This window comes from Myripristis murdjan, chromosome 17 (genome assembly GCF_902150065.1).
Source record: "Myripristis murdjan chromosome 17, fMyrMur1.1, whole genome shotgun sequence".
Taxonomy (NCBI): Eukaryota; Metazoa; Chordata; class Actinopteri; order Holocentriformes; family Holocentridae; genus Myripristis; species Myripristis murdjan.
In genome coordinates this window covers 13,277,729-13,505,334 of record NC_043996.1, presented here as the reverse complement: position 1 = coordinate 13,505,334, position 227,606 = coordinate 13,277,729, and the positions used below count along the sequence as shown (strand labels likewise).

The 227,606-nt window shown below is 41.2% G+C and overlaps 14 protein-coding genes across 21 annotated transcripts; 5 read left to right on the top strand and 9 right to left on the bottom strand.

The window, feature by feature from the left end:
- Positions 1 to 2,664: 2,664 nt before the first annotated feature.
- LOC115375700 (nascent polypeptide-associated complex subunit alpha, muscle-specific form-like) lies at positions 2,665 to 8,663 on the top strand. Of its 5 annotated transcripts, XM_030075197.1 has the most exons (8): positions 2,665 to 3,089; positions 3,231 to 3,407; positions 4,081 to 4,202; positions 4,294 to 4,459; positions 4,601 to 4,716; positions 5,340 to 7,359; positions 7,441 to 8,520; positions 8,591 to 8,663. In XM_030075197.1, exons 1-8 carry the CDS (start codon positions 2,783 to 2,785, stop codon positions 8,647 to 8,649), a joined length of 4,047 nt encoding a protein of 1,348 aa, XP_029931057.1. In that variant the 5' UTR covers positions 2,665 to 2,782; the 3' UTR covers positions 8,650 to 8,663. The 5 variants fall into 5 exon arrangements, with proteins under 5 accessions (XP_029931057.1, XP_029931056.1, XP_029931058.1 ...); XM_030075196.1 differs by having other exon boundaries at positions 5,340 to 8,520; XM_030075198.1 differs by having other exon boundaries at positions 3,217 to 3,407; positions 5,340 to 8,520.
- A 1,467-nt stretch (positions 8,664 to 10,130) lies between these two features.
- Positions 10,131 to 12,422, bottom strand: ahsg2 (alpha-2-HS-glycoprotein 2). The gene is made up of 7 exons (XM_030073995.1): positions 12,219 to 12,422; positions 11,586 to 11,696; positions 11,324 to 11,405; positions 11,061 to 11,215; positions 10,872 to 10,967; positions 10,602 to 10,667; positions 10,131 to 10,487 (listed from the first exon to the last, which is right to left on the bottom strand). The coding sequence occupies exons 1-7, from the start codon at positions 12,420 to 12,422 to the stop codon at positions 10,131 to 10,133; spliced, it is 1,071 nt and encodes a 356-aa protein (XP_029929855.1).
- Positions 12,423 to 14,166: 1,744 nt separating this feature from the next.
- LOC115375138 (uncharacterized) lies at positions 14,167 to 20,588 on the top strand. Of its 2 annotated transcripts, none has more exons than XM_030074481.1 (10): positions 14,167 to 14,367; positions 15,052 to 16,182; positions 16,300 to 16,405; positions 17,151 to 17,298; positions 17,462 to 17,509; positions 17,849 to 17,926; positions 18,508 to 18,645; positions 19,222 to 19,305; positions 19,482 to 19,532; positions 19,626 to 20,588. In XM_030074481.1, exons 2-10 carry the CDS (start codon positions 15,249 to 15,251, stop codon positions 19,734 to 19,736), a joined length of 1,698 nt encoding a protein of 565 aa, XP_029930341.1. In that variant the 5' UTR covers positions 14,167 to 14,367; positions 15,052 to 15,248; the 3' UTR covers positions 19,737 to 20,588. The 2 variants fall into 2 exon arrangements, with proteins under 2 accessions (XP_029930341.1, XP_029930340.1); XM_030074480.1 differs by having other exon boundaries at positions 15,049 to 16,182.
- LOC115375137 (protein crumbs homolog 1-like) lies at positions 20,575 to 28,271 on the bottom strand. Its single transcript, XM_030074479.1, has 8 exons — positions 28,077 to 28,271; positions 26,598 to 27,572; positions 24,923 to 25,473; positions 24,599 to 24,764; positions 22,915 to 23,824; positions 22,756 to 22,797; positions 22,480 to 22,602; positions 20,575 to 21,984 (listed from the first exon to the last, which is right to left on the bottom strand). Exons 1-8 carry the CDS (start codon positions 28,123 to 28,125, stop codon positions 21,732 to 21,734), a joined length of 3,069 nt encoding a protein of 1,022 aa, XP_029930339.1. The 5' UTR covers positions 28,126 to 28,271; the 3' UTR covers positions 20,575 to 21,731.
- A 1,100-nt stretch (positions 28,272 to 29,371) lies between these two features.
- zbtb41 (zinc finger and BTB domain containing 41) lies at positions 29,372 to 38,548 on the top strand. The gene is made up of 11 exons (XM_030075018.1): positions 29,372 to 29,648; positions 30,255 to 31,556; positions 31,836 to 32,043; positions 32,571 to 32,640; positions 32,798 to 32,945; positions 33,144 to 33,273; positions 33,481 to 33,576; positions 33,713 to 33,819; positions 35,308 to 35,413; positions 35,829 to 35,917; positions 37,265 to 38,548. Exons 2-11 carry the CDS (start codon positions 30,287 to 30,289, stop codon positions 37,894 to 37,896), a joined length of 2,856 nt encoding a protein of 951 aa, XP_029930878.1. The 5' UTR covers positions 29,372 to 29,648; positions 30,255 to 30,286; the 3' UTR covers positions 37,897 to 38,548.
- A 222-nt stretch (positions 38,549 to 38,770) lies between these two features.
- Positions 38,771 to 50,355, bottom strand: LOC115374847 (complement factor H-like). Its single transcript, XM_030073990.1, has 9 exons — positions 50,157 to 50,355; positions 49,258 to 49,437; positions 48,966 to 49,157; positions 42,127 to 42,255; positions 41,047 to 41,103; positions 40,395 to 40,556; positions 40,105 to 40,278; positions 39,641 to 39,666; positions 38,771 to 39,418 (listed from the first exon to the last, which is right to left on the bottom strand). The coding sequence occupies exons 1-9, from the start codon at positions 50,353 to 50,355 to the stop codon at positions 39,398 to 39,400; spliced, it is 1,140 nt and encodes a 379-aa protein (XP_029929850.1). The 3' UTR covers positions 38,771 to 39,397.
- Positions 50,356 to 69,681: 19,326 nt separating this feature from the next.
- On the bottom strand, positions 69,682 to 101,674 carry cdc73 (cell division cycle 73, Paf1/RNA polymerase II complex component, homolog (S. cerevisiae)). Its single transcript, XM_030074388.1, has 17 exons — positions 101,511 to 101,674; positions 100,314 to 100,419; positions 98,163 to 98,232; positions 97,823 to 97,885; positions 97,465 to 97,517; positions 96,813 to 96,901; positions 96,371 to 96,584; positions 94,836 to 94,934; positions 93,476 to 93,554; positions 92,866 to 92,930; positions 79,439 to 79,496; positions 76,493 to 76,528; positions 76,102 to 76,189; positions 72,531 to 72,692; positions 71,824 to 71,924; positions 70,974 to 71,115; positions 69,682 to 70,712 (listed from the first exon to the last, which is right to left on the bottom strand). Exons 1-17 carry the CDS (start codon positions 101,639 to 101,641, stop codon positions 70,676 to 70,678), a joined length of 1,593 nt encoding a protein of 530 aa, XP_029930248.1. The 5' UTR covers positions 101,642 to 101,674; the 3' UTR covers positions 69,682 to 70,675.
- Positions 86,244 to 89,832, top strand: LOC115375085 (beta-1,3-galactosyltransferase 2-like). Its single transcript, XM_030074389.1, has 2 exons — positions 86,244 to 86,714; positions 88,135 to 89,832. The coding sequence occupies exon 2, from the start codon at positions 88,386 to 88,388 to the stop codon at positions 89,655 to 89,657; it is 1,272 nt and encodes a 423-aa protein (XP_029930249.1). The 5' UTR covers positions 86,244 to 86,714; positions 88,135 to 88,385; the 3' UTR covers positions 89,658 to 89,832.
- Positions 101,675 to 102,177: 503 nt separating the features above from the next.
- On the bottom strand, positions 102,178 to 109,282 carry ro60 (Ro60, Y RNA binding protein). 3 transcript variants are annotated; one of them, XM_030074439.1, is made up of 9 exons: positions 109,138 to 109,282; positions 107,519 to 108,128; positions 106,924 to 107,144; positions 106,554 to 106,700; positions 106,282 to 106,419; positions 106,058 to 106,174; positions 105,203 to 105,319; positions 104,796 to 104,942; positions 102,178 to 104,241 (listed from the first exon to the last, which is right to left on the bottom strand). In XM_030074439.1, exons 2-9 carry the CDS (start codon positions 108,108 to 108,110, stop codon positions 104,089 to 104,091), a joined length of 1,632 nt encoding a protein of 543 aa, XP_029930299.1. In that variant the 5' UTR covers positions 108,111 to 108,128; positions 109,138 to 109,282; the 3' UTR covers positions 102,178 to 104,088. The 3 variants fall into 3 exon arrangements, with proteins under 3 accessions (XP_029930299.1, XP_029930298.1, XP_029930297.1); XM_030074438.1 differs by having other exon boundaries at positions 109,096 to 109,240; XM_030074437.1 differs by lacking the exon at positions 109,138 to 109,282 and adding an exon at positions 108,283 to 108,997.
- Positions 109,283 to 111,529: 2,247 nt separating this feature from the next.
- LOC115375236 (regulator of G-protein signaling 21-like) lies at positions 111,530 to 113,212 on the bottom strand. The gene is made up of 5 exons (XM_030074634.1): positions 113,039 to 113,212; positions 112,888 to 112,953; positions 112,716 to 112,777; positions 112,446 to 112,612; positions 111,530 to 112,199 (listed from the first exon to the last, which is right to left on the bottom strand). Exons 1-5 carry the CDS (start codon positions 113,089 to 113,091, stop codon positions 111,939 to 111,941), a joined length of 609 nt encoding a protein of 202 aa, XP_029930494.1. The 5' UTR covers positions 113,092 to 113,212; the 3' UTR covers positions 111,530 to 111,938.
- A 7,327-nt stretch (positions 113,213 to 120,539) lies between these two features.
- rgs13a (regulator of G protein signaling 13a) lies at positions 120,540 to 122,767 on the bottom strand. Its single transcript, XM_030075409.1, has 5 exons — positions 122,494 to 122,767; positions 122,315 to 122,374; positions 122,139 to 122,200; positions 121,849 to 122,015; positions 120,540 to 121,722 (listed from the first exon to the last, which is right to left on the bottom strand). Exons 1-5 carry the CDS (start codon positions 122,577 to 122,579, stop codon positions 121,537 to 121,539), a joined length of 561 nt encoding a protein of 186 aa, XP_029931269.1. The 5' UTR covers positions 122,580 to 122,767; the 3' UTR covers positions 120,540 to 121,536.
- Positions 122,768 to 126,072: 3,305 nt separating this feature from the next.
- On the bottom strand, positions 126,073 to 127,306 carry rgs1 (regulator of G protein signaling 1). Its single transcript, XM_030075410.1, has 4 exons — positions 127,245 to 127,306; positions 126,840 to 126,919; positions 126,547 to 126,713; positions 126,073 to 126,250 (listed from the first exon to the last, which is right to left on the bottom strand). The coding sequence occupies exons 1-4, from the start codon at positions 127,253 to 127,255 to the stop codon at positions 126,074 to 126,076; spliced, it is 435 nt and encodes a 144-aa protein (XP_029931270.1). The 5' UTR covers positions 127,256 to 127,306; the 3' UTR covers position 126,073.
- A 4,747-nt stretch (positions 127,307 to 132,053) lies between these two features.
- Positions 132,054 to 138,249, bottom strand: rgs18 (regulator of G protein signaling 18). Its single transcript, XM_030075484.1, has 5 exons — positions 138,058 to 138,249; positions 137,435 to 137,539; positions 137,174 to 137,235; positions 136,352 to 136,518; positions 132,054 to 133,082 (listed from the first exon to the last, which is right to left on the bottom strand). The coding sequence occupies exons 1-5, from the start codon at positions 138,177 to 138,179 to the stop codon at positions 132,828 to 132,830; spliced, it is 711 nt and encodes a 236-aa protein (XP_029931344.1). The 5' UTR covers positions 138,180 to 138,249; the 3' UTR covers positions 132,054 to 132,827.
- Positions 138,250 to 198,227: 59,978 nt separating this feature from the next.
- Positions 198,228 to 216,183, top strand: LOC115375172 (BMP/retinoic acid-inducible neural-specific protein 3-like). The gene is made up of 8 exons (XM_030074540.1): positions 198,228 to 198,649; positions 198,930 to 199,218; positions 203,661 to 203,863; positions 206,124 to 206,344; positions 209,869 to 209,974; positions 211,035 to 211,271; positions 213,331 to 213,553; positions 214,884 to 216,183. The coding sequence occupies exons 2-8, from the start codon at positions 198,962 to 198,964 to the stop codon at positions 216,016 to 216,018; spliced, it is 2,382 nt and encodes a 793-aa protein (XP_029930400.1). The 5' UTR covers positions 198,228 to 198,649; positions 198,930 to 198,961; the 3' UTR covers positions 216,019 to 216,183.
- Positions 216,184 to 227,606: the final 11,423 nt, after the last annotated feature.

Genomic DNA, 227,606 nt, shown 5'->3' with positions numbered 1-227,606 from the left:
CCATCTGCCTCATGTCTTCAAGTCCTTTATAGCCATCATTAAAGAAATGATGATTTCCTCTGACAAAGTCCTCTGTGTGTAGCACTTGGCCAGCCCTCTGAGCACACCACCTTTATGTTGCTTTACTTCCATCACATGCTTTTGCTGTTGTACTTGAATGTGGTCTTAAAAGTTGTGGTGTTGGGATATTGTTTGACTGTAGTGTAAAGTCAGCATTGCTGAGGTCTCAGATAATTGCCATGATACTTCATAACATCCTGGAGTTTCCATGGACATTCCACCTCTGCAACAAGCTCAGACTTGTGTCAGCCAGCTCCTGCTATTTGTAATTTTTGCTGCCTATTTTTGGCAGTATATCACTACACACCCATGTTCTGTGAAGTCATTTTTCTACCCTCCCCATTGGACCAATTGTCAGTTTAAGAGGATTTTCAGAATTGCTTCAGCTCATTGTGATGGATGATTGTCACTTGTTTGACTGTAAATCATAAGACACTACTTCAGATGACTGTAAAACATTAAACTGCTTCTTTAGATAACTTTTCAACAGTAATTGGGTTTTCCTGATAATTCCGGTTCATTAACTGATGGAAATGGCAGCCTCATCAGTATGAATGCATTTGACTGTAAACCCAAGCTGTTGGGCTCCAACGCCTTGGAATTATTTGCCTTGTGCTTTAGTCATCAAAGGTGTATCAGAAACTGTCATAGCACGGTACTTAGAAGTATATTAAAAAGAAAAAAATGTGTACACTACACTTATTGAAAATGGTGTTGGTTGGAATAAGGACATTTGTAAGTTGTCTTGTGAAAACTTTGAGAATAACTGTGTATTCTGTGCCATAAAATCGGTCTGATCTGTTGCTACTGTGAGTTGGATTTTTAACTGCTGCCCCAGTAAGAAGTAACTTTTAATGGCACTTTCCTAAGGGATATTTTGGCATCAATAATAATCTCCAGGCTTTGTGGAATATGTACAGAATTAAAGAGACAGAAAAAGATTTTTGCACTATTTTGTCCTTTCTTTTGCATTGGAATTCATTCTACAAAATCTGCATTTTCAAAAATGGGGAAAATGCCATGAATTGATGACACAACCTTGTTTACAGACAGATCAAATAAAAGTTATTCCAACCAGAGGGTGAAGCCAGAATATTCTGTCTGTTGTGTTTTGGTAGAAATGTATATGTGTGGCCTGTTTAAGAGTTTCAAAGCAGGAGTGCTGACTTCTGATGAAGTTCTTTTTTTTTTTCTTTTTTTTTCTTAAAGATAATCAGCCACTCCATTATAGATTTGTAGTAGGCTTAAAGTGTTATGTATCCATGTGCCATCAGGGCCCAAGAGTAAACAGGTTTTTATTGCAACTAAAACATTGCAACTAGTTGTAGTGATTAGGACACCCTCAGCCAGAGGGGGGCCTAGTCAGTGCTACTGGCTCATGTAGTGTTTTGGCTGAAATGAAGACATGGACTAAAATTGGACTAAAATGGCACATGGTTGAGAGTCACTTATAATCTCATCATTCATCTGCATTATATGTAAGTATACAGGTGATTTTGAGTTGGAAATAAATGCAATTCCAGGTGGCATAAGAAGTTTCTTCCCAACTGATTTAAAGTCACTTGAGAATTTTGTCTTGAGACTAACAAATGGTCTTGGCCCAGACACGACAGCTGATCTGTATAGCCTACCTTACTTATGTGGGGGAAAAAATAGACCTGCATAGTATAACCCCTAGTGTAGGCTACACCCTTAATAAATCCCCCCTGTGAGGAGACAAACCACTGTGGCTCACTAATTATATATATTCATTACTTGACTATTTAAAGATTACATCTTGTGAGAAGACAGTTTAGAGTTTGTGTTTATAGGAGTAATACAGAATACAAGTCTGGTGTCACAAAGAACAGGTGATAGCCTATATGTTGGAAACCATCTCCCTGCATTATGAAGCTGATCTTTCATAGCTATTTTATATACAGACAGTCACTACAGGGAAAGGGGAACACCACTCATAAGAGAATCCAGGGGTCCTATATAGTCCAGTCAGTAAAATATATTTGACATGAACATGACATGATTGCTTTGAATGCCAGAAAACAGAACTGGGATTCCTGTAGAGATATTACATTTCGAGCTCCAAACAAATTGGCTGTCAACTTTGCAGAACCACAGTGCTTGAGCATTTCAGTAAACTGGATTTTTATTGCTTCATAACTTAGTTAAAAGAAATGGGCCATTTTTGACAGTAATTTCAGGAAACGCCGCATTTACCTGCATCATCTTCCCAAATGCACTGAGTTCAATTCAAAGACGCTTTATTGGAAGGCCTAATTACAGATCCAACAAGATATAAAATTTAAACTCAACATTGTTCATATTGTTAATGTCAAACTTTGTGAAATAAAGAAGGTCAAAAACTTTTATTTTATTTTATTCTATTATTTTAGCTAGTTGTAATTTTTTAGAGGGGTGTAGGAGCGCTCAGCTGCACTCAGACCAAAAGTGTGTGTGTGTGTGTGTGTGTGTGTGTGTGTGTGTGTGTGTGTGTGTGTGTGTGGGTGGGTGGGTGGGTGGGTCGGGGGGACAAACTGACGCCCCTCCCTTAATTGCATAGACAACACCTGCATTGGACAAGTGAGACCCATTGATTAGTCGGTAATCAGGCCCGGGTCACCTTCAATCTTTATAATCTTTAAGGTTGAGGAGAGTTTAGCTTTTGCTACACACTGCTCTGGCGATCAGGTGTGTGTGCAGTTGTTTTTTTATTATTATTATTCCAATGGCGTGTATAGGGAACGGGGGCTGTGCGGTTTTGCTGTGTTTAGGACTTTTTGTAGCTGCCAGGTCATTTTGCAATTGCACGGAGCCGATGAGCATTCAAACAAAGATCACGTCCCTCGTTAGGACGCCCAAAACAAGAGACACCTCGACATTAATTCAAGGTCAGCGGGAAGGAGATGGTTCAACTGGTGTGCACCATGGAAGGCTCTTGATCGGACGCAATTCTGTGCCAAGTGGCAAATCCAAAGGGATCAAGTCCTTAAAGAATTTACTGGGTGTTCACTCGGATTACCAATCAGACATGGGTATGTAAAAAGTTGTGGTTTTGCCCCAAAATACATTAAGTTGTGATTGCTTCTTTCACTAAAACATCTTGAACGCATCAATTTTAGAGCCATTCGTGTAGAGTTGTACGTATTAAAGCTAAATTAGGCTTATTTGCAAAGGATGGGAGCAGCCTCAATTCTTTAAAGGGCAAGGCGAAGACTCCTCAAGACCAGACAGGGCAGCGGTGCAGCGACTTCTGCAGACAGAGCCAAAGGTTGAATGTACAGGAGAGTCTATGAGGCTTCAAGTCCAGGATGCTGACTCCACGCCCGGCTCTCTGCTCTTTGTGGACAGGGGCAAGTATTATCCTCCTACAGAGCCACATCTTTATATGTCATTATTTATGCATCATACTCCATCATACAGAGATATTTGTTTCCCATAAATTCCTAGTAGGGGTGAAAGAGATTATTACATTTACTCATGTTACTGTTATTGAGTAGATTTTGTGTGTGTACATGTACTGTTTTGTTTTTTTTTTTCTACAAATAACATCCACTACAGAGTACACATTTTAAAGGCTATAGAAACTGGGCCATCATAAATTAACAAATTTAGACCTTTCCACAGTAAATGTTGACTAAGCAGAGAAGAGTATTCTGCCTTTATTGTTCATTCACTTTTTTCTCATTTACAAATTTCCAGTTAAAAGAATCTAGTTTGTACCAGTGCTACAATTTCTTTGTACTCTTGTCTTTTTTTTTTTTTTTTTTTTTTTTTTTAGAAATGCACGGGAAGTATTGCATCTAACAAAATTAATGTTTCAAACTCAGTGTCTTGTGCTCTGAGGATATTTTTAAGTTGTTTTTTATTTGTACTTAAGTAGATATTTAGAGTAGTATTTCTGCTTAAGCAAAATACTCTATCAGTGCAGTGACAGTATTTCTACTTAAGTAGCAATTTCTTCTTTCCACCACTGTTTATGATTTTAGTTGACATTTCTTATGTTAATTGAATTTGGTTTCACAGGAAGTCGACTGTCTCCTCTGCCTATATCCAAGTTGCCATCAAGTTGTGGTTATACCTTGAGGTCATCACGGAGGGATTTGGTCTTAGTTGCACCTTATGATGGTTGTTTTGTCACTCTTGAGGTGTGATACTTTGTTTTTAAAAATAAAAAAGAAATTGTACTTAAATCATGATGCCATTCTTGACTCCAAACTTTGTGTTGCTGCTCTTCAGGAGGATAGCTATGTTCTCCCACTGCGTTGGTGGGGGTTACCAGTGAGGATGTCATGCCCTGTGATAAAACAGCCCTCATCTAACCCTCCCATGGTCACCTGCCATGCTGAGGGCATGGTAGTGAAAATAGAATGGGCTGTCGCTGTCAATAAAATTATGGTAAAACGTAAGTACAGTCATCTTTCTCTTGCAGTGTTCCATTTGATGGTGTCTGGCTTTAAAGGCATTTTGCTAAACTACAATGATCCGTCTAGTTCAGTGTAGGTGCATGGGCTTGACAAAAATAGAACTTTTCATTGTCTTACAGTGAATGGCATTTGGCAGTCACTGATGAAGGTTTCGTCCAGATGTGGGTTCAGTGTGGTTGTTCATCCTGAAGGTGTTGTCATCTCTGCTCGCTATGCACCCTGTGTGGAAATAAAGGTATGACAGGTTATGTTTTGTGTTCTAAATGTTCCTGTTTAACTGATTATTTTAACCACAGAAATGAGTAAAATGCAGCATTGTAGAAGATTCTGGAGGTGCAAATGAGCTAGCTGGCTTTGGGGAACTGACTGAATAACTTTCTTGACTGTTCCATCATGACAAAACAAGCATTGGGAATATTGGCAAGTGAATCTTCATTGGATACACAATTTCATTTTGGCCATAAGATATCAATGTTGCACAGACCTTTGATGTTGTAATGCTTTAGTTAGCTTCAGTTGTGAAAGACTTGTTATTGAACTAAAACTGTAGGAGAGACACAGATATCTAACATCGTAGCGCAATGTGATATGGGAAAACCAGAATACTCGCCTGTGATGTCGGCTAATCCTAATCAGCTGCAGTAAGTCCTGTGACAACAGAAAATGTTCTCAGTTACTCATGTATCAGGCCTTCACCAACTGAAATTCTTCTGTCGACATGGTGACAATAGTGAATGCTACAGCTCTTGCCATGGCAAAGGGAAATGACCCTGACATACTTTGACTTGTCGTGAATCAAATTACCATGTCAATTCTACCCAGTACTATTTCTGACTCTACCCCTAAAATTTGTTTCAGGATGGAATGTTCACCATGGAGCTGGCTGGTGAAGGAGAAATTAAAGTTTCCTGCCCATCACTGCCACCACTTCATCCTGCAAAAAGTCCAAACCAGCAAATTGAAACACCGTTTCTTTACACACACAGCCCTCATCTAGTTCCTTCAACCCATGTTCCTCACCACATGCCCAAGCTTCCTCCACACCCTGCTATTCCGATGGATCCAGTTCATTCTCAGCACCCTGAGAAGCTGACCCCAACTCATGCACCAAAGAACATCAGTCACCCTCCCCAGCAACCACAGGAGTTTTACTTCCCTTTTCATCCCAATCCATTTCACCCTCATCCTGTAAAACCAGGTGCTCCAACCATGTCAGTACCATCTCTCATAACCCCTGCCCCCCCTGCAATGCTTGAGCCTACTCCGGAGAGACAGATACCACTGCCATTGAATCCTTTTCCATTTTACCCCTGGCCAGCCCAAACAGATGACCTGCATGCTGGGAAAGAACCTGCTGTACAGCCTCAAGCCACCAAGCATCCTAAGGGCCAAGAAGAGCCTTTGTACCCATACCACTTCAATGTTAAGCCATCTAACCCTGACATCCACCCTGGTTTTCCTGCCCAGAATCCTGAAGTGCAGCCTTTGCCTACTACACAGCCTCCAGTTATCCAACCTCCTAACAACCAAATACAGCAGCCTTGCCCTCATCCATTTTATTCTCAAGAGCATGAAACTCTTCCTACACAAAAACCAGCCAAACCTTTTGATTCATACCCATTTTATCCTCTACCTTGGCCTCCTCAGAAACCTGCACAATCTCCAGTAACCCAGTTTGGGGGTCATGAACACGAATTCCACCCATTCAAACCTCAGCCACCTCCAGCTTCTGAAGCACCTCAAGGTCAAGTGCAACATCCCCTCTACCCATTGTATCCTGAGCCAACTAAACCTGAAACCCCGGAAAAACCTTCACCTGGAGCCCAGGTACAGCACCCCTTACCCCCATTCCCTTTCTACCCTCAGCCACCAAAGCAGCCCGCTTCTGAAGCACCTGATGTGCCTTTCAACCCAAATCCATTTTACCCTCAATCTTGGCCCAAAGGACCTTCTCAAAAACCAGTGCCACCTACACAGCATTCCCCTAATAAAATTCCATGTGACCAAGTGCAGAAACCTCTTCACCCACTGTATCCTGAAGCATTTAAACCTGAAGCCCCCAAAAATCCTACACCTGGCAACCTTCCAGCTCCAGGGAGACAAGGGCAGTATGCGGTCTACCCATTTCCTTTCTATACTCGGCCACCAAAGCCACCAGTGTCTGAGGCCCCATTGGGTCAAGTGCATCATCCATTCTACCCTTACCCTGTCTACCCTCACCCAGAGCTTGAAGCGCACTCAACTGATAAGCCAGCCTCAGGTGCACAGTCTCCAAATACTGAAGCCCCCAATAGTCAAGCATTTCAGCATTTTTACCCTCAACCATCCCAGATACCAAAGTCTCCTGAATTACCTATCAAAAAGCCAGATGCAGAGCCTCCAGCTACCAATACTCCAAAGGGTCAGGTGCACCAGCCTTCTAATCAATATTACTCTTATCCCCAGCAGCCACAAAACCCCCAGCCTCTGTTATCTCATGGTCTCAATCCTCAAAAACCACAACCAGTCACTCCAGCCAATACTCAAAAACTCCAGGAGCCTGCTAATCCACAACCCAGTAATTCTGGTTTACTCCCACATCCTCAACCAGGAACTCGATACATTCCACCCATACATTGCCCTCAGATTTGCCCATCAGGATTTTCTAACTGCTGCCCACAAATTGCTTTCCACCAACATCATCACCATATTGTTCCTGCTGGATTTGAGGGTAAGGGTGTCCTTCCAGTGTACCCAGGACTTCCATTCCTTCCTGCATTTGGGTATTCCAGTTTTGGTTATGGCTTGGAATCTGCTCCCCTTCCTCGTAAACCAGCTGAACCAACTAAAACATCTGTGGGCACATCTGCAACTTCTGTCCTTGATGATCAACATTTTGGTGAGTATCAGAACCAGAATGCAGCTCAGTTGCCTCAATTTGGAAGCCAATCTAAACTGCAGCCATATTTCCAACCACCAGATGGCCACCCTGCTGCACTACCTGGAGAGTTACCAGTGCACCCTCATTTGGTGCCTTATGATTCGCAATATCTTAAGTGGCCGTACCAAGCACAAGATGAGAAACCTCCAAATTACCCACAAAGGCTATCTTCACATCACTCTGATACTCCCTCTAAACCTCCAGTTGCAGGTGGTGATCCAGTAAAAGCATGGCATGATTATGAGCCGTATAATATACAACCCTCAAAACAGCAATATGGGCAGTTATCCTCTGTTATGAATAATCCCACTAAACCTGAACCTCACATGAAGCCAAATGTCATGCCCTATATTGCACAATATTTGCAACAGCTGCAAGCTTCAGTGCCACAAAATAAAATGACAACCAAGGAGCTGCAACCACATGGCAAAAAGTCCAGTGACTCTACATCTCCAGTGCATCCTCAAGACCAAAGTGAATCCCTTAATCCTTCATTGATCCCCTACTACATGCTTCAAGACTCTCAAGTGCCTTTTTATAACAAGTCAACAGGTGAACCTAACAGTTCCTCAAAACGTCAGTTAACTCTGATTGACTCAAAGAAATCCTCAAAACCTGAAGCTCAAATGCACTCATATTTTGAACCAAATGGTTATGTATTGCTTCAACATGGCCCATCAGGTAGAGAATCCAGCAGTTTCCCTGACTCGCTTAATGATAGAAGTACATTTCTGGAGCCCAAAACCATACAGGATCATAGCAGTAAAACCCAACACCCTCAGGACTTAAAACAACCACATGGAAAACCCCTGTATGTCAAAAAGATGGGCAAAGAAATGTATTATCGCTCACCTGGTAGTCATGACCATATACCAGGCCTCATGGGTGACAAATCAACTGAAGGTGTGCCATTGTACAACTCTGCTCCCAATGGCCATCTTCCAGCATCTTTACCACATGAGCCCTTTATCAGTCCAGCACACTTAAGGTCTAAATTCCCCGAGTCATCCAAAGACGTTTGGAAGCCTATCACACCTTTGGGCTCTAACCACAGGATTCCACCCCGTGATCGTGGACATTCATCTCAAAACCAGGGCCTTGCTGCTCGCCAAGAAAATGGTACGTTATTGTTAATGTGACCAGACACTTTTCTCTCAGTCACATGGACTAATGTGCTTATCTGTTGCAGGTTTGTCAAAGGAACCCCTCCAGAGAGAAGGTGGTGGATCTTATACTGAAAATAAATAGAGTAACTGCTTGTATCTTTTTGTGCCTGTACTTTCTGAAGAAATGGAATATTGAGTTTCACATTTGGTTGCGTTGGGCAAACTTGACTTCAAAGGCAGGAAAGTGAAAGGGGTTGAGACTGTATTGCATAAATGTTAAGCCTTGGAGAGGTCACCTTAATCCGCACACACCATGGTGTGGGCGGACTGATACCCAGTGACAATTGTATAGATTTCAAGTCAACAGTGTGTTTACTTTGTCAGTAGTTTTTGTTAGCATTTTATACGCCTTTTTGACTCAAAATTTAGCTACCAGTGCGTTGCCCTTAAAAGTTTGCCTAAGTTTACATGAACTCCACAAGTGGTGCTTCCTGGACATTGACCTGTTCATGTAAATAGACAGCATTTACCTACACATCAAAATTGAACTAAATGTCAGTGCAGTCATAAAATTGGTTTTGGAGTGGTTCTTCAGAAATCTAATTGGTAAACTATTCCTGTTACTTCAGTCCAGGAATTTTATTGCCATCACCTATTCTTAGAATACGTAATCCAGAAATCGCAAAACAAGTTATTGATTTCAGGCTGTATATTTTAATATCAAATTCCTGCCCGTGACTTAAAAAACAAAACTCTGAAGACATTTAATAGACAGATGAGTCATATCCTTTTTATAAAAAGGAAAAAAACTGCCTTTTTTTTTTGACTAACAGATTATCACATGCAAATATGTTACTTCATTATTGTTGAATCAAGGGCATTAGAGAATTCCTACTCTGTGTAAACTTGGTGTAAATTCTGAAACCATTAAGTTATATTAGGTACACGATTCTTATTTATGAGTGAGTTTTTTTTTTTTTTTTTTTTTTTTTTTTTGATGCAATGTCTGCTGATTGTGTTGACTTGTGACCTCCCTATGGGCCAACAAACTGGCAGTGTCCCTTAGGGCCCTGTGTTTTGTAATCACCCACAAAAGATGAATGAATGATTGAACCTTGTTCATTCAAAGTTCTGTGAGAGGTTATCAACATAAAGTCCTCATCTAACCTGGAATCAACTCTCTCACCTCTAGTCATTGCTGCATTGAACACATTCAACCAATTCTTTATAAGGAACAAAAACCCAAGAACCACCTCTAAAGAGGTTTTTCAGTGTGCTGTAAATGATACCGCATAATGATTTGTATAATTTATATGTGAATACCCAAAACACATGGCCTTGACTTCATATTTTACAGCAGTATAGAACACAAATCTTTATTTTGAACAGATTTTGCACAGCTGTTTAGCAATATACAGTATGCTACTTTGTATATGACCCTTGTAAATGTCAATTAATTGAGCTTGTCCTCATAGTAAGCAAATTGTATTGTCTGTCCACCTGACTACCTACCACAGGATACATTTGATTTTATAATATGGAACACCAAGTTAAATCAGGTCCACTTGTCACTGGAGAATACATGCATAGAGAGTCTGTGTGCCATAGGATGAACCTGGAGACTTAGAAGAACCTGATCTTCCCTGGGCATAATGGCACAAGAGAAATGGGTGCTACCGGAGGGCCAGCAGGGTCACCCATCATTTCAGGAGAAGGAGCCTGTCTCTTAACCACAACAACAGGAGCCTCAACACTGGTTGAGGGGTCTGAGGCTGGACTGGCTCCAGCAACTACAGACACTGCTGGGGCCACAGGCACCACTTCAGCTGACTCTAATGACTCTGCAGATAGGAGGGTGTTGAGCTCAGGGTTATGGAAGCGGGTGAGCTTGTGGTGTTTCAGACCATGCTTGAATGTCAGGCTGTCTGTATGGACCATTGGTGATTCTGCTACAGTGTTATTGCTGTCTACAAGCTCCATCTAGGGGGAAAAATAAGCATGAATGAACAGAATTAGAAAGAATGTATATTGTATAATACTGTTGACTCATTTTTGGACATTGAAATGTATGCTTTGGAAGCTGGAATATTTTACCATGTTGGGAAAGATCTTGCAGTCCACCGTAGCACTTGAACTACTTGCAGTGCAAAATCCGTGTGTCTGGTGGGGAAAAAAAACATGGTTTTCCCCATATGTTCTTTTGTTCATTTAAAATATCCTTGATGACTAATTATAGTGTTTTATGTTTGCTACATTCTAAGTTAGTTCTGTTAAGGTGACTATAAGGTGAATGTTAACCAAATGGAAATGGAAAATGTGTATTTTATTGCCACAACTATATGAACTGCTGCCTTTTGTACTTACAGCCATAATGTCATTCAGGGGCTCACATGCATCGTTAGTGCAATTACCCTCAACTATGACAAATTCTGCTTTATAAGCGGGCCCACCAGACACAATCTGAAAGAAAAGATTGAGAAATATTTGTGAACTGACGGCTACAAACAATATCTTGTATTACAGATTGCAAAAATCTGAAATATTTAGGCTCACCTGTGATGTTAACCTTCCAACCTCCAGAAGCATGTAGGTCGCATTGATTGAATTGTTGTTGTAGTGTGCCAGAGAGGCATGGACCAAGTCTAGGGCATTGGTGTCATTCAGAGGAAGGAGGGTAGGGCAGCCTAAGCATATGTCCTCTGTTGATTCTATATACCAGACAAAAAGAGGTTTAAGTGTTTGTGTATATGCTCATGTAGTGGTTGTGTGCGTGTATATGTGTGCATGCTGAAATGGTTAATGTCTGTATGCTTTACCCTCTGTTTTACACTTGAATGCTGTGACAGTCAGAGCTCCACCAACGTTCTTCAGCACCACGTCACAGTCTCCCTCTACTGCCTGAGTAAAAATCAATCAATACATCAGAGACTGACAAAACACCATAACTGACAATATTTTCCAATCTCAATCTCAAACTCTCAAACTGGTAAGAATTTCAGCCATTACATTTGCCTGCATGTGATGGACATGAGCTTTACATTTGATTGTTATCAGTCAGGACAGCTGTTGTGGTCTCACCGTAAGAACCTTGGGTCTGACTGTGCAGTTGGCAACAGGTGTGGGATCCAACACATGACAGTCTGTCTCCAGCAGGTCAACTTCCATGACATATGTTACATCGCCAGCAGGCTGGAGAAAGGTGAACCATTATGTAAAATATCAGCTGTGCTTTTAGCATATAAATGCCAATGAGACAGAAGCTCCCAAATTGAAAGGTTTTTATGTTGTATTTGCTAATGTAAACTGCAATGACACTTGGAAATGTAATGTTCATGTTGGTTTTTCACCTTATCTCAAAGTGACTCATTATGGACACATAGTCTGACATGTATCTTACCTAATATTCTACTGTATTTTCAGAGTTGATTTATTGTCAAAAAAAAAAAAAAAAAAAAATAAGGAAAGAAAACTATTTTATTCACTGTTGTGTCTGTGTCACCCTAATGCAAAGTCACTTACACATATTGATCTCCCATAATTCTCAATGATCCTATGCTTGAATGAACAGCTAAAGTGAACGTTTTACTGTCTGATACACCTCTGATTGCTATTACTATGTGTTTGCATCAACAAGCTGATCGAAAAAGATGGTAATAACTTTTATAGGTGCATGTCTAAACCTCTGTGCGACTTCTAGATGGACTGACTTACCGTGGAAATAATTTTGATGTCCTCAATCCTGTTCAGAGCATACTTGTAGCCGTGTTTGTGCTGGGCATTGAGGTAATCCTGGGCCACCAAAGCGGCGGCCTCTGCCTCAGGAGAGTCACAAGCAGGTCGGTCCACAGCGGGCATCACTTGAGCCCATGCCCCCGCTAAGAGTCCCAGAACCACAGTAACACAAAGGAGATTCATTTCTCTGAGAGGTACACCAGACAGACAGAAGGTATCAGATGAGCTGGGTGGTCAAGGGAGAAGAGACAGGGCCCATACACTCCATGCAGTATATATATTGTACTTTAATCAGGAAAACAAAGCCAAGGTAAACATCATGATCAGCCCCCTGACTCCTGTGTCACATGTGAGTGTGTGTTTGTTGTGTGCCCCCTCACTGTGGTATCTGTCTTGGGATGGGTGCCAAAACAAATTCAAACTGACAAAGTCTGGTGTGGGATGAACTAGTGAGTGGTGGTCAGACCCAGTTTGAATCTATGATGGCTCACTGTGTGCTCCTATTGAAACCAAACCATTATTGAATGCACTAAGGTGTAAGGTGTATATGTACATCACACACACTTGATTGGCATGCCCAGATTTGGAATGAATGTTTCCTAAATTTACACGTCACGCATGCTGGAGTTGTGTGAGGCGCTTCGTGATCGACATGGTGGCTCGACGGTCAGCACTGTCATCTCACAGCAAGAGGGTTGTGATTTCATAATGTCGCCTTGGTCTTTTTTGTGTGGAGTTGGCATGTTTTTCCCTTGTTTGCGTGGGTTTCATCTGGGCGTTCTGGTTTCCTCCCACAGCCCAAAGACATGCAGGTCAGATGAACTGGATGCCTCTGTATATATTGCCTGCAAATGTGAATGTAAGTGTACTGATGGTATGCTATATATATTGTCTATGTAGTATGTGTATAGTATTGTATATGTATATGTATATGTATGGTATGGCATGTATAGGAGATGGTATGTGAGGTCTTTTGAGTCATTCTTGTGATAAATATATTTGACTTACCTCTACACAGAGGTCAGAGTGCAGTGAGTACAGGGCCAGTGCCCCGGAACTGGAGGGCATTCAGTTATTTGCTCAAGGACACTTCAACAGGATGGATTTTTGCCAATGCAGGGTTTGAACCTTGACCATACTACAGTCTCAGGACACGCTCACAAACCACTGCACCTCACCACTGCCCGAAACTTTCAGGACGACCCCTCAGTGGACATTAGGAAGCAGAATTCTTAATTAATTTTAACACCTTCATTAATTTAACAACTAATGGGGTTTTGTGCACAGATCAGGAAATTTTGAACTAAGGCTGGAGTGCTATAAAATACATCTAATAAGTTCCATTTATGCCATTTTAATTAATGGGCCTTTTACTTAATTCCCACACAATAAATAAAGAGTTACAGATTTCTCCACGGCTTTACATTAATTTGATACATTTTCTAATTTTAATTTCCGAATTATTCCAGAGATGACACTTAAAATACCTGAATTTACTCCATAATGGAAGATGACATTTCAATACACTATTGAGGTGTTTTTGCGTACCAACTCACTTATTCCTGAAATGACACATGTATGGACGTTATGAAAGCCTTGGTTCTCCCTCAATTAAAAGAAAGATTGGGTTTCCCAATTATTACTAATATATTTTAATTTTGTCATTTGCCTTTACTTACCTCAAACAAAGGGGTTCAAATCCAAAATTCAGAACTTACTCAGTAGTGTGGTGTGTTTCCAGAAAAAAACTAAGGAAAAATGTTTTCTTCTTTTTTTGCATTGATGCAAACAAATGCAATGACAGTCCCCATGTTTAATTGAATTTTATGAAAAGTCCCAAGTTATTTATGAATAGCAATGAGCAATGTTGTTGACGTCACCATCCACTCGCCGTCTTCTACCCTCAGTACAATTTGATTGGCCGGAGCAAAAGTGACGCAGTCAGCGCGCGACCGGGCAGACGAATCGTCAGCAGATGCGCAGTTGCTCACGATGGTCAAACATTTGAACATCGTGGGAAGTAACTGTTTACCTATTTCAGTTTCATTAGGACTTACAACAGCAGCGTGTTGCCCAATAAGCGCCTAACTCACCCAGAAGTCTTGATGAAGCAAGCGGGACGGTGAGGGTAAGTGCAGCCGGGCAGGTTGGGGCATGTCGCCTCACGGTCTGAGCTCACAGCTGGGAACGACGTTTTGAAGAAAGTCCCATGAGAGCAGACTGTCATCCTGTTGGTGTTCACAGTCTGACTCTAATAAATCCAAGCCAGGGCAGGGTCACATGCTTTTGATCATTTGTCTTAGGAAGTTCAAGAACTGTCCCCAAAATCTCAGTGAAACCCCCCTGTTGCTCACTCATGCCAGTGCACATCAAATGCAAACCTTTTGCCATCCCACATATTGTGCTGTTTGTTGCATGATTTTCATTAAGGCCTGTTTGTGTGTTCCCTAGCTGATGGGCACAAGACCCAGCCGTCATCAGCTTATACCGCACTGAAACTGACTAAACTCTTCTCATCTCAAAAATAAAACAAAACAAACTCTTGATGAGGAACAAATGGTTTAATGTTTGATGTGGATAATGTAGCAGTGCCTATGTATGTATTTATTTCTGATTTATTTGATAGGGACTAATACAATGTCCATAGAAAAACTGAAAACCAATGCAAGTATCACATCACGCACATCGAAGGTAGACTGAATACAGCAAGATACAATAACACACATTTAGCAGGAACACAATTACAGAAAGTTGGAAAAGGACTTGTAATCACACTCTACTTTTTTTTTTTTCTTTTTTTTTTTTACAGCAGTGGGGAACTGTGAGTGTGTGGCTTGTCCGTTTCAAGAAACCGAAGACAAGAAGCAGAAACAAAGACAAAGGCAATCAAGGGATGTGTGAAAAACCTGCCAGGGCGAGGGTGCTCATGCAAACACATTAGCCTGCGATGCAAGTGTCCACCTTTCCACTCAAGAGTCTGCACTGGAGCAGCTTGTGGCGGCTGACCTAATGCACCGGGGAAGAGTTGCACTTGAAACGGAAACAGCACAGCTATTGCCGGTCCCTCCTTTTCCAGTGGAGCAGGAGCTTGAACCTGGATGCCTGAGGACGCACAGCCCCACACTCTCACGTGACCCACTGTGCTACACTCGGTCGGCCACAGAGCCGTCAACACGCAGCAGAGGAGTCAGCAGGAGGAGGCTCATGTCTTCTGTTCGGAGGGTTTCCCATTCCTCTCGGCGAGCCAAGAGGCGCTTGTGTTGTAAACTACAGCTCTGGATGTGGAGGAAGAGGAGGAGAGCGAATTGTCATTTCTGGATATTCAAAGCCAAAAAACAAGAAAAAGGAACTTGTGCGATCAGTTCCAGCCCCTGCTTCAGTTTCAAAACAAAGTCACAGAAGTATAAATGTAAAGTTAAGAAGCACCACCTGCAGAGTGAAGACAAGTTACAAGGAAGTAAATCACTTTTAGCTGCTGAATGTGAATCTCATGGCTCACACGACAGGCTCGACAAGGAGAACTGCCTGAGTAAACCTGTTGGCCTATCAGAGATATGTACCACTGCTAACTTGCTGCACAGCCTGGCACAGAGACGTGGAGAAGGAAGCTCCGTCCGGCTGGATGAACTTCCTGACCCACGGGAACAGTGTTGCACTGCCAAACCTCTGCAGGGCCAGAGTACAGGCAGCGGCGTATGTGTGGAAATCACAGATAAGCTACCAAAGAAAATGATGTCATCTCAAAGGTGTGGTGGCCTGAAGCTGTGTGAACCTGTTGGCCCTTCTGAACGATGTGCCGCTGTCATTCCGCCTCAGGAGCAGGCCGCTGGCAGAGAGAGTTGTGTCAGCATCGCCGGTGAAAAGATGCTAAGTGAGACAGTGTCCTCTCAAAGCCGGCAGCAAACAGACGTCAGCCAGAAAGCACTGGAAAAGGATATCCACGGTACACTTTTTGGTGTTTTTTTTTGTTTGTTTTTGTTAAGTTTTTTTTTCCTTTTTCTTGACTTTCCTGGGTTTGATGGTGATCTTTGAGGGCTGTGTTTTCAATCTCTCATTTTAGAATTCCTAGATGACTTCTTTAGAATATACGGCAGCTTCATTCCGCTGCAAAAGAGCGATGTGTTGAAACACTTGAAGAGGAAGTTTAACATTGACCTTGACAAGAGGTAAACCCTCGACCAGCCTGCTCATGGTTTCTGGTCTTGTGTCTTGTCTGTGTTAATCTCAATCTGGTGTTTTTGTTAAAAGCACCTGTATGATGTACGGGGAAAAGAAGGAAATTTGTCAAGTTTTTAAGACCACTTGACAGCTGATTTCTGTTTTCCTCTCTGTAGTAGACTGAGGAAATGCATACCAACTGTTCCCTGCTTTGCCATGTGAGGTTTATTTGCTGCACAGCCATGTTGACAACTGAGGGGTCAGCTCAGGCCACTGGACAGCATGCCAAGTCACAGTCAGAAAGAGGAAAATAACTAACAGATTTATTGCATTTCCTCAAGAAAAAAAGCCAGTGGCGTAGAAACAGATGTTGTGTAGAAAGATAAGCCATTGAAATGTTGAACTTACCTTGAATTATGTGCCTTTTTGATCATGTGTGAAGCTTTATTTGTCACATTCCCTTGACAAGGTGCCAATAGCTTTCTAGTTTTTGTTTCAAAAATGGTGTGTGTGCATGCGGTCATGGAGGATGCTGTGATAGAGTCACATTTTTCTTCAAAGAAAAAGAATCTGTAATGATTTCAGTACTGAGTGATCCTGAGGGGGAAAAATACAGTGACCGGTATCGGCCCAAAAAATCCAGATCAAAGCATCCTTAGAGTGTGTGCAAAACTCAAGCATCCATTGTAGTATCTGTACTGTTGAGATGTCTGTTTTTATGACCAATTATTTTATGTTCTGCCATCCCTGCAGGAAAAATTTGATCTTTGCAGAGGTTACAAAATATCAAGCCAAGATAGTTGTGAAACCTGCGCCCTCCTTCTGTGTGGTCTACAAGAAACACACACTGACACTGGACGACCTGTCCACACTGGCCAATCAGAACTGGCTCAACGACCAGGTTGTCCTCAAACACACCAAGCACTTCCATTTTCATATCATGTAAATGTAGTTGAATGTTTTGAGTGGCACTTTGTGCCACCAATACAAGCCTTAGGTGGAACTCAATTTGCAAATTTAAAACTGATTTTGTGGGGTTTTTTTTGTGTGTTTTATTCTTTTAGGTCATGAACATGTACGGAGAATTGATCACTGAATCTGCCCATCATAAGGTAGTTTTCAAAGCCATCAACATCACATGGCTGAGATGCTTGGGCACCGATAAATGGGTTGGGTTTTACTACATCAGGACTATTCAAACATTTTCAATAATGACTTGAATAACAATCACATTATAGAAACTTATGCTGAATTGACTTTCCAATACTTGCTTGTAGTCTAAAGTTTGTGGCATGAAATGAATTGCGCATCTGTTTGTTAGGTTTGGCACTGTATTTCGGTTTCATAATCTGGACTTGCATGGGATTTTCACAACAATTTAAAGCACGTGGAACTGCACGGGGCTAGATTCTCTTCATGGTTGCAGTTTTTCCTCCCCTCTTCTCTCCTAGGTCCATTTTCTCAACAGCTTCTTCCACCGGCAGCTTGTGACCAAAGGATATGAGGGAGTTAAGAGGTGGACAAAGAAGGTGAGGCCTAACACGGGAGTTGTGTGTTCATTATCTATCCAGACATTACCCAGAATATAGATTGCTGTTATCGTGTGAAAAACTGTAATTCCAAGTTTGGTGATTATTTTTAACTCCAACTGAAGGATTACATTTTCCTCTGTTCCTTGGGCTTAGGTAACCCTTTCAAACCTTCATAAGATTCAGTAATAAATGCATGCTTTTTAATCTTAAATTTTAACTTCACGTATTTACCTATGATTTGATCTAATAACTGGCCACTCGGCACCAGTGCACTCCCAGCTGGCCTGGAATGGGCTTTCACCCTCTGTGTGATCCCTCTGAGATTTCTCCAAATCCCCCACCGCCTGTGTTTCTTTCTTTCTTTCTTTTTTTGGCTTCTGATGTTTTTCATAAAGGTGTCATAAGGGCTTTAAATGAACTCGAATGTGAAAACAAGCTTGTTTGCTTAGTTCCTCAGGCACAGCAGTGAATTTTTACATCCATGCTGCAAAGATGAAGGCACAGGATGGGCATGCTAGTTTGGTGAATACTGGGAATGCGAGTGGATTTAACCCTCTCCCGGGTCTCCTGTCGCGCAGGTGGATTTGTTCTCTAAGAGCCTGCTGTTGGTGCCCATACACTTGGAGGTTCACTGGTGTCTGGTGACTGCTGACACTGTCAAAAAGAAGATCTGCCTGTACGACTCCCAAGGCAACGTGCTGCAGAAGGTGGCAAAGGTAACAGGACGTTGCATCTGGCTCGTAACACCCCTGAGATGATGCCTCCAGCCCTTTAGCTTTTATATGAAGCCATCCCAAATGCAAACTGCTGCTCCCTGCCCTTGGAATCAGTTGCAAAATGACCCGAACCTTCAGGAGCTGGTCTCACTAGATACATGTAAAGTAATCCTTAATAATTTAGAGGCTGGGACATCTAGCTGCAGAGGTTTTGACTGATTCGTAATGCTTCTCTATGATCCACGATACTGATGACTTGTGATGATGCCTGAGGAATGATTTTGATATTTTATGATTCTGTATTTTATCTCCTGTTTTTATTGTAACTTGTTACATGTTTTTGTATGTAAACCCTGTTAATCTGTGTGGCTGCCCGGCCTGTCCTGGCCAGGTCGCTCTTGTAATAGAGGTTTTTATTCTCAATGAGCGTTTTATGATTAAATAATGGTTAAATAAATACATCAAATTTATCCATGCCCCTTTCACTGCATTGATATCATAAACATTCAAATCAGCATTTGCAGAGAGATCATTTGTCCTTATTTGTGGTTCTTCTTCACTCTTTGTTTATAACAGAACATCCTGAAATACTTGATGATAGAGGCAAGAGAGAGGCAGCAAGCAGCGTTTGAGAACGGCTGGACGTTGTCATTCTGTGAGGTAAGATTTGTTTGCCTGAAATGAGAAAGCATTTTTTGCTTTTTATACAAAGGATTTGTCTTGGGCCATGTCCTGCCTTGCTGTTTGTCACCACCTGCTGGAGTTTTACTGGATGTGGATCCGATGGTATGATGATGGAATGACAACTCGTTGTCTCCCCCTACTGTCCTTTTCAGGGAATTCCACAACAGACCAATGAAAATGACTGTGGAGTTTTTGTTTTGGAGGTAACGGCACGCATTTCCAGCTCAATATGTGTGCATAAACTGTGGTGCAGTTGTCTTTGCATCTTGTGACTGCCCTCTCTGTCTGTGCCTCAGTACTGCAGGTGCCTTGCCTTGGAGAAGCCGCTCCAGTTCTCACAGAGGGACATACCATCTATACGGAAGAGGATCTACAAAGAGCTGTGTGACTGTAAGCTCTATGAATAAGACTGACTATTATTCATCAGGGCAAATCAGCGTTTAGCCCTCACTGATTTTGTTCTGTGATACCAGTAAATGCTGCTGAAATCATCACTTTAAACTTGTCTGTGTTGAACTGCATTTCTGCTCTGCGTCACAAAGACAGGTGGTCCTGTGCCACATGTCAAGCACATTACAGTACTGTGAGTGTAGATGTGTGTTTTAGTTTGGCTGAACCCAATCAAGAAGTGTGATTACTGTTTCGAGTGTGCCGTCTGTAAAGCTGACAAAAAACTAACTGAGGTCATTACTGGGTTGTTGTATTTATTCAATGCATATTATGTAAGAGGGCATGTGAAGAAAGGAAAACACTATTATAATGAGATATTTAAATTATTATTATGTCTGTTGGTTTGGCTCAGGAGTTTTGACTTTTTCTGAAGACGGTAATGCACTACCACATGTTTTTGACTGATGTCTCAGATTAAACTTTTGTGAACAAGCTGTGTCTTGCCATCGAAATCCCTCAAGGTCCATTTCACTGATCCTCTGTATTTTTTTGTTGATGTTGAATTATGAGTACACAATTATGCATTCTCATGAATCACCTTTTTTCTTTTTTTGGAAAAATTTTGTCTTAATTTTACGTCGTCATCCCTGAGATTTGCTGTTACTTGCATCCTAGTTGTTTATGTATTTAAAGTTAAAAGTGTTTTGTTTACAGTGGCACCTTGAGGAGAAGACAGTTGTTGAGGTGTTGGAAGGCTATGTCCAAATGACTGTTACTATTTGTATTGTTGTTTTTTGTTTGTTTGTTTGTTTGTTTGTTCCCATATGTATAAGAGAATGGAATAAAATCACTCAGTTTTGCAAACATTCAAAAAGTTTATTTTACATCATCTCACAGATCAGGTACTGTATGCGCTGCATCCAGAATAACCTTTTGTGAGTTCCTGTTCGGATACATATACACAGTTTCTAAATACACATGGTTTTCTAAATAAATACATTTATTTATCAATCTCCAGCAGAACATAACTGAATGCAAACGTGTCCCTGAACAGTTACATTACAAAACGTACGCTGGATTAGAAAACAGTGCTCCAGGTAAAAAGGAGATTTTAAGGCACAAGGACAACTCTAACGTGGCTTTCAGTATGAAAACCAGATAACATTGATATACTGGGTTAGTAACATTGTGCAACATGTGATGTTAGTTAGGTAATTCTGTTCACAACAGACAAGGTTAGGTTTCTATTTCTGACCATGTCAGTACACTAATTGTAGTTTAACACAAAATCACATTTATCGCATCTAATACATTTTTACTGCATTAAAGTTTCTTCCATCTCTGTTGTTTTGGACACGCAAAATCATTGTATGATCAATCTTAATAGTTCCAGAGATAGTTACGGTCCTTTTCAGCACTCCACAAAACCGGGGTTGGTAGGCATATTTTCATGGGTGTCACTTAACTAAAACATTTAATGATAGTATTTCATTTCTTTTATACTAGCGAGGGGCAGTGGATGAATGCACAACAGACCCTGGGTTGCTGAGCAAGTCACCATTGTCTTTGTAGTTGAGATGATGATCCAATTTAAGTTGCACTGGTCAAGATTTTAATGTAAAAATACGATTGTCTTATCATCCTAAACCATAAAGTGGGGCTGCAACAGAAAAGAGTGTCCTACCCCCATCAATTGAGACCCTGGAGATTCACCCATATAAAATTTGGATGTTGAGTATGTAGACTTATGGGTTCACCAGAAGTGACAAATTGTTTCATCCCTGTACTGTAAAGTCATTGTCAGGCTTGTGAACATGAATGTGCTGTGTGCAGTTTACTGAAATCATGTTGTATGATTTATGGGTATTGATGTTTAAATTATTCAAGCAGTTACCGCTCACTCCCATTTGGAACCACCAACATTTAAAGTCACCTCAAGTTGCTTTAAGCTGCCTCTGGCCTCCTGTTACGCCAACAGTCCACTTTTATCTTTGCAGCCCACGATCATGAGGCTAATCATCGATGTGGAATCCCCACTCAATTTCTGGGCCATCGTCGAGGCGTATGACGAGGTAGGACACCAGCTGGAACAGGTTCTGCCACAGGCCCAAGAAGAGGTACAAGTAGAAGTCGCTGATGTCTATTTGGCAGTGTTTGCCTGAGTAATTTAAATCGCACATACACTCAAAGCTGTTTATGTAGTTGATACAGAAGCCCCCGTTCATACAGGGCTCGGAGGCACATTCGTCCACATCCCTCTCACACCTGGCAAAGCAAAGCAAGAAGAGTGGAGTCAGAGCACAACTTCAACAATAATAAAAAAGAATGTAAAAGAATGGTTGGAAAAAGCTTCCGGCCACAAACGGTCCACATGAAAGACACTGTGTGTTTCAGGGTTGCAGCACTGTGTGTATTCCAGTGACTCGACTTCTCCAACTGAATGCATATGTGAATGAGGCTATGTGTGTATTTGTGTGTGAGAACAATATGCATAATAAGCACAGAAAAAAAAAATGACCATAGAGGTTGGATTTCTGAGAAAGGGTGAGACATGGCTTGTATCACCACCTTGTACCAGTGCAGTAGACTGCTGATTTTTATTTGTTATACTAATGTATACATTTGTTATATTAGTGATAAGGAGCTTAATATATAATTTAACATGACAACAATGTTTTAGGAAATCCTGCTATAAATAAGAACAGATGGAAGACTTAAGTTCTAGCTGTAATAAAGAGGATTAAATAACACAATGCATACCACTGTCCTGCAAAGCCAGGCAGGCAGTGACAGGTGTTGTCCACGTCAGAGCAGCTTCCTCCATTGAAGCAGCTGTAGTTCCATCTTGTTCCCCGGCACAGAGATACAGGCAGTGTAGGAAATCTGAAAATAAATAAGTCAATAAATAAATGGATGAATGAATAATGTCTGACACAAACAATGTCACTGCCCTCTGACATGGTGCTTTTTAGGCAGTTTTGTTCAGTCAAGCAAAGGAAATGCCCAGCCGTCTTGATATTAGGTATTAGCACTTACGGAAGTGTCTCAATGTACCACGGGATTTCAGGAATTTTCACACTGCAAAGGAATAGTTTGGACAACCCAGTGAGATTGAGGGCTATATCACAGGTGTGCTGTTGTAAATTTGCGATTAATGTAATTGATGAAATGCTGATAAACTGTGTAGCAACTTACTCGCAATACTGGCCCGTCAAGTTCTGAGGGCAGAGGCATGCGTAGCTCTGAATGCCTCTGAGGCATGTAGAGCCCTTGCTGCAATTGCTGCCTGCACACATATCCACCTCCACCTCGCAGCGGGCGCCAGTGTACCCCGCCTCGCATGCACACTTGTATCCTCCAGGTATGATGTTGCAGTTGCCATGGACACAGGGGCTGGAGGCACAGGTGTCCGCTGGGTCTTGGCACCGCGGCCCGGCCCACCTGGAGGGACACGTGCAGTGATACAGGTCAAACAGGTCCTCACACACACCCCGGTTCTGACAGGGGTTGGGTGTGCACACGCTGGCCCCCCAGCAGCCATATCGTGGAGCGACGTTGTCGTTTATCCTCACAAATTGCTCCTCCTGGGGTCTGGGGAGGTTCAGCTCTGTGTCCCCGTGGAAAGGAAGAAGGAGCCCTCCGATCTCCACAGGGCCAAGACACCCGATCAAGTTCCCTCCAGCGTCAAGCCCCAGTCCACCCAAGACGATATCTACTTCCTCCTTAAGAAAATCCAGATTCCCAGCAGTGACGTCTGACATGTGGAAACCCTCTTTGCCTCCATCCAGAACCATGATCCACCTGGACCGCTGGAGGTTCTGGTTCTTCATACTCAGTTCAATTGTGTGCCACTCCCCATCACAGATCGGGCCTGGAGTTTGGATGGTCAGCTTTGGGGAATCCTCGGCCTTGACCTCCATGAGCAGATGGGAGTCCTGGAGGGAGATGGTGAGGTAGTCAGAGGCCTTCTGTCCGTGCAGTAGCATGGCATCAGGCTGTCTGGTCCGGAGGCTGAGGAAGACACTGCTGAGGCTGCGCTTGATCTTCCCATTGCCACGGTAGGACAAAATGCTGCTATCACTCCCAAGAGTCACATTAGACAAACCTGGAATAAAGAAGTGAAAGAAACTGCTTAGAGGGGGGGAAAAAACAATCCAAATTCCCCAAATGAAATTAGCTTAGCATCTAATAGACAAGAAATATGAGTAGAATATTTACCATACATTACTTGTGTTAATTATTTACTTCTTCATTTAATGTTCACCCTGCTTCATTTGATCAGGGCCAAAACAGATCACTCATCCTTCCTAGAACAATCTTGCTTGCTTCATATTATTGAGCAGCACACAAAAAAGACTGTTGACACATTAAACATATCTCTCGGGTCACTGCTGGTGAACATGTGACATCTTCAGGAGGACTCATCACCATAAACTTCCACAGGCATGTGGCCGGTAGACTTAATCTGACCAGGGATTACCACGACTTAGGGGAATCCTATGTAGGGTCCCTGCCTCAGCTCTGTGTCCCTGTTGTAATTAGCCATGCTGTAATTAATCAACGCCGACATCAATTAGTACCCTAGGGGAACACTCACCGCAGATAGTCCTGTCATTGGGTACAAACTGAGATCACAAATAGGCTGATACGCTTATAGGTATACGCGGTATGCTATAATTAACATAGATCTCTTCCTATTCTAGATCCTATTTCTAGACTGTTTTTTAAGACTCCCGAGAAAGGAATAGTAATTACAGCAATATACAGGATCCTACTTTTTACATGGCTCGTCCTTTTTGTCAACGTGTTTTTAAGACCATGATTTTTCCGAGACAGGAATTGTGTGACTGACAGCAACTGTTCAGTCCAAAACACTCACACTCAAAACCCTGAGAGCGTGGCTGGCAGACTGCGGTGGAGGGGCAGGGAGACAGCTCACACCATTTCACCTCCTCACAGCGCTGCCCGGCGGTGTTGGGGGGGCAGTTACAGATGAAGTCGTCCCACATGGAGTAACACACTCCTCCATTGAGGCATGGGTTCACCTAATGAAGGAAACAGCTCAATTAAGTCAAGCAGTGCCTCGTATTATGCTACAGTGACCGCCGTCATTATGATTACAGGGAATCAATCACTTATTTATCACAGATATATTGATATCAGTGCACTGATAGATGATTATGCCAGTCTGCCCGCCACTCACAGTGCAGGCGTTGTCACTGCTGCATCCTTGTGTGATGTTGATGAGGCTGTCCAGGCTGTAGGATGCCACTGAGGTCGGTATGGGGTAGAACTGCAGCCGCTTGCTGTTGATCCTCAGGTCCTGCACACATCCCTTGAAGTAGCCACCAAATGAGGCGGAGGCCCTCGGGTTTGGCAGCCCCCCGACATAGACGAGGTCCCCAGGATGGGCTTGGACATGCCTAATGCGGATGGAGCCCTGGTTCTGGGCCGACTGGAACAAGGTGGTAGCCCCACCTTCCATCTTGACAGTCACCAGATGAAAATGACCATCGTTAACCAAACCACGACCAACCAGGGTCTCAAAGTTGTTGACCTGAACTTTGACCCTGCCCCCCTCCAGCCAAAGGCGAAGGTACTGGCCGGTGCTGTTGGCCAGGACGAGGAGCAGGCCGCTGGACTGTCTTGTGCGGATGAACATGGACACAACCACAGTGTCCCCTGGATGATCATCTAATGAGAAGACAGCATAACTCTCCAAGCCTTTGTTTCCAAACCTGGCGGTGATGTACTCTGTAAGGGAACAAGGAGAGAGAGAGAGAGAGAGAGAGAGAGAGAGAGAGAGAGAGAGAGAGAGAGAGAGAGAGAGAGAGAGAGAGAGAGAGAGAGAGAGAGAGAGAGAGAGAGAGAGAGAGAGAGAGAGAGAGAGAGAGAGAGAGAGAGAGAGAGAGAGAGAGAGAGAGAGAGATTAAAGAAAGTCAAATTCAAGCAAGGATAGCTCATGGTACTATGTTCTCATAGTTCTTCCCGTATGTGACCCTCCTGATTGCATAAAACTTAAATAGATAAAAATCTAATGTAAAAGTATTTCAGGAATGAAACAAAAACAAAATTAACTTTTTTTTTTTTTTGCAGTTATCAGTTCAATTGACAGAGCAATACAGTAACTGTTTCCAAAACAAAATAAATAAATAAATAAAGATTATTTTCCTAATTTTGACACACTGTTCAGCTTTTACTTGCTTTTCTTTTTCCCAGAGGGAGGTTGAGCACTGTTTCAACAATTGGTTAGATAATGGTGTTATATAGGTGTTTTCTTTTATTCTAATTAAGTTCATTGAAAAGAAAAAGCCTATCAAGATGGCAGCTGCCCAGAATGGCTGGAACTATACTACACATGGCAGGAACACACAGCAGGTGGTTGTGGCGCGAGTCCTTAAGACTCCCTGATTCCTCAAAGTGAGAGCGTTCCATGTCTGCCCATGAATCCCACGTTTCTTTAATCCTTGGGCCAGGTGTTGCTGATTCCCTCCTCATTGCCTGACTGTGTGACTGAACTCTTTGTTCTATTTCTGTTAACATTAAGCTTCTTTAAAGTCTACTCTGGCTAAGTTTATCTTCAGGTTGGGTGGCTCTCTCTGGAGCTATCCATTGAAAGTTTTGCAGTGACGCGACTGAGGCTGAACTTGACTTGACCTACGAGTAGTGCAGGTGCGTTTTTTGTTCTCCATACACCTCCCATTTATAGAGCTCTTCTATCCACAGGAGTCACATTTCCCAAGGTGTAAATGCTGTAATTTCCCCAGATATCCCCAGATTTTAAAGGTCTATTAATCTTCTGATTTCATCTAAATAGATAATTATTGAAATATGTAATGCCCTTTTATTTTGAAATAACATTGTTTAGTCTTGCTTACCCTCTGCACAGTCGGCTCCCTCATATGGTCTATGGCACTCACACATGTAGCTCCTCCAGCCTTGGCTCACGCAGCGGCCCCGGTTCTGACATGGGTTGTCATCACACTTGTCTTTGTTGCTGCATCCCACAGTGATGTTTGCCTGGGCATCTGACTCTGCTGGCCTCGCCACGGGCACCACCAGATGTGAGTCCACAAACACATCCCGAAAGCACCCAAGAAAAGCAGTGGGGTAGTCTGCATCATCCACTTCTTTGCCCAAACCCAAGCTCTCCCCCCTCACTGCTCCTATGAACAGACTCTGGCGGACTGACCCTGGCTCGGGGAGATCAGAGGCTTGCTCAAGCAACTGGATCTCTGTGCCAGTGTCCCTGTTGCAGTCTCCTTCAGTGCAGAGCAGCCTGATGAGGCTGACCACGCCACCCAGGGATGCTTCCACTGTGTGCCACTTGTTGTTGGACATGTCTTCTGGCAGCTCCTGGACCAGTGTGAGAGACCCCTGGCCTGTGAGGCTGCGCAGGCGGAGGTGCCCGTCCATCAGTTCGACGCTGAGGAGCAGGTCATCCACTCTGCGCTGACACAGGGTGCCAACTGCCGACCCTGTCCTGAAACTGAACGTAACATTCAGCGGTGCCTCTGGGTCCAGAAGCTGGGTCTCTATGTACATATAACCACTGGTCTCAAATGAGAAAACGGTGGAGATCTGACATTTTGGGCCTGTGAAGCCAGGAAGGCAGATGCACCTGTAAGTGTGCTGAGCATTTACAAGCAGGGGTGAGCATATTCCTCCATTCTCACACTGGTTGTCATCACAGCCCAAAAGTGCCACCGTGCAGGTTTCCCCACCATACAGGCGCCCATTTTGGCTCTGTTCAGAGCAAAGGCATCTGAAACCACCATTTTGGCTTTCACATATGCCACCATTTTGGCATGGCTGCTGTTCACATCCATTAACGTCCTCATCCGAGAAAGTACCTGTGAGGAGAATTACATTATGTTGCTGTTTTTTTAAAAGAAAAAAAAAAAAAAAAAACATTAAAATTGAAACTGCAAAAGTTCAACCAATTTGCTTTAGCAGGCTGCCACAACTACACACAGAAATACAATGATGATATAACTAAGTGCATTTTCAAATGATGCTCAAAAGTTTGGTTGATGTAAATAACAATGAGCAATGTATACTTTTTTCTGCAAATTTTTTTTGCAAGTTTCACCTACTTTTACTCAAGTGATTCGAATAGTGAATGAGATAACCGTTAGCACTCTGAAAACTCAACAACATGCAGCACCTAAGCCAAACAGTATTTGCAAAATTGTATATTCTGTTGACACAGAAAAAATAAAGTCTGTCTCTTTCTAGAACTTAGTGCATTGTCCTGTCTGGAATTTTTTTTTTTTTAAGAAGTGTTAAAAAGCATTAGTAAATATTAGCTATGGCAGGTTTGCAGTATACATGAAAGTCAAAAGCAGCAAGGTTACCTGCATAAAGCAACCATAAAATCCAGATATTCACACTGAATCTAATCATTGTCCTTTAAAGGTCCTCCTAATTAACAGATATCTGAGTCTGTCTTCATCTCAGCTCACAGAACAGCGAAGAGTACTTGTGTGTACAATTCCATCTTCGGCACTGCTCCTCCATGCATGTGTTCACTGTTTAGTGCAGTGCTTGGATCGCTTCAGGCCAGATCGAAGGGATTAAGCTAATGCACTTACAGTGTCTTACAAACTGAGTGTTGGCAATGGGAGGGGTCAGAAGGCTAATTTGAGCCACTGCAAACATCTTCCCAGACAGAGTTCCCACACAGACTTATGTAAGTGACAGCAGAGATACACCTGATGGAACAATCTGGCAATTTTGATGCAGCGGATTGTGAATAATTTACAAGGACACACACACACACACACACACACACACACACACACACACACAAATCCAGTCTGGTCTACTTGTACTGGTAAAAGTCAGTTGTCTTTGTGGTGGAAGGGCTCACTATTACCAACTATGCAATTAAGGGAGCGTAATTGCATACTATTTTGGCTGGACCGAGCTCCGGTGCATAAGAGGAAACTGTGTCCAGTAGCTCTAATCTGGGAAGTGTCTCTGTTACTGAACCATCGCAGACGTCAGCACAAATTATTTCTCAGAGGTCCTGTAGGAGCATAGCACCTGCAGTACTAATACTCTGCGACACTTCCTCACTTGTTTTGCAGTTGCTCAGGACCAGCTTGTACAACAGAGGTTAATGTGCAAAAGTATGGCTCCAAATTTAGGGCCATATCAAAAGTATAAAAGACAAAATGAAAGAAAGAAAACAAAATAAGACTAATCTTTGCCATTTCTTTAAAGTAGGCTGCTGTATGTGTTTGTCACTGAAATCTAAAACCAATATACATGTATACACAAAATTTCATTGTCTATTGTGGGTTTCCAGAATTTTCAACATCAGGGAGTCCAAGCTGAGACACGATAAAGATTGTATTTGTATGTATTTGTAGGCCGGGAGGTACATGATCACTGTGGCCGTAACTACACACTCTGTCCCTTCAACTGAGTGGCCCCTAGGACCCCTGATGGTCCCAGCACCAAACATAAACAACCCCGGCAAAGAATACGCACCAATTTCATCCAGACTACATTACCCATAACACCTTTCGTTCTGCAGAGTGAAGCTTGTGATACAGGTCAACACATTCTTCTCCTTTATTCATGGACGACTTTTTTTTTTTTTTTTGGTACCTGGTCCAGTGCATTTACAACTAAATGATCGCGTCAAGTGGATAGAAAATAATTTTAATTTTCAGTGTGCCACTTTTCATGATTGTTGTTGTTATTTTTCGCTCTGTTAACACGTCCGCACGGGGCGTTTGGGAGACAAAAGCGGAAACGGCCAATGGGCGAGCGGTTTGTTACGGTGTAGCTACGACATTTCTGGGAGAAAAGGAAGGTGGGGCGCTTATAGATATTCAGGAAATTATTATTCCTCCGTCGTTTATATCCGATGATGTATGCCGGTGGATAGCCCTGTAGACGCTACTTGTACTCCTTAGGTAAGGTATACGCAGTGGAGTCACACGGTAACTTCCCGGGTAGCAATAAGGGTCGTTTGTCAACGCTCTCCTCTGAGGGGGGCCCGTCCAAACCCATAACATGGGGGTCCTTGAGGTGGAGAGCGAATTTGCAAATAGACCTACAACGTTTATGGGCGATTGCAGGATTCAAGATAGTCATATGGTCGTTAGCTAACATAATTGCATGTGTTCGTACATACATCGCGTTGGGACGTAATCTCGCACATGTTTACAATGGCTGCCGTGTTGTTGTTTTTCATGCCAAGTCTTGTCCTGAGTGAAATGTAAAACACATCTCAGTAGTAGCCCATGACGTTACTCGCACATCTGGTCGTGCATCTTCTCATGCTTTTGGTAATCTTTCATTTTTGATTATAGATGATTTTATCAATACTAGGAAGGTAAAAACTGGTGTGTTGACATCTGTAACCATTTAGCTAGGTTAAAGATATTAAATGTTATATAAAAAAAAAGTGTTCAGATGATCAAAAGTGAACTCTAGCACTCGCTGAGACCCATGCATGATCATTTTGTGCTTCATTTGTTTATTTTTCTGCTTATTTGTTGTATCCCTGTGGTTTCCAGGACTGGTTCATGTTAGCTCGTCAGACAGAGCAATGAAAAGAAAGGCCAACCATCCTCAGGCTCCCAAGCGGAGCAGGCGGGCCGGTGCCGGCAGAGAGAGTGCTGCAGAGACGGGCACAGTGTCGGCCTCTAGCACCCCACCAAACTCTGAGACTGTCCCAGAATCAGCTTCTCAAAGCAGGCGCCTCACCATGTCGCAGCACAGCCACAACCTCCTCAAGTTCCTGAATGAGGACAGGACCCGGCAGAGATTCTGCGACGTGTCCGTGTCTGTCGGCGGGAAGGTGTACAGCGCCCACAAGGTGGTGTTGGCCCACGGGAGCAGCTACTTCCACGCTGAGCTGTCTAAGAACCCAACAACGGGACACGTGACGCTGGACCATGTAGAGGACTCTGTTTTCCAGCACCTGCTCAGACTCCTGTACACATCCGAGTGCGTTGTTGCAGAGATGGAGCTGCCGGCTCTAACTGAAGCGGCCCGCTTCCTTGACATGATGGATGTGCTGAAGCTGCTGTGTGAAGAGGAGGGCGTCCAGCCAGTAACGGTGAGCCAGGCCCAGGCTGAGACAAGTGGGGCTCCCGAGGTGGAATCGACCTCCAGCGAACCACCAGCAGATGATACAAACGTCCAAAGCCCAGTTGGTGTTCAGTGCTCCGTGTGCAGCCGCAAGTTTAGCAGCAAAAAGTCAATGCAGAGCCACTTGGCCAAGAGTCACAATGACACGCAGCAGGCCGACTCCGCTGAAAAAGAGAAGATAACGGGTCAAAGGGCAGCCACCACACGGAGATCGGCACGCAGGAGGAGAACACCCACCAAATATGAGAGGGATCATACGGAGAACTCTGTCAGCAACCTTGAGGAGAACCAAAGGGCCTCGTCGCCGAAAGAGCAAGAGGATGAAGAGGAAGAAGGAGAGGGAGAAGTGGTTGTGGAAAACAAAAAGCCCAGATTGGATGTGAGAGAGACACCGAAACCAGCTCAAGGGGAAGATGAGGAAAAGGAGGAGGAAGAGGAGGAGGAGGAGGAAGAAGAGGAGGAGAGGGACGTGAATGAGGAGGAGTTGGCTGGCCAGCAGAAAGCCAGTCTGGTTTGTGCGGCAGACAAGAGCGCGTGTCACCAGGGTTCAGACGTAGAAACGGCGCAGCGACAGACAGCTGAGGAGGCGGGTGTGCGTGCGCCAGCAGCAGGAAGCTCCAGTCAGGCTCCAGTGTACCCTGAGGGTCTCGCTCCCGTCATCATCCAAACCTCCAGCAAGAAGACTCTCAAGTGCCCCAAATGTGACAAAACCTTTGATCGTGCAGGTGGGGAAAACATTGTTGTGTTTAGATGATCATTACTGCCTTCATTAGTTCTTATAGTTGCCTTATTTGTAGTAGCAATGTCAATAAAAGTTTTTGTTGCACTGTGGTATTATTAGATTTACTTTTAGACTGTATTTTTGGCAATCCACATGGGACCCTTGTGAGCCATGTTGTTTTACAGTAATTGTGCTGATGTCTCCAAACTAATGCGGCAATGATTTATTGATTATAAAATGGTACACAGAGCACCTTTAAATGACTCTTCCTTTCATTTTTCAGGGAAGTATGAGAGTCACACCAGGGTGCACACGGGAGAGAAACCCTTCCAGTGCGACATATGTCTTCAGCGCTACTCCACCAAGTCCAACTTGACTGTGCACAAAAAGAAGCACACCGGCGATGCTCCATTTCAGAAAAAAGAGCACAAGTGCCCCTTCTGTAACAAACTCCATGCCAGCAAGAAAACCCTGGCGAGACATATCAGGAGGTGAGGGAAGATTCATTTTCACAGTGTACATTGTGGATTATACAGTGTGCTGTGTAATCATTTTGATTTGGGCAATAAGTCTACCTCTGTCCTACAACCACCGCTATGCCAGAATAGTCACAGGTGACAGAACACATCCACTGGCGGCCATAGTGGAGCTCCTCTGGGGCATCAGCGGCTGAAAACACATAATATACAATAGTCATGATTAATTTCTGTGCAAGCTTTGACTGATGACCGATAATTTCATCACTGAGTCTTCAGTTAATATCAGTCTGTAATCACTTTCCTGTGTCACATTGCTGTAATTTCAATTTGGAAATAACTTTCCCCTGTCAGACTATTCACTTCTGTGCCGCCCCGTAATATTCCTGAATTTACCTACATTCAACTACAGCTAGTCCTCCCCTGGACCTTTATGATGGTACCGGACTTGGCTGCCTCGAGACTGGTGATGTCAGTGTGAAGGCCCTGTTCGACTGCTTTCAGCCAAGTTGCATCATCATGTATCTTTGCTGTTTTCGTAGGTTCCATCCAGACCACATCGAAGACTTCCTTAGCTTGAGGAAGAGGAAGAGTGAAGGCTGGAAATGTGCTGTAAGAATCAAATCAGAATAGTATTTGTTTAGTTGCTATGCAGCAAGAAAAAAATCAATTGTACATTACAGTTACAGTGCATAATTTAGTTAAAAAAAAAAAAAAAGACCTCAGATCTGCTCAGCACAGTAATATGTTGCCCTCTACGTCTCAACAGATTTGTCTGAAGACTTTCACCCGCAGGCCTCACCTGGAGGAGCACATGATCCTCCACACACAGGACCGGCCCTTCAAATGCACCTTCTGTGATGAATACTTCAAGTCCAGGTTTGCCCGGCTGAAGCACCAAGAAAAGTACCATTTAGGTGAGAAGCGGACATTGAAAATAAGTCCTTTTGCTCAGAGAGCATTTTCTCTTTCTTCAATTTATATTAAATGGCAAAAATAATGGCACAGCTATAAAAGTGAATCTTTGTTACTACATTACAGTAATCAACAACCTTGTAAATAATGAATAGGACCAAAAGGTGAGTTTAAACACTTTGACCCGGTCTTGCTTTCAGGTCCGTTCCCCTGTGAGATCTGCGGGCGACAGTTCAATGACACGGGCAACAGGAAGAGGCATATTGAATGTACGCATGGGGGCAAAAGAAAATGGACCTGTTTTGTTTGTGGAAAGTCTGTAAGGGAAAGGTAGTGTTTTTCCCCTCTGTCCTAAAATTTACCACATCACTCCAGTGCACCTTAACTTTATATTTCCATTCAGCTGCAGCTCAAACTAAACTGTGACATGGTGAGCTGTGAATAATCCCATTTATTCCTATGCTGTATTATTGGCAAAATCTAAATAAAGCCTCAGGACAAACAGCAGATATAAAGCCTGTGTTTTTCTCTTTGTAGGACAACTTTAAGAGAGCACTTGCGGATCCATAGCGGGGAAAAGCCTCACCTCTGTAGTATCTGTGGCCAGAGTTTTCGCCACGGCAGCTCCTATAGGTGGGTGTGTATCTGCTGGGCATACTTCCTGACGTTAGGGACTGTGGAAATATCATAAATGCCATGTGAGGGGTGGTGATGCTGCTAAGCATTGTGATTAGTTGTGCATAAATTCTGTGATCTGTCACTTGAGCAGGCTTCATCTCAGAGTCCACCACGATGACAAGCGCTACGAGTGCGATGAATGTGGGAAAACCTTCATTCGCCACGATCACCTGACGAAACATCAGAAAATACACTCAGGTGTGGTTACTGTTGTTTACATGTTTCTCTTTTGCCATCTGAATTTTTTTTTGGTGAAATATTTTTAGTTTTTATCAAATCAAATAAACATAACTAGCACAGTGGGTAGTACAGTATCACAAGTACTATTACATTATAACAAGTACTATTACAGTAGCAATGTGTAGGTTCATGTTTTTTTCACAGTTATCATGATGCATTCACTGTCCTCTCACTGCTCAGTTCACTATTTACTTTGACCTGTGCTGGACAAAGCACACAACCCCATTACTTGAGTCAAAGTTGAAATATTCCTGGTCAAATATTACTAAACTACAAGTGAAAGTAGCTCAGTCAGTTTTTTACTTGAGTTAAAGCACTGGACTACTTGCCTGTAAGAATAATAAAGTATTCAAAAGTGCCTTCTCTTCTTAATATCTACACATTGCTATATTGTTTTCATGATGCATTTACAGAACCTCGTGACTCGCTGAAACCACCTAACGAATGCAGTGACTTGCTTGATGAAACACTTTGCTACACAAAAGTACTTCTCACTGCCGGGTTAGTCGATAGCGCTTTGATAACAAAACGGAATGGATGCGCTTTATTTTGAAAGCAGATGTTGTGCTTGGACTTGCTTCACAGGAGCTGGCGATGTATTTCCGTTTTGATCATGCAGTGGTGGAAAAAAGTTTTCGGACAGCCTTAAAATTTTACGCAATCTCACAATCTCAAATATTATCATGAAATATTTGTGGAAAAATCTTTTTTGTAGGTATTTCAAAACGTGTGGCTGCATTAGACAGATACAAACAAATACAAATGATATTTTTTTGTTTATTGTTTACAAGAAAAACCAACAAAACTAAATTCTTGACAGTTTAATCTTTATCTTCAGGTGTGTTTCCTGCGTTAGGTTCCTTGTTTTAGCCATTTTTGTGTCTGAAGAACTTTCAAATGTGCTGGCTTTATATAGACACGAAGCTTGGCAACAAAAATTGTGTCTTTTAATAAAAAAGAACGACCTTCATCACTGGTACCAAAATGACCCAGTACTCAAAATTTCTTATGTATTTTTATGGAACCAATCAATTTTAAGTTTTTAATGGCTTTTTTAGGATTTGTTTAGTATTTTGGCTGTGACTGTACTAAAAGAAATTGCACTTGAAGACCTAAGAGGGATTTGTTAATGCAATATTTCACAAATGCATGGGGTGTCCAAAAATTTTTTTCCACCACTGTACTTTAACCCAGTTGAGATCAGGTACTGTGATTGTTTTTTCTCCTGTGAGGAACACAGCATGTGGCCAGTGACATTTTAGAGAAGAAAAAATTCAACAGCTGTCTTCAAAGCTATGCTTAAAAGTAACAGCAACCTTCATAGAAATGTGGTGGAGTCTTGTCTTTGAAATGTAGTAGAGTAAAAGTAGGCCAAATACTTGAGACATGTATTGAAGTACAGTACTCAAGTAACTGTACTTTGTTACTGATGTTGTGTGTTCACAGGGGAGAAAGCTCACCAGTGTGAAGAATGTGGGAAGTGCTTCAGACGCCATGATCACCTGACTGTCCACTACAAAAGTGTTCACCTGGGAGAGAAAGTCTGGCAGAAGTATGTTGTCACATGAATCACAGGGTTACTCACTTTTTTCTAAAATTCTGCATCTTGTAACATACCCTTCAAAAACCTTCTGCTGATATATAAAGGTACAGTGATACTGAAGATCTCTGGACTATGGAGCCCCCCTGAGGTCAGTTTAGAAAAAAAACTGTACTCTCGTGTTACAATCTTTGGATTCATAATCCATGCCCCCGGGCAAATCCATTGGCATGGATTCATAATCTGAGGGCATCTGAGGGCAGAGTTCCTAAACTGAGAGAACACATTTACTTTTCTTTTCCTCAGCTGACCTCGGGGAAGGTTCGTACAACCTAAGAGCTAAACAAACAAAAAGCTGATTACCTAGATTACTTAGCAGGCCTTGTATGTAAATGTTTCCTTTCTGTATCTGCTACCTGTTTGACAGATATAAAACTGCTGTGCATCAGTGTGAGGTTTGCAAGAAAGAATTCAAAGGAAAGTCCAGTCTGGAAATGCACTTCAGGACACACTCTGGTAAGATCGTAGTGTCTCAAGCAAAGTCTGTGGACTTGTTTGCATGAAATTGTATTTTGCTTGAGAAAAGAAAAGTAAGAAAAGTAAAGGTAGATGTTTTAGGAAGCTATTGTTATTTTCCCCCATATCAGTTTATAGTGCTTATTTGTGTGGCCTTGGTTCCAGAAGTAAAAATCCCATTCATTTTCCCTAATTGCAATGTTCTGTGACAGGTTGTCTGAGCATCTCCCAAAACTTGGATGGGCATGAAACTGTCCCAGGTGCATTATCATTACAAACCAATAAGAACTACCTTGAAGTAATTCAGGTTCAGGTTCACTGAAAAAAGTCAAAGGTACAAGACTGTGTAGGGCCCACGGCCCAGTAGGGCCCACACACAGTTAAAAAAGTGTCAATAGGCCCGTTTCCACCAGAATGTCCCTGGTAGTATTTGGGGGGCAGGGGCTGCTACAGGAACGTCCTCTCTCTCAGCCCTCTCACCTGCCGTGTCTCCACTGAGAGGGCCGAGGAGGAAGGTTCCTGTAAAGTTACCGGGCAGTTGCGCGACCATGACCGGGGCATCAAAATGCGTGTTGTTAAAAAAGCCTGTTGTTAGTGTTAGCTAACGTCCGCTAAAGCTAACGTTAGCGCCCCTAAAATGCCGGCTAAAAAGTGTGTTTTTAGCGTTAGTTAGCACGTTAGCGTTAGCTTGGTAGTGTTGGCCGTGTTGCTAGGGACGCCTGCTTTCTGTTGACACCACATCGCGCCGTGAGTAAACGCAGGAGTTTTTTCGGGGCCGCCCAGAGTCCCTACCCCGAGGCAGGGCCGTTTTTTAGCCCCTGTAAAGGTTCCTGAACTCTCTCCTTCGGGGTGGTTCCGGCGGTGGAGACACGCGACAACGGCCACGGCCCCGTAAAATTACCCCGAAGTTCCGGCGGTGGAAACGGGCCTATTGAATGGGGTAGAGGGGCCCACACTGATATTCGTTCAGGGGCCCAGAATTCCTAGCAACTGCCCTGGTGATAAGACATCTACAAGTCTCACAGTGCCTCAATCTGGATTCCAGTAAAATATAATATTTAGCTGGTGTCTTTGCTGCAGCGATGGTCACTTGTGGATCCGCACAGTTTTTTGTGCCATGTGACATTCCAATCTGGCAGAAACATTTAGAAGTGATGGCCATAACATAACCCTGTAGTATTGTTACCTTATCAAGGAGACTCCTGTGATTCAGTGAGTATTGTTGCAGTACAGTTAAAAGTACAGGTCCTTATGTCATGTGTATGTGTCATATTTGTTGTGTGTTATATTGTGCAGGTTTTTTAATCTTTATGTCTTCACACTGATGTGCTTCTTTTCATATGAAAGGTGAGAAACCCTACAGATGTCCTGAGTGCCACCAGACTTTCCGCATCAAGAAGACCCTGACAAAGCACATGGTGATTCATTCTGACGCCCGTCCCTTCAACTGCCCTCACTGCAGCGCCACCTTTAAAAGGAAAGACAAACTCAAGTACCACATAGACCACGTGCACAGCACCAAGTTCAGCGAGCAGCCTCTCGGGACGCTCAGTGAGGACAAGATAGTTTCTCTCCCTTATGAGGAAACCTCAAAGGTGTACCGTGCCGAGCCTAAGTCGGCTCTCCAGAGCGGCCCGGCTCCTGCGAGTGTCTGCGTGCCCGTCACTTTAGTGCCTGTGCAGATGGCGGGAGTCCCAGAGGGGCAAGGCGACTTGAGCGCTACACCCCTTTCCTCCCAATCCCACAGCGTTCTGTCCATGCAGGGCCAAGGACAGCAGCAGACCCCCAGCTACCAGGCGGCGACGGACTTAGCCTTCCTGGAGAAGTACACCCTCACCCCCCAGCCCGCCAACATCGTCCACCCTGTGAGGCCGGACCAGATGCTCGACCCCAGAGAGCAGTCGTACCTGGGCACGCTGCTGGGACTGGACTCCGCCTCCTCAGTGCAGAACATCTCCAACTCGGACCACACTCACTGACACCCTTCAGCCCAAAAGTTGTGGTGAAACCAACTTGAGCAGTGATGTAAACAAAATTAAAAGCCATTCAGGCACCCTTTCATTTGGGACTTCAAGACAAAGAGAAATGGCAGATCTTTGTGTAAAAGTCGGCCTATTGAAATGAAAACAAGGTAAAGGCACACCAGGAGGGTGGTTTAGTTTTCCCAGTAACATAAAGAACCAGACTTGAAAATCATCAAAACATGAACTTGAGTATTGTAAAGCACTCCACCACACAGCCTACAACTAAAATCCAAGTGTGAACAATTGGAAGGTTTAACCCAGAAGACACCAACGAGCGAATCTTATACTTTTTTTTTGCCTGAAAGTATGAAGTTCTGTTTAATGTGTACTTTCCGATGCAGTTGTCTTTTTACTTTGATAAAATACTTCACATACATCAGATTGACCAAAAAATGCTGATTAAATCCTTTTTCCAATTACAGTGATTGAAAGCATTTATTTTCAATGTGGATTTGACAAAGCACAAATCCTAATAAGGGTCTCAGACTGTGTGGCTCAAACATCCTGTGGGTTTTGCACCTGAATGTGTTGTGTCCTTTATATTCTTATTCAAGTTCACATTGGGAAAGGATTTTATACACAAATGAATTGTACATATGGGCACTTTGGTAAAATACATATTGCAGGCAGTTATCATTATGTTTGTGTCACACTCTTCCTTTATTCACACAGTAAAATTTCAAAATAAATATCATTTATAGTCAACAGAAATCATTTGTTATTTGTATTTATTTAATGATTCAGGTGAACTAGACAAAGTAAAGTGGGAGCAGAGAAAATGTGATGAAACAGGTTCACATTTGAATATAGACTTTGGAAAAGTTTTAAATGATGAATTTTAGTTTTGCGTCAGTAGCAGTGTTTTATAATATTAATTATAACACAATTGATGGCCAGTCTCCTTTCAAATTTGCAATGTCCAAATGTGGAAAGAAAAGGCACAGTTTTAAAAAACATGAATTTTACTTGGTTCGCTCTATCGATTGATCTATTGATCTGTTGATGTGGACTTTTTCTTTTTCACAGATATTAAATTAGCAGGTGCCCATTGAGAGCCATCCATATTGGAGGACAGTCACAAAAACATTTTATTCAGGCCTGTTCATTGAAAATACACCATATTCATTCAGTCTCATTCATTCACATCTTTACCAGCGACATTTCAGCTCAGGGTTTGAAGATACAAACTGCATGGAGGAACATTCTGCTGTTTCCTCAGTTCTTCCACATGGTTGTAAGCATGGCCTCTTACTTAACAACATCCTTATCCACCGTAAATCACAGACAGGTCATTTAGAAACAAATGGGGGAAAAAGAAACTACTCAAAAACAATCAGCAGCACGGTCAACAACATGACAGCATCAAGACTTGGTGGGTTTTTAGGCTTCACACGCTGGTGATTTCTTCTCGTCGGTGTTGAGAGAAACAGAGAGCAGCAGCTTCTTCCCATCCGCATTACAGCGTACAATGTGAATACTAGATAAAACAATTAAGAATGAAAAAATAAATGTTTCATTTTTCAAATGAAATTTCTTACACAGTGTGTGTGTGTGTGTGTGTGTGTGTGTGTGTGTTTTTAAGACATTAATCTGTTTGGTATTCATATCATATTAAATAATTCTGAATTAAACATTGTAAAATGGAGAACATCACTTTTCATATAGTTTGTTCAAGAGCATGCTCCAGATTAACACTTACATAATTGATAAAGTCCTCACGACAACCTAAATGGGATCAGACGACAAAGTACAGGAGTAAATATTTGAAGAAGTTTAGTCCTGACTCACAGATTTCCATACAGGCTGCACCAGGTTGTCAAAATGTTTTCATATTTTCAGCCCTGACTGCACAGGGGAAGCATGCATTTGCCAAACAAGAGAGCATTATCATGTTTCAATTTAATTTGGCAGTTTTATCCTCAAATCTAAAACAGTCTCCTAGAGTTGACGGTCTGTGCTGTTCCTAAATTTACTGAAGTTATTGGCTGTTTCATTTCTTCTTTCTTCATCCTGCTGAAACAAACATCTTCATACATGATGCAGAAACTTAGGGAGTCAGCTTGTGGTTTTGACACATTTGGGATGGTATGTTATTTGGAATTTTCTCATGTTGTGTTCTTGTGTTGTGCAGAAGTCATATAAGGAGAGCTGAGTCATACTTACACTCTGTACGGGATATTCTTCCATTACGGCAGGAAAAGACAGCACGGAGTTGGCGGCTCCAGTAGTCCTGTGCTCTACAATCTAAATTCTGAGTCTCTCTCTCCTTTATATATTTGAGTTGACCCAGTTGTAGTAAATCAGCATAGTCAGCAGTGTCCACAGTACAGAAGTTTACTGCATCAAAGGACCAGAAAACAAGTTTGTTCAGATGTTTTGTTTTATTCAGGTAACAGTTTTGAAAGATATTTGAGGTTCAAAAATAATAAAGAGAAGTGGTAAATGTCTTATACCTTTGCAGGTGGGTAGTTCAGACCAAGATCCACTGCTGTAACACATCACTTGTGCTGGACCCTCCAGTTTATAAAAGTCACTGCACTCGTACGTCAAAGACCAAATTTCAGTTCTAGCAACAGCCCCATTTGTCAGAATGGGGAATTCACCACATCTGCTGACTGGAATGAAATGAAAAACAAAAAATATTTGCAATAGAGAATATATTTTTTCTGGAATGAATTTCAAGTAAAGTTATCATAATTAAATGATGTCCCAGTTTAACAGTTTGCAGTAGTTGTGAAAACAACAGAAATGAAGAAAACAAATTTCAGGAACTCAGCCTATTAATTTAAATCCAGATTGGGGTTTGATCGGCCCTTTGTTGACAGTCATGTGGACTGACCAAAGCAGATCGCTCAAGGGTACAACCTGAAGTTTTTTCTAAAGTTCATTTATATTTTATTTTATTAATTTATTTATTAATGGCCATTTGCTATCTATCTTAGCTATCATTTGAGGAAAATATCTAAGAAGAAATACGATGACATCAAAAGTACAATGCATTTTTTACATATACCCTCCAGTCACATCCTGGAAAATAGATGAAAGGTTTTTGTGATATTACGTGATAGATGTGTTAGAAAATGAACAGTAAATATTTTTAATTACTTTGTGAGAGAGGGGGTCCATCCACACTGGAACCTAAACCAGAGTCACCAGGAGGTCCTGTAAGATACAGATCAGATACCAACCACTTTTATTAATTTCCACATGAAAAAAAACAAAAAAAACAATTGATATGTTGTTGCAAAATCTTAATCCCAAGCAGGGAAATTCATTTGGCCAAGGTGCGTCCATGAATAGAAAACATGAGCAGGACATACATCACAAAACATATAAAGACAGAAGACATATGACAGTAGGAAACCAAATTAAAATTATTCCAATTTGCACTTGAGCTTAGCACCTTCATTTTAGCTCACAGGAAAACAAATTAAATTTGTTTTTGTCAGGGCAACTTCAGTGCAGCTTAAGGCCTTAAAGTGCATTGTGGAGCCTGACTGCAGCACGGATAAAAGACATGCACAGAGTGTATCCCATGCTGCAATAGATGCCCACTCCCTGTATTACCAAACCTGCACTGGCTTCCATACAGAGCGTGGCTGTTATCATGCATTAGGAGTTTGATTTTATTACACATCAGTTCAGAGGACAGGCAGCTATGGATTTCTGACTAACACCACTTAGTTTGCTGGTGTATCTCACTGCTGTCTCGTTTGTGCTGATCTTCCACCTACATAGAACCAAGGCTACAAACGAGGCAGACGCTAAGAACGCTTTATATGACATTCTGGTAAAAAAAAAAAAAAAAAAAAAAAAGAGAGACATCAGAACCTCAAACATTAAACATTAAAAGACTTCAGTCTCTCAGGAAAGTGAAACCATAGTTGCCTCTTACTATACTTAGCAGCGCATGTCAAATTTAAGGTTGTTGTCTGTTCTGACAACCAGATATTTACCCCATCACATGATAAGGAGACGGGTTGGTACTGTCTCTATTAAAACAAATCAACATAATCCTTCAACTGCACAATTTCACTCGTGATTGCAAACAGGGACGTCTGATTCCGTTCCAGGAGGCCCACAATTTGCAGTCAGTAGTGTGCTGACTCTCAACTCAGTCAGTGTCCCACCAATCCACCCATCCTTATCTACAAAACTGATACCAATAGGAGGGCAGTAACCTACCTCCACCTCCACCTGCAGGTTGTGTGTCTCTGCCAGCAGACACTCCACTGTGGCCCCCACCTGTGTTACCTGCCCCCCCACCTCCAGATGCACCCCCACCATGTCCAACACCAGGCCTGGCTCCTCCCACTGGAAAAAACAACAAGGCGATTGATTGGCTGATTGACAGACATGATTCAGTTCACTCCTATAGATGGGAAAAGAGATGCTCAGCCTCACTCGGGGTGACTCTGTCTGTTGCAGGTGGCTTTGGGGCTGAAAGGAGTGTGTGATAATAATGGTCAGGAGTTAATGTCACATGCACAATATTGATACACTGCAAAACTATCTGAAGAGCTTGTCTCTAAAGTAGCCTACATACTGTTTTATAGTGGAAGAAATATAATGACCCGTGGTTCTGTTGTTTGGTGTTTTTACAGTATGCAGAGTTAGTATGGAGTAAATATGTGAATACTGTACCTCATCTCCCTTTATGATGAATTTTTCTTTTGCTGGTAAAAGTAATTTTTTTTTTTTTTAAATTGCATATTACTCACTGATTTTCAGTAACTGTGTTACCTGCTCCCCCGACTCCAGCTGTATGACCACCTTGTCCAACACCAGGTCTGGCTCCTCCCCCTGGTTAAAATATCATGATAGATAAATAAATAGATAGATAGATATAATGGTATGCTATAAGGTACGAGTGTAATAGTATAATGGTTGAATGCATGTTTGAGTTCACACAGAAAGGGCCGGCTTTTGTCATAGACGGTATAGGCAGTTGCCTAAGGCGCCATCTGCTGGAGGGGCGCTGCTAGAGGCAGGCAGGCATGGAGGGGCGCAAGGGAGTAATTTTGTCTAGAGCGCCAACATGTAGAGCCGGTGTCCTGAAAATCTGCGATCCTGTCAGACTAGTCTGATTAACTAAGCTTCTCACTGGAAATGACCTACCCTAGCAAAAAACATTGTTTAGTAACGATTCAGGTCAGATATGTGTGAGCAGCAAACATACAGCCTCTTTAAATGTACACTATATTACCAAAAGTATTCGCTCACCTGCCTTTACTCATACTATGAACTGAAGTGCCATCCCATTCCTAACCTATAGAGTTCAATATGATGTCGGTCCACCTTTTGCAGCTATTACAGCTTCAACTCTTCTGGGAAGACTGTCCACAAGGTTGAGGAGAGTGTTTATAGGAATTTTTGACCATTCTTCCAAAAGCGCATTGGTGAGGTCACACACTGATGTTGGTCGAGAAGGCCTGGCTCTCAGTCTCCGCTCTAATTCATCCCAAAGGTGTTCTATCGGGTTCAGGTCAGGACTCTGTGCAGGCCAGTCAAGTTCATCCACACCAGACTCTGTCATCCATGTCTTTATGGACCTTGCTTTGTGCACTGGTGCACAGTCATGTTGGAAGAGGAAGGGGCCCGCTCCAAACTGTTCCCACAAGGTTGGGAGCATGGAATTGTCCAAAATGTTTTGGTATCCTGAAGCATTCAAAGTTCCTTTCACTGGAACTAAGGGGCCAAGCCCAGCTCCTGAAAAACAACCCCACACCATAATTCCTCCTCCACCAAATTTCACAGTCGGCACAATGCAGTCTGAAATGTACCGTTCTCCTGGCAACCTCCAAACCCAGACTCGTCCATCAGATTGCCAGATGGGAAAGCGTGATTCATCACTCCAGAGAACGCGTCTCCACTGCTCTAGAGGCCAGTGGCGGCGTGCTTTACACCATTGCATCCGACGCTTTGCATTGCACTTGGTGATGTGTGGCTTGGCTGCAGCTGCTCGGCCATGGAAACCCATTCCATGAAGCTCTCTGCGTACTGTACTTGGGCTAATCTGAAGGTCACATGAAGTTTGTAGCTCTGTAGCAATTGACTGTGCAGAAAGTCGGCGACCTCTTTGCACTATGCGCTTCAGCATCCGCTGACCCCTCTCCGTCACTTTACGTGGCCTACCACTTCGTGGCTGAGTTGCTGTTGTTCCCAAACGCTTCCATTTTGTTATAATAGAGCTGACAGTTGACTGTGGAATATTTTGGAGCAAGGAAATTTCACGACTGGATTTGTTGCACAGGTGGCATCCTATGACAGTTCCACGCTGGAATTCACTGAGCTCCTGAGAGCGGCCCATTCTTTCACAAATGTCTTGTTTCACAGTCTGCATGCCTGAGTGCTTGATTTTATACACCTGTGGCCAGGCCAAGTGATTAGGACACCTGATTCTGATCATTTGAATGGGTGAGCGAATACTTTTGGTAATATAGTGTATGTAAGTGGAGTAGCACATTCTGTCAGGTAGCAAATATCTATCAGAATGACCTACTGCCTCTATAAATGTATTTCTAATTAACGTTAGCTCCATCTGCAGCAGCTAAAACATGCTTATTACACACTGATGCTCCAAAATACGTTATTTCCATGCACCCAAACAGCTAGTTTACTTGTCATAAACTATTTGAAACACCTGAAAAATAAGGCATTTTCGATTTGTTTTTTATCTTGCAAATTTTAGAGATAACATTTTAATCTACTCTAATTTCATTTCATTTACCTGTCAAAGATTGCATTTTTAACTGTCACCATATATGTAGAAGATCACGGGTAGCTCAAAATTATGGGCGTGTCCTCTGAAAAAAATTTTTTTCGCTTTGCACGTGCGCACATCGTGGTGATAGGTCATTCTGAGAAGTAGCTCTATTTGTCAGGATACCGGCACTGCTCATAGAGATCAGACAAGAGGTGCTCAGTCTCACCTGAGTTGGTTCTGTCTGTTCCAGGTGGCTTTGGTGTTGAAACAAACGTGTAACAGTAATGCTTACGAGGTAATGACACTTACACACCGTCACTAAACACCTCTCTGATCCCATCTAAAATGTATTCATCAGTTCAAGAAGAAATATTATGACCTAAAGTTCTTGTTTTGTGTTGTTATTTATGTATAGTTAGTACTTTTGCATGAATACTGTAAATGAATAGCCTTCTGTATATTGCTGATTGTCAGTAACTGTGTTACCTGCTCCCCCGACTCCAGCTGTATTACCACCTTGTCCAACACCAGGTCTGGCTCCTCCCCCTGGTTAAAACATCATGATAGACAGATAAATAGATAGATAGATATAACAGTATGCTATAAGGTAAGGGTGTAATGGTATAATGGTTGAATACGTGTTTGAGTTCACTCATAGAGATCAGACAAGAGGTGCTCAGTCTCACCTGAGTTGGTTCTGTCTGTTCCAGGTGGCTTTGGTGTTGAAACAAACGTGTAACAATAATGCTTACGAGGTAATGACACTTAGGGTGCTTTCAGACTTGTGGCCCGTTTGCTTTGTTCCGATTCAGGGGCTAAATCGATACAGTTGTCTCGTTTTTCGTTTGGAGCGTTTGTGTTCACAGGGCGACCATCTGTAGCGGTTCAAAGCTGTAAACAAATGCCATGCGCGAAAAAACTGTTCTCTCATTGGTCAGAAATTACCCCCAAAGAAGAAGTTTCCTCTTCCGTTCTTACCCCGGAAAAAACAAAAACCATGGAGCATCTTCAGCGTGTGTGGCTAGTTTGTTTCTCTGTGTTTACCCAGTGGCGGTTCTGCCCATGTTAAATTACTGCCTTGTTACTACTCCTACCTACTTTTTATATGGACAAAATGTTGTTTGAAAAATAAGCCACCGGCCACGGCACCAGTCGGCATCAGGCGGGCCGGCCACGGCACCGGCCGGTACCGCGCCCACCTGGTCAGGTCTGCCGGATCTGACAGGTGCGCGGCGCTGATAATATTTTTTCTTTTTTTGCGCTTGTGCCGCCCCCCACATGACATGAAAAAATGCCCACTTCGCCCGTGCCTAAAACCACTACTGAATGTGTTCTGTAACGGAGGAAAACATCCCGTTCTACCGGGAATCAAGACTGCGCAGGGAAAATAATGTCACACTGCATCTACTGAGAAGAAGACGTGCCGCGACAAGGAATCGCTGACGAAGATGGGCTCTGACGCTGGTTGAACCACAGTTCTGAGTGAGTTGTGTCGGTTGCTGTGTCGATTCTGTTCTCACTGCAAACGAACCGCTCCAGGGCTCGAATGGAAGCGAGCCGAGACCACCTCCTCTAGGCGATCTCGGCCCGCTTGTTTTGTCCCGCATCCGAGCGCGATTGCTGTGTTCACATATGTCCAAACGAACCGATCTTTAGGGGGAAACGCTCCCTGTTTCGGAACAACTGCTCCAAACGGGACAGGTCTGAAAGCACCCTTACACACCGTCACTAAACTGCAAACACCTCTCTGATCTAATGTTAAATTTATACATAATATATATAGAAATATATATAGAAATATTATGATCTAAAGTTCTTGTTATGTGTTATTTATGTACAGTTAGTTCTTTTGTATACATACTGTAAATGAATAGCCTTCTGTATATTGCTGATTGTCAGTAACTGTGTTACCTGCTCCCCCGACTCCAGCTGTATGACCACCTTGTCCAACACCAGGTGTGGCTCCTCCCCCTGGTTAAAACATCATGATAGACAGATAAATAGTTAGATAGATAGATATAATGGTATGCTATAAGGTACAGGTGTAATGGTATTATGGTTGAATACATAGAGTTCACTCAGAGATCAGACAAGAGATTCTCAGTCTTACCTAAGTTGGTTGTGTCTGTTCCAGATGGCTTTGGTGCTGAAACAAATGAGGGTATAACTATTCTGGAAGAAATATTATAATCTAGAGTTCTGTTATTTGTGTTGTGTTGTTTTTTTTTTTAATGGCGTGCGTAAGCATAGGTCTCTAGTCCTCTAGACTCTCTAGATGCTGGCAGTAATACAAATTGCCTTTAATTTTTAGAGCAAAGTTGAACTCTGCTAGTGTGGGGTTGCAGCTGGGCGTTGTGAGTCCACATGGTGGTGAAATAGCCTCATTAGCTGCTCTGTGCTCCCCTGAGCTGATAATTAACACTACTTAATGTGTGTCTCTCCATTCACTTCCATAGTGCAGCAAAACAACGAGACCATCCTCTGGCGAAAAAACGACCTAATAGGTCATTTGTGCATCATCTTAGTATGACATGTAGTTAGGTTTCAGAGTGAAGCGACCCAGCAGTCCTGTAAATATCGACACTGTGGCGCGGTGTTCACGAGTGCTGGCGGAGGATTACAGTAAACAATTGGTGAGGTCGTTTTATGTAATGCTGGTCCAAAGAAAGAATGGAGGTGAATGGGCCTGAGTCGATTACTGCTATTTTAAGGCTCACAATAACCTCTCACAAAGAAATAGTATGGGTATATCATACATTTCCTGAATCCTCAAAGTCCATTAGGTATTGTGGTTGTTGTCTTTTGGGTCCTTAATATCCCTTGATCCCACAGGGATAAAAGAAACTATATAGTTTAGGCGAAAAATGTGGGAAAATGTGTGTAATTTATGGTTTAAGGAGGTCATGTGACCTCTGTGTTTGTCAGAAAGAGACACCCATGGGCTTAAATGAAAGCTGAGAAGGTCCCCTTTACAATGATACCAAACAATCATATATAGAGTATTGACAAATAGGAAACTGATAGCCATTTCTGACTTTGGGCGACTATAGCTATGCTAATTAATCAATAATTATGACTAAACGGTAACCTTTACAGCTTGGCATACGGCAGAAATGGATTCAGCATTAAATAATCATACAGAAACAAGAGATAAAGTGCTTTTCCTCAAAAATTCCTACCATGTTGTTTTCTAAGGGGCTTTTTCAATTTTCGGTCCTGAATATATATATATGCTAGCCAGCTCGTTGGCTAGCTGGCTTGCAGTGGTGGTTGTGGTGGTGGGGGCAGAAAGTGTTTGAGATACTGAGTGTGTATAACTGTATTTTTTCTTAATTTAATGTGTATTTACATTTTTAAAGTATTTTAATGAATCATTTTTATATTTTTATTCATTTTAACAAATCAAATGCCTGCTATGGCCACTAGGGGGCGATTTTGTGATGGCCCAATATCCAGATTTGTTTGAAATATATCCACCAACACATCTACCAAATTTGGTGCTTTTATCACAAAATGAACGATAGTTTAGCTATGCCGCCCCACTACTCGGGTTTTTCCTAATTATGTTTAGTGGCTAGCGAGCTAATGTTGGTTAGCAAATTTTAACTTGCAAACTAGCTCTAGTTAGCGGGCTAATGTCCGTTACGTTAGCTCGCAGGCTAACTTGCTGAGGAAAGAGTCCTTTGGGTCGTATTAGGGGGCTCGAACAAATGCTCTATATAGTTGAATGGATTATATTTGTGTACTTACAGTTATTTTTGACAGCACTGTCAGGTTGTTTCTTCCTAGTGAAAGGTTACTATGCAAGTTTCCTGCTGCTGCTACTTGCTGGAACTGCTTTCATAGTCAAATAGCAAAATAATAAGGAAAGAGACGTTTCACTTACCACAACTTTCCATAACTTTAAGATTTTTTTGTATTGGCATAATTTGCTTTGTTTATGCACTAAAGTGTTATTTTGGAGCTGGTTTTGCTGCGCTATGGAAGTTAATAGGAACACAATATTGTGGATTAGCAACCCAGGGGACCCCGGAGAAACTAAGGAGGATAACTTGGCACCATGCGTAACTCTACAATTCAACATTCAATTTTCAAGCTTGCTCAGGATTTGCTCCAGTATTCAGGTCAGACCTCTTGACCCCGTTTGGAGCTGAAAACAGCCTGATTCAGACTCTTGACTACAGGAGGAACTGAGTGTCTGCTGTTAGTGTACCTATGATTTCTGTGTTTCTTAAAACATTCTTGAAAACACTTGAACACTTGATCAGTTTGGTAGTTCTCAATCCCAAAAGCTCTCACAAACATGTCGTCCACTTACTGCATGGCTGGGTTTGGGTCCAGTTTCCAACTATGCAGTACAGGAGTTGTTCTGTTGCGTCTCCTCCTACAGTAAACCCATCTTCACACTGATAGGTTACGATTGAATCTTCAGGAAACAGGTCGTGGTATTCTTGATTAATGATGACTGCATGTGGGATTTTAGGAGGGGCATCACATGCTTTGTTGCTCTCTGAAACACAATATAAGAAAATGAATCATAGTCTATATAAGGAAAGAAAACAGTGTCCAGAATGATGGCGACTGGGTTATAACACATCCCACAGACTTACTATCACAGGTTGGCACTGACGTCCAGGTTCCATTTTTACATACAGCTGTGGTGTCCTGGTTTTTAAATTCATATCCACTGTTACATGTAATCCTAATTTTCTCTGAGTCTGAGTACCAGCCGTGAGGGTTTTCTGTGTATTGTGCGTTGTGGATAACTGGTGGGAGGCAGGATTTTTCATCTGAGGGAAAAAAAAGAGAATGAGAGAGCCACAGCTCACACCAGTTTTCATAGGTATTGTTATGTACTTAGGAACACTCATTTGACATGTAGTATGTGTACTTTATAAAGCACTTATGTTTGTTTGAATATCAGAAACTGTCACAATCAAGTGGTCTTTAAAGGTTAATGAAGCATCTTGGCACTCAGGAAAGTCATTTTATGTTTGAAAGATTTTGTTTGAGTTTGAAAGGTGAAGTTCTGTTTGTTTTCCATCAGCATTTGGCTGATAAAAGCCAAAAACTCCAAGGGAATATTTCATGAGACAGTAAAATGTTTAGGTCCTTTATGATGGTTTGTGCCTCTGCAGAGGCCTTAAGTCTGTCTGATTTCGGCTTTGTTATAATCAAATCCCTGTTTAAGTACTACAGGACGCATAATCCATGTCCATACAGTACTTTACTGCACACTGCTTCTGTAAATCGACTCTCATATATAGATATCCAGTCTAGAGTTTAATGTAGTGAAAGGCAGATGACATTGTTAGCAAAATAGCAATGATGGAACCTGATATCTTTTGGATGAAGCAAACCTGAAACCTTTTCAAAACAAAGTGGTAAGGAAGAAAAGAAAATTGAAAAAAGAAATTTAAAAGATGATACTCAGAATGCCCGCTTGAGGGTTTTTGCTGTGTTTCATCTCATTTCAGTTGCTTGGAAGAAACCTTCATGAAGCACTGACCTATACATTGTGGTGCAGGCTGCCACTCTCCATTCTGACAGCTGCTTGTTGCCCACCAGCTCTCCACTGCTGGTTTACGTCCATTATCACAGGCATAAGTGATGCTGGATCCATGAGTGTAGCTCTGTTGTGCAGGGACAACATAACCACCATCCAGTCTGGGCGCCCAGCATGACTCCTCCTGACTTTGCACTGACATAAATGACATGCAAGTCAAACTGAGCATGTCTTTTTTAAATTAAAATGTTTGTATTCAATCAAATAACAGAAGTCAGTGTTCTTACCAGGTAATAGTCCTGGAAGCCAAATGAGAAGAACAAAACCAAGGCATCTGCAGCACATCTTGTCAGGCATGAAATCCCCAATCAAACCAAACAGAGCGTAGGAGCTGCTGCAGATCAGGAGCAGTTAATGATTGTCCAGTTAAGAAATGTGCAGGATACACTCTAGTGCCTTATTGACATATGACCGTGGTCAACACACACACAAAATGCAATATGCAAATATTGCACACACACACACACACACACACACACACACAGGAGGACAGAGGGAAAGAGGGGTACTGTATGATATTTGTGAGAAACTCCTCAGTGGTGTTTTCTATGAAATGACTTTATAAAAGGCAAGTTGTTAATATTTGAGCTAATCTCTTTAAATGGGTTTTATTATGACCCATGATGTTGCATTGCATCACCAGTCAAAGTTGTGGGCCATTTTTGCTTCCCTGACCCCAGATGATACTGCTCATTTACATTTACATTCCTGCATTGTTTGCATCACAAAGGTTTTTATGCTTTAGGATTAACACAGCTTTTGTGAGTTTTGGGCTGATTTGTCACTTTGGGACAAAATGAACTCTAAACTTTGAACACATATGAGAGCAGAGTCACTAATATTCCAGTAAACAGTCTAGTGTTCATCCAATATTTGTTAACTTGTTCGGGAAATGCCTGCGACAATGATTAACTTATCTCTGCCTGAGAGCTACATTGGATTACAGAAGCACCGCTAATCACACAACCCTCACAAAAACAAACACACACAAAAAAAGTTTGTTTATACCTCCATCTTTCAGAGTGATTTCCCACACTGGGGATCGAACATCAGGATTTTGAGGATTCTGTTAATTATTACATGGCTCATTAAAAACCTCACACCTTTTAAATTTGTTGTTGCCAAATGTAAAGTAATTGTTTTTGTTTGACTATTACAAAAGTGACTGCTGCCACTACTACCAGCCTAGCTATCGTCCTTTAGTTATATAAACTAGTTTTCATTTATTTCAAACTGTATTATTGTCATGGATTCGTGCTTCTTGTGTTTTGGTTGGACTCCTGTTTCTGTTTTCCTGTGTGTTTTGGTGTGTTTCCTTTGCCCGGTTCCCTTCAGTGATTTCACCTGTGTCTTGTTTGCCCCTCCCAGTTCCCACACCTGTCTTGAGTTGTGTTTCCCTGATTGTTCTGATCCCTCCCGGTGTTTCCCTCAGCCTATCCTCTGTGTTCTCCTGTCTTGTGCTCCAGCCCCTTCCACAGGTGTGTCTCGTTGGCTTATTAGTTCTTGTGTATTTAAGTCCTGTTTTCAGTTGTGTTCCTTGTCGGTCGTTGTTTTTGCTGCTTGTCTTTGCTGTGTGTGATGTATGTACTTCTTGTGTTCCTAGCGCTTCCTGTGTTGCCCTAGATAGTATTAAATATTTTGTTGTTCTTTGAGCTCCTTGCCTGCTTGCTCCTGCGCTTGGATCCGACCAACCTCCACAGGTGACAATTATTGTGTCTAATGCATATTAAATGACAACATGTATATTGATTGTTTTATCCATACTGAAAGACAATTCCAGTCACAAAACACTATTCAAAATTTTATTTAGGTCCATTAAATATACACCTCTTTCTTTCTTTCTTTCTTTCTTTCTTTCTTTCTTTATATATTTATTTATTCTCATATTTTCACATCAACAATGACATTTGCAGCTGGGTATGAATGTATCAGCTGCTTCATTGGTTATTACACATGGCTGTTATGACATTTGATTTAACACATCATTTTTCTTCCTTTTACTTATCCTGTGAAGAATATATATATCAAGATGAAAACAGTAGTAATAAAAATGCAGTGACAGCATGGTCGGGCACGTCAGGCGTTGTTTTTCTGGTTTCTGAATTTCTTCCCCTGGCTTCTCAAGCTGCTTTTTGTTTTTGGTTGGTGGTTAGAGGACACAAAGGACCCAGCAGCTTTTTCTCCTTCATTCTCTGCACTGAAGACAGAAAAAAAATTCAAACAATAAGTCAACAACAGCATGTTTGCATAACTAAAAAAAAAAAAAAAAAAAATATATATATATATATATATATATATATATGTGTGTGTGTGTGTGTGTGTGTGTAACTACAAAATAAAACATAATCCCCAAAGCGATTACATAAAAATCATGTCTGTAATAAGTAACATTATTGGTCTTATTTCATAAAAACATTAATAATTAATCTGATGATGATGAGGATGATCATTTTTCTTTTCTTTTTTTTCCATTTATAAAACTGTGACTCATATGAGAGATGGCAAGCAACAACTACGTGAACAGAGTAGCCTGACCAGCAGACACAAGACTGACACTTACCCAGGGCCACGGACCACAGCCTAAATGGAATCAGGTGAGGAAGCAGAGCAGTGAATATCTGGCACACTTGACTTCACAGAGATGTTTGTTAATGAAACATGACTCACTAGATTTCTGCGCAGGCTACATCTGCTTTACAAAATATTTTATAGCCCTGGCTGAACAGGGAAAATATTCATTTTCAGTAAAGGAGATGGTATAGTTTTAAAAAGATCAGACTGCTGCTGCCTACAATGGAACGTTTGTGCTGTTCCTCCATTTATTTACATTTTTAAATTAATTTAGGTATTAGCTGTCTGGTTTCTTCGGCTTCTTCATCCTGATTTAACAAACATCTTCATACATGGTGCAGAAACACAGTGAATCGGCTTGTGCGTGACAAACAGGCTGAATGGTCATGACTCCATCTTTTGGCAATTTTGTGAACTTATTCTGCTTGTGTGGTGTTGTGGCACATGTCATGTAAGGAGCTGAATCATACTTACATTTCTTAACATATTTTTCTCCATTGTAGCACCAAACTGAAGCACTGTAATGGGTCCCATAGAAAGTTTTTTCAAGACAATCAAATTCCTTTCTCTGACCCTCCAACAGATATGTAGTTTGAGGCAGTTGTACTAGTTGAGGATAATTAGCAGTGTCCACAGCACAGTGAGTCACTGCACCAAAGGAACAGAACACAAGTTTGTTCATTTTGTTTTATTCAGGTAAAATTTTTGATTGATCGTTAAGGATAAAAACATACACAGAAATATTGTGTAGCTCATACCTTTACAAGTAGGTAGTTTTGACCAAGATCCATCGCTGTAACACACCACTTCTGCTTCACCCACTAGTTTATAATAGTCATTACACTGGTATGTCAAAGACCGGTGAGTAGTATTCACAACATCCCCATTGGTCAGTATGGGGGATTTCCCGCATTTGTCAACTGGAGTGAAATGAAAAACAGTTTTTGAAATATTTTTTTTTTTCTGGAAACAAATACAAAACATCTAAGGTTGCTATATTATAACCCTGGGAAATGGCACTTGCTGTTGTAAAGACAACACACATTAACAAAATGATTTTCAAGCAATCAGTCTGTTGATCAAATCCAGATTTGGATTTGACCAGTCCTTTACTGACAGTCATGCTGACTGACCAGAGTTGATTTTGGCCCTGGTTCTTCCCCAAAATCATCCAAGGCTGTTCTGTTCATCAGGTTTGTTTGTTTGCAGAAATCTATTCCGCATTGTGCTTGGCTCACATTTGAGAAGAAAAAAAAAAAGAAAAGAAAAGAAATGAAATCACTTACTTGTTGTGCGTATTTTCACAATGGGATCCAAGCCAAAGTCAGTAGAAGCCCCTGTAAGATGCAGATCAGATACAGAGAGTAATTTAACTCTGGCCCTGAAATTAAATATACAGCCATGATTTACAGCACTGATACCCAAAAAACAGTCATGACGTTGGAAACAGTATGCAAAATAACACCAATTTAACATATAGAGTCCTATGGAGAAAAAAAGGTAGCCTACATAATGAGATTTTCAGTTTTCAGTGTCTCCCACATTACTACATGTACATAAGAAACCACATTTATATGAGTAAGTGGGTTATTGCAGGAAATCTGATAACACCTTCACATGTGCTACTGTACGCTGATTACTCAAAACCCCTGAATAGATGTGCTCCTCGTACTCCTCCTACTGCTGCTGACAGCCGCACTGCAGCCGACTTGCAGCCCCAGAGCACCCGACAGCCGGGCTTTTGTGGGATTTCTCCAAGCTTCATCCCTCCACTCTAGAGGGTGGGAGCAGACGGCAGCAGATGTGTTTTTCTTTGCCTTATACTGTCATCAAAGATAACGTTGAAATATACAGTTATTAAGTGTTCTCCACACCCATGTTGAACAAAAGTTTTACTAAGCGTTGTACAGCATGTTTATCCTGTCAGTATCTTTCCTGCCCGCAATGAAAAAGCTTTTGCTCACGCTTGTGCTCATGCGGGTGAAAGGATTTTCTGGAAGTGTTCTTTGCAGCAACATTTGAGCAAAAATATGTGTGTTTGGGAAATACTGAAAATACGCCTGGATATCGGAGACTTTGATTTTACTCCAGGACGAGTGTGAGCTTTTGTAGCATAACTTTTGATGGTGTTTTACTGCTATAGAATCGTTTGTATTAATGTATCAACTTGTGGATGTACCAAAATTTTCTACAGCTGAAGAGAGAAAAAAACAGTAGTCATGGTTATTTGTCCTATGGCCAAACAAGGAAGGGTACTTCCATATTTAGGAACTTTGGCACAAAACATCAATCCCAAGGCTAAGAACCTTGGAGGGATTGTAGACTCAGATATTAACTTTGAACTCCACATTATAATAATAATAATATAATAATTATAATTAGAAATGTCACAAAAACAGCCTCTGAAACACTGCCAGAGTTTAGTCATTTTTGACCTAAGGAGATACAGAAAAACTCATGCATGCTTTTATTTCAAATTCAGCAGCTGAATGCTCTCCTATCTGGTTGACCTGAGACTGCATTAGGCAGGTTACAACTAGTACAGAAGGCAGCTGCACGCCTGCTGACACAGAAAAGTAGGAGAGCACACTCTACCCCTGTCTTAATTCCTCAAGTGGATTCTAAGATTCTCTTCTCTTCGTGCATAGATCTCTAAATGGCTTAGGCTCCTGATGATGGTCCAGCATGCTTTCAAGATATTTGCCCAGAAGGTCACGCAGGTCATCTGGTACCTCATTTCCAATCATTCCAAGGATGGAGACCAAGGCCGTTGGACCTACTGAACGGATTTGCACAAATCAAGGTGGGAAGGTTGGTCATGGGCCAGTGAAGAGGTATGTTTTCAGCTCAGTGGGCGTCAGCGGGTGTGGCAAGGAGTCGGGCTTTGTACAAGCAGGGATGGTCATGGTTGGTCGTGGTGGCACAGACCGACTTTCCAAGCTGATTGGTTGACAGGGGCATGTCCTTCCATTTCCAAAAAGGGGTGGGGCTTAGTGGAAAAAGAACGATTTCATTATCGTATCATATAACATCACTAACCTTGGAGGGGAGGTGGGTCAGGAGTCTAGGTGGCACTGACCAACTTTACATACTGATTGTCTGGAAGGGGAGGAGAGTGTCCTGTAGGCCATGTTGTTGTTGAAACATGGCCTACAGGGTTCAGGGCTGAGCACAATAAGGGATGTTGTTTCTTTTTTTTCTTTTTTTTTTGGACTGACCAAAAGACAGGCCAAAAGAGGCATTTCCTATTGCAAAATCACCAATTACTTGGCACAAATAGTGTAGCTGTATCTCCCAGCTTGGCCAGTGTTTTAATCAGAGAGTCCTCTGTAAAGAATTTTGAAAAGTGATAAATGAGGTTTTATATGCTGTTGCTACTTCTTTCAAGTGGCAAATATCCATTTTTTAAAAAAACACAACTCATTCCAACATCATGAACCAAAAGTCTATGGTGGATTGTCTTTCTACTGTAGCAACTAATTTCTTGAATTCTTAATCCAAAAATAGTACTATTAACATGTCTTCACTGTATTATCCACTTACTGCATGGCTGGATTTGGGTCCAGTTTCCAACTATGCAATACAGGATTTGTTCTGTTTCGTCTCCTTCTCCTACAGTAAACCCATCTTCACACTGATAGGTTACGTTTGATTCTTCAGGAAACAGGTCGTGGTATTCCTGATGAATGATGATTGCATGTGGGATTTTAGGAGGGGCATCACATGCATCCTTGCTCTCTGTAATATATAAAGATGAATCAAATTTTAGGACAAATGAACATGCACAGAAAGACAATACTTAGTTGTCGTAGTTTCTAACATGGCTGATTCACTGAGAACACAGACACCGAAGTGCTGAATGAACATGGCTGTCACAAAAACCAGCAATGCAAAAAGAGTTGAAAATTTCAACTGATCAGTGTTATTCAAACATAAAACATTTAAACATTGTTGTTAATCTGGTTGTTTATATATATATATATATATATATATATATATATATACACTACTCACAAAAAGTTAGGGATATTCGGCTTTTGGGTGAAATTTATGGAAAATGTAAAATGTTCACACTACAGTGATATTACATCATGAAAGTAGGGGATTTAAGTAGAAGCATACACTGGTGATTTCCTCATCTCAAACAATTTCTTGAAACAAAAGCCAACAACAGTGGTGGATATACCACAACAAAAAATGTCAGTGTCAATAACTTGTCATGTGCCCTTGAGCATCAATTACAGCTTGACAACGACGTCTCATGCTGTTCACAAGTCGACTTATTGTCTGCTGAGGCATGGCATCCCACTCTTCTTGAAGGGCGGCCCTCAGGACATTGAGGTTCTGGGGTACAGAGCTCCAAGCCTCTACACGGCGACTCAGCTGATCCCATAGGTTTTCTATGGGATGGGTCTGAGAAAGTGCAGGCCACTCCATTTGAGGTACCCCAGTCTCCAGCAGCCATTCCCTAATGATACGACCTCGATGAGCTGGAGCATCAAACACCTGATGTGAATTTTGCCGTTAAACTCCTTGTTAGTGAACAGCAACTTGTGCAAAAAGTACTGAAACACTGAACAGTTGGACATGTGCATTCAAAAGTTTACAGAAAGTCACATTAAGTTCACCTGTAAAGGTTATAATGCATTTTAGGTTCATCCTGAAATTTCACCCGAAAGCCGAATATCCCTAACTTTTTGTGAGTAGTGTATATATATATATATATATATATATATAATTAAGTAGAATAGCATATCCCACAGACTTACTTTCACAGGTTGGCATTGACGTCCATGTTCCATTTTTACATACAGCTGTGGCGTCCTGGTTTTCAGACTCATATCCGCTGTTACATGTAATCCTAATTTTCTCTGAGTCTGAGTACCAGCCGTGAGGGTTTTCTGTGTATTTTGCATTGGGGATATTTGGTGGGACACATGATGTTTCATCTGAGAAAAAAACAATAAACAAAAAGACAATAAAACCAGTTTGACACCACCATTTCCACAGACATTTGAGGACTTTTCTCTTTGTGTTCCAGAGGAGCACAACAGTAAAAGGAATAATAAAAGAAATTATTTTAAATTAAGTTGATTCCGTGTCGGTCTAGCTTCTCGAGCATAAATTTGAATATTCTTACTGACATACTAACATGTCGTGCCTCTTTTTTTTTCCCACTTTCAAAACGGAAACAAACACTTGTTTGTTAGCAAACTGCAGTAAGTTTTGAGATGAGATTTGGATCACTCTAATTCAGAACATTAAAAAAATAAATAAACTGACCACAGGGATTTAAAGCTTTTCATGAACTTCTACAAAAAAGTGAAAAGGATGGTACTCTTAGTCTGCGAAGAGTATTTGCTGCATTTCATCTTATTCAAACAAAGTAAAAGAATCCTTCATGAAGCACTGACCTATACATTGTGGTGCAGGCTGCCACTCTCCATTCTGACAGCTACTTGTTGCCCACCAGCTCTCCACTGCTGGTTTACGTCCATTATCACAGGCATAAGTGATGCTGGATCCATGAGTGTAGCTCTGTTGTGCAGGGACAACATAACCACCATCCAGTCTGGGCGCCTCACACGACTCCTCCTGACTTTGCACTGACATAAATGACATGCAAGTCAAACTGAGCACATCTTTTTTAAATTCAAATGTTTGTATTCAGTTAAATAACAGAAGTCAGTGTTCTTACCAGGTAATAGTCCTGGAAGCCAAATGAGAAGAACAAAACCAAGGCATCTGCAGCACATCTTGTCAGGCATGAAATCCCCAATCAAACCAAACAGAGTGTAGGAGCTGCTGCAGATCAGGAGCAGTTAATGATTGTCCCGTTAAGAAATGTGCAGGATACACTCCAGTGCCCTATTGACATATGACCGTGGTCAACACACACAGAAAATGCAATATAATACAGACACACACACACACACACACACACAAAGAGAGAGGGGTACAGCAGTTTTTTCTTTAGTTTCATGACTATTTACATTGTAGATTCTCACTGAAGGCATCAGTACTATGAATGAACACATGGAATTATGTAGTTAAAAAAAAAAGGTGAAATAACTGAAAACATGTTTTATATTCTAGTTTCTTCAAAATAGCCACCCTTTGCTCTGATTACTGCTTTGCACACTCTTGGCATTCTCTCGATGAGCTTCAAGAGGTAGTCACCTGAAATGGTTTTCCAACAGTCTTGAAGGAGTTCCCAGAGGTGTTTAGCACTTGTTGGCCCCTTTGCCTTCACTCTGCGGTCCATCTCATCCCAAACCATCTGGATTGGGTTCAGGTCCATTGACTGTGGAGGCCAGGTCATCTGCCGCAGCACTCCATCTCCATTAAGAAACACAAAGAATGTTCATTCTTTGCGTTTCTTTCCTTAGTAGTGGTTTCTTAGCAGCTTTTTGAACATAAAGGCCTTCACGCAGTCTCCTCTGCACAGTTCATGTAGAGATGTGTCTGCCACTAGAACTCTGTGTGGCATTTATCTGGTCTCTGATCTGAGCTGCTGTTAACTTGCGATTTCTGAGGCTGGTGACTCAGATGAACTTGTCCTCAGAAGCAGAGGTGACTCTTGGTCTTCCTAACCTGGGGCGGTCCTCATGTGAGCCAGTTTCGCCGTAGTGCTCGATGGTTGTTGCAAATGCACTTGGGGACACATTCAAAGTTTTTGCAATTTTGTGGCCTGACTGACCTTCAGTTCTTAAAGTAACGATGGACTGTTGTTTCTCTTTAGTTAGCTGATTGGTTCTTGCCATAATATGAATTTTAACAGTTGTCAAAAAGGGCTGTCAGCTGTGTACCAACCTGACTTCTGCACAACACAAAGCAAAGGGTGGCTACTTTGAGGAATCTAAAATATAAAACATATTTAGAGTTATTTAAAATTTTTTCTTTGCTACATAATTCCATATATCTTGCTTAATTTTGCTTATTTGCATATTTTGCTTCATTTTAATTTCGTTATACAACCTGTTGTATAATGACGAATAAACTTCCTTGTATTCCTTCATATATTTGATGTCTTCAGTATGTATCTACAATGTAGAAAGTAGTAAAAATAAAGAAAAAACATTGAATGAGAAGGTGTGTCCAAACTTTTGACTGGTAGTATAGATAGATAGATAGATAGATAGATAGATAGATAGATAGATAGATAGATAGATATAGATTTAAAAAGCAAGCTGATGAATGCTCAGCTCTGCACAGACAGTTCTTTGACACAAAGCTGGCATCTTGGAGGTGTGACTATCTCTGATCGCCCTCTGCTGGATCCTCATGTGCCCTGCACCGTTTTTCCATTGCTTTTTACTTCTACACCTACTGCTACAATAATGAAATAACTTCAAGAACAATTTGTTTGTTCTTCTTCAGTTGGCTGGACGATGGAAACAGAAGTCAGAGCAACTGGCCTGTAATCATTGAAATATTTTACTGGTGTTCTGGGCTACAGGTACAATACAGAATCAAACAGGATAACAGTGACTTATTCCAAAAAAAAAAAAAAAAAAAAAACAGAACACAGTTGGCTTGAACAAGACTTCAAGAGTCATGGTGGAAGGAGGAGGAGGAGGAGGAGGAGGAGGAGGAGGAGGAGGAAGATTTGGGTGCAATACCACTCGGTTGGGCCAGAGGCTGTGGTGGACTGGACCTTGGCTCTGGAAACTGGAACATTTGGGGAGAAGGAGCTGGTGTTGATGATTGAGGGGGGTCACCACAAATTTCCCTGGTGGAAGACACTGAGGTTCACACACCATTAAAAGACAGAGGGGGGGATCCTTTCAAACATCAAAGTTACAAGATTATTCTCATTCTTATTTATTTATTTACAATCTTCAGAGATTGGATTGCATCACATTTAGAGGTTGTGTTCCATGGTTTCATGCATTTAGTGCCTCATTTGGCAAAGTTCTGGAGTGCAATGTTTATCCAATGTTTGTCAGCTTGTCCGGGAAATGCCTGGCTCAATAATGATTAATTTGACCCTACCCAAGAGCCACCCTGGATGACAAGTGCACCATTAGTCATACACCCTCCTCAACTGCAAATCGGTTTGATTGTTCAGAGTCCACAGGAAGTCAGGATTTTGAAATAGCAAAAGGCTGATAAGTCAGAGGACATCAGATTTGATTAAACGTAGTTAAATGTTAAATGACGAAAAATTACACCGTCCTCCAAACAAACAAACAAACAAACAAAAAACAATCATTATGCTTTCCATCTCTGCTTGACTCTCATGTGCTGGGCAGTGTTTTATTTAGGCCTCCTCACACATGACCTGATGTTTCAGCACAGCGCCTCAACAGCTCTCTGGCCTTGCTATCACAAGTGCATCTGAAGGAGAGACAGGGCGGCACGCAGTTAATTCTGTTGTGGCATTTGACTCACACAATTCCTCATAATACTTGTCACCGAAGTCACCTCTAAAAACAGCCTTATCACCACAGAATTGTAAATAGTGTGCTATCTTAGTGTAAATATGACACTATCTTGGCCTTCCGTGCCGACTGTTGCTGGGACGGATGGTTTCTGTGCTCTGTGTGTTTCTCCTTGCCTCACATCTGTAAGGGATGCCCTTTGCTGTACACAGGAGCTGCAAACCAACAGACGCAAGATCTACAACATTTTATTTGCTCGTCCTTATGTATGCTGCTGGGAATACAAACAGCTGGGCAGACCACTGCAAAAACGCCACCTCTTTTCTTGTGTGTGACACATTTCACAGTAAGCTGCTTGTGATAAATGGTGCAACTGCAGGATCTTCAGGAGATGAAACGAGCGAAAGGCACACGAGGTAGATTCCTCTCCATCCTTGTTAGCGACCGTATCATTGAATCTGTTCACGTTTCTGATGAAAACCATTGCTCTCTTTGTGCTCCTGCATGAAAACAGAATAGCTGGAATATTTTCACTGGCAGTAAATGATGCAGGAAATTTTTAAATACTGTATGCAATTATTTTTGAATGATTAAAGCACATCATTTCGCTTAGACAAATGTATAGTGAAGGTTAGAAAATCAGCGCTAGGATTACATCATTTCGACGGCTACAGTATTACAGACTTACACACTTTCATATTCTCTTTGCCTTGCTGTGTTGTTTCTCTACATCCTTTGAAGGCAGTGAAGTGTGACAAGCCAAGCATGTCAGTGGGGGGAGAGAAAGTGTGTGTGTGTGTGATTGTAATATATATTATTAGCAGCTTCTGGGGTCCAGATATCCACAGAGGAGTGGAGAAAACCTCTGGTGCATGGTTCTCTGGAAAGGTCTAGCTTGGGGTTAGAGTAATGTATCCCTTTTTTCTTTACTCTTATTTATAGTATATTTTCAGTGGCCAGTGATGATAATAATGATTATTATCACTACCCAGACTACCCAGGTGGGTATTGCTACTTTAGTAATAATAATAATACATTTTATTTGTTATTTGTTATAGTGCATACTAAACCTGAACTATATACAGTATAAACTATATACAGGCTTCCAGAATATATTTATATGGACACAGGTGTTTTATAAGGGCTTTACCATGAGGTTGCACTATTAAATATTAATTTGTAAACTGGATAAATTTGATCCTGCATACTTGAGTTGTGTCTCTATGCTCTACGAAATTGACTATCGTCGCTGATTAATGACCTAGAAAAATATTAGGTGGTTGTTTTGAAGTGTTTGCCCTACGAATTAATCCTCACACACACACACACACACACACACGCAAATATTCTATTTCCGTGTGTGTGTGGCGTCCTCTCGGTGGTTTCTCTCCCTTCCTAAGGGGTGGCTGTGAAGGGATAAGAGGAGAAATGTAGTAATGCTCTTTCATGTCCTCACCCTCACATGCATCAGTAGCTGTTAATTTTTTAGTGCGAAAATGCAAACTTTTTCAACAGTTACTCAAAACAGGAATAACTCAAAGCGAGGGACGAGAAATGAAGATTGAAAAGCGTTCTGATTTGGCTGTATTTCACACTCTGCTCTGCATGTATCGCTTCCTCGACACCCTTTCACGTCAACACTGTGCCGTTGAAGTCACACAGCTACAGAGGGGTAACAGCATAATGGAGCAACGCTGGAACAGCAACGCGGCAAAGAGACGGAGAACATACTGAAGAGCAGATGCTCACATCAAATAATAATAATAAAAAAAAAAACAGGTCACATATTCTAGTAACATTTCTCACAAACTGCCTTACTTCCTCAGATAAAAGTCCCTTGAGTGCTACAAATAATCCATCAACGCCCACACGTGCACTCACAGGTGAACCTGAGCACCAACATTCACTCAACCGGTGATACACAAATACACGCAAAGTTGTGTTTCAAATTCCCCTGTGATACCAGTATGCAGCGTTTGTCTGACTTTGAAAATATGCAAATGCAGCTATGGGAATGTTCTCAGAGGAAGCAGGCTGCCTGATGAAAATCAAGGGCAGCCAGCTCAGGGAATGTTGTGGTGGCTTGGCTGGGTAAGGCGCATACCGCACAACTGTGAATGTGCGAGGTTTAAATCACAGACCTTGCATGTCATCTCGCCTCTTTCTCTTACCGCCGGCTGTCTCATTGTACTGTCAAACAAACTGCACAGGCCCACCAGAGAGGCCTTGCAGAGACAGGCGAGGTCTGCACACACCAAACGCCATATCACATGACTAATAAGACATAGAGCTTCTATCTTTCTGCGGTTTTGCAAATACAGTATGATGAGCAAGCCTTGCCAGTCATTTCTCATTATTATCTCTACTTCAGATACAGGTTTTCATCGTCTATAGTGGTTATAGCTGCCTTGCTATTGATTTGTGCAGCAGAGTGGCAAGTTTCTTGTAACTTAAATCAGTGGTGGTTGTGTTATGTACGATTATAAATGATGAGGATCAGCATTCTCAGGCTGCCTGGGTTGAAAAATAACAGAACTGTCCTTTAGCTTAAACTTTAATTTAAAGACATACTCCAATATTTTGGGGGCAAGATACCCCTTTTGCAATGTACCCAGACTGGGACAAGATGTTCCATACTATTATCATTTCTGCACGTCCACTGGTTCAGTTCCTGTGGGTAGCATTTTCTGTTAGCTTAGCATAAAGACTTGAAGTCTATGGGAGTCATTAGCCAAGCTACGTCAAAGTGAAAAAATAAACACTACAGCAGCTCCGAAGCTGTCTTATTTACACAAAGTATCGTGTGTATTTCAAAAAGTTTTTCACTTTTTTCACTTTAGGAGTACTCCTTCAAATGCACTGGCATTAGCGGGATTGCTTGACCTTGTGTGATAATTTGAGCTCCTGGAAGACAAAGTTTCTATCGACTACAGACTGAGACCAATATTGTCCAAGGAGATGAGCACTGGACCCACAAGACATGACTAACACAGGGTTGAAGGCTCACATGTTAAATACTTCCCATAGATATCCTGGCAGACAGGAGACTTGGGAAGCCTGGATGTAATTTGTTCTCTCTGTAAGAGACCCAGAGTCTCCAGAGGCTCACCTCTATATTGATTTTGCCTTCCAATATCTACTTTACCAAAAGCAATTTGTTGCAATCTCATCCTGCCTCTGTTGATTGATGAAGAAACTCACTTGCCAATTCCTTCCAGGGTTTCACTCATTTATTCTCCATCTTTCACTTTACATCTTCCTTCGGCCTCAATGATCCGATGATGCCGCAGACAGCATGAGCAAATGAGCAAGCTGATGGAGAATGTAATGCAGTGTGGTGTGCTGGCATGGGGACGAAAAGCCCTGCTCACATAATTATTTCATTTGCCTTGTTTGCCAGCAAATCACCGTAATAAAAGCACGTTAGAGGTCAAATGCTGGCTCACATATGAAACGATCTTTATGGAAAATTTGCTCAGTTCTTTTATCTGAGGTTGTTTTGTTTAGTGCTTTTATTTATTTATTTATTTTTACCACTATAAAACGGAAATGGCCATATATGCATTAACTAGAAAACATGTATCTTCTGCTGCATTCACTCCGCTGCTGTGAGCTGTCACTCCTCATTGTGCAAATAGACTTCTACAGCCTGTGCCACCCAAAACTGCTCGAAAACAGTGACTGTGATTTCAGTGTATGCATTTGATAAAAAAAAAAAAAAAAAAAAAAAGTCCTGGAGTCAGCCTAAATTTGCACTTGTCAAAGACTCTGGGAAAACTGCTTGGTACTGAGCATATTTTCTATCACAGCAAAAACTTTATGTATCTAAAGTTAATCCTGATCTCGCAGCAGATAGCTGTCAACCGAACTTTATTGAAAAGTTGAGATAGTGGGATTTTTCTGCACTTTGAACAGTTCTATCTGCTATTGCTGCCATTAATCTTTGTGCAGTGGAATGGGAGTATCAAGATTCCTTTCTCTCTCGCTCTCTCTGAACTACTGCTGCGGGCTCTTGACTGCCGAGATTCATGAGCTGAATATTTATTCTTGTAAGTGTGTATTGTCTCTCAGCCACACTGCCTCTCTTCTCATCTCAGGCTCTGCTAATTCACACGGAAAGACATAGCAGCACAAACACACACACACACAGGAAGGCAAACAGTCTCTGATGAGTGTGTTGATGCTTCGGGCCATGCATGACATGTGACTGTTCTAATAAGGGCTGTATGTGAGACCACAAGCTGATGTGGCTGCCTGGCAGTGTGAAGCGGCAGATGGAGGGAAAGCTGGCGGGGTCGAAGGCAGTCGGCGCTCTCCCTCAGGGATGGTCATTGTGAATCCTCGTGCCTCTGTTTGGAGCCTTTGTGGGAAGCGGGGGGCATGGGAACAGACCGCCTTCCTGCCTGCTTGCCTAAAGAGCATGGAAGACGATCACAGCCCACAACAAAGGCTTCCTGTCAAACCCTAAGCACAGATCTGACTTGGGCTGAAACGTGTTCTAATCCTCAAAAAGGCCTGGGATGGACACCAGGGAGAATAACTTAACAAGCCTGGATTTATCTGCAGAGCAGGATAACCCTGTGCTCTTGCACTAATAATGCAGCTGTACATGTGTCCATTTGTGCAGGGAAGAATTCATTTGGCCATCAGGTTCAAGTTTGTTATTTATACAGCCTTTATATATTTATATAGGCCCTCATCACCAGCATCGTTATTTTAGAGAACTAGATCAAACTAATCAAAAATCTGTTGTAGAACACAATGATGTGACACAGTATGCGACAAAATACAAAGAGGCAAAACAAAACACAAGACAAAAAGTGGAGCATTGGAGAAGATCAGTGTCCATTTGGAAAAAATGAGACAAAGAAAATGACCTGTTCTTTTCTCATGTGACCTTGGCCTGATAGGACACACACATAGTAGTTATTCAACTTATGGCCACTATAGCAGTTTATCTGCAGCAAAAACAGGTAAAGGAACTACAAAAAGTAAATTCCTGGCACACTATGAATCAGAGGCGTCTACTATACTTGAGACCAAATGTGTTACTTCTCAATTTTTGCCTTTTTATCGGATACAGCAGGCTTCTGTGATGATGATCCTTTTAAGAATCAACTCAAAATAAACTTCACCTGATGAGGCTGCAACATGTAGCCCTTGTCTAGTGTGTATTGTAACCTGCTACATTTTTTTTCCATCTTCAATAATAATACCTGAACTACTTTTGTTCTTTCAATACATGAAACGCTATCCCTTATTCACACCTGCCTCTCCCGTGCTTCATCTCACTGACCTTGTGAACACAACTGGCTGCACTGTGGCTTAGAGAAAGCACTTTTGTACTAAAATGATTTCCCCCCCTTTGGTCTATATTAAGCAGAAATCTAAAGGGTACTGAAGGACAGTACCCTAGCATGTTCACTGTGATCTATATAGGCCAGGGTCTATTTTTATCCTTCTAAAAATAAGGGCATGTGTAGACCAAGTCACCAAGCACCAGGATTTGACTCATTCCATCTACGTATGCTGTCCATGCAACACCCCACAACGCAACGCCTGTCAGTCCAGACTGTCTGGTAGTCTTACTGACATAAATGTTTGTATATAGGCACTGGGGTGGAGCACTGCTGTGTTAATCTTGTAAACTGGAAAAAACAAAACAAAACAAAACAAATATTAACATATAAACATGGATTTTACTTTATGAGTGACAGTAAAACCTTTAAGTATTTGACAATTTATCCTCAGGTCAGGATTGTTATATAAATTTAACCACAGGTGTGGGTGTGCTGCCAGCTGTGTGTAACTTCTGCAGACCCACACATTGCCCCCTTTAGTGGAACAAGGAGGGAGATGTAGGACTTCAACTTAACAAAATAACAGTGGACAGCATGAGGTCTACTATCATAGACATTTATTTTAATTTCAGCAAACCTGTAACCATTTGACAAGTGTACAAAATGAGACAGGAGAGGAGTGAGTTCAACCGACCTAATATTGGTCCAAGCGGGACAGCATGTTTTAGTGTTGTAGGGGAAAGGGGAACAACCTTGCAAATGGGTGGATTAGTTCCAAGCTTACTACAATTGCCAGAAAGGTACTTCTCCCATAGTTCAAATTTATTTTATTTATTTTTTTAAAGCCCTTTATCATTGTTGTATCACATTCTCACAGGCCCACAAGTTAACAAAATGACATTCCCTGACATAAACCCTCATAGCAAGCAAGAAAACACCAGAAAGCCCAAAGGCAAAAAGAGGAAAAATGGAAGAAAGGTTGAGAGGGATCTCACCGAGGGAGACCCCTTCCAGGCTAGCCGGGAGCACAATGCATGTCGAGTATGCAATTATAAGCTCAAATCCCATCCAGTCATTTCTCCCACACAGGGCAAAAAGCCTACCTGAAGCCTGAAGGGACCTGGGATGGCCCACATACAACCTCGAGACTCTCCCCAGGCACAGCACATGAAGCTCCTCTGCACCAAGGGCTTGGACAGACCACAGACTGAGTGTGGACATATACAGACTGTCTCCTTTTCCAAACAGCACACACATTACCTATTAGACGGAAACAACAGCCAGGAGGAATGCCGCATTCAAAGACATGAGCTGCAGATCTAGGCCTGGGATATGACTTTTCCATCAACAAAGAACCAATTCTGCACTGGTTCTCTGCACCAAATTTGGAACCGTTCTTTCCATTTCCACCAAATACAGATTGGTTCCTGAACAGAAAAAATGGTTCTCAGCAGGAACCATAAAATAGTAGTTCTCAGGTGTGAACTGGGTGGGAGTGAATTATTCCACAAAGAAAGATGGAGGGTCTTCAGAACTACCTGATGGTCTCAGGAGGGGAGGAGGCATGCCGTTCTGGCTGGCTCCTCCTTAAACCCTTCAAAAACTAACGGGTGTATCTTAGGAGCCTCCTGCTCGCACTTCTAGTTACTCGCAGAAATGACTGCCAAGTAGTTCCCTTATAGAAGATTCCACCTGCTCCTTGAAAAAAGATACTGCAGGAACACCAGCGTCAGAGTGATGTGACGCTGAAGATGAAGGGCTTCCTCATTTCACACACTACAGTTCTTAAAAACTTTCTATTGCTGTTGTGCTGCAGGCTGGTGGAGGGGGCAGATGTGTGTTCATTGCATTCCTGGCCAGGCCAAGCAAAGCCAAGCTAATGGCAAGCACTGTCATTCAAGGGCCTAATGTGAAGGTTCAAAACCTTTTGGGCATCATTAGTTGGGCTTTTGACAACATATCTGGCCTGTGAGCCACAAGCTGTCACCCAACAGCTCCATAATGTCCACCCTCCAAAGCCTCTGTGGACACTTTGAGGTCACAACTTGGTTCTTGACACCAAAAGCACTAAAGGGATGGCAAAAAAAAAAAAAAAAAAAAAAAAAGGCCCTGGGAAAATACATCCGTCCCAAGTGGACACAGTGGGTCCCAATGTGCCCTCCTTTTTTTTCCTTTTGGCATCCATTCTGCACAATTCACATTTCCAGCTGTTTCTTGTCTAGGTGGGGCCTCCACATTTACAACAGGTCTGTTACAATAATGCAAGAGTGGCTATCAAGTAGGTACTGTGAGCCAGTGACCAGGGAAGGCAAGCCTTCTTATGCAGAGAAAGGGACACGAATGCGGTGTTTTAAGTCTTATTCAGTACTTGCCTCCTCCAAACAGCTGGGAAAACAGGCTTCAATGTCAAGGAGACAGTGTCCATCTCAAGTTGGTTCGGATGTCACCTCTATTGTGAAGTGCTCCACTTCCCCTGAATGGATCTCCTCTCATAAACTGCTCCTTGTCCAGTGAGGGACACATCTATAACCACTGTGACTCTGGAGGGGTCACTCTTTCTTTGGAGGGCCAAAGACTGATTCCAGGAAGAAGCAGTTGTCTAGACCCCTCCTGGTGGGGCCACATCTTGACAGCTGCAAACCAGCACTGAACAAGTATAGCTTCTCTCTACTGCTATATACTGAGTTAATTCAACTAAGACCTTGTTTTTTTATTTACTTATTTATTTTTTAACTGATGTGAAGACACAAGGTGTATGGCTTAAATAATAGCTTTGCACATACTGGAGGTCTCTGATATCACAAGAGCTAGGCCAGTGGCTTTCCTCCACAACCTAGAGCACAGAGCTAACTCAGGTACCATCCTACAGCCTCTTGCTATTTTTATACTGGAGGCACAGGGATGAAATTAGTATTGATCTCACCTGTCTCTCTTTAAAGCCAATTTCCTCAAAACATGGTGTGTTCTTGTATTCCCCTCTTGCCAGGCTGTACATGTGAACCTCCATTCTTAAACAACTCTCCATGTTAAATGAAGCCTAAATAAAACAATGTACAAAATGACATTTGTGAGCATTTTTAAATCTGAAATATTGCACCCATTGTAATGGTCACTTCAGTTTATGTAAACACATGAACCACCTGAAACTGGCAATACTGCAAAGTATAAAATGACAGGCTGTATTGATAGTCTGCAATAGATGGGACTCAGGTATTAGTTTCTCTGAGGCTTTATTGTCTATTGTGTAAAGACTTAAAGCAATATATTCCATCATTTCTGTCCTTCAGCACAATACCAACAAACAACAAAAAAGAGACTCTCTTGGCCATTCCATGGCCAAGAGTTAATGTGCTGATCTGTCAAAAACATTTCAAGGCAAAAATTGAACTAGGAACAGACTGCTGAACTGAGATCTGATCACAAGAGCATTTCAAAGAACCAGAGTAGTTTTCTAAAGTATTAACACATCACCTGACTTCATCCCCCTCCCTGCTCAAAGACCTTTGGCTCTGAGGAGTTTCACCATATTCACATTCGAACCACAAATATTCAAATGTGGTTTGAACCCTTTACATGTATGAATGAATCCCTATGCACTAAGTCCAAAAGAAAAAAAGATGTAAAGTAACAATTAGAAAACTGAAAATTGTGACAAGGCAGTGACAAAATGACTACTAAGCCTTGTGCTTTGGGGCCATTTTGTTTGTACCAAGAGTTACAGTATAATGTCACTCCCCATCTAGTCAGCTCCAAGTGGAATACACATTTATTCTTTTTACAAGGGACACAAATGCAAAAAGTCCTTTTCTTCCCTCCACATTTCAGATATCTTCCAGACTACAATGTTACTCAATAGCTCCAAAGTAAGCTGTTTTTTGTATAAAACATAGTTTTGGTTTATTGTGTAACTGAATAAAAACTTTGGGGAAATAGACATTAAACAAAAACATAAATCTCCTACATCTCTGCAGTTTCCATAACAACATATCCATGGTATAACATCAGAAGTCCTCTGATAAGGGTTGAAAAGAGGAGGGGGAGGGATGTGTCCCCTGGCTATCCCATCCTTCTTGTCCTCAGTTAAAATGGGGATCATGATGGAAGGGGGCTTGCATGACAGGGACATTGCAAGGTTTGAACAAGGAGAGTCAGAAGGTGGAAGAATTCATCTGTGGTATCGCTGGATATAGGATGCCATGGTCTGGGTTCAGAACCTGAGATGAGATTTGTGTTTGACCATGTATCTGATAAAGAGAAGATAGAGAAGGAAAAAAAAAAAAAAAAACAAAGAATGACATTAGCACACAAATTTACTTAATTTTATAGTTGAAAAAGTAATGCAAAATATGATGTCATCAGTTACACACACACACACACACACACACACACACACACACACACACACACACACACACACACACACACACACACACACACACACACACACACACACACACACACACACACACACACACACACACACACACACACACACACACACACACCTGTCAAGAGTTTCCCAAAAGCGCAGGAAGACAGGCCGGTCCAGATGGCGTCTGTGATGGCTCAGCTCAAGAACAGTCACATCCCACTTCTGCACGTTGGGATCTGTCTTTGCCTCATCATACTTAAGATGAAAGGCTCGAACTGCAGGAAAAAAGATGCATACGCACATCTGTAATCCTAATGCTATGCCACTCGCTGCTGTGCTTTCAACTATGATTCACAAGCACAGATTCTGTACCGTCTCACTGTGTAGAATCAAGGCAGCTAAGCTGGCAGACATTTCAAACACACTGTCAATACCCATGTTAGACAGGGCTGTGGATTTTAGCCAAAAAGCCCAAGATTCCCAATGGTAAAAAGGTAATTTTCTTCCAAAGCTGAAATGAATAGTCAAATACAATAAACAGATGATTGTTTCTGAATGTTCATGTAAAAATTTGCAGTTAAGGAATGAGGATTCCTAGTTAAAATGACCTTGTTATTCAGAGCCTCAACTTTGACTGCCTTTTAATTGACACTAATGTGCCTATAGTGCACGTTCACTGCTGCTTTGATTTACAACACTGCGTTTGACCCTGTGTCCACAGCCTTGGTAAAGCTGTGATATCTTATCTTTACTTGAAATGTGACCATGTCCCTGGTTTCGACAACCTGTTTGTGTACCTTGCTTGTCTGGAAAATGCAATGCACTGGGTGCAGAAAGCAAGCAGGGGGTAGCAGTTGTAGGGGTGGGCATGATGTGGGGAGAGCATCTATCACTTTGATTTGCCTAATACTACTCTCTGCTATCTCAAATATCAAGCTATCAGTGAGTATTTCTGATCCCTTTAATCACAAATGCAGACTTACTTTTGGCAAAAATGTCAACTGGGGATCCATCAGGGAGCAGCCAAGGCCAACCCTTGAACTGCCATGCAGGACCCTGGACAAAAACGGCCACGACGCGATCCCTGTGAGGAACATCAAAAAGGTAGAGTGAGCATGATTAAGAGGCATTTGAGCTGTAAAATGCTGCACTACAATAACTCCGATATATTAAACATAGGTTGTACTAAATGTGTCATTACTTCAGCTAATTAATTTATTACTCTGAACATGTCTATGCCAACATACTGTTGTTCACATAACAGCGGTATTAACATGAACTGCATATCTTGAGTAAGTTGGAGTACTTTCAATTAATATGCAAATCAGGCAGCAAGGAACTCCATAATCTTATCAGATAACTTACTCTGTAGAGCTGTTAGTCATGTGGGATCATGCTTGTGCAAAACAGTTCCTGCATGTTAAAAGCCCATCCAGCTTCATTCTGTTGTTGATTACAGCTGATCTGTATCAACTAGGCTGATTATCTGCCACAGGATGAAGTAAGGCTCCGTTATGTGACTGCTATCATCAGCGATTATAGGTATTTCAACCTTAGATGCAGCATGTTTTTATCAGACATGTTTTCATGAAATCTACTGCAAAACTCATAAGCCATGCCAACTCCTGATGAAACACACAATTGGAGCAGCTCTTACGTAGGTAGTCAAGAAATAAAATACACAGCTGACCAGTCCTGTGGGGCAAGTTTGAGAGGCTGGTCGATGACACGGTAGGGCACAGTGACGCTGAGTGTTGTCCCGCCAGGCTGGATCTGGTCTTTACGCCTCTGGAGCAACACCTCATTGTCCCGCTGGATACCTTGCTTCTTCTTCTCCTCTGATGTGACAAACCTGGTAGGGAAAAATGACAACCAGAGAGTGAGCGGGAGGGTTTTAAGCATAGTACATGTTTTTTTTTCCCTTTTTAGAAAGCCTGTTGGTGTGTGTGTGCAGTCAGAGTAGCTGCAGATATCAGGGCTTGTCTTCTTTTTTTCAGGAAAAGCCATTTGCTGTCAATCATTTCTGTAGATTGAGGAACAACTTCCATATACTTTACATTTGCAGAAGTGTTTGTCAAAGTGTCTGTTTTATCTCATGTCACTGTGCTCGAGTTGTGTTTTTATATGAAAGTGCATTACTTTGCGCTGTGCCAACTGTCAATCACCCGAGAAACACAGGGAGAAATGAAGCCTCCACCAGGAAATACTCGTTCAGATCTGTCGTCTTGAAAGTTTATTGTCATATTCATGTCATTTTATGTGGGTGGCATCCATAATTTGCAGCTGTTTGACACGGCAAAGGTAATTGAAAAAAAAAAAAAAAAGACTGCAAAATGACTGCGGTATTGTAAACAAGGCAGCAAAATTACACCACAATTCTCTCTTTAAGCAGGTACAGAACAAATGATTTATGAGGAAGAACCAGGCTCTTCTCTCTATGCAAATCAACCCTCCTAGTTCCACTTAATCACTGTAGTCCTGAACAATACGGACATTCAAACCACCATTTTCTCTCATAACAAAATAACATGATGCATAGTGGGCATCAGCTTTTACAGAAATACTGAAAAGTTGCAAATAAATGTGTGCCCTTTGTTTGAGATTATTAACTTTCATAGCGCATTTGAAGCACTGCTGTTCAGTGTTGACAGTGAGTGTCACCTCTGAGTTTTCCAAACCTGTTTGCTTAACTGGGTGAAAGATTAATGTACAACATAGCATATCAATAAATCAATCAATCAAATCAGCCATCATCATATAAAGGTACAATCACAGTGAAATGTAATCCGCAGAGCTTCAATAGGATAGGAATATTAATAATAATAACTATGTGTATGAGTGGACGGGGGGTAGTCTTAGACACAGGCCACATTTAAGATCCCACTGGCCCGAGGTAGAAGCTCTTCTGAACCTCTCAGTGCTGGTCTGGTGTATCTGGTACCTTCTTTCCAACTGCAGCAGGTAAGACAGGCTATCTGGGTTATCTGGGTGGATGGGATCTTAAGGATTCACCTAGACTTATTGTTGGAGAGCCTGGTGGAAATACCCTTTGGGCGAGGCTTGCCGTATGGTGTCGCCTGGCATTCCAGGACCCAGCAAAGTCTCAGCGAAACAAAGGACGCCACAGTTCCCGATATGCCGCTGGAAACCGATGCAGGCTTGGCGGCTGTCCAGTCAATAACACCAGTACCCTGGCAGAGAAGATTCATGCACCCGGGATCGGTGTTCATGACTATCGCGGTGTCTCCTCTGATACAGAGATTGTCCTGCTTGGCCGTGAGGTCAGGATTGGAACTGGTGTTTATCCCCTCCACCTTTTCCTCAATGTTTACTCCAAAGTTTATTTTTTAAAACCCTGTCCAGTCAGATAGCAGACTCGACAGGAGAGTTTATCGAGTGGTGAGTTGACCGTTTGCCTATCTTGTATCACAATGAGAGCAGATATCGCATGGGATTTTGGTTAATGTAGTACGGTGACATGGCAAGTGTTATGTTTTCCTGGTTTTAAAGGCTGCATTACAGTAAAGGGAACCGATTTTCTCAACTTACTATTCTAGCACTTCTGTTATTTGCCCCTACCCGCCTAATCATCATATCCGCATTATTGATTTGCTTATCAAAAATATTTTGTGTATAAACATCAAATGAAAGCACCAATGGTCATCCCTACATATTGTCACAATATCGATATCAAGGCATTTTGTCAAAGACATCGGGCCCTATCTTGTGCCACCCGCTATCCGCTGCCACTACCCACTACCCGCAAATTGCGGATTTAGGAGCTTCCGCTATCCCTAAACGGTATCTTGCGCCACCCGCTACCCGCTATCCGTTATGCCGACTCCGTCATTTGCGCCTGGAGGTGTGTCCGTGGGCGTGTTTCATGCGCTATCCCTAAAGTTGCTATCTTGCGCACACACTTTAGGGATAGCCCTAAAGTTTGGGCTATTACGAGAGCGCGCCCAGGCGGCTTCAATGCGCGCCCCGACGGAGCCTCACCACGCACACGGTCGGACTGATACCGGGACGCCGCCGGAATGGACTGAGTATGTTACTCATATAGACTGTTTAGAGGAAAGACTTTTAATTGGACACTTACGCCAGCACGTTTTATTGTTTTATCATAACCCAGCAGCTGTGCTATATTTTTATTTTTAATATTTTATTTGCCCAATCTACCCTGTCAATAAATTAGTTTACACATAGTTCCACCTCTGCCTCTTGTGTGTGTGTGGTGTGGCCCGGGGATTTTACTCAATCAGTACAACCTTGTGACACGTCCACTTGGACACATGTGGCTCCACCTCCCGAATTAACTCGCCTATAATATAATATATCATATGTATATAAAGCCAACTTGCTTTAGCCTCAGTAGAAGCCCTGAGAAAATCTACCTCCCTCTCTCCATCGCGGGTTTAGGATTTAGGATTTAGGATAGCGCATCCTGCCCTTAAAGGCAATGGCACCTGGCACACTGATTGGTTTAACTGGCGTAACGCCCAAAACACGCCTATGCATAATATAGCGGGTAGCGCAGGTGTTTTGCGGATAGCGGGAGGTGCACAAGATAGCAACTTTTACGGGGGAACGCCTCTTCCTAAATCCTAAATCCGCAAATAGGGTTTAGGGAGTCTGGCGCAAGATAGGGCCCATCATGTTATTCGGTTCTGCCCATATCATCCAGCCCTAGTCTTAACAGCATCTTTCTTATACTGCAGTCGAGTACTGTAGGCACAGCTGCTAAATGCCCACCCGTCACCACCCTGTTAACGACACCACATGACTTATGGATCTAATTATAGCGCAAAAAGGCAATTATGCCACAGCGTGTATCTGTGAGGGCCCACTGTGCATGGGCTGTGTGCGAACATGATTAACTGTCACATCTTTATATCTGATTTATTTTTCTAATTTTACATATACAGTCTCAGTTTTGTCTTATGTTGAACTGTAGCTTGCTGCAAAACAAAACAAAACTGTCCCTCAGGGATAATAATGACGCTTTACTCTAACCTACGTGGTGCTGACTTCCATGAATGCACACCCATTTATTTCAAACTGCAGTGGGAAGGCATACAAACCTGTTTTTGTTTTCCAAGCTCTTTGTGTAGCGTTGGGGGACTTTAATTAAATAACAGCATGCATTACTCTGTCTTTCTCTCAGTGTTACACACACATACACGCACACAATATACACACACACACACAGAACAGATTAAGGAACACAGAGATAAACAGAGCAGACAGACAGACATACTTACTTGAGGTCCTGCAGAAGGTCCTTAGCATTAAGCATGGTGATGAGGGAGGTGGTGCCGGCAGGGATGATGATGATGGGGGTCCGGGACCCTGCAGAGAGAAAGTCATTGCAAAGGTCATACCAACAGACAAGGGACCAGAAAGACAGTCTAATGAGGGCAGCTCATACAAGGCAGAGTGGTAAAATATTCAGTCAGCAACAACAAGGAACTGAAAAGGAGCAAAAACAGGGATGCAGGAAAGATGACTAACAAAGACTAGCACTGACAATATGCTGTAATCAATATGCTGTAAATCAATATGCTGTAAATCAATAATAGTCAACAACCCTACATATAAATGCATTTTACATCAATGTAAAACATGCTGCCAGGCAGAACAAAAGCAATTTACCTTTCTTCTGATTTGGCGGGGGTCTAGCTTGTGAAACTGGAGGGGAAGAGGCAAATGAAAACTTAGTTATACAAGTATATATGTATGTACATCGCATTAACAGTTCATAGCATAGCATTATATAAAAATATGAATCCAACAATAGATTTACTGTTCCACTTGCATTGCTTCCTCCATTTTCCCATCAAGGACATGAAACTGCAATTAATTTTGTACACAGAACATCATGCTGAATGATCACCTTATTACAATTATAACAAACACTACTATTCTAAGTATAAAAAGAAGTCTAATGACGTCTAACTGGTTCACTACAACAAAACAACCACATAGAAAAGACAGAACACTCTCATGTAAAATACAACTGTGGAGAGACTGATGGGACAGCCCACCAAACATTTCAAACAGTATCATGTTGAGCAAAAGGTCACTTTGGGCCGCAGGCTGTTTTCCCCATGTGCACTGCAAGCGCTCCAATCCTGAGGGGAGAATTTCTGCATTCCTTCCTTCAGACTATCTTTCATGTAGGCCCGTTCATCAGACTGATCTCATCTGTTAATCTACATCAGCGCTGTGGTGAAAATGTGTCACCGCCTGCCTGTCAGGCCATCACTCACAGCACAGACTGATTGTACTCTCGCTCTCTCTCACACACACACACACACACACACACACACACATAACAGACACAGACGCACACACACACACAAAACAGTTCTTCACTAAGCCACAGAAGTGCTGCAGCATCTTGTGCTAGTTCATGGCTGAGGAGCAAAGCAGGCATGTGATTCATCGGTCCACACAAAGACTGCAATTGACGGCTTGCAGGGAGGACGTGACCTCCTGTTTTCTTCTCATCATCCCTGTGGAGGCCACAGGTTGGAGCCGTGAGTGACTGATAGTTGCAGACAATCGTCCAACATTGTGCAACAGGCAGCGCTCAGAGGGAAGCCTCTCACAGCCTTGACCGACAAGACTCTTAACACTGACGTCTGGGATAAAGCACAATAGACCATATTCACACAGTGGCCATTTTCCTCTGACGTCACTTTCCGGGTGGGAAGCTGTTTTCATGGCACACTGCTGTGTTCCAGGCTGCATGTTGTGTAAGCGTAGGGAATCTGACAAATTGATGTCACTTCACCGCTTCAATTGATGAACAAATGAGAAGACGATGGATAGTGAAAATCCGGAGGGACATCGGGTCATTTGAAAGTTTAAAAGGATGTGGGAATAACCACAACTGAGAAGGACTTGGGGTGTTTATTCGAACCATGTAGACTCAACTATTAAATTCCAGGCTCAATCCACACATTTTCCATCAGAGTCTTAATGGTCGTAAATTTAAATCAACCCTTTTTAATTTTGCATACTGCAGCTTTGATCATTTAAATATAACCACAAGTTACAACGGGTGAAGTCCGAACACAGTGAGCAGTGTTAAACCAAATGTACATTTTTAAATTTAATTTGAATGCATGCTATTTTAGAAGTTGGGAAGGAACAATGCCAGCCTTAAGCCGTGTTCACACCGGACGCGATGAACGCGATGAAATCGCGCGTAACGCCCGAAACACGCCGCGTGACCATTGAATCATTTATTTCCTTAATCGCGTCTATCGCGCGATGGACGCATTGATGCGAACCCGCCCTCCTCTCTCCCTCCTCCCTGATGTAGGTGTCCCGCAGACTTTTCCATCTGTGGCGACACACATCCACTGACAAGACGCACACACGTAGCGAGACAGATATGCCGGGTTAACGTTACCGCTAACATGGTTAATAGTAAATTACATCCAATAGCTGCATTAGCAACGGACACATATTGCAAAATTTACCGGCACACGGCAGCCCGCACAGGGCAGCCCGGCAGCCGGCACACGGCAGCCTGGCAGCCCGGTAGCCCGCACACGGCAACAATAATATAGTCCTCCATTTTTCGATTTCCTTTGGCAGTTCTTGACATAGGTGACGTAGGGAGAATATCAACACTGATTGGCTATCGCGTCAAAGCATCACGCGATGTCGCGTCAAAAGTTGAAATTTTTCAACTTGCGCGATGAGGCGTTTGACGCGATAAAGCGTCCAACGCGACGCGATGAAGCGTCAATCGCGCGTATCGCGCGAAACGCGCCGCCCGACCCGAAGTCGCGCGTCATCGCGTCTTTGCATTGACTTTTAATGGAAACTTGACGCGCGAATTCGCGTTATCGCGTCCGGTGTGAACACACCTTTAGGCTGTGGGGTAAAGAAAAAAAAAGTATTGTGTGATAATGGAATTGAACCTATGCCTGCTGTTTTGAGAGACCAGTTCAGTGTGCCATTTGCTCAGTTGTAGAAATCCAGTATTAGTGAATAAAAAGATAAATATGTAATTTTAGTGGTCAACGTCATATCTGGCAAGTACTGGGTGAGAATCTGTCTGTTCTTTCCGCAAAGTTTGGTTGCTCTTGCTTTCCTGTGGTGTCATAAATCCAATGTCTTTTAGAGGGGAAAGAAAAAAAGGAAGCAAGAAAGAAAGAACGGAAATATAAGGGCGTGGACCTCTAATAATGCCATGACTAATGAACAACTGGCATATGCTGTGGTTTCTTAATTCCAATTCTTGTTTCTTTATTTGTTTCCAATCAATGGGCTGAAGAATAAAAGAGCTGGGACCGGGCCTGTTTGTTGCAAAAAGTCTGGAAAAAGCTTAGTTATACAGTTAATTTGGTTGTTTACCCAGAGAAGGGATAATATGTGTGTTGACAAATTGAGAAGAGAGAATACCTTAAAAAATGACGAGGGTAATGCATGACAAACTCCGTTAACAGAAGGAAACATTCTACTAGGGTACAAAAGTCACTGCATGCCTCTTCAACTCTATTACTGTGTTTCTAGGAGACCTGTGCAGTGTGTTTAGTTTGAACACTCGGGGCTTGGTGGGGTTGTGTGAGTGGTGCTGACCTGGACGTGGGACTGGCTGCAGCGCTGGGGTCTGGGCCTTCCTGGCAGACGCTCCTTCCTGGTAAACACACACACAGAAAAGCCACTGTCATCCACAGCAACTAACATATTATACGTCTTCTGTCTGGAGAGCTTTGCAGCAAAGGCACAGAATTGCAGCAACGTTTCAGTATGCATGGTGGTGTGTGGGAATCTAGAGGATCCAATCCTATGGATAGGAGTGAACAGACCTCTGACTACAAAGCAGCAATCAGAGGCTGAGACGCACACATACTATTAAAAATTGAAATGCATTGGTCAAGTACAATCTGAAGAGAAACTGTAGATAAAAACTGTCAAGATACAATGTTTAAGCAAAGTTGCCTTTAAAGGCTGATCATTTTTCCATAGTCAAAGAATTCCTTGTTTTTGTTTTGTTTTCCCCCCAAACATACCGTTACTGACAGGCCTGTTTCAAAAAGTTGCACCTTTTCAACCTGCATTTGTATTCCAGTTCTTACGAAAATGTGTATCAGTATTGGCTGTTATGTGTGGGAAGATATTGGATATTGTATTGGCTTCAAAAAACAAGTCATTCAATCACTACTTCAGAGATGGTGGTCCACAGTCCTTTGCTGATTGATCCGGATCCACCCACTCCCCCAAATGCCTCCAAGGCACTATTGATTACCTTTAGAGAAGTGTGTATGTGAGTGTGTATGGGGGATGTTAAAGGGGGCCAAACTCTGGGTCACAGTCTAGAGCCAGTTTTCCATCCAAATTACCTGGGCAAAGTATTCAAAGTGACTACTTGTTAGGGAACTAAAAGGTATGGGTTAGGGTTAGGGTTAGGGTTAGGAATGAAAAGGAAATATGCAGACGAGGAAAATGAAACAAAGAGCGTCTTTCCCCACAGTACATCATCTGTTGAGTGTTTGATGGTTCTTGGTGTGTTTTAGAATGTAACCACTGTGAAATAATCACAAAAATAGGCAGGGGAGAGAGAGCGGGTAACATGCAGCAGAAGGCCTGAGGTCGGACTCGCACCCAGAATGCTGCAATCAGGACTCAGCCTAAACAAGTGGTATGCACTCTTATCCGGTGAGCCACTGGGCCACCCCAGAAAACAGTGTTTTATTTCTCTCACTATCTGACTTTCTCAAGCGCAGCACCGCTGTGCCAATTCTCTCTATCTTGCCTGAGTTCTCAGCTGGATTGCACTCTCTCTCTTTTTCTCGTCTCTTTAAAATGAGTCGGGAAGCCAACAGCAAAGCCTCACTTTACTTTTAATGTTATCAAAAAAAGAGAAATGTCTGCCCCTCATCCTAAACTGGTACTAAATCAACACTGGAGTACTTTCTTGTTTTATGACTGAAGCAGCAAAGAAGTTGAAGCAGTTGCACTGTGTGTGTGTGACCAATCAGGACTTATAGTGGAGTAAAAAAAAAAAAAAAAGTCTCCGGAACTACATTTAGACCCTGGTCCCCGTGGTTGAAATGCAGACAGTTCCTCAAAAGGCCTTTGTCCCTGGGGTAAGTTCCTGCGGTCGAAAAGGGGCCTAGCAGTAATCCATCATCTGGTGACATTCTCACAGGCTAGGCTCCAACTCAGAGGAGCTTCACAAACAAGTGAACCCGTCTGGCCTGTGGTCCACGCTGACAGTTGTTAAGTGCCAATACTTTCAGCATGCTTGGCTTAACAGTCCATAGGGCGAGAATCTGTGTAACAACAAAATGTAACACACTTATATCACCTGAAACCTCAATGACACTGAAGTGATTTATGATTGAGATGTGGTGGGTGGTTTATTTTATGAGAATGCAACCTCAGCAATGAAATCCATATACATTGAGTGATTTCCTGGAGGTGTCTTTCTCACGTTCATATTCAAATTTTTAACCAGATAGATAAGATGTTTCTGTCAAACCTACCAGCTGCAAGTTTCATACTCAACCTCAAACCTATCTGTGACTTTCATAGTCATTTTTGGTGTTTGTTTACATCTATCTTCTAACACAAACCACCGTCAGACTACTGAAGAAAAAAATAAGGAAGTGAGGTGTGTGAACACTTCCTCTTAGGTTTGTGGTTTGCTAACGGATACTTTCAATATTGTGTTTCTGTTGATTGCTACAATGTGGAAGAATGCCATTTCTTTTCTTTAATTCAGTGGCCAAAAAACGAGCATTACTGATTAACAAATAACTAAATTGTTGTGTAAAAAGTCTGGAGGCTCGCCAAAATGTTTGGCTGAAGCATTTGGCTGAAATCCCAAAAGGGCAGGTTCAGATTACTGTGGAAATAAGAGTCCTGTGGGCAGTTTCTGTTATTGTGCTCAAGAGGTCCAATGCATTAAATTATTCAAGCCATGTTTCCTTAGTCAAAATAATGAACTGTGTGTGAATATTTCATAAGATTAATTTAAACAGTCCTCCAGCATCAACTATTAAAATTCTTCTGAAGGAACAAGCAAGCCTAGTCTCTAAAAAGTCCACTGATACCAACACAAATGCTTCAGAGGAAGTCCAAGCATCTTGAATATTAAATCCACTGAGATTTTAGACCACAACTTCGTGCCAAAGCTGTGTTTGAGGACAACTTCTGCAGATTCACAGTTTTTAATAATTTTAATGAATTCTCTTGAACACAGCCTCAACTACTTGTAAGCCTATCATCTCTCAATCACGTCCTTCCTTCCTGCCCACCTGCTGCAGGGCAGAGTCTATCAGCGGATCACTCTCAGTTGTTTTACTGCTGATCTGCAGCCTTGCTCTCCAGTAAAATAACATACTCCAACACCAAGAGATACTCTGCTTTACTGTATAACTGCATTATGAGTAAAAGTGTATATTAGAAATATAGCACTTGCTTCAATTCATGTTTTCCTGGAGATACTCTTTTGTTATGCCTACATTGATACTGCATAACCGGGAACTATGATGTTACTCAATCCACCTGTGATGGTGAAGGGTGAGTTTCCCAAGATTAGTGAGTTAAAGCAGACAGACATGGCTTATGAAATTTCAATATTTGAAACCAAGGAGAGGTCTTGAAGGGGATATTAAATGTAGTTGTCAGAGTGTGTGATTGCACTGAAAAATAGCTTGTTCCTGAAAAGATTTGTAAAATAATAATAATTAAAAAAAATTAAAAATCTGAACTCTCTACCTCTACCTATCTTTTCCTCTTTGGCTGGCACCTCGATGTGCTTGGGGAAAACGGTGGTTGTAATGTTATCTTTTACTGTCTGCCAAATTATAAGTTATTAGGCTACTGGGTACTTTTTGACAATCAGGATGCCACTGATGTCCTGCTACTTCTGGCTGTTCAAGAAAAATGTAAAGGTAAAGATTTATGTTTTAGGCCACTAAAAGTGACTGACCTAATACCATGTAAAATGCTTCTCTTGTTTATCATCCTGATGAAGATCTGCATTTTGAAAATGTTGATAAGTTTTATATAAAATCATGGGAACATATTATGTTTCAGAGAGCAGACTGTTACTTGCACTTTATTCCATTTGGCATTGATATTTTGGGGGCACATCCCTGACATGCTTAGGTAAATAGGCTGGATTGCGGCCATTAAAGAGATGTATGGGGCTGTATCTGTTTACTTCTAACTGAGGTAGGACAGACTGCAGTGGCTGCATACAACAGGCCAGCCCAATGCCTCAATGCCAACTGCTCCTCCTACCTTAACCAGACCTATAACTTGACTTTTTATAAAAGGAAAACAAGCTTTGTTTCCCTGATTCTTACAAAAAAAAAAAAAAAAAAAAACTGATAGCACTGTCACTGGTGACAGTGTTGAGTGAGTGGCAACTGTACCTGGCACACTGAGTAGCAGTGACATCTGCTACTAGTGACTGAGTCATGATGCAACTTGTGCCGAAACACACACACATCAGACACGGGCAACATAATCTGTGTAAACAGCAATTCCAAAGAATCAGGCAAGTAAACTGCAACGAAACTTATCTGACACAAAATTTCAGCAAGATTTGTTTTCTTCTTGCTTTAATCCCAGACATCAAATGTTGAATAAAAAACAAGGGACATTTTACTGCTATCCAAATATCAAATGTGAGTTTCCAAGTTAATAACAGGGTCATTATTCTTGTTCAGACCAAATTACGAAAATCTGAAAGGACTCTGCAGAGACAAACAGAAGGAGAGAGAGAGAGAGAGAGAGAGAGAGAGAGAGAGAGAGAGAGAGAGATGGTCAAGTGAGGTAGACAGTGAATGGAGAAAGAGCGGAAGTACCCAAAAGAAATGTTTTGCGAAGGTTTCGATTCAGCAGCCACATGAGGTTCCTCATGGTATATACATACATACGTGTACACACCACACACACACACACACACACACACACACACACACACACACACACACACACACACACACACCATACTGCTTATTTAACATTGAGGAAGATGCCATTTTTAGATTGCGCAATTGGTTTTGCGGACTTGTTAATACTGAGTGCAGTTTTTCAAAAACCTTGATGTAACAAGAATACAACACTGTTCGACTAGTTAATCTCATGTAAAAAATGCAGTCAAAACAATAAGATGTGTGCTAAAGTCAACAAAAACAACAGATACTGTCATCTGCTGAGTATTACACACTAACCCAACTGCAAACAAGAGATCTTTTGTTTCACAATGCACTTTACTGGTATTAAGTTTCAGAGAATTTGACTTTGTTTCTTTCTACACTAGACTAATGTGGATCTAGTGTCATGAATAGTTACAAGATAGGTGAATTCAGAGACTTTGAAAATAATGCACACTTAATGCATCTTGTGTCAATGCATTGCAATTTCATTAATATTTTTCTACACAGAACATTGTTGTGCTATCTGCACTGACTGTTTGGAAAAGTTAACTCAGTGATGAAAAATGCTTTAACAAATTGCGTTTAACACAAGTGTAAATCTGAATCCAAATCTGGCAACAACATAATGAGGACACACATTATCACGCACAGAGGGAGCAAGCCGGAGCAAGCACACTACGGAGGAGAGGAGAAAAGGCATCTACTGGCGACCTACTCAGGCATTTCTATCAAAATTATCCTGTGGTCATGTGGTATGATTAAACTCATTTCATTGCTGTTTGTAACAGTGTTATTCTCATTCCCACCCTTTAGTATAGAATGACAAAATAATAATAATAATAATAATAATAAAATCACAGCCCATATTGATGCATCCCGGGTGACAGCCTTAGCACTGTCTCTTAAGTGAAACGAAAGCCTATATCTCGAGTAACAGGCACAGATGGTTAACAGGCAGACGGTGGGCGGAGGTAATAACCTCTAACCACCAAGTCAAGTCAGACTGAAGTCAGACTATTTTCAGAAAGTGCTGTACACAGAAAGCCATACACTGATACGTATGTAGCCGATGCAATCAATATCCTTAAAAAATCTGAGGGAATCTGATAGTGAGTAGCCCAGTTGATGATATAACTGATAATGTGCTGATGTCCTGTGAAGATAACAAAGGCAGTGAAGGAATATTATCAAGCGGCATTTTAGTGAGAGCCTTCATCACATCAGACTGTCACCAATGCCAAATTATCCACATTAAGGTGCCAATTTTCCCAGTCTTGCCAACATAATTCAGAATGGCAAGTTCTTCAGACGTCGTCTCACTGACTTGTGGAGAGAGGCATCCCAATATTGTTCCCAGTGCTGCTGGGTAACCAAGTTTGGAGGGGAGAGGCTCAACAATTTATAGAAACTGGAAACTACTCCTCTCCCATCAGCAGTTTATTTAAGGTGTTCATCACCAAATGATTTCAAAAAACAGAAAAATGAGTCCCAGGCTAAAAATAACTGTCATGATCCTTTACGCTGAGGCAATATCAATGTTTCAATGAGAGAGAAAATAGGCAGTGATGGCAAGAAAAGGTTAACCAATGCCACCCCAGCCACCTGTCTGGCTCCACCCCTGATCCATTTTTCGTCTTACTGGAAAGGGTAGTGTGAATAAGTTAGCAAATAAGTTAATTAGTGACATTTATTTCTAAAGCACTTTTGACAGACAGCAGTCACATTCCTGCTCAGTGAGTGGAGTTTTCAGAAGCAATAATCAAGACTTCCGTTTTTTTTTCTCCATTTAACTGCAGAAAATTATTTGCCATCCAGTTCCTAATTGCATTAAAACAGTTGTTCAACACAGAAAATCCATCAAGCTCATCTGGTTTGAAGAAATAATATAACTGGATGTCATCAGAGCACAAATGATAGAGATGAATGATAAATACAAATAGGTCAGGGGCCCAACCCCCCTTCCCTTCAACAGAGCAGGCAGCAGCAGCAGCAGCGGCAGAGGCAGCAGAGACAGCGTGACGTGATAGGAGAGCGCACTGCCACCAAGCCTGGAGCTGTCCGTCAGAACGAACACACAACACACAGCGACGGCTCTTCTTCCTCCTCCTCCTCCTCCTCCTCTCTCACCCCTCTAGCTCTACCTCATAAATGCGGGCAATACAGCAATAGCACACAGCAGAGCACAACCGGCAGCTGAAGGGAAGGGAGGAGGGGAGTGAAAGAGAACAGAACGAAAAAAGAGTGAGAAAGCAAAGGGGGAGGGAGAGAAGGAGGTTATCATGTGAATCAAAGGAGGAAGAGCAAGAGGAAGAGCAATGGGGAAACAGAAAGAGAGCAAAACGGAGGACAAAGAGCTGCTCAAAAGGAGAGGTGTAAGGCAAAGCACATGCAGCCATCTGTAAACCAACGCCATCTATCCACTGGTGCTCTGATATAATCGGGAACGACAGGAGAGGACACTGAAAAGATTCAGGGCTGCAGCAGACTCTCAGCCACCAACTCTCTTCTCTTTTTGCCTGAAGGCAGAGGCACAGCACCGCTAGCACCAAACCTCTGGGGACAATGCGATGAGCCAGAGAGAGACTGCAATGCCACAGCTTTCCAACACATGTTCTGTAATGCACACGGATGCATGTGTTTCCTGGCAGACAGGACCAGAATAAATTTATCCATGACTAATACACAAATGAAGAGCACTCTTTTTCTGAGTAACAGAGCCATATGCAAGTTGGGAGAGCAGGAAAGGATTTCACACCCGCTGTAGAGGAAAAAAAATGAGGACCTGAGCCATCGAGCCTGAGCTGGATACAAAAGCGGGAGCAATGTGTCCAGTAGGAGGAGAAAAAAGATTACATTGTATATAACCCAAAGGACCATCAAGGTGTGAGAACTGTAATTTACCACATTCAACAATGATGAGTGACATAAAGAGAGAGAACTGACCAAAAGTGAAACAGGTATGTCTATGCTGTGAAGACTCAGAACACCACTCACATGATGAGAACGCTTGCTTACGTTGCAGCCTGTGGTGTTACAGAAATTATTCATGCTATAAAACGGATGCAAGACGAGATAAAGCTTCAGTTTAAGATTTGTTTTTACTCAGCATGTTAAGGGTGTGCCTACTTATATGCCCGGAAAGGAAACGCTTCATTTCATTTCTGTTGACGCATCAGCGAGAGCCCAACATAAGTCTTTTCAGTGCTTCAGTGAGCTCTCACAAATAGCTCTTTGTCTTGTGGGGGTCCTTTAAGAGGGTAGTGTGTAATTCAGTAGAAAGTGAGAGAAAACACTCCACTCCAGGGGGCTAGCAGCACACAAACAGAGCATGGGCTCATCATTCTATAGCTGCTCCTTATCTGGATTCTGCTCTGTTACAAAAAACGAATGCAGAGTTGAGAAAACAGGAGCCGATGCTAAATTCAATCTCATTCTGAAAGCGATAGGGGGCAACACTGCTTCATTAACCAAATAATTCAAGGCTCTCAAGGCATGAAATTACAAGTTTAAACAGTGGACTGACAGTGTTAGTTGCATACATTAGAAAAGTACCTCTGGATATTCTTAACTTCTGTGTGACTTGAAAGTACAAAATGCATTTCTAATTGCACTCGCAACAAGGAACCAGTGTCCCACATGTTATTCATTACCACCTGTCAAGACTATAAACTCTTACCACATTGTATAGTGTGTGCTTTTAATGCGTGCCAATCTTCCTGTGTCAGCCCATTCTGTCTGTATTAGCCCGCTGATGTACTGAAAAATCAAATACTAGTGGTATTTGTTGACGGATGGATCATGATTATGGTTAAATTGGAAATTTACACATTAAATCTGCCTATCAATTTAAGTAGAACTCAGTTATGCCGCCCAGCTACAGTACAACTTTATGCAGGATGCTGTCAAGATGGTATGATATGGTGTGGCACCACCGTCATTATTTCAAGCCCTATGTAGTAAAACATCCCATTAGTCAATGTCAAAATGAGTCATTGTGTGAGCTTGATAACATTTAACATCATTAACAGCATCAAAGCACCATCTTGTCTCAATATCCTGTAAAGGACTAATGCTATGTCTTCTAAATCACTTTGGGTATCTTATAATGATAAATACTGTCATCTCAATTTTGAGCTACCCAAGCCGTATGTAAAGACAACTTTCGGTACACAGAGGAGGTGGCGAAAAAAAAGTTGGTGTGAGACTAATATATTTTTTTTAATAAATTCTGTTTTCTTTTGCAATTTTATACTGAGGTACTTTTGTGACAGCAAAAGGATTTTTGCACTATTTATTTAATGATCTGGCCTTGATATAAACATGAGAAAGTTTGTGATCATCTCATTGCTTTCTTGTGCTCTCTCTCCTTTCTCTCAGACATACAGACTCACTGGAGATGCAACATGAGAGCTGGCTCACACCTCAGAGCTGGCTAGTTACACAACTTCTGATTTGCAATGACACATATGGAAGTGCAACATCAACACTGGGTATAAACCCCTCAGGACACCCACCATACGCATCGCATTGTCTCCAGGGATCAAGGATTGGTCGGAAGCTGCTGACGCCTGCCCTGACGAGTGTGACCGCTGTCTCAGTGAATCAGTAGTGCCATACAGCCTCAAGACATGCAGTGGAGGCGGCGCCACTGCTGTACACATATTGCAGGACTCCTATATCTCCTCTCTCTGCTGGGGGTCCTGGTCTTTCTGGTACATCAAGAGTGGCTGCCTGGGCTTACAGGTATGCCATGGCGAAGAGGGCATCCTGTGGTTTACGGGGGCGGTGGGCTACATTCCACCAAAGCCAAAGGAAACCTGAGCTCCCAGCATTCCCTATGGAGGTTTGTGATTGTTCCTCAGCCGTCGTTAAAGACAGACACCAACATCAGCTTCTACCAGGAGGATAATGACTCCTTTCCTCAGGAGGAGACGGGTCTCGAGAACTCTCTGGCAGCCAACACAACCCAAAATGAAGAGGGAGGCCTTAATAGCAAGCTAACCCAAGGCCCTTACCCTTATATCATTAATGAGCCAGACAAATGTGCAGAGGGCAAACCAGCACCATTTCTGGTGCTGCTGATAGCCACTGAGGCTCGGCAAGTGGAGGCCAGGAATGCCATTCGACAGACATGGGGGAATGAGAGTGTTGCTCCAGGCCTAGGATTCATCCGACTGTTCCTGCTCGGGACGAATGAAGGGGAGCTGGGACACTTACAGCAAAGGATGCTGGAAGCTGAGAGCAGGAGGCATCATGATATCATTCAGCAGGACTTTCTGGATGCCTACAAAAACCTGACCATAAAGACTTTGATGGGGATGAACTGGGTGGCAATACACTGCCAACAAGCTAGCTATGTCATGAAGACAGACAGTGACATGTTTGTCAACACAGAGTACCTCATCTATAAGCTGCTTAGGCCAGAACTAAAGGCCAAGAAGAACTTCTTCACAGGCAATAACATGAGAGGCTTTGCGCCCAACCGAAATAAAAACAGCAAGTGGTATATGTCCCCTGAGCTGTACCCAAGTGAGAAGTACCCCACCTTCTGCTCCGGAACAGGTTATGTGTTCTCTGGGGACTTGGCGTGGAAAATCTACAGAGCCTCTTTAAGCATCAGGCGTCTGCATTTGGAGGATGTGTACGTTGGCATTTGTCTTGCCAAGCTGCGGATTGAGCCCACACCACCACCCAATGAGTTCCTGTTCAATCACTGGCGGGTGTCATACTCCAGCTGCAAGTACAGCCATCTAATAACATCACATGGGTTTCATCCCAGTGAACTACTTAAATATTGGCATCACCTTCAAATCAACAAGCACAATGCCTGCATCAACTCATTTAAGGATAAGATGGGCTGGCTACACACAAACAGAATGAATGGAGAGAAACCTGTTTGATGACTCTGAAGTTTAAATTAAAACATTAAGACACTTAAGACATTCCATCCAACTCAAAATTTAGATTATGTTTTTGAATGATATTCCTATACCTGTTTCTCTGAAGTTGACACACACAGACTGGTACACATTTTATCCACATGGAAATTCAAAACAAACATGAACTTTGCAAGTCTTGTGCAAAAAATACCAATTCAAACAAATTCTTTACAAACCAGATGAACTTTGTTTAAAGGCTGAATGAAGCCACCTGAGAGTTTATAAAACCAAGCTGATGAGTGTTGGGAAGCAGTAAAAAAAGCTACTTTTTTAAAAAATGTATGGTCTATGTTGTTCAAACATTTGTATGCAGTCACAGGCATGGACAAAATAGGCATTGTACTGTTAGTGCCAATAAAGTCATACTTCCTTATCAAATGGCCACTGTAATTATTAAAATCAGCTTGAAATAAAATCAGCTGCCAGAGGCAAATATCCATAGTTAAGGTGCCACACAGCCCAGCAGACAGCAGCCAGCCAGCTACTTAGCATCCATTTTGCTGGATGTTGAAGTTTCAGCTGTGGATATTTGTATCCGACAGAAAGAACATTAGTGTTCAGTGGAGGTTACAATTATAGGCAAGATCAAAATCTCATTTCGGTGTATTTCATCCTCCTGGACTTTTTTTTTTTTTTTTTTCCTTTTTTTTTAATGCTCATTGGTTTTTGGGTTTAGTACTCCTCTGAGAATCCCACTGTTGAAGCACAGCCTCCTTTTCCAACTTAGATTATCATTTTGTCACTTTCTACTGTTTATGACATGCTGATTATTTTTTTAACAACCAAATGAATGAGCACTGCTAGAAATACTTTAAGAGGTATTAAAAAGAGAAGTCTTTGGAAAAAACCTGGGTATTCTTTGGGGAGAGCACAGTGTTTGGTTTTAGGTGCCAGTGAACATGTAAATAGAGGAGGGTGCTACAGCAGTTCAGCAGCTGCAGTCTTTCATGCAGGTGTAGTACACCACAAGAGGCACTGAAACATGGACTTAATACTGGTCTCTTCTTATGCAACATATGCAAACTCAAAAACATGCAGCCAATCAATTTCCACCATTAACTTGTATATAGCAGTCGCTTTTACATAAAAATAACAAATACGCATTTTACTGTGTCCTTCCCAAACCTCTCAGTTACTGTGCCCACATGTGAATTCTGGTTTTAGATTCTGCATTTCCATCTACCATTTTTCCGAGAATGAAAGGTGTGCAGTGTTACTCAGAGACCATATGAGTAAGGCAGAAATGAGTAATTAGGTAGATTCTCAGTGGTTAATGTAGTGACTGGCTCGACACAAAAATCTCCCATGACATAAATACACCTGCCAACAAATAGATAGGCATGTCAGCATTAACTTATAAGGAGATTGTTTTTAAATCGCAATGTAGATTAAGGGGTGAGCTTCCTACATAAAGATTAATGAATTATTAATTAAGCAAGGAAGCTGATTAGTCAATGAATCAAAACTTACAAACAGGTAAAACTAATTCTGGTAAAATAAGGACCAGAACATAAACATAATATAGTGGTCTGGGGCTGCAGTATATAACGTATAAATGTTAATCATAAAATGTTTGCACATGTGAATGTTCCAGACACTGTAGGAGAGGCAATGACCCAACAACGACAGCGTACACAAGCTTTTTACCTTTCAGAATGCAAACAAGGTGGTGAATTTTGGTTAAAAAAAAAAAAAATCTTGCTATCACTATGGATGCCAAAGGCAGCTGAGTGCTTAGAAGGTGAGGTTTCAATGGGGCATGCCAAAGTATTAAATTATTCTGCAAAAGTGAAATATTACTCAAATTTCAAAACAAATACTAACACTGGTACAGGTATCTGCATTTCTGACCTGAATGTAAGCTTAAAATATGTCTGATGATCAGCGCCCAATGAGGCTGAGGCTATTTGGATACAACAGCTTTTACTTGTCCACAATACAGTTCACACTCCAACTTTTAATGCTTCATTCTGGATCAATGTTTGACCTCCTAACACAGGGGGAAGCAACCTTTCATCTCTTAAGTGTAAGGATGTAAATGTATGTTGCCTTAACAAGCAACTGACACTGATAAATGTGAACAGAATAAAGCCTAAAGGCAGCGACAGAGATGGCACACTAGATGCCATCGTAGAAATGCTCCCGGGCAGTAGAGCCCTGTCCCTTTGAATGGGGAGCTGCCTGTGTGTAACATTCTGCTGTAAATATTATCATTGTTTTCTATATTTAGGGAGACTGTCAAATTGTATTCAACACTGACTCAAACTTTTTTAGAAATTACTTTAGTGCCACAGAAAAATAATATTATTATTTGCTGCAGTGGAAAGTCAACAGAGCAGACGTGTGTGTGTGTGTGCAGTGAGAAACAATATTATTATCTCCTGCTGCGGAAAGTCAACAGAGAAGACGTGTGTGTGCAATGAGAAACTGAGCAGTATGTGTGTGTGTATGTCTATGTGTGAGTGAGTGAGTTTTTAGCTATAATTTTGCTGTTTTCATTTGTTCTCTTTATGAAATGCAGTTTCTGTCAGGAGCCATATGATTTCTGGCAAACAGCCAGAAATGGCTAGTGAGCCTTAGGTTCCCAACGACTGACATCAAACTCTGAAAGTCCTCCAAACTGAATTGCCCATGTGGTAGTAAATGCACAGGAATGAGCAGACAAATACAGTTTGACAGAGCAGAGTCCCTGACACCTTACCCCTTATCTACACTGTAAGCGTCTCAGATGCATTTTTTACTCACATGTCAAATGCAACAGATTTGCTTTCATTTTAATATAAGCAGCACCAGCTCCAAACAGGCTCACATCTCAGCTGTTCTCACATGCATCCTCTGACCTGCGCGTTTTCAACTTCAAATCTATTTTTTTTTTAACAATACACGTGTAAACACAAGGTTGATGCCCACAAAAAGGCAATGAATTAATTTATTTCTATACATTTTGCACGCTATTTGTTATTTCAAACATCATGGGTTTACTACAATTTCCCATATAGTATGTTTGCTGATAGTAGGCAGATAATAATGACGATAATGAGCGGGAGAAGAGACACCACATCACAGACTGTGGTACAATTCCCTGGGGCGGAGTGGGCATGATGCTGACGTGACGCTTGTGGTCTAGATAAGGAGTTAGTCTTTCTGATACACAAAGCTTTGGTCTTACCGTCACTGACTTCAAGGTCATGCCGTGGTAGGTCCCCATGGTATCAATCTTGAAGCCCTCAGTTTCTAAGAAAAATATGCAATGTTTGAAAGCTGCAGGTTACTGGCAAAGGGAAATGGTTTACATTCATTAGCACAGGTAATATCTGATTTAAAAGAAAAAAAATACTACGTAACAACAAAGTCTGCCTACAGCTGTGTCATGTTGTTGCACAAAATATGATAAAAGCATCTGCAACTGCTCAGGACTACGCTGTTTCCATTTGGAGTGAAACTGGTTCGTGATGGGAGACTGTGCTAAAAACTAGTGTGTAGTGAATGAATACCTGGCTGCTCTTCTTAAGTAAATAAATTTCAAATTCCAAATGTGGAAAAACTACTTCTCTTTAGGAGCATTAATTACTAAAATATCAGTTTTCCAACACTGAAAGGTGCTCTTCCACAAATATCATTCAACATAGTGTATGCTCAGAAACAAGCACGAAGCACTAGAGCAAGCAATCAACCAAGGATATATGGATGATTTTGGTGTCCATGGTTTTATCACTCGAGGTAAATTGTCTAAAAGGCTAAATCCTTAAAGTGCAATTAGGTGAAATCTTGAGACTCACCCTCTTTTCCTTTGAATCGCTCCTGATCGTATCTGTTGTAGGCGGCTGGGACGGGCTGTTTGTTCCTTATGGACGGGTCCTGGAGATGACATGACATAAAAACAAAAATCTATAAAATAACTCTACAATCTAATCTAAAATAACTCTAAGCCCACTCTACAATCCACAGCTGCTTCAACAGGCTAAATAATCACTGACCTTTTCAAGATAACCTTCCAATTAATTTCAAGCTCCATTTCTTTGAGAAATGATACGCGCAAAGGGAGGCATTAATAGACTCTGTGTGGTATGGCTAACCGACGTAGTTAATGGAGTTTCTCATGGACATCATTTAAATCTTCAGAATCTACTGTAGCGAATTCATACAGCAGCACCACTTAAAACTGCTGAGAAAAAAAAAGAAAAAAACATAACCTGTGGGTTATGAAATCTTGCTTCCAATGTTTGTGTGTGGATGTGTTGGTTGAAACAGTAATTTCTTTTAAGATTTTAATTTCAAATTAAATTTTAATCTTAATATAACTGAGTTTACATGCATTCAAAATTTGAACATAAATGTTCTTCTCTGCCCCTTTGGTCATAATCACAAGCTTTCATAAATGTCATAAAAGTAAATATCTGTGCTGTCTTTCCTGCATCTATGTCACGGCACAAGTGTCTTAAAATCCCTTAACCAGGTGATTATGAACTTTGTGCTGGTGGCTGCTAGATTTTAAGGTGGACAATAATCAACCAGAACCCGAACGACAATATAATCTGCCTGTCAGTATAATCAGCAGATACTGGAGTCACCGTACATGTTTGCAAATATGCAACACACAGACATTCATTCATTCATTCTCCAAACCACTTATCCTCGCAAGGGTCACGAGGGCAGACAGACATAATATTGCAGGTACATAAATAACAAAAAGCACCTAATCTAAAGTGAGACAATTACATAGTTTGTCCAGCAGATTCAGTTGTTAGAGGCAGACTATGCAGTTTCAAAGGGAAGGACACCCCACCTTGCTGTGATCTTAATAATTAACGAATGTCACTCAATTCTCAAAAGCACAGAACTTAGAAATGCCTCAGGAGTTCAGGACAAATATTTTACCCCCATCATAATCCAAAATATAGCAGCATTTCACTCTTGTTTATGTTATGCTCTTGTTTACTTGTTTATGTTTGGTGTTGATTTTTAGATCAAAACATTAGATTGAAGACAGGCATGATAATTGCTACTAGGACACATGTAACCATTTATTTTGTTTGATATATAGGTAGCTAAAAATATAAATCAACAATAAACTAAACTAAAATAGAAAAAAGTGAAAGATCCAGTGCATGTGTGATAGGTGGAAAACGCTGTCTTTACCACTTGAGTAGCATTCTGTGCTGGTCTCTGCTCTGGTGCTCGCCCTTCTTCTCTGGCTTTCACTGACTGAAGAATGGCAAAGATGTTTTTGGAGAAGTTCTGCAAATGAGCAACACAGTTCCGAGTGTGATGAGTTAAAAATCCCTTCACAAACAAATGCAGGGTTTCATATGTTTCGTCACTATTTGGTGAAATACACCAACGTTTCACTGTATCCGAACAAAGCTTGAACTGTAATGAAAAGAAAAAAAAAAAAAAAAAAAAAAAACACAGAAAAATGACAATCTTTGGATAAACCCAAAGTTATTCATTTGGACATGAATTTAAATCGACATCAGCAATCACAAAGCATTCTTAACTACATGTTGTAGGACAGCTAGTTACAACTTTATGCAACACTGCCATCTATAGACACGTCAGGGCTATAACAGGATGTGATGAGCAGTGCTGAATAAGTGAATATGAGCTGTGTTGCCTCTGTAAATTTTGTGCAGCTGTGGTGCTTCTGAGTGGCAGTTGTACATTTATCTCATATCAATCGCTCTTTGGACCCAAGTTATAATTCAAGATAAGGTTCTCGTGCTACAGTGCGAGAGTGATGGCACAGCACTGCTAAATAAATACAGAGGAAACTGAAAATGATCTCTGACTTAGGGAAAGGAAATACAGTTAAACTAAAATGCTTGTCCATATTTTGTCTGAATGTGCATAACTCCCTTTGCCCCAAATACAAGACTCATCATCTACTCACACTGCTCTGCACAGAGTGATAGTGAAAAAAAAAAACTACAAACAGTGATTAGAAACTGGATGAATATCAGCATTTGGTCAACATTTTTTATGTAGCATGTTGAGACTGCCCTGGGTCCATGTTAGGCTTGGGAGACGAATATTTTGACTATCATGGATTGGCTGAGTCTATCACCAGTTGTTTTTTTTTTGTTTTTTTTTTTTTGGCTGATTTTTTTCGTGACTGAAAGTAGTATAGCTCCTTAAAGGGTTTGCTCAGGCTGGTAGGCCCAGTAGTACGCAGCCAGAGAGACAGTGAATGAAGACAAGGAGCAGAAGCAGCAACAACAAACATTTTTCAAAGATTCGTAATCATCGCAACCACAAGAGGTTCTTCATCAAACAGTCACAACTGTGCACGAAAACCTTTTATGCTGATGTAGCCCAAGCAGTTTGCAAGATTAGCCGTGGAATGACACAAAGACACGCAACAGGCCAAACTCACGATCCCCTCCATTCTCCCAACTGGCGGAGATTACAAAAAAAAAAATCTTAGGAGAAGCCTTTCTTAAAAGCTTAACCTGCTCAGGAAGTGCATTTCTATCTTTAGTTCTTACAACAATCCAGATCTGTATTTGCTGTTATTGATAGGGGGTTATCAGATATCATATCGGCCTTAAAAAAAAACATCATGTCCTCTCACTACAGTAAGGATTAAAGTTTTATAGCATATTTTCATTTTACAAGCAACGTTGTAGGAAAATAACACTGTGACTGGATATCATCAGCCTGGGATTGACTCTAACCTTTCCAGTGCTCTGAAGAATGGTCGTCCTGGTTCTCCAGACCCTCTCCCTGCTGACGATATCCCGAGTGACATCCACCTCTGCGTCCACAAAGCTCCTCTGCTTGAGAGTGATGTCATCATCCAGGTCTGTTTTGATAGTGGAACGTTTTTTGGCCATGATCTTTGCTTTGATGGCAGCGATCTTCTCCACCGACATGGCCTCAGACAGTGATCTGGACACAAGGTGAAAGGATTGATCATGTAGACTGCATCCAAAACTAGTGGCATCCACAACGGTTCCACAAATACTGTTCAGTCGTTCCAGGAACTGTGGTTTGTTGGTTAAACACCATGATTTAACCCAATGGTGAACATAAAACCCCATACTTGTGATTTATATGCAATTACTTAAAATGGAAAACATGCTACAGACGAATGATGCTGAGACGATTCAATCATACCTGATCTGGTCAGTCTGCACGATGCCTTCTTTGTGGCCCTCCAGACGGGCAGCCAGACGCTCCTTGTCCAAACGCACTCGTTCTTCATCCTAAAGAAGAAAGCAGAAGTGTGCATGATGTTTTACAAACCACACAAATGAAGTATATGAGTATGACATGTCAACACACAAATTACACTGTTTAAAGTTAAACATTTAAAAAAAAATTTCTCATCTACACCCAATATGAAGAAGCAAGAATTTGAAGTAATTAATAGTTAATTTGCTGCAGGTTTTCTCTGGTTGGGTCATCTTTTCCACTGCCAACTGACCAACAAACTATACCATGTAGTCATACAGGTCAGCCTTTTGGTTTGACCATACAGACTTGTAAAAATGCTGCATCTTATGTTTTTGATTGTTATTTAGTGTGGCTGATTCATCCTGCAATTAATTTGGTACTGATATACATTTGAAGACATGATACATTCAAAAAACCATGGATGGATTAAAAAAAATCTGGCCATTTATCTTTGGTCTGACACTGCTCTCACTTCAAATGGACTATTAAAGGGTAAACCCGGAGGCAGTCTGAGACCAATGTACCTTTGAAACAAACTCAACTTCTTTGACTTTAAACAATCGTAGGTCAAAGATTTTTGCAATCAATTTACCTCAATCCTTGGCTTTTTGGCTTCTGAAGATACCTCATCAGCTGCTCTTTTGACTGAGGAAACAGAACAAAGCAATAGTATTACCAAGATGGTCCAAGATACTCCTGCTAAAGCTTCAGAGTCTAAAACCCAACCATGTTACAGAAAAACATACGTAACTATAAAAAACCCCTGTGTAACAATGAATACCAGTAAAGTTTTTTTTTTTTTTACGATGCTGCATGCTTTACAAGTATTTAGTTGTAGTCTTAGATTTCATTATTAATAACTGACCAATGCTAATAAAATAATGTCAGCTAAATTAAGAGGTACAGCTGTTTTTCCAACCTCCTGTAATAAATGTAGTTTATAAACAAACCTTGTGTGGGCCTTTGCAAACCTATTTCAATGGGGGCACTTCTGTCGATACTTGTGGAAGTAGCTGTAAGTGGAGAAAAAGAAGATAATGCATTGATTAATCACAAACTAGCCCACCACAGGTTTCAAAAGCAAAGATAGAGCTCTGTCAGTGAAATGTGTCACCAACATAATGTTCTGGAGAGAAAGAAATGGTGATATAAATAAAGCATGCTGAATTACATTACTACTAAGACAAATTAGGCAGCTAGAATTCTGAAAACTCAACAAGTGGCAGAGACACACAGTAGAAACCACAGAAACTTTCAGTCAAAGATAAAGTTTTACTGAACATTACTTACAACTCTCGCCATTGAGATATGAGAGCAAGCCTTTTCGATCAGGTCTTCTGACAACAGGGATGTTCTCTGTCTATGGAGAACATAAAACATGTAACCCAACACACTGTCAATGTAATTTCAAATAATGTTTATGTTGTCTTGAATTAAGTCAGTGCAATCATCAACCAAGGGACTAAAAGCTTTGAAAGAGAAATGGGAGTTTGTGCTCACACTTAGGAAATGTTTTGACACCAACACTTTTATGCAATGACTTTCTTAAGTCCTGAAGGCACTGAGAGAGTTTCTGACGCCCATCTTGTTTTGGCAGTCTTCTGACACACACTTAAAACACACTTTGGATGTCCAGATGTTAGCATCAACAGACCACTGATCAATCCAACTGGCTTCACAACTACTATGAGAAAGTTAGATCTACTTTATATATTATTAGAAACACGTTTGGCAAGGATGGGAACAATAAATCAAACACACCCCCATAGCCTATGAGGTCACACCCCTTGTTTAGCCTACTTTCTGTGTTGTTGTAATAAAACTGAGCATTGTGAAACATCAGGATTTATTTTGGCACTTTTTGGGGTATGTCTGCCTGCCAAAAAACTGCATTCTGACTAAATCATGTCACCTCAAAACAGTCCTGGAGTAACAATTATGCAGTGCCACACCGCCAACATATCAGAAGCTCTAGTGATAAAGCTGGACTTTATCACTACGGACAATGGGGCAAACATCGTGGCAGTGGAGAACAAGTTGAACTTGCCACGGCTGAACTGCTTTGGTCCCAATTTGCATTTGCCAATGACAAACACAATAGCAAGCCTTATGGTAATAATTATATTAATAATTTTACCCTTGCTCTATTTTTGTAACATATTTCATTACACACTATGTATATAGTCATTGCATAATGGACAATAACTTGTTAAATTACACAATAATTACGGCTCAATGCAGACAGACACATGCACCTAAAAGATTGACCCTAAACAATTTTGTTAATTTATTTTCACTTGACAATTTATATTTTGCCTACAAACAATAACCTAGGCACGGATAAAAGACAATAAGTATGCCTTGCATACTTATTGTGCATCACTGCACTCCTGTGTTCTGCATTTAACAAGTGTTTATTGTTACTGACATATCAGTTTTGTCATGTAAAAAGTAATAATAAACATAATAACAGCCTAAGAATAAGGCTAATTTATACTGCTCTAAAATGAGATAATTTGCTGAATAAAAAAAAATAAAAATAAAAAAAAAACACACTAACACTGCATACGGCACTACTGAGCCACTCTGAATCATACAATCTATACAATCTATACAATCATGCATATACTTCAGCGCCATCTGTATATTGTCATACTCATTCCATATGTATATTTTCACATCTCGTATCTCCTTTCCTTAGGTTAGCCCTTATTGTATTTTTTGAGTCTTTAGTCTTTATAGTCTCTATTGTATATTTTTAGCCTTTATTCTTTTTTTTAGTTAACTTTATTGTATGTTTCTACTGTTGCTGCTGGAACACCAGAATTTCCTTGGTTGGGATCAATAAAGTATATCTATCTATCTATCTATCTATCTATCTATCTATCTATCTATCTATCTATCTATCTATCACAGCAATAGCCCCAGTGTTCTCTCCAGCTCAGCTTAAAAGACCATCCAGGAACCCAAGAAATGATTTATAAGTAACCAAACTGTTGACCTAATGTTAGTCTCTGTGTTTTCTTGCTAAAATGCAATCACAAAGGTTGTGTGTGCACTCCTGATGCTGTGGACTTGAGACATGCAGCTGCTTTCCCCTGTTATCGTCTAGTGACATTAATGTCTATCAACAGCAAAATTTAAAAACTAATTTACCTATTCACCAATTAAATAAATGTGAATAGTGAACCCAACATACACTAGGTAGACATTCACGGCAACTCAGAGACGCTTTTACCAAACAGCTGCTCACCTCCCCGTCCTGTTAACTTTTAGCTGTCTGATAAGAGCAGATTCAGCGTCTCTGCTTCTGTTTTGACGCCTCAAAACTTACACATCCTCAAGGTCGAGGCATCGAGCGTGTGAAAATGCTGGCAGCGCGTTCAGGCCGTAACAGTAAAAAGGCAGGACAATTTTAATAAACATCTGCATGTCACTTACTGCTGCTCTTCGCACATAGGATGGATGGGGGAGATGCACATTGTTGAGCAAGAAGAGGATCGAGTCTAGAGTATAGTACTCTTTGGGTTGCCCCTCTTTTCCAGTTCTGGGGGTAAAAACACACAAACACACATAATTCCTCAAACAGGAGTTGTAGTTTATCTTGTTGTCTAAATTGTACAGTGTAAGTTAAAACATTCAGGTGTATCAATCACTAGAAAATTTAATTTACCTGATCGACTCAGTAAATCACAGCAGAGATTCTGACATCAGTGCAACACAGATGTACACTCACTTTACTAGGCCCACCTGTGCAATCTTATGCAATTTAATGCAACAGCTCTGTCATAAATTCACCCTTTCAATCAAGTTTATGATGTTCAGTTTTTGTTGACACCGTAGAGAATGTGAGAATGCAGTAACTGAGAGTGTTTCTAATTTTTTGTCCTCCCTATTAATATACTATGAGGGGGACAGAATAGTGGAAACAGGTGTCAAGAAAATGCAGCCCAGTACAACAGCAGCACTAACTGTGAGCTCAATGCCAAACATAGAAGTGAATGAACACCTCTGTTACTGTGACAAAAAGAAAACCTGAGCATTATAGGCATCAGAAAGGTAAACTTTATGGCAGAACATGTGCATTGGACTGTATTAGACAGTGCAGGTGTAAGTAATAAAGTGGCCACTGAGTGTATAATCCATTTAGCTAATAACGTTAAGATATCCGCTCCGTGTCAAACTTCACTCGTTAACGCTACTTGACGAAACTTCACTTTTGTTGAAACCACTGTAAATAAGCAGTAACCGCAGCCATTATGGCTCTATGTTATATAAAGCAAGTCCTTCCCATTGAGCCAACGGAGTCCCAAATGCATGAGGAAACAACTTGCTAACTAGCTAATGTTAGCATCACAAAGCTACAGTAGCAAGTTATGCTACGGAGAAATGCCTTCAGCTAAAGTTACGAGGGTATCGGTAACCTTCATAAAAGCGAACAAAAGAGATGCTAAGATCCACAGCATTATGTCAAAGTAATGTGCAAAGGCAAGCACAGGGTGTGTAAAGTTTACAGCAAGCAGAGTGCTCCAGTTGGTATTGTGAGTTAGCGAGGGCTAGCTAACAAGCCGCCCGCCGCCACTAGCAGCAGCGGGCCTACAGCAGCCGTCTGTGCACCCCGTGTCAGCTTCCACTCACCCCCAGATTATGTAGTTGGTCTTGACATTTTTTGGCCAGGAAAACTCCCCGAATATGACTTCATCTCCTTTAGCGACAATTTCTTTTTTCTGTATGTTATACTGTCGAAGAACACTCAACACGTCCGCCATCTTCACTTGTCTTCATGTAAGTGTGTGTTTGCGAAGCCCCCAATTATCAATATCATGCGGCCTCGCAGGATGCCTGTTCTCAGGGAAGTCACTTTTTGCCCACTGTCACTTAACCCCATAGTGTATGTGTGTAAAATTGTGTGTGAAAATGCACATAATTGTTTTACATTTTAACGCTTTGTTCGTGATCTCTTTCTTTTTGAGGACATGTTGACGGAATTCTCCGTTTTTCGCTCCTGTTTTCAAAGTGCAGTTGACTTACATCATGCTTGCAGTTTTATACTTTCGTTAATTTTTCATTTTAACTAAAGCACCAACCCGACTGACTCCTGAGGAGGAAGTCTTCATTTCTCCAGCCTTTTATACACAGAACAGCGCACACATGGCAGGGATTCAGTGCCTTGCTCAAGGACACTTCCACAGGTTTGGTCAAAGGGACTGAATTCCTGCACGAGGATGTCACCTCTAAATTAATTAATTTTCAGAGATAATCAGATGCACAAGTTCATACAAAATATAAGGACAGCAAAACAATGTTTCAAGAGCGGCAAAAAGTATTTATTAGGGGTTTACATTGCCACTACAGTCAAGTACTGCACGTCAAGCAAGGTCAGATACAAGAGACAATAGGATTTAAATCAAGTTGACCATGACAGTAAAAAACTTGTGAACTGTAATACCTCTTCATAACCATCTCTCATCATGTCAGACTTTGGACTACAACATGTGGCATCAAGATTCATGTAATCTCAAATATTCTCTGCTTCTGTACTTTGTAGTTTTCTGACATTTTGTCGAAACATCCCAGGCGGAACTAGAAGCCCAGCATGAATGGAGACAGGATCCGTCACAGTAACATGGTCTGGGTTTATTTTATTTTACTTGTAAAGGGTTGGTTACACCAGAATAGAGGATGAATGACAAGTTCAAAGTATTTATAACAATTACTGTGTAATTAGACGAGGAGCACCACTGTAGTATTCAGTTGTGTTTCCCTAAATTGAAAATTAATTGGCCGCTACCACTAAAAATATTCTAGCACTGTGTATTTATTCAGTATCTGAAGAAATATAAAGCATTGTAATTTAAATCTCTAAAGTGTTACACATGTATTACAAAAGGTACATTCAGTTGTATCTATTACACTGGAAAGGTAGCAATTACCTATGTTAGTTTTTGCATCACTGACATTCTTACATTGCTGTTAAGAAAAAAAATAATAATAATACAGAAACATTACTGTGCTAGCAGCTTCAGTCTTGGTAAACTGTTGTTAAATAGCTTTCATTTGACCTTTCTGAAGAGAATACAACAATTGAAAAAGCCCATTAGTGATGCATAGAAATCAGATTAAAAATGATGGGAGCAAATCCATCTCTCCAACTTACAGTAAACTCTGACACACGGTCCCAAACATTGGCATCACTGTTCTCAAGGGACAACCCAAAATAACCTTTATTCAGTATCACACATTTAAGAGCACCAAGGGTATTTTACAAAATGAATTTCACAAGAGCAGAAGGAAAGCTCAATTTGAAAACAAAAAAAGTCAAATAAAAATGCTATATTGGTATAGGGAGGCATAGTGTAATACATTGGTTGAGAATTTTGACCAGGCTGTAAGGAAAAAAACAACCACCGATCATTGGGATTCTTGACACGTGCTGTTGCTGTTACTTTCCTGTAAGCGTTACCTTTCTCAAGTCATTCTCAAATCAAAGGATTTTTACAGAATACCCAGGAAAAAAACAACTGAGGTATATTCTGTTGCCCCTTGGTGCTTTACTTTGTTTTGATTCCACTTAACTGCAATCATTTACAATAATGCTACATACAACAGAAGGACAGGCTTCCAAGGTTTAAAAAGCCTCTACCTTCAGATCAAACTTGCTAAGTCATACCATAGATATACAACAGAAACTACAGTAAAACCCTTCTAAGAAAAACCTACAGCTGACCTACGCCTCTAACATTATACAGGTCTGTTGCACCGTTGCTCTTTGATCCAAATGACTTCATGTGCCTGGTTCTTATTAGAAATGAGTAGAATTCAGTCTTGAAAGGGTCGTCGCCCACTTCTTGGTGTGTTACTTTGCATTGAGAACTAGTAAAATTCACACAGCACATTATACCGTGTGCTGTTTGCATTAAAACTCTAATAGCATGATATACAATGGCATATCAGTGTTGTAACTTATCACTTCCTTCCCAAATTTCAGGAAAATAAATGCACATAACAATTAAAGAGTGTTGTCCAGCCTGCTGGACACGTCGTCAATTGACTTGTAAGCAATACAATATAAAAACAAATCAGAATTGTAAATGTCAACATGTTTTGGATTAGTGCTGTTTTAGGGCACTCTACATGCTAAGTAAAGTTTGTCCACTTTGTGCCATTTTTTTTTGTACTCTATCAATATGATTCAGAGACTGTCCTCATGTTTTAATCAGATCAGATCCTGGGCTAGGTTGCGGATGATGCTTACAGCTCCAACATCGAAGCCACAGATGTTCAGTAAACCCCTGTCCTCTGTGTCTGCGATGGCGTGTCCAATGGAAGTCAAGCCACACATCACCAACTTGGAAAAGGCTCCCGATTTCTAGACAACAGACAAAAACATTATTTAGGTTTTTTCTTTTGTTTTGAGTGATTTTTCTTTTGCAAAAAATGTGAATACATACATAAGTTTACTCGGAAATAGATTTAAATGGTCAGTTAATTACATCACAGATCTCTGGGGATAAATTCTTGTTCACAAAAAATGAAAAGACAAAAGCAATAAAAAAAATATTTAATATAAAATCATTACATTATATAAATTATATATTCTGACATAAAAACCCATGTTATATTTTTGAGTAATTTTTACATTACCTTTAAAAAAAAATCCGAAAATGTTATTTACACAAAATTAAAAAGGTCTATGATTTAGCTTACATATAATAAATGTATTAAAGTGTCATCAAGTTTGACATCTGCTGTGGTATAGCATAAACATGAAAAAAGGCCTGATGAATCTGATGAGTCTGTACCTGCTGAAGAACAATGAATTTTACCTTATTTTTGTGCAATCCTAATTTCAAAAACAATCTTTATCTGAAAAACTAGTATTAAATGCACTAGCATTAAAAGGAGACAAATGAGTGAACTCACTTGTCTGTGCTTCTTTAGCATTTCCACTGGGCTGGCGGGACATGTCCACACCGGGTTGTTGGACAATATGACAAACACATCCACAGCTTTCCCGTTCTCTGTGGCCCACGTGATGGGAAGGGTGCAGTCTGTGCTTCCACTGGGGATCTGACACACATGGTAGATATCACAGATACATCAGCCATGAAGCAAAAATGTTCAATGAAGTCAAGAGGAACGCAATTCGTGGTCTAAATTTGACCTTTAATTATTAAAGCCAAGACTTTAATAACTCACACTAGGTGGATGGTCACTGATGGTTATAAAAATGTCCTTTTTCTTTAAAATAAACAGATTTCTGACAATGAGGCTCAAAGTGTCAGTAACTTTAATTCATTTCTCATTTTTGAGACCTTAGCATGCCGTACCTTAACCAGTTCAGCTGTGACTTGAGCGAGAGTCATGTCAGCAGAGATTGTGCAGGGAACCAAAGCTCCTTCAGAGTAGATGAGGATCTGCGCGTCTGCTTCTGTCCTTGCAATAACCTTTATCAAACACCAAGTCATTATTAAAGTGTGTAGCAGGCCCATTTTAAAAAGCAAAACTCTTCAACTTGTGCAAAAAAACTTCAAGAACTGATGAAAATATTCCTACTTATTATTACTCAACTAAGCCTAGAACAAGGTGTCTACACCTGCCTATTAAATTCCAAAACTTTTCCAGAACTATATACTAAATTTCCCTGACTGTATTTCTGTGATGTAATGAATAAAGCAACCTGTACAAATAAAATACACCACATAGCAACCGTCATGTCTCTTGATTGGCTGGTTTCCTATGACGAATAACACAAATGCTGATTTTGAGGAAATTACCATATCTTACATCTTGACGACTTGTCGGGAATACAATCTTTTCCAATACTTTTCCAAAACTTTAAGAACACTTCATCATTTCCCAAAACATGCCCACGCCTGGAAAACACATTTCCAAATTCCATGACTTTTCCAGGATTTTCTTAACCATAGAAACTTTACTACAATGATCATTTTAATGGCATGCCTCGCAGCTAAAATAGTTGGAGGGCCTCTGGGCTCAAGATGATGACACTGCTTTTGGAATGTCAGAGGAATCCACAGTATGCGTCAACAGACCCGTTCCTTGACCCCGGCTTCCTCCAAAGATGGGCCAGCATTACACAAGCTTAAAGAAACAGCTGCGCTGACTGGAACACCAATTACCCTAACAGTCGGTGTAGTTATCTAGCACCAGGATTGTCTTACCATGGTGATGGCTGCAGCAGCAACAGCAGTGCTGAGTGATGTCCCCGGGATGACGCTGCTCAGCGATGTGCTGACGTCCACTGCCACTGCAAACCTTTTACCCACAGGCTCCACGTTCTGAGGACAAAACCGCAACAGTGCAAACGATCAGTTGTTAGCAAATGCTTTTGGCTGCGGTCTTGTTTGATGGTCAGTCAGAAGTTGTGAGAACCAAAAGCGCCTACCATGAAACACTTGTAAAAGGCAGAGTCCAGGGCTTTGAGGATGCTGCTGTCTGGTTCCCATTTTGTTTTGCCTCGATAGCCTTGGCCTCTTTTGTAGTTTTCAATGGCCAAGAGGATGCTGAAAGGGTGAATCTTGGCCTGGAGATTTTAAGACAGATGGTAAATATTTAAACAATGACTAGAAATTTATACCATTATCGTCATTCTGTTGACTGTGAAACAGATGAGACAATAGCACTTCTGATACAAAGAGCCAGAGCTGGAGGTCTTACCTTTTTAAGTGTGGTCTCATTCTGAATCCTTTCACAAACAGCTGCCATGTCCGAGCTCCCTGGCTCCAGGACTTTGTCTGCTGTCATCTTACCCAAGATCCTTAGCATTGATGTCAGAGGCATTTCCTTCAACAAAGCTCTCCATACCTACAGAAAAAAACCTCACATCAAGTAAATGCATATATCAGACTGATCCAATTTATTATGTTTCTAATTATGATACTTTAATAATAATATAAAAGTATGATGATAGTAAGAGGCACAGCAAGCAGAACCTTCAATGTGAATTCACAGCCTTTCATTAATTCATCGTCACTTGATCACAAAATCTTCTTGCTCAATATTCTAAAAAAAAAAATGCATGACTCACTTGTTTGGACTTCAGGTGGTCTGTCAGTAGTTGCTCCCTCTCCAGTCTGTGTTCCTCTATTAAATTGATGACCTCTATTTCATCACAGGTGTGCTTGACCTTCTCCACCACTTCAAGATATGAAAGCACTTTGACAACCTCTTCCGAGTTCTCTTTGTCTGCATATGCAACCTGGACTTCTTTCCATCCTTTTGTTACATATTTACTGATCAAAGCAATTGCTGAAAGCACAAAAAATAGAACCATGGTTATCTTACCAAACATATCTCTATCTCTATAGATGCAATATTTAAACTGCACTGTATACTGCTTGTACTCTTTTTTTTTTTTAGCTTTTCATTTATTGCTGTCACTTTTAATAATTGTCTTATGTTGTGTGTACTTTTAATCTTTTAATCTTGTGCCTTGGTGCTTTTATGAGAGTCCCAAACTCAATTTCTTTGTAGAAACTAATATGACAATAAACTTCCTTATGTCCTTATCTGTTTATGTGGATTTTATTAGCCTCTTGAATGAGATTACATTTAAAATTAACCAACAAAATATGCACCTCACAGCATATAAATCAGAACAGATTTTTTTTTTGTATACTCACTTTCATGGGCTGGCTTTGTGTGGGACAGCCTGAGCAGATCCTGGTGGGACCAGCCTTCTCTCTGTTTACATTTGGTCACAGCCAGAGCTAGACTCATGGCATCCTGCTCATTGTACCAATCTGACACGGCTTTTCTCAGGGCACGTCCCCAAATCCCACACTTCATGCCCTCTTTCAATTCCTTCTTGTACTGGATGAAGGAAAACAGGTGAGCGGGGACCCGACAGACTTCCTTCAGGGCTTTGAACGCCGCCTGCCTGGTTTTCAGCTCAGAGTGCTGAGAGCACAAAGCCAAGGCAAAGAGCGAGGGGTTGAGTCTGACAGCTCTCCCATCCTCAGTGAACCTCTTAATCTCCTCCACCACCTCGCAGCCACGGCCCTCCTGGAGCAGGGCGAGCAGGGCTCCTGCACTCTCCACGCTGAGCCGACACTCGTCCCTGGCAGTGTATATGTCTCCCTCCGAACCGTAGCAGAGGAAACGGCACAGCCTGGCCTTGTCACTCAGCTCCCATGGACAGTCATTACCTGTTGAGTTTGGGGTGTGGTTGCCTGGTGGTGATGTTGCTGTCATAGTACTTCCCGAAGGCTCCATTGTAACTCTATTGAAAGACTAAAACAGATGTGGCAGACTGGGTAAGTAAACTTTTTGATGGAGTGACCACAGTGATTTCTATATCTCACATTACCCAACCCTTAAAAACTCCTACCAAACAAACTGACGCTGTACAGATTTTTTTTTTTTTTTTTTTTTTTTTTTTTTTAACCATCAAGACTGGTTATTTCACCAATCCCAGCCACAACCGAGATTTACCAGCATTGCATTGATGCATCATTATTTGTGATCGGATTACACACCACAGTAAAGGCTTGTAACTTCACAAAACCAGACATAACGCCATGTTGGATTACAGTTTGAGCCCTGTAGTCAGTTCTCGCTGGCCAGACACCTTTGTCGCTGATGTCGGCCTCGCTAAACATGCCAGATAACACTGACTTAGCTGGCAACCAATGTTACTCGTTAGCTTTCTCGACTGACAGAAATAGCGTCAAGCCGATTACAGCCCATGATAATCATAAGACAGATAATAAAGGAACCAATGATGGCTACACGGGGCAGCTCGCAGCAGGTGGTCTGGCCGCAACTTTAGCCCAAAATAATGTTGACGCCGGCCGCAATAACAACCTCGTTAACTGCTAGCTAACGTTAAGTTAACCTTGCTAGCAGTTAGCAGAGCAGAGGAATCTGAGCGATGCAGCGGAGAACAAAGTTAGCCAACCGGCTTAGCTGCCGGGACAATTAGTATTAGCCTGGTGCTCATCTAGCGAAAAACAAAACCCTGTTAACTTGTTATATGATGTCGGATGGTCGCTATCCGTTCTATAATTCACCACAAACCAACAGAGCCACATCCTGGCTTACATCCTAACCAGAAAGCTGAGCTAGCCAACCTGATGCAGTCCGCCCGGGATGGGCAGCTAGCTGGTTATCTGCCCTAACCTAGCTCCACTGCATTAGCTTTGTTTATTTAACAACCAGCATGCTTTTACCGACATGAGCAAGATATTTTGATCATTACCAGTTAAATGATGTTCCCGTGGCGTTTCACAGCGAAACTTACAGCGGTATATGTGCACAGGAGTGAAAGTTTTAGATGTGGGTGTGAAAGCCGTCCCCACTCCCCTCTGGAATCCGACGAGCAGCGAGACAGCCAGGCGGTGCCGAGGTGGCTGCTGGGATACAGTGTCCTGCGCCCTGATTGACTACAGACCAGCTACTGACCCGCTGCCCACCGCGTGCATCACACTGCCACAGCTGGTCGGGACCGTGCACACCGTCTGCTGTCATTATCATTAAAGGTGCTGTGCTGTTTGATTTATAACATGAAATAGTTGAAGGACTGTAAACCCGCAATCTCCCATAAACTGAGCCAGACATCTCCACTCAACTCCAATCACTCATGGTGTGATCTGACTGAGTTCATTCAATCTGCTGAATGCACACTCTGTTCAGAGAAAATTCACTTTTCTCTTGATGTAGATCCCTGGTGAAACCATATACACGGGATTTCAAAACTTTTAAACAACAAATCTCCTTTATGTGGCCATGTACTGGACAAATAAGAGTTAATTTGGTGATTGAGAATCATAAAATCACCTGATTCTTTTTAGTTCAAGTATATTCTATAAATTGTCTGAGTGTTTTAAATCAGTTTCAGTCATCTGAGTTTTATTATGCCATGGTTCCTCAGGTTTTCAAGTCATTATTTCTGTAAAAGTGTGTGAAACCATTTTGCCATTATCTACTCCTTGAGGTGGGATCAAAATTATCCTCATTTTTTATTTTTTTTAATCTATCCAGATTCTTCCCTTGAGTTTTGAAAAACCTAAAGACAACATTTAACCCTGTTTCAAGGCTGGATTCATCTGCAAAATCCAAGTCCCAATCTTCATGAACAGAAACTTTGTAATCTGTTTTGAAAAGTCCTAGTTTTCACATAATCCAATCAGATCACTTTTATCACGAACGATGGATTTGGAAAAACAGTCCCAGATGAAGCAGGATGGATGTGTTATGGACCAGCTGTTTTTAAGAACAGTTCAATGTAAGGCACACCTGTATTAGTGTGTTTTGATCAGCAAACCAAGGGTGTAACTTTACTTCTTTTTCCTCTCCTTCTCTTCCTCCCCAGTCTTTTCATACCCACAATCACAATAATTACCATGAACTTCTGCATCCACGTCCTCAAAGGATCCTTGTCAAAGAACAAGAAATTAAAAACACAGAAGTGACAGAAAAAAATATCATCCTAAAAACTACACTTTGTTTGTAAATTAGGACTTTTCTGTGATGTCAGGTAAAAGAGACTCCCTATTACCATAGAAAGACTGAGTAGTAAGGAGACTGCTTAATGATGCATGATTTATACCATAATTAAAAGAATCGTTTAATTTGAAATAAGCACGACCGGATAGGCTATCACAAAAGAAACATAATGAGGCGTCGGATATTTTGGAGATGCTTAAGAGAGATAATGTATCTGGTGCGACATGCCCACTCAGTTTGAATATATAATGCTAGTGCCTATGACTCTGTTGTCTTGTTCTTTCACCACCAGAGGACATTGCTCTTCAATCTATTAAATGCAAGAATGAAGCAGTAAGCTCCAGATAGCATAAAATTTAAGTAGTGGCACTGCAACCGTGTCTGCTGGATTTTCTTGTTCATTTTATTTTAATTGAAGACATTTTGGCAAACTGGCTGATACTGTATGGACTGACAGTGTAGTTAGAAATGAAATGGCATGTCTGTGTTCATAGTGCTGAAGAAAAGGGCGATTGTTTTAGTCACAGTGTGATTTAAAATTAAGATATATTATTCTCCATCCCACCAAAAATTGTTTTACTCACTGATGTATTGAAAAAAGCCCTAACTGGCTCTTTGAGGGAAAGTTACTACCTTTTTCATGTGATAGTCAAATGGCACTTTGACTGTAGCTATTCTAAGAATTATCTTATGCAACAGCAAGTTGTTGTTGATTTATCTGATAAAGAAATTATGTAACTTTTTATATAATCCATTCATTCAGCATTAGTGGAGGTTAACTTTAGTTGGTGTTTATCTAGACGAGAGAGTCTGATGATGGTCACTGTCATGTGAAAACAAAAATGGAAACTATCTATTAACCCCTTGTCATGAGTGTTATGTGCTATATCAATGAAATTTTTGTATCGTATCATTTAAATAAAACGTGTATGTGCAAAATATATATGCACATCATGATCGTCTTCTTCTCAGCACAAATTCAAGCTCTTTGCACCAAGTTAAATTTACTGTGTAGGTTCTCCCAGGCACCATCAGGTGGCAGTAGCACATCATGTGTGCGGATGCAGGATGTGCATTTTGAAACTGGAGAGGCCCAGTTAGTCTTTTGTAAATCCTCCCAGTGTCTGCATCTCTCATCTTTAGCAACATTTCAAAAGTTAGCAAAAAAAATTCTGCATACATGGCAAGAAGCAGACTGTTTTTAATTGCCAAACATAGTTTTGACATGCAAACATGATAAAGAATTGTCAGTCCTGCTGCAATCAGGTGGTGATCCATAAATATTCAAGTTCACGTCCAGATTAGGCAAAGACATCACCTCATTCAGCCAAAAGTGCCACAGAAGAAAATAAAGCATGAATTCTAGTGTTGGTGATGTCTTGTGCCCCAGGTAGTCTGTATGTGCTGTCCAGATTAAATCCACGTCAGGGACCAGCGCTGCCTTTCAGTCTCACACCACATTATCATTGTCACTGCTTTGTAAAGCAATGTTTCTGGCAAAAGAAGTGTCTGCACAGTGTCTATCAGCAGTCCAGTGGCAGCGCGACACCTGATGTCAACAGCAACCTCTATGGCATCAGCCGCTGTGTCTGGGGTTCAAGTCATTTTGCAGGCGGATGGGTTTTGAATCATGCTGCAGTCGATCTTCATCTTGAAGGCCTTGCGGTGCTTCCCAAGGCTCCTGGGCTTAGCGGCAGCATCAAGCAGGTCTTTGTATTGGTCAGACTTGATGAAGCGTGGGAAGGAATCATTCTCCATTAGACTGTATATTTTCTTCTGTGCCAGAGCAAAACATGATGGGCTTGGGTGCTGGATGTTCTGGGTGGTGATTTCTCTGGTGTAGAAATCCAAGTTGATCTGAAACGATGCAAAGTGGCCAGTCTTGACAATCAGTAAAAATGGTAAATCCAGTCATAGAAAGTTACTGGAGTTTGTTGATTATTTTAGCACAACGATACATATCTGTGTATTTTCAAATGACTGCTGGAGCTAGTCTGACTTTCGAAGCACTGACTACAACATGCGGAAACTGAAACGCGTTTTTTTAATTATAATACTTTACTTAAAAATCTACTCTTTTGCACCGAATGTCTCCCCTTTTACCTCTCTAGGAGACTCAGTCCTGACGAACTCTTCGTAAATGTTTGTTGCTCTCCAGATTAGCTCATCTGGATTGTTGAGAGTTTTGAAATCCTCACAGGCCAGCCAAAAGTCAAGGTTCTCCTCGCAAAACTCTGACTTCAGGAAGTCCCGAAATGCCACTTGCCCACCTTGTACAAAGAAGATTACAGAAAAAGAAAATCACTTTATTAAAAGAATCGCTCAACAGTCACAATACTATTTCTGCATCACTTGAAAGCAGATTTAAATTACTTTTCTGGGAAAGGAGGGTCTCAAGAGAATCTTCCATTAGGCTTGTTTCACTTGCTGATTGCCTGCACAGGGAGGAAAAGGACATTTTTTGTGTCACATATGAGAGTTTCAGCATTAACAGGCCTACTACTACTTATCACAAAATAGACAAATGATCAAATTCACATCACACCTTTTGAAGTTCTTCCTTGGGGACGGACAGTGGACAAAGTTGTGTATTCTGGATTTCCATGCTGGCCTTCAGGAGAGAGTATTAAAGCGTTAAAACACTCCCAGGAGGATTATACAAGAGCTTCATCATATTGCAAAAGAGACATACTTACATTGTCTTAGTCTCGTGGACATCCAGAGAAGCTGTCTTACAGAACACATCCATGCCAGAAATGTGAATAAGTTTAGCTATGCTGCGACTGCGTGCCTTTCCAGCATTTGTGCTATTTTCTGCTGTTTTCTCTGCTTATAGTTGCTGTATTGAATCCTTGGAGGAACCTTCCTTACATTTCCTTGTTCTGCAAGGTAGCAGTGGAACTAGCCATCCAGACAGCTTCATCACCTAGCTTCTGATTGGCTCCTCTTGCTGATCAGGACCAAACCCACGGTGAAGTCTGAGATCCACTGGTGATGACGAGACACTGAGCTTTTCCCCTGTAGCCACATTCCGATGAATTTCTTAACTCGTGCCTTGCTATCTTTAACCTGCGTTGACATGCAGCCTCTTTGTTATGTACTGTAAATAGACGGAGCCACATGAATGCCAAGTGCGTCAAACCTTATGCTCTTACTTATTGTTTAATTATAGAACAAAACATCACTGTGTATCACCACCCTCATTGCATCCTCCACAGTTAAATGCATTATATTGGGGTCTGAAAAAATAGCCAGTTTGCACGTCATTTGGGCCAGCGTGATTTCTTCTATTCTTAGCGGTCTCAGTTTGTCAGGTTTAGTGGTCATGAGTCTGTCCGTGTAGGCTCATTCTCTCTCTATCTGGTTTATCACCTTGCCCAGTTTAAGAGGAAGTTTTTTTTTTTTTTATCACGAATAACAAGTTCATCACTGTAAATGACTGTCACATTGTTAATGCATGTTAAGCACTTAAAAGTGATGAGCTTCACTTGTACCCAACTTTCCCAGAGGGCACTGCCGATTTACGTACAGTCACATTTTCCTTCTTAAACATAATGGCTTGTAATTTAAAGAGGCTTTCCTCGCAGCTTCCTTCAGACATTTTCATGTTCTCAGGTATAATAGCTCAGTATATTAGAAAGCTGTACATCACCTCTGTAAATGCTTCAGTTTAAACGGATTAATTCAAAAAACTGTCACATTGTTAATACTGTACATGTTAAGCACTTATAAGTGATTAGCTCCACTCGTACCAACCCTCCCTGAATATAGCTCTGCTTTATTGCCACTTTACAAACTGCCAACCACTGCCTACAGTTTGTAATATAAAGAGGCTTTCCTTGAAGCCTCCTTCAGCAATTTTAATTTTCTCAGGTATTAAGATAAGATAAGATAAGATAAGATATGCCTTTATTTATCCCACAATGGGGAAATTCCCAGTGTTGACAACAGCAGTACACGCACACACACACACCATGCCCTCAGTGCACATAAGTGCACTGTATAAAAAATAAGAGTAAAAAATATAAAAATATACAAATTAAAAGGATATAAAAAGAGGATATGTAGGTATACATATGTACAATATACAAGTATACAGTGGCAGTGTGAATAGTGCAAATAAATATGCATTAATATGCACATGTGGTGCAGTTATGGTGGGATATGTAAGTGTACATAAACACAATATACATAGTAATATACACAGTATACATATATTAACAGAAGCAGAATATATTGTATTCTGCTTGTATGTATGAATGTATTATGTCTGGGATTGACCAATAACATAAGCTATTCAAGTCATAAAACAAAAACAAATCTGACCTCACCAATGAGGAAACTTTTTTTTCCTCAGTTCCAAAACACCACCTCTCTTATTAATGGAATATTGTTATACTTTTATGTTATAATCTTGAAATTCTTTAAAGTCATAATACAAAAAAATGCATGTACATGCGTTTTTAAGCAGCGACGTTTCATTCTGGTAGACAAATCCGTCCTGCCAGTGGTGCCTCACAATCTGTCTTAGTGCTCATTTTACAAAATCATAACAATTTTCTTTTCTTGATTGTATATTCCAAAAATGACTTCTGTTTAATAGAAGTTGTAGAAACCCTGACTGAACTTCACACTGTGCTTAGTTGCAATCAAGTGCTTCAAAGAGAAAGGTTGCAAATAAATGATTAGCATTCATGACGACAGTTCAGTTCAGAGATGAAATGTTGTTTTCTTTTGTGTTTTCACCACATCAACCTTATAATGGGTAAATAGAACAATACAAAGAATTTGGAAAGATGCAAAATCCAATTTTAAAGGTAAATAGCCGTCTCAGTTGAACTTTCAAGCAGTGACGCTAGCTAAACTTTTCTTTTAGGAAGATGTTTAGTCTTACTTTTTCTGACACTGTTCCAAATGATATTTTTAGTTTCCTCACAGCTGTTTTTGATAAGACATTTTTAACACATTGCTACACGCCAATGAGGGTTTCTATTTTAACACACCAATCACTGCAAGAGTAAGCCTCTGTGAGTTAATGCTTGGTATGCAGTTTGTGGAATGTGAACACGAAGCGTTGCACAGGAAGTGGATGAAAGAGCTGACATAGCTCACATAACCCAAACAAAGACAGGTAGCCATGTTACAGTATGAACCCGGAGTAGGAAGAGCGGAAACCTGTGAGCGAAAACCCAACGCTCTACACTGTAAAACTCTTAAGTTCCTGTAATCTGAATTCAGATGAAATGATGCATGAGTTTGACCTATAAACATTACTTTGACACAGCAAAAATGATCTTCCCAAACTGAATCAAGAAGTGTATGTTAAAATGGGAAGGGGTTTTCCAGATGGGGTGAGATAATTTCAGTTGATATCCCCGCAAATCATCCGGCCTCAACAACTCAACAGCATTTCATCAGTGTTCCTTATTTAAAGATATCAATCAATCTTTATTTATATAGCGTCAAATCACAACGAAAGTTATCTCATGACGCTTTACAGGTAGAGCAGGTAGAAATCACGCTCTACAAATTACAGAAGAAAAAAACAAAGAAACCCAACAGATTCCCCCCTGAGCATGCTCTTGGCGACAGTGGCGAGGTAAAACTCCCCTTTAAAGGGAAGAACCCTAAGGTAGAACCAAGACTCAGGGCGGACGGTCATCTACCTCGACCGGTTGGGTGGAGAGGGGAGAGAGAGAGAGAGACAAAGAGACAGAGACAGGGAGATAAGGACAAACTGGGGCAAATGACAACATCAGAACAACAGAATATCCTGACAGGTAATCTAGATGGTAGTGACACACAGCATCCAGCCTTCTCGTCTGCAGCTGGATGACCTTCCAGGATGAGCAGGACAGTATGGCTTAGACAAGACACTGAAAGCACAACGAACGCAAAAGGGGCAGAGGACTCTGAAACAATAACATGCACTGAGTAGCGTGTGCTGACTAGTTCTTGTCAGCACACGTGCAGCAGCGTTCTGGACCAACTGGAGAGTCTTTAACGACTTGCTGGTACAGCTTGATAATAAGGAGTTACATGATATAGATCATAGTTTATGGAAAAGTTAGACTGCAACAAGTGAAATGATCTAACTCACTTTCCTAAAAATATAAGACTCGATGCTGAAGTGAGAATGAGACCATATGACTTGTTGAGAATGACATTTTCTACATTGCTTTCACATTATTGAGGTCACGTCTGAGGAAGGAAGTAGCAAAAATCCAGACAGCGCAGTAAAGTGAAACACAATATCTAGGTCCCCATCCGCATAATACACCAGACAAAACCAATACAACCGTTCCAGATTAGAGAACTGGGTGACGGAAAGTACGCCTGTTATTGTCTCTGTTGTGATAATGTGACTTTTAGAGAAAACCGTCATTATCTTTTATCCTCAGTTTCAGTACCACCACAATTATCCCTGGAAGCCTCTGCTGTATGCTGTGCTGTTTCAATAAAATAATGTGGTAAATAACATGTGTAGCATCTTATCTCTGTGCTGTGCTAAAGTTAGAAGTTAAATGACCCCCACGGATAGACAGATATAGAGCCACAATTTGCATGATGTTCCTCAAACACCGTTAATTGGGGCACATGTTGGTTCATGTGTTAGTTTTGAATTTTATTGCAATGCTAGCCCTGTTGATGACTGTGCCTCTGAATGTGGAATTTTTTTTTATTTATTTTTTTTTTTTTACAGCTCTTCATTTGCAAGTGGTAAATTCACATCAGGACAACACATGGGCTCAGTGGCTGCCACTTGCAGTGAGTAGCCATCATATCTCCTGTGGGTGCTGCAGTTTCCTCTATCAGTCCAAAGTCGTGCAAGTTACCTGGAGGCTGTACAGAACCGCTCTAAATAGATGCACATGGATCTGTGAGCGAGGGTCTGTATTTGCCGTGTGACAGACTGATGAGCTGCCCATGATGTCATCACCACTCATTACCCACTCCCATAACCCATAATCAGAATAAGCAGGTAAAACACTAAATTTACTAAACACAAAAGTTAACTTCACATTTGAACAACTCACTTACACTACTCACAAAAAGTTAGGGATATTTGGCTTTTGGGTGAAATTTATGGAAAATATAAAATGTTCACGCTACAATGATATTATATCATGAAAGTAGGGCATTTAAGTAGAAGCATACACTGGTGATTTCCTCATCTCAAACAATTTCTTGAAACAAAAGCCAACAACAGTGGTGGATATACCACAACAAAAAATGTCAGTGTCAATAACTTGTCATGTGCCCTTGAGCATCAATTACAGCTTGACAACGACGTCTCATGCTGTTCACAAGTCGACTTATTGTCTGCTGAGGCATGGCATCCCACTCTTCTTGAAGGGCGGCCCTCAGGACATTGAGGTTCTGGGGTACAGAGCTCCAAGCCTCTACACGGCCACTCAGCTGATTCCATAGGTTTTCTATGGGATGCAGGTCTGGAGAAAGTGCAGGCCACTCCATTTGAGGTACCCCAGTCTCCAGCAGCCATTCCCTAATGATACGACCTCGATGAGCTGGAGCATCAAACACCTGATGTGAATTTTGCCGTTAAACTCCTTGTTAGAGAACAGCAACTTGTGCAAAAAGTACTGAAACATTGAACAGTTGGACATGTGCATTCAAAAGTTTACAGAAGGTCACATTAAGTTCACCCGTAAAGGTTATAATGCATTTTAGGTTCATCCTGAAATTTCACCCGAAAGCCGAATATCCCTAACTTTTTGTGAGTAGTGTATATCAACTCATCTAGCAAGTTTTGGGAAAAGGTTCAATACCTGTGATACCCTCTTTCTTTTGTAATCTCACCTGATTGTAACGTACAATGGTAAATTAAAGGAATACTGCAATGTTTTGGGCAAAATTCTGACGTAACCAGACTGAGACAAGATGTCGAATTTCACCTCTGTATGTCCAGTGGTTCTGTTCCTAAGGGTAGCATTTCGTGTTAGCTTAGCATAAAGACTTGAAGTCTATAGGAGCCGTTAGCTTGGCTCTGTCAAAGTAAAAAAAAAATCAACCTTACAGCAACTCTGAAGCTGTCTTATTTACACAGTGTATATTGTCTATTTGAAATAAATGTCTTTGAATATTAAGAAAAGAATGAGCATCATTTTAGGATAATTTAATATGTGCTGGATCTTCATATACTTTCAGTGACGCATGGATCACTGTGATAAATGGAAGGATAAATGTGTTTAACGGCAACAGTTCCACCATCTAACTTCTACTAAAATGACTCACATTTTTTAAAAAGGTTCATTTATACATTTTGACAGAACTAAGCTAATGACTCCCATAGATCTTGAGTATTTATGCTAAGCTAAAATGAAATGCTACCATAGGAGCCAAACCACTGGACAAACAGAAGTGAAAATGCTATCAAACACTGTGTCTCAGTCTGGGTCAGTTGGCAAAAGGGTATTTTGCCAAAAGTGTTGGAGTATTCCTTTAAATCCCTGTGAAACCCTCTTTCATTTGTAATGTCACTTGACTGGAATATACCCTGGTAAGTTAAGGGAAATAAGTATGTAAAACCAACAAACAAACCAAAAAAAGTACATTAATGTTGTTTCTCTTTGCATCCTGCGGGACTAATTTGTCAACACAGTGGTTCTCTTGTTAAGTACAGCTGGAAAAATTCATGCAAATTCCTATATGCACGAGAATATGCTTAAATCTGATAGGCTCTAAGCTTAAAAAAACATCACGCATTGCTGATTGCATGATGATGTTGCCCGTGCCGCAGGGAGGAGTGTTTTTAGCATCATGCTCTATTGAAATAGATTTATATCTAGCAGGAATTTTCCACACTGGTATTTGTTCAGCTATGGGACATTTTTACCTGCATCTGAGAACCGAGAACAGAACTTCCTTTGTTTAGCCGGTCCAGCAGGGCCAAACAGTAATCCATTGACCTACTGCTTTGCCCTTGTGGCTGAAAGAGGATGACTTTTGTCTCATGACACACTTCAGTGTCTATAGGCCTACTCATGACTTTCAAACACAATTTTAGCCAGCGCTGCATAATTGTGCATCTATGGCATGGACTGATAAATCTCCTACGTTTGTCCTCTTTAGTGTGAAAGTGCATTCAGCATCACAATCCCATGTGTGCATCAATGATTTGTAGATATATGTCATACACTGCGTGACAAACTCATGCATCCTGTTCTCTGATGAGACCTCAGTTGTTTTTGACTCAACCATCTTTAGTTTCAGATTGTCATATGACCATTTTATCGCAACAGAATCTGGTTACTAGAACAAACTGTAATGCAAACAAGGAAGTGTCAGTCTGACACCTTAGTAGCCCCTTGATAAAATAAACGCCAACATCCTGCTCGGTGAAAAAAAAAAAAAAAAAAAAAAAGGATTTTTCTACCTAATGAAAGCTGTTTTGGCAGAGAACAGGAAATACCTGTAAAGCATCTCATACGGTGTACTGGCTTTCATGTAATGGAAGCATAAAAGTGTTGCCTAAGTACCATTCCTTGTGTGTGCATGTCTCTCTGTGTGTGTGTATGTGTGTGTCCATGTGTGTAGAGATGCTGCAGATAAAAAGGGGATGTGGCGGGCAAATTGGGTTTCAACGCTTCTTCCTCAATTTTGGTGACCTTTAACAATGTGATAGCTGATGGATTGCCACAGGGAAATTAGCATTTCCCATGCTTCTTGGTGACTTTCTGTAAAGTAAATGGTGCTTCAGGGGCTTTTACACCTCATCAAGAACAATATCCGAGGGAAACAGTGGCAACATTTCAATGAGGGAATACATGACAGAGCAGTGACATTTGCCTGAAGCACAATTAAAACCACTTGAGGGTCCATTTTAAGGACAGATGCTGGATAGGATGTAACCATGTTTCTCTGTCTTATTCATGTTGTAGTCTGTGTGGCAACAGAGAGGTTTTCTGTGGTTGACACTGTTGCTACCACTGCACCACAAGGAACTGTTGAATACAATATGGGACCCTCAAATAGAAACATCATCTGACCTTGTGTGTGTGTCTGTCTGTTTCTTGTGAACCATTTTTAACCAGTAGTAAAACAAGACAAGGTTTAGTCAAGCATATACGTTATTTATTATTAGATAGCTTTCAATTCACTGTTCAGATTTTTATCATATATATATATATATATATATATATATATTTTTTTTTTTTTTACACTCACAGTCACAATGTTTTAAAACCTTTTGTGGTTTGTCCTCAATGTTTAGCTTTTAACAAATATGTTATAATGTGTAATAGTTATTTCAATGTCACAGCAATGACAACCTGAACTAAGTTTTTAAAGACATAACTCTGCCCAGAAATAGCCCTCAGCTCTATTAGTAACTTCTTATCTACTACTTTAGTGACAGTAACAGTACGATAATGAGCAACTGCGGATGCTAGCTCACACATATTGCGTCTTGTCCTGTGTGTAAGCTGTTTGCACCACAGACACTTCCTGGTGACTCTAAAACAGAAAGTCCCCAGCAATCAAATCATATAATCTCAGCATCTCTGCAAAGTCTCTTGCGTTTACAAAACTCAGGTTCTTTTTCTCAGCGGATGAGCAGGAAACTTCAGAGACAAGAAAAACCCAGACGAGCATTTATACGTTGACTGATGCATAACTCAGGCATGTCTAATTCTTGATTTGAAGACAACTTCCTCAGCATTTTTCATCATACCAATCCACTGTGACTATAGTCAGCTGTTGGTTGCTTCACTATGGAACAACTTACAGTCTTGCCCTCTCTGCTCAGTGGTCACTGTAAAAGTCAAGCACAAAACACCCAGCAGCATGACATGCATAAATTAAATTTACATTTTGCCCATCACCTGACAGCTTTCACTGTTTATTTTGCCCGACTGTACACAGGCAGCCCAAAGCCACTGAGCAAAGAATGAACAAAGTAATAGCCAAGAAGGGCTGATTTTTGGAGCATCCATTTTCAGCAGAGGACCATAAGTTGCTCTGCAGTGAAGCAATTAAAAATAGAAGTTGGTCAGGGTTGATCAGCATGATGTAAAAAAAAAAAAAAAAAGAAAAAGATCCAGGTTGTAAATTGTTGGAGTCATGCTTCAAAAATCCTCCAACAGCAGTCCCAGGAAGAGCAAAGACCCAAATGTAGTCACCTCAGCTGCTCCCTGCCAGCCCCACACACAGCAGTCCAGCCTCATTGTCTCTCTCACACCTTCGTTGAGTTCGATGTGGAGTCCAGTAATGTCCTATAGATGTCGGATCTGAGGAAACGGGGGTACGAGTCTCTCTCCATTAGGCCGTAGACAATCCTCTGGGCCTCGTCAAAACACTCTGTGGTGGGCGCCTTCACATTCCACCAAATCAGCTCCCTCGTCTTGTGATCGATATTAATCTGTAGGGAGAGGAAATGCCATGAGGAACAGTGAACAGTGGTGTGTGTGTGTGTGGGGCAGGGGAAAAATTTGTCAAGCGCTGCATGTAAATCTGTCTGCAGGGCAAAGCGTAGTAAATAGCGTACCTCTCTCGCAGCTTCTGCCTTTATGTAGCGTTTGAATATCTTCTTGGCTCTGGAGCTCATCCTGAAGGAAGACTTGATCTTCTTGTAGTCCTCACACACGAGCCAAAACTCGATGTTTTCATCGCTGAACTCTGACTTCAAGAAGGCCTGAAATACCATCGTGCCATCTAAACAAGAAGACATGAGCAACAATTAAGCGAGAAAGCATTGAGGAAGAACAGTGTTCATGCCAATCACACACAGTTGGAACAAAGTTATTAAAGCAATGTCGATTTTATGTATTATCTTACATTTTGATGCTAGAAGCCTCTCTAGCGAGTGAGACCACTGCGACATCTCCTCAAAACAGCGCCTGTGAAAAGAGGGACACACTGGGTTTTAGATGCAAAAAAGTCTCTTACCCGATTCAACGTTTAGAGTTTTTCACAGAGGAAATTCAGACACTGACGTGACTTTGTTTACTCACCCCTCAGTGTTCGAGGCCTCAGAGGATCTGCAGTGCAATCGAGATTTCAGGTTTCCTCCCCTGAAACACAGAGTGAATGGATGAAGCAAACAGGTGCAAAACTGAAAACATCCTCAGCGCTGACATGTTTTGTAATTGTAATTTGAAACTATGCCGCCAGTTAAAAGAAAGAAACGTACTTAGCCTTTCTCCTCTTCTTGTCCTCAGCGTCCATGTTGAGGTGCTGTGGCTCCCTTGGCGGTGATACTGTGACTAGACTTGGCATGGCGAAGATGCAGAAACATGGGTTTCTGTGTGTGTGTGTGTGTATGGGTGTGTGTGGGACTTTTCTCTCAGTGAGTTGTGAAGTGTTTCGCTGCCACTCTGCATCTGTTTGGCGCACTCGCTCAGCATCAGCATATATAGCAGAGGACAAGGCTGATATGATGTCTGTGTGTCGCGTCACAATGTCATTCTGCACTAACCACAGAAACAGAGGAAGTTGGGGATGACGCGCACAGGCTCAGGCTGCTGCTGCTGCGTCCGTCAGTCTATATTGTCCTGACTCTTGCACAGGTCGCCTCTTGTTTGTTCTAAAGTCTGGGGATGCAAATGCTTAGTGGAAAATTCAGCATCAGATAGGCAAATGTGAGGTTTGCTCTGTGACCCAGTTTGAACCAGTATCATTGTTTTAGTTTTTGAAAACATCTTTTAAACTTAGAGCTTATAGGTATGATTATATAATTATTATTATTATTTTTTAAACTGGTAACTGCTGTTACCTGTCAGTTTTCTCAATATATTTTGCACTACTTTATGCTGAAACATATGCACACAGGCAGTCCAAAGCAAAGACCAAACAAAACACTAGCCAAGGTTGAATCAAAACTGTACAAGCCCATCCACATTCATATTTTTTTACCAACATGTCTCAATACAGAACAAGCAATTAACACGGTGAAAAAGACATGCTTTGGGTGCATTGGGTTGCTTTTTGGAAAAAAAACTCAAAGAGGTTTTTTTGGAAAACATGCTGTCATAAAACCGAGGTGTCGCAGAAAGCACGTACCGTCTCTCCCTTGCACCTTTTGTTGACACCAACTAGCACTCATCATTTTGACGTAAATATCACAGACCAAACAACGCACCCAGAAAGGAAGTAATGACAGATTAAGCTTGCCTCATTGCAGTAGGAGTGCAATGTCATCCTCATAACTGATGAAAGTTGTTCTGAAAACAGCACAAAACACAGGAAGCTGAGAGGCCCCTTGCCTAACACTCGTATGTATGTATGTATGCATGTATGTATTTATTTTGCAGCTTTTTGAAAATCTCTTACCTCACCATGAGGGACTGGTCTTCTTATCTCTAAATTAATACTCTTAACTGGTTGAAGCTAATGCGTTTTAATGTGCCACAGCTTGTTTGGTGAGGTAAGAAGCTGCAGGTTCCTTGATAAATATAGGGTAGAAATGAATAACAGTATAGTACATAAAAGTTCCTAAACTGGAAATGTCAAGCAAAGTCCATAACCTTAAAACTGTGTTAAGAGTATTTATGGCATATTTGTCACAGTGTATTTTAAGTGGAGGCTGTTGTGTTACTGCAGTGGCACAAACAGTTTTCTTACAGATGTATTTTATCACGTTCAGCACCAGTATGTGTGTTTCCTCTGTCAACAGTTTCTTCCTGAGTGCCATGACACCCCTCAGCCTCTGTTATTGTTGTTATTGTTGGATGCTGTGTGTGTGTGTGTGTGTGTGTGTCTGTGTGTGTGTGTTTAACCTAATTCAGTTCAATTCAAGCTTTATTTCTACTTAAAGCTCATAACAGCCATAGCAGTTTTGCTTAGGCTACTCATCGCTTTGATTCATAATCAATGAAATAATGGATAATATTAAACTTGTGGGTTTTGAAAAAAAAAAAAAAAAGTTTTACACCGTCCAACGAACATTACCCTCTACCCACAAAGAGGTGAATATAATCAGGAGAGCTGTTGAAACCAGGGGAAGCTGTGGTTAAGTCTGCAACACACAGAACAACCACCGCCAAGCGTTACTGGGCCTACATCTCATCTGGAAATAAATACACTGTACATTCAACACCATCTAAAAAAAAAAAAAAAAAACAGAACAAAATGTTCATCTAACACTCAGTAGGTCACATGTGAGAAACCAAGCCCTTCCTACTTCCACTTTCCGTACACAAATAACAAGTCAGACATCAGACAACAAACGCATTAGGATGATGGATGCAGGGCGAAAACAATGTCAGTGTGAGCGATGTGCGTAATACTCTGTAACATCATGCAAATTTTCAAATAAGAACAAAAAATAAAAAACAGGAAGTTTCTACTTTTGACTTCAGTTCACTGTGATTTGGGGATGTGCAGTATTTTTGGATGATTATTCACACACTGTATAATGTTGATGAAAAATTCAAGCATATGTGATTCATATTCTATTAATAACCCGCCGCCCCCCTGACCCCACCACCACCACCTGCCCTCACAAAAAAAAAAAAAAAGAGGTAAACGGTCATGAGAATGATCCTCTACCGTAGAGCTGTTTAATCCAGTCCTTCCTTACTGTGCTTATTTACATGCCAGATCTGTTTTACACCCATCACGTCCTAACTATGAGAGGTAACTTAAAAATTAATTTGCTATTACTGTCCAGGTTCATCTAAAATGACACTGTTCTCTGCAGGCTACACTAGCAACGCTCGTGAAAGGATATTTGCATAAAAAATAATGAGCTCAGTTAGAGCGCATATTTCCATCAGACCAGATTTAAATTTTTTTATGATTTAAATTTTCTGAATCCACGCAAATGCTTTTCTGTGATGAATGAACTCGCCTGACACCGAGAAGCCGATTGAATTGCCACCCCAAATGCACCCACCCCTTCCTGCGTGGCTGGTATTTCAAGCAGGGCTAAATTGAGGCCGGGTTGATTCATACATTTCCCCTTCACATTGTGCTTGGTGTACAACACCCCCGACTTCTCCTGCATGCGGTATAATGAAACTACACAAAGTGAGAGGAAGTTGCTTCAGAGACGACTGACAGTGAAGCTGTGCTGTTTTTTTTTGTTTTTTTTTTTGCTTTCAGTGTTAGTTGTGTCTTCTCATGTTGCTGGAAGGACTCTGTTGCCATCTGGTGTTTGTCCCACCACTGACCACACTACACAGGCTAGACTTCATGGATACTGACTGAGATGATTTGCATTACATTCAAAACAACCACACCCAAATTTCACTAATAACTGAGTCTATATTGACATTTTGATGGATAATTTCAGAGATCAAAGTGCAATGGACAAGTAAAATCAGCCATTTACTGTTGACAGAACCCAAACCTGAGACAAAAGTTTAACAAGAGACCCATACATTTATTCTCAGGATAAATTCGAATCATTCAAAACATTTCATTTATCTTTAAACAATCAAATCTGTTTGGATAAAATACTATTTACAAGATTGTATAATTAAAGTAATTGATGGGGAATCGATGGGGAATGCATGATCAGGGAATAATTGTGTGCCCAATCTCTTTTTTTTTATTTTACCTGAACATAATTAAAGATGTAAAGTATAATACAAACCTTCATTTCTTTTGAGATGTAAGGTACTACTGAATCACACAGGGAGAGAAAAGCTATTCCCGCTACTTAACATCTGGATGGTATGGCATAAACCAGTTATCCACACTGAAATCAAAGACTGACGTTTGAAAGAAGGTTTTACGAGCCTGTTCGGGAGGCTGCTGCTTTTGAACAGTCACCTTGAATCCACTCTCCTCAGGAGTCCCTGGTAGACGTCAGATTTCAGGAAACGCGGGTAGCAATCTCTAGCCATCAGACTGTAGATGAGCTTCTGTGCTGTGTCAAACGACGTCAGGGTTGGCTGTGAGATGTTCTTTGTTATGTTTTCTCTGGTGCCGCAGTCGATGTTGATCTGAAATCAGATGATCACCTTACAGCAACTTGCTCATGTCAGCGTCTCTTTGCATCCTGCTGTTTTGTGCGGAAAACTACACAAGCAAGTTGATGTGATATTCTATTTTACAGCCTAAGACACAGGTGCACAGCTTTATTTCCCTCTGATCGCATTGCTATAAGTCTGTTACACTCATTCAAACCATGTCATCAAGTGAAATTGTTGAATGTGGTGGGTTTTTTTTGTGTAGATGGACGTTCTGAGGCACAAGGCTAAACCCCAGACTGTTTCAGCTTGCAGTCGCTTATTTTTACCTGTCTGGGTGCCTCTGTTTGGACAAACTCTGAGTAGATCCTGTTGGCAGAGGAGATCATTTCTGGGACAGTCTTGATCTTTTTGTATTCCTCACACGCCAGCCAAAACAATATGTTCTCCTCACTGTACTCTGACCTCAGGAACTCACGGAAAGCTATCTGTCCAGCTGGAAATGACGGATGAGAACAAGGACGTGACGGTATATTAATATATATTACTCAATTGGATTTTCTTGGCATATTTTGCCAATTAACTTTTAACACATAAAAAATCAAGTTAATAAAACTCTCACCTTTACACCCGAGGACTTTGTCCACGGACTCGCCCCAAGTCTCAACATCTTCAAGTGGATCCTTGGGAAAGCAACACAATCTACCCTTGAAAAGAGCATCAAGATCTATCACTAGTCCGGTTATCTGTGAACTGCACAACACATGTATAAAAAAACACACCTGCATGAATAAATCCACAAATCACTTCCATGATTGCATTCATCTTGTTTGGACAAATTGTCAGTGAATTAGCACGTGAGAGTCACCTCTGTGCCCTCAACCCTTCAAAAGTGCAATTGATGGTACAATGCAAAGGTGAGACTTACAGTGAGCACAAAACTCCTTGGTATTTTCCACATTGCTGCTGTAAGCTGGAGCCTGCTGAAAATGGTAAAGGCCGTGGAAACAAATATGGATTAACTCACTTTATTGCCATCTCCTCGTCCTCTGTGAAGGGGAGAGAGATAAGGTTCCTTCCGGAGAGAAGATGGGATCGTGATTGTTTGGAGATGAGAGAGTCAAGTGGCTGGACAAATCTAAACGAGGCCCCCCACCATGAATGGAATAAATGGAAATCAGTATGCAAAGTATTTTTTTTTTTTTTTTTTTTTTTTTTTTTGGGAGGGGGGACTGCCACGCCTTTGAGGAGAGAGAACTCTGCTGTTATTTAAGGAGTGTCTATTATTTTGCCTCTGGACTGTGGCACCTTGTCCAAACCAGCACCCACCATTGACATGAATGTAACCCGTTCAATATGAGGGTGGTATCCAGTGTGTTGCATTTCCAAACACAAATACATTAGAAAAGGATTGTGCAAAATTAGGCATTTCTGATGATTACGTATAAGATTTGTATGCCAAGTGAGTCTCTTATTAAGAACTATACAAGAAAATTGGGTTTTATTATGTGCACCATTAACAGTGCTGTTGTGGTGCAGCACAAAGCTTCATAATGCAGAAGAAGAAAGTGGCTCGGAAACCTCCGGAGGGGATCCTGACCATAAACAAATTACATGATTAAAAAAACAAGGGTGTACATCCTGCCATTTGCCTATGCCATGTGCTCCTTATTCACCGAGTTGATGAAAATAAAAAACGAGCCCTGTATTCAAACCATGTTTCACACTTTGACTTGAATTATTGCAGATGATCACTGACCCTCACACTGACAGGCTGTGATTCCACTCGGAAAAAATGATGATGTAATCTGTCGGAAATTTGCATGCGTTCACAAATTAGTCAATCTCTGGTGCAAATCAGTACACTGGCTTTGAATTACACGAAGTCTGGAAAACTCAGACCAATACTATTGTGGAAAAAAAAAAGATATCAGATTAAAGAGGAAGGCTTGAATCTCTCCCTGTAATTATTGGTTCGCTGAGGTCAGCAGATACTGTCGGACCAAAGTGTTTGAATTATGCATATTGTGTCCTTTACAACCTGTCACACCTATTTGTCTGTGTCTCCTCCACCGGTGAATACTCCCTTATCGCAGTTTTAATCCAAGTCACTTTGTTTTTGATGATTTTTGTTTTTCATTTGGAAGCTGCTTGAAATAGGACATTTGACATATTTTACTATTCCATACTGCATTATGCTTTATCCCTTTAAGAGGATTTACATATGATTACATATTCTTTGATTTAAAATAGATCACACACACACACACACACACACACACACACAAAAGCCTGGGGATTTAGATATTTTTCGCTTCCCACTGTACACTAACAGAGAATTTGCTCAGCCATGTGAGCTCAGTTAGGATTGCATGTCTTCTGATCATGACTAAGCTACATCTTATGGGTCATGTCACACGGTGGATCCCGTTTGCCTCATGTGTAGTTTAATTAGCACGTGTTCATTGTGTTCAGTTAACCTCTCCTGACCTTCCTGATCGGCAGGGGGATGAAATATACCCAAACAAACCAAGAATGTAAATCTCAGCTGGTGATGGAAAACACCCCGGCCATCCCTATTTGCATGTGTGTAGACACACCAAAGCAAGGAATTTGTTTTTCAAAGAAGGCAGTAGCTGTGTGGACATGTGCACTGCACTGACGAGCGTTGTTTCACGACTGCGATGCAGAATATATTCCAGATGATTTCTTTTGTTGTGATTTAAAAGGATTAATGCAGATTTGTCTCCTTTGCACACACAAAAACAACATTCAGAGTGTGAGACACACCCCGCACACCTGTAATATATATAGTTTATTAACAAGGGAGGTGGAGACACATAATTTCAATTTGCAATCAACATATTTATGGTGATAATAAGTCAAAGCAGCCTTGTTAAAATGTGGCATGGCCTCTGTGTGTTATGATCACCCTATGTTGATTGCAAATTGCAATTATGTGTCTCTACCTCCCTATTTAGCATCATTTTTTATTACAGGCATGTGGGGAGGTGTGTCTCTCGTGACCGAAAAATCAGTTCAATAAAGTGAGATAAGGAAATCAGCATGGGGACACATCACTCCTTTTACTTGAATATCTGTTTCTTGCATCATGCGTCTTAAAAGACTTTCAGCAGCGTGCGGTAGCCTCCTGAATAATCTTAATATGATTTAGCCTTTCATGTTCAAGCGTCAGATGCTATGCATTCACACCCACATAAACAGCCTCTGTTTATTTCACATATGATATTATATTTAGTAGTATTGCATCTCTGTTGCAGTGTCCATACAGTGATCATGGTTTTGCAGGGTGCATTTCCCTGATGATACACAGGGTGGCACTCTCTCTCCAAGGCCCCAGTCTCTAAAGCTCTTTACAGCCCACCAATCTCTGCAAGTGCTGACAAAACCAAAGTTAAATTTTGTGCGTTTCTCTTCACTGTTGGCTCTATCTGTTTGAGCTGTTTGATGAAGAGTGAGATTGTTATCCTTTCCACCGCGCACTATCTCTCTAGACCCCCGACTGGAGGCTGGAGGTTGGAATAGGGCGAGGATGTTTGAGGGATAAACCTTAATATCTCAGCTGCGAATCAGTTTGAAATGAATTAATCAAGTTTTCATTTTCCATAATCATAAACACAAAGTTCTCCTCTTTCATCTCTCTCTAGCACTCTCAGGACAGATGTTATGAAACCAGTGTGTAGTGGAAATCATGGAGTAAATTGACCCTTTCTCTTTCCTTTACCTATTTTCACCTGTTTCACAGCAATTTTCACCTAATATCCTGGGGCTGTTAGGAATATCACACCAAAATATCACAACAAAATGAAAACTCAAGGGCAGGATACGAAAACTCAATTTCAGTGAAGACCACAGTGAGGAATCAGAATCCAGCCGAAAGCCTGGCATCAGTTTTTTTTTAAATATTATTTCTCTTAATAGAGCAGATTTTTACATCTTCCATTTAAACACTGATATTGGGCTGTCTCACTGGCCTGAGTATTTATATGTGGAATTTCATCAAGTGAAATATTTAATCTTGAGGTTAAAATAATTAATTTCCCGATCATGTTTCTGCAGGCCTAACGCAGCTGACTCAGAGGCTGTCTCACGGGCCTAATGTTAATGTCTGGAGGGTATTTAGCTTTAGGCCTGCAGAAATCGTTCTCTGAGTCATTTGCCCCCTGTGAAAATCTGCCTCCTTCTCTTTGGTGCCTGTTCATCAATGCCTGGAAAAGCATCCTCAGCTGTGGCCTCTTTCACAGCAGAGGGAGGGTGGCTGTCATGCACCTGTGAAACGATTTGTTTGTCTCTGTCACATTTGTCCACATAAAGGCATCCCTCCAGTCGTGCTCGGCGCACATCGAGGAAGGTAGTGTGTCTGGGGTGAAAGGGGAAAACTATTTAGTTTTGTCAATATTGAGGCAGGCCTTCCACATCAAGTGCCAATGGATATGTAAAGTGAAGAATTTCACAACTCAATTTCTGAGCCTCCAAGTCAGCAAATGTATAACCAAATTCGGTTCACGTAGAGAGGGGAGGGGGGGGGGGGGACAAAACATTTTATGGGGACCTTTTGTCTGGAGCGTTTTGATTTGGGGGTCCTTGAGAAAGTTTGGGAACACGCCAAAGGATGTCAGTGAAACTGTTATACAACCAGGTACCAAATGCATTTTGGTGTTCAAAGTACTTCAAATTGATTTTAGTAATCATTTTTCACCCTTTCTATAGCACAGTTCTAAATCATCTCTCACCAGATTCTCACCAAGTAGTTGGACATTATCCAAAAAGCTATCAAAATCCTTTTGAGCAGATTGAGGAATAATCTAAGAAAAATTAATTTATTTAAAAAAATGTGTAAATGTCCACTATCAAGCACTGTATTAGGAGTCCTGCTTGCTCAAACTCATTGTGGATACTAGATTTCAGCTTTTAATATAATCCTCACATCCCCAGGCAAACTCGGTTAAAGTACTCTTTTGTTTCTCTTCAAAGGTTCTACAAAGCTTTGAATTCGCAAGGAACTTTTTATTAACAGCGACATGTTTAACATCTGGCTGATTTCTGAGGCTTTCACCGCAGACTGAGTCACACATTTAAATACCAATGGAAAGAAACAAGCAAGAATTCTGGGAGCTCATTCTTCACGGGAAACTAATCTTTAGCAGGGATGAATTTGGCTGGCCAGCTGAGCTCCTACTGTTGTTACTACATCATTAAGTTTTTTTCCCCCCTCCTCAGTTGATTTGTGTGTGTGTGGAGGCAGCAGGTATTGTGGTATGCTTCCCATGCCTCCTAGATTGATGCATAATTAATGTGAACCATGAGATATTCTAAGCAGGTTTTTGTAGAATGATAGCAACTTGGGCTGAGAGGGGCTTCATGACTCCAAAGGCTACTGGACGGCCTGACGTGTGTGTTAATGAGCTAAAATCAGCCCTGTATGTGTGTGTGAGTATGTGCTTGGATGTGTGTACATCCTCACACTGCTTTATGTTTAGACACATGTATATAAGGTACTGGAACATATTCTTCCCTTAGCATACATATTAAAGAGGATTGGAGCAAGCTCAATGGGATCACTGACAAATTGAAATTATTACATATTTGTCTTTGCAAGAAATATGGGGTGTGCATACATATACAGTAACATGAATAATTCTGTCCTAGAGTGGTGGTAGTCACTTGATAAGGTCTATTAATTTTTCAGTGATTTGGAATAGGGAGTGCCAAATTATCACATTTTCACCCACTGGTGTAATATGCACACATTATGACCCCATCCATCACATTTAGGTATGGTCACACAAACTAATTAATGACACTAAGGAGGTCGTTAAAAAGGCCTTTGTATGAAAGTGTTTATTTGAATAATTACTCCACAGATTATGTACATTTTACAACGGCAAGGCCACACACAATCATTATAATACATAAATTATTAGATTACAGTGGTAGCAAAATGCTAAACAGTAAAAACAGTTATGGTAATTAATAATAGTTGATATTAGTATTTTGACAGGATATATGGATTTTCTGTCTTTGGAAATGGAATATTTTAATTGCTCTCAGTAATGTGAAATCTCCTCAGTGCATCCCTCATTAAAACATTTCAGCACTTTGGAGTCACCATAGCTACAGGCTTTTACTGCAAGTGAGTCTGGAGGGGGCTGGACTTTGGGGGGATGAAATCATGAATCCATTTTAATGGGATGTGGGTCAAATTAGCTTCAGAGAGACGTATCAACATGATTAATATCTTTATGGTGCTACTGGTGGACTAGGAAGCAGATCAGTTGAAATCTAACAGCTCTGAGTTCAAGCAAATAGACTCTGTATGGTTGCTTGTATGATTGGTTTGTCACTTCATGTTGCCTAGAGTCACTTGAGCTGGCAATTTGTTTTGTATGAGCCCATTTTTACACAGGTTCTGCAAAGTCTGAGACAATATTGCATCAAAAAGGTGAGCGCAGTGTCTCTGACTTAGAGAGCGGATACAGTTAACATGCTACTTTTGTTAAAATAGTTTTAAAAAACACAAAGCAGATTTTTCCACTACTGCTGTAGAAAAGTCTATTTTATAGAGTGAGCTACAGTTGCAATGCTACTACTACCAGGCCGAAGGCTCAGATGTGGGCTCGCCCCTCTCATTGAACACACAGGAGCGCGACCGCCTGCGAAACATGGTGGCTCCTGGGGCTTTTTTCTTGGTGATGCGCAGGTAAATGTCAGAGGCCAGGAACCTGGGGTAGCAGTCCTTTTTCATCAGGCTGTAGACTTTAACCTGGGCTGCTTCAAAACAGCTCTTTGTGGGATGTGATATATTTTTCTGGATGTCCATCTTGGTGGAGTAGTCAATGTTGACCTGAGTGAGAGGTAAGATCATGGTAAATTTAGGATCATAATGAGAGAGAGCAATCATTGTCACATTGCAAGATATCTAAAATTCACACATAAAAGTAATCACATTTGGTATTCCATTACATGATGCTGGATCTTTGGCCTATATTTGAATGCAGGAGTTTTTTTTTTTCTCAAAATGTGCTCTATGTGGTCTTCAAGATGCATTTAATGTGGAACCAAATGGACAAATTATGATTCCAAGGCAAAGGAAGCACAAGCACAGAGGATGGATACAGACACCACATACCCATACCAAATATCAAATGTTCCTGTGAGTCATTTACCTCCATAAGAGTACTTCACTGGAGGGAAACTAAATAAAATCTATACACATCACTTTGCTCATTCTTCACAGTTCTACTTGCCATCAGGAATTGGATTTAGCAAATAATGGATACTGTGTCTGCCATTTGTCACAACACACATCAGCACGACATAACGTAGCCAGTGCATCAGGGTCAGCTGACACTCGATAGCTGACAGCCGATAGCTCCAGTGTAGCTTGGCCACAAGTCTTTCCCAAACAGAGAATCATGTGAACTAAGACTGTAATCTGTCTTGGCATCAAGAGACCCCTTCTGGAGCAGCTTCAGAGATTAACAGGACAGCGACTTTGCAATCCCTGTTGTAGGTTGATTTGGGTACATTACTCTTAGCACTACATGACAGCTAAATTGTGTGTAAAAGCTTAAACAATCAGTGACTCAAGACAGCCAGCCTCCGAAAAGTGCTTTTGATAGCATCATAAGTAACAGGATTATTTTACTGTTTTTTTTTCCTTTAAAAGACTTGTGTGCTACAGCAGTGAACCTACTTACATAGCTCACAACAACAAAAAGTAATCACCACCACTCTCAGAATATTCCTGTGCAAAAATATGCCACCGCCATCACATGTAGTACAGAACGTTCTGCTCTTAGACTCATGTAGGAAATTTTGGGACAAAATTGAATAAGAATTTGACAATATGAATGCCAAACAGGCATTTCAGAAGGTGAAGAGCCTAACTGGGTGAGACCCTGAGCCAACCCTGTCTACAGCAACTGACCCACAATCTTTTGCCAAAGAACTGAATACATCCTGTTCCCATTCTACACTCAGGATTTCTCAGCTGAGTGTGAAGAAGGGTTGAGAGCCTTTCCTTCACCAGACCATGACAAGCCAGTGTAGTGCTGTGTAGTGCTAGTGACGTCTGTTTCCCTGTTGAGATGTGTTTCTCCTTACTTTAACCTGAAGCCAACCATATCGCAGTGTTGATAAGTGTTTCCCCTTACCTTAACCTGCACCCACCCTTATCAGTAATTCTAACTAGTGATGTCAAGTCTGTTCCCCCTTCAAATAATGTTCCTCTGTTGGTTAAGGGAAGGGGAAACACAAATCAATGGCGGAACAGACTTTAAAATAACACCGCCCCTCGTAATAGAGGTGGATGTATGGTGCCAGCTGAGCTGGTTGCCAGGCAAACCCCGGGGCCAGACAACATCCCAGCACGAGTCCTTAAGACCTGCACCCTGGAAATCTTACCAGTTCCTCATTCACTCTTCTGCGAATCTTACTAAACTGTACCATCCATTCAGTACCATCCAAAAGCATCTGATGATCCAGAGGTTACAACACTCCCTCCCGTCTGATTGATATCCTGTACAATTTCTTCAGTGACAGACTCTGCGAGTTGTGCAGGAGGCACAGCCATGTCACCTGCAGTCAACACCAGCACTAGAGCACCGCAGGGTTGTGTCATTTTTCTACACTATTGACTGCATTAGTCCTTCACCCATCACCACTTATACCTTAAATACTCAGATGACACCGCCATGTTTCCTCTACTCACAGATAACCATTCTGTTCTGGACTATAAAAAGATTGTCGTACTCAGTGGTGTGAGGACAATCATCTTCACCTCAGTGTCAGTAAAACAAAAGCAATAACAATTGCTTCCTCCTCACCTCTGCACCCCATCTCCATCAGTAACGAAACTGCTGAAATGGTTGTCTGCTTCAAATGTCTCGGACAGACACTCGACAATAAACTCAGCTTCAAGCTTAAAGGACTCTATGTTGCCCCCCATCTCCTCTTACTGTTACAGTAAAGCATTATTCAACCCATCCTACTCTACTGCTCCACCTGTTTCTTTAATATGTTCTCTGCCACAAACTCACACACATGATCAACACTGTTGCTAGGATAATTGGTCTCCCTACACCCGGTATCTCAGAGCTCAGAACAGTAAGGCCATCGTCCGTGTTGCTTACACAATAGTACAGGACATTATTCACTCACTCAATTACTGTTTGTGTCACAACCACAGATTCAGATAACTAAAGATCCTAACTGACCTTGCACGGGCATTGGTTATGTCGTATTGATGCATAATGCATTGCTAAGAATGTCATGTTCATTTCATATATTTCTGTGAGACCAGCCTTCTTGTTGTTTGCAGCTACTTATTGATATTGTCTGCTGATTATGTCAAATGTGTTGCTGTTGTGTTACATATATTTTTCCTGTGTGTTTTTGGTTGCACATTGCTGTGAAAAAGAATTACCCCCTGGGGACAATAAAGTCTAAAGATCTAACTAACTAACTAACTAACATGTGCTGTGCAATCTTTTTCTGTAAAGGTTCAGTTATTTTCATTTTGAACTACTTGGAAATCACTTCAACTGGCTTCTAGGGTTACATGCTCCAAAGACTACCTTTTGCATATTTACACATCTATGCATCCTAGACTGAAAGTGTGTGGGTGAAGATCTCTCCAGATCTGCAGCGGCATGCTGAAACCCAAGACGAGACACATCTCAACGGTCACATCTGTTTCAGGCCCTGAGAGCATATCGGTTGGTGGTCGCGTCATCATCTCGGGGGCTAAGGAAACCTCTGAAGCCACTACTGGCTCGAACAGAAATAAACCCGACCTGTTTTGCAGCAGCACCTGCACCCCATGCATGACCTTAGCAAGGCTGTGTACCTAATTACTGCTAACAAAGACAGAGCTGCTGCAGACTATTGACTGTGCAGTGCATCAGTATAACTGAAAACTCATCAGCATTTACTCTATTATTCCTCTGCTATTCCTCACTGTAATATTATAGTGACACCTTACTTAGACCTTCAGTGATTAAAAAAAAACCTGTAAGCAAATGCCAGACTACTAGGGTTGTTGTGGCCTGGTTTTGCAGCATAGCATGTCAGTGTCCTTGCTTATGTTCAGGAGACATGCCTCATCCCTACCTCTTTTGGGGCGTCCGATTCAATAAAAACAGCATAAATGTATTTGGCTTTGGACAGCAGCTTGGTTTCTGAGTCAATGGTCTTGTATTCTTCGCAGGCCAACCAGAACTCAATGTTCTCTTCACTGAACTCTGTCCTGAGGAACTGAGAGAAGGTTTCCACCCCATCTGGATAAGAGGAAGGCGAGAGACACATTGTTACTGTCAAGCACTCTGTTCACTGGCTGTCTTGATCAGAACTGAAAGGCTAGTTGCTAGAGTGACACTGGCAAAGAAAATGGGATGTGCATGGTATGGCGCAGGCAGCTATTACCCCTTTGTAACTAAAAATGGGCTTGCAAATGTCCATAAACACCTTAAATAGATTCATACACTAATTCATACACTGATACTGTATTTTGTTGTTAGAACTCTTTAAACCATTAAATCTATCAAGCATTTTAGAATAAAAAAGTATCCACTCCCCAACTTTGTATATTGTTATTCATTTAAGATTAACATTCTAAACTCTTGCTCACAGTGGTTTCACAATGTTTTCACTTCATCATACAAAGAGTGCAACATATATACTTAAAATGATTCAGTGTGGCAATGAAATGTGACTTATGAGGTTATGAGGAAGTTGCACAGCTTCTGTATTTCTGCTAGCCAACCTAAAAACACAGTGAAACCTTATTGTCCTTTCCATTAACTATATACCCCCTTGCACTCCACAAAACAATACTTTCTGATTTAAATGGAGCAAATTGTTTGACAGAAGAAGAAACTGTTTTGGACAGCAATTTGCCTCAACGATTTGAGAGATTTTGGACTTTAATCTGACCTGAATGCTTCAGCAATTCTTCAAAGGACTCACTCCATTTCAAAGCTGCCTCCAGTGAGATACTGCAAAAATCAGAGATTTTGTCAGCTCTTTCCTAATGATGCAGCAGAAATGTTTTGGATTCTTGTCTAATGAGAAGTCTAGATGCCATGTTTTCTATAGTATGACATGATTCATGGAACTTACTGGAAGCTGAGGGTAATAAAGCGACATTTGGCAAAACAAAACTGTCTGTACATGAAAAAGCGGTTGTTGGCTCACTTGTTGGGTGATGTGTTTGCCCTTTTATCTGGACTGACGTTTTCATGAGATCCTGACTTGGTAAGAAAGAGGCTTAATCGGCTCTTCCTGTCCTTGTCTTTAAGTCTGCAAACAAAACAGTATATGCATCAAATCTCACATACTGTATGCACTACAGCAACTAAGTCCAAGGAATATTTTCTGAATCAACAATTTGTGACAGAATTCCTACTCACACAGACTTTTATAAAGTGGTTCACATGGTACTCTACAGAATAGCAACTCTTTTGGCTTCTCCTTCAGAAAACTTGCAAGATAAAATGCCAACTATGCACTCATCTTTTCTCAAAGGTCAATAGACGCTCACCGCTGAGGATTCTGATGATAGCAACCTTGAGAGGTCTAGCCACCTGATATAGAGTCAGCTCTTCTGGCTTTAAATTAGACTCCGACAAGATGCAACAATATACAGAAATGGTACAGATCTGAGATTGGGCTGCACTTTAGTAATACTTTTTTTTTTTTTTTACAAACCTCTCACACTCTTTCTGACAATAGCTGAAAGTACAGCGACAACACAAAACTAAATTGATCGTTTTTAAATCAATAACTGATTTTTAAATGATTGAAGCTAACACACCAACCTGGTAGTATCGTCTTTCATTCTCGGTGTCTGCAAGTCTTCTGGACCAAGCATTTTGAAATATGCTTCCTCCTTTGGGGCCAAAAAGTTGAATTGAGGAAATAGAAAAAGAAGCGTCTCCATGCTGTTCTTTCAGTGTCTGGCATACGTAACACCAAGCCACAAGCAGCTCTCAAAAAAGTTTTAACCCATCATGCGTTGAACCACCTCATCTTTTATAAACCCCGTTCACATTTCATTTCCCATACCTTCTGCTGCACTTCCTGTTAAAGGGAAACCACTTGCTGTGTACTGCACCACCAGTGACAGAGAAACCCCCCTTGATTTCTGTCATCCTGTCTACTGTTTATTTTGAATATCGCAGAAGACACAAATGGCTTCATTCATTCACAGCTGAGAGATTTGCTTTTTGCCAGCCATTGCAGGATAATATATAATTTTATGGTTCAAACACATTTTCAACATGATACTGACACATTGTAATGGAACAACATTTGACCTCATAACCCAGGAAATGCAAAAGCACAGCACTGACAACATCACAAAGCTATTATCTTTTTCAGGTTTTTCTACAGATTGTGGTGGTGTCTGTAGGCTTCTATATGCTCTCCTGGCTATAATGCGATTATGTGGGTGAAATCGTCATATGAATCACATCAGCCTTGTTGAGGCAGTGGATTTGATAATTAGGTCATAATTTTACATAAGATTAACAATCATAAACAGCCTCTTCAAAAAAAAGTTACCCATATCTTTAACTTGACATAAAACGTTTTTGCTCAATTTTGGGATTACGCAACTAATTCAGATGTCTTCTTCAAGTGTGGGGTCCTGGGCATTATGAGGCAGTGTGGGGTTATTCTGTGATTCCAATTGCACCACCAGCTCCGCCAGATGCTGCAGAGATAGAAAGAATGAAATGTAATGAATAATAAAATGTGTCTGCGCAGAGTCTCGGCCCGGCTCTTTCCACAACATCAGAGCCTTAATGGAGAAAGACAAACTCGCTGTGACATAGTGGAGAGCAACAGGGAATAGGTGCATTCTGGGGCAGATGGAGACAAATGTGATGTCTCTGTTTGAAAGAGTCACAGAGAGAGAGAGAGAGAGAGAGAGAGCGAGAGAGCGAGAAAGAGAGAGAGAGAGAGAGAGAGAGAGAGAGAGAGAGAGAGAGAGAGAGAGAGAGAGAGAGAGCATATCAAAACTGCATCTTTAAAAATACAAAACAGAACACATCGACAACAGTTTTCTTGTCCTTGACAACAACAAATGATCGTGAAAGCACTGGAAGGAACAGTAATAATTCTACCATAACAAGAGAATTGGTTATTTTTATAGTTTAACATGCTCGTAAGTACAGAACTGGTTATTTTTATGGTTTAACATGCTCCTCTGTAAGGAAAAAAAAATGCATGGTCATCAAGCCAAAACAAACAGTTTCTCTAAGTTCCTTAAAAACAGACATTTTGACAAAAAGAGGTTTTCACCCGGCAACAACAAGATGCTAGTGGTCACAGAGCACCTGTTAAGCCCTGGGCCAAATCAATATCTGTCTCTATCCCTGCATTAATATCAATACACACTGATAAAAAAGGGTGAAAATCATAAGTACTGTGAATGCTTATGCATACAGCTGTAGTCCAACTGCCCAGCCAATAGCTTCTCATTTATGGTAAACAGAAGACAGATGAAACTAAATTAAATAGTGGTCCTTTAGCTTTTCAATATGTACTGAGTCTTACAAGCTAGACAATTAACAAGGTCAATATACACACCGCAAGGCCAAGACAGCGCTGCTGCCTGCTAGTCACAAAAGATTAGGTTTACTTTAGTATTTTGAAATAATATTCAAAGAACAATTACAGTTCAATTATTTCATCACCACCAGGTCATGCATTTGATCTCCAAAGCAATGATTTCATGTGTTCTTAGCAAAGTGCTGAGGAAGAAGAGAAAGTGCTGTGCTTCTGTGTTTATGGCCCAAGGAGAGGTTTGTCTAAACTCAATTTGGCCCAGGGACAACTCGTTTGGTTGAAATGTCACCAGGCTGAGCAACGAGACGCTTAGCACCAAACACAGAGCACTCACAGTTATATGAAATCACATGATGTCTGGTAATTATAAACAGCTTGCACTGCTCATGTCACTTCCTTCTTTCTCAGCTTTGCATAGCCTAAATGCACCCAGCATACCTCGCACTTCTTCTTGTTCCCACGTCACTGCGTCGCTACCTGAACTGTGCCTATCAATTCTGAATATATGCAAATATGTCTTTGTTAGTGTGGCTTGAATGTTGCTCGCTGAAAAAGAGAAGTGATGGAATTGAAACTACAAAGTGCTGATGAGGGCGAAGGGGGAGGGTGGGTTGACACTTCCTGTCTGAAAACATCTGCTCACATAGGTCAAGCGATGCCTGCTTTCAGACACCGTGCATTGTACATGTTGTTATTTTAGTGGCGACAAAGTACAGTCAGCTTTAAGGAATATTTGAAAATTCACACTAATTTGTGATATTCCCTTTGCACCTGTGTTCAAATGTCAAATGAACAATATGCCAGAGAAGGATCGCTTTCATCTTTATCTCTCATCTGAAAATGAGACTCTGCAAGAGTGATGAAGAGAAAGACGTTTGGATACACAGTGTAGAGGCTGGGCATCAATAGCAGCCTCTTGTCAAAATCAGCAGCCCCTGAGGCCTTGATCTTCCCAAAGAGGGTGTATCACAGCCGGACACCCCGCTGAAGAAACTCCCTTCGTTTCCTTTCATCATCTGGTGTGTTAGGCATTCTATCTAATGATATGTTGTGAGGCTTGAAATCATAAGGTTCTGTCTGACTTTTTTTTTTTTAATCAAAAAAATCACTTATCTACATTTTTACTTTATGCTTTTGTAGCGTTCCTTAAAAAGAAAATAACTTTGTTGGGGTTGAGTTTTTAAACAGAGTGCGTCATTTGAAATTTCCCCACTGTGGAACTAATAAAGGAATATCTTATCTTATCTTATCTTATCTCATCTCATCCAACTACATTAAGAGTATTTCTCATGCAATCAAAAACTTCAGTGTCTCAGTAAGGACCAATCAAAATCTACCTTCAGTAACATCCTGTCAGAGGATAACTATATGGCATGAAAGGATGGTAATAATGGCACCTATTTCAGTTTAACTTCTTTGTGATAATGAGGGAAAAACATGAATGTCATATCTTATTTACAACAACAGGGATCAGCCCATTTTCCAAACACAAAGTCTTGAATATTATAGACACAATATGACAGTATAAACCTTATTCTAGCATGTAAACATATTCTGTTTATGGTTGGGTTTGACAAACAGTAGCAGTGCTGTTTGCATGGTATCATAAGTACCAGATAATATCCTGCTAAATGGACGCAGCAGGAAAGCTACTGAAAACTCTAGGTACAGTAAAAAAAATAAAAAAAAAAGGTTACTGAGGATTCCATGAAAACACAATATCACAGCTACGACCTTCACAAGCATGAGGCTCATACTTTTAAGATGCATGTAATCATGCTCTCCACAATTACTGAGATAAACTTTATTTATATAGAACCTTTAAAAACAGGTTTTACAAAGTGCTTTGAAAGCACAATAACAACAGAAAGCCATAGAGTAAGGCCAAACAAAAGCAATACAAAATTAAGGAAAAGTCAAGGTCAAGTTTAAACAGGAAAAAAAAGACACAAACACACAGGTGTTGGTGAGGTAAAAACAGGTGAAAACAGAAAGTTTGTGATAATGAGGGAAAAACAAATTAAAGCGATAAAAAGACTATCACATAAAAGCAAGTCTGTAAAAATGGGTTGTAAGTGATTTAAAAGAAGTTACTTATTCTGCAAGTCTTATTTCCTCAGGCAGGCCGTTCTAAAGCCGAGGGGTCCTGATGGCAAAAGCAGGGTCGCCTTTAGATAAACCTTGACTTTGGAGTAGCCGGAAGCGCCACACGTGAGGATCTGAGGCTGCAAACTGGCTCTTGCGGGGTCAACATTTCTATTATGTAGCTTGGGGCCAGACCCAAGACGTGCTGTAAAAGTGATCAGTAAAAGGTTAAAATCCGTTCTTAATTGAACGGGGAGCCAATGAAGAGAAGCCAGCATTAGTTTGATGTTGACGCCAAGCTGCTGCGTCCTGAAGTAGTTTGAGCCACAGGAGTGACTTTTGGTTTTTGCCAGAAAAGAGGGAGTTACATTAATCAAATCTAGAGAAAATTAGAGTGTGTATTACTTTTTCCTGGTCAGAGTGTGAGAGCACTGGTTTAAGTCTGAAGTTCTTATCTGAGACAATAATAACTGGACAACTTTTTAAATCTGTGGAACAAAACCTAAACCTGAATCAAATAGTACTCCCAAAATCCTGGAAACAAGATTCATGTAAGCAGACAAGGGACTAAGGCCATGCTCAATTACACTGATAGGGTTTCTGGAACTGAACAATATGATTTCTGATTGTGATATGATTTGTAATTATTGAGCTAATTTTGACATCATGGACACAGTCTACGACAGCAGCTAGGCTTTTTGGGTCACTAGGTGTCAGGGGAAGTCATATCTATGTCATCTGCATAGCAATGAAAACAGTCATTGTGACATTTTATGCTTTGGCCAAATAGAAGCATATAATTTAGATTAAAAATAAAATTGGGCCTAAAATTGAACCTTGTGGGACACCACAGGTAATGTGAGCTGTAGAAGACTTAGAAGAGTCTTCTACAGCTACCCTGGTGACAGGGTAGGTTCTTTATAAAAAGTACAAAAACCAACAGTGCCCTTGATGACAAGCCAGGTTTCAAGACAGTCAGTTAAAATGGCATGGTCCACTGTGTCAAAAGTTGCACTTATGTCTAAAAGAATTAAAATTGTGCTCTCCCTCCTGTCGGGAGAGCACAATTAGCTAAGTTGAGAGCGGTTTCTGTTCAATACATAGCTCTAAAACCTGACTGAAACTTCCCAAAGATGCTATTATGAAACATAAAAGCTGAAAGTGGAGTTGAAACCACCTTTTCTACAAATGTCGATGAAAATGGAAATTTAGAAATTAGCCTAAAATAGTTAAGAACCAGAGGATCAAGTTTAGGTTTCTTAACAAGAGATTGTACTACAGTGTATTTAAAAATAGATTTAAAATAGAAAATGCTTGTTGCTAAGGAGATAAAATTCTGGGCCTAACTGTATCAGTAACCTCTTTAGGGAAATTTAGTATGAATAATATCAATATTGTTACCTTGTGGTTGTTTCTCTTCATCTGCTGATGGTATGTGGACATAATTTAGTCCAGCTTGTGTCCAGTGGTGACCATCTTAGTTAATGGACCAAAGCTCTTGTGACACACTGACACAGCCAATTACATGTTGAGTGAATATCCCATCAGACAAACTGTTTAGCCCTATACATGGGCTTAACTGAATTGCATAGCTTATATACTGAATTAGGTGTTGTTTTGTTTTTGTTTTTATCACAGCAGAGACATAAAAATGCTAAAGAAACAGAGCAGCAACCATATCCAGTGAAAAGGGATTAAAAACAATGGAGAAACAAAGACAATGAGGGCAGGGGGTTGAGAAAAGAAAAAAGACCGGAAGGTGGGTGTCCAGTGAAATCCTGTAAGATGCAAAGAACAGCGGACAAGGAGGATTGGAAAATATGTGCTGAAAATTAGATTATCTTACTGTGGGAAAGTAACAGTGGCCAAACATACAATGACATGCAATATCAGTGAATTATAAAAACACAACTAAGGCTTCAATACTTTTGGGTTGGGAAATTTGTTAAGTCAGCATGAAAATAACTGATGTGATATCAAGATACGTAAATGCAGTTTTACATAATGTTGTTTTTCTTGGCTCATTACAGTTATATATCTCTCTTTGGCCCAACTTACAAAAATCGAATTTGTAATTATCCTTAGATTTTTTTAAATATATTTTTAATTCACAGTCCCAGGGGGTTGCAGGCTTTGTTGTGGTATAAAGATAAATTTCATTTCATAACAGATTTACCGTGTGGATCGTTTAATATCTCAGCACTGCCCTCAAACCAGCTCAAACCTTAGTCCAATTTCATGAAGTCTCTCAGTGATGATACTCTTATTTGAAGCAAAATCATTAATTACATCATGGATTTAATTATATAGGCCAGACAAATAAATCAGAGGGCTAAGATTTGGAAATAAGAGTAATAATAAGTGATTAGTTTAAAGTTGTTTTACAGTGAATGACAGTGTGTTAGTGTTTCTCCATATTGGGAAAAAAAAAACACACACACACACACACACACACACAGTGACTGTAAAATGTTTTCTACGGTTTGTCTGGTTCACCTGTTTTGTGTTCAGGCGTGGGATCTCCCTTATTAAGCTTGACAAGAAGGGTGAGAGCTTCCAGGAAAAGAGCACACTGCTTTTATCCGAGTGCCTGAGAAGCAGCCAGCAGGTACATGACAACATGGCTTCTCACTAGTGACATCATTTCCCCTTCCAGCCAGTCACACAGGAAGGCAGAGCCACCACTGCAGTTCAAGGGCATTAACTGTGAAGTGGTCTGAAAGTGTGTTCACAAGCAAGTGAAAATAGCAGTGTGAATGGGGAATGCACAGGAGAGAAAAAAACAGACATAAAAACACTGTTTGCTGTGGTTATATGCGAACATGAATATGTGTGATAAGGGAAATGACTCATCAACACATACTCAGAGCCAGTCTGCTATCCTGTGTTCAACTGGCACTCTTAGATTTTGGTGAAATAGTTTTTTGTAAACAATTCTCAGCATTTACTTTACTAGATGGGACAGTTCCAGATAATGTTTGGTAAGATGTCCATCAGTGTAAGGCTCCACTGACTTTCAGATAGTCTCTACTGCCCTTATAAATCAATCATCTACTAAGAATTATTAAACACTAATACACAACTCTGCTAACTATAAGTAGTCAGCTATTTCTTACTGAAGTTTCCCCTTTTGGAAATAATGAAAACAACGTTGCCCATTGATGACAAGTCTTTGATCGATGAGTGCCTGCCAGCAGGTCTTTTGTTTACATGGCAGTGATGCATAAAACCCCTTGACAGTCATGCAAACACAGACTCAATGCCGCCACCCAATGCTGTGTTGAGGAATCAGCATAAAAGCCAAAGGTCTGCAGTCTGGGGTAACTAAGATATAAGGAAGTCAGACCCACTCGTGTGTAATCCAGTATTCTTTGGTTTGAAGCAGTGAAGTGCAGCTGTGGAATTTATAAAGATATGTTCTTTGGCTGGAAGCGTCTGGAGACAGTAAGCAGGGTAATGTATTTCTGGGTCTGATAGTGGTTATCTTGACACATACGAGATGATGTTGTACTATCTATACTTGCTCAGTGAGCCGGGTGCTTTGTCAGACTGGGCATTACTGCCTACAGTTTCAGAATGCCACCTCCATGCTGATTAAACATACCCCACATTGAAAGGAGGGGGCTTTCACATCTTATTTTCATGTTTTGCCAGTGAGGTTCTTCACAATAAAAGTGGACAATCCCACCTACTCTGGTGAACACGCTGGCGCTGCGACTCCAGAATCTTACTACCATTGCAAATGGAAATTAAATGCAAGTTAAATCCCGCCACTCTGCCTCCTGATGAACATCGTCATCATGCATCTGCAGTTACATTGGCACGTCAGCTCACACAGTGTCAACACTTTCACACTTTTGTGTCTAATGTGATTTAGATTTGGTTCCTCGCCCAATTAAAGCCTTTAGTCTTTCTGGAAATATTCTTTTATATTCTTTTTGCTGGAGTTTAATTGTGTCCCCATGAGCTCCGGGACATAAGGATTACTGTCTCAGCTGGGATAGAGCTGAGTTAAGGCGACTGTGCCAAGAGGAGGGCAGGAACGTGGGCTGTTTTTTTGTAATGCACTGTTCCTTTGTGCAGACACTCTGAGTGATGTGGTTGTAAAGAGGCCTGGACAGAGTTCTTTATCATAGGTCTATGAGACTTTCAGAGTCTCTCCAGTAATCAGGTCCACATGCCAATAGTGATGGATTCTTCTCCGCGGCTATCCGGCGCCAGACGACACACACATACAAATCAGGATTTACATGGCCAAGTCTTTCTTGATCAATAAACATTTACTCCTGAGGAGGGACTGCATCTGCAAGCCTGCCTCCATAATCAGATCAAACTCTCCAATGAATATATGATAAAAAGCCTAAATGGAATGACCCTTCAGTTGATTGGCTGCTGCAATGAATCCTCTGTCTATCTACATACTGTAATGACAGTGCATTTTCTCACATCAACATCTCTCATTCTCAAATTTAATCTAAACTTTTACAGGAAGCCTATTAATACTCCACTTCTGGGAGAGCAGCAAGAGCACACAGTTAGGCGTACAGTCACTAAAGCCACTAAAGTTATGGGGATGATAATGATTATGCTGTAAAATAGAGTATTACAATTGATTAGCTGAAAGCTTTTACTTCGCCAATTAGGGAATAAAGCAACAAATGGTTGTTCCCTGCAGGTTGGACGGGGAAGCTGGCTGATGTCAACAATGTTCGAGATGGCAGAGCATTGACTGAACGCTCTAGGCCTGCTGACATTTAGGAGAAGCAATTCTTGATATTTCACATTTGACTTCAGTCAAGATCCATAGCAAGTGATATAATGCACCTCTGACAGCTGGAGGATGAGAGAGCAGACTCTAGCTATGACACAAATTGGAGGTACACTGTGAAGAACCTTTCTGCGGATCCAGTTAGTTTCTGCAGTCTCATGTGGTTCAACTTATTTTTTTATGTTCTATAAACATATTGATCAACTGGCTGTCACTCTTACAAAACATACATTTTAAAACAGCCAGACTCTACACTCATGAACTAAGCAAATGGCCAGTGTGACTTTTATATATGTTTTGAGTTTTGTTTACTTTTGCATGTTTTATCATTATTATTATTTTAGATATGAATACTCATTAGTGTAATTTTTGCCAGAATTTAAACTCACATGATGCTCACATGATTCAGATGAACAGTCTTGTTTTTCACTGAATCTGAGCATCACTGATTCTGTAGAGTTCACCTGTGTAGCCTCGGGAGAAAGTAGACATCATACCTAAAATAAGGGGATTTTTTGGTTGCTTGTCCCTCTCCACAGCGAGGTCAGAATGCAAGAAACTACAGACCAGTAATCATGGAGCTGGCAGGGGTTCAGCATCTTGCTCAAGGACATTTCAGTGAGGCAGGTTCTTGCCGATGTGGTGTCTTGATCTCTGGTCCTCCGGTACGAAGGGCATCTCCCCATTCAGCACACCACCCAGCTGCTCAAAGTCAGCTCTGCAAACCGTCTCCAAAAGAGAAAGAAATAAACAACACTTCTTCTGAGCAAAGAGTAAAACAACATTTTGCATTCTATGTATTGCAGAGACTCACTGGTTGCACCGAGGTTTCTTAAACAAAAATACTTAAAGGTATTCAAAGCAGGAAGCAGAAGTAGTTTAACTTGGTTTGTAGAGCATACAGTAATGCCTCTGTCCCACCTGGAGTGAAAGAGGGGCCATTCAGGAGAGCACCGTGGACAAAGATGTGTGTGTTCACACAACCTGGGAGGTGAGGAAGATCCCACTCTGCCAAAATATCAGTCTTACCAAGAGATTTAGTCTGATATTCAGTCTTAACCCTCCTATTCTGTTCATTTTGGGCTAACACTCATGAGGTTCCCGGTCACATGTGACCGGTAACATTGTATTTGATTATAAATCCACTATGATACATATTATCACCTAATGTTGTGTTAGATCTTTTTATCAACTTCTGCTCTTGTGAAAATGACAAGTTTTGAACTTCTATTTGCTGTGTATGTGCTGTAGGCCTAATTTACCTGAGATCATACCATTCGTTTTTTAGGGAAAAAAACATTATATAGATATTATTTTGACTATAACAAATACTCAGATGAAACATATTGTAGTATTTATCACAGAGTACTTCATTTCAATGTTTTCCAAGGACACTGTTTTGAAAACATTTCAATTTTCTAAATAGTGGCAAAAAAATAGCATCTTTTGTGTTCCCGTCAGCATTGACCACTATGATTTAGTTAGTCATCCTCATGACATTTTCACATGGAAGCTGACCGTTCCTTTTGGACCGAAAGGTGACCACAAGTTCAGCTGGGTCTTCTTCCTGACACCTGACAGGTGGCAGGTGTCAGGTGTCAGGTGTTGGCAGTTCCCGTGGTAGGTTCCCGTGAGGGTTGCCATGGAAGCCAAAAAGGGGCAAAGTTGTGTGTGTCTGTGTGTGTCTGTGTCCATGTGTGTGTGTGTGTGTGTGTGTGTGTGTGTGCCTGCTCAAAGACACCTACATGTTGGGGTGTGGGAAAGAAGTCTGAGAGATACTTTCCTGTGGGGGTTGCCATGGAAGCCAGAAAGGGGTATAAGGTGTGTGTGTGTGTGTGTGTGTGTGTGTGTGTGTGTGTGTGTGTGTGTGTGTGCCTGCTCAAAGACACCTACATGTTGGGGTGTGGGAAAGAAGTCTGAGAGATACTTTCCCGTGGGGGTTGCCATGGAAGCCAGAAAGGGTTATAGGGTGTGTGTGTGTGTGTGTGTGTGTGTGTGTGTGTGTGTGCCTGCTCAAAGACACCTACATGTTGGGGTGTGGGAAAGAAGTCAGAGAGATACTTTCCTGTGGGGGTTGCCATGGAAGCCAGAAAGGGGTATAAGGTGTGTGTGTGTGTGTGTGTGTGTGTGTGTGTGTGTGTGTGTGTGTGTGTGTTCACACACATCTGTGTCTGCTCAAAGACACCTGCATGTTGGGGTGTGGGAAAGGAGTGTGGGAATGTGTTTAACTCTATTTTATACACTAATTGTAGTCTTACCCATTCATTTCTAATGACCGGTCATTTGTGACCGGGAACACGATGGGTGTATACAAGTTAAATAAAACATTCAAAAATTAATAAAAATTCACCAAATTTATTTTATGTGTTCAGATGCCATGTGTGAACAAAGTCATGGAACCTCATGACAAACAGATGAAATTAACTGCATTTTTTGGAGAGAAAACTTGTACGCCGGTCAGATTTGACCGCGAACACGACAGGAGGGTTAAAGTTGTGCTTCACTTGCTAGAGTGTTTTATAATATTATTGCTGCAGACTGGGCACATCAACCTTATTTCGATGGCTGTTATAAATTTGCCAAAGGTGTTAATAATACTTGGTAAATTGTTAATAAATACTGTGTTGTGCATCTATAACCATTATTTGGATGGCTTATAAAAGGTTGGTTAGTCTTCATTAAGCTGTTAAAGCTTTCAACTTCTAACAGTCCCCACAATCGCTATTTCTGGCTGTGTATAATTAACTAATTATTATAAGCAGTAGTTGCAACTTTACAACAGCAAGCCACATAGTGCTTATAGATGGTTTACAAAGTATTTATCTATTTAACCACTAAACAAGGTATTATCACCTATCTGCCACTGTATAGCCATCAAAACAATGTTTATAGAAGGTTTACAAATCAATTATTAGCTGTTAGCAAAGTGTTATAAAACATCTGGCCCATGTATCTATGTAATGTTTGTAATAATTTCTTAAAGGTTTACAAATCAGGTAATCATTAACAAATCCTTAATACACTACATAAAAAATTATAATGTATGCAACAACACACGGTTAATAAATAGTCTACTGTGTAATAAGTAAACATTATTAATTATCATTTCATTGTTTGTTAACTGTAACAAAACTATTAACTAAAGTTTAATTAACCATCAGTTTACCATTTATTAATGATGGCTGTTATAAAGTCTTACCAAATGAGATTTAATGACCAAATATGACACTAGATGACTTTTTTGCAGCACAAAGTGAGGACAGGTTGCTGGCACTGACACTAACATATGAAAAACTGAAGTGAGGATCTTCGAGACTCAACAGACAAAAAACAAACATGCAATAAGTACAACATTTGAGTCGACTTTGCTCTAATCATCAGCTTGACTCACTGATAAATTATATAAGTGTTTATTCCATGTTTTGTAACTTGAGACCAAAAGGTCCACAATCAACCCTCAGTTTTGCACAGTGTACCGTTTTGTTTTGGATAAAAGGTTAAAAATTAAAGTTAGAAGTAGGTTTGGGGTCAGGGTGTGTCAAAAGTTTCAGTTGGGCCTGTAATGGTGAGCGTTAAGGATGAAGTGATGTGAGGTCCTCACAAATACACCAGTACAGACTCTGTGCACACACAGAAGCATGAATATTTATTGAAGTATGCCAAAAAAAAAAAAAAAAAGAAAAACCCTTGGCAGTGTTGTGTCAGCTGTAAATCAATACAGGACTGAACTGAGCAACATTGCTATTCAGATTGTGATTCTGAGGTTGTTGGCCTGTTTTCCTCAACATGTAGGAGAAACTGAGTCACATCCAACCGGCTGCACGCTATAGTGGCTGTGATTACAGACGTTTTATCCTCAAATTTTCACTATTTATGGAAAACCATGAAGTGCTGATAGTGCCACCTGCTTGCTCTCTCTCTCTCTCTCTCTCTTTCTCTTTCTCTCTTTCTCCTCTCTATTTTTCTGAAAATCGTTTTCAGGGTTTTCTATTTTGGAGGTTTCATGACTCATCATGGGCATCTCTCTCTCTCTCTCTTTCTCTCTCTCTCTCTTGCTCCCTTTTTCCCTTTTTCTCCAATTGCTCTCTTTTTCTCATCACTTCTGTGGCATAATTTCTCGAAGTTGCGTTTCCTTGCTCTCAGTATGTATGAGGGAAGCCTAATTAGAGTGAATTGTTTGGCTGATGGTCTGTGAAACGCATTGCGCCGATTATCAGTGTACTATAAACAGACTGTTATCTGTGAAATCCCTCTGCCTGCGAGCGTACGAGGATGGAAGCATGATTAATATGCAAAGAAACCAGGTCACAGATAAAACTATCCATCGGTCAAATTGGAGACTCCTACTGGGTGACAGCTCCTGCTGTTTCTGCCTTTTGTTCTTAAAGAGATATGATGTTGTGTCCTAACACGGAGAGCAAATTGTTCTTCTTTTGTGCATTTCCCAGACTGGCTGGGAAAAAAAAGTGTCTGAAGTTTCAAAGTCTTAAAGCTCGAGCAAATTTGAATGTGCTAGATAGACCACGTAATGTAAGTTTATTTTGTGGGGTGACTTAAGTGCAAAAAGTAGTTTATCACCATTATAAAGTGTAGCCTGTTACGTAAGAGGTGCCACAACTCAGTGTTCAGCAGACAAGGGTCATAATTCTTGATCATGTTAGTTTTTCAGTAAGCCTTTCACCACAGAACAAGTGATGAGTGCTGACAGTTCTGGAGGGGAAAAAAATCTGTATCATCTGTGAGTATCATAAAAGTTTTATTTTGTCAACTAGTTAGACTTTTATCCTTTATAGCTGCACTATGCAGAAAATTGCAGAAGTGACAACCCTTCAGCATTGTGTCCAAGTGTATGCGTATTTAGTGCTGCTTAAGGACAGTTTGAGAAACAGCAGCCTGTAGGGACACATGACAGGGGAAATCCTAACAGGGGAAGCAGCACACAGCAGTGCCTAAATACTGAGGCTGTTTGTCCATTTTGTCATAGATTATACCAGGAAATCCTCTCACAAACCTTATAAGAACGACTTTCCTCGTTAAGTCAAAGAATTCTTCAAAATGCATCCGCTGCAGTTTCAGCGTCAACCACTTCACCGTGCTCCATTAGCTTGTGCTATAGTTTGTGTTATTTTTTGGGGTCTCATTGAAGTGTTTTGTAATGAATAAAGAAACCACTTATTATGCTCCAGTAGCAGGGCACCCCGATGTGCCCCGATGAGTGTACCACAAGTGTACCACTGCAGCAGCCGGGGTTCGAATCCAACCCAGACTCTTTGTTGTATGTTATTCCCTCTCTCTGCCCTGTCTTTCCTGTCTCTCTCCACTCGGACTGTTTAATAAAGCTGAAATACCCCCCCAAAAAAACTTAACAAAGTAATAATAATAATAATAATAATAATACACCCCAGTAGTGACATGCCATGATTCAGAACATTAATAGAATCAGCAGTCTTCAAAGCACAGACTGATCCTGGCTTGATCACCATGAATGCGGACATGGCAGATGTGGAAACTAAGCGAGCTGAAATGTAAAATGTTGTTTTGTTTGCAGAATGCTTCTTATCGCACTTTTTCTCCCACAGCTGCACTTACACTGTGCGTGTTCAATGGCTTGACTTCTTCAGCGCCTACACGAAAACGCAGCAACAGGCTGACTAAATCAAAAGCAAGATTGGAGAAGAGGTGCTACATTTGTGCTTTCAACCACTCAGCATGGTGACCCCTGCTCTCATTCTTATTTTTTTTCCGGTGAACTGCCAGCTCTGAAAGAAATGTGTCATTTTTCTTAATGTCTCAGAAACTTTAAATAAAATATGAGGCTACTGTGTGTATGTCAGCAGCTTATCAAATATTCATCTATTATGTAGCTGATTTGCATTAGAGAAATTAAATGGTCACTGACCTGACAGTAATGCAATTAGCTGTGATTACATTTAATTTATGAGCAAGTTTCAGTAATACGAAAGGACACCGATTAGGCAACTCTGTCTATACTGGAATCTGTGTTTGATAATAAAATGATATGTTTTGTTTTTGCTGGTTCATGCAGATGATGTGAGGTCTGCTGTCACTGTTTCCAAATGAAAATAGAACTAAACTAGACAGTCTCTCCTTAATTGGTCTCTGTCCTGTTGTTGCAGGCGACATAAAAAGAAAATTCTGTCCTATATTTTAACCTTACAAGTGTAATATCTACAGTCTGTTCAGCATTATATGTTGTCTTATGTCTTATGTGCCTGATAGTTTATTGTTTTTGTTCCTTTTTTAACCCTGGCTGCAATCTAATTTCCTCTGGAGGTGCAATAAAAATTGACTTGACCTGACTTCACAATTTATTACAGCTTTATACCCCTTAAAGTGGGCCTACAGCATGCTGTGCCACATTTGATACTTCTTCAGCAGCTTCACCCTGACAGTTTTTTGGCAGAGGAAAGGAAGGCGGGTTGCAGAGCACAAACATGCCATTAGGACACAGAATTCTAAATTTCCAATTTGAAAGAAAGCTGCACCAGCAGTTAAAGTTTGGTGAAGGTGGAGGGCATTGCTTATTGAACCGTCCAGACCTGCGGAAGTGCACCCTGCACCGTCAAAACTGGTCTTTGTTTTTAGGTCCTTAGTTCAAAATGAAGGCTTTTGAGCTGTATGTTCCCTCTCCACGCAAGAGAGCCAGAAGTAAGCCATGTAAGCCTCTTTTCCAATTTTGACAGTTTCAAGAGCAGACTGCGGCTGCACAGGGCCGCTCTCGGGCGTGAATGTGTGGAAATGTGTGAATGTGAAGAAGGGCGAGTGCGCTCAGTCAGCTTTCACTGGCTAAACAATGTTTTTGTGTTTGCTTTTATAAAATGCAGCATCTCACATCAGAGCTGCAACCCTCTCATGACTCTGATCAGGAGTATGCAGGTACAGAAAATGAATGAATAAACAAAAGAGTGAAATGTGAGGAATATCTGCTGTATGGAGCGTGTTATTGGCAGCCAATAGTCAGTTTCTTTTGCCTTGAATTTATTTGTCCAATCAATTTAACAATGCAGTACAATCCACAATAATAAAATACAGTGCTTTTAGCAGCTATTTTACATCACTAATTTTAATCCAATGATTGAAGGCAGAATGACTAGGATTTTTCAAAAAGACAATGTATACATTCACACAAAAACAATCCCTCTCAATCATCACTGATGAGCCACTAGAAGTGTGTATTGGTGCATGTTGATGTGTGTGTCTGCAGAGACCCTGACCACTGACTGGATTTTCTTGTTTTTCTGAGCTCAGGACTCTTCTGGGCGTCTGCCTTTGGGCAGCAGGTGTGTAGCTGACAGCCAATCACAGCTTGCAGTGCTATATCAATAGCCAGACATCCAATAGAAAGCTATAAAAATCACAGGTGTGAACTGAGGAAAAAAGAAATATAGCGAGGTTTAACGCCAAGTGGACAAAGCTCGTTCCACAATGAAAGTGAATCTGGGGCTGGGTTTGACTTGCTGGTGAGCACTGAGGGAGAGGATGAGGATGAAGAGCGACACACTGTTGGCCTGTTTTCTGTTGGACAGGTTGGTGCTGGAAAGCCAATTTTTTTTCCAAGGATGGCAACATTATGTTTTGACATAACGTCATTCCTTTGCCATCCTTAGCCAGGGAGGAGGGGTCAGCTTTGAATGTTATGTTTACAAACTGCAACCAAAAAATCATACTCATTCTGCCTTTAAACTGAGTAGTTAGATTTATTAATATTTAGTAAGCAGCCAAAGTCTGAAGTCACCTGTGCTCAAGTCAAAGTCCAAGTCATTGGTGTCCGAGTTCAAGTCACAAGGGTTCAAGTCCAAGTTTCTGATTATGACAAAAAAAAAACCCTCACAACTCTCAAGATTGATCAGTAATAACAAAGATGTATCCAAATCACAGCTCCAACCATTGATTTTCTATTTTCACTTATCCTAATCAGGGTCATGAGAGTGCTGGAGCTTATCCCAGCATGCACTGGGTGGGAGGCCAATATATGATTATAGTTTAGTTTTGTTGTTCATGAAAAAAAAACATCCTCTTCTCATGTGACACACAAGAACAAATAGTTTCTCAAATGCACGAACAAGGAGCACACCAAAACTTAAGCTCTGTACTGTCTGGCAATGTGTTTTGTCAAAGTTTCTGAAATGCAAGAAGAAATCAGGTCCAAACTTTAATACTCATGTTGTGTTAAGATGCCTTCAGCGGCTGGTGTGTGTTTAGGATGACTCTGGGCTAATCAGAAGTAATCCTCCGATCTACAAAATTTAAATAATGTATATGAGGTGTGTTTAATAATAAATAACTGGATAATAATAAGTCCAACTCAAGTATTGAGTCATCGCTGGCATCATGGATATTCTGCCATTGCAGAATAAGTCCAAGTGAAGTCCAAGTCAAAGAAACACTGGATTTAAATGTGGCAATGGCTATGCTTTGATTTGCAGGAAAGTCCACTGACCTTAAGGTGCTTTTATCTCTGGCAGCTTGACTCAGCTCTCAGCTTTGATCTGATCTCTCTTCGCTACAGTGGCCACACAGGTATGAGGTAGTGAGGCAACTACTGCAATGTGATATTTAATTTCACAGCTTTTATCTCATTTGCTACGGTGGATGCTGCTAAACACCGTGTGTGTTCAGCATGTGGCACAAAGGAGCTTTGCTTCATTTCAACAGCGCACAGAAAACACAGAGGCAGACTGTTGTTGATTGTCTCATGACACAACGCCAAGAGGATCGAGGCTTTACCCAAAAATGATATGTAACCCTTTAAGAAAATGTATTCGAAGATACTCTTTGGCACCCAAACTGTGACAAAGCCAAAGATTTGTTTCACAGTTCAAATGTGAGCTGTCCAATCAGTTGAAGTAGATTGGAAATTTGGAGCAGGAGTGATCCACATCTTTGTTGTTTTCACACTTCACGTCCAAGCAAACAAGTACAGTGACTTTGGTTTGACTGAGTGACTTTATGGCACTTTCACGGCGACATTTAAAAATATTGGTCCTGAGGCGCAGAAACGGTGGTGAACTTCTCCTCCACAGTTATAACTCAGATTATGGTTGGGGCTTTGAAGGTATCTATGAAAATCGTCTCCATAACCGTGTACTCCAAATCCTTTCCTTGTTGAGATGTATCAACACAACATCTTCCCTGAGGTGGAAGGAGTGGTGTTTTGCCCTAATTAACCCACTTAGATTGTATCCGAGGCCAAGATTAAACGATACCTTTCATTCTGTGCCAGCAGTCAGGCTCATTTGTCTTCAGGACAGTCTCTGTTTTAATTCAAGGGTAAAAGAACAGCGCACTGGGTGGTTTACCAATAGTACAACTCAGAGTCTAATGAATACAGCTCTTTAGGTGACACCGTGATATTTGAGATCTGTGATCTTGAAATTCTATAGGAGCTTACTGAGCTTCATTCATGCTTGTCATTTACCTATTCAACCCTGCCAGTCCCACTGGCTTTGTTCAAACCCACAGAACTTCCTTTTAAATTCTAGTGCAGCGTCCAAGGTTACATACTGAACATGTCCTGCTTAATTACAGGGAATTATGAATACAGTGATTCACAAGACATCTCGATATTTCCTGATTTACGTAATGGTACAGATAAAAAGCATGGATTCTTAGGTTTGAATATTTCACTCAGTATAATCAGGATGTAGCTTCAGTGAAGCCTTGCAACCAGCACATACAGTACAATATCATCGTCTCATAATATGGAAAAGTTTTTTTCAAACTTTCAAACCACTTAAGGGGAAACTGCAGAGAAATCAAACTCATGATAGCTTCCAAAGTAACTTGAGAACAAAGAAAATATGTTTTGTGCAAGTTCGGTCAACTCTACATATAAATGACACAGAGCAAGTCAGTGAACAAGTCAAGGCTCATGCTTCAATGGCCACAATTTTTTTTTTCCTTTTCAGCATATATCTGTCATTTGCTTTCAATAGAGAAACCCAGTATCACAAAAAGCAGGAAATTAGATAGTTGGGGCATTCTTTTCCACTTCAAAAAGTCCATCTTTGGTATTCATGTGAGCTGGTGAGGGACCTGTCAAGGTACCTCCCTCCTAATATTCTGTGGATTAACTCTGGGTGTGATAGAGGACACACTTCCTTTCCCACATTCTTGTTATAAGAACTAATTAACAGGGAGGAAAAACACTGTTTTTTCTCCCCACTCAGCCCTGAATATTCATTCTACTCAATTCAAAAGACTTGCAGCGGCCACTCTTCCTGAAAATGTCAGTTTGTGCCCAATAGATTTTTAGCAAAGTGAATCAATCAATACTTGAGACTGTTGTTCAGACTGTGGGTCAGTTCAGCACCAGAGTAATGAATGAGTCATTCAGGTGTTTGCTATCTAGAAGAGGACTGGATCAATTGCAGTGATCTTTAATACAGCCATTTAGCACAATGACATAAGTGATAGCAATCAATAGACGAACAGTTAAACTAGAGTTGGAGTCACAATTTAATTGTGTTTTTTTATTTTTTATTTTTTCCAGGCACGACGTTGTGACAGCTGATAAACAACAAGATGTGTTTTTCCTGCAATCCGTAATATCTGCAGGGAATATTTTAAAGACCATCACAGCCCTTCTTTGACTGAATCACAGTGAACTGAAGATTAAATCTTCACTCTTAAATTCTCACAAAATAAATTTATGTCACAAGTTTCCAAGATAAGCCCAAACAATAAAATTAGATAACTGGCTAAAATTCCAGCTTGAATCATGTGAGAAAGATAACATAAAATGTATCTTTATTGACCTCCAGTTGGAGAAATTCAAACCGACACACCTGCTCAAGGGAACACGTCCAGTACCGCGCCCACTCGGTCAGGTCTGCCGGATCTGACAGGTGAGCTGCCTGATGCTGGCCGGTGCCGCGGCCGGCCCGCCTGATACCAACTGATGGTGCCGCCGACTGATGGTTCCCCGGTGCCGCGGCCGACCGGCGCTGCTAAATAATGGCGAATTTGGCGATTTTTTTTTTTCCGGTCTTTATCGGGCTGTCGGGCCTAAAGTTCGGCTAATTAGTCGGGTCGGGTAGGGCCTCGGGCTGACCCAGTCGAGCCCGGTTCGGGTCGGGTCTTAATTTTCAGGCCCGATGAGAACTCTACCGGTGATGTGTCTTGGCGTGATTGCCCCTCTGCATTAATTTGACATTTATTCCACCCCTCCTCAGCAGGGGGTGCTGCAGCACCCTCAGCACCACCCTTCCCGCGCCCTTGCAAGGGAATGTAGTTAACATTATTGGGATAACATCGAGACTACAAGGTTTGCTTATTGAAAGGATAGAAATCATTATTCTGATCCATTCATTTGACCTCAGGCCTGCATACATCTCCTGCAATTACAGTTTGTTGATGTAAAGGAAATGATGTTCTGCAAACAGGATTTATGCTGTTTAGCTGTTTTTACTCATGAAGGAAAAAGTTCATTATTCTTAAATCTATGCACTTGTACACAACTGTACGCAATCAAAATTCTGGCAAGTTTCCCAGCATGCCTGGCCTTCAGCTGAAAATCATAGTTGAAACGGGTGCTCAGGTGTTGAAGTGGGCAAAGGAAAAAACAGAATCCAAGGTTTATTCTGAGCTTTTACTACCCAATGCTGGTTCATTTTAAGGTTAGTAACAGAGAAGTGTAACACTACGCACTCCAATCTTTTGGTTAAACAAGTTCAAAACACACACACACACACACACACACACACACACACATATAAATATATATAAGCAGCATTTTTTGCATTGTGGTGGATTTTTTTAATACATTGTGAATGGTAGAGCAGTTGTTTCTTTGTGTCTTCTGTTCAACATGTTTTGAGGGGGAAGTTAAAAGAGAAGGCTTTTCTATGCTGCTAGGGCCAAACGGTTGATGTGAGGCTTTTGATCTAGGAAGGAGCCTGTGTCCTAGAAAGGATCTCCATTGGGACCGTCTTGTCTGCTTCACGTTGAAATGTGAGACCGAGAATACATTCTGTAGATGGGCAACGGCAGCCCAAAAGGTCAGAGAAGCTGAGCTGACATGTAAAAGTTACCTGTCCAAACCCCCAGATTGGATGGGGAAATCTGGGTGACTAAGCGCACCACCGCCCCCCAACAACTAGCAATAATCACATGGAACGTATCCCATCCCTGCCACAAAATCCCATTTCATTTTACAGGCTCATGTCACTGAATCTCAGCTGAATCCTCAGATACAAAACCGTGGGAGGGGGCCTATTAATGAGATACTGAGAGCGGTGACGACTGAGTTGCAACCTTTTCAAAGTCATTGCACATTGAGGAATTTTGGCAACATTTGATGAATGTCTGCTTTATTGAATATAGTCTTCCAGTATCCTGAAAAGGTTGGCAAAGACTCATTCATCAGACACCATATGGATATGAAAAAAGAAAACGCACACACACACACACACACGTGTATATATGTTTATGTATTTACAGTGTGTATGTATGTATGTATATAGATATAATTGTATAAAATATATGCCAAACATATAATTTTGCTTATGCTCCAGCTGGCTCTATTACGTATGGTATGAGTGTGTGTGTGTGTGTGTGTGTGTGTGTGTGTGTGTGTGTGTGTGTGTGTGTGTGTATGACTTCATAGCTATTCCACAAAAGGTGATATGACAAATTTTTAGCTTGTGTCACTGCTCCAAAACCTGTGCAGCACACTGTGTGTCACCATGTTGGGAAAGTCTCACTTGTGCCTTTTCGATGCTCAGTATTCTCTTGTTTTCACCTTGTAGTTTGAGTGAAGAGACAGCCATGATCAAGAAGAATTAATAACTCAGTCTGAGGACAAGCTCTTGCTCTGCTCAAGGCTGCAGACGGTGAGAACAACAAAAGCTTTTCACATGCTCTCCAGATTATAACACAGTCCATTATGTTTATGAGAAGGACCCTGCTATTAGATATGATGTGCACCTTTCCCTCCTAACAGAGACAGAGGTTTTCAGATTGAGAGCACTACACAGAAATATAAGCAGACTCCTGGCTCAAACATCCTCAGTTTTGAACATCAACCACATCAAAGTATCAGAACTGGAGTGACACCTATAAACCCTATTAACTATATAAAATAAAATTAAATAAATAAATACATAAATAAAGTGATAAAGGTGCATGCATGATTTTTAGGGCCTGTGCACAAATGAACATTTGTTATAACAGTTTTGTATTTACATTTGTTTGCTGGTTCATGATGTTGAAATATGAACTATAACAAGAAAATAAAGTAAGCATGTCTTTTATTTTCTCCGTTTCATTTCATTTCATTTCATGCATTGCCCACGTTTGTTTGCTGCTGTTTTCCACTCAAGCCATCACTGGGCTGTCAATAGACCATCAATAATTTATTGATATGTATAAATCCTAGTGCACTGCACTGGGAATGATGGAAGGTGATGAAAGCCCATCTGCAGCGTATTAGCAACTCAGACCGGGCTGGGATCACGACACCGTCCTGGGCTGACTGGTTCACAGTCCAGTCAAAACAATCAGGGAGGAGAAGCTTCCTCACAAAGAATAATGACCACCAACAGCAACATGTGTGGTTTTGTGTAAACATTTTCTGAAACCTTTCACCAAATTTACCTCACTTGCTAAATGGGCTGGTATTTGTTGAAGGAAAATGGCCTGCAGGGCAGTGATGGCCACGGCCACACAGGGTGCCATTACCCCCTAATTCACACATTGTCACCACATTAGTTTCAGTACAGTTTCATTAATTTGTTACCTGCACAGGCTTATTTCATTTGCAGTCAACCACACGTAAACAAGTGACATCACAGTTTGTTTGATTTAGAATCTGTTCATTTGCTTTAAACATACATTGTTTTATATGGTGTGCATACATTTTTCCACTGTAGGGTTATCTGAGCAGTTATATGTTATAGTAATCATTTGTTCGATTGTTAAATGCTGGAGTCAGCTGATTGGGCTAAAAATGTGCTGCAAATGTCAGGGTGGGGTGGGGGAGGAGGAATTGGGGTTTTGTTTTTAGATATAGTTAATGTTAATCTTGTTTACCCCTTGTTTGTTATTTGGTTTGGTCAAGCCACTATAAATGTTCCCTCATGCTACATTTTTTTTTTTTTTTTTGCTATTTTAGGTCAGTTTCTTCAGTTAACATCTGGTTTACTTGCTGTTTTATTGACTTTTGTTATATTTTATTGACCTCTTTTATAGACCTAGCACTGAAATCCTTGGGTTGTAATAAGTTTCCTATTTTTTTTTTTTTTTTTTTTTTTTTTTTGGTGTTGGATTAAATATAACCCACTTTTCTCATTTACAAATCCTGCCTCCTCGTTGCCTCATTGCCTTTCTGCTTGGTCCCTAACAAGGACACTGCTGAGTCCAAATATCAGTTAGTTCCTTAAATCTCAAATTTATAATGTCACTTTCATATTGGGTTTAAAAATGCTTCTCAGTGACTTTCAAGGTCTCGTTTGGTCTTTAAAAAAGGAGGATTCCACACATTGCTCTTCCTCATCATCACAATTTCTGAGGCTTATTAATGAATTTGCTAAATTTTAATAATAAATTTAATTATAGTAAGATATTATTCTCAAAACCCATAACATCCATATATATATATATATATGTATATATATATATGTGTGTGTGTGTGTGTGTGTGTGTGTGTATTTCCTAACATTAAAAGCTATATTTGGTATCATTCAGCCCAGGCCATACTTAAATGGATACCCATTATTTATACTTGTACATAGCACAATGTAATGGCTTGCTTTAGTGATGAGAAAATTCACACTTTGCTGCAGTTTCCTGCTGACCTTCAGCACAATGCAACAGAGCAGTCATTTGCAGCCTCTCAAAAACAATTACAAATGTCCTTTTTGAAAATGGGCACTCCCAGTACAGTCAAATACATTTGGAAAATTTCCTATGGAAAATAAACAGATAAATAAATCTCTGCAAACCCTGCTCTCCAACAAATTTATGTAGCATTTACATGTACAGTTATAAATGATGGGAGTTAATTACACTAACCCTGGGAATTTTAATTCATCCTGAATTGGAAAATACCGGGCAGGCCCTTTAAAACTGACTACACATTCACATGAAATCTGATTGAACTGCTTGTGATTTGAAGCTGCAATCATATCAGAGTGTCTCTTGTCGGCCGTGGTGAATCTGTGCATGCGTCATGGCATGACATGCCAGCTGCTCTGCGTCTCATCTGTTGCAGTGTGGCAAGTGATGTAGATGAAGTTGGAGTATTCTCTCAGATCTTAGGTGGGGAGGGAGCGAGGGTCTCTGCTGACATTATTGTTTCAACAACACAGGATTAAAGGCTTTGAATGCATCTTAAACATTCAGTGAGTTTCACTGACCGTCGTGTACGCCAGCATCCGACATTCTACTTGGAGGTGCTGTAGGCAGTAGTGAAAGGAATAAATTTGCACAGCTCTCAGACACTCCTTCAGTCATAAAAAGGGTGAGCATACTTTTGTGCATCAAAAGAGGGCAAAGCATCCAAATGCTCTGAATGAAAGTTCATCTGAAGAAGCAGGAACTATTTGAAATTCAGGGGCAGAGTTGAGTTGGAGCCTGCATGCCAAGACAATGAGTGTTGAATGAATGTTCATATATTATGTATGTATACACATACAGCAGTACGCTGCTTGGTTAATATATCTACACACACAATGCACAAAGTTAGATTCCTAACATTAACTCAAAGAATCAGTATCTGCAACACGTTCCTTGAACCCTGGCACTTCACTTGACAGACATTCATGTGTTTCTCTATCAGAGGCTGTCAGCACCGTGATAGTTATTTCCTTTGATATTTCACTGCATGCAAAGTTTTCCATGAAAAACAGCCTAACCCCAGTTTCAGTGACAGAAATGTAAAATACAGCGGTTGACAAGACCTTAATGAAAGTTTCCAATTTGATATCATTTAACCACAACACCTAAATATAAATCACAACAGAATTATGTCAATTCAGGCAGTAACTGACTTCTTTTTTCAACCCTGTCGGCCCCATCACTGGCTATGTCATTACAAATGCATGCTGCTTCATTTAAATCCACAGAATTTTTTTTGAAATTCTAGCAGAGATTCGGAGGTTTCCAAAGATATCAAATATACCCTTTTGAATAACAGGGAAATGCATATAAAATGATGCAAAAGCCATGTAGATATTTTCTGATGTAAGAATGCCACAAAACAGTGGCATCTTGGGTTTGAATATTTCACTCAGTTTAAGTGTGATGTGGCTTCAATGAAGCATTAAAACCAGCATATACCGAATATGTTCATGCCATCGTTGTACAATATGAAAAAATATTTCGTTTTTCTAACTTTGAAACTACATAAGGGGAAATTTATGTTTGAGAGTTCAAGGTCTCAACTGACAGACACCAAATGCAATTTAATGTAAGTCTATGTAATGTCTCCAGAATGACTTAAGTAAACATGCATGTGTGTGTGTGTGTGTGTGTGTGTGTTTTGCTGTAATATGCATTCTGCTCAAAGACTTAAACCATTGGAGCTCTTGCTAAACCACGATGACAGCCAACACTCCAGACTTTCCATGAAACTCAAAGAGCTACTAGGTCCTCAAATGCATCGTGGCAGGTGCGGTGTGTCACTAATGGATGAAAAAAAAAAAATCATTCCTTTGAGAATTACATATAATGTCAAAGTGCCTTTTTTTTTTTTTTTTTTTTTTACGTTGCCTGTCATCTTCCCCAAATTAATTAACCTTAAGTTACACATCCTGACCAGAGGTTGAAATATGTCCTAACAATATCAAATAATGAGCCAGCATCTCAAGTCTGCCAACGTATACTGTAACACAGAACACCAGATGGCCGCAAGAAAGCCTCTCTTTCATTGCCTGTGACTTTTATCTCCACTCATTAAAAAAGACCCTCTTTTTTCTCTCACCTTTTCAAGGTGGTGGAGAAAGCCTAGCATATAATGTCAGACCTGAATGGAATACACAAACTCAATCGTTTCACTCTGTAGGCCTGTATCAAATTCGGACAATGGAGTTTTCTATCTGATTAAATGAAAATTGTTCAGCCGGCCAGGCGGACAGATTATGTGGCTGTGTTGTGAAGGCGTGAATCATTGACATCGAAAATATGAACAATAATGCCCTTCTGTCCTTAAAGTGGCAAGTATTGAGTAGTTCAGAGAGTCAAGTGCCTCTAATGACCTGACTGAGAGGGGAAGACAAGAGAGGAGAGAGGGAGACGGCAGCCTTGCACCTCTCATGGAATAAAAATGCACCTCTTATCTCTGGTTTTGTGGCCTCAGCCTGATCCACACTGATCTGAAATGACTTTGTAGTTCCAGAACATTATCCTGCCTCTCCGCAGCCATCAGTGGCACCGGCCAACACACAAGCATTAATTATAAATCCATTAAAAGGGCCAGTTCGTCAGCAATGCAGCCATTATCAGATGACATGTCATTATTTTCCCCTACTCGTTGCAGCAGCGAGCAGCGGCGGCTCCTCGCGGGTTCACAGAAACAAACATCCCATCTGTTTAGGGCGGCTGCTTCGTGAATGTATATTACATGGTGAACAGGATGAGGAGGGGGTGATGTTGCATCTTGGCTGACTGTGAGTGGGTTTTAAATGAAAGAAATACATATCTATTTCAAATCTTAAATAAGATGTCAACACATTACAGAGTTCACCAAAGAAATGCCGCGAGACGAAACACGCTCTCAAAATTGGTATTTTTAACTTTCAGATGGAAAACAGCGTTGACAAGATTAGAGATGGAACTTTTCTTCCCAAAGCGCTAAGGCTTATCCTGTTAAAAGTTTTATACTGTTAGAAGTGCTCAGATGCAAAGGGCTCAGATGTTCGCTCAATCATCTGGGAGGGGGATCATATGTATGAGCCAAGTTTGTTTGTGCAGCAGGTGGACCTTCAGCACACAATAAAACCTGACCCAATGCAATTTGATGTTTTGTTATGTTGTGCGGGGTAGATGAGCTATAATCAAATGGCATGGCGCAGCGCTGGAACCTGGGACATCATGCCTTGGGAAATCATGTACAGTAGGATTATCTGCAGATAGATGTCATTCTAAAACAATGTTTTCCTCTGCAAGCTAAACAGCTCTGTGGCGCTCGTTCCTCAAGGACCTAAATGACACCGATGTTCCAGCTCACTAGCATAAGAATCCACAAAAAATAATTTTGGCCCAAGATGGCTCAATTTGGTTGTCTTTATTAAGCAAGATAATGAAAGGAAGCACTTGGACTAATTAGCACAGTGCACATGGCCACCTAAAACTAAGCGCTCCCTGATAGTACAAATGAACAACCACTGAGAGGCATTCAAATCCCCCTATCTTCATCGTGCAATTTTTTTCTCATTCCATAAAAAAAAATCACAGTAAAAAACACAATAAAGTAGCAAAATCTGGATGTACAAAATGAGCCCCAGGCTCATCACAATTTGCCCTGATAAAGACTCAAACGTTTGAGCCTGAGGGTTGAACATTGGTCTGGAGGCGTACACACAGAATGAGCAGCCTGATGAGCTGAGAGCAACCTTAACCTTAACCCTTTCCCTTTTGTACACTTTTGTTTTTGTTTACCACAGTCTAAGGCGACTTGCCTCATCAGGCAAGTGTTTTTTTTTGTTTGTTTTGTTTTTTTACACTGCTTTCATTTCATGTTGTGTTGCTTCCTGGAGGTGCTAATGAAGCCCTGTTTGTTGGTTATTATCCATCTTGCCAACACATACATCCTCATTATCTCTAACTTTGCTCGCTTAACAAAGCACCTCAATTTCATAATTTCTATCTCTGTCAAACACCTATAGAGCTTTAGTGAGCATCTCAGAGTCTCTTTCCATATGTGCTGAGCATGTTTAACCCAGAAAATGTTTTTTAAATGATGCCAGGACTGCTGGAGAGATGTTATGCAGACAACATAAGCTACCATATATTCAAGTCTTTCTGTGTTAAGTGTGTTTCATGCCTCAATGACAATAGCGTCTCTGCACGTAAACTGATGCTATTTGACAAGTATTTGGGACTGATTGCTCAAGAGTCTCAATTTAGCGTCAAGTTGCTGCTCAAGAAACTAAATTTGGCGTCAAGTGTGCACAAGGTCATGCACTCTGATTTGTTGATGCTAAGGGGATATCTCTGCACAGAAATTCAACGACATGCGCATTAAAGCAGAAATTATAGTAGAAATAAAATTTTCAGTGGTTTGCATTAAAGTTTTACTTTCCGTTCATGTTATGTCTGAACATAAAAATGCACTTTACTAACTGTACACTGTAAGTCAAGTTACTGTAAGTCAAATTATAGGTCAGTGTGTCTCTCCTGAAGCCAGTAAGCCAGCTAATGGTGCACCATATTATGAACATGTTATGCAACAGTGGTTCTCAGCCAGGGTGTGTTGACATGGAGTTGATCACCATGTGCCTTGAGATTTGTTTAAATCAAAAGTTTGAGATTTGTGAAAATCAAAAGAGTCAAATGATCCAGAGAAGTTCTTTGTTGATGCTGTTTTTCAGTGCTACCCTGCTTCACATTCTCACTGTGAGAATGTGAGTCACTCCTGAGAAATGTACAATGTGCAATGCCGGTGTCCTGCTGGCAGCAATTGATCATGTACCTAAAGGTGCATGCACTTTACTTCTTGGCTAGTACATTTTTATATTTTGCTCTCTGCTCTCATGACTGAAACAGTCTTTCTGTCGCTTTTTTTAAGCAGTCGATAATGACTTGTGCCTCATGTCACTGTGCCTTGACATTAAGGTCACCAAGCTAACGCCTACAAAAAACGAGGCAAACCAAACGCCACCTGGAACGTATCACATACTCTTAAGTTTGTTTTGCTGTGTTTTGTAGCCTGAGCAGAGAGCGTGGCAGGAAAGGTGAAAGTGTGGGCTCATGGGGACGGTGGAACTGGCAGCTTGGGTTAAGGTTGCTCCTGTACATGAACTCTTACAGCCGGGCTAACATCATGTCCAGCCCCTACAGAACAATAGGACCCAGAACATAACTGTTTGGCCACAGATCTAATCCCCATCCTGGAGTTCAGTCTGAATTTGACAGCGTCTCCAGATGGTGGAAGACAAGGGGACATGACTGCGTTGAGCTCCCCAGCTCCCCTGTGAGGAAGATGGCATTACGCTTCCTGTCAGCTGTGACAGATTGCCAGGGAACAAGCCTGTCAAAATAAAGTACATTTCTGCAATGAACCCAATCCCATCTCAGAAATAAGGAACACCCTGCTACTGTTCTGCATGTCAAATTAAGTATGAGAAGAAATTTGATGATCACACGATATTATTTGGTGATTACTATTTGTGCAGGTGCAGGTTAGATAAGAGTTAGGCTCAAATGTGTTAGAGACTTTTTACTCGGTGCATGGTACATGATCGTGGCATATCAATGAGGCATCAATCACTCTGTTCACTCTTGAGATGCATAATTTTAGGTGTGAGAGAAACATATTTCAGCATCTCAACTCGATGTTATGATGCTTGCAGGGGGTCTGAGAGGAAAGTGCCTCTTTCCATCGCCTAGTATATAATTTCCACATTTTTTTCAAGTTCCTGAACTGATGAATTTGAAACTCTTGCGGTTTCCTGCTGAGCATCTCTCCTATGTTTTAAGATAGTCTCCAAGGCTGTCATTATTACAGTGTATTCAGCCCAGGAGACTCCACATACGAACAGATAAGTATTGTGCAGGAACGACAGGGTAAAAGCTTGTGTGAAGGCGCACTAGCCACTCTGCCAGGCAGGCGCTGCATAAAGGACAATCTCGACCTTTGCAACAATGTTCCACGAACAATCCACCAATTCGCAAAATATTTAAACTAAGACATGAAGCATGTGTGTATTTCTTAAGCTGAATAAAAGAATACCCCATTCATCGTGAACAATATTCTTTGTCTTTGATGTCCCACAGGCCACCCCATAAACCCCGGGTGTGTTGCTTTTCATGTCACAGTTTCACATGGGACATATCTTACTTTCAACGAGCGTACTTTTGTAAAGGTGCACCAATTTTATTTCACAGTACAAACGGCATTACATCCTTGTTAGAACAAGGTCTGGTGCAACACGGCCGCATCACAGGATCATGGGCCCTGGGGCACAAACTTCATGCAGGCCCTCTCCACCACGCTCTCAATGCAATGATTAATATGTACACAAATGAAACAGACAGGGTTTGTACTTTCTTCAGTGACTCCAAAAAAAAAAAAAAAAAATCCTCTAAAAGATATGAAAGCTATGAAAATAAGGAGACCATTTCTTTCTCTTCTCACATCTCACAATGCATGCAATGGAAATGCAATGGGAAAAGAACCAGTAAAAATGTGTAATGGCTGGTCCATTACACATTTTTACTGGTTCTTTTTTTCCATATTGAGTATTCTTGGCTAAAATCTTAAAATTGTTCCTAACAGGCTGCTCTTTTTTGTGCACATTCATGCAAATATCTCTACCCCATTACAAATGAAATAATGCTTGCTGCTTGGTGCTTAATGTAAGATAAAGCATGAAGAGTTCAGAACATATGCATAACAGTTATTTAGACTTAACCCTATAAACCCATTTGTATCATATATGATACACGTTATCAAATAACACATTCTGTTTTCAGTTTAATCAATACTTGACCAAAATACTGTTGTATACCTTTGGACACTTCCTCTGTTCACCCTGGACCATACCATTGGCACCTCAAGTACATATTATATATCATACAACAGAAAGATCGTGTAATAACATTTTTGAGGTTTTTTTTTGAGTTTGTTATAGGACTAAATAAAGGGTTCAATTTCAAAAAACTGGAATTTTCTGCCAATTCTTTTATAGTTCAGGCTTTATAGGGTTAAGAATCCGGGTTGAGACAATTTGTTATTATTTGGCTTTAATTTTCCTATTTTGTGTTTAGCTCTCTATTATATAGTAACAGTACAATTTTTAAAGAAGCTGGCAGCCCTAAAATATCACAAAGACAATTTGTCTGGCTGTGCATGTTGTTTAATGTGTGTCTGCATTTAAAAGTTATACGTAACCACAAATTAAACAGAAAATCCTGCCCAGGGGTGCAGCAATGAGAGGCCTGGTGCAACAGGTCTGAAAACAGGACGGGCAGTCGAGACCTTGGTGTCAGCTGCAGAGGCGACACGTGGCCGGACCCTCTGATCAATCCCGCAGCCTCAAGGTGAGCACTGCACAAGGCACTAAGTGACAAGTGAGAATGAGGAGTCACCACAAGAAAACAGACAGACGCACACCATCACACACAGCAGGAGAAGATTGATCACGTCTTCTCGCTTTTTCATCAAAGTTTGTCAGGATAGAACATGTGTCTGTTTTCCCACAGCTCTCAAGGACTATTTGTAAATGTCACGCTTGTCAAATCGCTGGCATCTGTGTCGCCAGTGGGTGCCACACTTTTCTAAGAACACAGAACTACAGAATGTAAATCACTGAATCACCTGCTGATATTTATTTTGCAGATAATTCTCATTAAAATAATCAATTTAACAGGAGACTCACAACTGCAGCTTTGATTGTAAAATCTACCAGGATATTCTCTCTTTCTCTCTCTCTCTGTCCCTCTCTCTCTCTCACACACACACACTTTTTTTTTCTTTTTTTTTGATCCTGTACAACAGCCTATGCGACATATTGGGAAGACGGCATTCAGTCATTTCTCCACAACATCTTGTTTTTCCTCTCATTAAAAATGTTTGCCTGGATGACGCTGTTCTGTCTCTGATCAACCGTATCCAAATCAGCTGTCCCAAGAATCTGTGAAGAATCTGTGACAGACGCTTATTTTCTCTTGCCTCATGCATGTCATGAGGACCTCATGCACAAGTCTTTCCTTTGGCTTGGGAAAAAATGCTTTTGGAATGGCTGCAAATACTTTAAAGTTGCATTCAGCGAGATTAAAGTAAACCTTATCTGTCTTATCGGTCTGAATCACAAACTGAGGCCAAAAGCTTCCCGTTTCCCATAATCGAGATGACGTCGATCCATCCGAATTGGTCAGATTAGTTTTGCTTGTCGAGTACAGTGACTGCCAGGAAATTGTCTCTATGCACAGGAAACAACAAATGGAGGCTTAAGTGCAGAACACAAAACTTTCTGCTAAGCAGCAGCAAGCCGAGCAAGCACTTTGCCGAGAGAACGCTGGACTCGGCGCGGTGACGGCTGAACCTTCTGTGTCAACATCTCCACCTGCACCAGCCACTACGAAGACTATAATCCATGTTAGAGGAGTTCACTGCTGTAATGTTACATGATTTCTGTCATGTAGTGATTTAAACAGCTATTTTCTGCTACCTCTTGTTGCTACCAAAGGCCAGAGTCAGCGAGTACAGCCTTAAAAGCTGTAATAATCCAAATCAGCAAAGGATATTTTTGCTGAGGACGATTTAGACTCACTTTGACATAATTGTGCAGGAAGAATGCAATTTCATGTTCAGACTTTCGGCTGGCCTGACTCACTACTGAATCAAGTGCATCATCATGTACAGTATTTGTCAGACTTTGATTATTATTGCTTTGACCCTGCAATGCGGAACTTTCCAGATATAGTATGATTTGCTGGATATTCGGTTGAAAAAAAAACAAAACAAAAAAAAAAAACAACACTTCTGGCTTGCTGTCAATTGTCATTTGCAAAGAAAAAGAGAAGAAGAAAAAAAAAACATTGAGAGAGTCATGGAATCATTAGAAGAGGTAATTAGCCATGCTATAATGATAATTATACAGATTCAGTTGAAATTGTGAAGTGCGGTTGACATAAAACGCATCACTAAAGGTCAGTTTTACAGCACCGCAGCTAGAGACGCGGGAACTATGGGAAATCCACAATCATGCAAAATGCAGGGAGGTATATCAGTGGGTGACAGGCTTAATCATCATTGCATGAATGTGAATTTGTGTCATGGCACTTTTCTATATAATTATGTGTTGGCTTGACAAATTTAGAAACCACGACTGCTGTCCACTTTGCCCAGGTGGGTTATTTTTTCTGAGTATTGACTGCTCGGTAGTCGTGCTGTGCAGCGGCCAGGGAGTGTGGAGAGAGTCATGAGAGTGACCTTATGAGCAGCAGGCTGTCAGACTGCAACACTGATCTCACCCTGTAAGGGAGTCAGGATGTGCTGCTGGTGATGGTGTGTGTGCATGTGTGTGCGTAAGGGTCATCCCTCCTCCCTGCTTTGACAGATGACACTTTTAACAGCCCAGAAGTCGTCTGCACAGAGCACCAGCACCACAACTTTATGAAGCACAAATCAAACTGCTCACTGTGGCTGCGGACATAAAAGTTTTTAACACAGAGATAGGGGCGCAAGAAAGAATGTATCATGTTTGTTTAAATACTTGCATATGTACAGGGCACGGTTGTTGTGAATTACCTGTTTGTAAATCCTACAGTTACAGTTACAGTGACTCTAACCAGCCAAGTGAGAGCCTAAATCCCTCATCTAGAAGTCAAAATCTAAGACTATAGGCAATAGAAAAAAGCTTTGAAAAAGGCAATATCCATTAGTTTAGCACAATTATTGGATTATAGCTTCTATTGGATCCCATGAACATTCAGCAACTAAAATGAGCTTGCTTAATATTACTGTTCCATATAACTTGCAAATGTATCTATTAGATTGTCTGACTGAGAGTAGGGAAAACAGTAAAATACTCCATAACTGTGCCTGACAGATCTCTTTAAACACATGACAGATATTAACAGCATCATCTGTTTTTAATACCTAGTAAAAAATCAGTTTTAAATTTTAAATCCTTCAGGAACTCTTCAGGAAATTTTTTCACCCCTGAGGAGGCCTGCCTCCCACTTTGAAACCTCCATCATGCACAATACCTCAGCCACCACACCTCCGATTTTGATGAAATTCGGGATAATGACACATCACACCGCCACACTGCAGCATTCTCAACATTACACTGATTGGTTACAATTACAGGTGAAAACAAGATGACATATTTGTCACTGATTGACCCAGAGGGGGGCTGCGCCGTTTGTGAGGAACGGCATGTTTACCGTTTCACTATGTGAAGCTGATTAGGATGAAACATTACAATCAACTTCACAGAGCATGCTGCATGTGGAACTGATGGATGCCAGTGTCACACAAAAATATTAACCCAATGTATTATGGCAGTTTTGCCCTTTAAATTTGCAGTGTTGCTTGTCATTCATGAGTGGCTTTATCTGCCGCTATGTCAGCACCACCACATGGTGTATCTTTACGGCGTGTCATTGGGAATACACGGCACGCGACCTCCTTCTTTCTCCACATTCATCCATCTTTGATCCTTCAGCATCAATCACATCAGCAATGCAGCTGATACAGAACATTGTAAACGTGGCGTGCAGCAAGTGAGTGACCTTCACCTCACTTAAACCTGTCCATCAACAACTGCTTACTGTAGGTTATGTTGAAACTCAAAGACCCCCCACCCCCCAAAAAACCACCCAGCCACACATCCACCGCCCCCAAGTCAGTATGTGGGCCGTTTGGATTGCAATCTCTGCTTGGCATTAAGCGGAAACATGAGGCAACTGATGAATGGAGGGCTTATGTGGGCAATGGCCTACTTGAATGTTAGTGTGTGACTGATGGCTGCATCCATCACTTCAATGTCATTATTCAAAAGACATCAAGCAACTATTGGGGAAAGTGGGTCAAAGGAAGGAGAAGTTTGTGAGTGGCACCGGACAGATTTGACGTATGGGGCTAGTCGCATCTCAACATTGGAAGTTTTGGTTTGGCTCCCCGGCCTGTGACAAATCTCAGCAGCAGTGGAGTTAATGTTCATGCTGATGTTAGCGCAGCAGCTAAATGAACATTAGATGGGCGAACCCACAAGCAGAGACCGCAAAGGTATAATTTACGTCAGGGTCTAGAAAGTTAACACATAATCCCCCATCACAGAGGAATAACCGATGAGGACATGTTTATATGTAAGAGGGTTGCTGCCACTTTTTATATCCCCATGAAATGGTGCAGCAGATGGTAATAAAATTCACACGCTTACACGCCTACATGGTAATCTCTCATGTACATGCACGTGAGAGTGTGTGAGTCTGTGTGTGTGTGGTTGCCCATGCGTGTGTGAGTGAACCCAGCATGGTTAGGAGGATAAATGAATGCGACGTCCAGTTGTGCTACTCTCAGAGTCTCTTGTGTTGAACTGAAACCAGAGTGATCGCATGAAAAATGGTTGTACTTTTTGTCACCGCAGTTTATTAATGATACAACTGGCGAAGAGATGTAACTTTAAAAAGAAATTTACTTCAATCCCCCAGAGCTGCACAGACCAGGGTCATGTTCGAGCTGAAATGACAGGACCCAACTGTTCTTGTCGGGTCGGGTTTGGGTGGCTTTTTACTGATAAAGCCTAATGTTGAAGGTACAATATGTAGCTTTGAGGGATAAACACAAAGAAATAAAAAAAATTGGCAGTATATAAAAAAATATATTACATTGTTTATAGAAACCAACAAACATACTATCATCTGGGGACAAATGTGTCCCCTGGGACACTGAAAAGTTACCAGTTTATTGTTGTTTTAAAGAGCCAGGCCCAGTTCTCACACCCTCAGTTGAAATCTGAATAATCAATGTTTTGTCATTTAACAAGAAAACAAGTTTGCTGCTTTTAAACGTCCAATCGTACAGAGGACTCAGGGCTGCCTTCAATTAGCCAGAACAAGAACGGAAACGTAGGGACACTACCCTCGAAATAAGTTTTAAAAAACGTGTCACAATCATGTAATCAGTCAAAATATTGACTAGAATAATTAAAGATAGATACACTATATTACCAAAAGTATTCGCTCACCCATTCAAATGATCAGAATCAGGTGTCCTAATCACTTGGCCTGGCCACAGGTGTATAAAATCAAGCACTCAGGCATGCAGACTGTGAAACAAGACATTTGTGAAAGAATGGGCCGCTCTCAGGAGCTCAGTGAATTCCAGCGTGGAACTGTCATAGGATGCCACCTGTGCAACAAATCCAGTCGTGAAATTTCCTCGCTCCTAAATATTCCACAGTCAACTGTCAGCTCTATTATAACAAAATGGAAGCGTTTGGGAACAACAGCAACTCAGCCACGAAGTGGTAGGCCACGTAAAGTGACGGAGAGGGGTCAGCGGATGCTGAAGTGCATAGTGCAAAGAGGTCGCCGACTTTCTGCACAGTCAATTGCTACAGAGCTACAAACTTCATGTGACCTTCAGATTAGCCCAAGTACAGTACGCAGAGAGCTTCATGGAATGGGTTTCCATGGCCGAGCAGCTGCAGCCAAGCCACACATCACCAAGTGCAATGCAAAGCGTCGGATGCAATGGTGTAAAGCACGCCGCCACTGGCCTCTAGAGCAGTGGAGACGCGTTCTCTGGAGTGATGAATCATGCTTTTCCATCTGGCAATCTGATGGACGAGTCTGGGTTTGGAGGTTGCCAGGAGAACGGTACATTTCAGACTGCATTGTGCCGACTGTGAAATTTGGTGGAGGAGGAATTATGGTGTGGGGTTGTTTTTCAGGAGCTGGGCTTGGCCCCTTAGTTCCAGTGAAAGGAACTTTGAATGCTTCAGGATACCAAAACATTTTGGACAATTCCATGCTCCCAACCTTGTGGGAACAGTTTGGAGCGGGCCCCTTCCTCTTCCAACATGACTGTGCACCAGTGCACAAAGCAAGGTCCATAAAGACATGGATGACAGAGTCTGGTGTGGATGAACTTGACTGGCCTGCACAGAGTCCTGACCTGAACCCGATAGAACACCTTTGGGATGAATTAGAGCGGAGACTGAGAGCCAGGCCTTCTCGACCAACATCAGTGTGTGACCTCACCAATGCGCTTTTGGAAGAATGGTCAAAAATTCCTATAAACACTCTCCTCAACCTTGTGGACAGTCTTCCCAGAAGAGTTGAAGCTGTAATAGCTGCAAAAGGTGGACCGACATCATATTGAACTCTATGGGTTAGGAATGGGATGGCACTTCAGTTCATAGTATGAGTAAAGGCAGGTGAGCGAATACTTTTGGTAATATAGTGTAGAGTGATATTACAGGACTGGTAGATTATACTGTGATATGATTCAGGGAATTTCTGTAAGGGTTCTGTGATCTTTTTTATTCTGTTTGAGGTGGCACAGAGTGTTTTTTTTACACACACCTTGAATGGCACTCCTCTGTTATACAACATACAGAAATATTTGAAATATGCATGATAAATCTGATCCAAGCATCTGCCATTTTGGAGTGCTTATTATGACTGATAACGATGCCTATCTGATATTAAAGAACCTGGGTTACAAATAATTAACAGATCTAAGTTGTCCCAGTGTACATTAGTAGAATTTGTGTTATTAGACTAAATAAAGAATAAATCCAGATGCATTTGTTATTAAGCCTTTATGTGAGTGGCTGCATGGACAGGCCGGACACACATGAAGCAAACTGTTGCTGAAAAGGGACGACACGCTGTATTCACCTTCTATGTTTCCAACTTTTTCCAGCTGTGTTCCAACATAATCTGTTCACCGGGGACCAGGCTAGCAGCTGGCTCTGGCTCAAAACCACAAACTGCACCTTTAAATTTCGATTTTCCATCCATCCATTTTAATCTGAGGGCGGCAGGACTACAATTTATGAGTAGCCTAAAGGTGAATATTTACAGTTGGATTTTATTGACACGCTTGCTCATGTTAGTTTTGAGTCAGATTTGGACAGAATTTTCTCTGGCATTGGTCGGGGCAAAAGTCGAACTCCAGCTCATGTTTACTGACCCAGCCAGTGTGCGATGCTCGACACCAAAGGGATGAGAAAGGCAAAAGATTTCATGTTGGTGAGTCCAGCTTTCTGTAGACGGCGAGCTCACTTGCTGCTGTTTGGGCGATAGTTTGTATTTCACTCTTAAATTTTGATCAATCCCCTCCTGTGAGTGAAGAAGTGTCTGTACCCAGCACCAGAGCTTCATATGGCCAGATAGGGAGAATCTACAGGCGCTTTTCTCTGTGGCTGTCCTACTTTGTGATTTACATACCATTGTTATGTATGCCATTAAATGTTTTTTTTCAAAAGGTATTACAAGAGACACTTGTGTTTTGTCTCTGTCATGACTGGTTTCTTCAGTCTGCAGGCTATATACATATTGCCTGCAGCTAAAGCGTCCTACTTTTTTCTTTACTGTTTTTTTCCTCTGTTTTTGTCTGTGTGTCTGAGTAGTCGGTAGGGGCTTATAAACTATGCATTACAATACAAAAGTCTTGCTCAGCGCAACTTTGCTTTTCAGACCATTAAAGTGGCCAAGAGGTTTAGTGTCTGCTTACTTAGTTTCTTCAGAGGAGTGAACCGAAGCAGTGCCAATGTTCTGCAGATGCTACTGACCACATCTCCCTCATCATCATTCTGCTGCACTCACTGGCTCCTGGTCCAATCCTTCAAGATTTTCCTGCTCACATGCAAAGCCTCCTTGCCTTTCTGACCTCCTTCAGTAATACTTCACAGCCTGCAGTGTGAGCTCCTCCTCAGCTGGCCTCCTCTCCATCCCGCCATCGCCAGTCTCAATACGACGACCATGAAAGCGTCTCAGCTCCCAGGCTCCCAGGCTCTGGAGTGCCCTCAGCACACAAATCAAATGAGCAGAGTCACTGCCGTCCTTCACAAAACTTCTCAAAACACATCTTCTCACCATAGCGTGCGAGTAATATTGTGGCTCTCCCCTGCTCCCCTCTGTAATCTGCCACATACTGTGCTATATTTCTGTGCTGCATCAGGTCTCTCAAGTTGCGCCTCTGTTCACAATAACAGGTTCCTCCTGCATTTCATCCTTGATTTGTACCCTTGTGAAAGTTGGCCAATCAAATAAAATTCACTTGTCTTATTATTATTATTCTTGTTATTATTAGATGTTTACATTCCTCAATTCACTGCCAATAATTGGCTTTCTCCCACGATGTCTTTGTCTACCCCAGAGTCCATTAACAAACTGAATTTAGATGACATTTTAAAACTTGCTAAAAGAGACAAACATGAAGGCCTGGTCTTGCTGAAAAAATCCAGCAGACGTTCCCTCAAAACTGAGCTGAATGATTACTTGAGCGCAAAATGCCCATTCAACATTGGACGACAATGAACTCCTTTAAAAGCTCCTTCAGTCTCCATGAAGGGCAACCTGCGATGAAAATGCCGCATGAATCAGACTTCAGAGAAGAGCAGCGCACTTCTACATTAGTCACTCTCTCATTATAATTTGAAAAGGTTCCTGGGATCTGTGCAGCAACAAATGAAAGTGCACATGATATTTTTTTTTGCAGCATTAATGGTAAGAGCCTGACTATTAACCTCTGGTGCTTGTCATTTTTTCATTCTCCCTTTCCTAATTTCTGCCTTGTATGGGACAGATGTGCCAAAAAATCAAGAACCAGTAGTTTTTCTGACATGGATACCCTCACAAACCTCGCCAGAGCAAATGTTTCTCTGCTTGAGAGTGACTTCAAGAAATGGAGCCCAGTTCAATGAAGAAATCGGTGAAAGGATAATAATTAAAGTCCTATAACCGGCGGGTTTTTCAAAGAGGCACCCATCTTGCTTTAAATTGTTTCTGTTGTCCACACACAGTCAGTATAGTTTGAGTTATCGGGGCTCAGTTTCCTGCCCACAGAAGAAAGCTTTTGCTGTCTTTCATTCTTGGGCAGCAAGAAAAACAACTTTAACAGACTTGAAAATTGCCCTAGCTACACAATCAATCACAGTTAGCACAGATCCTCTGTCAATCACTTGACGTTTCAAACCTGCCTCCTAAACATTACGTTCTCAGTAAACCAAATTGCATTCCATTTTGAGGGAAGTATTTTGTCGCATATTATGTTTGTTTGTGATGTATCACTAATACATTTCTAATGAACATATCTTGTAGGCTATGTCTTGTCACCAAAATTTCTTATTAAGGTAAGAATAGAAAAAGGTCATGGGCAAGGTTAGGAAAAATTAGCTAAGGTTTGCTAATATTACCCAGCTAACATTGGCTTTGATTGACCTTTACTATGTAAACATACTTGCAACAAGCAACAAGTCGCAGTTATAGTTTGCCTACTTTTCTCAAAAGAAACTAAATCATTTTACCAATAACTACATATAAAACGAAATTAGTTACTAGGGAAAATAGCTTTTAAATGTTTGCTTCAGTTCTCTTATTAATGCACAAATAGTTGTGTTATTTTAGTGCATGGCTTCAACAACATGAACTATTGGACCAACAAAGGGCCACCTACACATTCCACCTACAGGAGCTTTTATGACATCCAACTCTAAATCCATAGGCATTAATATGGAGTTGGTCCCCCTTTGCAGCTATAACAGCTTCCACTCTTCTGGGAAGGCTTTCTACAAGATTGTGGAGTGTGTCTGTGGGAAGTTTTGCCCGTTTATCCAGAAGAGCATCTGTGAGGTCAGACGCTGATGTTGGACCAGAGGGTCTGGCTCACAATCTCCATTCTAGTTCATCCCAAAGGTGTTGGATGGGGTTGAGTTCAGGGCTCTGTGCGGGCCAGTCAAGTTCTTCCACACCAAACTCACCCAACCATGCCTTGATGGAGCTGCTTTGTGCACTGGGGCTCAGCCATGCTCTAAAAGAAAAGGCCCTTCTCCAAAGTGTTCCCACAAAGTTGGAAGCAGAGAATTGTCCAAAATGTCTTGGTGAGCTAAAGCATTAAGATTTCCCTTCACTGGAAATAAGGGCCCGAGGCCGACCCCAGAAAACAAAGCCCACAGCATTATCCCTCCTCCACCAAACTTTACTGTTGGCACAGTGCAGTCACGCGGGTGATAATCTCCTGGCATTCACCAAACCCAGACTCATCCATTGGACCGCAAGATACAGAGGTGTGATTGGTTGCTGCACAGAACATGTTTCCATTGCTCCAGAGTCCAGTAGCGATGCGCTTTAAACCACTACATCTGACGCCTGGCATTGTGCTTGCTGATGTAAGGCTTTCATGTGGCTGCTTGGCCATGGAAATCCATGCCATGAAGCTCACAGCACACAGTTTTTGTGCTGATGTTAATGCCAGAGGAGGTTTGGAGCTCTGCAGTTATTGAGTCAGCAGAGCGTCGGCCACTTTTACACATTATGAACCTCAGCACTCGGCAACCCCGCTCTGTAACTTCACGTCTGCTGCTTGGTGGCTGAGTTGCTGTGAATCCTAAACACTTCAGCTTTGCAATAATACCACTTACAGGTGATCAAGGAGCATCTAGGAGGGAAGAAACTTCACAAACTGCAGCAACAGTGGCATCCTATTACATTATCATTACAATACCACGCTCAAATTCAGTGAGCACTTTACAAATGTCTGTTAAGGCAGACTGCATGGCTAGCTGCTTGATTTTATACACCTGTGGCAATGGGACTGAATGAAACCAGGCTGTTCTCATTCAGTATTCGTACAAATTCCTACGAAAAGTATTGCACTATAATTCGTATATTTCCCACGTAATTGTGAGCCAGAAAGTTGTGATCACATGACCTATGCGCTGCAGGCTGGTCTTACTGTGAAAACAAAATAAATGGCGGACATTCCTTTTATTCTCAGTGGAAAATGCAATATTTTAAGATACCTTATGCATTCAAATGCGTTTTGATTTCTAGTGGGAAATGTGCATTTTATTTCCAAAATCTTGGTTCAGTTAATGTATATGATGTTTACTTTGATAGTTATTACGAAGATTCTTTCAGGTTTCTATCGTTGCTATGGCTGTTGCTATGGACGCTGCTACCACTATTGCTGATGTAGCTTCTGCTCGGAAGTATTTTCCTCACTGTCACCGTGGAAATCTGGGGAGGGAGGCGTGGGGTTAACCAGTATCTTAAAATATTGCATTTTCCACTGAGAATAAAAGGAATGTCCGCCATTTTTCTTAAGGCTCTCGCTTCGGGGCTCGTGCATGCGCGCTGATCGCTCGTGCTGCTGGAAATTCGTAGGAATATGCACGAACATTTGTGCATAACTTTTTGTATGATATCATACGAACCGTTTCATGAGAATGAAACGGTTGATGAAACACTTCAGTGATTAAAAGGTGTGGCCCAATACTTCCGTCCATATAATGTACCTTGCTATCAGTCTGTTTAGTTCTGCCTGGCTTACAGACAGACAATTATAACCCAAAGCCTTGGGTTTAAAATTGAGCCTCAGCTGTTTGGATGGAGTGGCTCCTCCTTGGCTATTGTGTGTGGTCTAATGCTGATTGATTCACGCATTCATAGCGTTGATGCAAGATCGGGTGACATTAGATCATAAACCAGAAAATCCAAGGAATAGGCAGCATTTGACTACTATCAAGGCAAAAGTAAAAAGTAGTGAGCACATTTAAATTTAAGGACTTGTACTTGCATTATTAAATATTGAAAAGGTATTCAGTTACATTTCTAGTTACTGTCAAAAGCAGAATGACAGTAACACACTATAGGTCATAAACAAATGTAATGCTAAACAAAATATTTGAGAATGTAATTGAGAATGCAGTTAGTTGTATAGGAATGCACTTTTTCGGATACGAGGCTAAAAGTTTTTGTTTTAAAAATAACATAACATAACATATGAAGGAAATATGACTGGAGGAACTGTCAACTAGATGCAGGCATCTGCCCCTGTGCACATACAGAGCTAAATGTGGCTGTTGCTCCTCATTTTCAGGTCTTGTTAACCAGTAGTTGGTGTGCAGTGATACAGCTGAAATTACAAGTTTGTGTCCTGTTACATGCTCATACATGCAAGCATTCTCAGTCCTCTAAATGTGAACAACTTCAGTTAATACATTTGGTTGTCAAGCCCCAAGATACTAATGTAAATGAGGCCTAAATGACACCAATATTCTCCTTTAAATGAAGAAACAGTATTTCACTCAAATTAATTTCCTCAAACAGCAGCATAGCCATCTAGAGTGCTGACAGCAACAGAATTCAGTCTCGGGCTGGGAGTTAACGCTACAGCAGTATTGCAACAACCTTAAACAAAGCAAGATGGTCCTCCGAGTAAAAACAAATTCATTCCTCTCTTCAATGTTCGTGGCATGTACAGGGTGGACAGCATGCGCAGTCTCCGTGGACGTCACTCAATTTATAGTTCTTGCAGTCAAAGGGACTTGAGAGAATTGACCTGTTGCCATAGTGACGCAGTATTGACCAAATACGCACGACTCCATGCAGAGGCCCCCCACGCCGTGGACCTTACATGCATTGTCACAAACCGCCATTACACAATATGGTCGTTGATGCCACGCAGACCGGGCCACTAGAGCGATGAATTGGCTTTAACACTAAACTCCAGTGCCAGCTGATATATCAACATATATCAGGTTTCCTTGTTGCTTTAGTAGTGTGCCAGCAAGCTTCGTTTTTCTCCTGAACGTTGAAGCTAAATGGAAGCCTGCTTCCTGACACCTTTGAACCAATGGTTGTCACCCAAAGCCTTTCAATTTTAGTCAAGATGACTTTGTGACCTCAAAGCAATCACTCACACTCTGTTGGTCATGCTGTCAGTCATGAAAAGGCACCAACTGCATGAAGAAAAATACCTCCCTGGTAATGTTGCAGCTATCCTCGGCATGCCAGGGACACAAAGCATTATTACAATATGGACGGTGTAGATCCAAGGTACTCCGTCCAATGGCTACACAATGAGTCATCATTCCAGGTTATTGCACACTCAAAGCTATAAAGTAATCATGCGATCTCAGTGCTGAACATATGGTGTAATGAACCGTTGTGTTGCCAAGCCACTGAAGCTATAAACCCACGAAACATTAATGGTGAAACTTTGACATCAATCACATTAAATCTACGCTTTCTCCTTCCAATATAATACCAGTGTCATGGGAGCTGACTTCTGGAGTCATTATAATTGTACGGTAGATGCTTTTTATGGTCTGTTTTCGCATAACAAATGCAAATCGCAAGACTGAAATATAATTGTATGCTCAGGCATTCTTTATTTTAACAATCACTGTCTAACAAAATCCTCTTTGTAACTCGCACAGTTGATGACACTGCAAAGTGCATTATCAGAACGATGTGGTAAATGATGTGAGTGTGAAGAATTTCAACAGTCAAGTTTTAAGTTGGAAAAATGCCACAAAGAATTCCCTGACATTGATCTGAGGAGAGGATTGTGTTTATCTGCAATGATTTTTTCTAGTCTTTTTTTTATTTATTTTTTTTATTGCTGAGCTCTTTGTGCGCCTCTCTTACTGCACAGTGTATTATCACTACATCAAGGCTATCTTTACTTTTGTGGCAGACAGTGAGCAACAACTGAGACTAGATTTTCTTTAAGTTTGAATGAAGTCAGTGCAGCTTTTTATTTCTTATCCTTACAAGTTTGTTAATGAATTGTGCAGGACACACTCGGAGTCTATTTGCTCAGAAAATAAACATTCATACGAGACATAAAAAAGATAAAAAGAAACAAGTTTTTCAAAGTGAAAGTAACTTTTCTGTCTTCCGGCAAACAGGCTACAAAACATTTCTACAATATATATTCATCTTTTATGCTATATTATTCAACTTTAGAACTATATAATTACTTAGATGCATTATGTTTGTTCATGTTTAAATTGTCAGCATGTATATGAATATACATATTTATTTGAAAGAGGGAAAAAGACTTTCTCTTTCTGAGAAATTAACATTTTTAATGGCATATCTTAATTCATTTATTCTGAGTAATATATCATTCAAATGCAAATCCACTGTCATCAAAGTTTATTTTGTTAATTAAAGTCAGTGTGATCAGGATGATTTGTATGCAAGCAATCAGAACCTTGTTGAATTAACAGAGATTGAAAAACATTATGTGAGGCAAACCTTTGTTTGTGCTCTAATAATGTGCATCTGCAGGCATTACTAATCACAAAATCTTGTGATAGCGGACAGGCACACCTTGGGCAGCCTCGCTTGAACTGATGATGCTGAAAGGATCTGCGTTCCTGCTGAAGTCGTGAGAGCTCTTGAGCCTTTATGGCAGCTGCTTCTCGATGCTTCCCTTTTGTTTCAAAACATTTCCTCTGTAATGCAGGAACAGCAGCTTTGGACAATTTGCTAAATACTTGATAAAGAACTCTCAAGTGTTGTTTTAGGCCTAAACTATCACAACTAGTTGTGATGAATACTGTGATATCAGAAAAAGATGCCTTCCAGGCCCAAACTGAAGTCACTGATCTCACAGAACTGATAAAACTAATTCTCCTCTGTCTGATTTCCACACTTAACACTTTGTTTATCTCCACCAGGCAGTGGCCTGGAGGGGATCATGTGTTTGGTTGTGTATGTGTGTGTGTGTGTGTGTGTGTGTGTGTGTGTGTATGTGTGTCTGTCTGTCTGTCCGCAGCTAATCTCAAACACTACTAGGCCTATCAGCCTAAAATTTTCCATGCACAGTTATGACTGTTTGATCTTGTGGTTGTGGGGATTCAAATCCTTTGAAAAATGTTTGTTCTTAGCACTTGTGCTCACTCTTTTCATTCACTGTCTAGTCCCTCTCCCTTTGCATACTACTGAGCCTATCAGCCCATTATACATGTATTTTTTAATGTCTTCTAGATGTGTTTAGGATGATGAGAGAAACCAGATGGTGTTTTCCTGTAAAAACGACTTCTCTCCCCCTACAATTGTCATTCTTTTGCTTTCCACACTGGTGTATAGTTGCATGACCTGAGCGTGTTAATAAATGCCTGAAATAATCTACATGTGAGCGTCTAATTTCTTCCCTCACCATGACAGAATCATCATCCCTCTAATGCCTCCCTTACAATATTGATTGTGATTCTTCAGTGGCTTTAAGAAAACTATTCTGATGGTTTTCTTTTTAATGTGCCAACAAAACACAAGTAAGTGTCTGTGTATATATATGCGCGCGTGAGCATATGTGTGTGTGTGTGTGCTTGTGTGTGCACGCGCGTGTGTGTGTATACACAAAACATTCCTTTAATTTAGCTTAGTGAAGCATGGGGACTCACGCCCTGCACCGGTGTTCATTTCATAGTCCCATTTGTATTGCACATTTGGAATGCAGATGAGCTTCAATGCTGATATTTTAGCACTGGCTGTTTGGCTTTGTCCTAATGAGGTTGCAGTAAATGAATTTCTATTATACCAGATATGGTGCTTAGAGGCAAGAGACAGAAATATATTTACACAGACCACTAGGATAACTTTAATGAGTTCGGACTGGAGATCTCCCAATTTATATATGCAGATGGAGAGCTTGTCATTAAGTTGGCTATCTTACAAAGACCTGCAGTGAGCTGAACATATGTTTAATTTTCCTTAAGGGTGATTTTGTTCTGACGATAAACTCCTTTATGGTTAACTACTTACATATAAAAATGACTATGATGCTACTGAGTGTCACATCCCTCAGGAAGGATGATTGTTCCAACGCCCAAGCAGGATTTTCACCCTCTATTTTGAGCTACACCCACCTACTCCCCCTAACCGCTTTATAATAACAAAGACAAGCATTGTGCACAAATGCAAACACACACATACTCATACACACTTGCACATGTGCATACTCCTCTCAGATGTCCCCACTCCAGGGCTCCTTGGCATCCTGTTGAGAGGGATCAATGATCCTCCCTGCACCTCCTGACCCACGCTCGGAGTTTTTCCCACCTCTCCAACAGCCAAGAGGCAGAGACACCACAAACGCACCATGAAATGAGATACTCACTCTGAAAGATGACTGCGGCTTTATGCACCGGGTGCCATAAAAGGTCCTTGAAATGTACTTATATTTCAAGAGTGCCAGCTTAAACAAAAGGGTGAAAGTGAGGTGGAGTTTTATCTTAAAACCCTGTTGTGTTTTGTCATGTTTCACTCGCGTGGGAAGTTCTGTCACATCAGTGCAGCTGGAAATCAGAAAAAAAGCTCTCTCAAGGTTAACAACTTTAGTTTATTTGTGCAGGAACAAAATTGATGGGAAAAAAACACGGCAGTAAAATACAATGCCAAAAAACACAGAGAGAGGAAAAAGTACAAACTTGTGCAGGTGAGATTAAAAAAAACTCAAGGGGCTTCCTTGTGAAACATCTCACTTCAAAACAAACAGAGGAAAGAGAACAGCATAAATACTTCAGTCCTTTTCTGTTTATATCTTCACTGTAACTTTTTAACATCAAGTTTGTGTTGACCTTAATGTTTTAAGGTTTAAAAATTTGAATCCTTTTGATCAGAGAGTTACTGAAAACAGGCCATCCCATGGTATTACAGTGTATTATAATGAGCACGAAGCCTTCTTTCATGTGAAATCCTGGGGCTGATCTCTGAAAAACCTGGTGTACTTTGTACCAATTCAATTGAGATTCCAGCATTAGGCTCAAGAGGAGAACTAATATTTCAGTCAAGGTTTTTAAATGAGTCTCCTAATCCCTGACAATAGGTGATGATGGATTCCAGTTTCATTTCCACAAGTGCCGCGTCGGCAGTCTCACACCTGCAGGCATGTTTGCCAGCCCAGACTGTGGGACTCTATTAGTCACTATTAAATATGCATTAATAACGATAACTGACATGCAGCAGTCTTGGGAGACTTTCAGTGGAGCTGACTTTAAGCCTTGAAGCTGTCATTTCAAACAATACATAAATCAAAATGCTCACTTTGTAAAAGCCTTCCTTTTGGATGAGAAGAGTCACTGTATGCCCTTCGATGCTCTTTGATGAAATCGATGCTCTCGGGTCAGTGGTTATTACTGACGACAACAAGGGGAAAGGGAACAAGGGGAAAAATATCTTTCTGTGTATCTTGGGTGAAAAGTTACTTTGTTTAAGTTACCAGTGATGTATCACCAAGATGGAGGAATGGCTTTTAACATCCTGTTAAGATACAAAGAAAGATATTTTCCAATTTTCACCTAGATCAGTCCGTCTATCCAGATTGTCTCTTTGCGATTTGGTTAGTTTCCAGTCTGCCACAATCCCTTCCCTGTCTACACTCGAGCAGCTCAAACTGTCAAAACTTAACATTTCAAAAACTCAACAGCAACAGCTCTGTCCAGAAACAATGACAAGGATATTTAATGTGCTCCACAGGCAGAGATTTACCGGATGAAAAACACTAGCCAAGTGTATTATCCACCTCAAATTCATTCCTTCGCCCGTCATGAACTGGGGATTATGTCAGGTAGGCCATCTGTGTTGTTGTTTTTTTGGAAAGAGCTGTTGCTGTTTTTTACTTGTAAATTTTTGGTGGTTTGAGCTGCGCAGAGAAAACCCATCCAGTCCCAGTGCAGTGAGGTGCCAGGAGACAGGGGAGACTGAAAACCTCACCAAATCACACAGAAACTCTCTGCTTGGATAGACTGCACTAAGGGCAAGGGGGAAATATGTATATATATATATATATATATATATATATATATATACATATACATTTTGGATGAACTGTTCATTTGACACCACTTCATTCTGATGTCGCCTAGCTCCTCCTTTCAAACACAGTCTTGTGGTCTTGGTCAGCGATTAATATTATCAATGTTATTAGGTGATCCAGATTAAAAGTAAAATGCTGAGAAAACACACAGGGAAGCAATAACCTTTCAAATTCTTATTCACAAACACCTCTTAAGTCTTTGTCTTGGGTAACTGGTAAAAGTGGACAACTTGAAGACACTGTGCTGTGTTGCCACCCTGCAGCAGGATGCAGGGTTACAGCTCAGGCTGTGTGAGCCCCTCTGACAGCTGAATACTGGAAAGGGGCAGTGGCTCAAACTGAACACCTATACAGGTGGAAGGGATCTAGGTTTTAACAACTAACCTAAAGGCTACTTTGAAAAGTAAAACAACAGCGACAGTGCAAATCACATCAGAGATTACATCAAAATGCTGGCAATATATTAGTCTAACTTATTGACACTTTACAAAAAACATATAGCAAATACTTTGTAAAATATTTGGTGGCAGCCCTAGCCTGCTGTCCCAGCCCCACCTTGGCAAAAGCCGGCCCTTCAGGACACCTTGACTGGGAGACTGTAAAGTGCTGGATTTCTTTTTTTCCACTGGGATTTTTTCTCTCCATTGTAAGGGCACTTCATGGTGTTTTCTCACTTGGAAGGGCACCTAAGTGGGCACCTGATGAGATTTCTTCATCAGAAAGCGACCAAGGGAACCTCCTGTTTCTCTCATTGTCAGGACACCAGTCCTGTAGCACCACATCACATTTTCTTCACTGGAGGCTCATCCATTAAGAAACTTCACACATTCTTCACACATGTAGGGACGGCCTTTATCACACTGCAGCACACTTTATTCACTGGAGGGGCACTTCTCCATTATTAAAATCTGCGGGTGCAGTCTTGTATATCAGTGTGTGCCAGAATAAAGTTCAGCACGTTGAAAAAAAGGACTTTTTCTTCTTTTTGTATTTTGAATTAAGTTGTGTGACGAGTTGTGCCGGGAGCGGCCCTGCAGTACATGTGTCCATTAAAATGCAGTAGAGCTTGGACCATCATGACTCATTATACCAGACTGAGTGAGTGTGCAGCTCAGAGGCCTGTGGGCCAGGTAGGCGTCACACTCACACACACATATACATACATAAACAAACACGCACACACACACACACACACACACACACACACACTTACATTTGTTTAACTACACTTGTGAGAGCCATTCCTTTCCGCCCTAACCTCTAACCTCTAACCCAAGTGTCTTGTCTGTTTGCCTGAGAGATGCTGGTTAAACTGGACGAGGCATCACAAATATACGCCATCATTCAAAAACCATTTCTCATCTTTCCAGAACAGTGTATTGGAAATACAAATATAATATGTTTTATTGTGTTTGGCTTCATGGAAGAAAAACTATAATTTATATAACAAGGACAGGTCTGATGCAATATTTTGCGTGACGAATCTTTAATTTTATTTATAATTGCATACTGATGTGGAATGATTCAGGTGTGTTGTCAATCATGCGCCATTTTATATAGGATTTTTTTTTTTTTTTTTCACATCCAAATAAAATTGTGGAGCAAATGGAGTTTGGACTCTTTGGTGATATAAACTGTCTACCTGAGTGAAAGAAGTAAAAAGTGATTCCTCTGCCAGTTGTGTCTTTTTCCTTCACCTTGAGCTGAACTGTGATTGACAAGATAATCAGACCAATCAACAAAAGTGCCCACCTCCTCTCCATAACCCTGCTTCCACCCCTAAGACTCTCTACTGTTGACTGTAAGGCAGTGCTGCCTCCCAGGTGATGGTTCTGGTTGGGACTGTGGTTAGAACGAGGATTAGCAAGCGCTGCCTCACTGACAACTTTTGGGGGAAAGAAGGTATCATGAGTGCGCCCTTACGCTACTCAGAATCAATGTTCAAATCTTTTGTGCCTGCACCTTACACCTAAAGCTAATCCTGAACTGAATCCCACATCCCGTTCCTGATCCTAAAGGGGCCCCAGGATGAAATGAGGACTACCTAAAATGGCCTCACTTCAAAAAAAAAAAAAAAAAGTGTCCTCACTCTGAGGTTTAAATCACAAAATGGCCCTCACAAGGATAACAAAGCTCTCTCTCTCCCTCTCTCTCTCTTTCTCTCTCTTTCTATCTCTTGCTCTCTGTCTCTTCCCTGCAAGGGATTGGATGCACTTCATCCACTGGACAGCATAATCGCACACCCGCGGTTTCCAAGACACCAAGACATAAGTGCATTAGAATATGGGTGTCATGCTTGTCATGCCCAGTGCAGGACTTGTCATGAAAAAGCAGCGGTAGCGGAGGTTAATGAAGACCACTGGCTCCTACACAGAGACGGAGAGATTGCTGTCTAATGAGTGATGCAGAGCAGATAAGAAGGCCACTGAATGGAATAATAATAAAAAAAACAACAAGATCAAAACACTGCATCTGACTCTGATTCACAAAGTGCGCAGACGCTTTCATGAACTTAACAACCCACAATGTTTACCACAATGCTGCACCCCGCTCAAATAAGTTTCTTGCAAGTTTTCAACCAGCTCACCTTGAGAGGAAGGGGGGTGGAGTGCAGACTGACAGATCCAAGAGGTACAGGGACAGACAGGGAGATAGATTTTGTATGGCTGCTACCTTGGCCAGGTCTTATAAAAGATTTTTATTTATTTATTTATTTATTTTTTTTATCTCAATAGGACTCCCTTGTAAAATAAAGGTAAAATAAATAATAAAAAACCGAGAGAAGTGAGCAACACAGAGAGGGGGTACAAAACCACCAACGACTTCAAATTCAAGTAAGGAGCTTGGATTTAGTCAAAGGACTCTTTTTAGTATCCTTTGGTTCTTTATGAAAGCTGACAGGGCAGATTATCCTTACAGCGGGGGTGGGGGGTCAGAAAGAATGTCATGTCTGTCTTTGAGCACAAAACTCCACAATTCCACACATCAATAACTCTGAAGACTGTGGTGCAACTCAATGCCAAATCTAAAACATTACATGACATACTGGTAAAAATGTGTCCTAGTTTTGTTACTAATGGTCCAGGACAAGCACTGCGTGCAATAAAAGCAAACACACACAACCACCACGCACGCCCCCTCCACACCACGCACACACCCTACAGATACACAGATCCCCTCTCGATTCAATTCACTTCAAAGGTGCTTTGTTGGCATGAACTTCAAAAGTAGACAGACATAGGCTCATTACGGTCCTTCCACTCTGTTTTGCAGATTTGACAATATGAACGAGACATCATAACGGACAGCCGGATTACACAAACCTGAAGGGAAAAAAAATATTGTATCTGCCTCCTCCAACCAAAGGCTATATGGTAAACCTGACCTTACAGCTAGAATACATCGTTATCTATTATTTTGGTGTAATGAGCTTGTGGGGAGGTCTCCTGCATATAGCAAGTGAATTTCTTCTGTCAAGGAAAAACAAGAAAATCGTAATGAGGAGTGAACGTTATGTTATGTGTCAAAAAAGTGGTTTGGTAAGAAAAGGTTTGAGTTTCGACGAGTGCTGTACAAATAAGATGTATGATGTGTTTGTGTTCACACGTGTGATGCTTTTTGCCATGTGCATGAGACTGAAGGGAATTACAGAATGCACTGCTGAGGTGCTGCAAAGCCCCAGGAGCCCTGCATGAGGGAGATACCAGATGCACTGGTACACCAGGCAGCATGGTGTAAGTCACACAGGCATCACACAGCTCCAGCTTGGTGCACGGTGCATATTTGAAAGGTTTTTCTAACTGTGGTGGTGACACTGTCCTACCACAAGGCTTTGGTGTTACTGGGTGGAGATTTCAAAGTCAACAAAGGCCACATGCACATTACAGGCCTTAATGCTCAATTCTGATTTTTTTTTTTTTTTCTGTGATCCAGTCTTTTTGTTTTGACTGTTCAAATTCGTGTCTGATCCATGTCTGATATTAGTGTGACCAGGTTTGCCTGGAGAGGCCCTGCATGCACATATTTACAGCAACCGTGTGTGCGACAACAGAGAGTGACATAACAGTGCAAGCATTCATTTCTTGCATTATTTGCTGCTTAGCTTGGATTTCTGTATATGTATAAAAACTCAGGACAGGACGCGAGCTGTTGGCCCAGCCAGCAGCCAGCCATACTAGGATTTTCAGCCTTTACCTTCATTTGTATAAGCTTTCAAGTTTCCTGAGAGTCTCCAGGAACTCACAGGAAGTCTCTTTTGTTTAAATATTCCATCAAAGCAGTTTGAACACATTTTGTTCCCAGCACTATGACTGAGGAAGGCTTGCAGGACAGGGTCATAGACACAGGAACAAGAAGCAGAAGAAACTGTTGTGAGCAGAGTAGTGTGGACTGCCATTCTCTAGAAGCCTACCTGTCAGTTGCGGCCCTCTCAAGGACAGAAAGCCCAGTGAGATTCAGCAAAGTGCAGTTGTTATGTGTGACATACTCTCCTACTACCAGTTGGAGAGAGTTGCCCAGTATGTCCCTAACTACTGTGAAGCCACTGCAGCTACCTCCCTGGAAAAAAACCCACATGATTCTCAAGCTGACAATTGTGACAGCAGTCGCTCAGAAATAAATCAGGAGCCTCATTTATACTTTCTGTGACTGCTAGACTCCACATTGAATGGTTACATAAGCACAAAACAGGAAAAGCATGTAGGCTAAAAAAATATATGTATTTATGTATTATATTATATTATATCATATTATATTATATTATAATATTTATAAAATATATTATATGCCCACCTGCATACAGTTCACTTCTATAAATCACATATCAACTAGAAATGTTGAGCATCTACATGAACTTCAACTTCCATCCATGAAGGCCCACAATTTGCCATCACTGCTCAACAAATGCCCGACATGAATGCTGATATGCATATTGAAGAGTTTGTCCATCCATCTTGTTTGAAGCATAAAGTCAAAGTTGTCATCAGAAATGTGGAGACAAGAAAGGAGATGTTCTTTGGGTGCCTCATTAGAGGCTTAAAAATGGTTTACTGTGGACACAGCACAGCAGGAAGGATGGAAGATTACTCCAATGACTGTAATCGAGAAGCTCCCTGCCTGCTGAAGTTCATAGCAAGCCTTGGTGAAGAAGATGCTCCGCTGCGTCAGCTCCAAAGAAGCGATGTAGAGTTTTCATGGCAGCCAGCACAGCAGCAAGCCTTTGACAAACTCAAGGATTTGTGCAGCCATCCTCCAGTTCTGATCCTGCAAAGCCTGTTGAAATATTCTGTGATGCCAGCAGCAGTGGACTAAGAGCTGTCCTGCAGCAGGACAGTCAGCCCCTTGCCCTCTCATCAAGGTCACTGACTGATGCAGAAACACACTATGTGCAAAATAAGAAGGAGATGCTCTCTGTTGTGCATCTCTGCATCAATATTCATAACTGTGCATTTGGAACCCATCCAGTTATTTGTGTCATGCATACATCTCATTGACCTTTGCAATCAATCCATTTGTTTAACACCTTGAATTACTGGGTCCCGACACTATGACATAGTGACATACATGTGACGTAGGCATAATTGTCACATGTGCAATGATGCTCTGATAGCCTGATGATATATGGCTGTGTATTTGATATTAACTGAGTGAAAGAGTAATTTGATCATTATGTCATGTATTTCACTGCTTTGTCATTGGAGTCATTGTTTCCTATACTCCTTGCTATACAAAAGGTGCATATGGATGGGTCAAAGTTTCCATGGATGTGCATAGATTCTCACCAAAGTTTTTCCTCATACTCTTGGAGGTCTCTCAGAGGAGTGGTGTATGCTGTTTTCATGCTGATTTTGTATGTAGGCTACACAACGGTTATAAATAAGGTCCCTGATTTGTGTCGCATGTAGGCCAAAAAATCCGATTTGTAATGCAAATGCAAACTCCTCTGCCACCAGCTCTCCACCTGAGCACCTAGAAAGAACGAGCTCTCTCTTGTTTATTTGAAAATGGTGCAACAGGTGTCAGAATGTGTACACAGGTTAGCCCACAGTGCGATGGATAGCAATTGTTTGGCTTGCAGGTGATGTAATGTATTCAAATGGCACTGCCCTGGCAAAAATGCTTATGATGTTTTCCTTGCACGTGGTAATGCACCACTGGCCGAGGAATGATTACATATGCACTAAAGCTCTGCAACACAACATTGCTGAGCTGCTAAGGTTCACAAAGACATACATTATGAGCAATTATGATGCACAAGGGGCATCACAGGCTTGGCAGTTACAGTAGTTGTAATATTCATCATAATCTGGTGATGACTACTTTCCCCTGTATGGCCAAGGTGACTTGTATATATGTGCTCCATCAAATAAATCTCAGTTCTTCCCTTTATCTTCCTGAACCACTGGCTGGCTGACAGAAACACCCAGTGTGCCCAACGCTGAGGCCAACAGTGCCGATCAATGGGACAGCCCAGCATGGCAAACACAAGGTTCATTAGTGTTACAGAGTTGCAACTAAGAGAGTAATGATGTGAAGTGATTCAAAGTGAAAAATCAACACCATTTTATTGACTTTGCAGACGGCATGCTGGGAGTTGGCAAAACAATTACAAGAACATCAGTGTTTTACTATACACATTTAGGTAAATGTGTGTGAACATTAAGAAGTGCCATGGTGAAGGAGTGCCCTCTGCTTTAAACTGCACAAATGTCAATTAAAGAGCTTGTGAAACGAGACCTCTCAATCAAATACTGTACTCTGCTTCTCTGTATCTTGACTGAGCCAAGAGTTCAAGAGACTGTGGGAGTGAAAAGAGCAGAATTTGTGTTAAGTGATTAACATCATCAATTTCTAATTTGCTGATTCCCTTCAGTGCCTTGGTGTTAAAAGGAACGATCTCCACCTGAAGAGAAACAAATTCAGCATTCCTCAATCCACTGTTTTTTTCCCCGTCACTAACTGGAGTTCAAATTTCTCTAAAAAGAACAATGGAAACAGTGATGCAATCTAACCTAATAACAGGTCATGATACATGCTCACCTTGTGATATTTCATTTATTTTTTTAATCTGGTGCCACTGCAGAGTGTTAAAGTAATTTACTGGCTGACACAGAAATGGCTGTTTTGAGTTATTATACCACAAAACATGGCATTTCCAAAACCTCTCATACAGAGTTTGGATGTATTATCTGGTACAGAGCAGGAGCTCAGTTTCAACATCCTTCACATCCTTCACAACATCTGTGCTGTTCAAACCAAGTATGAAGCGTTTTCATCCTTTATAATTAAAAAGGAAAACTGCAACTTTAATTGCCTTTCATGTTTTTGTCATTTACCCATATTGGTTTGTTCTACTCCTAGTTCATATTTATGCAGACTAATATTGCCAACTATATTTCCCATTAAGTCTGTAAGGTAGAATATTAAAAGAGGTATGAAGAACAGAAAAAAGTGTCCACTATAGTGACTCAAAATATCTAATTTCCTGTGTTGAATTGGGGTGATTGAATAGAAATTCAAATTAAAAACCTTGATTTACATAATGTCACTGTACAAAATCCAGTCTCCCCTCTTTTACCTGACAAACCTCCTACATGCACTTCCAGCAAGAAATCATTTCATTTTGTATGTGTGGTGCCTCTCACTTGTCTGGAAAACTTTAACTTAAATTACTTTGTCAGTAATTTCAAATTCTCACAATAGACTGCCTTAAACACTATCTCCACATAAAAGGCAGCAATTATCAAAAAAAAAAAAAAAAAAAAAAAAAAAAAAACAGCCCACAAATGAAAAAAAAAATTTAAAAAAGAAGTATTAATAATGACAATACATGTAAAAGTTTCTGATTTAAAATTCTAATCCATCATTTATTCAACTCTAATATTAATCCAGTGCAATCAGTAAATAATTTGTTTTTCAAATACTTAAAACAGGGCAACTGAGGGAAACTGATTTATAGTTGCAATGTTGAGAATGCCAAACCACAGTGCAGTTTTTGATGACAACACAGGAGAAACTTGCTGAAAATTCCTCCAGATCCCTGCTCCTGCAAATGATTTTGCACGAACAGGATAAAACAAAATCAATATATGAGGGTAAAAGAGTGCACTTTGCAAAGAAAGGTTTTGAAGAGTTTAGGGTTTCTTAAAAGTGCCACCGTTTTATAACTGTTCTCATAAGCAAAAGTTTATACTAGTAGTTAATAAACAGAGGCCAAGAGGTTGGTTTCATAGCACATTTTTTTGTATACGTGTGCACTATCACATAGAGGACAGGCCAAATCCATCAATCATCTTAAAGCATATTTATAGGCACTTATATTATGGTGGTGTAAGAAGCTTATGTAACAAGCTGTCTCTCTTTCATTAGAGAATCTCTCCCTTTTCAGGCTGCAACTTGTAGCTGTTGCATGAATGAGGGGAAAAGGGGAATTGGGGGGAAAAGCTCATTAGGTTATTAGGTTAGAAATTTAACTATAATAGACCAGAGGATGGCCATTAACCAAGGGCAGGGACAGAATCATATGGCAAACATTGTTGTTCTCTCCCAAGTAGTGCTACTTCTCCCGACTAGTTACCTTTTCTATGCACAGTTGTTCATGTCCTGTTGTGTGACAGGATTTCAGTATTCTAGGTCAAACCTCCAATGCTCCACTGTGACTCAAGAATGAAAGGGCATGTACAGGGATGGAGCAAAAATAGCAGCTGGGGCACAGAAGCCAAAGCTTTGACAAAGCCTCGGACATCTGTGTGCCCTGACCTGAATAACCAAGAGAGCTGTGGAGCAGTCGACCAGGTAGACCCCGGACGCGTAGGAAAACAGCAATATTTCTTTTACAACTACCTGCGCTTATATTCCTTGTTTATCTTTTCAACAAAAGAGCGGTTTCTCACAGAACACAATATTTTGCTCAGTCGCTCATTTATGGAAAACAAAGGGACAACTGTTATGCGTCCAAGAGGAAACCTAACCTAATTTATTTAATTAAATCCCGACTCCCGATGAGAATTATGCTTAATGTGCTGAAACAATTGGTAATGCTCTACAACCCCCTCACACTCACATTTAATGCATGGGGGCATTTGCGGTTTCATTTTCCAAACATCATCTCTGCAATGCCTGGCCAATTACTCACACAAGAGAGTTTTTGGTACAATCCTCGTCTTCGCTCCGGGTTAAATGGAATTAGCAGAGCCAAGACCCCATCATCTATTCCATTTTAACCTCACTTTCACATTCACCACCTGCCAAGTTGCATCGCCTTTTCATTTGCAGACACTTTCAAAGAACAATGGGCGTACAGCACGAGCGCGGCTCATGATCTGTTTTACATTGTGCTCATCAACTGCAATTCATTCTTCCACAATAAAGATACAGAATAAGCAATTACTTAGTAAAACGCATTTGTAGTCAGGGGAAAGCTGCGACGTGTTATCAGTTGAAACAGAGGAGCGCTGCACAACTCTTTGGGAGATAACACAGCTCTTGAGCGAAGTTAGTAATTTTCATACCATTTTACTGAGACTATGCCAAGCACTTCATGCTATTACAAACACGCAGTCACATGGCCAGCTCTGCTTTCTGCCAGACTTCATGTCATATCATAAGGTGCAGTCGCATTACATTTCCCCCTCCATATGTCCCTCCCCCTCTCTTAAACTGTAGGAAAACGACAATGTCATTCTTGACTTGTAATCACTCCGGCACACTGCATGTTACCAGGCCAGGAGCGTTTTGTTTTCAACCATATTCACACCTCTGCCAGCATCTTTGTGTCATGCTCCTTGTCAAGAAACTGGGCTTTGACAGTTTTGAATTTCTCCATGTTCTCACTTCTGCTGGCAAAGGCTGGAATCCAGGGGATGGTTACTGCACAAATGATCAAAATCAGCTAGATATGTCCTAAAGCTCAGCAGGCGGCCAAGGAGAGAACAGAAAGAGCAGGAGGGCGGGGAGCAGAACGACTAAAATGACAGAAGAGAGAGGAATTAGAATAAAATGAGAGAAAGCAGAGAAGCTGATGAAGCAGGGTGTGGGGAAGAATAAGAGAGAAAGAGGCTGGCAGGTGGAGGTGGAGCAGTGGAGGGGTGTAAGGGAAGTAATGAATGTCAGACTAGGAAGCGAGGATAGATGGAGTGAGAGGAAAGCTAAAGGAGTGTGGAAGAAAGAGCAAGGGGACTGGAGGTTTTCAATTACTGCACACACAGACAACAAAGACCCAGATTTCAAGAGACTATAACAGTTTCCAGCCCGGAGGGAAAACTTCATTTAGCCTCCTTCATTTCTTCTATCCTTTCCTCACACAAATTACCGGAGAGTTGGAATATTTAATGTGTGCCTTTTGTTGCACAAGCAATCGCAGGTCGTCCCTATCATTCGACATCACCACTGCCGAGATCAGCCACCGGGGTGGGAGGGGGCAAAAACCCTCCTGGGAGAAGATTACAAGAAAAAGTGCATCGTGCATTAGAGCTCAAAGTGAGTTGTTTCAGTTGATCGAGGCTGTCCAGACATCTGCCGACAGTGATACTGACGATAGCTATTACAGCTTTGAAGATATGACCCCTCGTTATTGAATTGACTGTCTCAGTTTGAGTTTGAATAAGAAAAAAAAATGTCCCCTGACATTCAGGGGCGCTTGCCAACTAACATTAAAGCAAAGAGAATCAATGGAAGCAGACTATTGATTCAACCCCATCATGGGGAACAGACACTCTCTTTGCAGCCCATTTAACACAGGGGGGCCTTTTTCAATCGGCTCTTCAGCTTGAATGACAAGCATAATGACAAGATGACTTGAAAGAGCTAAACAAAGGAATCTCCTGGCAATAATACAATAAAATATAATAGAGCCGACATCAGACAACTTCGGCTCAGGAATTTAACTTTCTCACTCTTGTATTCCCAAGAGATTAGACACAAGAGTTTAATTAGAGATTCCTCTGCTGTACCTGTCAACCCCCCCTTACCCAAACACACACACACACACATACACACACACACACACACACACATGCCACACACCCTCACACTCATCTCCACCACAATTTGCAGGCTCACAGGAGCTTAACTTTTCTTGTGTTTGGTGTCTCTCAGTTTTCATACGTCTGAAAGACATGTCGACTAAGTGTCAAGTAGCTGCAAGAAAGGCAAGGGGGGGAAAAATCTGAATCAGCGTATGTTCCTCCACCTGACTTCAATGCTCCTGTCAGAAAACGGCATGTTTCTGACCACATTATTCGGGTGACTTCATCCTAAAAGATCTTTGGAGGTGAGTGTCCACAAGGTTAGTCACATTTCCCCCTTGGGAGGCATTCAGGGCAATTATTGTGTAACCTAAATATGCCTGGTGCCATTATACTGGCACACAGCAAATTGAATTAAAGCTGGATGCACTAATGAACTTCAATTACATCACCCAGGAAACATGTTCTCTTAGAAAATAGCCTGTTATTACTGTCACTTGTGAAACTGGCAGTGTGCATATCATCATCATATGGAGGAGAAGCTGATATGAGTCATTTTGTCAGGCTTTTGCAACCTGCTGGAGCTCTGGCACGCGCCAATAAAATGCTAAACATCGGGATATAATTACCCAATTATTAGGCTTCTTTTCACACTTTTAATGCAACACAGACGCAGAGAGGAGAGTACATGCTGATGGCAAATAATAAGGGTCGATTAATTGTGATGGTGTATGATGGCTGGGATGGTGAATTGGGGGGTTGGGGGGCGGGGGTGGGGGGTGGGGGTGGTGATCGAGCCTTCATTATCAGCATCATCACTATCATTACAATCATCATCATCAGGAGCGGCTGCAGCAGCACCATCATCATCATCATCATCATCATCATCATCATTTTCGTAATTGTGGTTTTCTCAGAAGTTGAATACACTCAGATAGACTACTACCTGTTTCATAATGTGCTCTCTCTCTCTCACTCTCTCTCTCTCTCTCTCTCTCTCTCTCTCTTAAATAAAAAAAAGGAAAAAGAGAGGAAAGCTCCCTCTTGAAGCAGCCGCTCATTCATCCACCAGCTCTACAGGAGAGGAGGAATATTAGCCACGGCGGCGGACACGCAACGTTATCAAGAACTAACAGAGACTTTTAAGATTGTAATCGGGAGCTCATCAGCAGAGGAGGTCAGTCATGGAAATATTTAAAGCAGATTTTTTTTTTTTTTTTTTTTTTTTTTTTGAGCAACACGGACATCTTAAAGAATAACTCCTCTTCTTTTCCTGCGTCTAAATGAACTTCTCACGGTTCATCTCGGGCTGTACACATCTTGCTGGATCCCGGATTAATTGAGATAAAGTTGAGTAAGAGTAAAATACACAAATAAACAAATTGTTTTCAGTGGTGGAAACAAAGGACTATAAACGACTTTATGAATGTTGCCACTATCCCGGAGCGCTGCGCAGGCGAGGTTTAGTTTACGACAGCCACAGCGGACCAGAGGACTTCACTCATTTTTGACACGCATCATTTTGGTCCCCATTGCAAAATCAGGTAAGTGGCCCTCAGCTATTTAATGATAAAACGATTGATTATGTATTATCCAGTTAAAGAAATCAATTTCCCCGTAGTAGTGCGCTTGCACATATTTGACTCAGTGGTTCAAAACACGCAGAGCCTATTGGGTTAAATTCCTGAACGAATGAATTCGATATCTGGAATAAGTATTTCCTTTTTAAGGGTAATAAGTACAGGCTGCCGTCCCCGGCCCTGCCTGACAGTTCTTCAAGCCGTGAAATGTGTAAAATGTCTTACTCGTCTGTCACCCTCCCAGTTTGGAGAGAATGAGGTGTCTCTGGGTGAAGCATGAGCTGTCAGGGAATCAGTCTTAGGCGGCTGTCTCTGCTATGGGAGGGGGCGGCTCTCAGCCTCTGGCTCTGCTGCTGCTGCCTCTGGACCGGGGCCGACGCCGGAGCCGCAGCCGCTGCCGGTCCCAGCGATGCCGCCTCCGGCTCCCTGGACTGGCTGCTGTCGGATAAAGGGCCATTCCACCAATCCCTGGAGTTCACCGAGGCCGCGGAGAGGTACCAGCAGGGCTTCAGCACCAGATACAAGATCTACAGGTGAGACAGATGGAGCGCGCGCTTGCCTGAGGTGATGTGCGGTGGTGGCGCGCGCGCGCGTGTATGTGTGTGACTGAGTGACTGACTGCGTGCGTGTGAGTGCTCGCGTGGATGCACTCAATTTCGAGGGAATATGACGCAATCGTCTCCAAAAGTCTGCAAACTATGAGGCTTTCTCGGGATTGCTGCAGCTCTGAAATAAACAAGCTGTCAAATTATAACCGGCATGTGTTAAGATGAGAGAGATATATTTGAACTTTTTGTTGAATACATTGTATAGGCCCACCGCGCAGCAAGGCCACAGGACACCATGGTCATTATGGCTGATTACCTTTCCACACCTGCACTCAGTTGTTTAGTTGATGAACAAGTGATGCTCCTGTGTTCTTGCCTGCATTAATTATGAATTAAAAAATAAACAAACAAACAGAACAAACATCTGAATAAATCATTCTGAGTTTCTCACAGATTTGGAGCTGTGTACATCATAGTTAAAGATGCATTTGTCTGTATCTGGCTTTTGTCTTCTGAGCGATGACAGTTCTGCCATTGATGTTTCAAAATAAAATCCTTCCAGAAGAAAAACAAAACATCTGCATTCACAGAGCATTCCAATAGTGCTATATGGTTGTGTGCTGCCGCTGTCACACCTTCTCAGATGTTCCTTGCTTTATAAGTGGAAGGAAGGTGCTACTTTGGTTCCGAATACTCTTGTGAATACTCTTGGACCCCAGGAAGAGTAGCTGCTGATCTTTTCAGCAGCTAATGGGGATCGTAATAAACAAACAAACAATTCCTCACAAGCATCTTAGTCAATGAGGATGCATTATAAAACACTTAATTGTTATTCAAACCTGCCTTGTTTCTTGAGTAGATCAATTGTATCCACGCTGATGTTTTACAGAGCTCCGTCTCTATAGTGCATGATCATATTTCAAGTCAAAGACATGCTGTAAGTTGAGTAAACTGGATTTGTGTGCTTCTATAGGTTTATGATTTGGTTCCAGCAGACTTCATGGTGACAAACTCACTGTTTATTTGCAACATGTCTCCACAGCCTAATACAGGCAAATGAATAGCTGACAGAGTTTGAGACCTTGTTGCAAAGAAAAGAAAAAAATGTTGACTTCCCTTGGTAGCATTTATAAATCATAGATTTTTTTTTCTCTGTTTGTCGTGTGTGTGTAGTTGTCAAAACACTTCCTTCTGTGTGTGGTGAACAATGAAAATGTTTTGCAGAAGTGGCATAACGCTTTACAGTATCAGCCTGCTGAATTATTATTATGCAACATGCAACTGTTTAGTGGTTACTGTCTTCAAATTTGGAAAGCATCCAAATGTAAATTAACACAGTAACTTTAATGATTTTTTTTTTTTTTTTTGCAGTGAACACGGGTGGGTGCATGTGGCAGTTTAGGACAAAGGGCTGCTGAGGGAAGCCACCATCTTAATTTGCATGGCTCATTGCTATCTGACATCTCACTATTTGACAGGCCTTTTAAACCAGCAACCTTAATGTTGCTGCCCCGCTTTTCTACTTTCAAGTCCATCTGAAAAGTTTAATTCCAAAATGAGACACGCAAGCTTAAAAAAAGAAAGAAAGCACTTGAAATACAAAATCACTGAAATAAAAAAATCATTGAAGACAGAAAAGTAAAACTCATTATTGAAAGCTGTTGGAATTACTAGTGTTGCTACAGCTGCTTAAGTCAGTCCATTATATGACCTTCATTTTAGCTTTAATGTCAGGAGAAAATATGCCGTGGGAACATGAGGCAAAGGTATTTTTTTTTCTAAGAAATATGCCATAATTATTTTACAATATCCTCAAAGATCTGCTCAGAGTACATATTTTCAAACAATTCCATTCAAATGTCTGAATCCACCACCTTTTTTCAAAAAATATAACACATTTTTAGTCATTAAACAGTCAAAAAACACTTGCATGCACTACTTTAAATTGCTAATTTTTCAGTATTTTGTACGTTCCTCATTTTTCTTAATCACAGCTCTCAAGTCTGGAATCAGTTTTACAACTTTTTGCAGAATTTCACAATCCACATTAGTCTGGCTCTAAATTACAACATCCCAGAAGAAATGTTGTGAAGTTACAGTGTGTTAGGTATGTTTCCCTTTTTAAATGTTTCTAGAGATGTTCACTGGGGTTCGGGTGTGGTGACTGTTTAGGAGAAACCGTGCAAGTCGCCACACCATGCTCTTGGAGTTCAGACAGGCCTGGTATAGCTTCTGGTGTCACTGTTCTGCTGGAAAATGAGTCCTCCTCCTCCACCCACCTTTAAATCAGGAATGATGGCATGCCTCTGCAGAACAGAGTCGTTGTGTAGTTGATTCTGTGGAAGTCACCAACTCTGGAAGAGACCAGGCATTCCCACTTGAATATTTCCACCACCGTGTTTGATTGGAGGTTTCATGCAGTGGTGCATTAACCTCTTATACAGCCATCTGTTCATATAAGCGCTCTGATTCCTCTGCAAACAAGAGTTCCTTCTAGTATTGAACAGTGACATTTTGGTATTGTTTGGCTCAGGCTAAATTTTAAGACTTGTTTTGTCATTGAAGAAGTAGTTTGGAAACTGCTATTCTCTCATTAAGGACGCAGGTTGTCAATTGTCTTTTGACCGTACTTGTACTAAGTGGAGCAGGCTGTTCTTTGTTCACTTGGCTTTGTATCTTGGATGCAGATGCTGATTTGCCTCTTTTGGCTTGATATACCGATCTTTAGCTGGTGCGGTCACTTTGGGTCTGCCTGGTCTTGTTCTGGTTGAGTGTGACTTGCTTTGTGAAAATCTACCCTGCAAGCATTGTATTGCCCACTTAGAAACTTTCAATTTAGCTGCAATTTGGCCCTTTATCAGCAGTCAGGAGAACAATTTGGCCTCAATCTGCTTCACTAGGCTCTTTTGATATTGTTAGGAACAACCTGAAACTTTTTTTTTTTTTTGGAAGGCTGTTCTCAAAGATAAAGCACTAGCGTTAACAACAATAATGCATAAAGGACTATTTCAATTTAATCAATATCTGATATTATTGATACTCAATCCACACTGTTTATTAGGAGAATACATGTATACATCCATGAATACATGAATTCTTTAATTAAAAAACAAACTAACATTGAATTAGCCTTTGAAAACAACCAGTTCTTAGTAGTGGACTAAGTCTTATGCACACTGTTTGTAATGTGAAGTGTCTTGGGAGGCTGTATCATCATAACGTAGTGCTGACATCTGAGAAAGCAGGAACAGCACCATGTCGAGCGTCACGTGGCCGACAGTCATGCAGTAACATGCTGGTTCACTCCACATGTCTGTTCCTCTATAGTTTTTTTTTCCCCTAAAGAGGTGTTTTCATCATCGTTGATTGCTTACAGTGCACATGCCTACAGGGCAGTTAACTATGCATGCCAGAGAGTTTTCCCTCTGCAAACATTGTCTGTTTGCCATATGTGCATGTTGGTAAATTAGCTGTAGGCTAAACCCCGGGCTGGATCTATAATGTCCATCTGTCCACTATGCAGAGACAGGCCTTTCTCTTGTTATGATGATTGGCTGTCATGACACATTCAACACTGTACTGAGTCTCCAATTATTTCTTTGCCTATCGTTTTCTCGTGGCATTGATTTGATTGGGTCCCAAGAGGACAGTGAGGTAGCAGGCAGCACTGTGGGAGAGTTAGATATGGGTGGACTGTGAAACAGAGACAGTGAGCGGAGGAGAATTGTGTCTCTCTCTGGCAGCGGCTCCCAGTTGGTTTACAAGTGTGCAGGGTTCATTGCGATGTGTGTCAAAAGGGCATGGTTGTCGACACCTAATGAGCAAACTGATGGCAGCTGATGATGCAGGAAATTAAACATAGCTTTTGGAAATTTTCCATGGTTTGTTTTGGTTTTTGCTCCTCTCCGCCGGGTTACAGCCTTGCTTTACACTTTGCATCATTGTGAGTTTTACACATGGTGATTTATTACAAGTTTGTGTAGAAAACAATAAGCAGCCTAGCAAAAAGGTACTTCAGGTTAATGATAACCTCCCATTGAAAGGTGCTGCTTTCATATAGTGTATAAGAACCAAGCACAAAATGATTTCTTAAAACTCCACCTTTACTCCTTTTAGTGAAAAATACATTAAGTTGTTGACGAGGCTTTCTTAACCTTATATACTGTATGATTAGATGACCGCAAGGGGTTCAGATCCACAGCTTCACAGCCTCTTGATGTGTTAATGAGGTGAGTGTGTTTGCGTGTGTTCTATACCGTGCATGTGCCTGAATCTATTTGTCTGAAATATTGCATGCATTTAGCTAATCCATTGCTGTCAAGTCGGCTTGTTAAACAGCAGCCCGGGGCATTACTCACTGCATTCACTAAAGACCTCAACCAAGTGATCAAATCTGTGTGCGTCTGTGTGTGTTTTTGCGTTACCAGGGAGTTTGGTCGATGGAAGGTCAACAGTCTGGCAGCAGAGAAGCGGGACAGCCTCGGTGGCAGCGGTGGCCTGGCTCTGCCCCTCGACCCCGACTTCATGCACACCATTCGCCAGCTGGGGAGGCGGCCAAGTCTCCAGACAATTACAGACAGTATAATCAAGAAATATGGCACCCACCTCCTCCTGTCTGCCACTCTGGGAGGTACAGTACAGTGCGCTTCAAAGCAAGCCTCATTCATACAGCCATCTCTAATGTGATTTTTTAGCATCTGTGGCACCGATTTTACCGTCTGTTGCTTTCTCAAGAACAAAGCATATGAAAAATATTTCTGGATGAGTTCTTTGGCAGCAAAGAAAAGATCAGATCACTCTGGCGTAGACACACGAAAAAGAAACTGGAGGTGGCAGCAGAAACAAGGACTTAATGGTTTTATTAGGCCTACTTCAAAACGGCATGATCCCCTACAGGGAGCTTCCCCACTGGCACACTGTGCCATCGTCTTATATGCCATTGGCCTATATTCTGTTGCTTCAGTTGGGCAGCATGAGCAAGTATATGTGATTAGCAGAAATAAAATTGTTAGTGTTAGCATAGGTTGTCAAGTGCAATAACATGTTTTTAAAGAAAAACTCCACCCGTAAACACTGCTGAAAACAACTTTTTACTGTGCACCATGCATTTATGGGCTCGATTTGTTGTTATTTTGATGTAGATTTTTCTTTTTCCCACAAGTAATTGCCCAAAACATAAGCGGTAAATACAGGGCTTTCGTGTCAGTCTCTTTCAGAACTGAAGAGCGCGAGCTTCTTTTAAAACTCATCAATTTGCACTGACATCCAAACAGTCAAACAGAGGTCCATCACAGACGAGGCAGAGACATTCTCCACCGACATTGGTCTTAATAGACTAGAGTGCAATGCAGTCCCAAGTTATGGTGCACTCTGAGAAAAGGGCACGACTCACCCTCTCTCCGCTGTAAAACTCTCTATGTCTTGCTCCTTAAGGGCGTTCACACCTCGAGCAGCTCAGTTGACGGGTCGGTCTATTCTGAGTGGTTGTAGGTGGTGCATGAGGCTCTGATTGCCTCTATTCAGTTGTCTCATACAGCCACAAAGATTGGAAGAGGCAAATAATGCATTTTTAGTGCTGTGGTTTTGCCTGTGATAACAGTACCTCATTATTAGAGATTAACTTAGCTGATTAGCAAGTGCTAATTAAAGGTACCCAGGGTACTGTAGTTCTCCTTGTAAACACTTAGTTTTGCTCAGATGCAAACATTTCTCACCAAATAAACACCTAATAAACATGCCGAATACCTTTCCTACCCCCAAATCATATGTAAAGCCTTATTTTGAAATATTTTGAATTTGCAGTATTTACATCGGTGTGTAAATATGTACACAAAACGAGGAACCTGTTTTCCTATAGGGTGATCGATAGCGCCTCTAGTGCTCATAAACTATACTAGACCCCTTTAAGCAGCATTAATCAAAATTACACCGACATAAAATTATTTGAAAGTTTACTACTGAGCCCAACAAAGTATTCAGTGGATGACACATTTATTTCTCTTGGAAACAGAAGCTGTTGAAAATCGGTAAGCTGTAATCAGCATCTCTTCCATTTTGCTCAGGCCTGAATCAGCATCTCTTCCATTTTGCACCTGACAAGCGTGTTCATGAAACAAAATGGCAGGGAAATAAAGAGGTGTGGAAGCTGGCTAATAACTGACTGCAACACATTCAGCCGTGGCCAACCAGCTCGATGATAGTCCACGCTGGCCACGTTTCTCTCTGTGTTTCTATTTATGCGGTTCTGTTTTTCTGTTTCTCTGGTTTCCGCACTCATATAACACACAATTTAATTCACAATTTCATTGAACAAATCCATAATCGTTCTCTGGAGGATGCCAAAAGCCAATGTGGGAAATGTAGACGAGGCATGTTGAGGGAAAGTGGGTACAGCGAAACGGCAAATTGCAACACTTCATCACAAAATCATTCCTCAAATGTATTGAACATGACAAATTAATGATACATGAGTGGAATTTTCTTTTGATATTGCACGTAAGAGTCTCTTCAAAAGGAAAGTAGTCTCAATGTGGCACTGGTTGCCTCCAACTGATTTTTCTATTGGCTATGTAATATCTGTAACTTACAAAGACAAGTGCTCCCAAGGACTAGAATTTATTTAAGTCTTAGATCAGTTTCACCCCTCCATGTATTTTTAACTAATAAATACAAGATAATCAAGGGAACTTGATCAATGATTTTAAATTAGCTCTGTATTACTGAGGAGTCTGATGAATTCAAAGCTGAAGAAAAGCCATCAGTCCCAATACAGCACTTTTAATCACTACTGTGCTTTTCCAACCGATCTGAAAAGATGCTAATGAACAGTGATTAGTGCCGCTCTGTCAGGGCTAATGAGGCTCTTATTTCCTCTGCATGTCTGTCACCAGGGGAGGAGGCGTTGACGATATTTGTGGACAAAAGGAAGCTCAGCCAGGAGTCTTCCTCCTCGGGGGCTGAGGCCAGCGGCGGCAGCAGCAGCAGCAGCTTAAACAGCACAGGCCCCGTGACCCTGGAGGCTCTCCACCAGCTCGCCGCCTCCTACTTCACTGACAGAGAGAGCACCCTGCGCAGACTGCACCACCTCCAGATCGCATCCACCGCCATACGGGTACGTTGAGGTCAAGGAAGCTGTAACTGCGCTGCGGCCTGCTGGGAGATGAAACACCATGCACTTGCTGCCTCTAGGCAACTGTGTCACTCCCCTAGCTTCTGCTTTGTTAGCTTCTAGTGCTCATGCTGGGGAAGGGCCAGAGGTGCTGAAATGGATTGGTATGGTTTCTGGCTAAATTGGCCAAGTGAAGTTTTTGGACCGTGCAGATGGATTATTATGATATTCAGTTTTGTGGGTGTGGAAATGTGTTCAGCTGCACGGATACACAGCAGAAATGTCAATAAGTGTTGTTTGGACTCAAATAAATGCAGCTATTGTTGATTTTGATGTATTAAGACGTACATTAATGCTGATCGTTTCACAGCCATTTTTTCTTTACCTCACGCAAACCTCAATTTTGCATAGTGCATTTAAGTTTAAAGGTGCATTATGCAAAATTGACTGCTGGATCGATGATCTAAGTTTAAAGTCCCACTCCAGCCATTTATTAAGCCCCTAAAAGTAATCTCTGATCATCAATATTACACACGGCGCTTTAGCAAAGGTTCAGTCAGGAAGACTGCCTTATGCTCATGTGTAGGCTTCAGATATACTTCTCACTTTTTATCCTGTTATCCTCTAACACATTCATCATTTCCCTTGCTGTCATTGTCTGTGGCTGTCAAATCATAGCAAAACACCTTCCTAGCATCTTGCCTGTCATCCAGCGTATCACCTTGCTGCTGCTCTTTTTAAGATGTGTTTCTCGGTGTGCCTTTAGCGCTGTCTGCTGCCGTTCACGCATCCCTCCAACTCCCCATCTCCACCTGGACCTCACAGATTCATAATTTCCCTCAGTCTCATCAGATGTCATCAGAGACCTTCAGCACCGGTGTTTGGACTCCATGGGGGGCTTTATTATGCTGGCACTCAGGGCTGATGCCCTTCAATCTGAAAAATTTCCCCAGAGAGTCTAAGCGCCCATAATTTTATAATCAAGACTTATCATCTTTTATCTACTGAATTATCTACAGTATATTTTCTCCATTCACTTGTCTTTCCTGTTTTGTTTCCCATAAAAACATAAAAACATATCCCTTATTCCCATAAAACTGCTTAAATATAAATCTAAATCTTGCCCTCATAAAAAATTTGCGCATCTATGAATATTCAGATAGTCTCTGCCCACCTCCTTGCCTGCTGGCCTTGTTACCAGAGCTCTGCTCACAGAACGAGGAAGTATCGTCTGTGACAGTCACCATAATCATGCAATAGTTGAAAATCTAAGTTACACTAACATTGTTCATGTGAAGCAGCCATTTTGCACTGATCTTGTTACACTGCAAAAACTCAAAATCTTACCAAGAATATTTGTCTTATTTCAAGTCAAAATGTCTTATTTCTAGTCAAAATATCTCATTACATTTAAAATAAGACATGATCAGCTCAGAAGTAACTTGTTTTGAGACAATTTTCACTTGTTTCAAGTGAAAATTCACTTGAAACAAGTGAAAATTTGCTTGTTTCATTGGCAAACTTTGTTTCTTGTTTCAAGCTAATTTTATAAATTAGCTTGAAACATTTTTGAGTGGTATGGGACTCTAAGTTTAAATGTGCACTGAACGAAACTGAGGGTTGATTGATGTAAGGAAAAGTAAAAGTAGAATAAGCATGTAATTTATCAGTGACTCAAGCCACAATGTGAACCACGTACACCTTCACATTTTGTGTTTGTTCTTTTTTTGTCAATTGAATCTAAACAGTCTCACTTTGGGGCAATATTACATAGTATACCATTATAGCCACGTATTTTTTAAAGTGTTTACTTGCTGTGGATCATATGACATTTACTGCAGTACAAAACAGGCACACATAGCAAAGACCTCTTGTGCAGCTATTTTTAGTGCACATGCCATTTGCGGTTTGCATTTTAATACCTGCTCAGGCAACTTATTTATTAAACTCATTTCACCAGGTAGGATTAAGAACAAATGCTTATTTACAAGTTGGCTTGACAAGAGTAAATTCACCTGTGGGGGTGGTGGGTGGTGGGGGAGAGATTGCCAGGCTGCCACATCTGTCTCTCCCCTTATTTCTCTTGGCTGTGCTGCATTCATGAGTATTCATTGTCAAGATGTTTATCCTTCAGGGTCACACATGAGGGAGCAGCACGGAGCCCCAGTGGTTAGTGTAGTTTCCTCAGAGCAACACAGCTGGGCTTTGACTCGTGGCCCCGGTGTGTTGCAGCTTCTCACTGACTCTAAATTACCTGTAGGTGCTACAGTATGTGAATGTGTTTGCTACGTTTTAATCCTCAGGTGAACTGGTGACCTGTCCAGGTTGTTTTTTTTTGTTTGTTTGTTTGTTTGTTTGTTTGTTTTTATCCTGAGCTTTGTTCTTGCACCATGCATGCTTGGACTGACTCAAGCTCAATGTGACCCTGAAAATAGACTCAATAGTGTGAAAGCTCACAAGAAGAGGGCAAAACCTGAGTTCTGCTAACCTGCCATTAGAGACAAATGCTTTCAAACAACAATGCTATAAATACAGTCTCACTCTCTGCAAGAGAGTACGTGCTCTGAAAATGTTCAGACATCGACTCCCCTTGTTTTTCAGCAGCAAACTTCAACAGCATTTGTAGATGTGAAGATGCAGAACAGAACAGCAGCTGTATATCCTGTGCGATAAAACACCAATCATCCATTTTATCATCTGAAGTGGCTATTAGAGTGTACGCATTAATCAGCCTGAGGGGCAAATGTAGATGCTATAGTGAGTAGCCATTGATGAAGACAAGTACCCCCCCGAACTGAGAATGTCTTCCTATGGTTATGCATCAGCGTGATGGATTACAGATATCATTCCATTAATTTCCAGCCAAGATCACTTCCATTCATTTACCACTACCACTGTGTGTGGAGTTTAGACAGATTGAAGATCAGAGATGGAGAGAGAGAGAGAGAGAGAGAGAGAGAGTACCGCGGTAGTTTATGAACGCTGTAAAGCAGCACCTGTTATATATGGTCATTCATTAAAACACATATGGCAGGGAGGTTTCAATGAGAAATGGAAAGCTTTTGAGCATAAACTTACGCTAATATATGAAAGTTCCAAGTTTTTGCCAAACGTTTTAAACTTTGCAGAATTTCTTTAACATCGAGGTTAATAACTTGGATATGGTGTGAGTCGGGAAGTGAATCACTTCTAAATGTTGAATAACAAGGAAGTTAATTTCGTCCCTCAGATTAGACCGAATTATTCTGTCTGAGAAGAGGAGGTTTTCTAATTGCAGACTTTTTCAAATATTCCTATAGAGCAGTTCATCAATTAAAAAAGGCCTTTGATGAGTGAGTATTTTCTTTTGATTGCCTTAATGAAATACACAGAGAAAAAATTAGTATGTGCAAATAATATAAAAATCAGATGAAAGTTCTATCATTGATGAGGCGAATGAACAGAGAAATCTTACAGAGAGAAAAGACAAAACAGAAACAGTCGCCAGGCAAAGTATTGACGTGTGTCCGCTGTGTCCCCACTTGCAGGTGACTGAAACCAGGACCGGGCCCCTTGGGTGCAGTAACTATGACAATCTGGACACAGTCAGCTCCGTCCTGGTTCACAGTCCAGAAAATAAGGTTCAGCTGCAAGGTAAAATCAACATCCCACAGAGTCGGGCTGATCGTCACCTGAGAGAACTGCAGCTGACGTGTAGCTGTGTTTTCTCAGTCTCCCTTCTCGCTATGAACACATGACAAACTGTTTTCATGACAAATATTTGTTTGCATTGTCTTGACTCTGCAGAGCAGCAAAGCAAGGTTTGTTTGCATTTGACTGAGTGGTGCAACCGTTTTCCAAAGTTGTGCTTTTATATGGAAGAATGGAGAATGAAGACAGAGATGTGTTTGGGCTTTAGTTGTCTAGATTCCATCCAATGACATACTATTATGGAGAAAACAATTTATGGGAACCTTTAATATTAATTGCTCATTAAATGCTGACTCTTAATGTTTTGTGTGTGACTTTACTATATAATATTTATTTTGTAAAATAGGGATATTAAAATTTATTACTACTTATCCTGTCATTCAGACAGCATTCAGTTTAGCCTCTGCATGCAGTTGTAATGCAAAACTAGTGTGAATTTAATGCATGCAACACTCAGTGCTCAGTGCTTCTTCAAAGCAAATCAAACAATAATGCAGCAGCCAGTAACAGATACTCATATTTGGCATGAATGAATTTCCCATGGAAATCTTTACAGATATGTTCCAGTCAGTGTGTTCACAGAATTAAAACATAGTCTAATCTTGTGATGTCGAGAATTCCCTTTATTCACACTGATTGTTACTGAAGAGGCTGAAAAAGTTGTATATTTCACAATAAACATTTTTTTTTTTTTTTTTTTTTTTTTTTTTTTTTTTTTTTTTTGTAATTTACTAATTTATCAGTATACTGGGGAATTGACAAAATTAGTCTTTGATATGGGGGTTACAATCACTGAAAAGAGTTAATGTCCCACCATGATGGAAAATTATGCATGGATATGATATAATTTCTCAGATAGAAAATATTTAAGCAGCAGCTCTCTCTAATTATATTAAATGTTTATGAAGTGCTACTGCTCCCCCTCTTTCCATTATTATTTCATTAGTGTTGGTTTTAGTACTATGTGACTCGGCTAAACTGCCTCCTGTATATGATCCTGTAGGACTGCAGATCATCCTGCCTGCCTACCTGCAGAGCCACTTCATTCAGGCTGCTCTCAACTACATCGGCTGTAAATCTGAGGGCCAGTTTGTGTGCAGGAACAGCGACTGCTGGTGTGAGTGCAGCCTGGATTTCCCTCAGTGTAACTGCCCTCACTCTGACCTCCAGGCTCTGCAAAACAACCTGCTGCGAATCAGAGACGCCTGGAAACTGACCAACCAGGAGTTTGAGGAGTCTGGTGAGTACTGACATCTGTAGGCAAAAGATTTAGCTTTTAGGATGAACACTGAAAGTTTTAATTCACTGTAGTTCATGTTTTATTCTCTAACTAAAAAAAAAAAAAAAAAAAACTTTTGCGAACCATTGCCATTAACACATTTATTTCTTCTATTCTAAATACAGCCCCCGAATCAAGAGGTCATCCAATTATTATCTACCTTTTTTCCTTTGGTGGTGGAGCTTTTGTTGACATGTGGATTACATTTTGCTGTGTTGCCTTTGTTTGCATCACGATTACATTTCTGTTTGCTTTTGCATTAAGTGTTTGCTGTTTTAAGGGTGTGACATTTTCACATCAAGTGCTCCGGTGCTTAATTGGTGCTAGAGGATGCAGGACTGCAGCGAGTGAAACGCAGCTGACTTTAAAAACTCCACCACTTAGCACCAAAGTGTTTTGATAGCACAGTGCTGTTGTAACATAGCCACTGTACAAATGATTGAAGCACTTGCTCAGCCACAGTCACCAGTTAAATACTTCCCTGAATGTACTGTGCACCGTAGCTAACACTGTCTTTCCCAATAAACACACAAAAGTGCAGATTTTATAGTGTCGCTCATCCGAATTATCACTGTTTTCATCTTTTAGACAATAGTATAATTGCTGTAAACACACATGGCCAGGGCTTAGAAGACTGACACCTTCTTCATTTACATTGTGTACCACTGGGACGGCTTTCATAGGAAATCTGCTGGATTGCTTTATGGCACAAAACAGGAAAAGGGCTCTGTTTTTCCAGCACAGAAAGTTGGAGCTGTTTACTCAAGGATTCTCGTCCTTTTCATTTTGTTTATGTTCATTTTATCATCATTTAATATTTGTTTACACACTCTTGCTACCATTTGTCTGACCATCATTCCCTCTCATTGAGGTCCCTACCAAGGTTTCTTACATTTTTTACCCTAATGAGTGTTTCCACAAGAATATTTCCTTGTTCTTACTGAAGGTCTAACACTGGGGGTGTTGTTTTCATTTACTGTTTTTATAATGTGGGCCTTGTGAAGCCCTTTGAGACTGTAACTGTGATAAAAGGGCTATACAAATAAGCTCAGCTTGAGACTTGAGAGTTTCTTACAAAGTTTGAAAGTGGAATGAGAGGACAGCCGATGCAGAAGTCACTTCCATCACGTGTGTCTTTTCTGGCAAAGCAAAAGAGAAACCTGTCAAGTGAAAATGCAAAAATCATCTTCGCGACAGAACAACATGGTTTGTGGTGAGGGAAATGTTTAAAATTTGCAGAACAGAAGAATAAATATCACCACTTGCCTGATATGGCAGCCAAAAGACAAACCAAACCCAGTCTAATTTGTTTGCAGAAATTATACCAATATATGATTATTAATTTGGTATTTAAAACTGTGACATGTAGCACCTGAAACACAGGCAGCAGTGGTCTTGATACTGACTGGTTGTGTTTTTTGTTCTTCTCTTTTTGGAGTCTGCCTGTGTGCCTTTTTCTGAGTTCAAAATTGAGAGAGAGAAAGAAAAGAGGCAACATTTGCCACCTATATGCAAATAATTTTTAACAGTGAGAGGCTGAGAAAAATTTCTCTTTTGCAACAAATCAAAAGATATCAAGGCACTTTTTTAAAACATGACTTTTTTGGTTATATTTTCACAAAATGATTGCTACTATAGCTACTATGGAAACTTGCCTGACTTTCACATTGTTGAAAGCAGGAACAGAATTTTGTGCTCTCAGTGTCACTCATATCTAATTAGAGTATAGCTCCCTCGAAGGTGTGCGCTGCCAACAGGCGATGATTAACATATGATATCTCTTGACAGAAACAAAATATAGAGGAAGTTTGCCGTCTTACATGCTGATGAGATAAGCAGCCCAAAAGATTCACTCTAACAAAACATGCTTTCTTGGCATGTTGTGCCTGTTTATTCCCCTCTTGAGCTGTTGGCTTTTTCTGGGACAAACAATGAGGGGTAGACAGATTTTTGGATATTGTTACCCCGTGGCTCCTCGCCAAAAGCAGATTTTACTTATTCATGTTCTCCTTCCTACCAGAGGAGTTCCAAAGCTTTGTTGGGAAGCTGCCAACCCATTACGCTGTAAACACATCTGTCGTGGAGCACTTGTGGAGGATGGATGCCAACCTGCTCCAGCGCTACCGGCAGCTTGAGACCAGCACCAACCAGCTATTCACCAAGGCTCGCCGCACCACTAACAAGCTCTTCAGCCTGAGCAAGAGATGCCGAATGCAGCCCAAAATAGTCCTACAGAGGGAGAGGTAAGACGTAAGCAAGAGGAGGGAGGAGGAATATTTATACTTGAGCCTGTTAACCCAAGGTGCTCCCCAAAACTTATAATTATGAAAATGATTTATGCACCAGGCACTAGGAGAAAGCAGTGGAGCGAGAAGGCACTTATTAGAAGGCATTTGAGGAGGAGCAGTTGTAGAGTGAGGTGAGAAGTGCTGACAGGAGCAAGACAGCTTCTCTGTTCCACCAGGGAAAAGAAAAATGGGACGGAGTTCGGACTAACAGACACGTTTCAGCCCTGCAGGTGTAACCTGCATTACAATCAATGCTGCGTCTAGCAATCCACTTTCTTTAACACGGCCACATCCAGGGATTTGAACTCCTGTAGGCAAGTAACACATAATTATTTCTGAGGAAAAAAAACAGACACACACACACACACACACATATATATATATACACATATATATGTTTTTTTTTTTTTTTTTCCACTATTTTGACTGCTGTTTCAGCAGCTCTCCCACCTGGACCCTCAATTATTTCAGCAGCCTATTAGAGGCCACTTTGATCATAACTTCAGTCAGATTTATGCCTCTCTCATGACCACTCTATTTTGATAGCTATTTCTGGCAAGGAAATTATCCAAATGACACAATCCATCAGCTCAGAGCTCAAATGCAGGCTCCTCACTCCATAATCCAACTAGACTTCCCCCGCTTGTAAAAGAAAAAAAAAAATCTCTCTCCATGTTCCCATGAAATAATATCTGCAGTTTGTATATTGTATTCTTTGCTTTTTTTTTACCTTCTAATTATATTGTCGTTGCATTTTTATGGTGCCGTGTCTATAAAGATGATGGAGAGAAGACAGAGATGCAGAGAGTACTCAAGCGAGAGAGAGGGAGAGAGGGAGAGTTAACGCATTTAGTTGTCAGATTGTGTCTGTGGCTGCTATGTGTGTGTGTGTGTCTGTGTGTGTGTGTGTGTGTGTGTGTGTGTGTGTGTGTGTGTGTGCATGTGTGTGTGTGTGCTTGGCGCTCATTCACCTATCACCGCCCATCTGCACCACTCAAGGGGAATCCAAGATTAAAATGTTCATTTTGATCTGATTTGGCTCCTGTAACTAAACAGCTGAGCCTGAGATTGGCTAAGATCAAAATGTGTTTCTGGTGCACTTACAATAACATGTATTTTGGAGAACACAATATGAGTCTTATTTGACCAAAAAAAAAAAAAAAAAAAAAAAACCTAACATGGAAAGAAAAGTGAGCAAGAATAAATTGGACATTTAGCATCCACCACGTTGGCAGTGTCAAATCTGAAAACCTAAAGGGACTAAATACAGCTGTTTCTCTCACAGGCCTCTACGCTATTGGCTGAGCTACGCCCTCTCCATCCTGTACTGCAGTGAGAATAACCAGATTGGTGTGTACAGCGACGAGAGCCGCAGCTGCTCCTGTCCCTACCACCACCCGCCTTGCCAGGGCCTCATCCCCTGCTCTGTGGGCGACGGCCCACGCTGCACCTCCTGCTCCGCAGAGAACCGAACCCGCTGCTACAGCTGCAACCCCGGCTTCACCCTCACCCAGGGCACCTGCCGGCCCGCTGTGCCCGACCCCACAGACCCCTACTTGGGTTTGGAGAGCGACCGGGACCTGCAGGACCTGGAGCTGCGCTACCTGCTCCAGAGACGCGACCCACGCATTACCCTGCACGCTGTGTTTGTCAGCAACGACGTGCGTCTGAACACCTGGTTCGACCCGTCCTGGAGGAAAAGGATGCTGCTCACGCTCAAGAGTAACCGGGTCAAGTCCAACCGTGTTCACATGCTCCTTGGGTTGGCCCTTCAGGTATGCCTCACCAAAAACAGCACTCTGGAGCCAGCGCTCTCTCTGTTCGTGAATCCCTTTGGGGGCAGCCACTCGGAGAGCTGGACCATGCCGATTGGTCAGCACGGCTACCCTGACTGGGAGAGGACCAAGCTGGATATCCCGTTGGACTGTTATAACTGGACGTTGACCTTAGGAAACAGGTGGAAGAGCTTTTTTGAGACTGTACATTTCTACCTGAGGAGCCGCATGAGGGATTCTGGGGGAGTGACGGGGGGAAACAGAAATGGCACGGTGTATTACGAGCCCCTGGAGGCAGTGGAGCCTTCCAACAACATCGGCTACATGAAAGTCAACAGCATGCAGCTGTTTGGATATAGCGTGCACTTTGACCCGGAGGCCATCCAGGACCTGATTCTGCAGATAGACTACCCGTACACTCAGGGATCACAGGACTCCGCCTTGCTGCAGCTGGTGGAGCTGCGCTACAGGGTCAACCGCCTCTCGCCTCCAGGGGCTCAGCACATGGATCTGTTTGCTTGCCTGCTCCGTCACAGACTCAAACTGTCCAGTGCAGACGTGACCAGGATACTCACTGCCCTGCAAGCTTTCAGTGCCAGACAACCAAACTACGTGGAATACGAGGCAAACAAACTTTGTAGTTAATGGGCGGTGCAGCTCCGATTTGATGTTTTGTACTGTTACCTTGCTACTGACGCGGGCTGCTTCAATTAGCCTGCATTGTTTGTCAGCTGGATCCCATTTGTGTCAAGTGTTTGTTGTTCAAGGCTTTGTTGTACATATGTGCAATTAAACTGGATGTTTTTATCACTCCGGCGATTAACTGTTGATTTAATAGTGTGTTTTTACATTATTACAGTTCAGTCATTATTGCACCAAACATTGCTCTGCAACAATTTATCCTCAACCCCTCCTTATTCTGTCCCACCCTTTCACCATCTATCTTGCTGTGGACGGTTGTAGTGGTGTGTGCTGTGTTGTTTTTGCCCATCTGGAGCCACAGAACACAAGGTCTCCATTCTCCATTGAGGGAAAAGCCTTGGCACAGATTACTAAGTATATAGTGAGCGAAGGGAGGGTTGGGGGCTGCCTTCCTCTGTTCCTCCCCTGTCCCTGTCCGCCATTCACAGTTACTGTGATAGATGAGCTGGGGAGGCAGAGAGACATGCCCAGCATCAAACAACAGTAGGTATCAGTGACAAGGATCGCACTCTGCCACAACACCAGACAGAGTTGGAGCCTCAAAAGAGTGACTCTGACCAAAGGGGGAATCAGTTTTAATCCCCCATGGGCTGTAGTCAGCCGAGCTGCAGGCTAGCGGCATGACGGGGCTTTGATTAGACCAGCATCTTAAGAGCCTGTAGAAAAGATGTAGCTTCATCAAGATTCACCAGACATGTTTCTCCTGAGATTAAAGCGAGACACAATTTACTCTCCTGCTATAGCTCAAGATTAATGCGAGGAGGTTGTTGATGCAGTGTTGATTGTGAGATGAGGCAGTGAGTATAGTTGCAGTTGACAGTAATTTAGATTGCTCGGTGTACTGTACAATACATGGTGCCTCAATTATACTCCCAAGAAATCTGTAACCAGTTTATGTGTAGTTACTGGTGTCAAAGGTAGTAGCAAACCCTGCGCCTGCTGTTTAAGGCAACGATTACATTATCCAAATTTTAACATCTTTTATAGATTGCCTGTGACCTGTAGCATTGATTTTTATGACGTTACCGGCCAATTTAGAGACACAGCTGTGTCTGATCCTCCGGCTACATCACAAGTCTTTCTGCCCGCTACAAGCCAGAGAGCAGCTTAAAGACCGGTCAGGCAGGAGCCCCACAGCCATTCCAAAGTCTTGATTGAAGATTAAAGATGATCATCACTTTGCCATGAGCCTACACTTGTAAGGCAGGTCGCTCCTGCCTTAGAAAGTCAAATCATCTTAAAAATCTCCCCCTAAAACATGCCTTTATAGATTGGCCTTCATGTCACATTTTCAGATTTTTTTTTTTACCTCCTCTATTTGGCTTTTTTCTTATCTTTTGTTTAATGATGTTATCATAATTGATATTTCATGATGACTCATAGTAGTTTATCTTCTAGCAGGAGTTGCAGCGGTAGTATTTAACATCCCAAAATCTGCCAAACTGTGCTGTGTATTTTAATTGACTCTAGGGAAAAGGCTTATATGTTTGAGGAAGATACTCAATCTGGACCAGGTCCCAGTAAAGGGTTAATCCCTGTGGTTAAACAGTGAGCATCTGGTGTGTGTGTGTGTGTGTGTGTGTGTTTTTTTTTTTTTTTTTTTTAGTTTTAACAAGCAAATATTCTGCATCTGGGTCTGATTAAAATATGGCAATGTTATTGGAAGCAGTCCATCATACCTCAGGGATGAAAAGACAGAAAGGAAGAGTTTGTTGGTATGAGATGAGCAGTTCTGGCTTAAGAGTCAGCGTTCAATTTGAACACACACCGCTCCTTCTCAAGATGAGTTTGAATAAGTGTTTTCTTATTTTTGGTTCATTTGATTTAGTAGGCATAGTCCTAAATTGGATTGCGTTCAGAAGTTAATGGACTGAGCATTTTCAGAGAGGTTGTGTTTTGATTTTTGATTGATTTGGGGAGGCAAAACTCATCACTGCATTAGCATATTTCAATACAAAGCAATTAAACCTAAAAAAAAATCCTATGTAAACAAAATTTACATTGTCGCCCAAGTGTAACATTCAGCGGGAACTCTGTGTAAGTATTCAAAGGTAACAAGGCCCAAAAGCAGCTGAACAAACGCTGTGAGTGCTTCTCAATAAAACATCAAGGATCATCATCTGTACATGAAAAGGAAAAATCTCTCTCCCCAGTACGCAGGCGCACAGGGGAAAATAACAGCCCGAAGATCAAGTTCACCCATATTTATGTCCATTGCAGAGTGGAGTTTACCTCCTTTGAGGCATATATGAGTCAATATGTCATAAATTTATAGTCTCCATCTACAGTTCTACAGTTTTCATTTATACTGGTGGCTGCTTGCTTCACCCTATGCCACAGTGCCACCTAAACTTTCTTTTATTTATTTATTTGTTTGTTGTTGTTGTTTTTTTAACACGAACGCACTGTACTTGTTATTTTGTCATATCGATGAAACAGAAATAGTTGAAATGTGAAAGCCAATTCTCTGTGAGTCTGCAAAACTCCATTAATTCGGCTAGGACAAGCCAATCTGTCGGAGGAACAACATATCCCAACACTTTCTTTGAAAAAAATCGGCAACCTACAGCGTGACCGTTGTACTTTTCACTGCGTGCCATTTCAAAAATGTGCTCTGCTGAGTTACCGTGGCACGGAGGAAAGACTGAGAAAAACGCGCACAGACAGAAACAATTCCTGAAGTGACAGTGACCGGGCAACGAGCATGTAACAAGAGTTGGTGTTTAAATAGCATCATAAATAAATGAACACCACTGAAATAATTCACAGTGAGAAAATAATTAGGTTTAATTATCACATCTGATCACAACAAGAGGGGGTTTGCTTGGTGTTTTTATTTACCTGCTAATCGTTGTGTAATAGCCTGTGCCCTGAGCTCTGGCTTGATGTTTTCATAATCGTGGGACTGTGAGACTGTTTGTTAGTTTTGTAGATTTGGTACATTGCACTGCTGTTCTGAATTGGCTGCTTACAGCTGTCTAGCTCAGAGGCCTTAGGGTGATACTTAAAGAAAGTTTTAAGGGGCTTGAGGTACTTGAACGCCTCAGTTTTGGAGAAGTGTGTAGGCAGATAGTTTTATGCCATTTCATTTTAAATTCCACTTGAAGGAGGTTGCTCCATCTAAGATAGCATGCCTCTTGGCACTGAATCTTGAGTACATATTGAAAATGTGTAACCTACTGTATATTTATTATAAAGTCCTCAATCATTTTTTTATGGAGGTACATGTTAGAGCATTTTTATGACATTTCTGTTCTGCTATGGTATCTCTGTTTTTATTCACGCAAAGAGTTTGCTGTCTTCCTCCTCTGCAAGTGAATTCTGGGTCATATACCAAGACAAACACACAGAGTGATTAAGAAGCAGTATGCTGAAATAGAAAAAAAAATCACATACAGTACATCAAGAGAGTTTAGCAGAGGGCATTGTGGGACAATAAATGTGTGCAAGCAGCTGCACACACACACACAGGGGCAGAGGCTGAGTGATAAGCAAGGGCTTTGGGTTGGCAGGCTTGTGGGCCTCAGAGGAAACATGAGTTAAACTAATGTGTGTGTCTGTTTAACAAGCATGCTGGTGATGGGAGGCAGGGACTCACTGAAGGGGAAGAGTTTATGGAGAGCAGGACCCCATGGGAGGCATCAGGAATAATAGCTGACGATACGTCAGAACAGCCCAGACAGCTTGCTTTAAAAGCCAAGAGGGAGATCTTCCATAGAAGCGAAACATCACTTCTTTTTAGCCATTTTGTGATAAACAGAGCACTCACGGGAATAGTCACGTAACAGTGCTTGGTGTCATTGATCACAATATATTTCAAATTAGGGTCTTACACTGCACAATGTTGATTTTCAGCTACAAAGGGGGATATACGTTTTTCTTGACTTGCAATTTATCAAATAGCACAGTTGTTTAGTGAATGTGGCGGTTGTCTTTGTTGCATAATTGGATGTCTGCAGGTGCTATCAATATTTAACAAGAAAACCTTTTGTCTGCAATAGATAGAGGAGGGGAATTCAGACAGCTTTTCTGTCTTTGTCTCTCCATGCAATCTACAGAGAGCTATTAAAGCCCCATTCAATTAGCATAAAGACATGTTAATTTAGAAAATTAAGAGTGGTGCTATGTTCTGCCAGAAGCAATAAGGAGTGTGGTGTAGACTGGACTAATGATAAGATGTCAAATAATTTGACAACTTCCCAACAATACCATACAGGCATGACAGATGAGATCCCACCCACCACTATCCAGTACATGCTGCTGCACTATCCTGACAGTCAATACAAGCACAAACAAACAGTCTCAAGCATGTCTGGTTATTCTTGCATAATGTTATTTATCCTGTCTGCTGCTGGACCTGGGAAACTAATTGGGTTCTTTCATGTTTTTATCATGTTTGAATGACAGTAAACTAAACTGAACTGCATTGAACTGAACTGGAAACAAATTCAACAGCATCATATTGATGATCACCAGAGAGTATGCTGTCTCCTCAGAGCGTGCAATGAATTTTTGAGGGCCAACACCACAGCCAGTATTTATTGAATTAGGTCACTGATAGCTAGTATTTTGTGCCAGGACCCAGCATCTTCAAATGGGACCATTTTCATGCCAAAAAATACAAGGATTCAGAGTGTGCCCCTGAATCTTACTGTACTCTTGGGTGAAAAAAAAAAAGAAAAGAAAGAGCATTTAGATCATTTGATGCTAAATCTCTCCTCTGAAACTACAAACTAATGAAACTCTTTTTCAGCTCTCTAAGGCAGAGAGCTGCCCAACCAACCCACACTGAACGGGACAGGGAATCTCTGGAATACACGTTTAAAGTGGAGTCAGCGATTCTGAACAAAGATAATTGAAAATAAACACAGTGGCTTGGACCGGGCCACACAACACTATGAGTAAGCATAGTAAGCCTTTTCCTAATCTTAGCCATAACCAAATTATGCCTAATCTTAACCTTAAGCCTTAACTGTAACTTTAAGCCTAACCTTAACCAATAGGCCAAAATGACAAAAAAATTGCCACACAGGACGGGGGGTGGAGGAGGAGGGAAGACAGGGAAAAGGAGGCCGTGTGAGCAAGAGGAACAGTAAATCTGGTTGTTGATTTCAAATATCAACAACTTTTCTCCAAAATTGAACTAACTCCACCTTTAAATGAAGACTTAGTGTATAACAAATAAAACGTATTAAACAGATAAAAATGTGCAGAGAAAATACAATTTCACTGCTACTTTGCAAACTTTTATTGTGATTTAGGACGCAGCTCCATCATGTCAGCTGTGGACGACACTGATGGCAAATATCGACCTATTACATGGGCAAATCAATAAAAAGTCTAACCCTGCTCTGCTCTACCACAAGATGAACTGTCATGCGATGACACAAGAATGCAGATGCTGATGAGATGCTTTCGACTCACCAAGACCAGCTCTTTGCCTCTACAATCAGCCACCTCATTTCACTCTGAAAAGCGCACTGTGTACTGCTATAAAGTTGAGTTTCACTTCCTCACAAAGCTCAACAATAACACAGGCTTGTGGATTTGGGTAAAGGTTTTACATAGTGCGTGGCCTGCGTCCCCCCACCCTCCCCACTGCACAAGCACAAACACATACACCATGCCAAGTCGAGCCAAGAATACTTTTTTTATTTGTCCCAGTCTTCATTATTGCCGCAGAGCTAATGAGGATCAAGGTGCTGCGTGAAGATGAAAGAGGAGATGCAAAGGATTTACAAAGCTTCCCAGATCACTGATAAAGCACAACGTAAACAAAAGTTTGCCTGGGGTCTGCACCATCGGGGAGTTAGGATTCAGTCTCATGATTCAACGTCATCCTCTTTAAACTCCCAGCATTAGTAAGGCAGAGAGCAGAAATCCTGATGAGGGCCACCATTGCTCTGGACTGCAACATTTTAACAAAGCTAGCTGGTGCATATATCCGAGGCCCACACACAAGGATGATCTCTCGACTCTCATTATCCCACTGCCTGTGGAAACTGCTCTAAGTGGTTCGCAGAACATAGTGTATAATAGTCCATTAATCAAAGACCAGCGTATACTTGTCAGCTTGGAACTTGAGGATCGTTGCAGAGCAATCGTGATAATCATCAAGCCCACTTTCATTTGCCTTTAAGGCTCCTATACTGTAGGCCAACGTAACTATAATAGTGCTGCTCATTGTTATTCTCCATGAATGACATACAGTAAAGTACAGCAGATGTGCAATAAGCAGTAAGTTGTTCTGGAGTATTTCATCACCTCATTAAGCTCAGCTACACTGCACTGCACAATATCAACCCGGCCATCTTAGCTTTCCCCTTCAAATGTTTACCCCCCAAAACTTCCCAAAAATATTATGTAATCTACTTTAATTATGAATAGACACACTTTCGCCTTCTTAAGGGAATAATATAATTACACAACACGTCGAGCCAAAGTCTAATGTAGCCTCAACACTTATGAAATTAGCCATTTGAGTCCAAACGCCTGGGTAGTGAAATCCTGTTACTGCTGCTGTGCTACTATTATAGGAAGCTACACCAGCCACAGTGTGTAGTGGTCCCCGGTGGTGATTTCAAATGACGGCTTCATATATTTAACGTTATTAATATTTCAAATGATAAACAAACAATTAGTTCTGCTCATTTATTCAGCAGCATAGGGTGACACCTCCGAGCCTGGCAGCCGCCTCTGGGAGCCTTTTTACATGACTTTCAGCACTCTCCTATCACATTAATCAAACTGGGGCTGACTCGCACAAAAAAGGCATCTGGAGACCCTTTTGCGATTAAGAGAAAATAAGTTCTCTTCAAAAAAAAGTACTTGGAATCAGCACTTTTTGTCTATTGGGACTGTTGGACAGCAGAAGCTGCCATAACTGGAGAAACAGTAATCTCACAGCCTGGAATCCCTCGGCCTTTTGTTGAGAGGAATGTCCCAGGACGGCTGCAGAAACCTCACTTAGATACAGTAATTATGTCTGAAAATCACAAGCCATTTGTCTCTCTAAACACTGCTCACCACCAGAATACATGAGCAGATCCACGTTTTCCCAACATTTTAGAGCAGATTTGATTGTGGGTTAGGGTTGCAGTGAAGGCCTGCTGCAGCGTTTCCAGCCCAAAGCTGAGTTCATGTCGCTGGAGTCGGGTGAAATCATGTTAGTGATGACTAAGGTGGTGACTAAGCTCACCTCAAGAGAAAATAAACTACCTACCTAAATGTCCTTTGAAAGTTGTTGTGTCTTCATCTCAGTAAGCTGTCTCTTCAATTAAGAGGGAATTTAGTAAAGGCGAGCCAGGTTGTCTGTGCGAGTGCAGCCGAGGCTGTTGCCTAACTGGGTCACTGCAAATCCCGTCAGATGGTCTGGACACGTCGCCTGCTTTTGGGCTGAGCGAGGCCACTGAGCTTGACTGAACCGGCTCTGAACGGCACCCAGTGGAGGATACACACACACACACACATACATCACAGATCACCTTAGGAACACAGTACAGCAATGAGAGGGAAGTAGGTCTTTCTTGTCATTTAATCTCCAATCATTTAATCTCATATCCACTCTTAAAATATTGTTTTTCTTAAAACAAATGAAAAGCAGTCTTCCATGAAGTAATTCCACTTTTTTCCAACCATAATCGATTTGTTTGAAGAACTTTCTTGATACTGGTTTGCTTATCCACCTTAATCTGCCTTGCTTCCTCACATTTATACTTTTTCCTGCAAAAAAAAAGTGCTGAAATAAGTGAAACTGCACTGGAAACAAGTGAGCGGGAAGTGTGATATATTTATTATATTTAGAAGTAAGACAAACATGAGACCTCTGTGGCTTCTAGCGGGCTTAGCATTAGTAAATACTCAGTAGTGCTTCTTCATTATTTTCCACCGCGACCTAACTTGTTCAATGTTGCGAGGTGGAAAACCAGCGTCATGTAGTTTGTGCGCAACAGACTTGAATAGGTCGGTGTCTTCTGCCATCTAAACACTTATGGCGCTTTTCCACTCGCACCTACTCAGCTCAACTCGGCTCGACTCCGAAACCGAGACGAGCCGAGTAGAGCCGAGTAGTTGCGAGTGGAAAAGCACCAGTAGTTATGTTGAGTTCTTTCATTATTTTCAGGCAAAATTCAGTCTCTTCGTCACTCCAAAAATGGGAAGCTCTCGTTGCCGCCATGTTGCTTGTTTATCTGGTGCATCACTTTGGCGCCTGCGCACACGGTGGGCAGCCGACAGAAACTGGGATAAGGCGTATACATGCGCCAGTATCCCGGCTTCTACTGGAGTACTCCAGGTGGCAAAACCGGGTTTCTTGAAACGGGGATAAGGGTGTAACCCAGTTTTTGAATTCGGGATATGGTGTTTATATGCACAAACACAAAAATGGGATACTTAAAAAACCCAATCAAAACCGGGATACTAAAGACCATGTAAACACAGTCGCTGACTGTGAGACTAAATTCCCTTTTGCAGTGTAGCTTCACTCAATTAAGGGCCATACAAATAAAATTGACTTGACTTGACTTTAGTTTAACTCAGACAACAGACCGACCAAAAGATACTAGAGGAGTGAAATTCACCTCCCCTCAAAACAATAAAGCTGAAGCATTCAGCTTTCAAATTTGACATGATATTGCGGCGTTAGCTATTACCCTGACTGTCACCCTGATGAGTGACTCCTTAAAAACACAGAAACCTTTGTTCTGCTGATATCATGACTCATCATTCTCAGCTCTCACTCTTAATTTGAACACAAATTCATCAGGCAAAATAACGACCCTGATTTTAGGATAAATAATTGCCACCGGCCCCGACTCTATTTCTGCGCGTCATGGCAAGTGTGTGTCATGTCTTTAATGACTCCTCGCTCTAATTCCACAATGTAGGACCTGCAAATCAGAAACAAGAGGGAAATTGGGAGAGTATCCTTCTAAGTGAAATATCTCTTTGCTCCCTGGAGGTACGTGTATCTATGCTGTGAGCATGCACATTTTTTAGATGATGATGATGAAAGAGCAGTTCAAGTCAGGCTGAAGATGAAAGAGATGTCTTGGCTCCTCTCTAGACTCATTATTCTCAATTCAGGTGTCTTTTACACAGTCCTCTCCTCCACTACCATCCTTCCACCCTTCTGTCCTCACCCGCTCCACCACGCTCCCCAGCCCCCACCCCACCCCTATTCAAACCCCGCTCAGCTGTCACATCCCCCACCACAGCTGAATGAAGTCATCTTCACCTGGAGAGGTCCACTAATAGGATCACAGTGATGCTCAAAGGCCTTTGATGGGGAAATTGAGACAAATCGGCTAGAATTTCAGAGTATATACAGGGGATATTGTATTTCCCTGTCCTGTGCTAATTGATTTTCTTATAGCAAAATCCCATTATCAGCTTTCAAGAATATAATGGACGACTGGATTCTTTGCAAAACAGATTTTTCACATTTCAGCTGTAACAAACTCAAGGTCACACCTGCTTGCGTGATCACAAGTAAAACATGAATCCTTTTCATCCCTTCCGTCTTCTGCCAAACATCCGAACTAGTTGATGAAGACAGAGTGTACCCTTAATTTGGCGGGTCAAAGCAGAACAAGAAATGTAATATGTGTAATATCTTTAATGTGATGAAAAGACAGAGAGAAGATGGTCGAATTAAATTGAAAACACAGTGGGCACAATAACAGAGGAGAGCAGCAATGATCTATAGGGAATATAGGGAACTTGAGCACCGTAGATATTTTCTTGGACAAGCACCGGAAGGGAAAACAATATCTTTGAAAACAAAATGGGATGTATGAAATATTTTCTCAATTCAGCATCTGCTGTGCATGGTGTTGCAATTGTTGCATTCTGACAGGTAGTGGAAACAAATTAAAGGAAAAAAAGACAGTGGGATGAGAGTCTACCTGATGGCCAAATCTGGCTGTGTTGCATTGTTAGTCATCAGGATTGACTGCCTGACAGGGTTGATAACCTCGGCTTTCCTCTATCTGTCACTGGCCATCGTCCTCAAGGCCCGCATGTCTCTTAGTGCATCCAGCACCCCTGCAAAGAAAGGAGAGAAGAGAAGAGAAAACAGAGGAAGAGAGTGAGCAAGCAAGAGAGAGAGAGAGAGAGAGAGAGAGAGAGAGAGAGAGAGAGAGAGAGAGAGAGAGAGAAGCAGGAGCAGCTCTAAAACACCAACATCTGCAGGGTCTATTTCACGGATCGTAAAGCATCAAAGACATGCAGGGTGACAACAACAGGTCTGGCCAAAGACATCGTCCTCATAAAGCCTTTAGAAGATGATGGAATGACTTAGGCATGATATCAAGATTTCTGTAGCTATCCCTCCCAAGGCACTGAAAGTGATGGATTGAAAGTCAAGGCAATAACGTGTTAAGTCGAGAGACAAACCGCATGAGCGTTAAGAATGTGTCCCACAAAACGTCATCACACAAGTAAGTATGAAAAGATGCCATACTTTTGGAAAGAATGGAGAGGATAGAGCGGGTTAGTATCAACAGTATTAAAGGGGAACACCTTTCATTTTTTTAATTTGTTATTTACAATTTATTTATAATATCTGGCTATGGGGAACTGAAGTAAATGCTAATGCCTGCTGTTTTAAAGGCAATATCTGGGTGTTTTTGGCAATGAGGTGAAGGATCAGTTGTAAATGTCTGCTCACTTTTCATATCACCATTATTCAATTTGGCCATTGATTAGTGCAATAAGTGAATAGCCATGTTACCAAGCCCACTGAAATTTGCACATTACATCAGGCAACTGTCCTTATCTGGCATCTGTCATGGTTGTAAGTGGTATTTTCAACATGACCCTAGACACGCAAGGCATGTTATCTCCTATTAGCGAGACATTACACCCATCGAAGGCATTCGACAATGATTTGTCATCAAGCATGATCAGCACAAGCTAAGGCTTAATTTCCGTCTTGATTAGCCATAAGCGCTCTCCTGGGTGAAGTGAACACTTACATGCGGCCTGGGGGATTAGCATTAACTTTGCCTGGCTTCATCCCTCCCGTCCTTGTTTGCCCTCCGCAGTCCGTCCTCACCAGGCTGCGATGCCCCACTGGTTTGCAGGAACATGCATTTACGTCAGTGATTTCACGGTGGTCGTTAAACCTCTCCAGAGTTTTCATCTTGCCCCAGCCTCTGAGACACATTTCATGACTGACATTTTAAGCTGCATTGCAATTAACTAGCTCACATTTGGGTTAGACCTCCAAGAGAACCGTTACTGTATGCTAATTCGGCAACTAAAGGCATAGTGAAATACTTCAGGGGGGGATGAACTATATGTAGATTTTATTACTGCTATGGCAGATGGTTAATGACCCTCAACAATGATAAAAGATTTTATAATGACCAAACTCTTACTCTTGGAGCTGCAGGCTGTGTTACTGCAAGAGGGGTGGGAGGAGGGGGATAATTTAGGAACCCGCTGTCGGTGTAGGGCTCGGAAACATTTTAAAACCTTAAAATCATGTAGGCTAATTGCATTTTACAAGTGGTCTAGAGTCACACTGG

Coding starts and splice junctions, on each gene's coding strand:
- LOC115375172 (XM_030074540.1), top strand. CDS start 198,962: ATGAGCTGTCAGGGAATCAGTCTTAGGCGGCTGTCTCTGCTATGGGAG. Junction 206,345..209,868: donor TCGCATCCACCGCCATACGG/GTACGTTGAGGT, acceptor CCCCACTTGCAG/GTGACTGAAACCAGGACCGG. Junction 213,554..214,883: donor ATAGTCCTACAGAGGGAGAG/GTAAGACGTAAG, acceptor TTTCTCTCACAG/GCCTCTACGCTATTGGCTGA.
- rgs1 (XM_030075410.1), bottom strand. Junction 126,714..126,839: donor CAAAGTCCTCGGGTGTAAAG/GTGAGAGTTTTA, acceptor CGTCATTTCCAG/CTGGACAGATAGCTTTCCGT. Junction 126,251..126,546: donor AAACAGAGGCACCCAGACAG/GTAAAAATAAGC, acceptor ATCTGATTTCAG/ATCAACATCGACTGCGGCAC.
- cdc73 (XM_030074388.1), bottom strand. CDS start 101,641: ATGGCGGACGTGTTGAGTGTTCTTCGACAGTATAACATACAGAAAAAA. Junction 97,518..97,822: donor TTTGCAAAGGCCCACACAAG/GTTTGTTTATAA, acceptor CTGTTTCCTCAG/TCAAAAGAGCAGCTGATGAG. Junction 93,555..94,835: donor CACAGAATGCTACTCAAGTG/GTAAAGACAGCG, acceptor TGTCATCTCCAG/GACCCGTCCATAAGGAACAA.
- LOC115375700 (XM_030075196.1), top strand. CDS start 2,783: ATGGCGTGTATAGGGAACGGGGGCTGTGCGGTTTTGCTGTGTTTAGGA. Junction 4,203..4,293: donor GTTGTTTTGTCACTCTTGAG/GTGTGATACTTT, acceptor GCTGCTCTTCAG/GAGGATAGCTATGTTCTCCC. Junction 8,521..8,590: donor TGCTGCTCGCCAAGAAAATG/GTACGTTATTGT, acceptor TATCTGTTGCAG/GTTTGTCAAAGGAACCCCTC.
- LOC115375138 (XM_030074481.1), top strand. CDS start 15,249: ATGCACCGGGGAAGAGTTGCACTTGAAACGGAAACAGCACAGCTATTG. Junction 17,299..17,461: donor AGAACTGGCTCAACGACCAG/GTTGTCCTCAAA, acceptor TTATTCTTTTAG/GTCATGAACATGTACGGAGA. Junction 18,646..19,221: donor TGCTGCAGAAGGTGGCAAAG/GTAACAGGACGT, acceptor TGTTTATAACAG/AACATCCTGAAATACTTGAT.
- LOC115374847 (XM_030073990.1), bottom strand. CDS start 50,355: ATGTCAGTGCAAAGTCAGGAGGAGTCATGCTGGGCGCCCAGACTGGAT. Junction 49,438..50,156: donor GCCTGCACCACAATGTATAG/GTCAGTGCTTCA, acceptor TTTTTCCCTCAG/ATGAAAAATCCTGCCTCCCA. Junction 39,667..40,104: donor AAGAATATCCCGTACAGAGT/GTAAGTATGACT, acceptor GATCCCATTTAG/GTTGTCGTGAGGACTTTATC.
- ahsg2 (XM_030073995.1), bottom strand. CDS start 12,422: ATGAATCTCCTTTGTGTTACTGTGGTTCTGGGACTCTTAGCGGGGGCA. Junction 11,216..11,323: donor ATTCAAGTGTAAAACAGAGG/GTAAAGCATACA, acceptor TCTGGTATATAG/AATCAACAGAGGACATATGC. Junction 10,968..11,060: donor TTGGAAGGTTAACATCACAG/GTGAGCCTAAAT, acceptor CTTTTCTTTCAG/ATTGTGTCTGGTGGGCCCGC.
- zbtb41 (XM_030075018.1), top strand. CDS start 30,287: ATGAAAAGAAAGGCCAACCATCCTCAGGCTCCCAAGCGGAGCAGGCGG. Junction 33,820..35,307: donor ACATCAGAAAATACACTCAG/GTGTGGTTACTG, acceptor GTGTGTTCACAG/GGGAGAAAGCTCACCAGTGT. Junction 35,414..35,828: donor GGAGAGAAAGTCTGGCAGAA/GTATGTTGTCAC, acceptor CCTGTTTGACAG/ATATAAAACTGCTGTGCATC.
- LOC115375236 (XM_030074634.1), bottom strand. CDS start 113,091: ATGGATGTGTTCTGTAAGACAGCTTCTCTGGATGTCCACGAGACTAAG. Junction 112,954..113,038: donor GTCCACGAGACTAAGACAAT/GTAAGTATGTCT, acceptor TCTCTCCTGAAG/GCCAGCATGGAAATCCAGAA. Junction 112,778..112,887: donor CCAAGGAAGAACTTCAAAAG/GTGTGATGTGAA, acceptor CTCCCTGTGCAG/GCAATCAGCAAGTGAAACAA.
- LOC115375085 (XM_030074389.1), top strand. CDS start 88,386: ATGCAGTGGAGGCGGCGCCACTGCTGTACACATATTGCAGGACTCCTA.
- LOC115375137 (XM_030074479.1), bottom strand. CDS start 28,125: ATGATTAGATTCAGTGTGAATATCTGGATTTTATGGTTGCTTTATGCA. Junction 27,573..28,076: donor TTTATGGTTGCTTTATGCAG/GTAACCTTGCTG, acceptor TTCTCCTCACAG/GTACTTTCTCGGATGAGGAC. Junction 21,985..22,479: donor CCTGGCTTTGCAGGACAGTG/GTATGCATTGTG, acceptor TTGCTTTGCCAG/GTGTGAGAGGGATGTGGACG.
- rgs18 (XM_030075484.1), bottom strand. CDS start 138,179: ATGGAGACGCTTCTTTTTCTATTTCCTCAATTCAACTTTTTGGCCCCA. Junction 137,540..138,057: donor ATGAAAGACGATACTACCAG/GTTGGTGTGTTA, acceptor TTTTGTTTGCAG/ACTTAAAGACAAGGACAGGA. Junction 136,519..137,173: donor AGAATTGCTGAAGCATTCAG/GTCAGATTAAAG, acceptor CCTCTTATCCAG/ATGGGGTGGAAACCTTCTCT.
- rgs13a (XM_030075409.1), bottom strand. CDS start 122,579: ATGCCAAGTCTAGTCACAGTATCACCGCCAAGGGAGCCACAGCACCTC. Junction 122,201..122,314: donor GAGGCCTCGAACACTGAGGG/GTGAGTAAACAA, acceptor CTCTTTTCACAG/GCGCTGTTTTGAGGAGATGT. Junction 121,723..121,848: donor AGGCAGAAGCTGCGAGAGAG/GTACGCTATTTA, acceptor CTCTCCCTACAG/ATTAATATCGATCACAAGAC.
- ro60 (XM_030074437.1), bottom strand. Junction 106,701..106,923: donor ACCACCTGAAGTCCAAACAA/GTGAGTCATGCA, acceptor TTTTTTCTGTAG/GTATGGAGAGCTTTGTTGAA. Junction 104,242..104,795: donor TGCTAAAGAAGCACAGACAA/GTGAGTTCACTC, acceptor TCTGTTGTCTAG/AAATCGGGAGCCTTTTCCAA.